The 255276-nt window shown below is 41.0% G+C and overlaps 1 protein-coding gene across 1 annotated transcript; it reads left to right on the forward strand.

Annotated features, from left to right (window-relative positions):
- Positions 1–13391: 13391 nt before the first annotated feature.
- On the forward strand, positions 13392–230568 carry KIF13A (kinesin family member 13A). Its single transcript, XM_079712079.1, is given in 40 exon segments — positions 13392–13574; positions 13849–13939; positions 99731–99743; positions 133148–133208; positions 149137–149229; positions 150082–150262; positions 153168–153255; positions 161438–161572; positions 162253–162365; positions 173168–173279; positions 173654–173866; positions 175963–176073; positions 177946–178080; positions 179645–179775; positions 187037–187123; positions 187222–187388; positions 192789–193002; positions 194650–194812; positions 196063–196203; positions 197197–197346; positions 200285–200446; positions 200969–201142; positions 203722–203873; positions 204913–205045; positions 205230–205376; positions 208628–208666; positions 210295–210394; positions 211914–212040; positions 212842–212897; positions 214480–214604; positions 215105–215281; positions 216010–216102; positions 216253–216409; positions 217374–217447; positions 219231–219278; positions 220347–220452; positions 222151–222302; positions 222820–222924; positions 229440–230237; positions 230239–230568. Coding segments are annotated over 40 exon segments (5418 nt in total). The 5' UTR covers positions 13392–13519; the 3' UTR covers positions 230278–230568.
- Positions 230569–255276: the final 24708 nt, after the last annotated feature.

A 255276-nucleotide genomic window follows, 5' to 3' on the forward strand; every position in this document is an offset into this window, starting at 1 on the left:
GGTGGTGGATTTCTAATGTGTCAGGTTGGCTGGGCTGGATGCTATTTCTCAGAAGTCCCTTACCTGGGTGTCTTGTGGGAGACTTGGTAGGTGAAAGGAACAGCAGCCATTGTGTAAGTGACTTGCACTGTTGCTAGTCAGCTGCCTCAACTCATGCCCATGGGGCAGGAGCCTACAAATGCTGCATCTCCCCCTGGGTCCTCCTCAAGCTTCTCTGACTCCTAGTGCAGGTGTGTGTGTGTGTGTTTTAGCTCCGTGACAGGGGCCCTGGCTTTTGCAGGACACCCATACCATTAAGTTCAGAGTCAACAAGAACTGACATGGGTTTCAGTCTATCTTCATGGGGCTCCTGGGCTCCAGTTTGCCCTTGATCTTCCCATTTATGTCCTATCTTCCCTTCCCACTGCCTGCCCTGTGGACTTCAAGCAACAGCATCAGACATGATGACAACAGCCTTACAGAGGCTGCTTAATCACTCCCATTACTGTGCAAAGTCAAAGCCCTACAACAACTCTCTCTCCCTGCAACCCTCCCCACAAATGTGTGTGTGTGTGTGTGTGTGTAGATATGTACATCCCCTAGTCATTCTGCTGCTCAGGTTGAACCCTAATTCAAAGGTGTGGGCTCAGTGGTCACATCCCCTTGGCCCTGTGGACTTCTTGCCCTATGAGAATGGGCATGGCTGGAGCAGGGCCATCCTTTAAAGCGGAACACCCAGGACAGGGGTCTCAGGTGCCCAGGAATAAGGGGACACACCCCAGGGTAAGAGGACAGAAGGTGCCTGGAGAAAGGTAACTGTTTAAGGCAGATGGTCAGGGGTTATTGTGAAACATTTTGTATTGTTTTAACCTTCTGATTTCTTTATCATGGTCATGCTCCTGTGTTCAATACCATCATTGTGACTGATCATGAATTATTGACAAAGTTCATTAAAAAACCTAATTTGCTTTGCACTAGGTTTGCAAATGACCTATTTTAGGTTCATCATTATCTCCATTTGCAAAATGCATCTACTTGTTTTGTGAGAAGTTACCTGTTTCTAAGTATTAGAGGCTTTCTTTAGAAATTTTTTATTTGTATCTATTTTTATTTTTAGACTACTTTATTATGAAATATTCTTAAACATTATAAATCAAGAGAATATTATAATAAACCCCAACATAACAAGCACCTATATTAACTGACATTAAGCCACTTCTGCATCATCTGTGATACATATTTGATAAAGTATTTAAAGCAAAGACATCATGATATTTGCCTTTAACTAGTTCAGCATACATCTTTTTAAAAAATGACGTTAATTACATAACCAAATATTATTATCACTTCACAAAAGTAACAATTTTAAGCACATTTTACTTAATTATCTTCTAATATCCAATCCATATTGAAATTTCACTGACTGGCCCCAAAATATCTGTTCATAGTTGACTTGTTTGAATCAGGATCAAATGCTCCATACACTGGATTTGGTTGCTCTGTTTTAAAGGCTTTTACTGGAAAATTTATTGTCACTCCTTTCTCCTTTCGTCAAACATATGAAGATACTTGACCTTTCATAATAATGATTTCATAGACTGTGGAGGCAATAAATACATATGTATCCAGAGCCTTTTCAAGGTCAATAGATGCTTGAACTTCACTCAGCTCTTGTGGAGAAAGCATTCACATAACCAGCGAGGGTCTCAACAGCCTTACAAGTGTTGCCTTACAATCTATTTTTGGAAACACATCTGTCCACGGCCACTACAGTGCATTAGTTCCTCCACAGAAATGTGGGGTTTTCTTATTCAAAAGGGAACAGTCATTTTTAGAGCCATATTTCTTCCATTTGTCTCAGAATTTTGGCAAAGTCTTTAGGAAATGCTTTCTAAAGTTACAAAGCTGTACTAGCAGCACTACCTGGAAAGCAGAGCAAGGGAGTAGGAAATAAACCATCCCTCAGCAAGGGCTTCGTATGGAAACCTGAAGTCCTCCAAGCTCCCATGAAAGCACCTTCCCTGGAGAAAGATTTTGCAGGTTATTCTTTTCTTTCCATCTTAAAAACCTTCTGGAGACAACTACAATCCCTGCCAGCAAAGATCTATAGAAGTGTTTAAGAGGCCCTAGGAGGTTAGAAATTATAGCCAAAGGAACAGACACATATTCTGCATCTTTCAGTGAAGGAAAAAGGATTTTTTTCACTTCCACAGGGAGGGAAATATTATTTCATTTACAGCTGCCTTTAATTGACTCCAAACAAGATTAGTTTGTGACTTTCCCATGGAATTTTCACTCATCTGTCTTTTTTTTAATATGAAAAACTTGTATTAATTTACTCAAATATATAATTGTCACAATTCTAGAACAATTATTTTTTATTGATTTATAAAACCCCCTTATTATACATATTATATTTTAGTTTATATTTGACTCTGTTTCTTGCATTTCTATTCTGGTCTGTTTTCCCATTCTGTTGGTTTCAGTGTACGTGAATTATTGAATTTATAATACATATTTTAAATAATTACTATTATAATAAATATTACTTTATTATTTTAAATCACTACCAATACTTTATGTTTTAATATTTACTATGTATTAGGCACAATGCTAAGTGTTTTAAACGGATTATAACACAAGTTACTCAGGCCTCTACAAAGGGCATATTACATCTATCTTAATCAGTTGAAGTAATAACTGTTCAGAGAATGTAACTAAATTGTCTAGAATTGCATAGCTAACAACTAGTTGTCTGTCTTGATATTAACGTGACTAAAAGAAAACTTATTTTTTTTTAAACAAATATATCAGTGCTTGTTCATTGCCAAGAGCATCGTCTTTACTGAACATCCCAAGGAGGCAGGGGTTTCGGGGAGTTGGGGCCGGGGACAGGGTGAATTAGTCAGGGTGGCATAAGGCAAAGACACTGGAGTCTGACACATTACGGGAATTACAAAAGCCAATAGGAACCCTTTCTTCACTGGGTTCTGCAAGAGAATTAAGCCCAAGGCCCCAAGGCATCCACTGTGTGTACTGAATTAACTTTTCTCCCAGGCATCTAGAGCAGGGCTAGTTCTGTGCTAACCTTGGGAGAAATGATTAAAGAGTCACTGGAATCATTTTCTGTGTTCTGTGGTTCAGAGGAGGAACCTGGGTTGATGAAAGTCTACAAAGCATCAAGTTAAAAGGCATGGGCAGAGCGCCAGGCAGAGGCTTGAAACAACGTCTGGAGTTGAGGTCAAGTAAGACCTTACACTCTCCAGGCCTGCAGCTTCACAGAAAAGGAGTTTTGAATGGAAAACCTGCGACTTGGCCAAGCGTTAACATCCTGAACGGTGTTAGAGAGTGCGTGGAGCCGGGGTGGACAGTCCCCTTCAAAGCAAGTTCACACATTCCAGTGATGACATCTTAGCACTCTGGGGTCTCATCTCTTGGAATTGCCATCACTTTCATGAGAGCAAGCAGACTAGTTTATTTTCACTTATACTTTGGTTTTGTACCAACCAGTATTACCCAGCAGATTCACGCATTTTACCTCTAGACTTAACTACAAATGACCTTAAGCTGTTTATGAACTGAAAAGACAACCTATGGAATCGGAAAAATATTTGCAAATCATATTTGATAACGGGTTAATATCCAAAACATAGAAAGAACTCATATAACTCAATAGCAAAAAACCAAATAACACAATTGAAAAACAGGCAAAGAAGCTACATTGGTACTTCTCCAAAGATATAAGAAAGGCCAACAGGCACATGAAAACATGCACAACATCACTAGTCATTAAGGAAATGCAAATTAAAACCACAATGTGATATCACTTCACACCTGTTGGAATGGCCATCATCAAAGCAAGATGAGAGAAAAACTGCTGACGTGGATGTGGAGAAAAGGGAACCCTTGGGCATTGTTGCTGGGATTGTAAATTGGTGCAACCATTATGGAAAACAGTATGGAGAATCCTCAAAAAATTGAAAATAGGGCTATTGTGTGATCCAGCAATTCCACTTCTGGGAATATAACCAAAGGTAACTAAAACACTAAACTGGAAAGATATTTACACCCCTATGTTCTTAGCAGCATTATTTATAATAGCCAAGATGTGGAAATAACCTAAGTGTCCATCAATGGATGAATGAATAGAGAAGTTGTGGTGTATATACATATATATATATATATATATATATATATATATGTATATACACACAATGGAATATTATTTAGCCATAAAAAATTAGGAAATCCTTCCATTTGTGACAACATGGATAGACATTGAAGGCATTATCCTGTGAAATAACTCAGAGAAAAACAAATAGTGTATGATCTCACTTATATGTGGGATTTAAGAAACAAAAACAAAAAACAACAACAGGGACTTCCCTGTTGGCGCAGTGGTTAAGAATTCACCTGCCAATGCAGGGGAAATGGGATCGATCCCTGGTCTGGGAAGATCCCACATGCCACGGAGCAACTAAGCCCGTGCGCCACAACTACTGAGCCTGCGCTCTAGAGCCCACAAGCCACAACTACTGGAGCCCGTGTGCCTAGAGCCCGTGCTCTGCAACAAGAGAAGCCACCGCAATGAGAAGCCTGCGCGCCGCCATGAAGAGTAGCCCCCGCTCGCCGCAACTGGAGAAAGTGCGCCTGTAGCAAAGAAGACCCAATGCAGCCAAAAATAAATAAATAAACAAACAAAAAATAAACAAATGTATTAAAAACAACAAACTCATAGAAAAATAAATCAGGCTTGTGGCTACCAGAGGCGGGGGTGGGGGGAGCGGGAACTGGAGGATGGTGGTCAAAACATCCAAACTTTCAGTTATAAGATGAATCAGCATTAGGGATGCAAAATGATGTACAACATGATGACTACAGCTAACACTACTGTATGCTAATAGGTAAGTTGTTAAGAGTAGATCCCAGGAGTTCTCATCACAAGGAGAAAATTTTGTTTCCTTTTCTTCTTTCTTTTTTTAAGATTGTATTTATATGAGAAGATGGACGTTCGCAGAAACTATTGTGATAATCATTTCACAATACATGTAAACCAAACCATCATGCTGTATGCCTTAAACTTATACAGTGATGTATGTCAATTATTTCTCAATAGAACTGGAAAAAAAAAATCAAGCCCATCTTCCTGGCTTTGTTACTGACCGGCTGTGTGACTTCAGTCACACCACCTAATGTCTCAGGTGCCAGTTTTTCCTAAGGCAATAATTGGATTAAATGATCTCTCAGATCCTTTCCAGCTGGAAAATCCCAGGACCAGGTGACAAATGAAGACCTGACAGCACTGAGAATGTTCACAAGAATGTGTCACAGCCTCTGAAGGGAAAAGAATTTTAAAACATCGCGATAACCTGTGCATTTACTTCCATGCTATTTTGCAAAGGACAGAGATCCCACTACTCAATTCATTCATTCAATGGACACCCCTGAGAAGATACTGGGTGTCAGGTTCTGTGCCATGGGCTAGCCATATTCAGATGAGCAGGGCAAGTTTTCTACCATCTTGAACAACAGTAAGAATAAAAATATCTACCTTTTACGGGGTTCCTTTGAAGTGCCCATCACCTCATAGATTCTAATTCCTTAAGGAGCTCACAATCCAAGAGGGAGACAAACAATCAAAGCAATGGATTGCAGATGCCTTTAACTGACTCCAGACAAGATTAGTTTGCTCATTTCCCATGGAATTCTCACTGCCTTCAGTCTGTCTTGATATTAATGTGACTAAAAGAAAATTGTTGCTTTTTTTTCAAACAAATGTATCAGTGCTTGTTCATTGACAAGAGCATTGTACTGACTGAACATTATTACTGATAATGTTACTAATAATGCCCCATCATAACCCACTTTTCTATCTCCCGTAGTATTTTATGACTTTTATGGAAGCTGCATAACGCATTAAACTGTAAAGCATAATAGTAACAGACTATTATTTATATTGCCTATCTTATTTTTTTGTGCCAGAAAAATATAGGTGAGTCAGGGCAAATCTATTATCCTTCTTAGGAAAATCACTCACATGCATGTTCCAATTTGTATGTGCATTGAAATCCCAAGGCCACCACTTCCCAGATATTTGACCTTGAACAAGTTACCTAAACTTTCTCTTTATTTTTTACCTATCATATAATGAAGGATAATAATAATAGTGTGTACCTCAGAGAGTTATTGCGAGAATTAAATAATATAACTGTGCTTGGGAAGTAGTCAATGCTGAATAAATACTCGTTACTGTGAGCTATTGTGAGATATAAATATTATTGTGGTAGATGGTTTGGAGCCCTTCTCTAAAGGAAGAAACTCACTTTGTTTTCCATCTACTCACTAGTCACTGAATCCGTCTGTACTCCAAATGTGTGGGGTTTTCCCCCTTACCAAGCAGTTCTCTAATTTTCAGGAGACACCAACTGGGTTTCCTAAAATTTAACTCATTTCTGACACTATCCACCTGGACGTAGCCTCAGATCCCACAGGTTAAGGGCTCAGTCCAACAAGACTGCACTCCCTTCCCACCTCAGATATCAATACCAAGTCCAGGTCATCCTACATGTTCCCATGACCCCCTCCTCTGTTTAATAATTTGGAGAGGGGCTTCCCTGGTGGCGCAGTGGTTGAGAGTCCGCCTGCCGATGCAGGGGAAACGGGTTCGTGCCCCGGTCTGGGAAGATCCCACATGCCGCGGAGCGGCTGGGCCCGTGAGCCATGGCCGCTGAGCCTGCGCGTCCGGAGCCTGTGCTCCGCAACGGGAGAGGCCACAGCAGTGAGAGGCCCGCGTACCGCAAAAAAAAAAAAAAAAAATAATAATAATAATAATAATAATTTGGAGAGCAGCTCACAAAACTCAAGTAAACAGCTTACGTAACAGATTACTTGTTGATTATAAAAGGATACAACTCAGTTAGCCAGGTGGAAGGGAGGTGTGTGGGGAGTGGCACAGAGCTTCCATGCCCTCCACAGGTACACTACGCTCCCAGCGCCTCTATGTGTTCATAATCCTGGAAGCTTCCCAAACCGCATCTTCGTGTTTGATTCAACCTCCAGCCCCTCTCCCCTCCTCTGAGATAGGGGTGGTGGGGGTATGTGAGCTTTAAGTTCCAACCTTGTAAGCACATGGTCAGTCTCCCTGGCAACCAGGCCTCATCCTGTGGTTATCTTTACACAAATCACCTCATTTCCCCTTTAATGCTCTGGAGCTATTTCAGGAATGAAGGATTAAAACCAAATATTATAGTGAAAGATGCTCCTATGCTCTGATCACTTACATAATTACAAGAGTTTTAGGAGCTGTGAGTCAGGAACCACAATGAACACCAAAATATATATTTCTTTCTTTTTTTTTTTTTTTTTGTGGTATGCGGGCCTCTCACTGTTGTGGCCTCTTCCGTTGCAGAGCACAGGCTCCGGACGCGTAGGCCCAGTGGCCATGGCTCACGGGCCCAGCCTCTCTGCGGCATGTGGGATCTTCCTGGACCGGGGCACGAACCTGTGTCCCCTGCATCGGCAGGCGGACTCTCAAGCACTGCGCCACCAGGGAAGCCCTATATTTCTTTTTAAAAAAATCATTTTGCATTTTTGATAGAAAACGATAACACAAAAGATGCATTAGAATGGCCACACTTTTATATTGATGGCAATACATTTTTTATAAATTTCTTTTGGGAAGCAATTTTTCCCCAGGTATAAATACATTCCTATCTGGTAATCAACATTCTGGGAATCCTTCCTGGGTTTAATAATACAAAATGCAGGAGAAGGTGCATGAATGGAGATGTTAATTTATGTGTGTTTTTTATAAGTTGCATATCTAGTTCTTATTATATGACAACATCACACCCACCTGGGGGGAGAATTACTCCCCTGCCTCATCAATGCTAGCCTTGACCATGTGACTTGCTTTGGCCAATGAAAATTGAGAAGTGATATGCATCATTTCTGAGCAAAAGCTTGAAGAGCCATTGTGTGGTCTGCCATCTTTTCCTTTCCTTCTGCCACAAAACTGGCATTGTCCCGGCTCAGGGCTGTTTCATTGGCCTGGGAGTGGAAATGAAAATGACTGGGGCAGAGCCACAGCCGGGCTGTGGTGGACAAGTCACATGAGTGAGGCATAAAGCCTTGTTTTTAGAAGCCACTGAGATTCGAAGGTTGTTGGGTTACCATGGCGTAACTTAGCCTAGGCTGACGGATACCGTTGTTAAAGTAGATTTATAGAAAGCCTCTTATTTAAGTATTTGCCTGCGCCATCATTACTCTTTGATCCTCTGTAGACTTAAGCCATTAGCAGTTTTTACATCGGCCTGGAAGCCCCCTTCTGGCTGAAATAGCTTGAAATCGGATGATTCCAGAGTCCTGGGATGTTTGTTGATCAGGTGTCTGTCGGAGCTTCAGAACCCATGGCATTTCCGGTTTCTAGAGTAAAGCTCTATTAACCAGCTCTTCCTAAAGAAGAGCATATGTGTAAAGTGCACAGACCAGAGGGGGTGGGGGTGGGCGTCTAGTGGCTCGCGGGTGCAGCAGCTGCATTCGTTGCTTAAGCTGAACTTTGGGGATTGTAGAGATGGTTGAAAAGTACATCCGGCCGCGCTGTGCTGTCAGGGAAGCCCACCCAGCCTGTCCATAGCTCAGGCCCACGACCAGGATCTTCTCAGTCTAGGTCAGCTCTCTGATGAGGCTTTACTTCTACACAGCAGGCCCGTGACCTCAACAAGCTTCCTTGTTCCCCTGAGCTTCTTTTTCCTCAGACTGACTCCAGAATGCCACACTGTCTGTCCGGTTCCCAGAACTCCCCTTGCTGCTGCTGGAGAAAAAGCACGTCCATCCTTTTATTAGCTTTTTTTTTTTTCCTGCTTACTTCAATTTAGTAGAGAGAGATAAGAAAAACAAAACAAAACAAAAAACTGAGCCTGGGTGCCTTAGAAGTGTCCAGATTCTTCTTAAGAAGTCCATCCAGTTAAAATCCCTGGTCTACGGCCTGTGGCGCCTTCTTAGATGGATAACCACTGGGGTTTCTGCTTGCCGAATGTCTGAAGTTGGGGTTCCCACAAGCTCCCCTCCCCACCCTTTGGGACCTTCTTTCCATAGAAGGGCCCTGGGGATGCCCCCCACCATCCCTTCATAGCAAATCAGCCTGAAGAGCCAACAGTGGCAGGACAACAGGTTCCCTTTGTGGACCTGAGTGGGTAATTTGTACTTTTGAGGGATTGCCACTTGCACGTGGCAGAGCTGGAATTTGAACCCGGGTTGCATGACCCCAGAGTGCGTGCTTTCACTCCCTGCACTGTGCTGCCTTTCATTCTTCATCGTGTTTATAATCTATGTCCAACTCTACATATTCCCCTTCTAAAGGGACTCGTGGATGAAGGGCAATGTCAGCAGTATTTTGCGTCATTTATCGACATTCTCCAAGCTGACAAAATACCATTGCTACTGCTCTATGAGCATCTTCTTGTCTTTTCAGTCCCACTGGCACTTTTCCCAGGTTAATTCTATTCTCACTGTGGAAGCTAGGAGCAGGAATGGAGCTCAGCCTTGGTAGAGACTAGAAGCAGAACCTGGAAGGTTTTCAAAAACCTGAAAACCCAAACCCAAACAGTTCTCACTTCCCTAAGTATCCTTCACAGTGGCTTCTTAATTCTTCTTTTTCAGAGCAGTGTTCCAGGCCTCCCTGTGAGCATGAAGAATACAGCCTCTCCACAGCCCTCAGGTTGACTTCAGGGGGTGCCAGCTTCCACTTACAATGCTGTGATGAGAGTTTCGCCGGTATTAACTCATGTTATCCTCATAGCAACCCTATGAAGTAGGGACTTTTTCCATCATCAATCACCACCATCCTATTTCACAAATAAGGAAACTGATGTCCAGAATAGTTAATACAGATTTTCTTGCTCAGAAAAGGAAGGTTCAGGATTCAAACCAGATAGTTTGATTCCAAGGGTCACACCCTCAGTCACAACCCTATGAATCCCAAGCCCAGATTTCCAGGGGGAAGAATCTGATAGATCCAGCTTGTGGCAGGAATAGCCCTTGGGGTCCAGTGAACTGTATCAGGAATGTGGGGCTATGTATTACAAACATGGTAGCTGAGGCCCAGAAGCCAAGGGGTAGGGTGTCAGGGGAGAGGGAACAGTAGTTCTCAGAAAAAGTGGAACATTGTATGCTAGGCATTTACTCAGAAAGGTGTCTACTACATCCTGTGGGGTAGAAGTTCAGATTCCCCATTTACTCATGAACCAGCTGAAGATGGGGGGTGGGGTGCAGTGAGGAGTTCAAAACTTGTTCCAGGCTACGCAAGATTCAAATACAGCCCATCTAATTCCTAAGCCTTACTTTATCATAATATATTTTTATAGGAGGATACCCAGGACAGTTGAGAGAATGCATTATGTGGCAAAGTGTATTTTCCAAAAAGGGCTGCAACAGATATCTCCCACCTCACATGATCTTACAAGATTAACTGTGACATTTGCCCCACTGAGATAAGGGGACTATAGTCCTCTCCTGGGATTGGAGAGGGCTAGTGAGACTACAGAAGTGACACTACAGAATTTCTAAGGTAAGGTCATAAAAGCTGAAAGAGCTTACATTGGTGCTCTTAAAATGCTCATGCTTAGAACCTAACCACCATGCTGTGAGGAAGCTCAAGCCCACCCATGCAGAAAGACCATATAGTACCTGAGAAAGAGAAACACCTGTCTTGCTCCAGCTGTTCCAACTCCCCATGCTCCGCCCCCGCCAATTCCAGCTCCCATCTGACTGCAATCTCTGCAATCTCATGATTGAACCAGATGAGCCCTTCCCAAATTGTTTTAAGCTGCTGATTTGGGGGGGAGGATGTGTTATATAACCAGAACAGCATATTCTTCTTCTGAGCAGAGGTCTTCACAAGAATGTGAGAGCCATCTTCACGTATCTGAAGGACTGTCATGTAGAAGAGGCGGTTGACTTGGAGTGGGGAAGCTCTAGGTGGCAGCACTAAAATCAACAGTTGGAATTTACAGGGAGGCAAATTTGATTCTTCACAGAGCCCTTCTCTAACTGTGGAATTTTAGAGCCATCCACTAGTGAGCACTCTGCCAACAAACATACCCAAGCAGAGGGATGACCACTTTGGGGGAGGTTGTAGAAGGGTCCAGAAGACCCCCAAAAGGCACATTCCCAGCCTAAAAAGATGTAATTTCAAATGAGTTAAGGCTAAAACTGTTTTGAAGAAGAAACAGTTCTTCTTAGAAGAGGAGAGGACTAATCTGGGTCTTTAAAGTTGGAGAGGGTTGGGAAAGGTGAAAAGCAGAAGGACCACTCAGCCAAAAAAAAAAAAAAAAAAAAAAAATGGGGGACTTCCCTGTTGGCACAGTACTTAAGACTCCTTACTCCCAATGCAGGGGGCTGGGGTTCAATCCCGGGTCAGTGAACTAGGTCCCACGTGCACGCTGCAACTAAGAGTTTGCACGCCACAACTAAGGAGTACACCTGCCACAACTAAGACCCAGCGAAACCAACAAAGAAACAAAACAAAAAACAATGGAGGGCTTCCCTGGTGGCATAGTGATTGAGAGTCTGCCTGCCGATGCAGGGGACACGGGTTTGTGCCCCGGTCCGGGAAGATCCCACATGCCGCGGAGCGGCTGGGCCCGTGAGCCATGGCCGCTGAGCCTGCGCGGCCGGAGCCTGTGCTCTGCAACGGGAGAGGCCGCAGCAGTGAGAGGCCCGCGAACCCAAAAGGGGGAAAAAAAAAACAATGGAAACTATTTAACCGGCAACACCAAGTTAATCATGGCCCTCTCACCTTAAGACCTATTCTTACCTGTGTATGGTGTGTTATGGGTCATCCTCCTCCCAGACCCTCTCCAGTCAGCTGCAACCCTCAATTCTCACATCCCAGTGGTTGCTAAGTCTTTCACTCTTATCTCCACAGTAAGTCCTGCCTCTGCTCTTAGCGTTCCATCTGCACTACCACTGGCTTTGCTCTAGCCATCATCACCTCTTATCTAGATGATATTCTTTTAAGAGTCAGGCCTGGGAATTCCCTGGCGATCCAGTGGTTAGGACTCCCCACTTTCACTGCCGAGGGCAAGTGTGCTGCGAAGCTAAAAACAAAACAAACGAACCAAACAAAAAAACACCCCAAAGAGGCAGTCCTGGGCTCCAAGACCAAAGCCTTCATTCAGTTCCCATTGCCTTTGGAATAAAGTTGACATTTCTTAGGTATTCAAGGCTTTCATGATATGACAGAGAAGGTGATGGTGTCAAGCCCATACTTGGCACCTGTTGGAGACAGAATTAAACCTCATAGCACCTGCCAGCAGTCTAGTCGTATCAGACACGGGGCTGTTTTTCCTGCCACAGAGTGTGTGTCTGTAGCACAGGATGCATGACTTTATTCGTTTTTGTGTGTTCTCCACAGCACTTTGCACACAGTTGGCCCCCAATACAACTTCCAGTGACCTTGTGAATGATTGAATTTCTACACTTAAGCAAATTGGAAAGATTTCCCCAGATCTGAACTTGGGATTTTAGACTTGGGTACGCTTCAACATGCCCGGCTCCCCGTAAGCGCCCAAGAAGCACTTGTTGAACCGCATAGAAGAAATCAGATTCCCCCGGTTCCGCCCTGGCAGGGAGGTGGGCCTTTGGCAGGACGACGGAATCCATGGCTATTAAATTCTTATGTAAGAGTGAATGACCCTCCAGCCCACTTGACAGCTCTCCCGCAAGAAAAGTGCAAGGGCAAGGGAAGCAAGCGAGAGCAGTCTTTGCAAACACACACTCTTTCGGTGGCGGAGGCACAGATTGATTTCCAGCCTCGGTTCACCACACGCATCTGAAAATGCAGCTGCGCGCTCCGTGCGGTGCCGGGCGGACGGAGGGGGGGGCGTGCCGGCATTTCGGTTTGAGGCGTATTTCATTCCGTGGGTAAGGCCTGCCCACCCGGCACGCCCAAGAGCTCTGGGGCTGCGGTGACAGCGGCCCCACAAGGTGACTCGAGTTCAAGGCGGTGCCCGTGGGGTCCCCGCCGGCGCGGGTGCAGGCCGGGCCCGGAGAAACCGGGCGCCCCGCCCCGGACTGCAGCGGCCCCCAGCGCCGCGCCGCTCGCCGTGCCCTCCGGGTTCCGCTGGGCGCCGCGCGCCGCCGGGCCGGGCCTCCCCGAGCCGCGGGGGCGCGGGCGCGGCGAGGCGCGGAAGATGGCGGCGCGGCCGGGCCCGGGGCGGCCGCGAGGGGCCGCGGCGCTCTGCGGTCGGCTGGGCCGGCGCGGCTAGAGCGGCGCCTGGGCCCGGGCGGCGCGGCCTCCTCCCCGCCCGCCGCCGCCGCCGCCGCGCCCCGCCCCGCGCGCCCGCCCGCGCGCCCGCCCCTCCCCGGGCCGCGGCCGTGCCCCGCGTCGCGCTCCCCCGGGATGGCCCGCGCGCCTCGGCGCTGCCTTACGGAGCACACGGCGGAGCAGCGGCGGCGGCCGCGCTCGGGGGGCGCGCGGCTGCGGCTGCGGCGGCGCCGCGCGTGAGGGGCCGCCTGGGGCCGAGCGGGCGCCGCCAACATGTCGGATACCAAGGTAAAAGTTGCCGTCCGGGTCCGGCCCCTGAACCGGCGAGGTGAGGAGTTTTCCGCTCATTTTCGTTTGTGGTCGGGATGAGGGCGGGGGCAACTTTGGAAACTGCGGGGCCGCGGGGCTGGAGCGGCGGGAGCGGAGCCGGAGCGCCGGGGCGGAGGCGGCGCCCGCACCGGCCGCGGGGACCCGGTGCGCCGGCTCCCGGCTCCCGGCTCCGGGCTCGGCCGCCTCCCGGGGGAGTCCCGCGCGGCGTGTAGAGGAGGGCTGCGGGCACGGATGCTCGGCTTGGCAACGTTCGTTTTCCCTTTTGCTTTCAGAACTGGAACTGAACACCAAGTGCGTGGTGGAAATGGAAGGGAATCAAACGGTCCTGCACCCTCCTCCTTCTAACACCAAACAGGGAGAAAGGTAAAGCGGGTGCCGAGAGGGCGGGCAGGAGGGTGCAGCCCCGCCGCCTCCTGCAAGTTTGAGCCAGGAAAATGGGAGTGCTCTTGCCTATTGTTAGGAGGACGGCTTCAAGTTTGTCGCACGCTCCTGTCTGAAGCTGTTGCAAGTCCAAGTTCCTCTCTCTCCTCCCTCTGCCCCCCTCCCCCTTGTCCCCTCCCATCTAGAGCGGCATCAGGCAGGGCACCCCGGCCTGAACCAGGACCAGTCCGCTGTGTCCCCGGCCGGCTTCGAGGGGGGCCGGATGGGACCCTAGAGATGATTAGTCCAATAGCCACATTTTACAGATGAGAAAACTGAGGCCTGAGGCGAGCAAGTGACCACCCCAAGGCCTGGTTCGTGGAACCCAGTGCCCCTGGTTCTTTCCACCACTGTACTGTTTGCTTTATTTGGCAGAATGTTAAGGAACTTTGTGTGTAAAATGGGGGGTGGGAGGGAACACCCCCCCACAATAAAGCAGAACAGTTTTGTACGATGCAGGCTCAGGCCTGGACCATTTAAGATCTATTTTTTTGTTGGTGCTGGGTTGAGATAATGCCTGAATGTAATGCGCGAATTTCGATTTTCAAGGAAACAAAAGTAGTGCCCGGAGCTGTGTAGACACTGGGGGGATGTTTAAAAGGGGCTGCATTTACTAGATGGCAACATTTGCATTTGAAAAGTGGTAACTGTTGGATCCTTATTGATTCTGCTCTATTCCACGCAACAGTATGGGAAAATGCCCTAAAATAATTTGAATATTTGGCATTTTTTTGGTAAGCCCCTGAGAAGAAAACGGTTGGAATTCATTTAGTATAGCAATGCAGTAGCTTGTAAAAATAGGAAAGAGAAATCAGGGAGATCTGACAAAATTAATTCCTCTCTGATGAGAGTTTGTGTTTCTAAAAGTCACCTGTTGATTGATGTGTTACAATTTAGTGATTTTTTTGTTGTTGTTCTTCAGAGATTTTTTTCACTAAAGAGAGACTCTGAATTAGGGTTTGTTACTTTATTGCTAAAGGAAACAACTGCCTTCATTCTATAATCATGTGGTGTTCAGGCATAGTTTTACTAAATTTTGGGGGGAGAAATTATCATGAGGTAAGTTTGGGGATTCTTTGCTTTTTGTGCTGAGGCTAGAAATATTTATCCAATGTGCAAACATTCTGCTTCCTGTAGCAGATTGTTATGGTGATTGTAAATAGCTAAGTTGTATTTAAATATGTCAAATACTTTTCAGTAATGGATGTATCTTTGAATAATATTTTTAGATATTTATAGGATTTTAGATACATTTATAGCAATGTAGTTGTGTATTTCTTAGTGATAGTAAGTAAACTCATTGAGTAAATTGAGATATTTACAGCTTAAATTAGTCACCCACATCACCAACATTTCCCTCCCCCCCCCCAACCTGAATATTGTTTGAGAAAAAAATTCTGCTGGGTCTGAGTCTTCAAAGCAGTCTAGGAAGCAGGTAGAATGTTAACTCCTTTTATGTAGCTGTGGCTTCTGTTTCCCTTGCTGGTTTGACACCTGCTCCTTGTCACTCTTAACCATCAGGAGTGTTACTGTTAGCTACTATTTAATGAAATGAAGCTTTGTCATTTGTGGGCAGACACAGATTTAGTGTTGTGGAATTTGGATAGAAATTACAACTGTAGACAGTTGGTTGGAACTGCTAAATAATCAATTGATCATTTTTAGGGCCACCACTGCGGTTACTGATCAGCATCTTTTAAGTAATGATTTGAAGGGTGACTTGGGGATTTATCCATCTGCTTGCTTCTTGGAATAGCCCCTTATCTGGAACTATAAGAATAGCACTGAAACATGGGTGTTCTCTTGTTCTGACCTCCTGACAGATGTGATTCTTTGAGTGGTGGATGGGCCCTTTCTGTGGGATTCTGCCTGGGTACCTGTCATTCAGTTTACAGACAAACTGGGAGGAGTGAACACAGCAGTGCTGCTTGCAGGTTAGGATTACTGTCTTTGCAAGTGGGGAGACACCAAATGCATTTTGATTTTCATTATGCAGCTTGGTTTTATGTTTCTCCAGTGGGTCTTCCCTTAAAGCAACAGTGCATTTAAAAATAGAAACAGTTCCTCCCTTGGGTTCTGGGTTGATTAATTGCAACGATGCTTCATGTTACCTTTGCAATTCATTTCTATCATTTGTTTTGGATAGAGCTCAGAGCAAGGCAAGACTATTATTTTTCTTACCTAGAAGTCCAAGGTTTGAAGTGTAAGAAGTTTTAAATTAATATTGGCAAACCTGTGTCAGATTGAAAATCACTTTTTTTCCTGAATATTGCAAGAAATTACTAATGTATTAATCATGGTTGGAGTTTTAAGTTACTGGGTGAAAGCTTCCACTCCTACCAGTAAAAACAAACAAGAGTGCATTGGTTTCCAGGAAAAGAAACAGATAGGCTTAGTTTTCATAATTTTCCCCCTTTATGGAATCAAAGCCAAAACTACATGTTAAGGACTAAAAGATCACAGGTCTTCTGAGGTTAAAGATGTTTGTTTTCGTTCTGAAATTCTAAGATTATAATACACCACAGAGGTCCAGGTTAATAGTTGATGTGTTTATCAATCACCATTCTGAAACATTAAGACATGTATGAATGTATTTCTTAAAATACCATTGCATTACCATGCAGGAGACATTTATGAAGTTCAGATCATGTGGGTACCATGCTTAGCTCAGGGGATCCAAAGATCACTACGGACCCATTGCCTGTGCCAGAGACTCTCACCTTTGAGAGAGGTGGGAAAACAGGGGAAAAAATAATTAAAATATAATGTGGTGGATTATGTAGATTACACTTTCCCACTATATATACCGTATCATTTGGAAATTACCTGTTTGCTCTTCTGTCTCCTCTCCTCTCCTTGAGGCTTTGAGATCTGGGAAGGCAGGTACCTTGTCCTACTGACTTTTGTGTCCCATGTTTCCAAACAGCATCTGGCACATAGCAGGCCCTCAGCAAATGTCTGCAGTGTGATGGTTTGCAGTGTGATGGGCGTGCTGAGGAGGGGCTGTGGATGTGACCCGGGGTCCTGGCATCCTGCAAAGACAGGTGGCATTTGTGCCTGTCACGTGGGTGCTAAGAGTACAGGTTCACTTTTTCAAGATCGGGAGAAAGTCTTTTGTCAAAGTGAAAGGCATACCTGCCTCAAATTACTTCTGGGTGACTGTGTGTGCGTGCGTGCAGGATGTGGAATAGGGTGCGGAAGCCAGGCAATTCATGAAGGAGGAAGAGAATGAGAACCCCTAATTTGCCAAAATAGGTAATAGTTTTAAAATCAAAGTATAACCAGATGTGCAGTGCAAAGCCTTCCTCTCACCCTGGTTGTCATCTCTACTCTTCCCATCCCCTCACCTGTCCAAAAAAAGGTAACCACAGTCATTAACTTCTCATGCATATTTTCAAATACACACACTTTATATATATATATATATATTTCCACAAATATCTTTTCTATAATTAAATACCAGTATATTGACTCCTTCATTTTTTATTTTTATTTTTTTAATATCCTGTGTGGGTGGTAGTAGTAGTGGTTTTAAAAATATACATACCCATGTGTATATGAATCTGATCTTTATAACTTTTAAGAAGTGAAGCTTTATCATGAGAGTATAATGGAACTTGCTTTCTGCAGAAATTTTTGTTCTTATTTTAAATCATTTTAAAGTAAGTGAATTGTAGGGTAAGCATCCAAAGCAATGTGCATATATCAATATAACCTAGCTAAGTTAAAAGAAAATTTGGACTAAATTTAGCGTTTTAGTAAAAGAGCATCAAAGTTTTAACTTGCCCAATTTTTCCATACTGCAAGGTGGGCAGTGTAGCTTTTAAAGTATATGAGGGTGGGTCAGTGGAAGAAAACTATATCTTGGTCGACTGCATCTGTACTTTATAGTTTATGCATTATATGTTGCAAGTTTTTGATTGTTTATTCCACCAGGCTGGCTTCCACTGCTATTCCAAAGTCTTCTAGGATGGTTCCTTCTGCTCGAGTATATCCGTAGACCAGAAATTTAAAAATTAGTTAAAATCATATAAAATGAGAAAGATCCATCACCTAAGAAGCAGTAATATTCCACATTATCTGATTGACTTTGAGTTTTATTGTGTTTTCTGTGTTGTTACTCTTCTCTCTGGTTCAAATATTACAAAGTTGATTGTAAGAAAGCAGAGTATTTAAATTTCAGTAATATAGGAGTGAGCATTCTTCATGCATGATATCAGTGGCATTTTAAAGAGTGTTATAATGGAATATTTTCATTAGCTGTCAACATTTTCCATTTCTTTGCTTTACAATAAAGATAGATTGTCATCTCTCACTTTAAAAAAAACAGGACTAAAAGTAATTATAGTGCTGTGTAGATAGTAATTTAAAAATTATTTTGTTCACAGTTAAACATACATTTTACATTATGCACAGTTGTGTGTACGTATATGAAGGTTCATGAAAAAATTTACTATGTGCAATGTCTCTGTTATTTTCTACCACCTTCTTTTTTTTTTTTAAAGGGAACTTTATTTTTATTTATTTATTTTTGGCTGCGTTGGGTCTTCGTTGCTGTGCAGGCTTTCTCTAGTTGTGGCTACTCTTCATTGCGCCGTATGGGCTTCTCATTGCGGTGGCTTTTCTCATTGTGGAGCACTGGCTCGTGGCGTGCAGTCTTAAGTAGTTGTGGCTCGAGGGCTCTAGAGTGCAGGCTCAGTAGTTGTGGCACACGGGCTTACTTGCTCCGCGGCATGTGGGATCCTCCTGGACCGGGGCACGAACGCGTGTCCCCTGCATCGGCAGGTGGACTCTCAACCACTGCACCACCAGGGAAGCCCGGCAGGCGGATTCTTAACCACTGCGCCACCAGGGAAGCCCTACCTGCTTTTGTTTTAATTCATTTTAGAAATGATGGTTGTGACTTACAGAATTAATTTCACAACCCGCTAAATGGTCATAGGTTTATAATTTGAAAAATACAAGTTTAGTGGCTAAGAGGTTGGGTTCTGCATACATATATTTGTATATATATTTTAAAATCAGTGTAATAGTTTGAAGTGTGAAGTAGTTTTATAAGTTATAAAGGCTATGGTTTAAAAAGAAGAATCCTCTTTATTTTTAGTCCCAGAGGCAGCCACATACAGTGATTTTAGCGTATTCTTTTGGAATTTCCCTCCATATTTCTGAGTAACATGCTGGTAGTGCTAGTTTTTAATTCGTTCTCTCTGTTCTCTTTCTGTGCCTTAGTTTCACCCCATCCCCGAATTCTCCCCATCCCCCATTTTCCCAATATAGTTATATAATGTATCAGTATTTAGTATTTCCATTATTTAAATGACTGTATAGAACATTATTTACAGTTGAGCCTTGTACTTTTCCGTGATTTCTCCTATCATACAAAACTTTTTGTTTTCCCTGGAGTTAATAATTGTTTTTATTTTTTTCCTTTCTCTCTAATTTGCTTCTTTTTTATGTACTTACCCTTAATTCAACATTTAAATTATCTGTCCCTTGCCCACATCTCCTTTCAAGACATTCAGATATATGAAGTGCTCTCTTGATTTCATCTTCTTAGAGACATTTCTCCTTGACCCTTCTAACATGTTCCTTTATGAACTGGTAACCTTCTCTGCCTGATGTAGCTGTCATCCTGGGGGTTCCTGTCACATCATTCTGAGAATTCCTTTTATTTCTCTTCTGTGTGGAATCTGTTTTTCTGTTTCCTTTTTCTTTCTTGGTTTACTGCCTCAGTTTTGTAGAGCATATCCTTTGGTAGCTTCCTGAGAAGGAATGTTTGGGAAGTAAGGGTTTTTGAAACCATGAAAGTATCTTCATTCCACCTACTTACCTCGTTAATAGTTTGGATGGGTATCAAATTCTATTTTGAAGATATTGTTGCTTTAATGTCCTCTAGCTTCCAGTGTTTCTCTTGAGAAGTCCAAAGCTATTTGGATTTCTCATCCTTTAGACGTGACCTAGATTTTCCCTTTCTGTAATCCTATACAATATTTTCTTCCCCATTTTTGTGAAATCACAATGGTGGGCCTTTTGGACCTGGAAACTTGCATCCTTCAGTTCTGAAAAAAAATTATTGAATTAATTCATTAGCAAACACTTTTTAAAATTTACTCAGTTCTTTTCTGGAACACTTATTTGGACATGGGTTTTCCTGAACTGGTCCTCTATATAGTCGGTCTTTTTTTTTTTTTTTAGTGCATAGTTTTGTTGGTGTTGGTGTCTGTCTTTTATGTTAAATCTCAAATGTATAGATTTTGGACTTTCTCTAGGACAAGGGCTATATATGATTTATCTTTGTGTTCTTAGGGCCTACATTCAAGAATGCCCAGCACACAGAAAGCATTTTGTAAATTCTCTTTGTTGTTTTAAAAAATTATTATTATTAAACGGTTCTGTCAACTCCCTTTTCTTTTTAGCTTCCAACAATAGAAATAAAAATGCTTTTCTTTTTCTTAAGAGCACGTGTAAACGCTAGAATTAAAGGTAGTAGCTGCCTTATACAACTCTTAGCTACCCACATTAATGAAGATAATCAGTGTAATCAGTACAAAAGCTGGAAAAATTAGAAAAATCCTGTTTTTGTATCACTATTGCAAAAATTTTAGTTAGATTTTTTTTGGTCATCATAAGTTTTAAAATATGTATGCTTGTTGGGTTGGGGAAATTTTTCAAAATGATACCAAACTGGCCAGTTTATCATCCTACCACTTGGCTACTTCTGGCAAAATCTAGTTAGAAATAAGTGGATAACTTGGATTGTTTCCAATTTTCAATAAAATTACACATGCTGTGCACTCATATTTTAAAGAAATTTATAGGCCTTCCCTGGTGGCGTAGTGGTTAAGAATCCACCTGCAAGTGTAGGGGACACAGGTTCAAGCCCTGGTCTGGCAAGATCCCACATGTTGTGGAGCATCTAAGCCCATGTGCCGCAACTACTGAGCCTGTACTCTAGAGCCTGTGAGCCACAACTACTGAGCCCACGCACCACAACTACTGAAGCCTGCACGCCTGGAGCCTGTGCTTCATAACAAGAGAAGCCACCACAGTGAGAAGCTTGTGCACCGCAGCAAAGAGTAGCCCCTGCTCACTGCAACTAGAGACAGCCCGTGTGTAGCAATGAAGACCCAACACAGACAAAAATAATAATAATAAAAAAAAAGAAATTTATAAGAAAAAGTCTTCCACAGATAGTAAGCTTTCTGAAGACATCAAGGTCTCTCAGTTATTCAACCACAGTTACCCTTTCTCAAATCTTCCCTGGAGCTATTGAGAGTTTAAAGGAGTTTGGAGAACATTACTGGCAAATGAAACGGAGAAACCAACAAGACGTATAGAAACGCTCAGAAAGAGAATTTTGTACCTTCACAACATAGGAAATGAAGTTTACTAACAACACAGCTGTCAATAAAGGAAGTATGCTAAAATTCACATTAAAACAATCAAGAGTTGATTTATATGGGATTCAAGAGCTATCTTTTCAAAGATTACTCTACACAATATTTCTGGGAATTTAGATTTGCAAATATAAGAAGAAAATATGAGAAATTCTTCCTTGGAAATTAGTTTATTTGGCATTTTACCACCCAACAACTATGTGGAAACTAAATAAGCATGGGAAAAATGTCAAGTTTTCACATCTCTAAAATTTTATTGTAAAAATGGATAATTCTTATATTTGAATGTAAGATCTAAGGTTAAGAAAAGAAAAGTAGAGAGGAGAAATTCTTGTAGACTCTCAGAATTAGGAGGACAACAAGTCCAAGCCTCATCATTTGCTTGAATGCAGTCTTGATTTCATTTTACTATGAGATGAACAATTCGGTGAATCATTGATGAAGCAGTAGAACTGTTTTACCAAATCATTCTTGAAATGAACTTTTCACGTCAAAGCACAATTGTATCTTTTAAAAAGATTGCTTCCTTAGATACTCTAAAATGTTTTATAAGAAGCATGACAGAAATTTAAAAGGGGGGTTGGGGGCAGGGGGAAGGTGTCATTGTCTGGGCAAACCTAACAAATCCATTATTCTTATTTTTCTCCTTCCTTCATTTTGTCCTTGTCCATATAATATAAATATTTATAATTACAATTTTGTGTTTTGCTTTTCTTGCGTTTATTTTTGTCATGTAACATAGTTTTCATAAATATAATTTTAATAATTGAGTAGTTTGTTGAGTTTCATAATTTTAAACCATATTTCTATATTTCTGGACCTGAAACTTGTTCTAACTGAGAGCATCTTCAAGGAACTTTTTAAGAATCCTTTGCTAATTGCAAGGCATTTCTTCCCAAGTAAGCTTGCTACCACAAAAATACATCTTTGAAATTGCATGACAGCATGAACTATTCCCTTATATTACAATGGAGTTAAAAGTTGATAATTTTCAGATTTAAGTATGAGCTAGGTCATGGAAAAAAATGATTTTGTGTGGACAGTAACAACCCAGAGGTTCTCACACTTAAGAGTGTATCAGGGGACTTCCCTGGTGGTCCAGTGGTTAAGAATCTACATTCCAGTGAAGGGGATGCGGGTTCAATCCCTGGTCAGGGAACTAAGATCTCACATGGCATGGGGCAACTAAGCTCACACGCCACAACTACTGAGCCCTCCTGCCGCAACTACTGAGCCCGTGTACCACAACTAGAGAAAAAGCCCGCATGCCACAATGAAGAGCCCATGTGCTGCAACTAAGATCCGATGCAGCCAAATAAATAAATACCAAAAAAAGAAAAACACAGTCCCACCCAAAAAGTTCTGATCCAGTAGCTTGGCTTGAGAATTTGCATTTCTAACAAGTTCCCAGGTGATACTGATGCTGTTAGCTCCGGACCAAGCTTTGAGAATCACTGCTTTAGGCCAGGACTGTCCAATAGAATTTTCTGTGATGATGGAAATGTTCTACACATCTGCTGTCCAATATGGTAACCACTGGCCATTCATGATACTGAGCACTTGAAATGTGGCTAGTGCAACCAAAGAACTGAATTTTAAATTTTATTTCATTTTCATTAGTTTAAATTTAAACTGCAGGTGGCTACTGTATTGGACAGTAGGGACATGGTTCTAAACCTTGGTTGCACATTAGAATCACCTGGGGGGTTTTAAAAATCGATGCCTGGGTCCTACCCCCAGAGTTTCTGGCTTAATTGGGCTGTAGTGCACCTTAGGCACTGGGATTTTTAAATGCTTTCCAGATGTCCCAGTTACGATTGTTGTTTAACAAATCATCCCTAAAGTTAGTGGTCTGAAACCACCATTTTTTAATGCCCCTGGACTCTGTGGGTCAGGAATTTGGACAAAGTAGATATGACTTGTCTCTGCTTCTCAGCGTCTGGGGTCTCATCTTGAAGACTAGAAGTCTGAGGGTGTAGTCATCAGAGGGCTGGACCGGGTTGGATGTCAGAGGTGGTTAACGCAAATGGTTGGTAGTTGATTCTCGTGTAGTGAAGGTTGACAAACACTGATCTAGTTTAATAAAGCAGGTTTTAAAGCCCAGTTTCACAGCTTGTCCTTTGGTTTATTTTACCATTCTGATTGTGATCATGTATGCAAATTCTCATAACCATTAACGTTCTCAAAACTAAAGTCTGAAAGCCTCATAAAATCAGCCTAAATATTTACCTTATTAAGGTGACTTATGGAACTTTAATAGGGTCTTCGTATTATTATGAAAGTTAAGCCTCACAAAGTTAAATAAATTCTCTCCCATTTGAGAAAAGCCTCCTATTCTCTAGCCAGGTGTATTTAATCAAAATACCTCTTCTTATTTGTTTTTACTTAAATTGTGGCAGAGGGGGCTTCCCTGGTGGCGCAGTGGTTGAGAGTCCGCCTGCTGATGCAGGGGACATGGGTTTGTGGTCCGGGAAGGTCCCACATGCCGCGGAGCCTGCGCGTCCGGAGCCTGTGCTCCGCAACGGGAGAAGCCACAACAGTGAGAGGCCCGCGTACCGCAAAAAAAAAAAAAAAAAAAAAATTGTGGCAGGGGGGAAGGAATTACCTCGATTATCTAGATGCAGGGTACTTGCCTAGCCTTCAGCTGACTCCTCCACCTGACTTCTTGGGAAGCACAGGTTTCTCAGCTTTCTAATGGCCTGTGGACCACAATTCCCTGCTTCAGGCCCTGGAACTATGTGGCAGTCCCAACCTCAACTCCTGTACCTTTGCAGAGCCCTAGGGACCCCATCTGTGTGGAGGCTCAGGACGGTGTGATGACTGGATGGGAAGTCTGGATGCTGCAGGGTCCTGCCACTAACGTGGTCTGTATCCTTGAGCTAGCCATTAACACTTCGTCTGTCAAACTGTGGGCTAAACTAGGTAACCGGTAAGGTTTTTTAAGCTCTAAAATTTAGATTTATCCCAACTATACTTACATGTAGAGTTGAATCAAATAGAGTAATAGGTAACATTTACAGGGGCTGAAATGGGTTGGGTTGTAATTTACTTCTTGTCAGAGTGTTAGGAAAACTGGGGAGGAAGGGTCACTGTTCTTGGGAGGCTCTGTTTGCCTGCAGTAGCTGATGCGAGAATTGAAGGTGTCAAGTGAAATAAGACAGCCACTAGCTCCAGATAGCTGAAGCCATTATCAGCTAGCCGGGGAGCCTGGGTTCCTTACAGACATTTCTACATGCCTCCTGTCTCAGCTAGGACAGCAGCTTTTATACGTGCCTACAGGGCATTATAAATCTTCTGATTTGGTCCTTTCAATTAGTTTTTATCTTGTACAGTTGTGTTCTTTTGGGGAACCAGTGATTTTTAAGCTGTTCTTGCAGGCATACAGCTGTTTTATGTGATAAGTCTGTATGGGGGTGGAGAAATGACATTTCCAGAGCTGTTAGGCTAAAACTTACTTGGGCAGTTTGTTTTGTTTCTGAGGGTTCTGTTATAACGTAACCAAAAGTATGGTTAATTTCCAATATTTCTTATCTTCAACTGTGAGATGAATTCTGTTTAGTGGGAAAGAGAGAGAGAGAGAGAGAGAAAGAAAGGGTGAAAGAGAGAAGGGGGAGAGAGAGAGAGTGAGAGTGTTTCCTTTCGGGTTTGTGTCCTCTTACCCATTCTTTTGAAAGCAGAGTGGTTATTGATTCTCTCTGACCCTTTAGAGTCTGGTCTGTAGGTGTGATGAGCTTTGCTACTGTTAGAAGAGGTGTGAGGAAAGCATCTGTGTGCAGTTGCCTTGAGGGAAGAAGTTCGGAGCCTTGTTTTTTAAAGGACAGGGAACAGGAAGGAAGGCTTTGAGGAAAAGGAAGCTTTACCCTTTGTTGTTGGCTCTTTGTGTTGTCTTGAAGAGACACTCCCTAGATTGCACACCCACCATGAATGACCACAACTATTCATGTTTCTCAAGCTGGGAGCCTCAGGGGAAAATCAGAAAGGGCAAAACCATGCTGAACTGCTCAGGCATTCTGTTGCAGTATTGAGTAGATTTATCCCCAATTTTGGAAGGGCCATGCAGTAAACCCTCATGTAGTTTGTTGAGCAGATTAATAAGCCTTTAAATATACTTACATTTCGTAGTTTAATAAAACAAGTCCTCAGAACTGATGCTTGGTGTGCCCACCTATCTATAATCCCAGCTCAGTAGAGAATGTGTCAAGATGTGTAGCTGAACTTGTAACTGTTCTTTTTTAAATTGGATAACAAACTGTTAGCGTTTTTTGTTTTTTGTCTTTTGTTCTCTATCTTTAATGACTTCTATTTATATTGTTAATTAAAGTTTAGTATTCCCTGTACAACTTGTAACAGGGGATTGTTACATTATTGTGTTAAGAGCCTTAAAATTACTTATTTCAAGGGCCATGCTTTGAGTAAGGAGGAAGGAGTGTGGTAGGGAAAGCTTATCAAGATAATGGTGTTAAATTTGAGCAGCCTTATCCAGTTTTAAACATCTGCCTTTTTGATCTAGAGTTACTGTAACAAACAGGTAACATTAGCATGGTAATGTAACTAAGTTTGTTTTGTTTTTGTTTTTGAAGCCTTTAAGTTTTGCTGGCTTTGATAGTTATCAATAGAATAGTATTCCCCTCTCTGCAATGACAGCTTAGTCTGCAGTTTTTGTGATGAATTCTGCAGTGGAAATAATTTTTCCCAATTTTTTTTTCTTTTAAATACTGAACAAAGAGTCTTCCTTATTTGTGTGTATAAATGAATTTTTCTGAATGGCAGGGTACCTCTTTGCTTTTGTAGTTTGATACATTGAAATAACCTCACCCATCTATTTAAAAGTTAGCCCAGATAAAGTTTAAATGTTCATAAGTATGTGAATTACTTTGTATTTGAGCCAGAGCTTTTACTCAATGAAAGGAAATCTTTTATTTGCCTTTTGTGTGCCCATCCCTTGGGTGTAAATATCTAGTTTTGTAAAACACTATCAAGTATTGTGACAGAATGATGTAGTGGTGGAGAGCCCCTCAGAGGACTTGGGAGGCCAACTGCTTATATTTGAAACTGATTATGCAACTGACTAGCTGCAGAGTGCCCCGGCAAGTCCCTTAACCCTCTGTGCCAGTATTTCCTCATCAGTAAAATGGGAATAATAAAATTACAGACCCATAGCGGTTGTGAGGATTACCTGCAAAACTGGGTTCACCTCTTGGTGGGTGTCAGAGAGGGAGAAGGAGGATTTATTCCCTGTAGCAAGTAAGGAAAACACCGGGGATCTTTCTCAAAGCTGTGGCTCCCCAGCAGCAGAATTGGGGACGTTTTAAGCTAAGGGTACGTGCATATTCATGAAGGGGCTTGAGCTCAGGAGAATTCAGCATAGAATTGGGGCAAAGGTCAACAGAGTCCAGGCTTTAGTTGACTGAAGTCACAAAAGGTCAACTTCATCCTTCCGTCCTCCACCAGGGTGGGGACCTTATTTCCTACAGACTCAAAAATATGTATCCGATTACTAGGTATACCCCTTGAGGAGGAACTAGGACTCTGTTTTATCGCTGAACTGTGTTTCTTGACTGCTTTCCCTTTGTTCCTGCATCCCCTCGCTTCATTTAAGAGCATTAATTACTGAGACCTGTGCAAGGGCAAGCATTGTGGCCAGGCTTAGATCCCAAAATGGCTTAGGTCAAAATGGCTTCTCTTCTGTCAAGGAAGCCATGCCTGGTTCACTTCCTCCAGGGACTCCCTACCCCATCTGTTTATAATAGCAGGGTACCTTGCACAGAGCACACATTAAGTGTTGACAATTTAATGTTTTTATTAACACGGAACACTTAAAGCTTGTTGACCTACGCTTTGCTTCTCATTCCAAGTTTAATAAATGAAGTTTTTTTTTAACACCTAAGAGGAACAATTAAAGAGGGACGTCTCAAAATTTTTGCTTTTAATTGTTACGAAGTTTCTGATTACTTCTGATTTAAATGTGGACACTTCATGCAGTATGTGGTGACACTTTGTGGTGTTACATCAGACACTTGCCATGTCTCAGCTGACAGACCACAGGAGCACTGCTCTGTGGAGATGGATGTGTTGAATTTTGTTGAAAGGGAAATTCCTTCTATGACAGGTGTTCACCAGTCTGGTCATTTGGCAGTCATTCATTTGGGTAAAGAATATATGCCCATAAATTGTATGTGAACACATTGGGAAGTGTAATTTTTTGACAAAATTTTGACATGTTTGTAAAAGTATGTTTGGAAAGAATGGGGGGCTGGTGATGGGAGGGTGCACCAAAGCCCTGGGATAAGATCTGAGGGGGAAAACCGCAGTGCAAAGAGCTTGCCCTGGAATTTGACGCATTGCCAAACTATCTGAATAACAAGAGAGCCTGTTTGGAGACCTGCATAAGGATGGGACTGTAGCCCTAATTGTGCACCTTCAGCTCTGTGTTCCAGGTAGTGGGTGTCCGTCCATTGTTTCCTTAGACACGGTACGTTCTCAGTAAATGTCTGTTGTGCTTGATTGTATTTCTGTTAATTGGATATATGGTTACTAGGCTGTAGTTAGTATAGGAGATTTGTAGATGGTCAGTACTACCTAGTCATAGACTGACTTCTGAGGAAATGAACATCTGAAGCTACTGAAACATTGTATTCAGTAATATTGGGTTTCTATGCTTTTTTTTTTTTCTTTCTGAGGAACCTGACTTTGTTATCCCAGTCCCCAGGCTGGTGACTCTTGTTCCAATGTTTACCATACTGGAGACATGGACTCAGGGCCTCTCTATTAAAAATTCAAGATAGAGATATAGTTTTTCTTGTATATCTGGTTCTCTGGCACCCCTTAACTGAATATACATTATCCTGAACTCTCTTACTTATTTATCTGTTTGTTGGTAATCTTCTGGTTTTTGGTAGTCTTTCACTGACACACTAAAATTCAGAAAATATTTAGGCTATTTCACAGAAATATTTGAGTTTCCTTTGAACTTACTAGTCATTTTCTTAAACGTTTTTTGCAAAAAGATATACAAATATGGAAACCTAAATGCATGCAGATTTGTGGGTTTTTTGAATAAGAGAGTGATGTACGCCTTCTCAGAAATTTTGGTCAGATTATCCAATTTCCTGTGTGCAGAAATACATGAAAACTAAAGAGGAGGATAAAGAAAAATTTTGATATACTAAATACTTCGTACATTTACGTGAATGATCATCAAGTGTGTGCTTTGCTTTTCTCCTTTCTCCCTCTGCGTGTCAAACACCTCAGCCAACATTCCCAGCCTGTGGCTTTGTAAGTGGGGAAAATACAGGCATGTTCCTCCCGTTTACCTCACCCTCTCTCAGCTGTGTCCTTTGATGTCTTCCAGGCTCTGAGAGTTTGGTGCTGCTGCCCTTGTCCCACCCCTGGAAGCAGAGAACTTGATGGGGCGGTGGGAGGAGGAAGAATTAAAGGAATCAAATTGGCCTGGGCCCTGACCTTCCTGGCCCTCGTCAAAGCCGTCTCAGTGATCTGGAGTCAGCATTAGGCTGAGACTGGGGAGACAGGGTCAGACTACATGCGCCCCATTCCGTAGCTGGAATGTTTTAAAGTATCTGAGGTATGTATTAGGTATCTTCAGTTTTCATTTGGGAAGATAAAGCCTTTTTTAACTTGATTAGTCAACCTTCATGGTTAAACGGCTGTTAATCAGCATGAATCAGAGCCTGTCAGAAAGTATCATTCCAGGTGGGACACTGAATGCAGAGGAACATTTTTATTTCAGGATTCTGAGACAGGGGATCTAATGACAACATGAAAGTGAAGCGATTTCACATCAGTTACACGCTTACAGCAATTTGCCTGCTTCAGTTACCGGTGTGTGTTTGATTCCGATCAATTTCAATGCGGTCTTTGACTGAAAGTCTGGATCCTGGATAGGCCTGGCTCTGGGAACTCCTCCCTGAGCCTCTCATTTAGTGAATTCTTTCTAGGGATGTCACTGATAGGTCCTGGTAGGAGTGTTGAGCAGAAATAGGTTATAGCCGTTAAAAGCCTTGAATCAGTTCCCCTGAGCATTCTGGTGCCCTTCCTCCATCCATGTGGCCAAAACCTGTGGCCCTGAGTAAAGACAGAAATAAGTATTGCAGAAGGCCAGCTTGTTCACATGTGTTTGCCTACAGTCGGCTGCTGTGAACGTGCAAGCAGGTTGGCCCTTGATCTGCTTTGGAGTTGGTTAAGTAGGAGTAATGTGGTATTTGTGGTGAAGACTGAAACCTCGTTAGGATTTGAATGTGTAGAAAACCAAACCAAAGCTACCTCTTTCTGGCATCTCCTCCTTGAAATCACCAAGCCCCTGGGTAGAATGAGGTAATTTTAGAGTATCCTCACTTGTAATGTTTGCAGTGCAAATGCTTGCCAGCCAGAGCCCCGTGGTCCCATTCTTGAAGCCACCCGCTGCCCTGCTCGTCCCACAGGTGCCCCATGTCATTAGGAAGTAGCGGGCTGTCCTTTTCTGAGCAAGATGACATTGAGAGAAGCTGTAGTTTAGGAACTGGTGTGCATTTCGGGGCCTATACACTGGGAAAAAACAATACTGTTCATGTTTCTAGTTTTCTGAAAAGCTGCCTTTCACGAAAGCTCTTCAAGTTGCTTGTGGCTTCTCGCTTGCAGTATGTGGCCCTTTAATAAAGACTTGTGCTTTGACAGCAGGGTATCACATCAGCACACACAGCCACGTGGCACTGGCCTCCTGACTGTGAATATGTCCCTGTATGAAAATTGTCAGCGGGGGCAGAGGCCCTGGCCAGTATCTGGTGCCACCTGCTCTGGGGGCTGTTGTGTGGAGGCCAGCCAGGTGGGAACTGCCTAGTGTCTCCTACACTCGCTCTGACGGGGTGTGGCAGATAGATGCTAACAGGGCTCCTTGCTGCTTTGCACAGTTTAGTGAATGATCTTTGGGGTGTGTCAGTCTTCCGAACTTGAAGCACTTGTTTCTCATTTTGGCCAGGCTCTAGCCTTGACATTGGGCTGGACTTTTGGGAAGAAGCTTGGCATTTTATATTTTAATAAACTGTCCAATCTTCTTTGTCTCTGTTGGTGGTTGGGGAGCTCTGTGGGTGGTGGAGAGGAGATAGAGCACATGTAGGCATCGTGTGGGTACCTTAGTCCAAGTGCACCGAACACTTGCCACCTCCACCCCAAAGGTCAGCTGATCCCCTTGGAGGGTGGGCACATCTGGACAGGCCTGCTCTGAAGAGGCTGCCCAGGGATTCTGGTTACATGGCTCAGGAATCCTAGCTCTGTGAGGAGCTATTCCAGGCTCCTGGTCCTTCTCCACTAGCTTCTAGAGTGTTTTACAGGTTTGAGGCATGGCTTACTGTGAACGTTTTGTTAGTGCATGTGTGCATGCTTGTGTACTTGCTTATTTGTTTATTTAGCTTATCTGCAAGCAGAATGATACTTGTAAAGTGCCTTGTGTTCATTTACTGACAGTTCGTTATAGCTCTGAATTCTGTCATGGAGTGCTAAGTAAATGTTTCCAAATACTTGAGTGGAAGATAATAATAACCAACTTCATGGCCCTGGAGAATTTGTGCAAATGGCTTATTGCCCCTTCTAGATGTAAACTTAGGGCAGAACCCCTGGTTTTATTTATCTTCGGTTTCTTTGTTCCTTTCCCCCAGTAGCCAGCACATGCCTCGTACATAGTAGGTGCCTCCGAGATGTTTATGATTGGATACCGTGAAAGATACGGATATGCATTTTACAAGAAGAGCTGTGCCTGGTGCATGAGTCTATGGGTGGAGTGTTTTTATTTGATCCTCAGGCTGTGTCTGTCATGTCATTTGTGGTTTTGCCACTTCTAGTCTGGGCCCTATGAGACCTTTAATTTTTGCATTGTATTATTACATAGTTATAGGCTCTGCACTGTTATGTGATGTGTCTGTCTGTCTTTGATAATGGCAGTACAAATGTGGCTCTTGAGCCTTACAACTTTGACTACCACTGCCCGGGGCTGACAAGCAGAGGCCGTAGCTGCTTAGTATCACTTAAGTAAAGGTCGATCCAGCCAAGGGGTCACCCAGACTTTGACAAAGTTCACATTTTTGATGTCTGCTGTGTAACATATGTGGCAGCCTCAGCAGCAAGCTCTGTACAGGTAACTAGCAGGAGAGAATCCTGTCCTGGGCAAAGTCATGAGGTTAGGTATGTTTCACCTCCTGTAGTGCTAGAGCTTTTGTCTGCCCCAGAGGTGGTGTGCGGTCCCAGACTTGGGTGGATCCTAGAGCAAGCTGACTTGGTTGGCACTGATGTGAGTCAGTATGAGAAGAGAGGAGGTGCTGTGGGGAGAGCTGGGTGGGGGCACAGAACTGAGAGGAAGGGAAGATGCTGGGGTGGTGGGGAGGTGCCCATGCATCTTCCTCCCGCTTCATCTGGAGTCTGGTGCCTGTTACCCTGGGTCGGCTCCCTGGGTTTTAGGGGCTGCTGGCCCACTTACTCTTCTTCCTCCTGGTGGGTAAGGGCACCTCTCATCCTCTGGTTCCTAGGCAGTTGGGTTGATAGGGCATCTTTTACTTGTTCTCGAGGCAGTGTTTTTGTTGTTGTTTTAATTCTGAAGCACACATACCAAATGATGCTCCTAAGATTGTCACTCTCCCAGGGGTTCTTTGAGGGTGGTGGGCAATTTGTAGCGTATTGTACAAGAATGCACATTGGAGTGGGAGTCATGTGAGAATGGCACTCTATAGGGATAGCTTTGAATCTGTTTTTATTTATATTTTAAAGTAAACCATTACAGACTTTATTAAGACTATACAGCCGTTGCAGACTTTATTTAATAAGCACTTTATTGACAAGTTACTTTTGGTACGTCTCACAGTGATTACCAAACATTCACTAGTAATAGTCCCATGGCTGAGCTTTGTTGGGTCCAGAAATCAGAGCAGGAAGGCAGAAGGCTCAGTGGAGAGCCAGCTGAGAGCAGAGGAGACCCCTCGCTGCAGGTCTTACCAGGGGGAGGTGAAAGATGTGGGACAGTTTACTGGGAGTTGTTGCCAATAGTAGTTTGTATGGTAAGGTATTTCTTGACTCTGGAGAGAACCAGGCATCCAGGCTTCTGGAATCTGCAGGCTTCTAGAAAAGCTTTGGAATTTGGATGGTTTTCTCCGCTTTAGGCAACTTCAGTTTTCCAATCCTTGAGCAACTGAGTGTGAGATGGACTCCTGCTATCTTTCCTTCTTCACAGCACTTTTAAAATGACAAAGTAACAAACAAAACAGTTCTACTTTTATTATCATTATTTTTTAACCCAAGGGTCTGTGTGGCTGACCTTTTGGGAACTCAAGCTAACTTTTGCTTGGCTTAGGGCTTCCAAATGCAGGAAAGCAAGAGGCATATATCCTTCTTTCTCTTTTTGAAATCTTAAATACTTTTTAATATAATTTTTTTCTAATTATAAAAGTGATGCACATTCACTGTTAAACAACTGAGAAAATATAGGATATTAGAGAGATGTAAAATAAAATTTGCTCATCATCCTATTAATATTTTGATGCAATTCCCTTTTTCTGTGCATGATATTTTATACTGCTGAATGAAGAACTTATTTCTTAAGGTTATGAAAACACAGCAGTTGCATACTGCGTCTAGGCTGTAACACTATCTAAAATTTTAGAATACTAACTTCATCTCAGCATTAGTCCAAGTCATAGTTCTCATGGACATTGTGTGTGTGTGTGTGTGTGTTGCTTTATCTTTTTAAAAAATTAATTAATCAATTTTATTTTTGGCTGCGTTGGGTCTTCGTTGCTTTGCGCAGGCTTTCTCTAGTTGCGGTGAGCAGGGGCTACTCTTCGTTGCGGTGCGTGGGCTTCTCATTGTGGTGGCTTCTCCTGTTGCTGAGCACGGGCTCTCGGCGCACAGGCTTCAGTAGTTGTGGCACACGGGCTCAGTAGTTGTGGGGCACGGGCTTAGTTGCCCTGCAGCATATGGGATCTTCCCGGGCCAGGGTTCAAACCCGTGTCCCCTGCATTGGCAGGTGGATTCTTAACCACTGTGCCACCAGGGAAGCCCTGTTGCTTTATCTTTAATATCTCTCTTCACCAAAGCTTTCCCCTCCTCAGACTATTTTCTCCTTGAGAAAGTGCTCAGCACCAAAGGGAATAGAATGTCTACTCAGCCAAGCATGATCTGCGGAATATTTGGAATGTTCCCTCCCTCACTGATGAGGCAGCCTTAGCGGCACTAGTTCTGGAATCCAGGCTCCCTGGGTGTAAATCTCAGCACGGTGCTTACTAGCTGGGTGACCTTGAGCAAACTACTTAACCTCACCAAGCTATAATTTTCAACCTGGTTTAAAATAGATAAAGCACTTAAAATGACTTGTGGCACATGGAAAATATTAAGTCTTAGCTATTTTTATTAGTGCATTGTTATTAATGCAGTAGTAAGAACCATAAGACAGGGTTGATGCTGAAGTAGTATGATGAATAATAACGGTAAGAACAAAAATACTTTTAGATAATTTCTCAGAGTTATTTCATGGGAGGATGCAGTTGTCTATGCCTGATCTATGTTGAAACAAACATTGTACCGTATTTGGATTAGGTCTAGTTTTTATTCATACCCTCCATTTATGTAAATGCTCAAATTGTCACATCTTGACCAATAAGAATCTTCTTAATTGTGTTCTTTCAGCTACTCTTCAGAACTTTTGAAAGTATTCTTGCTCACTGGCAAAATTATGTTCCAGAATCTTAAATACTTACTGTGTCAAGATATAAATCCATTTAGTGGAAAAGAACATTAGAGGCAAATTCCAATTGGTGCACCAGGTTATATCTCATAGGTATTAAAGTTGCTATGTTAGGTCACTTTAGAGAGAGAATTAAAAATACACACATGCACATGTATAATTTTTATGAGTTGACATTAATAATTTTAATTTTAACCTTGCCTTTATCATACTACTTACCTATTTGAAAGTTTTTAACCCCACTGTTGTACTTCTTTTTAATTTGATGAGCTTGTGATTATTTCTTAATCTAAAATTGTGACTAAAGCTAATGTGCTCTTTATCACCACAAAGATAAACTTAAAATAAAACAACAAAGTCCATATCAATCCTGATACTAACGCTACTAAATAAGTAACAAGATTTAACATCACAGATGTCTTCGATGGCTGTGCTCTGAAAACATCTCACTAATGAAGCACAGTTAAATTACTTTGTTTTGAGTCACTTGTAATAATTTTTTTTCCTTCCTGCTTCTAAAAGGAGAATGGAACTTTTGACTCAGTAAAAGCTATGTGAAATTTTGTAAGGACCAGGGAAAGAGTTTCTATGTCTGAACTGAGTTTCTCTCAATAACTGTTGAAATATTGACCAATAAAATGGTCTTTAGATTTGAATCAAATAGAACAAGAGCCTTATTTTTCCCCACCTATGATTTTTAATATTTGAACACTGTTCTCAGCTAGTCAAGTTTTAGATGTTTGTATGTCTAGCCTTAATGGAAACATTATCACCAAATTAAATATGTGGACAGACCATATCTAGAGATTAAACATGACCAAAACTTAAAACTATCAGAGAAAACTAATCCTGCATTTTCAGTTGGGACACCTTAGTTTCCTTTGATTTTTTTTTTTTATATATACCTTTCAGAATTCTAAAAACATTTATCTGGAATGAAATCAAGTCAACTTTGAAGATCTTCAGATGGTGTTTACCTAAGTCTGTGAAAAATTTGCCAGGCTAGTATCATTTTTGTCCAATACACATTATTACCAAAAAAACAACAAAAACAAAAACCCCAAAACCAAAAAATACCCAAAACTTTAAACTTCTGTGTTTCTTTTCAAGGAACCAGCATCAGGGTATGCTCAGCTTGACAGCATTCTACTTTTATTTTCTTCCTCCATGTAATAGAGACATTTTCTACTACTTTAATGAATTTGATTTACTTCCACTTTATTAATGATGGGCTTCAATACTTATTATCTTTGCTTTTTCTACATTTGAGGGCAATAGGGAATAAGGTACAGTTTCCAGATGTCAACTTTTGAGAACCACAGACAAGACTTATTAAAACATCCTTTTAGGCCAATGAATCATCATAGCTTCTGACAAGTAGGAAAATGGACTTATTTGAACATTATTTGCATTTTGCCTACCATTTTTCAAATGTATTTTATGAGAATTAGTGAGGTGGCTACAATATGAGCAGCTAAAAGAAGATGAAGAGAGTTAATGGAGCTGGTTTACTCTAAACTGAATGATTAGTTCCTGGATAACATTCTTTAAAATCAACTTTATTGGGGCTTCCCTGGTGGTGCAGTGGTTGAGAGTCCGCCTGCCAATGTAGGGGACACGGGTTCGTGCCCCGGTCCGGGAAGATCCCACATGCCGCGGAGCGGCTGGGCCCGTGAGCCATGGCCGCTGAGCCTGCGTGTCCGGAGCCTGTGCTCCACAATGGGAGAGGCCCGCATACCGCAAAAAAAAAAAAATCAACTTTATTGAGGTGTAATTTACCTACAGTAAAATGCACCCATTTTAAGTGTACACGTTCTTGCGTTGTAATAACTGCATACATCTGTGTAACCACCACCATTAAGATCCAGAACATTTCCATCAAATAGTTCTCTTGGGTCCTCTTGCAGTCATTGGTAATATATTGTTCACATTGTAAAACTTTTTCCCCCCATGTTAATCCACATGCCACTCTTCCTCCTTCTCTGGATCCCACTTTTATTGGTCACAATGTTGAAAGGGAAGCAAAACCCTTTAATGTCTACACCCACTGGTCATATAATTATACTATATGGGATAAATGATTTTCCTTGTGAACTTGAAGTTTACAGTGCAGTAGGATAGAGGACAGACAGACCTGCAGTCTAAATAATTGACTCAAATGCATAAATGTTAAGATACTTTGGGACTGGCTGAAAGCATAAACTTCATCCTACTCATTGCTTTGTCATTAATAAGCCAGAACTAATTGGAGAAATCATATTTTGAGTCAAGCATGAGGAAGATTCTAACTGAATGGAAAGATGTAGCGTGGCTGTGTTTATACCTACAACAGTGGAGGCTCCAAGGACAGGGGGAGAAAGGGCCACAGGGAATTTGTCAGGTCAAATAGACGTAAGAGTCTTGAGCTCTCTGTGGCTGAGCTGTCTCAGGGTCTCATTCAGGGTACCTGGGAATGACCTCCAGACTCAGGTAAACGTTCATTTGGCTCCCACACCAGCATCAGCTTTTCCCTGAGAGCAGGGCCAGGGTACCACGGCTCCTCCGTCTGGCTCCACCTTCAGACTCTTGCCTCTTCCTGGCTCTGCGCATCTCTGTAGTCAGTGTCTTCTGTTTGTTGCCTCCATCCCCAGGTGCCTTCACAGATCTTTCCTGTACTCTTCCCCTTTATGGCCTTTGTTATGGCTTACTGCTTGCTTCTCTCCTGTGTCTCGGCCTTTGCAGGAAAAGCTTGACCTTTTACGGCTATTTCAAGCCTGTACTTAAGTTTATTACCATATTTTCTCTGAATCAAAAATGCTATCCATTGTAAGACTTGTCAGTAGTGAGGTGCCACAAAAGAAAGAAAAACTGTTGCTAATTGAGCCATTAAACCTTGATTATGTGTCCCAATTCCCAAATGTTAAAATGTGGATAAAAAACAGTATCACCAACTAAACACTGAGCACTCCAGAGCACAGACTGGAACACAGGGCTTGGGGAGGATATCCAAGGTAAAAGGAGAAGAAGAGAAATAGTTTGAAACTAGGAGTAAGATGCCCAGTGTACATTGTAAAGTCTGTGTAGTTTCTGGAGGTGGACCTCATATTTGGCTGGAATATTCTAGAAGCCCATGCAAAAAGAAAAACACTATGAGTTATATGTCTAAAAGAAGAAGACAAACCAGTTGCTCAAAAGTCAAATAGCTATTGTTGTTACTAAGCCCTGGATGAAATATCTCCATCTCCTCTTTTTAAAAAAAAAAAATTTATTTATTTATTTATTTATTTATGTTTGGCTGCCTTGGGTCTTTTTTTTTTTTTGCGATACTCGGGCCTCTCACTGTTGTGGCCTCTCCCACTGTGGAGCACAGGCTCCGGACGCGCAGGCTCAGCAGCCATGGCTCACGGTCCCAGCCGCTCCGCGGCATGTGGGATCCTCCCGGACCGGGGCACGAACCCGCGTCCCCTGCATCGGCAGGCGGACCCTCAACCACTGCGCCACCAGGGAAGCCCTGCCTTGGGTCTTTGTTGCTTGGCACGGACTTTCTTTTTTAGTTGTGGTGAGCGGGGGCTACTCTTCATTGTGGTGTACGGGCTTCTCATTGTGGTGGCTTCTCTTGTTGGGCACAGGCTGTAGGCGTGCAGGCTTCAGTAGTTGTGGCACACGGGCTCAGTAGTTGTGGCACGCGGGCTCAGTAGTTGTGGTACACGGGCTCAGTAGTTGTGGTGTGTGGGCTCAGTAGTTGTGGCTCACGGGCTCTAGAGCGCAGGCTCAGTAGTTGTGGCACATGGGCTTAGTTGCTCCATGGCATGTGGAATCTTCCTGGACCAGGGCTTGAACCCATGTCCCCTGCATTGGCAGGCGAATTCTCAACCACTGCACTACCAGGGAAGCCCCATATCCTCATACAGTGTCATTCAGTGAACAGTATCCTCAACAGCATCTTTACTATTAATGCAATCACGTTTCCCCCCCAGCTTTATTGAGATATAATTGACATAGGACATTGTGTAACTTTAAGGTAAACAACGTGTTGATTTGATGCACTTGTATGTTGCAAAAATAATCACCACCTTAGCTTAGCTCACACCTCCATCACGCCACATAATTACCATTTCTTTTTTGTGGTGAGAGCACTTAAGATCTGGTCTCTTAGCAACTTTCAAGTATATGATATAGTATTACTAACTATAATTGCCATGCTGTGCATTAGATCCCCCAAACTTTAAATGCAGTCACTTTGACTGGACTGTTTTTGTCTGTTTAATTTACAGTAGTTGGTTGGTAAAATATTGTAAGTGCAGTTTGTCTCTCTTGGTCTGACCTAATTAAAGGATAATATAAAGGGCTTAAAATATATGTGGTGCTTGTTGGGCCAATTTTATGGTAATTTCAAGTCCCTAACTTGATTCCTGGGATTTGGTTAGGCTCATGTCTTAACTTGCTTGATTATCTCCACATCAGTTGCTACTTCCCACCTTGGTAATCTCAGCTCCTTATCAGGTCCCCCACTCCACTCCACTCCTTACCAGGTCCAGATCTTATGAAGTTGCATATTGAAATTCTTACATTCTTATCTTCTCCAGTCTGAAATGTCCTTTTAGCTTCCTCTCCACAAACTCATGTTCATTAGTTCTTTTTAGGTCATTCAAAATCCATTCTCCTTTCTCTGACCCTTGTTTTAACTTCAACCCCCCTTAACATTATTTAGATAATTTTAACTATGTTATGAACTTGTTCATTTACTTTTTTATAATTAAAAAACAAAACCCAGATTGTAAGTTCAGCTTTTCTTAGATTCCACATATGTGATATCAGATAGTATTTGTCTTTGTCTGGCTTATTGCACTTAACATAATGTCCTCAGGGTCCACCCACGTTGTCGCAAATGGCAGGATTTCCTTCTTTCTCATGACTGACTAATATTCCAGACACGCACACAGCACACCACACCACACCACACATCATCTTTATCCTTTCATCCATTGACAGGCACTTAGGTTGTTTCCATTTCCATATCTTGGCTATTGTGAACAATGTTGCAATAATCGTGGGAGTGCATATTTCTCCTTGATATATTGTTGTTATTTCCTTTGGCTATACACTCAGAAGTGGGATTGCCTGATCATATGGTAATTCTGTTTTTAATTTTTTGAGGAACCTCCACGTTGTTCTCCATAGTGGCTGCACCAATTTACATTCCCACCAACAACGTCCAAGGGTTCCCTTTTCTCCACATCCTTGGCAATGCTTGTTATCTCTTTCCTTCTTTTTTTTCTTTTTTTTTTTTATCGTGGTGTGCGGGCCTCTCACTGTCGCGGCCTTTCCCATTGCGGGGCACACAGGCTCCAGACGCGCAGGCTCAGTAGTTGTGGCTCATGGGGCCTAGCTGCTCCGCGGCATGTGGGATCTTCCCGGACCGGGGCACGAATCCGTGTCCCCCGCATTGGCAGGCGGATTCTTAACGGCTGCGCCACCAGGGAAGCCCTCTTTCCTTCTTGATGATAGCCATTCTAACAGGTGTGAGATGATATTTCCTTGTAGTTTTTTTTTTTTCTTCTTGTACGTGGGCCTCTCACTGTTGTGGCCTCTCCTGCTGTGGAGCACAGGCCCCGGACACGCAGGCCCAGCGGCCATGGCTCACGGGCCCAGCCACTCCGTGGCACGTGGGATCTTCCCGGACCGGGGCACGAACCCGTGTCCCCTGCATCGGCAGGCGGACTCTCAACCACTGTGCCACCAGGGAAGCCCTTCCTTGTAGCTTTGATATGCATTTCCCTAATGATTAGTAATGTTGGAAATCTATTTATGTACCTGTTGGTCATTGGGATACCTTCTTTGGAAAAAAATGTCTATTTCATTCCTCTGCCAATTTTTAAATCAGATGTTTGTTTTTTATTATTGAGTTATATATATGAGTTCTTCATGTATTTTGGGTATTAACTCCTTATCCCATATATGGTTTGCAAATATTTTCTCCCACTCTATTTTTGTCATTTTCATTTTGTTGATTGTTTCTTTTGTTGTGAAGAATTTTTTATTTTTAATTTCCATTGACTCATACTCTTTTTTTATGATTCTACCATGTTGGTAACTTTTAACTCCTAATATTTCTCTGCTGGTTGGGGAATCACAAATGCCATCCAGAATGAATGCATAATGCAGCTTTTCCTAGACTGTGACCACAGCCTCTTGGGGAGGGCATGTTAGTTGGTGGGAACTGAGAACTTTTAATGGCACGAGGAAACCTACCATTAGATGTCCCTGAAGTTCATATTCATTTTTGGGGTTAATGTGGCGGTTTAATAAGTATAAATTGAAAATGACCTATTTTGCCTGAAGAGGAGTCCCATCTACTTCAGGCAGGGTAGACCTCTATTTGCTGGGGAGAGATTACTGATACAAAAGGTGTTAGAATCATCTTATTTTAGGATTGTTTAGTGACTTCCTGTTTCCAGCCAGTTTATTTTTCTAAGAATACATTCTTTCCTCTCCTGCTTTCCAACTCTTGACTTGTATGTGTTCATACAGAGAAACATCTGGTATTCCGAGAATTTTATTTTTGGTGGCAACTGAATATTACTGTACTTGCATTGTATCTAGTTCCCAAGCATAATGGAGCACGGTTAATAAGGAGCAATTTGCAAATGTACATAAAATTCATGGTTCTGTATGAGTGTGGCTGAATATCCCATGCACGCTCTATGAATATAAATGAGAATGTCTCTCTAGAAGCTCTCATGAACTTCAGGCTTCATGTCAGTTTTACTCGTCATTGTGTACTTAGCACAAAGGCTTACAGTAAACATTGGAGGAATGATAAGATGTATATAGCTCCTAAACAGTGACTTGTGTGCAGCATACCAACATATTAATTTTTCATTTAGAAATAAGTAACACAAAACCGTTAGCATTGCCAAAATATGTTCATAATTGAATTTTTATCCATTCAAGAAAATAAATAGGGGATGAAAATCAGTTTAGTGTTGGGATGAATAAAACCATGACAATGGATTAGATGGAGTAAATGAAATTAAAATACAAGAATAAGTCATACACCAAGAATTAATTGAAAGTATCACATTATACATTCAAGGTGACTATGAAGCAGTTGAATAGAAGTTTGAAATTTGAAATACTGTGAGGGTAGTAGATGGGAAAAAGTAAATTGCTGTTAGAATATCCAATTGTCTTTGCCTCTCAAAATTCAAATAACAGCTGTACTACATTTATAGAGAATAGTCTTTACTATTTATAGCTTGAGAACCAATGTTATAAGCAACAAACTATGTATTAGGATATTTATAGACATTTTACTTCACAATTTTAGATACTCAGAATTCTGATGTATCTAGTTTTCACCAGATACAGGGTTAGATGTGCAGAACCCCGCTATGCAAATAAAGATTTTCTTAAAGAACAGTTGCAAGAAATTTTTCTGCTAAGCGGAGCCAGAGATAACATTTTCCAGGCAACAGTTTTTGCAAGCCACTTCAGTGGATTTAGAGTTTAGGGTGATGTGATGGATCATCTGGAGATAGTAGATGAAATCAGTATCGCTGAAGATAAATTACAGTTGATTAGAATGGGTGGTGACTGTGCTTTGGTTAAATCCCTCATTCTGCACAAGGTATAATTGTAACTAGATGAAAGCATAGCGGCTTGTAGAGGCAGGTATCTATTATATAAAAAGCTTTCTATTTCTGTGTCAGGTTATCAGACAGAAGGCTGCTTCAATACCAGGGTTTGGTGACATTTCATGGTTGAAAATTTTCTCTGTATTTCCTGGAGGAAGACTGGTGCAAGACTTTAGAGTGTTCTTTAAAAGCTTTTTGTAAAACTATGGGAGCCATCGTGATGGCCAGTTTCATGATAGTGTGAACGGGAAGGAAGAAACCTCTACCAGGCTGTTAGATACTCCATACACATCATTTCTTCAAATATTGTGATAACCCTAATACTGCCTTCACTAATTATTTCATTTAGGCATAACTTGTCTCCCTAATTAGATTGTTGATTTCTTGCATATTGAGAGCCTGTCTTGGATTTCATGTTTCTATCTTGGCTGTTCTTACAGTGCTAGGCAAGAAGTAGATGATGGATAAGACTCTGCTAATTCATTTGCAAAGGGAGGACCACAAGCAGGTGGCACTCATAGCTGCATGGCTGACAGTCTTTGAAAGAGTGTGCACACTCTGGACTTTATGGACCTTCTTCACAATGGACCCGTAGAGCAATGGTTATAGGCACAGACTCTGGAGCCATACTGTCTGAGTTCAAATCCCAGCTTTTTCACGTACTGCTGTGGGACCCTGGACAAGTTACCTGACCTCTCCATGCCGCAGTTTCCTCATTTGTAAATGAGGATGACAGGACCTACTTGAGGTGGATGTAAGGATTACATGAGTTAATGCTTGAAGAGTGCTTAGAACAGTGCCTGGCAGTGAATCTACCTCAGCTTGCTTTGTTTCTTGTTTACCCTCAAATTGCTAGACCATAAGATTTAAAGTAATATTTACTTTAAAAAATTGTATTTATGATCTGAAACAGGTGGAAGTCATTTCAGGCAAATCTGTATACAAGGATAACAGTCACTATCAGTGGCATCATCTTTAACTGTAAAAGACAATAGTTGGTTGGTGTGATGAATAAATTTGCATGTATTTAAGCAATTATGTAGATGTGTGAACACCAAGTTGGTATAAATTAACTGTACAGGTAAATGCATGGAAACAAACTGTATTGATTTGGTATAACCTTTTCCTGGGACTTTGCAAGAAGTCACAGTAAACAGGGAATTGCCAGCTTATACATAGCACACAGCCTCTTTGGTTTAATAAACCGTGACTTTGCTTTCAGCTGTTATCACATCCAAATGGCCACATCATTAAGATTAGTTCCACTGGTGTATTGAAGTAAGATAAGATAAATTTTGACCCAGAAATGGGTACTTTTTGTGTTACAAACAACGAGTGAATGCCTTTTGTTGTGTTTGCTCAAGAAAGGCAGTTGTTCAAGTATATTTGTGGAAATTATAGGGAAGATTTGTTTAGCCAGATGTCCAGATTGGTGTGCAGGGAGAAAAATCCACATGAAACTTTGTCCAGTCAGTTATTTGTATACCTGAGTGGTTCAGAAATGAAAGAAAGCAGAGTGGCTGTTAAATGAATTGGTAGAATAGATCTGTTATTGTAGTTGTTATGTTTAAAGAAAAACAGGTGCTAGTCCTGGCTTGGCTGCTGACTGCCAGATCCTGGGCAAGTAACTTAACATCTGCAGAAACAGCCCCAGTTTCTAAATTGAGGAGGTTGGACCAGATCATACCTAAGGCTTCATCTGACTCTCATGTTCAGTGATTCTGAATTTTTTTTTTTTTTTCTTAGCACACTATATAGTAATAACTGCTGGACTTTTTTTGGCCTGTAGTGATACAATTAACTGTACATTTTGCAGTGAGGCAGATTAGGGTATGCATTGGTCAAATCGCATAGAAAATAAATTATTGAAGTGATTCTGAATTTAAAGAATTATATAAAAGTCCTTGTAAACATGCATGTAATAGCCAGTTGAACTTTGGTCATAGAATCAGTATAATTCTACCTGTTGTGAAAATGTCTTAAATGTAATGTAAAGGAAGATATAATATTGAAAAGCAGGCAAAATCAGGTAATTAGAATGAAAACTAAGAAAAGTTTTTCTGAAGAAGCCTAATACTGTATTTTAAATTATGCTGTATATTATACTTAAAATGTAATACTGGTAGCATGTTTAGTAAGCTGCATTTATTGAGCAGCTGTTCCAAACCTGAGGAATAATGGGATTTGTGAAGGCCTTAGCCACCCCTCCCCCCAAAAAGGGGGGGAAGATGTTGTCCTTGAACCATAGGAGTTTATTACCTGTTCAAGAATACTGATCTTGGGCTTCCCTGGTGGCGCAGTGGTTGAGAATCCGCCTGCTGATGCAGGGGACACGGGTTCGTGCCCCGGTCTGGGAAGATCCCACATGCCGCAGAGCGGCTAGGCCCGTGAGCCATGGCCGCTGAGCCTGCGCGTCCGGAGCCTGTGCTCCGCAACGGGAGAGTTTTTTCAATTTCAGTTAAGTGATACCTATCATAGGGGCTTAAAAAATTTTTTTTTCCTTTCCCCCTGTTATTAAGAGAATAAATAATAAACAAGAAACCTCCCTCTTCCCTTTTACTTCCTAAGGGCAATCATTTTTAAAAGTTTGAATTGTATCCTTTGAGAAATAGAGGGAAAATGGATGTGTATTCAGGCACCTGTGTATATATGTATATGCATATAATTTTACCTAAATCAGATCATATGAAGCGTTCTCTAAGTTGCTTTTTAACTTAACAGAATAATGCCTTCCTTTCCCTGTGAATGTATATGTGGCTACCTCATTCTTTTTTTTTTTTTAAATATATTTTAAAATTTTATTTATTTATGGCTGTGTTGGGTCTTCGTTTCTGCGCGAGGGCTTTCTCTAGTTGTGGCAAGCGGGGGCCACTCTTCATCACAGTGCGCGCGCGGGCCTCTCACTATCGCGGCCTCTCTTGTTGCGGACCACAGGCTCCAGATGCGCAGGCTCAGTAATTGTGGCTCACGGGCCCAGTTGCTCCGCGGCATGTGGGATCTTCCCAGACCAGGGCTCGAACCCGTGTCCCCTGCATTGGCAGGCAGACTCTCAACCACTGCGCCACCAGGGAAGCCCCTCATTCTTTTTAACTGTTTCTTTTTTAACTACATTTCATTGTATGGATGAATGATAATTTATTTACTCATTCTCCTATTGAGGATACAGCTGGATAAGTTTTCACTATAAACAGTACTCCAGTGCGCATCATTTTTCCTTTCGAGGCCAAAAAATGAATTTATTTGGGGTTTGTTAGGACTGCAGCCCAGGAGACACAGATCCAAGAAGCACTTGAATTGTGTTCCACCAGACTACAAAATGGGTCAAGTTTATTCCAATGGGCATCATTATATATTTATCTTTGCCTTCTTATTTCTTTAATATAATTTTTTTTGAAATTTATATTAGGTAAAAGGATATGAGCATTTAAGTTTTAAATACAGACTGTCAACTTGCTTCTAGAAAAGTTGTGTATAAAATATTTTTGGAAGTTTAAAACATTGTTTAAAAATCTATTTTTAAATTTAAAAAAAATTGAAGTATAGTTGAGTTACAATATTATATTAGTTTCAGGTGTACGACATAGTGATTCAAAAATTTTATAGATTATACTCTATTTAAAGTTGTTATATAATATTGGCTATATTCCCTTATACTTAAAAAAAATTTTTTTAAGAAGGAAAGATTTGATGAAAGTGAGGCCCTGAATGTTCTACAGCTGATGACTAGATAAATAAAATGTGGTCTATCCATACAATGCAATATTATGTGGCAATAAGAAGGAATGAAGTACTGATGTGTGCTACAACATGCATGAGCCTTAACATGATGCTAAGTCAAAGAAGCCCGTCAGAAAGGACCACATGTTATATGATGCCATTTATATGAGAAGTCCAGACAGGCAAATCCATAGAGACAAAGTATGATTGGTGGTTGTCTAGGCCTGGGGGTGGGGGGTGGGTGTTGGGGGAAATGGGGAGACTGCAAATGGGTAAGGGATTTTCTTTTGGGGTGTTGAGAACATTCTACAATTAATTGTGGTGATGACTGCACAACTCTGTGAATATACCAAAACCCACTGAACTGTACACTTTAAATGGGTGAATTGTATGGTATATGGATTATATCTCAATAGTATTTAAAAAAATGAAGTGCATGGAGAATTGCATCAGAGCAGACATGGAAAGTAGATTCTGGCAGCGTGGAGCTCCTTTGGTGTGGGTTAGTGATAACCCACATACTTAGTTATTCACAGCCAATAGTATTCTTTTAAGATATTTAAAATTAAAAACTTCAAAGTCCTTCAGTAGTTAGAAGTTTTTCTAGGTGGATGGTTAAGGGATATTTATAAACTAAGTATTTTTTTAATGTTTCATTTGGATTTGGTTAGGTACAATTAAAAGTGTACTTGAGGATTATTAGAGGAATAAAGATGAATTCTTAAGATGGAGAGAGAACTATTGCTTGTGATTTTGCAAATGCTCAACTGTTGAATAAATAGTGCTTTTGTTAAAATTCCATGGGACACTCATCCAGAAAATAGGGTATAAGAAAGGGATGTGTGTTTGCCTGCATATGTTCTACTATCTTTTGGTCCTAAAGAATGTAAGAAGGTAAATTTGACCAGTGAAATCCATAATTACAGTGCTTTATTTGGTGATCCATTAATAAATTACTTTGTAACATCACATGTATTTGAGTAATTATATTTTTAATCTTCTGTTTCTCTAATCAGAAATTAGGTTTGCGCTCAGATTTGTTCAGATCCCCTCTGGTTTGTTAGAAGTGAATCAGCTTGCTCACAGCCCTTCTTTTCCTTGTACATTAGGAAGCAGAGATTTGTAATTTTGTATTTACAGAGATCAACAGAAAAGATCAGATGCCCCACACTCTGAGGCTCTGCCAGATGTAATTTACATTTGAACAAGGATTTACAAAAGAACAAGGATTAAGTTAAACAATTAGAGCAGTATGCTACAGACTATATCCTAGGAAAACTATTTGGGTCAATAGTTTTTGTTTTCAACAGGCTCTTGCATTGTGAGTGCCCAATAAATTGGTTGTAATTAATAATTGTCTTAGTGCAAGTCTTTGTTGAGGAAGAAGGGAGCTAGCTAAAATTAGTTTGTGACTGCATTTTGTAGAAATGTATCATTTTGGTTAATCAGTGAATTTTATTTGGTTAATCAGTGAATCATTATAAAGCCATTATAATGATTACTTTTAAAGTCCACCAATACTGTATTTGTCATTTCTTAACGGAGTTTAGTTTTGGCCTCTTAGTTTGTCATTCTTTAGGCATCCGAGCTTGACTTGGCACTCTTTCTCCTCCCTCCCTCCCTCTTTACTCCCTCCCTCCCTCCCTCCCTTCCTTCCTCCCTTCCTTCCTTCCTTCCTCCCTCCCTCCCTCCCTTCCTCCCTTCCTTCCTTCCTTCATCGCAGTATTATGACAATCTGTGTTGTGCAGGGTATTTTAAACTGGGTTCAGTGAATCCCCTCCAGTTAGATGTAAAAGGGTGTGTTTATGGAGGCATGTGCAATTTCCAAGGGTGAGAGTTCATATCTTTCATCAAAATTTCAAAGATTTGCACAACTCTACAAAATTAAGAACACTGTTGTCAGGTATATTTTATGTTTGTGTTTAAAAGCATGTTTTTCTTTTCCTATCCTAACTGGTTTCCTATCCCAACTGCACTAACAACAGTATACATTTAGAGAGCCAAGGTCTCCAGACCTTGGTCACATTGTTGTTTATACAAAAGTGCTGAAATATAACAGCAGCTGCCTGTTATTTCTCTAATCTCTCAGTAGCCAGAATTAAAATGTTGTGGCTGGCTTAACTCATAGCAGGAATACCTTTGTGGTTACTTCATAAATATTAAGCAGGACTTTTTCCAAAAGCCATTGGTCACATGCTTTGTCTCACTAGTAATTAACTTATCAATGAGCTATGGCACACTCTGGTGACTTTTCCCTAAAAGACTTATACTTAACAGCAAACCAGGGCATGATACATTTTTCTATGCAAAGTGCCTTTTTGACCCAGAGGAGGTTAATGTAAATTTCTAATGAACTATGATGTATGATGGTAGGCGAGTTTCAGCACCTCTGTTGAGATGGCATACACCCCCATCTCATCTGGTCTTATTTTTCCTTAAGTCATGTTGTATATTGTACATTTGACTTGTGTATTCATATTGAATATAATATTGTAAAGCAAGAAGCTGTTTATCATTAGTTGAAAGGTATCTATTAGAGTATGGATTTTGCTTTCAAAGAGCTTATATTCTCTCCTGCACAGCCCTTCTGTACTGTGAAAGAGGACATGTGATTGAATATGTGTCGTTTGGGAACAGAAGCATTTCCCTTCAGTGTTTATGCAGCATACCTTATTGTACTTTAGAAAATCCACAGTGCTTGGACTTCCCTGGTGGCGCAGTGGTTAAGAATCTACCTGCCAATGCAGGGGACACGGATTCGAGCCCTGGGCAGGGAAGATCCCACAGGCCGTGAAGCAGCTGAGCCCACGAGCCACAACCACTGAAGCCCACGTGTCTAGAGTCCGTGCTCCGCAACAAGAGAAGCCACCGCAATGAGAAGCCTGTGCACCGCAACGAAGAGTTGCCCCTGCTCGCCGCAACTAGAGAAAGCCCGCACACAGCAATGAAGACCCAAAGCAGCCAAAAATAAATAAATAAATAAATAAATTTTAAGAAAAAAGAAAATCCACACTGCTTGAGAGGATGAATTGATTTCTGTCACTGTTTTCAGAAGTTGGGAGACATTTGTCTTTTTGTATTTCTTAGTCCCCAAAGAAAGCAGTACTGTTTTTAAACAGAAATTTGTGAATCTACAGTGTCCTCTCGCAAAACACCAGCACTTGTGGTATCATAAGAAACCACTTCGCTACTGGATGACAATTTTAGGCCAGGACCCTTTAATAGTGTACTATCGGATGCTTCAGTCTGGTTATTCCAGAACCTCTTCATCTGAGACCAGTGGGAGGGAGCAGGTAATGCAGTTCTGTGATTCATTACAATCCAACGTGACTAGAATAGGATAGAGGCATAAAAAGGGTGTTCTCAGTATCCAGTGCTGTTTCTTTTGCTGACTTTTTAGTCTCTCCTTGGGCAACAGTTAAAAATTTTTTTTAAATTTTGAAAAAATGTCAAGTTGCAAGAATAGCAAGCTTCCACATTTTAAGCCTTTGCTGCATTTGCTTAATCATATCTCTGTATATATATAACACATATTTTTATAAATATGTATATAAATTTTATCTTGGCGGAATTCCCTGGTGGTCCAGTGGTTAGGACTCGGCGCTTTCACTGTTGTGGCCAGGGTTCAATTCCTTGTCGGGGAGCTAAGATCCCGCAAGCCGTGTGGTGCGACCAAAAAAAAAAATTATTTTTGAACTCTTTGAGAGTAGTTTGCATATATCATAGCCCTTTAGCCCTTAATATTTAAGGGTGTATTTTCTAAGAGGATAACCCAAATTAGAAAATTTAATCAAATTTTGGAATTTTGAAGTTAAGGAGGAACCTGGAAACAAAATAAAGTAGCTAGCCTTAATTATTATTTGTTATCACATTTTGCTAAGATAAATTTGTTCTTTTTCAGTTGAGCTCTGTAAAACAGAACTATTTACATTTCCTTTATTTAAAAAAATTTTTGAAACATTGCATATGTAACAAAGGAGTATATCATTTATATGTTTGGTTTTAACAGTTAAGAAAAAATTGAAGTACCCTGTATCACTACCCAGTTTGTACTTTTGAAGCCCCTTGTATGACTTTCCTAACTGCTTTCATTTCCATTGCCCCTGAAAGGAAATTACTCTTCAGACTTTTGTGTACTTCTTTCTCTTAATTTTCTTTATTAACTTAACTACACTTACTTCTGTGTTTGCCTGGTGTTGATCTTTTTGTAAATGGATTGATTCTCTTTGCACTTTTTCCTCCACTTCATTTGCTCAACTTTTACGGGGGAGAACTTTATTGAGGCATAATTTGCATGTAGTAAAATTTATCCATGTAGCATACAGTTTGGTGAGCGTTGGTAAATGTATATCATCGTGCAGTCATCTCCACAATCAACTATTTTTTGGAGATATATTAGTCCATGTTGATGCATGTAGCTGCAGTTTATTCACTTTTGCTGTTGTGCAGTATTCTATTGTATGAATATACTGCAGTTTATCCTTTTGTCATCAATGGCCATTTGGGTAGTATCTAGGTTTGGGCTTTTATAAACAGTGCTGTTATGCGCATTATTGCTGGATGTGTGCTTGTTAAACTTTACCATATATGTATAAAATTGTTTTCCAAAGTGATTACATCACCATCAGTAGTATAGGATAATGATGCTACTTGTGCTAATGATAGTGCTTAATATTATCCAACTTTAAAATTTTTATCAATTTGGGGCATGTGAAATACTATCTCAATTGTGATTTTAATTTGTGTTTCCTACATAACTAATAAGATGAACATCTTTTCATATATTTATTGGCTATTGATTTGCTTTCTGTTTAAAGTGCTTGCTCACTTTTTGCCCACTTGGCTTATTTTTTGCCTTTTTCTAATTGAGCCCTAGGAGTTATTTTCAGACTGTGCATATTACTCTTTTGTCATATACAAATATCTTTTCCCCAGCTTGTGGTTTCTCTTTTCACTTGGTTTTAATTGCTTTTGATTTTCAGAAGTTCTAGTTTTAAAAATACTCAAATCTATCCTTTATTTTTATTTAAGGTTAATATTTTACGTCTTGTTTTAAAAAGTCCTTTACTACCTGAGGGCCGTAAAATACTCTTTTGTATTTCCTTCTGCAAATTTTAAAGTTTTACATTTCACATTTAAATCTTTGATGTAAATGCTTGAAATCGATTTTTAAAAATATGGTGTGAGGTAGGGATTAATTTTCCCTCTATGTAGATAACCTATTGCCCCAGCACTCTTTATTGACTAGCCCAGCTTTTCCCACTCATCTGCGATACTAGTTCTGTCATATCAGGTTTCCAGATAACCAAGGATCACTCTCTGAGCTCTTGATTCTGTTTCAGAGCTCTGTGTGTCTTTCCCTGAGTACTCTGTCCTCTGTATTACTGATAACCATAGTTCCAGCTTCCCCTCTTTGCTCTGCTTCAGGGGTAGCTTGGTCCTTCTTATAGATTTCCATTAAGAAACTGTGTTGTTAGGTCGGTCTCCCAAGGCCTTGGAAATAAAAGCAAAAATAAATAAATAGGACCTAATCAAACTATAAGCTTTTGCGTAGCAAAGGAAGCCATAAACAAAGTGAAAAGACAACCTATGGACTGGAAGAAAATATTTGCAAATGATGCAACCAACAAGGGCTTAATTTCTAAAATATACAAAAAGAAATTATGTTGTGATCACCTTGGGTGTGTAGCTCAATGTGGAAAGAACTGACATCTTTACCGTACTGAATTTTCTAATCCGAGAATATGGTATATCTCTGTTTCTTCTTTAACAATAGAAATTTTAAATTTAAAAAGTCTTCGTAAAGTTCTTACACAGCTTTTGTAAGATTTGCGCCTAGGTACTTAAAAAAATTTTTTTTTGGCTAAGTGGGTATCTTTCAAAAAACTTTTTATTACAGTATATAATATGATATGTGCACTTTTCTATATGTATAAATGAACAGCTTGCTGAATTCTAAAGCTAAATACCAGCACCCAGATAAAAAACCAGAACATTAGCAGTTCCCTAGCAGCCATTCTCATCTTCCTTTCCCGTTACTGACATCCCCCCGAGGGCTGCCACTGTCCTGACTCCCAAAAGCATGGTTCAGTTTGGCCTGTTTATATACTTGTCATATAAATGAATCAGAGAGTCTGTGCTCTTCTCTAACTGGCTTCTTTTGCTCAGTGTTATTTTTGTGATCATCTAGTTGTAGATTGTAGATTGTTCATTCTCATCGATGTGTAGTATTCAGTTGTGTGAATATACCACAGGTAGTCATTTTAAGTTGCATTTTCTGAGTCATTTTGTTGTAGCTTAGAACTGCTATTGACTTTAGTATATACTGATTTTTATAGGCAGTAACCTTGCTAAATTCTCATTAATTCTAATATCTCTTGGCAGATTGTTTTGGGCTTTCTTTATAGTTGGTCATATTGTTTGCTAATAATGATGTACTGTTTCAGGTTGGTTTTTTTTTTTTCTGGTCCTCATATTTTTCTTTTGATCAAGATAAGAGACAAGCATAAAACAAGCCAGATGCAAAAAAATCATGGGATAAATATTTTATGAATAAATTAGACAGGTTTTCCTTAGATTTTGGAAGAGAAATTGAGCTGGAATTTCTAGTGTATTTTTTAATGACTCTAAGGTTCTGCTACTGTCTAGTGCCTGTGCGGTTTGGACAGGGGAGTCTTGTTTGGGAGGAGTGATTCCAGGGGCAGTGGCTTCTTTGCCCTTGGCCTCTGGTTCACATGTGTGCAACTGGAAATGAATCTGTTTCATGGGATCTTGACAGGCTGTCACAATTGGTTAATCTCTTCTTGGTTTACCAGTGCAGCTGGAGAGCCAGAGGTTGTAGGGGCAGTGGTAATCTGTGTTCTAGCATATAAGTTTGTCACTTAATTGAATGAAACAGATTTGGGGCACACGGCACCCAGAAAGGCACAAGTAAGTTCTACTCTCCTGGGTCTGCATCTGAAAGACTCTAGTGTATATGGATTAATTGAAACTCCGAGAAGACAGGGTGAGGTTTTAAAAGAAAGTTAAAGTCACAAAAATGTTGAATCACAGGTTGCCATGTGATTTCTCAGAAGATGACAGTGATAAAGGCAGTAAGGCTCACCTATGAAGTCTCAACAGGGAATTTTTATACCTACAGACTAACACTGTATAGTAATATAATTATAGCTTGAGATGCTGAGTAGTGAGAAAAGTCTTTAATAAGTATGTGATGATTAGAAAAGCATATTTCTAGCTCGTGATTCTTTTCTCTTATGTGTTGAACGTGGATGCAGGAAAGTGATAAGCCTCATCCTAATGCAGTTGAAGTTTTCTTAAGTGATCTCCATTTAACCAATTAACTGGTGTTCCCTGCTCTTTCTGTAACACAAATCAGCTGATGTCCGTGGTGGATGGAATGTTCAAGGACATTCCAGTTGGATCCCCAGGCATTTCCATCCCTCCCAGTGGAGTTGTAAGGTACCAAGCATTAGTAGTATTTGACCTTAAGTTATGGAATTTAATTAAATATTATGTAAGTCAATGAAATATGAACGCAAAAAGATGAACTTCTATGAAATATAGAATCAGTGAAGGTGAGTTCTTAAAGTGTGGTTCCCAGATCAGCAGCATCAGCATCTTCTGGGAGCTGTTAAAAATGCAGATTCTTGGGCTTCCCTGGTGGCACAGTGGTTGAAAGTCCGCCTGCCGATGCAGGGGACACGGGTTCGTGCCCTGGTCCGGGAAGATCCCACATGCCGCGGAGCGGCTGGGCCCCTGAGCCGTGGCCGCTGAGCCTGTGCGTCCGGAGCCTGTGCTCCGCAACGGGAGAGGCCACAACAGTGAGAGGCCCGCGTACCGCAAAAAAAAAAAAAAAAAAAAAAAAAAGCAGATTCTTGGGCCCCACCAGATACCAAACCCTCCTGGTGATTCTGAAGCATGCTAACGTTTGAGAACCACTGTGCTAAAAAATATTGCAGTTGATCTAAGTACAGGAAGGAAGAGGGATTATAAAAATATAGGCAGCTTCTGCACTCAGATTGTGTTTCAAAGATCTTTTAGTTCTTGATTGTCTTTAAAGAAACAGAAACCAAAAATTGATAACAGGTAATGGTGTAGTTTACGTAGAAAAAACAACCAGAACTCCGTTCAGCAGACCATTTTCAAAGAAATGTCCTTTGCCTTACATCTAAAGATTGGTGAATGAATGAACATATGATATAAATTAACATAAAAGTGTTTAGAAGTACTAGTATCAGTTTTTATGATTCTCTGCTTTAATCTGTTTTTTCAACTTACTGTCCAACTGCTGAAGCGAGTCCATACGAGAGGAGAGCTTTGACTGTCTTTGATAAATCTAGTAACCAGGGCTGATAGGCATCCAGTATGTACTGGAAGAGCTGGTCAGCCAGAATTTGTTCTGAAACATATTGTGTCGTTTGATCCTTATCATAACTTTATGAAGTAGGTACCCGTTTTAGAGATGGGTGGGGCTCAAATTTGAAGATTATGCAGCTAATTAAATGACAGCACCAAAATTTAAATTAGATTGTTCTGATGGCAGCATAGTCTAAATATCAGTGAACAAAAATATGTATATTGATATAGAATACCTTGGATCTTTGAGAAGAAAGAGAACTAGTAATTTGGTATCTATGGCAAGGCCTTCTAATTCTCACCATGGGCTCCCTGTGCCCCAGTGTTTCCAATAATAATGTTCATAGTGAATAGCATATACAACCCATATTTTCCTGAATCGTACATATAGGGAGTATAGTGAGTTTCTGCTGTATTTCACTCTGAATTGAGAATCAAGGCAAAAAACAAATGTGTTAGTTTGCTAGGGCTACTGTAATAAAGTGCCATGGACTGGGTGGCTTAAATAACAGAACTTTATTTTCTTACAGTGCTGGAGGCCAGAAGTCTGAAATTAAGGTGTGGGTAGGGTTGGTTTCCTCTGAAGCATCTCTCCTTGGCTTGTAGATGGCTGTCCTCTCCCTGTGTCTTCACATGGTCATCCCTCTGTGTGCGTCTGTGTCCTAATCTCCTTTTCTTATAAGGACATCAGTCATATTGGATTAGGGCCCACTGTAGTGACCTCATTTTAACTTAAAGACCCCACCTCCAAATCTACACATGTTCTGAGGTACTGGGGGTTAGGACTTCAACATAAGAATTTGGGGGAGACACAAGCCCATAACAACAACTAAGATGCTTTTGGTTAATTAGAGTTTTCCCAGAAGGTCAAGATCTTTTATTTGAGATTTGAATGTCCTTGACTTCTCTCTTTTTTTTTAAACATAATTAGACCAGAGTTCATGGAACCAGGCTAATTTGAAATCCAGGTGAGAGCAAACCAGCTTCTTAATGGGTTTTAGGAGAGTAATATATTTGGGTAGCAGAATGGATTCCATCCTTCAAAGACCAATTAAAGCTTCTTTGATGATTTAGAATCACATATGTTAATGCTAACCAATTAAAAGTTCGTCATAAAAACTGCTAACTACAGGAATTCTTGTTATGGGGAAAAAAAAACTTGTAGGACTTGAAATGTAAATAATCCTGTTTTACATCAGGTTACTTACGAAGCCATTACTACAAGTCCTGCCTTCAGCTGCATTTTACATATGTCCCTCCTGTGAGAGCTGCTTCTGAAAACATGTCAGCTTTGTCTGGTAAGGAGAAATGGGAGTTTTCGCTGAATTCTGCTGGTGCATCTTGAAAGAAGGGAAACAATCATTGGAAGGAAAAAGTATACGCGGTATATGATTGATTTTTGACCCCTAGTTAGGTTTGAATCTTAGGTTCACTAACAGTATTTTCCTCCCATGTGTAAAATCCGTTAAACAGTAATGCTTTCTTCATAGCAAATAATTTCTGTGCCCTCATCTCTCATTACTCAGTGTGATGGTTGTTAGAAATGTAGAATCTCAGCTGCCAACCCCAGGTTTAGTGAATCAAAACCTGTATTTAAATAAGATTCACAGGTAAGCTGTAGGCATATTCAAGTTTAAGAAGCACTGCTTTGGATGGTGATAACAACAGGACTTTAATGGAATTTTTTAAATAAAAGAATGCCCTACAATGTGTTTCGTCTCTGTTTCCGTTCCATTGTTATATCCAGTTGGTCTCGGCAGAATTCTGGAGGATTCTCTGGCTTGTTACCAGCTGCATAACCTTCTTTTTCCTTCCATTTCCTCATTTATAAAAGAAAATAAGACCTTAGTGTGGAAAGATTAAAGGAGTAAATGTATGTAGGGCTTTTAGAACAGTGCTGGGCACAGTGAGTTCAGTACCCAGCAACTTTTGTTGTTATCATTATTCTTATTAATTATTACTACCAGTCACCGCTACCACCACCATAACCAAATCAAACAGCAGTTATTTAGTCTAGTAAAATGCCTACTACAGAAGTAATAAATGTCACAATTATTTTATGAAGAGCAATTCCTACCATGAATACAAATGTCATACCAACCTATCAAATAATTCACCCAAACTTCTAAACCCCTCTTTGAAACAAATACAAAATGGCAACAAAATACTTAAAAGCTTGGTGGAGAAAAAGTGTGCATGAACCATCCATTTTTCTGTTGCCTGTCTACCATGAAGAAACTCAAGCTCGGTGTTTTGGTCAGGATTTCTTTGTTTTACAGAAATCGTTGTATCTTCACCAGAAAAGCTCTGGCGGCAACAGTCATTGGGCACATGTATTTGTTACAACTGGCAATCCAGAAACCTGGGCTCTGGTCCTGTCTGCCACTGACTAGCCGTGCTGACCTGAGCAAATTACATACATGTGAAATGAGGTTGGACTCCATCATCACTAGTTTTCTGATTCTGAGAATCATGTACATAACATGATTGTTACATAACATGTATGTATGTAACATTCCAGTACAGTCTGTATGAGACTCACTTCCATTTCAAATGGTTAGACTCTCAGACCCTGACAGCAAAAGAGTTGAATAAGCTTCTGCTAGAATGGCCTTGAGGAGCTATTATAAATAAAAACAAATCAAGTATAACTTATATCTCTTTGTTATGTTATGATGAAGTATATCATCGCTGCTTTGCTGAATATTGGATTTCAGATGTACTAAAACATCTGTTACTAAGATATACACCAGAATGTCTTCCTCGCAGGAAATGTTGTTTATAGATATCTTCTGTTGTTTTAGTGTTAATACGTAGCAGATGCATGGGGAGGGGGAAAGTATCCTAGAGCACCTTTGAGTTTTTCCAAGATTTAAATTTGGTTCTCTTTGAATTTTTATTCTATTGGAACAAATAATGGAGGTCTTAAAGAAGAAGGAATTTGTGCCAACTTGCTTGCGTAGCAATTGCGTATGTATTAGAGTTCAATGACTCTTGTCTTTATCATTGTGGGGTTTTTGACATGCACAACTATAAAATTTCACGTGATTGGTTGACTAAATTGAACTGGTTTTATAGAATGAGTAAATAAAAATTAACTGAGTACATCCTACATATTAAAACACTGCCTTTGCTGGTTAAAGATGTAGCCTCTGGGGCTTCCCTGGTGGCGCAGTGGTTGAGAGTCCGCCTGCCGATGCAGGGGACATGGGTTTGTGCCCCGGTCTGGGAGGATCCCACATGCCGCGGAGCGGCTGGGCCTGTGAGCTATGGCCGCTGGGCCTGTGCGTCCGGAGCCTGTGCTCCGCAACGGGAGAGGCCCGCGTACCGCAAAAAAAAAAAAAAAAAAAAAGATGTAGCCTCTACAGGAGTTAGGTTCCGAAGACTTTCAGTTCCAACATAATGGTTCAAGGAAGACCTACACATGGCAAGGAGATGGAGGAAAGAGATTTTTTTTTTTTTAAGTACCATATTGAATCCAATTTAGCTCAGAAAACTAAGATACTAGTTTCTGACATTTCGGTGAGACTTAGTTGCCAGATTTCGAGGGAAAGATATTTCAGTTAGTGCTTCTTTACTCTTTGAATGGAATTTATTTTAGATCAAGTCATAAGTGTGTGTTTCAAGGCTGCCGTAATAGAATAAGCCCTATTCTTCATTAGGTGAAATGGTAGACTTACACATTCCCTCATCTTTCAGGGCCAGGGTATATATTCCATCTTCCTGAAGACCTTCATGATTTCTTCTGCTGGGAACAATGTCTCCACCCTCCAAACTTCAGGAGCACATCATCCCTTTCTTATTGCATTGATCACATCTTATGTTATTTTACCATGTTTTTTGTATGCTTGTTTTATTATCCTTCCTTCCTTCCTTCCTTCCTTCCTTCCTTCCTTCCTTCCCCCTTCCTTCCTTCAACAGGTCTTTGTTGAGCACCTACTATGTGTCAGGCACCCTGCTTCCTGACACATAGTAGGTGTGTCAATTGGATTGCCATCTGTTTAAAAGCAGGATAGGTTCTCATCCATTCTTACATTGTACAACTAATAGTCAAAGAAATATCAATGCTTGAGGTCCATCTCTAGAATTCTCTAATTTCACTTATCAAAAGCCTGAATAAATCACCCCAGTCCTCCACTTAAAAGGCACCATTGCTTCCCATAACTACATGAAGAGACCTTCTGTCACTTTTCCAAACAACACAATTAGACATACTGCGTCTTCAGGGCTATGGAGTAAGCTCTTGCAAGCTATGCTCAGCAGCTGCAAGAAACATCTACCAGGATGATGGAGTAAGGCAATCAGAGGTCACTGCTACCTCGGCGGGTAATCCATACTGAGCGTACTTTCACTAGGATTTAGGACCAGCCAGCAATAACAACTCTTGGAATTACCAGAGACTTCTAATTGCTGTTCTCGACTTTGGATTGTTGGTGGCCAGTGCAAAATCCAGACTCCTTATTCTTTTCCCCTAACAAATTTTCTAGTTGTCGCTGTTTGTTTTTCCCCCCCCGCCGAGGGAATGAGGACACATTGAAATGTAACACATAAATCTGCTTCATAGAAATTCTGCTGTGTGTGTCAAAATGAATGATATGTTTTTTAAAACAATACGTTAGTATTGCTCATTAATTTCACTTGTGAATACAATTGAGATTGTTGCCTTGCTGAATTTTAGGAGGTTTGTTAATTTTCAGGAGCCTCATCTATGAACTAGGGTAATAGTAGCGACATCATGGGATCACTGTGCACGGATGAAACAATATGTGTGAAATACTTGGCACCAGGCCTGGCACGTCATACCTTCAACTTTAAAAAAAATTTTTATTTGCCTTTTCTTCTTATAACATAGCTTGGGACTGTGAGGCATAGAAAAGTGCGTAACACTTAAGCCTCTCAAAGATGTGAGGCTCATGTTTGGGGAGTGGGTGGGGTAGGGGGACATCTCACTGCCTTACTGAAAGTTTAGGGCAATGTGAAATAAGGAAGAATAAGAATCCACCTGCCAATGCAGAGGACATGGGTTCGAGCCCTGGTCCGGGAAGATCCCACGTGCCGTCTAACAACTAAGCCTGTGCGCAACAACTACTGAGCCTGCGCTCTAGAGCCCATGAGCCACAACTACTGAGCCTGCGAGCCACAATTACTGAGCCTGTACACCTAGAGCCCATGCTCCGCAACAAGAGAAGCCACCTCAATGAGAAGCCCACGCACCACAATGAAGAGTAGCCCCAATTCGCCACAACTAGAGAAAGCCTGCGCGCAGCAACGAAGACCCAACACAGCCAAAAATAAAATAAATACATTTATTTAAAAAAAAAGAAATACGTAAATATATTGGCCTTTGCCCAAGTTCCTGATACAGAGATCCTAAATCCCTTGGAATTTTCTAGGTGATGGGGACATCTTTTGTTGTAATGAGGCGACTCTTGGTGGGCCCCCGGTTGGGGACTGTTCACGAGAAAGACCAAACCATAAATAGAAACTTGGAACCTTCAGCCCCTTTCCCTTTTCTCCTGAATGGTGATTGGAAATGCGATTAATAATTGATCGTGCCTATGTGATGGAGCCGCCATAAAAAAGCCAGAAGTGTGGGGTTCAAAGGGCTCCCAGGTTGGTGAGCAAACATCCCTGTGCCAGGAGGGTGGCACATCTCAACTCCACGGGAACAGAAGCTCCCGCACTTGGGACCTTTGTGGACCTCTCCCTATGTACCTCTTTCATCTGGCTGTTCATCCATATCTTTTATCATACCCTTTATTATGTAATAAACTGGTACGTGTGTTTCCCTGAGTTCTGTGAGCTATTCTGGCAAATGACTGAACCTGAGGAGGGGGGTTGGGAACCTCTGGTGTATAGATGGTTGTTCAGAAGCACAGGTGATAACCTGGACTTGCAGCTGGCATCTGAGGTGGTGGGGGGCAGCCTTGTGGGACTGAGCCCTTAACGACGGGGTCTGATGCTCACTCCAGGTAGATGGTGTCAGAATTGCTTGGTGGGGAAACTCACAGATCTGGTGTCAGAAGTGCTGTGAGTATGAGAGTAAAGGGCAAACGGTGGTTGTTTTTCTAGACAGGCAATGAAGAGGTAGCCCAGCCCTCTCTCCTCTGCTGGCTGATGAACTGTTCTCATAGTGTCAATTCAACATGTACTTTTACATAAGTGATAAGAAGTCACGATTAGTTATTCATATTCATTTGAGTTGGTTGTGTAGGGTCTTCTGTGTAATTCTCACTGAAGGAAATTTCTGTTTTCATTTTAAAAACAACCTCTGCACAGTCAGTGCACTAAGATGAAAGGTGGTGAGGCTTAAAAAATAAGAGTCATTGTGGTTTTAAGATCTCTTTAAAGCCAAGTAAAGCAGCAGGTTCTGTCTTAACTCAAGAATCGGGTTGGGGCTTCCCTGGTTGCGCAGTGGTTAGGAATCCGTCTGCCAATGCAGGGGAGCCGGGTTTGAGCCCTGTGCTGGGAAGATCCCACATGCCGGGGAGCAGCCAAGCCCGTGCGCCACAGTTCCTGAAGCCCGCGTGCCTGGAGCCCGTGCTCCGCAACGGGAGAAGCCCACGCACCGCAACGAAAAGTAGCCCCTGCTTGCCGCAGCTAGAGAGGGGCCGCGTGCAGTAACGAAGACCCAACGCAGCCAAGGATAGATAAATAAATAAATAAATATATTAAAAAAGAAAAAAGGGGCTTCCCTGGTGGCGCAGTGGTTGAGAGTCCGCCTGCCGATGCAGGGGACACGGGTTCGTGCCCCGGTCTGGGAAGATCCTACATGCCGCAGAGCAGCTGGGCCCGTGAGCCATGGCCGCTGAGCCTGCGCGTCCGGAGCCTGTGCTCTGCAACGGGAGAGGCCACAACAGTGAGAGGCCCGCGTACCACAAAAAAAATAATAATAATAATTAAAAAAAAAAAAAAAAAGAATCGGGTTGGAAATGAGTAATTTATCTTTTTAAAAACCTCATTTATACTAATCGGTGTAGTAGAAACCAACTTTTGAATTTTGAAATGAGCCAGTTTTTTGTTATATTACCTGCATAAATCTAAGAAGATAAACATTTTTGTTTACAAGATAGTCTTATAAAACTGTCAGGGGTAGTCTTCCATCTCTCCCCCTTCCCCTCTTCTCTAGATTAGGGCGAGAGTCCTGAATTTTGAGAGAATTGAAATGTCTTCTCCTTTTGGGGCTTGGTACTTGGAGGTTCATGGACCTGCTAAGGTAGTAATGCTCCATACCTGGCTACATGTTAAAATCACTTGGGTGCTTTTAAAAAAATATTCTGCACGGCCCATCCCCAGAGCTTCTGATCCCTTGATGAAGACAGAAAGATACATGGCCGGGCGCCCTGAGGACCCAGCTTCCGGCGGGATTGTATGCCCAGGTTTCCCTGCACCCACTCCCCCCAACAGAGTTGCAGCTGAGCCCCAGGGGTCAGGGGCACTGAATTGCCCTCATTGAGCCCCTGAGCGCTCGGGGTTTTTCTGCTTCCTACTGCCTTGGGTCTCAAACTGGCTGTCCTTAGCAGGAAATGTCTGCGAAAGACAGGAGGAGGTCAAGCAGAAACCTTTTTTGTTTTTTTTTCCCCTAAAGAGAATAAATGTTTCTTCAGCATCTGCTTGTGACATTTATTCAGGAGAGTGACTAATTTAAAAGGAAAGATTACTAAGGCGTTAAAACGCTCATTGTAGAAAATTTGAGAACTGTGGAAAAGCACAAACAAGAAAAGAAAAAAATATCTGCAATCCCACCTCCATGAAGGAGAACCACTGTTAACGTTTTGGCCTTTTAATTGCCCCTTCATCTTGCCCAGGTAAATTAGGAAAATGACAAAAATAGCCAAAATTAAACTTTCATTTATTGAATATCCATTTTGGGCCAACAAATGAGGTTGCTGTTGCCCTTAGAGTGGTAAGAAACCTGTAGTTCAAGGTGTAAAGAAATTTGCTTCAGGTGTTGGAGCTGATAAGCCAATACAGGATCTACCTGGTTGCAAGGTGAGGGGTTCTAATCCCTGGGAGATGGAAATATTTATATTTGTGTATTGCTTAAAAAAAATTGGGTCACATTCTACATTGGCCATTGGCCATATTTATGACATGCAGTTAGCACAAGAGTATTATTTTTAGGTGTTGTCTTTCTATTATGACATTACTGGGGAGTCTGTGTTTATGATATTAGAATATTGCCAGAATATCTCATTTGACTTTCTAGCCGTGGAAGCATGTTAGCATGGGAAGAGTTCAGGGTTCCTAAATTAGGAATGGGGTGGTGTTCAGCCTCCTTTTTCACTAGTAAGCAGCTGGCTGATGTTTCTCCCATGACCACCTGCCAGGGAGTGAGAGCCAAAGCCTGGGCTCTGCTCTGACCCCACCAGGGTCACCTAAGGATTTGAAGGAGGCCAGCACCCTTTGGCCATTAGGCAGTCATGACCAAAATATAGCCTCCTTTGTAATTACAATGAAAATCTGTCCTGGATTTTATAAAAAATTTTTTCCCTCTTTTTATTCTTTTCCACTTATATGCTTGTTTCCTCCATTCTTTAAAAAATAAAATAAAATTGACCCTAAATGGCATAATTTACATGGAACTCAGTTATAAAAAGCAGCTCTTTTTGTTTATAAGAGAAAGTATAACTCTAAGTCCTATGTTTCCATAGTTACATTGCATGGTAATAAGATAAAAGTCAGACTGAAAGAGAGATCCGAAAGGCACTCCATGCGTTGACTGAGACAAATGTGGTTATAAAGCAGCTGTACCAGGTTTTTAGTCAGGAGCTCGGCAGGCAGGTTGAACTGCCTGAAATCTCCCATTGGACGAAGGGCATTTCTAATGCTTTGTGTTTAAGGTAAAAATGGATCAAGGAAAGTTGGACCGTTGCTTCTGTGTTGGGGGTTTGTATTTTACCAATACTTAGAAACATGACTTACTAACTTTGTTCCTTTTGGAACTGTACATGGTATTTTCCCCCCATGCAGGAAATCAGTAAAATCAAAAATTAAAAGTCTAAGTTGCCAGCTTGATCATTCTGGTTTCTACTCCTTTTTAGCTCCCATTCATTTCATTGTTTTCTTTATTCCAAGAATCCTGGAGACTTTAGGCTGAGTATATATTTTACTGGGTTCAAACTTTTGATTTCTTTTATTCTGCCTATTTAAAAGGCATTACCAACAAGGACCTACTGTATAGCATGGGGAACTATACTCAGTATCTTATAATAACCTATAATAGAAAAGAATCTAAAAAAGAATAGAGATATACATACATATATGTAACCGAATCACTTTGCTGTACACCTGAAACTAACACATTGTAAATCAACAATATTTCAATAAAAGTTTAAAAAATAAATGGCATTAATTTTTTAAAAAAATGTTGTTTAATGTGCTTTTTTGTGATTAGATTACTTGATGAGACCCGGAGTGGGAGAGGGGTGAGGAAATGGTACATGGTCAACAAAATCCAACAATAATGTTCTCTATTTGAAGCGTTTATTATTGTTTTTTAACAGTAAAACTAGTGTGAAGTCATCCAAGTTGTTTGACTTTTACTTCATTTTCTAAATTTAATAGGAACTGAAAAAGGGTAGATTCAAGATTAGGTATAAAAATTTCAATAGTGATTAATAGTTTCCACTGTAGAGTTGTAAATTGCCTTTAACTCACTGTTTAATGGACCAGTGCAAAAACACTGCTCTGAGAGTTGGTAATGCTCGTTTGCATGGCTCTCAGTAGCTTATAGATTAGCTTATGCTGCTTTCTGAGATTCATAGAATCTCTTTCTGTTTGATGTATCACAGTTCAGCCTGCTGTGTTCAGTATATAAGAACGTAAAAAACTCTGAAGATGCTTTTGGAACTTGGAGCAGAACTTTAGATAGGCCATTAGTGGGATTTTACCATTCATGAAGTTTCTGATCTCATCGATTGTCATTTCCTTAAAAATCTGCTTGGTAGGAGAATAGTTATTCTAATTCACAAGAAAACAGACCCTGCTCTTTTTAAACATCCCTCTCCCCTAAGCCAGGGAAGGATACCATTTGTTATCCATGTCATCAAGTTAAAAGGACATTTTAATAACATAAAATGTCTAAAGGTAAAAAATGAGGTTGGAAAACCTGATTGAATTACTCTCTTTAGAAGAAGACTATAAAATTTCTTCCATCCCCCTGCCTTTTTTTTCTGTGATTAATTTCAGGAAGTAGCTGCTTGGAGTTAAAACCAGAACTTTTCATCTTTTTCACATAAAATGTATTATAAACCTGGTTTTATTTTCAGGGCAAGGGCCTAATTACTATGGTTCCATTCCTTTTAACTTTCTGTCATTCTTTTAAAGCAATTCTCCCTGTGGCCAATCTTGTTAGCTTTCTGCCCTTTTACTGTGCTTGTGTTACCAGGGATTGCTACTGAAGGTTGTTTTCAGGAGCCCTCCTCTTGTGAACTGTGTATGTCATTTGTCTACTGCAGGAAAAACAGCCATTAGAAAAACGATTTTATTGCAGAATCAAATAAGATGGCTTTCCATGAATGAAACTTTTTTTTTTTTTTTTGAATGAAACTCTTATGTCACATCACTTCCTGGTAAGAAAAGCAACCAAATTATGGATGGGGCAAACATTCATGAGAGAAGTTGTGTTCTGTCTTATGTTTCCTAGTTCCTTGATATGAGAAGTGATGGCTTCATTAGTTTTGGCCCCAGCATATAGATTCTGATACTACAAATTGCTATTATTATTCATACAGGTGACATGGTTAATTTTTAAAGAAACAAAGTCTGTAATTAAAGCAAAACAAAACATTTAAGACAGAAGAAGCAGAGCTATTTTTGTAACCCAAAGACAAAACATATTTTGGTGCATGGTTTTTGTTTTCAAGGAGGGTGACCTCTGGGCAAATCTGTGAATTCTGGGGTTTAGCCTGGGTCTGGTCAGTACCTCTCTGCCTCCTTTGGGTCATCTCTGCCTAATGTAGGGTGCTTTCACCCTCCTGGTGCCTGCAGATCTTACCTACACTCTTCCTACATCAAAATGGAAAAAGGGTGGCTGATCTGATTCACTGTTTTTCCTCCTTCACAGTCATTGCACTTTCACTGGACCTTTTTTTTTTTTTTTTTTGCGGTACGCGGGCCTCTCACTGTTGTGGCCTCTCCCGTTGCGGAGCACAGGCTCCGGACGCGCAGGCTCAGTGGCCATGGCTCACGGGCCCAGACGCTCCGCGGCATGTGGGATCTTCCCGGACCAGGGCACGAACCCGTGTCCCCTGCATCGGCAGGCGGACTCTCAACCACTGTGCCACCAGGGAAGCCCTGGACCTTTTATTTGAGGTATTTCCTCCCCTTTTAAGACAGCACCATTATTACTAACATTTATCGATCGCTTGTTGCACGGCTGTTCCTGTGCTAGGTGTATAACCGTCTTGTAGGGTGGATGAAAGTATATCATTTTATGAGATGAGGGCCATAAATCTCAGTTTAACAATTTGTTGGAAGCCACATAGCTCAGGAGTGGAGGTGCTGGGGTTTGAACTCGATTCTCTTCTGACCCGTAGCCTTGAGTCTTTTCTCTGAGCTACTTTGATCTCTACCTGTGGGTTGAAAAGTTGCCCTTTGAAAGATACGGCTGTAGTAAACGACAGGGTAGGTAGTCTCCGCGATTTAGGACTAACATGCTCACTTACCTGACCCAATCCATCATCGGCCTTTTTGGTGGCCCCAGGTCATCTAGGTACATATTTTATGGTTTCTGGCACACATGTTACATTTCAGTGGTACTTCCAGACCATAGCTACTTCGTAGCTTCTACCTCTTAATAACAGCCAGTATGACTAACAATATTACTGATCATAATAATAGCTAAAACATACAGATAAGAAATTGTTTTATGCACTTTGCACAATCATTTAATCCTCACAAAACTCTGTTAATCCCATTTTCTAAATGAGCGAACCGAGGCTCAGTGGTGGGTGATTTGGGCAAGTCACCCAGCTGGTAAGTGGTGAACCTGGCACTCGGGCCTGGGCATTCTGGCTTCAGTCTGCAGGTTAACTGTTTCTCCACAACACCTTTCATCCTGTGCCTGTGATACCTTGTCTCACTCTACTTGTGAAGTTTCTAACAAGAAGAATGTATTTGGAATGTATTCTTTTCTTTGCTGTTGAGGGGAGAGAGGGCAAGCCAAAAAATCTTTTACGGATGCTGCAAAATCTTATACTTGCACTGTCTTGGGTTTCCTTTGTTGCCATCACTTGACAACTCTTAAGGTCACCTCCTCCAATCATACCACTCTTATAGAAGAGGAAACTGAGGCCCAGAAAGATTCAACAGTGTGCCTAAGGTCACAAAGCTTATCTGTTTTATAAAGTAACAATGATATATCGCAGATATTCTTATCCTACCATGAACTGACTTTTTTTCCAGTTAAGTTTTTGGATAACCTTGAGCAAATAAAAAGCTTGACTTTTCCTCTGCTTTACTCTATCATGGTTTCCCTGGAGCTGGCAAAGATTTTCGAAATGTATATGTTCCAGGACTCGAGAAATAACTTGGTGAAACTAAGCAAGATCTTCGTGGGATGTTGGAGCTGCTTACTCCAGTTTTCTTCTCTTCCTATTCTCACAGACTTCCTCCTTGCTTCAACCCCGTTATCCCACTCAAGGCCCCTGGCCTGTACATAGGCTTCCAGAGCTTGCATTGCTCTTCTGGAATTTGTGCCGTAGTGGTCTGCTGTGGTAGGCAGGGGTGACACAAGCAAGGGTGTTTGGGTGACAGTTCCGGTGTGTGCAGACTGGTGGGTCAGGGAACTGTTTCTGGCCCTGGTATGTTGGAAAACAAAAGCAAGGTTTCTAAGTAACCCCCAAATAGATTCATGGACAGGATAGAGAAGCTATTACAGATGTTCCTTATTTCTTAAAAAAAGATCTAAAATCCTTATGAAACTACTTAGGGATTTTTTTAAAGTGGCTTTTGATAGGTTCCCACGTTGCTAACTGACTTGTTTATTACTCAGCCATCAGTGTTTTAGTCTGGCTGACTCTGATGTTTAATTGCATTTGTTATATGAACCATTTTGTGATATTTTTCATTTTTACAGAAGACATTCAGGCATACAATAGAGTATGCAATATTTAGTTAATTTACAAAATATAAGCTTGGTGCCCGATAAGGGTTTAAAATTTTAAACAATGTGTATGTCATGACCCCATTTTGGGGAGAGGTGTGTGTGTGTGTGTGTGTGTGTGTAGCATATGTCAGAGGTTCTGAAACTTTGTCACACATCAGAATCATCTACAGGTCTCGTTAAGGTACAGGTTGCTGGGTCCCACCCATAGAATTTCTTATTCAGTAGGTCTGGGTTGGGGCCTGAGAATTGGCTTTTCTAACAAGTTTCCAGATACTGATGCTCTTAATTGGGGACCACATTGTGAGAACCATTGTGGGAAAGAGAGGCATAGAAAAAAGTCTACAAGTATACTGCACCATAGTGTTAACAGTAGTTACCTCATTTCTGGGTAATGGGATTACAAGGGCTTTTATTTTTACCTTTATGCTTTTCTGTATTTCCCCCCACCCTGCAATGACTGAGTATTACAGATATCATCAGAAGAAACAGCATTTAAAAATTTTTGGGGAAGTTCTAGTATTTCTATTCTCATGAGCACCTATAGTTTCTGTTCTCCATTGTCTAGTCTTATACTACTGTCATTATTTTAAAAAAGTTTTGAGAACTCAGTGTTTTGTGTCCCTTGTTTTTATTTTGTCTTCCCAAGATGTGAGCATTTAGCAGGGTATATTTGTTACATGGAGTCTTATTTCTGTTGTGGTGCTAAACATGAAGTGTTCAGTAGGTTCTCAGTAGCTCAGTTAGTTAGAATATCGGATTCTTTTATGCCACATCACTTCTCTTGAGACCCCACGGGATCCTATTTCATGAATACAGATTGTATTTGATATGCCTTTGATAGAGGAAGGTCTCCTCAGAATCGGAAAGAAGAGTAAAGAATTTGTCTAAGGCAACCAAAGTAAGTCAAGACCAAAATGACAATCTAACTCTCTTGACCTCAGAATAAATCAACCAGCCACCAACCAAAAAAATCTCGGCACTGAACTATCACTTCATCATAAAGGCTCTCCAGAGTTCACCCCTTACAGTTTTAAAAATAATATGTGCATAACACCAAACATGAAAAATAAAACCTCAAGAATGCAGTGCTTTCCCATGAAAGAATAGCAAGAGTATTATGCATATATGTGAGTTTCATTAATATTTTAGGAAGGGCCTCTCTTAACTGAAAGTATGTTTAGATGTTGACTAGCTGAGAAACCACAGGACTTAGAATCCAGAGAACTAGTTTATAGGTCTATTAAATTTTAGGCATATTACTTAGCCCCTTGGATTAAGCCCTAGTGTGTCAATGGTAATATTGGCCCTCTGAACGCCGTGGGTTGTTACCGTGATCAAGTGAGTCAACTCTCAGAAAACCTGGTTAGAAATGTTTTACGGCTCTCAGGCAGTGGTGTGATCTGAGCGGTGATTTCATCAGTGCCCCTTTCTCTTCCCCAACCCTGTGGTCTCTTGTGGAAATTTACGTGACTCCTGGTCCTTGGGCTGTAGAGAACGTTGAGGCAATGTTTGGCAGGTCCAGGCTCTTCTTGTCCACCTTCCATCCTGCCCAGCCAATTTGGCAGGAACATGGGATTGGCCTTTGTATGACCTGAAGTCAGACAGCTTTAGGAAAAGCAAGGCCTTTTCTGAAGGGTGTTTTTCCTGGTAACACCATTAAGTTCCTTTCCAATTAGGATGTCTCTCGGAAGTTAAAGTAGTTACAGTCTCTATGGAAATCCATAAATCTGTTATATTAAAAAAATGATCTCTCACCTGAGGAATTTGCTTAGTCACTTCATTGTTCACTGCCTCTCTTAGGAAGCTAAGGAACTAGGCCTTTGTAACCTCCCTTATAAGTTCTTATTGTTCTTCACAGTTCCAGCTAAGCTTACACTTAATCTGTCTACTTCCTAAGTAAATACCCGAGAATGGTTTGATGTGTACTGACGAAGATTTCAAAATAACTTGTGAATTCCTAAGAAAGGGGTGATTTTGTTCTGCATTCTGGTTCCCACAGCACCCGGACGAGTTTGGGGTACCTCTTACTTCATTTTACCCTTCGAAGAGTAGAAGGATAATACACTTCAGGAATGGTACCATCTTTTTAAGCATTGCAAGCAGACCGTAACCCCATGTATAGTTCCTTTTCTTTGCCTTAAGGTTAGTGAGTCTCATGTAACAGTCTCCCCACTTGTCCGCTGTCCTTCAACTATATGCCGTTGACTGTTGTCTCTGGTCGTGGGATTGGTACTCTCATGAAGGTTGGCTAAGACATACATGTGTAGTGCTTCATTCCTGCTGGAGAAGGAGATCAAAAAGGTAAAACCAGGTGACTGGAATATGGTTTTTAGCCCAAAACATACTTTACTCTAATCTCTACAAAGCAGTTAATGATTTAGAAAATTAATTATGGGTGTCTTGCACCCTTTTCTTGAAGAGCTGCTCTGTTTGTTGGAGAAATTCTTTTTTGAGTTACTGCTTATGACTTGAGCTCGTTCTGGAATGCTCACATGATCAAATTATTTGTAATCTTGTGTTTAGGTTTTACCTTTATTTATAGTGTCTGTCATCTTACCTTAAATTCTGCCTCAACATTTCCATTGCATACTGGTCTTTCTAAAGTTCACCTTTAAAATATTAGTGTGACCCAAATTATTCTGAAGTTGAAGTTTAGGATTTGATGTGACCTCTATTATGTATTTTTGCTAATGTCTTTTTAAACATTATAACTTTTTGGATGGTTATCTTATGATGACATTTAACACAGTAGGGGAGGAAAAATAATTCTCCCTCTACCCTCTTGAGTTCATGGCTGAGACCCCCGTAATAAAATATTAACAAGAGAAAAATACACAAGTTTATTAACATGTATACATGAGAAAGACCCAAGCAAAAATGAGTAACTCCCTGAGGGGGCCTAAGCCACCACCTTAAGTATCATCTTCAGCTAAAGACAAAAGAAAGGTAGGGGTGTGTGTGTGTGTGTGTGGGTGGGTGGGTGGGTGGGTGTGTGGGTGTGTGGGTGTGTGGGTGTGGGTGTGTGTGTGGTGGGGCAGTTACATGAATTTACCAGGGAAAGAACAAGAACAGTATAAACAGGGGTAAGCGTTGTTAGATTGAAGTCCGTGCCATCTCCATTGAGTTTCTTGTGATTTAGAGTCATCCTTCCCTTCCTGGTACAGAGAGGGATGATATTACAATGGTTATTTCCTTTATAAATGTAGATGTCCCTTAAAAAAGAGTAACTTCTCTGTTCTCTGAGCTTCTCCAATATCTGCTATTTCTCAAATAATCGTTGCGCCGAAGAAACATATTTTCGGGTGGCATAATCTGCTATCCTTCAGCACACATGGCCTTACTTGGAGCAGGGAAATATTTCTTGCTTTGTACTGTTGTAATAGTAAGATGTCTTGGACGGCATGATACAGAGCAGCAAGGGAGAGGTATTTATAGTGAGGCTTTTACTGCTTTACAGTCTACTTGAATCATACGGATATGGAGGCCTGATTGTACTATGCCATTTTATATAAGGGACTTGAGCATCTGCAGATTCTGGTATCTGTAGGGCGTCCTGGAACCAATCCCCCAAGGATACCAAGGGATGATTGTGTATAGCAGAATAAAATGAACTCTGAACTGTCTTCTCCCTTGTGGTCAGTGAAGTAGAACCAATTGTGGCCTCTGTTTCCCAAAGTGTCCTTTGGGGGTGGCCTCTGATGTAGCAAGCAAATTGGTGTTGCCAGGTTCTAATTTGTTTCACCAAATCCCCAGATTTTTAGCTACCTGGACCTACTGTCACCACCACCCCAGGCTTCCTAAGAGCATCCAGATTCCTGTTATCTATGCTGACTGGTGTGAAAAGATTCCTTTGAACTTCATCCAAGACTGGTTTGGAGTACTTCAAACGTTTTGAAGAATAAGAAACTCCAAGGTGGGGAGGGGCAGTATGGGGGATTAAGAGGTACAAACTAGTATGTATAAAATAGCCTACAAGGATATATTGTACAACACAGGGAATAGAGCCAATATTTTATAATAACTATAAATGGAGTATAACCTTTAAACATTGTGAATCACTATTTTGTACACCTGTAACTTATATAATATTTTACAGCAACTATACTTCAATTTAAAAATATGAAACTCCAAGAGTCTGTTTACATGAAATACCCAAGCTGTAGAGAAGCATATAGTATATACCTGAGTGGTGTTCATTTTGATTCATCAAACCATATTTTGCCAAGTCTGAGAGTGAGATGAGTTGGCCCAGCTCAGTCGCTCCCTGATCTTGGTTTATTTTCATACTTAAACCAGCCTGGGAAATAGAAACCTCAACTTCGGCAGGAGATTTACAGCTTTCATATATTGTATTTTCTCACAGCCTGCACTTTTACCCAGTATACCTAATAGGACGATTCTGAATGGCTTTTCTCTTTAAAGTCTGACTTTCACATATCACCTGGCTGTTGATTATGAATAGTTAAGGTGTTGTTGCTCCTCTGCCAGCGTCTGCCCCCGGGGTGTTTGGGGGCTGGAGCTCCAGCACTGCAGGGGCGCACACTGCTTGTTGATACCAAGAGTCTTCTTGCCTGGGCCAGCCTCCCCTGGATTATCACCACCCTGTTCCTTCTAGGAGAAATCTTGCTTTTTTATCTGTCTCTGAACTCAGTGATGATGAAAGTAGGGAATTATCTAGACTCAGATTGTTTATTTTGGTGAAATATACATAACATACCATTTATCATTTAACTATTCTCAGTGCGGTGATAGGTACATTCACAGTGTTGTGCAACCATCATCATTTTCAGAACTTTTTCATCATCCCAAACAGAAGCTTAGTACCCATTAAACAATAACTTCCCATTACTCCTTCTACTTTATGTCTGTATGAATTTAAGTATTCTTAGTCCCTCATCTAAGTGGAATCTTTCAATATTTGTCTCTTTGTTTTTGGTTTATTTCACTTAGCATAATGCCTTCAAGGTTCATCCATGTTGTAGCATGCATCAGAATTTCCTCCTTAAGGCTGAATAATATTTCCTGTGTGTATATATCTCATTTTGTTTATCCAGTTCATCTGTTGATGGACATTTGGGTTGTTTCCGTATTTTGGCTGTTGCTAATAATGCTGCTATGCACATGGATATACAAATATCTTTTTGGGTCCTTACTTTCAGTTCTTTTGGGTAGATACCCAGAAGTGGAATTGCTGGATTCTGATTACATTTTAAGGCACCACTTTCAGATCTGACTATAACGTAGTCTTCATCTGCATACACCCTATGTTACTTAAGCATTCTCCAGTTATTACACACCTAAATTGTAAGTAATTTTTACATCAAAGAAAGTTTCAATCTCCTTCTTATTAGTCCTCTGCTTTCTCAGTGAGTATGGAATTGGGGATATTGTCTAGTCAAGAAGCAGCTAGCTAAACTTTGTTTTGAATCCCAGGAAAACCATCTAAATGTGTTCTCAAATACACAAGGAGATAGATAAATTTAGGAACTCATGCAACATTATAAGAACTGAATTTCTTGGCAGGCTTATATTTTAACAAAAGATAAACAATGCTTTTCTTTTCAGAATTAACAGATACTTGGATGTAATGACCACTTCCATTACATGTGTGTCGGACATCTTCACCGTAAGATGAGCGGTTAACCTGAGAATGTCATCAATATGCTTGCCTCTTCGGTGCTATGGGCACAGCAGATTCTCATAAGAGTTGGGTTAGGGGCAGGGTAGAAATAACTGACATCTTTAGTAAATGTCACTATTTATACTACCAAACAATTTTCCTTCTGATTTGCCTCTCTCCTATCCAAATATTCTCTTTATTTTAAGTAAGTAATTTACAGAGCAAACTGACAGCTAAGTGTCTCTTTACTAAGTGTCCCTTTTCCCTTCTAAGAGATAACACTGTCTTCGTCATCATTCTCATGGCCACTCTCCGTGAATGACTGCAGTTAATTGAACCTACTTCTTAATTAAGCGTTGAGGTGAGGAACTTCACTTGAATGCAGTGGGCACATATGCACGCACTATGGACAATCTGCCCCTCCCCACAGGGGTGTGTTGTTTATGTGCTCTCCTAAGTTCAGTGCATGGGAAGTGTTCTGCTTTCTGTCGTGCAACTGTCTCTTTAAAGTGATGGAAAAACCATCTACACAAGATAGAATATAATGTCATCCAGGTACCTAGCTTGAAGCATCATCTTTATTCTGACCTCTTGTGTATCTAGACTGCCTATTTGCCTTCTCCACTTGGATGTCTAATTGGCCTCTCAAAGTTAACATGTTTAAAACCAAACTCCTGATTCCCCGCCCCCCCCACAAACTCGCTCTTCTCACAGTCTTACTGTTTTAGTAGAAGGTGATTCCAGTCTTCCTCTTGAACAGTTGGCTTTCTCATTGGTTCCTCTCTTACCCGCATACCTCACATCAGTTCACGAGCACGCTGAAAATTAAAGTTAAAATGATAAATGGTATGTTATGTCTATTTCACCACAATAAACAATCTGAGTCTAGATAATTACCTACTTTCATAATCACTGGGTTCTGAGATAAGAGGGCAAGATTTCTCCTAGAAGGATTAACACCAAGATTTCTCCTGGTGATAATCCAGGGGAGGCTGGCCCAGGCAAGAAGACTCTGCTCTAACTTCAGAACATGTCCTGAAGAAGACCTCTTAACATCTCGGTCCCCAGGCACACACTTGCCTCAGTGTTTTTCCTCTTGTCAGTCCCTCCACCTTGAATCTTCTCCTCCCAGGTACCTGATGGATGGATTTGAAGTATTTGTTGATTTGTTGTTTCTTTTGGAAAGCAGGTTTAGAGGGAGGGGTGAATTTGATTTGATTCTAATATGGAGATCCTGTGTAAAGATAATACATTTTCTTAAAGAGTATATCCAAATCTATCTCCTGTCTTAGCTATTGTACATCATAAGGTGAAGGGGAGGTCAGTTAACCCATGTTTTATGGGCATTTGTTGCTGTCACTTCTGAACCAGCCCAGTGTTCATTTCATACCCACCTACAACCAGCAACAAGAGAAGAAAATTGTGCGTGGAACATAATAGTTATAGTAAGTATATTTCCATCTACATGTGGGAGACTTCGCTGCTTAATAGTCTTCTTTGAAGATTCCTTTTTCTCTGCCTTGCCCTTTCTGATCCACATCTTCTCAGCTCAGAGTGCTGTCCTTCCTATAACTCTTTGTCCTTGTTCTATTCTCTGTAAGGGAGACAAATTTTTTCTTTGGGCAAAGAAAGAATATTTAGTCCAACCTAAATGCAAGCTTTATTTAAGAGAGTCTGTCCTCAGTAGAAATGTGTTTATTGCTTATAGACTTTTCATTTCACCTGCCAAGTCCTATTACTCGAGTAACTAAGAAAATCTGCAGTTTATTTATAAAAGTACTTTTATCGATTAATCCAAGAAGAAATTTAAACGTTTAAATCAGACAAAAGGAGAACGAGGCACACTAACACATTGAACTGTAAATTAACAGCATGGAGAGCATCCTGTGGGCACATAGCATAACTTATTTCAAGTCCAAGACTGGAAGTTGTGCAGAAAACCCCTAAAATGTCTGTCGTAAGCAGCTCTAACAAGCACTGTAGCTAATGGCAGGAAAATATTCCAAATCAAATACAGGTCCTGCTGGAACCTATGGATGTGACTTTTCTAAGCATGTTAATATCTCAAATATTATGTAACTGGAAATATAATCTGCTCACTATGGTATCTTTCAGTTTTAACAAATATTCAGTGATCATGGTTTTTTTTTCCCAAAAGTTTTAAATAGAATTAATTTTTAAATTCTGGAATCTTATTTTGAAGTAAAAGATTTTTTTTATTGAAGTATAGTTGATTTACAATGTGTTAATTTCTGCTGTACAGCAAAGTGATTCAGTTATACATATATATATATATATATACATTCTTTTTTTAAATATTCTTTTCCATTATGGTTTATCATAGGATATTGAATATGGTTCTCTGTGCTATACAGTAGGAACTTCTTGTTTCTCCAGTCTATATATAATAGCTTACATCTGCTAACCCCAATCTCCCACGCCATCCCTCCCCCAACCCTCTCCCCCTTGGCAACCACCAGTCTGTTCTCTATGTCCGTGAGTCTGTTTCTGTTTCATAGATGGATTCATTTGTGTCATATTTTAGATTGCACATATAAGTGATATCATATGGTATTTTTCTTTCTCTTTCTGACTTACTGAAGTGAAAGATTTTTGAGCAACTCCACGTATTAGCTATTGAACTAGGTGCAGAAGATATTACAGGATGAGACATGGCTGACCTGATGAGCTTACTGTGTACATACCGGTGACTGTCCTCCTGGGGCTGCTATGCTCGATGACTCTTAGGGAAAGATTTTTGAGAGTTTTGCCCTCCCTGCCACCTGAGATCAGACACGAAGACTGCTGGCATATTCCCAGCTGCGATGTTGGTAAAAGGTGACTGGAGAATTGGGGGAAGTTGGGAAGGGGTTAAAGAGCTTTTATGTGAACCTTCAAGTGCAGCTCGTGGAGGATTTGGGTCTGCTGCCTTTTTGCTGTCCCTTGTCATTTGTCTAAGTGGTTCATTTGAAAATTTGTGTCCATTAGTGCAGTAATTGTGTGAGGAGGGTCACTCCTAATCACCGTATATTGTCTTTCCACAAGCATGAAAAAAACCTAGACTGCCAACTACCAAAAAAATGCAGGGGCTTGCGTCTGGCAGCCTCCAAGTCTCTGGAACAAGGAAGATGTCATGGAATTTCCTGTTTTAATTGCAAAGACCAGTTGACTTCCAGGGGCATTCTTGACCTTACCATTGTTGATTAGTCTCTCCTAATAGAAGTCTCCTGATTCATCCACTTTATTTAAAAAAAAAATTTTTTTTAAGCCTTAAGGAGAGTCACTGTTTTTTTGTGTTTTTTTATTTTGAAATATACCATATATACAAAAGTGTATATAACATACATAAAGACTAATAATAATAAAAATGAACACCCACATACTCTCCATTCAGCTGAAGAAACAGATTACCTGTGCTTAAGAAAAGGAGAGTGGACGGAAGGCAGTATTGCTTTCAAAATAACCTCACTTTCCTGATTTTTGTGTTCATTATATCCCTTAGCTTTTTTCTTTCTTTCCTTCTTATTTTTAAAAACAGTTTTACATTTAACTGTGCATCCCCAAACAATATTTTGTTTAGTTTTGCGCTTATTGGGGAACTTTACAGAAATGGAACCATACTCAATATATTATTTGGGGACTTGCTTCTTTCTCTCAGCATTTATGTTTTTGAGATTCATCCACGTTGATGTGTAGTATTAATAACTGTAGTTCATGTTCTTGCACTGCTATAAAGGATTGCATTGTGTGGATCGCCACCATGTCTTTCCATTCTCCAGGTTTATTTCTTTATTGGTATTTGGAAAGCAATATGGACCCCAAATTCAGCAAGTCAACTTGCCATTTAAAGCTTCAGAGTTTGGCCCCTTTCTGGTCAAATTCCCTGAGTCTGTGTTGGGAATTTCCAAGTGGTTTGCTTTCATTTGTGGGAATACTGACTGTCCTCATTTCTGGAGACCTTCTAGAGAATGGACTTGCTTTGCCTTCTCCAGGGGTTGTTAGTTCTTGACCTGATTCTCCTAGGTCTGGAATCACAGCCCTATTTCTGCAGGATCTTGTGTATGAGTCCTTCCCTGTGAGAACCACACTCCCTTTAAGGGCTGATGTTTTGTGGAGGTGGAGAGACAGCTAGAAACCCAGATGCTCTAGCTAGAAGCAGGCTAATCTTCAGAGCACAGGAAGATACTGAGACGTGTTCTTCTTCCTGTGCTCGGCTTTCCAAGGGCATTCTCCTCCCTTCCGCCCCCCCTCCCCACCTTGTTTCTCCTCAGGAATTGGCAGGTGTTCTGTTCCATTGTGCCCCCTACCGAGGGAGCCACTTTAGGGGCACTCCCATTGTTTAGTTTCAGATACCTCTGTGAAAATGACCAAAGCTCTAATGAAAAGCTCAGCAGGTTATATTTATTTTCAAATTTAGAAACATTTTCTGGAAGGATTGTTCTAAGGGGTTACAGATGTCATCGTTATGGTCCTATGACACTTTTGAAGGTAGGTCTCAGAGTAAGTGAGTAGGTTTTTCCTCTTTCATAAAGTGGAGCCCGGGAGTGTGTTTTTCTATATTAACTGGGTTTTGTTACTTGAGATTTGTTCAGCTTTCCTTGAAGTGTGTTCTCCTGAACTGATATTAACGGTTGCCACATAGGGAAAAGTAATTCTGCAGTAAAATAAAGTTAAATCAGTTTCTTTGCTACAGGAGTTCTCAGAGCCTTCAATACACTGTTGTGCTTTGTGAATATTTACATGGGGAGCTAGTAGAGACAGGAGTTCAAAAACATGTTTGGTTATAGAATCCCCCCTCTTAGTGTATCTCGCAGTAATAATCCTCCCCTGAATACTCTTTGGGAAAGGCATCATTAATATATTTTCCATCGTTTACATTGGCTCCTTTTACCTAGATCTCAGGATTGCAGTGGAATCTTCTAGTACCTTAAGATATGTCCATTTGTCTTGAGGGAGGATGTGAACCTTTAAGGGCAAACTTATTTTCAGTTCACTTTCGATTTAGAAAGTGTTATATATGCAGTGTTTATAGGCCAAACGATCAAATGTGTGTGTGTGTGTGTGTGTGTGTGTGTGTGTGTGTGAGTGAATAAGAGTAGGGCAAAGAAGGAGTTTTGTAAATTGACGAGAAGAATAAGGTCTCAGCTTTTAAAGGATATTCATTGCCCTTGGAATTATATTCTACGAAAGTAGCAGAGTAACAAAAAGGGCCCAAACCAAAATTATCTTTTTGTAAATGTCTCCAGGCAAAGAAAGATTTTGTGTATGAAAACACTGATGAAAATGATTGATCTTCCCAATGATTGTAAACAAAAAAGTTCCCTCCCTCCCTCCCTCCCTTCCTTTTTGGTGAGTGGGGAGAAGTGAAGATGATGATGCGAAGGACACTGAGTTATCTTTTGTTTTATGACAGGTACAAGGTCTGCTGATTTGGGCACATTAGATAGATTTTATTTGGGGCCTTGTCAGGAGTATGTTTTCTTCTGTTGGTTACTGTTCTATGTTCTCTTGGCCTTGAACATATAAAAGAGACGGAGACTGAAATGAAAACTGCATCTAATTATACCTCTTCTACCAAAATACTAAAACCAAAAGCAGAGAAGCTAGCTCAGTTCTTATACATTTTATTTATTTATTTGTTTGTTTATGGCTGCATTGGGTCTTCATTGCTGCCCGCGGGCTTTCTCTAGTTGCGGCAAGCGGGGGCTACTCTTCGTTGCCGTGCATGGGCTCCTCATTGCAGTGGCTTCTCTTGATGGGGAGCACGGGCTCTAGGCGTGTGGGCTTCAGTAGTTGTGGCTCACGGGCTTCAGTAGTTGTGGCTCATGGGCTTCAGTAGTTGTGGCTCACAGGTTCTAGAGCACAGGCTCAGTAGTTGTGGTGCACGGGTTTAGTTGCTCCGTGGCATGTGGGATCTTCCTGGACCAGGGATAGAACCCGTGTGCCCTGCATTGGCAGGCGGATTCTTAAGCACTGTGCCACCAGGGAAGCCCAGAGAAGCTCAATTCTGAATAACTGAAAATTGGGTATAATCCTTATCTAAAATATTTCTTATTCTGATAAAAAAAATTTTCAGCTCTCCCTGCTGCTTAGAATTTCCCACCCATAAGTATTTTAATATAAGTAAAATTTCCAGATAACTGACACTTATTCCTTCAAATGCCAGACCTTAACCATTTTGCTCTGTTTTCCCGTCTGTCTTAAGCAGAGGCCAGAGGTGACTGGACGTGATCATGAGAGGCTATTATTGTCCCTGTGATGAAAGGAGCTTGGGTTGCTCTGAGCTTCCCATCTCTTGTCACAGTGTTGGGTTGTCAGGAGACCAATCCTGCTGTCGCCTCCCTTCTTAGCCTTGGATGGTGGCTGTCCTGCCTGCTGTGTGCTGGAAGACTAGATAACAGAGCAGGTCGAATGGGAGTGAGTACAGCAGCCCCAGAATGAACGCCTAGTCCTCTACAGCAGGAGAAGAGGTGTGGCTGACCCCTTGGGGCTGTCGAACATCTCTTTCTGGTGCTCACAGGCTTTCATCTGGATACAGGAGGACTGATACTTCCTATCCTTAGTACCGTGTAAAACCTAGATGAGCCCTTTGGAAGTTTATAATCTACTTGTTTGTTTCCCAAAACTGAATATGAATCCACCTTGGCTCGGACATTAATATAACTTTTGAAATTCTCTAATAGCCTTATCTCAGGAGCATTAGCTATTCCTTATCTGCACAAGGCTGGCCATGTATGGATACTTGTTCAGGATGGGTTCATTGTATTCTCTTGTTATACGTTGGATGTGGTGTGATGTTGCGTGATGCTGTATTATACTGTTCCCTCCGCATTTGTATGTGTTTGAAATTTCCCCTAATAAAGCATTTGTAAGAACATAACACTGCATATATATTTGATTGGCTTTCAGACAAACCTCAAAGAGTGGAGTTACTCAGGGAAACATCACGTTGTCTCAAATGGTACTAGTAACCTAGTGATGAGAGCCACGGACTTCATATATCCATTCATTCACTTAACAGATATTTATTAATCTGGTGCCTGACAATGGTCTAGGCACTAGGAACAAGAGAGAGGGAAGCCCTTATTTCCATGTTAGATCCAGGGGAGAAGGTCTGTAGATAAGTAACCAGGTAAAGGAGATGGTTTAAAATGGTGAAAGGGGGCTTCCCTGGTGGCACAGTGGTTGAGAGTCCGCCTGCCGATGCAGGGGACACGGGTTTGTGCCCCGGTCCGGGAAGATCCCACATGCCGCGGAGCGGCTGGGCCCGTGAGCCATGGCCGCTGAGCCTGCGCGTCCGGAGCCTGTGCTCCGCAACGGGAGAGACCACAACAGTGAGAGGCCCGCGTACCGCAAAAAAAAAAATGGTGAAAGGTACTGTGAGGAAGAGAGCCAAGTAATATGAGGCAGCCTAGGTGAGGTGGTGCAGGCAGCAGCAGCACTAACACGAGAGTGAAAGAAGCCCTCCCCGAGGGGAGCAGGCCGTGCGGAGGGAGGGCACCCCAGGCAGAGGGGGCTTCTGTGCAGATGCCCTGGGATGCGAATGCTTTCTTTGAGGGGCGCCTCTCACCTTTAGGAAAGCGGCCCAGAGAACGTGCAGTCCAGCCAGTTTATCTGACACACATGCCCACTGACACCCAGAATCAATACCTGCAACTCTAAGAGCTGTCGAGTAATCCAATACATAAGCCAGTAAACATATCCTTATTAAGAGAACTTTCAAATTAGTCATTAACCAAAACAAAGCAGTCACTTTTCTGCAGTAGTGAAATAAATGTACCCAGTTACTTGTATAAACGTAGACTGCCTTTCGAGTATGACCCTCATCAATGGCCTCGTGGGATATCTGCGTTCTTTTGGGATGTAGTTCTGAGGTTATTTTTTATGCGTGTGTCTGTTTCTTCGGTAAACGTGTATTCTGTCCTGTGTAGCAAGCACTGTGCACACTGGACAGGACAGAACCAGGATGATTGTGACCCAGCCTCTGCCTGGGGGGCACTCAGAGTGGGAAGAGACAGGTGTCTGTGACCAGGCCAAATGCTTATCAAGTGCCAGGTGTGGGGTAGGTGGTCATGAGCAAAGCAGATCCGGGTGCGGTCCTGGTGTAGCTCAGCTTTTTTTTTTTTTTGCGGTACGCGGGCCTCTCACCGCTGTGGCCTCTCTCGTTGTGGAGCCCAGGCTCCGGACACGCAGGCTCAGCGGCCATGGCTCATGGGCCCAACTGCTCCACGGCATGTGGGATCCTCCCAGACAGGGGCACGAACCCGTGTCCCCTGCATCAGCAGGCAGACTCTCAACCACTGCGCCACCAGGGAAGCCCCTGTAGCTCAGCTTTAAGTGGACAAGACAGACAATAAAGCACAACACTGACAAAGTATGCTGGGTGCCGTGAGGAAAACTGATAGTGAATAGCAAGGGAGTTCAAGGTGGGGCGGTCAGGGAAGGCCTCCCTGGGGAGGTGGCAGTCAAGTCTCGTATGAAAAAGAACCAGGGGAGAGGACATTCCTGGCAGAGCAGCATGGGTGGTGGCTCTGAGTCAGAGAAGAGTTTTATGAGTTCACGGTGGTTAGAAAGGAGGAGATGGAAGGTGGGAAAGGTGAACAGAGGCCAAATCCTATAGATGACATTAAGGAATTTGTTGACATTCCAAGTGCAACAGGGAGTTATTGCAGGGTATTAAACCAGGAGAGTGGTAGGAAATTTATTTTCAGAAGATCAATCTGGTTGCAAGGTTAGATGTGGGGTTAAAGGAATACACCAAAAATATCCTAATCCTAGTTTTGCCTGGTCTTAATCCTGGCTTTGCCATTTGCTTAGTCTTGTAGGCTGTTTACTCATCTGAGAAATGGGGCTAATAAATTCCACCTCTCGTTGTGGGGAGGATTGAGTGAATAAGATAAGGTGTCAAGAATCGTGTAATGGCCAGAATATGCTCAATAACATCATTACCCTCCTTGTACTCCCTCCTTCTCATAGAGTAAAATACAGGAGGAAAGTGCTCTGGAATCAGCCTCTGGTGGCCTTGGGGACAGCATCACTGGGCCCAGTGGCAGCTCTGTGAGGGGATGGATCCCGTGTCCAGCTGTGGAGCATTTTGTCTTTCTGTTTGAGGTTGATCTGACCCATTCAAGAACTGGATTAGTAATAATGGCTTTATTAATGGCTTGTTCCAATTGAGATGATGAGTTTAGTCTAACAGATTTCCCCCTTTTTTCTCGATGCCTTCTGAAGGAGAGAAGTCAGTTGTGAATGCAGTACTACTATCACTCCTTTACCGATAATTCTCAGAGTTCTATCAGGAGGATCTGCGAACCTTAATGCTTCTTGTTTGTATCTCGCATGCTCATGTAGGCTAAAGACATGTTCTTCACTTAATTTACTTGGACTTTCTTGTTGTCTGGAATCTCTAACCATCTTCCACAAATGAGTTTATTTTTATGGTTTGGAGGAGAACGTTTAATTCTCAAGAATTCCATCATAATGGTCTTCACTGGGTTCATGTGTGAGTTTGCCTAGTGGGTAAAAGACTTGTTTTTTTAACCATGTAAATAGTACATGCAAAGAAAAATGCTGTTCGGTGGTGTGGGCATAATACATATAATACAGGAAAGCAGCAGCTGTCCTCAGAGAGTCGGTAGTATGATTACAGCCTTGTGTTAATAATCCTAAACTTTCATGAATTGGTCTCAGACTTGCCTGTAGTCGATTCTGCTCTGGGCTGGTGACCGGCATTGTAGGGAGATTACATGTGGAGTGTGGTTAAGTGGTATTATTTTGTCTTCTGTTTTGTTTTGTTTTTGAGAGGGTTTATTTGTTTATGTTTTGCTTAGCTTAAAAAAATCTTTTTTAATAAAAACTTTCATTAGAGCCACTTGAGGTTCCCAGCAAAACTGAGAGGAAGGTAGAGATTTCCTATATACCCACGGCCTCTACTCATACAGAGCCTCCCCCGTGATCAACATCCTGCACTAGAACAGTACATTTGTTACAGCTGATCAACCTACACTGACACATCATAATTACCCAAAGTCCGTAGTTTACATTAGGTAGGGTTCACTCTTGGTGCTGTACATTGTATGTATTTGGACAAATGTATAATGACATATATCCATTATTGTATATATGTATATCCTGTATCCTGTATATATTGTATATATACAGGATATTTTCATTGCCCTAAAAATCCTCTGTGCTCTGCCTGTTCATCCCTTCCCATCCTCCCAAACTCAGGCACCTACCCATCTTTTTACTGTGTCCATAGTTTTGCCTTTTCCAGAAGGTCATACAGTTGAAATTATACAGTATGGAGCCTTTTCAGGTTGGCTTCTTTCACTTAGTAATATGCATTTAAGTTTCCTCCATGTCTTTTCCTGGCTTGATAGGTCATTTCTTTTTAGTGCTGTGGTTGGATATAATTTAATATCGATCCATGGTTCCTGCCTTGAATGTTTTTAGATATACCTGGGTTCTAGAATCAAACTGTTCCTAGTTTGCCGTCCACAATGAAGGTTGAATTGTAATTTTCCTGCCTTCATGATTCAACTCAGTGTGACTTTGAAGTTTAATGACTCTGCACAGACGTCTTACAGCCCATGTGGGCTGCTGAGTCAGCGTGTCTTGACCTGACAGCCCTCAGGAAGGTGGGTGCTGCAGGCTCTCAAAGTCCACAAGCATCTGGCGTCAGCATCACAGCTGTTTCTATGGCGGATGGAAAGAAGGAGATTATAGGTAACATAAACAGCTGAAAGTGGGAGCATTCCATTACTAGAAAGTGGTGGAGGCAAGAACAGAACCCCCGCAGTCTGGTTTCTGCATCCCTGCTCTTAGCCACGATGCTGGACTGGCTCTCTCTCTTTTTTTTTTTTTTTTTTTTAAACATCTTTATTAGAGTATAATTGCTTTACAATGGTGTGTTAGTTTGTGCTTTATAACAAAGTGAATCAGTTATACATATACATATGTCCCCATATCTCTTCCCTCTTGCATCTCCCTCCAATCCTCCCTATCCCACCCCTCTAGGTAGTCACAAAGCACTGAGGTGATCTCCCTGTGCTATGCGGCTGCTTCCCACTAGCTATCTATTTTACGTTTGGTAGTGTATATATGTCCATGCCACTCTTTCACTTTGTCCCAGCTTACCCTTCCCCCTCCCTGTGTCCTCAAGTCCATTCTCTAGTAGGTCTGTGTCTTTATTCACATCTTACCCCTAGGTTCTTCTGACCATTTCTTTTTTTTTTTTTTTTTAGATTCCATATATACGTGTTAGCATACAGTATTTGTTTTCCTCTTTCTGACTTACTCTATGTGACAGTCTCTAGATCCCTCCACCTCACTACAGATAACTCAGTTTCGTTCCTTTCTAATGGCTGAGTAATATTCCATTGTATATATGTGCCATGTCTTCTTTATCCATTCATCTGTTGATGGACACTTAGGTTGCTTCCATGTCCTGGCTATTGTAAATAGAGCTGCAATGAACATTTGGTACATGACTCTTTTTGAATTATGGTTTTCTCAGGGTATATGCCCGGTAGTGGGATTGCTGGGTTGTATGGTAGTTCTATTTTTAGTTTTTTCAGGAACCTCCATACTGTTCTCCATAGTGGCTGTATCAATTTACATTCCCACCAACAGTGCAAGAGGGTTCCCTTTTCTCCACACCCTCTCCAGCATTTATTGTTTGTAGATGTTTTGATGATGGCCATTCTGACCAGTGTGAGATGATATCTCATTGTAGTATTGATTTGCATTTCTCTAATGATTAATGATGTTGAGCATTCTTTCATGTGTTTGTTGGCAATCTGTATGTCTTCTTTGGAGAATGTCTATTTAGGTCTTCTGCCCATTTTTGGATTGGGTTGTTTGTTTTTTTGATATTGAGCTGCATGAGTTGATTGTATGTTTTGGAGATTAATCCTTTGTCAGTTGCTTCATTTGCAAATATTTTCTCCCATTCTGAGGGTTGACTTTTCATCTTGTTTATGGTATCCTTTGCTGTGCAAAAGCTTTTAAGTTTCATTAGGTCTCATTTGTTGACTTTTGTTTTTATTTCCATTTCTCTAGGAGGTGGGTCAGAAAGGATCTTGCTCTGATCTATGTCATAGAGTGTTCTGCCTTTGTTTTCCTCTAAGGGTTTGATGGTGTCTGGCCTTACATTTAGGTCTTTAATCCATTTTGAGTTTATTTTTGTGTTTGGTGTTAGGGAGTGTTCTAATTTCATTCTTTTACATGTAGCTGTCCAGTTTTCCCAGCACCAATTATTGAAGAGGCTGTCTTTTCTCCACTGTATATTCTTGCCTCCTTTATCAAAGATAAGGTGACCATATGTGCATGGGTTTATCTCTGGGCTTTCTATCCTGTTCCATTGATCTATATTTCTGTTTCTGTGCCAGTACCATACTGTCTTGATTACTGCAGCTTTGTAGTATAGTCTGAAGTCAGGGAGCCTGATTCCTCCAGCTCCATTTTTCGTTCTCAAGATTGCTTTGGCTATTCGGGGTCTTTTGTGTTTCCATACAAATTGTGAAATTTTTTGTTCTAGTCCTGTGAAAAATGCCATTCATAGTTTGATAAGGATTGAATTGAATCTGTAGATTGCTTTGGATAGTGTAGTCATTTTCACAATGTTGATTCTTCCAATCCAAGAACATGGTATATCTTTCCATCTCTTTGTTTCATCTTTAATTTCTTTCATCAGTGTCTTATAATTTTCTGCATATAGGTCTTTTGTCTCCTTAGGTAGGTTTATACCTAGATATTTTATTCTTTTTGTTGCAGTGGTAAATGGGAGTGTCTTCTTAATTTCACTTTCAGATTTTTCATCATTAGTGTATAGGAATGCAAGAGATTTATGTGCATTAATTTTGTATCCTGCTACTTTACCAAATTCATTGATTCATTAATTCATTGATGGAACCCTGACCAGGGCATGAACCCACGTCCCCTGCATTGGCAGGTGGACTCTCAACCACTGCGCCACCAGGGAAGCCCCCCATCCCTATTCTTTTGTCTCTGTTTTTTCTTTTTTCTTTTGCCCTACCCAGGTACGTGGGGAGTTTCTTGCCTTTTGGTAGGTCTGAGGTCTTCTGCCAGCGTTCAGTGGTGTTCTGTAGGAGTTATTCCACGTGTAGATGTATTTCTGATGTATTTGCGGGGAGGAGGGTAATCTCCGCGTCTTACTCTTCCGCAATCTTGAAGCTCCTCCTTCGACTGGCTCTCATAAAAGGCTGTTATCTGTCCCTACTGTGCAGCTGATACTGCTGCTTTTGTGAAGCTGTTGCATGTAGTGTGATGTTTGGTTTTGACTCCCTCATGTAGAAAATGTAAATATTGTTTATGTAATTATAAGCATGGTATCATAAGTATATGCCATCAAGGTACAGACTCTCACATAAGTGGAAAATTAATCCTGGAAACACGAGTAAAACCAGATAGTTAAATGTATGGTTCTTCCAAACAGCATATTAATTGGGGTCTTGTCTAGTAGTAGCAGCCGAGAACTAGCCTGAGAATGGCCTAACAGAGGTGCTTAATTCTAGATTTAAAATCAAGCATTGGTGCTTACTGCTGCTTTGCTGCTTTTTTTTTTTTTTTTTGTGAGAGCTTTGCTGCATGGTATTTCTGAAGACACAGCAAGAAAGTTGCACAAGAGCCATGTTTTCTCTGCTCAACTTTGTTTTGGTTCATCTAGTGTGAGTTCTTGCCAGGCTCCCCTGTGCCACCGGGAATTGCATCCGTGGCGTTGAGAGACTGGAGCTCCGTGCAGTGGCCTGGAGGACGCTCCACAGAGACCACCAGGGGCTTCTCAGAGGCCTGACACCCACAGCTGTAGTTGGCTGTTTTTCCTTAGGGGGAGAAGTTCAGGTATTTTCCTTGACAATATTAGGGAAAAAAAAGGCAGGGAAGCTATTCTCAGTGGATAGTAATTATGTAAAATAATGCCACATAGCTTGCTAAACATTCTGTTTGCTTTGTGTACCGATTTTAATTTTGGAAATATATATATACTGAACAAACATCATTATGTTGGGTTAATAGTTATTGAGGATATGCTCATGTATTCCACTCAAGTTTTGCATTTTACTGTAGCAGTCTTTTTTTATTAACCAGTTCATTATGTAGAAATGAAAGTTTCTTACAAAACTTCTACTTGGCTTCTGGGCAACAATGCTAAAAAAAAAACACTTTCAGAAGGATCGTTTCTTTTTCATTTTTAATTCCAATCCATCCTAGATGGATACTTTTGTAAATGTCGGAGGAGGGAGGCATTGTGGCATTTTACCTCTAAAGGAAGGTGAGACTGGCCAGGACCTTGGAACAGATTTTTACCTCCTCCAGGACCAGTAACAAACTGGTCTGCCACCATTTGTAACATGGACTGCCTGTCACCAACCCTCAAACTACAATGTAAGGAGTGAGGAGCTGGGTGATATTTCCAGATTTCGTCCAGATAGTAACCACTGTAAAGGGGAAAATCTGTCTCACTACTTTCAATACTTCTGGCCACCAAATGTGCAGGGGTTTTCCCACACCAACCACTTCTCTAGTTCTCTGCAGACACCAGCGGGATGTCCTACAGTTCAGTCCAATTCTGACACTGTCTGCCAGGAGTTCGCATCACATTCCACAAGTTAAGGGCTCAGTCCCACAAGGCTGCCCCCCCGCCACCACTGCCCTTGGATGCCATTTACAGTTCCCAGGTTGTTACCTTTGCTTTTGACTGCTGGGCTATAAATATGAGGTTCCCACAGCCCCCTCCTTGGGTTTGATAATTGGCTACAGTGGCTCACAGAACTCAGGAAAACAGTTTACGTATTAGATTATTGGTTTATTGTAAAAGGGTACAATTCAGGAACAGCCTCATGGAGAAGATGCACGGGATGAGGTGTGTGGGAAGTGGTGCAGAGCTTCTGTGCCCTCTCTGGGTACCACACCCTCCCAGCACCTCCAGGTGTTCAGCAGCCCGGAAGCTCTCTGAAACTCATCTGTTAGCATTTTTATGAAGTTTTCATTATGTAGGCATGAGTGATTAAATCATTGGTCTTTGGTTATTGGTTCAACCTCCAATCCCTCTCCCCGCCTCTGAGGTTGGGGTATTCAGAGTTCAAGCTCAACCTGAATGACATTAAATTTTTTATTAAGAAAAATAATTTTAGCATACAAAATTTTTATTAGAAGTATATTTGTAGTTATTAGTGTCATCGTAGAATAAACCTGATATTAGGAGAGATTGGTAACTCACTGATTGGCTGATTGGGTCCTTTTTTTTTTTTTTTTTTTTTTTTTTTTTTTTTTTTTTTTTTTTTGTGGTATGCGGGCCTCTCACTGTTGTGGCCTCTCCCGTTGCGGAGCACAGGCTCCGGATGCGCAGGCTCAGCAGCCATGGCTCACGGGCCCAGCCGCTCCGCGGCATATGGGATCCTCCCAGACCGGGGCACGAACCCGTATCCCCTGCATCGGCAGGCGGACTCTCAACCACTGCGCCACCAGGGAGGCCCTGATTGGGTCCTTTAACCAGAGCTCACTGAATACAAATTATTTGCAAGCCACTTGATGCACACCAAGAGGGCTTCAGTCAGTTTCAAGTAGACAGTCATCACTGTGTCTCCCTGCCTAGTCAGTGGAGATGGTATGGCCTATGTCTTTAAAACTTGAGTCTTGCTGGGTGGCAGAGAGATTGTATATCTGTGCAGGAAAAAAATGATGATTTAAAAAAAATGGAATTTTATTGTATTATATTTATACATTCTTACAACCCTAGAACATTTTTGGGGGATCATTAGAGTTGTAAAATTATAAAATTAATTTATAAAACTTGAAGTGATTAGAAAACCTCCAGTGGGAATTCTAAGACTTTGCTCTTATTCACTTTATTTCAGAAGTTTCTTGCTTCTATAATAAAGTTGATACATCTTTATTACAGAAAAATATTTTTGTAATTAAAAATTTTTATTACTGCTATTCATATATTTTTAAAACGCAGGTTTTTTAAATTGAGGTTTAGTTGACGTATAATATTATTTAAATTTCAGGTGTACAACATAGTGATTCACAATTTTTAGAGGTTGTGTTTCATTTATAGTTGTTTTAAAATATTGGCTATATTCCCTGTGTTGTAAAATATATCCTTGTAGCTTATTTATTTTATACATAGTAGTTTGTACCTCTTAATCCCTACCCCTCTCTTGCCCTTCCCCGCTTTCCCTCTCCCCACTGGAAACCACTAGTTTGTTCTCTATATCTGTGACTGTTTCTTTTTAGTTATATTCACTAGTATGTTTATTTTTTAGATTCCACATATGAGTGATATCATACAGTATTTGTCTTTCTCTGTCTGACTTACTTCACTTAGCATAATACCCTCCAAGTCCATCCATGTTGTTGCAAATGGCAACATTTCATTCTTTTTTATGGCTGAGTAGCAGTTCATTGTATATGTAGCACCACATCTTTATCCATTCGTCTGTTGATGGTCACTTAGGTTGCTTCCTTATCTTGGCAATGGTAAATAATGCCATAAACATTGGGGTGCATGAATCTTTCTGAATTAGTGTTTTTGTTTTTTTTCAGACATATACCCAGGAGTGGAATTGCTGGGTTATAAGGTAGTACTATTTTTAGTTTTTTGAGAAACCTCCATACTGTTTTCCACAGTGACTGCACCAGTTTAATTCCCACCAACAGTGTTGGAGCGTTCCCTTTTCTCCACACCTTTGCCAGCATTTTTTAATTGTGTTCTTTTTGATGATAGCAGAAAATGTTTTTGACAAAGACTAACAAAACGACACTTTTTTTTTTTTTTTTTAAATCACCTTGTCTCGCTGTTCATTTCAGTGGACTACAGTAGTGAAGCTTTCAAACTATAAATGTTCTTTGTGGCCTATAGGGCATATCTTACTTGGGTAATGCAGTTCTGTGCTTTGGTACTCAGCTGAAAATTCAAGGTGTTATTTTGGGAAGGGGCCAAAAACTGTTTGCTCCTTTGGGTTCTGTTTCTAATGCTGACCCCTGACCTTTTTTTTTTTTTAACATCTTTATTGGAGTATAATCTCTTTACAATGTTGTGTTAGTTTCTGCTGTATAACAAAGTGAATCAGCTATATGCATATATATATCCCCATATCCCCTCCTTCTTGCGTCTCCCTCCCACCCTCCCTATCCCACCCCTCTAGGAGGTCACAAAGCACCAAGCTTATCTCCCTGTGCTATGCAGCTGCTGCTCACTAGCTATCTGCCTTACGTTTGGTAGTGTATATATGTCAGTGCTCCTCTCTCACTTCATCCCAGCGTCCCCTTCCCGCTCCCCGTGTCCTCAAGTCCATTTTCTACATCTGCGTCTTTATTCCTCCCCTGACCTTTTTTAATGCCAGATTTCCAAGTCCTGAAATAGTACTTCTAGATTCTTCAGCTTCAGACTGAGAAAATAAATGACAAATTTAAAAATACTAGGTCATTTAAAAATAAAGGCTACCTTTAAAATTAAATCACTATCCCTGTGGTCACTTTGTCAGCTGTCATGGGTGTAGCAGTGCATGGGGCCAGATGTCAAGTGAGATCAGCTCGATGATGTATGCTGAAGTGTTGGCCATTATGCACCTGCTCTTGGCTCTTTGCTAACAAAAAAATTAATATCCTAGTTTAGTTCTTATAAGGGTGTTCAACTTCATATATGTTTATCTAATTATTTCCAAGGTTTGTTTTTTCTCTCTTATTCTTTTCCTTCCTTTATCATACGTGTTCTCTTAAAAAACCTTTTTTTTTTTTCTTAAGGGAAAAAAAAAACCCTGTTTTAGAAGTGCTGTCATAGCCAGAAATCACTGTGTCATTGACAACATAGTGAGCGTTTTTTCCCTCACGAGTTTACTATTATACATCCCTTTAAGGTATGCCATACCTGAAGGAAGTAGAATGCAAGGCACCTTTCTGGGCCTGGGGTCTCCTCCCGGTCCTGGGCTGCCGCTCGGTTGCTCCCAGGTGGTCCTCATTGCTGCTGACCCCCTCAGTCATTCCTGTCTTCCCAGCAAGGACACTCGAGACTCAGAATATTTTGTATTCACTTTTATGCTGGCGTATTCTTTTTTTCCTCTAAAACTCATTTCTGAACATCAAAACATTTTGAACATCTTGAACTTTTTAAAAAATAAATAAATAAATAAATAAATAAATTTATTTATCTATTATTGGCTGTGTTGGGTCTTCGTTTCTGTGTGAGGGCTTTCTCTAGTTGGCGGCGAGTGGGGGCCACTCCTCATCGCGGTGCGCGGGCCTCTCTTGTTGCGGAGCACAGGCTCCAGACGCGCAGGCTCAGTAGTTGTGGCTCACGGGCCCAGTTGCTCCGCGGCATGTGGGATCTTCCCAGACCAGGGCTCAAACCCGTGTCCCCTACATTGGCAGGCAGATTCTCAACCACTGCGCCACCAGGGAAGCCCCTTGAACTTTTTTTAAAGAGTATAACACCATCCATATATCCGTTGGCGGCATTCCAAAAGTGGTCGACATTCAGCTGTCCTTGTTTGAAGAGCGTATTTTAAACATCATGTTTCTCTTCATTTTTATGAACATAAATTTTCTCTATTGCCAAAAGAAAGTGCTCTTGTTCTTCAGCTCCGAGTAACTTTTTCCTAGATAAAATTAGTTGGAGCTATGTTAACATTTTACATTCATTATCCAGGAGGGCTGTTTGTTGTAGCACCAACAATAGCATGTAACATTTATTGAACAATAACTATGCACCAGTGGTGTGTAGCATTATCCTGGCCACTGAGTGTCGTCCGGAAGGGGTGCTTTTCTAGCCTCATTTTATTTTTTTAAATTTATTTTTATTTATTTTTTGTATTTTGGCCATGCTGCATGGCATGCAGGATGATTCCCCAACCAGGAATCGAACCCGGACCTCCACAGTGAAAGCACCAAACCCTAACCACTAGGCCACCAGGGAACTCCCTTCTTTCCCCATTTTATAAACACAGAAACTGAGGCTCAGAGGGGTTACATAAATGTGCCCCAAGTCAACATGGCTAGCTGATGGCAGAGCTAGAGTTGTTTGGCTCCAAATCCTTAAATCTTCACCACTATCCTGTCTTACTTCTTGCAGAAATTCCGGCCAAATGTAGTTATGCCAGAAAGATGTAGTCCAAAATATACAGACACACCCCAAAATTAAGCCACAAGTCTTTCCACTCTGGTATCAATTTAGTTCAGTTTTTCTTTTTGAGTTTTATTGAAAATGAGAGCAAGTTAAATGGAGTGGTAAATTTTTAAAGAAGCAGTTCACACTGAAGGAATATTGGGATGACTGGGTTTTTTAATTGCAGATGCATTTGGCATTTTTAAACTCAACAACATATAAAATATGAAGATAATTGAAGCCATTTGTCCCTTCATTCATGTCATCAGGGTGGCTCCAAGGTCTGCAACGGAAGGACCATAAGAAGTCATTCCACACCACGAAACGGTGGTTCCATCCTTGCAGATGTAGAGGGGAGGTCAGGTGGTGAGGCACGTCAGTCAACACATTTTACAGAATCTTCCTTCAAATCATCTGTTTGCTCTCTCCTTTCCATCCTACTTTTTCTCTTGCCTTTGCCTCTGTGCCAACTTACACACCACACAGGCTGCGGTCGTTGCCAAGTAGAGGGTCACCAGTACATCTCACAGCTGACTCTGTAGATGGTATGGCCTTGATCACACACTCTTAAAACACATCTGGCCATGTTACACTCATTGCATAAACCATCCATAACAGTTGCTTCTGGGAGAAGTCAAAGTCTGAGTGGCACTCAGTGCCCTCTGTACTTTGGTTGCTGTCTATTATTTCTACTTGATTGTTCTCAATCCCCTCTGTGTACCTGCTGCTCCCTGAGCATACCCTGTACTCTCCAACTTTGTTTCTGCTCTCCTCTGCCTGACGTTTGCTCCCGGCACATCTACATATGCATTTTTGTGGCTTTATTCATAGCCCTCTCCAGGGGTGCTCAATTTTCTGCTGCCCCAGGGAAGGTGGTAGTTTGCCACCTTCTTCTGACTCTACACTGCCATGGAGCAGCCATTCCTCTCTTGCATGTAAGAGCCATTCCTCCTTTGAGATTCTCCTACACATTCCTGAAGGACCTCGACACAGAGCTAATTGATGCCATTAACCACGTGGATGACCCATGTGGACACAGATGAGCCGTATCATTGAACATTCACATAGATTGCTATCCAGGACCCTAGCCTAGGCTCAAAGAGCTTTCACTAAGATCTTCTAGACTCAAAAGAGGCAATATACTGTCACTGTTATGAGTGGGGGTGGAGGGGAGGGGCCTCTACAGCCAGAGACAACCTGGGCTTGACTCATGGCGCTGCTGCCAATTAACTGTGTGAGTTTGAGTACGTCATGCCATCTCTGTACCTTACACCCAGTATTTTTCATCTGAAAAAAAATAATAAAGGGAACTTCATAGGGTTATCAAATATGTTACATGAGTAAAATCAGGTAGAACTAACAGAAAAATATAGTTAGAGCTCCATAAGTGTTAGTTATTAATTAAAGTGATGATCGTCCATTCCATTTCACAGACTTACTGCTATGACCAGCTTAGAGTTTACCGTTCTGAAATATTACACCTCAGTCATTGACTGCAGCATCCTCTCTTGCTACCACTACACCATCTTTGCTCTTTCACTTTATCCAGACCACGAGTTTATTGCTTGCTGTTTTCTCCCAGTCTGTCATCCTCCTCCTGACTTGACTTCCTTCTCGACCCAACCTGTGCTCTATTGGATCTTCCCTTTGGACCGTATCAGCCTCTGTCCAACCACAGGGATTTGAGTTCTTGGAAAGCACCACCGTCAGAAAAATTCATAGGTAGAAAAATCAAAGTCTTCTAGGAAATAGGAGGTTAGGAGGAAAACGATATTAAACATACCTTAAACCTAGTAGATTCCAGAGGACATACTCTTCCAAGCAAACCAGATATATTGGTGTTAAAAGTCTGCTCTGGTTGGTAACATTTCCCCTTAAATGAATCAGCTTCCTATTTAAAAAGGATAACCAACAAAGACCTACTGTATAGCCCAGGGAACTCTGCTAAGTGTTATGGGGCAGCGTGGATGGGAGGGGAGTCTGGGGGAGAATGGATACATGTATATGTATGGCTGAGTCGCTTTGCTGTGCACCTGAAAAATCATAACATTGTTAATCGGCTATACTCCAATATAAAATAAAAAGTTTTAAAAAATGAATCAGCTTCATCAGTGTTCAGAAAATTTTGCTGTAGCTTCATATAAGCTTTATAACCTGCTGACTCTAATACCTCTTTTTTAAGGGTTTAAAACCAGGCTTTGTCATGGAATTTAATGCTTTTGGCATTTGCATTCTTCTTGTAGTTGGTTTCAGAGGCTCTTCAAAATATGTAACCCCATCTGCTTTTTATAACTCATAGAAGTGCTTGTTATATGTTTTAAATATATGAATATGTTCATTTGTTGGTATACAAGTATATAAACTTATCTTCAAACTAAAGTTAATCAACTGTCATTGAAGATGAACCTTTATACCCACCTATCCAACCAAATCCCAACCCTGTATCATCCGGTGTCTCACTGTCCCTTTCTGTGGACAAAGTACTGAGCTCGGTGACAGAACAGTCCTATGATGCTCTGGTCCTCAAGCGAGCTGTGTACTCTGATGCTTTTTGCACACACGGTTCTCCCTATTGGGATGCCATTTCTTCACCCTGTCAGCTGGGTGCCTCTATTCAGCCTTCTAGATTTCCCTCTCTGAGAAACTTCTCTTCTTTCCCAGTTCATATTTCCCTCTTTGGGGCGTCTCTGCACATCACAGAATGTGTATAAGTTCCATTTATTGTTGTCTGAAAGGCAGCATGTCTAATTTATTTTTGTACCTCAACAAAGTAGCACACAGTATGTGTTTAACTATTTGTTGACTGAATTTAGCTCTTTGTTTCTATCTGTGCTTTGACACTCATCACAGTCCACTTGATATTAGTTATTCACGTATGTATCTGTCTCTGTTACAAGGTGTTAAGCTTCTTGAGGTCAGAGATCATGCCTCATTCCTCTAATGTCCCTCAAAGCACCTATGATGTGCAGTGTAGGAATTGGTACTCGTTCAACGCTTGCTGGTTAACAGGATTACTTGGACGCTGTTGTGACGCAATGTTTAGCTCTCCAAGTGGGAAGTGAAAATCAAGGGCTTTACAAAGTGTATGTCCTTAGAGTAATCTCCGGGAGTCAAATGTCATTTAGCTCTGTATCTTTCTGATATGGGTTGTGGCAGTTTCCAGCCATCAATCAATGACATCATTAGCACATGGAAGAGAACTTTCTGTTTCAGAAGAAGTCACTGATCATTCATGTCTCTTGAAGCACTGACTGGGGTTAGGGCTTGTGGACATCAGGGTCTTTGGCCATCTACCTTGTAAGTAGCTCACTGTAGTCAATAGGCTGTAAATAATGGACAAAAGACTCCTTGTCCCAGAAATCTTTCAGTGTGAGGTGTGAGGAAAGGACGACAGCTATATAGGACTGCTGTCCTTGTAATATGCTATTTATACTGCCTTATTTATCTCACTCTCTTGTTAAACTTTTCAGGTTTGTACTATCTACTAAATTAAGTACTGACGGCTCATTTCAAGACCTGGCCCAGTATAGATCCAGCTTACCTTTACAGCCCCATTTCCATGTGTGTGTGTCTCCTCTCATCTCATCAGACTGAACCCACATTTCTGAACCTAGTTGACCTACGAAGGTTTTGAGGGCTTGACCCCTGTTGGCATCCCTTTGAACTTCTCTGTATGAATGCTGATCTAGAGAAATAATTATTTTAAAACAAGACCTTGGAAACAGTCTACATTTTCTGACAATCCTTGACATCGTCTCTGCTATTAAATGCAAGCAATCTTGCCCCCGTGGGAATTCCCAGGTTCGATCCCTGGTTGGGGAACTAAGATCCCACAAGCCACGTGGCATGGCCAAAAATAAATAAATAAAATCTTGCCCCCAAATTTTGGAATTGTGGGATTGAGGTGTTGGTGGAAGAAAATCCTCACATCTAGATTATGTTTAACCCATTAATGTAAAAAATTACTTCTGAGTTCTTAGAATGATTTCAGTTCTACATAAATATGTGGCATTGGGGACTGAGATCATGCAAGCCTCTGCTTTCAAGGGGTTTAGGTCTTAAGGATACATGAGATTCCAATTCAGACAGAATCACTGAAGGCTACAGGACTTGATGTGTGCTCATGAGTGTTAAGCTGTTTTGTTGACCATAGGAATCCTAGGGTATCAGAGGTAGTGAAGGCCAAGGTGCTCTCAAACAATTGATGAGGAATTGAGCGAGTGGAGCCTTGAGCTGGATGTTGGAGAGGAGAAAATTCTAGTGGGCAGAAGGGGGTGAAAGGCATGGAAATTACATGAGTTGCATGAGAAATGCACACAGTGTGGGTGACCTTGAAGAGATCCATCAACTTGCTTGTCCTGGGAGAGGAAGGAACCTTTGGTGTTTTGCAAAGGCATGTTCTTTGTAGTTCATTGGATGTTTGTTAGCCAGGAATATTGCCTCTTTCTCTAAGTGAGCCACGCAGGTATCAGCAATAGGCTGGACCTAACAGAGTTAGATGGAACTCTTTGTTGATAAGACTTCATTGATATAATCAACAAAGGCTGCAACTTTAAAAAAATGTATTTAATATTGATTATGTTTCTGATCGATTTTTATATTATTTGTTTTCTTTCTTAGATACATGTGTGAGAATTTTTATCTTTACATTGCAATATCACATTAGTTGTTTTTTTTTCCCAAAGGATAGCATGCCGTATTTGGCTGTAGTATCAGGATTACTCATGTTGGAAAAATTTTTCTTCACAGGCCCCCAAAAATGATATATAGCCTCTGGGGATTGGGGCAGTAAACTGTGGTTCTGAATTAGGATAACTTAGTTGCTTATCACCTAATTCAAACCTCAAGAAATGTTTGTTTACCAATTAATGAAGTGCAGTTGTGATCAACTAAATGACCCACTTCTCCGTCTGTAGCCAGGATCCTTGTTCTAAACTCAACGATGAGTAATTTGGGTAGTGGCCGTTTCACTTAGTGGCTTGCCTTTTTCCCATGCCTCCCAGTCTCCCTTTATTCTTAACAAACCGTCCTTAGAAACACAAAAGAAGGTAGCAGAATTACATTGGCATTCCCATATTATGTGCTATCTTTCTAAGAAAGAGGGATACACTTACAAAGTACTTAAAATGTTGAAATAGGACTGGTTTCCTGATAGGAATAAAGAAAATTGTATTGAAATGTCAATAAGGAAAGGATAACTATTATTGGACAGCGGAGGAGGTCAGTGTACTACTGGCTACAAACCAGCACTTGTTCTGTGCCGCTGGTGACGGTTATTGTACAGTCCTGAAGCACATGAGAACCCTGGAGAAATCCCTGGGATTTCTGTTAGCATGTTCTACCCCCATTAGATTACTTGGTTCATTGTAGCCTAAATGCGAAGCATATATTTTATCAATTTGGCCCATGCTGTTTCATATGGTTGCCTTATCGCAAGCCAAGTCAAGTGGCTTTTCTTTACCCTGTTAAATAAAGCCGTGATTTAAATGGCTTTTAAAAAATCAAGCAAGCAAAATAAGAGGAGGCGTTGTCAAAAGTACTGTGCATGAGGTTTTCATCATTGTTCTACCTGCTCAGAACAGATGCCTTCTGGAGCAGTTGTTCCCCTTAAGGACATTTTCTTGGCAGAAACCTCAAGTTTTATGCACAGAGCAGAGACCCATGGCTTTCTTAGAATTAAAAACACTCATGCAGTGTTATAACAACATCTATAAATGTTTATCTTGTTTTAAAGGACAGACACACACAATGTTGAGACTTGCTTAATAGCAGCCAGAGATAACAGTTTTTCTAGAAAGTTTCTCTCTAAAACCTGAAGACAAAAATCACATTCCTGTTGTGCCTTCCTGGGGTCATAACATAAGGACTCATTTACTTATTAGCTAATTTATGGAATTTCAAGAAGATAATTTTTTATCTTCATCATTATAAGAAATGTCATGATTTTCTTTCCCTAGATTTAAAGGTTAGAGTTACCTACCTGATTGTGGAATCCATGGAGTTCCTTTCCTTGATTCTGAGCTCTGGGTTTTATTTGGGGCCCTCAAAGTTCTGTGGGGAGTGTTAGACACAATGATGGAGAAAGAGCACTATGCAGTTTTTGCCTGTACCTTTTGGTTTCCACGCCCTCTGCCCTGGAAAATCCATTTCTTTTTTTTTTTTTTTTTTTTTTTTTAAATTATTATTTTTTTTTATTAGTTTCTGCTTTATAACAAAGTGAATCAGTCATACATATACATCTGTTCCCACATCCCCTCCCTCATGCATCTCCCTCCCTCCCACCCTCCCCATCCCACCCCTCCAGGCGGTCACAAAGCACCGAGCTGATCTCCCTGTGCTCTGCGGCTCCTTCCCACTATCTATCTACCTTACGTTTGGTAGTGTATATATGTCCATGCCTCTCTTTCCCTTTGTCACAGCTTACCCTTCCCCTTCCCCATATCCTCAAGTCCATTCTCAAGTAGGTCTGTGTCTTTATTCCCGTTTTACCCCTAGGTTCTTCATGACATTTTTTTTTTTTTTTAATTCCATATATATGTGTTAGCATACGGTATTTGTCTTTCTCTTTCTGACTTACTTCACTCTGTATGACAGACTCTAGGTCTATCCACCTCATTACAAATAGCTCAGTTTCGTTTCTTTTTATGGCTGAGTAATATTCCATTGTATATATGTGCCACATCTTCTTTATCCATTCATCCGATGATGGACACTTAGGTTGTTTCCAGCTCCGGGCTATTGTGAATAGAGCTGCAATGAACATTTTGGTACATGTCTCTTTTTGAATTATGGTTTTCTCAGGGTATATGCCTAGTAGTGGGATTGCTGGGTCATATGGTAGTTCTATTTTTAGTTTTTTAAGGAACCTCCATACTGTTCTCCATAGTGGCTGTACCAATTCACACTCCCACCAGCAGTGCAAGAGTGTTCCCTTTTCTCCACACCCTCTCCAGCATTTATTGTTTCTAGGAAAATCCATTTCTTATTCTCATGATTCTATTCCCTGTGAAGAAGGATTAAAGCCACTGGAAAAATTCCCCCATTTCTATTTAACAATAATTTTGCAGTTTCTGAATTGATGATATTGGAAATTGATTAAGAATAACCACATCAAGAAGGCCAAGACCCTGTGATAGGATCACATATCATAAAAATCATAGTTCAGCTTAGTTTTGTATACGATCAAAACATTTACAAAGCAAGTAAGCCTAATGGTTTGTTACTTTGAAAACTATTTCCTTTTCCAAGTTTTTTCTGGATGCAGTTTCAGTCATTTTTGAATGCAAAAAATTAATGATAAAAAATGCATGTGTACTACCAAACGTAAGGTAGATAGATAGTGGGAAGCAGCCGCAGAGCACAGGGAGATCAGCTCGGTGCTTTGTGACCGCCTGGAGGGGTGGGATGGGGAGGGTGGGAGGGAGGGAGATGCATGAGGGAGGGGATGTGGGAACAGATGTATATGTATGACTGATTCACTTTGTTATAAAGCAGAAACTAATAAAAAAAAAATGCATGTGTTGTTGGTGATAAAGAAGGATGTAACTTGCTTTTAAATTTTTATTCTGGGTTGAAATATGTGAAAATTGTCATTTAAACCATGGTTTTTAATTGGGAGAAAAAAACCCATATTGATTAGAGTATTTTTCAAAGGAAATATACATATATATTAAGGCGAATTTAAGAAAAATTTAAATGTGAAAATTGATTTTAAAGTATTTGACCGCATGCAGTATGATTGCAGCATCTTTCTTTATTCTGATGCTCTTTTTGTTGGCTTTTTTAGAATCATTAAAAATACCTCTGAATGACTGGATACATTCTATTAAACCAGGAAAGAAACTGACACCCACACTATATTTTTGAACAAGTATAAAAAGTTTATCACCTCAGGCAGTGAAGTGAATATGGCTCCTGATCTTTGTGAAGTAGAATATCTTTCAGATCATGTAATCAAGATGCTGAGTTTCCCTTGTTTTTTTTCTCTTTCATTGCTTCCTTCTGACGTGTGGCTGCTGTGTTGACAACCCTCTCTACTTCTGCTGCTGAATGTTTTGTTTCCATCATTCAGGAAACCTCCCAAGGTAAGCACCGATATGGAATTTGGCATGCATGCTGGCCAGGTGTGCTAAAATCCTGAATTTTATCCATCACAATAACCCATGTGAAACACCTCTGCTTTTGAGAAGACAAATTGGCATTCTAATGTAAAACTTAAACCGAGAGCAAACAATTAATGTTGGTAATGATATAAAATACGAATGGTCCTCTACATTTACAAAGCACTTTCATACGTTATTTCATTCTTGGAATTAATGCTTGGGTCAGAACAAACCTATTTGGTTACTGTTTCTGTTTTATTGATGATGAAATGAGGCTCAGAGAGATGAAATAAAATGTCCTAATTCACAGATTGGGTAAGCGGAGAACTAGATAATATCACCACCTAGAAAATGGAAAAACAAAAATGGTAACATAATGATAGGTTAGTAACTATGGTTATTGACTGGACAAACTATCTTTTCTGGGTCCTACTAAGAATAATTGATATCATCAGAAAAATTCTCCAAACTTTTAGGGTTTCAACCATCTACCAACTTTATGTGCTTTTTTTGGAGTTTCTAGCCAATCACAAAGTCCACTAATTAGAGCTAGCCCCCTTGTTCTGGCCAGCCTTTGATGGCATGTGTGCCAGTGAGAAGCCCAAAAGTTAGAGAGTAGGTAGGAAAAGAAGAAAATGAGAAGCAGGGCATCTGAATGACCAACTCCTAAATAATTGAAGGCTGATTTTATTACTGGTGGGTATTTTATTGGGTATCCAAGGGACACTTAGTGCCAAAAGGAAGGAGAAATGCAACAAGCCTCTGACCAATGATGCTGGTTATAGCTTTGTTTTTTGAGATGGGATCAAGTCAGACTACACCCACACACATTACCTGGTCAGAATCTAAGGCATGTTAGGTGAGGGGAAGAAATCCAGAATAGATTAGGTTTACTTACCTCTGGGATTATGAAGGAAAAATCTAACTTAGCTTTTGAAGTATTGAAAGCCACTAAGTTGCTAAATGTTAGCCTTTATGTTTATTGAAGGCAGTGTAGGAATGGTCTTTGGCACTAAGAGTTCCAGCTCCAAGAAGGAAGGCGTACATTGAACAAATAATACGAAATCTTCTAAGAAAGAGGGAATATATGATGTTTAGAAGTATAAGCACTGGCATCCTGGCCAAATCTGGGGGATGGGAAGGTTCTCCCTGAGCAATTATTGATGTGGATATATCCCTAAAATTTGCACCCCAAAATGTCTCTGCTCCTCAGAAAGATGGGAGCTCCCCTTAAGTAGCTCTTCCTTCCCTTGCTGTTGGTTCCTAGAGGTTTCAGAACAGACAGTCAACCTTGTGATATATTTCATTCTTTCCCTACAGAAAAAGGCAATGAAATCCTGAGCAGTTCCACATATGGTTACTTAATGAAGGAGAAACAGTAAAATGAAAAAGAGGCACAAAAACACATTTTCTAAAAAATCACCAATTGCTTTATACACAGAAAATGTTCTGGTTATTTTCTATCCAGTATCTATAGTATGGTGGTTTCACTAGGTATCCTACTGATAGTTCCTAAGAAGTGTCATGAAATTATCAAAATAAAATGAATGTTAAATCACCACATTTAAATATGTACGTGCATGCCATAAGACACATCTGGAAAGTGTAAAGATCATCTTGAAATAAAATAAATGACATAATAGAGTCAGATTTTTTAAAAAGACACTAAAATAGATAAGGTCTTTTCTTGCAGAAACTGTAAATATTGAAAGCAAATGGGGAATGGAAAGATATTTTTAATGATGATTATATAAGTATGAAATTTTATTGATTTAAAACAAAGAGATTTTGAACATGAATAATTAGCAAAAGCATCAAAGAAGACAGGTTTCGATTTAGCAAATATTCTGGGTAGGGGCCAAGTGCTGCATGAATCAGACCTGATCCTAGCATCCTAAAACGGTTGGGGTAGGGAACATATGCACAATATAAAATCAGTTGTGTTAAAGGCCACAAGAGGAAAATATTTGTGGAACTCATAGGATGAAGAGTCCTGTTCTGACTTCTGCAGAACTGGCAGCTAAGACTGGACAAAATAGTAAAAACCTATACTTGTAGGCACTGGAAAAAGATCCAAGAGGAGGTGGATAGGTAGGGAGGTGAATCTGGTATTTGGGTGTTTGCCATTCAGACAAAATTAGCTTAAAGGCAGAGCTGTGTGTCTGACAGTCTTGTAGGGTCTAGGGGACCTAGGGGGAAAAAGTGTTGGAATTCAGGGTCTTCCAGAGGTGGAATCCTTAGCAAACTTCTTATGGTTTTGGTTGGCAACATGGTTTGCAACCCAGCCTTGGGTGGGGTGTAAGGGTGAAACAGAAGTAAACCAGTCCTCACATGGATTGCTGTGTGATTGCAAGTTTCTTTGTGTGATCCAGGAAGTCTTGAGCACTAAAAATGGATCAAAGTGATCCTAGAATGCAGGTCCCCATCTCACCTGGCAGGAAAGCAAATGTAATCCTGTCTCTAATGATTCTACAAGGCATTTAAATAATATAATGTGCAGCATCCAATCAAAGATAGAGGTGCATTGCAAGATAAGGCAACATGAACAAGAACTATGCTAACGTATATATATGGAATCTAAAAAAATGGTACTGATGGACCTAGTGCCAGGGCAGAAATAAAGACGCAGATGTAGAGAATGGACTTGAGGACACGGAGGGGAAAGGGAAGCTGGGACTCAGTGAGAGAGTAGCATTGACATATATACACTACCAAATGTAAAATAGATAGCTAGTGGGAAGCTGCTGCATAACACAGGGAGATCAGCTTGATGCTTTGTGATGACCTAGAGGGGTGGGATAGGGAGGGTGGGAGGGAGGCTTAAGAGGGAGGGAATATGGGGATATATGTATGCATACAGCTGATTCACTTTGTTGTACAGCAGAAACTAACACAACATTGTAAAGCAATTATACTCCAATAAAGATTAAAAAAAAAAAAGAACTGACAGCAATAATAAAGAAGTAGAATCACAGATACTTCAGATATTCAAATTGTTAGGCATGAACTTTAAAATAACTATGGTTATTATATTCAAAGAGATAAAAGACAAGATTTTAAAATGTTAGAGAGGACTGGAAATTATATAAAGTGACAAATCAAGTTTGGAAAATTACCCAACAGAAATTCTTACCCTGACAAACCCCGAACCAAAATTAAGAACTTAGGGTTTAGCAGCAGAATAGATCCAGCTGAAGAGAGAGTTAAATAATTAGAAGATAGGTTAGCAGAAAATATCAAAATGAAGTACAGAGGAGACAAATGGTGCTGGAACAACTGGACATCCACATGCACAGAAATGAACTTAAACCTTATACCCTTCACAAAAATTAACTCAAAATGGATCATAGATCTAAATATAAAATGCAAAACCATAGGGCTTCCCTGGTGGCGCAGTGGTTGAGAGTCCGCCTGCCAATGCAGGGGATACGGGTTCGTGCCCCGGTCCGGGAAGATCCCACATGCCGCGGAGCAGCTGGGCCCGTGAGCCATGGCCACTGAGCCTGCGCGTCCGGAGCCTGTGCTCTGCAATGGGAGAGACCACAACAGTGAGAGGCCCACGTACCACAAAAAAAAAAAAAAAAAAAAAAAAAAAAAGCAAAACCATAGAACTTCTAGAAAATAACATAAGGGAAATCTTGGAAAACGTGGGGTTGGTGATCAGTTTTTAGATACAACATCGAAAGCCTATCCATAAAAATAAAATTGATTAATGGGACTTCATTAAAAGTAAAAACTTTGGCTCTGCAAAGACACTCTTTAGAGAATAAAAAGAAAGCTACAGACTAGGAGAGAATATTTGTAAAACTAATCTGATAAAGGACAATTATCCAAAGTATACAAAGAACTCTTAAAACTCAACAGTAAGAAAGTGAACTACCCAATGGAAAAAGATGGGCAAAAGACCAGAAAAGACCCTTCATCAAAGAAGATACACAAATGGCAAATACACACATGAAAAAATGCTCAACATCATATGTCATAAGGAAATTACACATTAAAACAACACTGAGATACCACTACACACCTATTAGAATGGCTAAAATCCAAAAATCTGTCAAGACCAAAGCTTGTGAGGATGTGGAACTCTGTTGCTGGTGAGAATGGAAAGTGGTGTAGAAAGTGTAGAAAGACAACATGGAAGTTTCATGTAATGCTGAACATATTCTTATACAACCAAGCAATCATGCTTCTAGGTATTTACTCAAATGAGTTGAAAATTTCTGTCTATACAGAAACCTGCACATGAGTGTTTACAGAAGCTTCATTCAAAATTGCCAAAAACTGGAAGCATCCAAGATGTCCTTCAGTAAGGGAATGGATAAGCAAACTGTGGTCATGATCCTGATGCTTCTCGCAGGCCTGACCCCAAAGGGAAAGTGCCCACTGGACCTTACAAATCTCTCCACCAACTTGGATTCTCTTGTCATTAATATGTGTTTTCCTAAGGAATATCTTTTCATTATTCTCTGTGTGGGCAGTTATTGAAATTATGTCTAATTATATGATGATGGTAAATAATCATCACCTAACTGCAATATTTACTGTTTCTATTATGTGTAAGGATTTTGTACATTTTACTAAAAAATATTATAAGATAGAAGTGCTGATTAGGAGAAAGGAGGGGCTGTCATTTTGAATATTTGGTTGAGTTATCACTATTCCTACCCAACTGTTATGAAGGAAAAAAATCTCACGTTCTTTATATCCATCCCTGGAACTGTACTCTTAGAATGCTGTTTTCATTGTTACAATTAATAATAACTATCTTTAATTCAGCACTTACAATATGCCAGGTCCACTTTATTTTTATTTATTTATTTATTTTTTTGTGAGTCTACATAATATTCCATGGTATTAGCATACCTTAATTTTTTCAACAACAGTCCCTTACTGAAGGGTATTCACATGGTTTCACTTTTTTTGTTTGTTTGTTTTGCTACAATAAATAATGCTGCTGTAGAAATCCTGGGCCTATATCTTATGTACTAGTGCTTTTTTTTTTTTAATTTATTTATTTTATTTTTATTTTTTGCTTTATAACAAATGTAATCAGTTATACATATACATATGTTCCCATATCCCCTCCCTTTTGCGTCTCCCTCCCACCCTCCCTATCCCACCCCTCCAGGCAGTCACAAAGCACCGAGCTGATCTCCCTGTGCTATGCGGCTGCTTCCCACTAGCTATCTACCTTACGTTTGGTAGTGTATATATGTCCATGCCACTCTTTCACTTTGTCACAGCTTACCCTTCCCCCTCCCCATATCCTCAAGTCCATTCTCTAGTAGGTCTGTGTCTTTATTCCTGTCTTACCCCTATGTTCTTCATGACATTTTTTTTTCTTAAATTCCATATATATGTGTCAGCATACCGTATTTGTCTTTCTCTTTCTGACTTACTTCACTCTGTATGACAGCCTCTAGGTCCATCCACCTCATTACAAATAGCTCAATTTCATTTCTTTTTATGGCTGAGTAACATTCCATTGTATATATGTGCCACATCTTCTTTACCCATTCATCCGATGATGGACACTTAGGTTGCTTCCATCTCCGGGCTATTGTAAATAGGGCTGCTATGAACATTTTGGTACATGTCTCTTTTTGAATTATGGTTTTCTCAGGGTATATGCCCAGTAGTGGGATTGCTGGGTCATATGGTAGTTCTATTTGTAGTTTTTTAAGGAACCTCCATACCGTTCTCCATGGTGGCTGTACCAATTCACATTCCCACCAGCAGTGCAAGAGTGTTCCCTTTTTTCCACACCCTCTCCAGCATTTATTGTTTCTAGATTTTTTGATGATGGCCATTCTGACTGGTGTGAGATGATATCTCATTGTAGTTTTGATTTGCATTTCTCTAATGAGTAAAGATGTTGAGCATCCTTTCATGTGTTTGTTGGCAGTCTGTATATCTTCTGTGGAGAAATGTCTATTTAGGTCTTCTGCCCATTTTTGGATTGGGTTGTTTGTTTTTTTGTTATTGAGCTGCATGAGCTGCTTATAAATTTTGGAGATTAATCCTTTGTCAGTTGCTTCATTTGCAAATATTTTCTCCCATTCTGAGGGTTGTCTTTTGGTCTTGTTTATGGTTTCCTTTGCTGTGCAAAAGCTTTTAAGTTTCATTAGGTCCCATGTGTTTATTTTTGTCTTTATTTCCATTTCTCTAGGAGGTGGGTCAAAAAGGATCTTGCTGTGATTTATGTCATAGAGTGTTCTGCCTATGTTTTCCTCTAAGAGTTTGATAGTGTCTGGCCTTACATTTAGGTCTTTAATCCATTTTGAGCTTATTTTTGTGTATGGTGTTAGGGAGTGATCTAATCTCATACTTTTACATGTCCTATCCAGTTTTCCCAGCACCACTTATTGAAGAGACTGTCCTTTCTCCACTGTACATTCCTGCCTCCTTTATCAAAGATAAGGTGACCATATGTCCGTGGGTTTATCTCTGGGCTTTCTATCCTGTTCCATTGATCTATCTTTCTGTTTTTGTGCCAGTACCATACTGTCTTGATTACTGTAGCTTTGTAGTATAGTCTGAAGTCAGGGAGCCTGATTCCTCCAGCTCCATTTTTCGTTCTCAAGATTGCTTTGGCTATTCGGGGTCTTTTGTGTTTCCATACAAATTGTGAAATTTTTTGTTCTAGTTCTGTGAAAAATGCCAGTGGTAGTTTGATAGGGATTGCATTGAATCTGTAGATTGCTTTGGGTAGTAGAGTCATTTTCACAATGTTGATTCTTCCAATCCAAGAACATGGTACATCTCTGCATCTATTTGTATCATCTTTAATTTCTTTCATCAGTGTCTTATAATTTTCTGCATACAGGTCTTTTGTCTCCTTAGGTAGGTTTATTCCTAGATATTTTATTCTTTTTGTTGCAATGGTAAATGGGAGTGTTTCCTTGATTTCACTTTCAGATTTTTCATCATTAGCGTATAGGAATGCCAGAGATTTCTGTGCATTAATTTTGTATCCTGCAACTTTACCAAATTCATTGATTAGCTCTAGTAGTTTTCTGGTAGCATCTTTAGGATTCTCTATGTATAGTATCATGTCATCTGCAAACAGTGACAGCTTTTCTTCTTCTTTTCCGATTTGGATTCCTTTTATTTCCTTTTCTTCTCTGATTGCTGTGGCTAAAACTTCCAAAACTATGTTGAATAAGAGTGGTAAGAGTGGGCAACCTTGTCTTGTTCCTGATCTTAGTGGAAATGGTTTCAGTTTTTCACCATTGAGGACGATGCTGGCTGTGGGTTTGTCATATATGGCCTTTATTATGTTGAGGAAAGTTCCCTCTATGCCTACTTTCTGCAGGGTTTTTATCATAAATGGGTGTTGAATTTTGTCGAAAGCTTTCTCTGCATCTATTGAGATGATCATATGGTTTTTCTCCTTCAATTTGTTAATATGGTGTATCACGTTGATTGATTTGCGTATATTGAAGAATCCTTGCATTCCTGGAATAAACCCCACTTGATCATGGTGTATGATCCTTTTAATGTGCTGTTGGATTCTGTTTGCTAGTATTTTGTTGAGGATTTTTGCATCTATGTTCATCAGTGATATTGGCCTGTAGTTTTCTTTCTTTGTGACATCCTTGTCTGGTTTTGGTATCAAGGTGATGGTGGCCTCGTAGAATGAGTTTGGGAGTGTTCCTCCCTCTGCTATATTTTGGAAGAGTTTGACAAGGATTGGTGTTAGCTCTTCTCTAAATGCTTGATAGAATTCACCTGTGAAGCCATCTGGTCCTGGGCTTTTGTTTGTTGGAAGATTTTTTATCACAGTTTCAATTTCAGTGCTTGTGATTGGTCTGTTCATATTTTCTATTTCTTCCTGATTCAGTCTTGGCAGGTTGTGCATTTCTAAGAATTTGTCCATTTCTTCCAGGTTGTCCATTTTATTGGCATAGAGTTGCTTGTAATAATCTCTCATGATCTTTTGTATTTCTGCAGTGTCAGTTGTTACTTCTCCTTTTTCATTTCTAATTCTATTGATTTGAGTCTTCTCCCTTTTTTTCTTGATGAGTCTGGCTAATGGTTTATCAATTTTGTGTATCTTCTCAAAGACCCAGCTTTTAGTTTTATTGATCTTTGCTATCGTTTCCTTCATTTCTTTTTCATTTATTTCTGATCTGATTTTTATGATTTCTTTCCTTCTGCTAACTTTGGGATGTTTTTGTTCTTCTTTCTCTAATTGCTTTAGGTGCAAGGTTAGGTTGTTTATTCGAGATGTTTCCTGTTTCTTAAGGTGGGATTGTATTGCTATAAACTTCCCTCTTAGAACTGCTTTTGCTGCATCCCATAGGTTTTGGGTCGTCGTGTCTCCATTGTCATTTGTTTCTAGGTATTTTTTAATTTCCTCTTTGATTTCTTCAGTGATCACTTCGTTATTAAGTAGTATATTGTTTAGCCTCCATGTGTTTGTATTTTTTACAGCTCTTTTCCTGTAATTGATATCTAGTCTCATAGCATTGTGGTCGGAAAAGATACTTGATACAATTTCAATTTTCTTAAATTTACCAAGGCTTGATTTGTGACCCAAGATATGATCTATCCTGGAGAATGTTCCATGAGCACTTGAGAAAAATGTGTATTCTGTTGTTTTTGGATGGAATGTCCTATAAATATCAATTAAGTCCATCTTGTTTAATGTATCATTTAAAGCTTGTGTTTCCTTATTTATTTTCATTTTGGATGATCTGTCCATTGGTGAAAGTGGGGTGTTAAAGTCCCCTACTATGATTGTGTTACTGTCGATTTCTCCTTTTATGGCTGTTAGTATTTGCCTTATGTATTGAGGTGCTCCTATGTTGGGTGCATAAATATTTACAATTGTTATATCTTTTTCTTGGATGGATCCCTTGATCATTATGTAGTGTCCTTCTTTGTCTCTTCTAGTAGTCTTTATTTTAAAGTCTATTTTTTCTGATATGAGAATTGCTACTCCAGCTTTCTTTTGGTTTCCATTTGCATGGAATATCTTTTTCCATCCCCTTACTTTCAGTCTGTATGTGTCTCTAGGTCTGAAGTGGGTCTCTTGTAGACAGCATATATATGGGTCTTGTTTTTGTATCCATTCAGCCAATCTGTGTCTTTTGGTGGGAGCATTTAGTCCATTTACATTTAAGGTAATTATCGATATGTATGTTCCTATTCCCATTTTCTTAATTGTTTTGGGTTCATTATTGTAGGTCTTTTCCTTCTGTTGTGTTTCTTGCCTAGAGAAGTTCCTTTAGCATTTGTTGTAAAGCTGGTTTGGTGGTGCTGAACTCTCTCAGCTTTTGCTTGTCTGTAAACATTTTAATTTCTCCATCAAATCTGAATGAGATCCTTGCTGGGTAGAGTAATCTTGGTTGCAGGTTTTTCTCCTTCATCACTTTAATTATGTCCTGCCACTCCCTTCTGGCTTGTAGAGTTTCTGCTGAGAGATCAGCTGTTATCCTGATGGGGATTCCCTTGTGTGTTATTTGTTGTTTTTGCCTTGCTGCTTTTAATATGATTTCTTTGTGTTTAATTTTTGACAGTTTGATTAATATGTGTCTTGGCGTATTTCTCCTTGGATTTATTCTGTATGGGACTCTCTGTGCCTCCTGGACTTGATTAACTATTTCCTTTCCCATATTAGGGAAGTTTTCAACTATAATCTCTTCAAATATTTTCTCAGTCCCTTTCTTTTTCCCTTCTTCTTCTGGAACCCCTATAATTAGAATGTTGGTGCGTTTAATGTTGTCCCAGAGGTCTCTGAGACTGTCCTCTGTTCTTTTCATTCTTTTTTCTTTATTTTGCTCTGCAGCAGTTATTTCCACTATTTTATCTTCCACCTCACTTATCCGTTCTTCTGCCTCAGTTATTCTGCTATTGAGCCCATCTAGAGTATTTTTTATTTCACTTATTGTGTTTTTAATCGATGCTTGATTCATCTTTAGTTCTTCTAGGTCCTTGTTAACTGTTTCTTGCATTTTGTCTATTCTATTTCCAAGATTTTGGATCTGGGAAATAGAATCTTGGATCATCTTTACCATCATTATTCTGAATTCTTTTTTAGGTAGACTGCCTATTACCTCTTCATTTGTTAGGTCTGGTGGGTTTTTATCTTGCTCCTTCTCCTGCTGTGTGTTTTTCTGTCTTCTCATTTTGCTTATGTTACTGTGTTTGGGGTCTCCTTTTTGCAGGCTGCAGGTTCGTAGTTCCCGTTGTTTTTGGTGTCTGTCCCCAGTGGCTAAGGTTGGTTTAGTGGGTTGTGTAGGCTTCCTGGTGGAGGGGACTCGTGCCTGTGTTCTGGTGGATGAGGCTGGATCTTGTCTTTCTGGTGGGCAGGTCCACGTCTGGTGGTGTGTTTTGGGGTGTCTGCAGACTTTTTATGATTTTAGGCCACCTCTCTGCTAATGGGTGGCGTTGTGTTCCTGTCTTGCTAGTTGTTTGGCATAGGGTGTCCAGCACTGTAGCTTGCTGGTCGTTGAGTGAAGCTGGGTGCTGGTGTTGAGATGGAGATCTCTGGGAGATTTTCGCCGTTTGATATTATGTGGAGCTGGGAGGTCTCTTGTGGACCAGTGTCCTGAAGTTGGCTCTCCCACCTCAGAGGCACAGCACTGACTCCTGGCTCCTCAATTTGGGATGATTTGTTGTCTATTCGTGTATTCCACAGATGCAGGGTACATCAAGTTGATTGTGGAGCTTTAATCCACTGCTTCTGAGGCTGCTGGGAGAGGTTTCCCTTTCTCTTCTTTGTTCTCACAGCTCCTGGGTCTCAGCTTTGGATTTGGCCCCGCCTCTGCATGTAGGTCGCCGGAGGGCGTCTGCTCTTCGCTCAGACAGGACAGGGTTAAAGGAGCAGCCTCTTCGGGGACTCTGGCTCACTCAGGCTGGGCGGGAGGGAGGGGCACGGAGTGCGGGGCGAGCCTGCAGCGGCAGAGACCGGCATGACGTTGCACCAGCCCGAGGCACGCCGTGCGTTCTCCCAGGGAAACCGCCCCTGGATCCCGGGACCCCGGCAGTGGCGGGCTGCACAGGCTCCCGGAAGGGCGGTGTGGACAGTGACCTGCGCTCGCACACAGGCTTCTTGGCGGCGGCAGCAGCAGCCCCAGCGTCCCACGCCCGTCACTGGGCTCCGCGCTTTCAGCCGCGACTCGTGCCCGTCTGTGGAGCTCCTTTAAGCAGCGCCCACTTTATTTTTTATTTTATTTATTTATTTTTTTGGCTGCGTCAAGTCTTAGTTTTGGCACACGGGATTTTTTTTTTTTTGCAGTACGCAGGCCTCTCACTGCTATGGCCTCTCCCGTCGTGGAGCACAGGCTCCGGACACGCAGGCTTAGTGGCCATGGCTCATGGGCCCAGCCGCTCCACGGCATGTGGGATCCGCCGGACCAGGGCATGAACCCGCATTCCCTGCATCGGCAGGTGGACTCTCAACCACTGTGCCACCAGGGAAGCCCCGGCACATGGGATCTTTGTTGAGGCATGCAGGAACTTTCTCATTATGGCACATGGTCTGCTTTGGTTTCTCTCTAGTTGTGGTGCGTGGGCTTCTTTCTAGTTGTGGTGTGTGGGTTTTCTCTCTCTAGTTGTGGCGTGTGGGCTCCAGGGCACGTGGGCTCTGTAGTTTGCAGCACGGGCTTAGTTGCCCTGCGGCATGTGGGATCTTAGTTCCCCAACCAGGGTTCAAACCTGCGTCCCCTGCATTGGAAGGCAGACTCTTTACCACTGGATCACCTGAGGAGTCCCTGCCAGATCCACTTTAAATCCAAATTAAAATTCAGTGCAAACTTGGATGCCTTCAGAGAGGAAGGGAGGAAATCAGTAGTTGCCAGGAGGAGCGAGGGGAGAGGAGAGATGAATAAATAGGTGAATTACAGGATTTTTAGGGCAGTGAAAGTATTCTGTATGATACTTTAAGGGTGGATTATGACATTATGCATTTATCAAAACTCATAGGACTGTACAGCTCAAAAGAGTGAACCTTAATGTATGGAGTTTAGTTATTAATAATGGATCAATATTGGTTTATCTATTTATAGCAAATACAAGACACTAATGCAAGTTATTAGTAATGGAAAACTGCCAAGGGGGTATTCAAGAAGAGGGAGTATATGGAAACTTTTTTCACTAGCTGCTCAATTTTTCTGTAAACCTAAACTCCTTTAAAAAATTATTATGAAAAAATAAATGTAATTCATACAGAAGAAAAAAGAAAAGCCATGTGATCATCTCAGTAGATGCAGAAAAAAGCACTTGACAAAGTTCAACACTTATTTATGATGTAAACTTGCAACAAGCTAGTAGTAGACAGAAATCTCCTTAGAATGGTAAAGGACATCCATTACACATCTTCAGCTGTCATCGTATTTAACTTTCCATCCAAGATGGGGAATAAGGTGAGGATATTGCTCTAGTAGCTAGAGCAATATCAACACTGACTGGAGTTCTTAGCCAGTGCAATTAGGGAAGAAAAAAAAATAAAAGAAATTCACCAATAAGGATGTAAAAAAAAAAAAAAGAAATTCAGATTGGGAAGGAGGAAGCAAAAGCATCTTTATTTGTAGATAATAAGGTCATATATTTGAAAAAAATTAAGAAATCTCTAAATAAACTTCTAGACCTTAACAAGTGTCAACGTAGCAAGAAAAAGGTGAAAATACAAATTGTACTTCTTTACACTAGCTTGAACAATTAGAAAATAAAAAATTTAAACAACCCAATAAATTACAGTAGCTTCAAGAACATTAAATACTTATGGATATACTTAGTGAAAAATGCACAAGACCTTTTTATTAACATCCCACATACATTTGGTCATTGGACTGTAGACAGATGTGCCGAGAGATGGAGAAAATATCAACTGTATTCAGAGAATGACATAGCATAGAGATGGACCACTGGTACATGAAGGGGAGTCCTGGGTGACACATCCAGAAGGAGGTTGAGGAAATTCCCTGGCGGTCCAGTGGTTAGGACTCTGCACTTCACTGCCAAGGGCCCAGGTTCGATCCCTGGTCGGGGAACTAAGATCCAACAAGCTATGTGGTGTGGCCAAAAAAAAGGGCTTCCCTGGTGGCGCAGTGGTTGAGAGTCCGCCTGCCGATGCAGGGGACATGGGTTTGCGCCCTGGTCTGGGAAGATCCCACATGCTGTGGAGCGGCTAGGCCTGTGAGCCATGGCCGCTGAGCCTGCGCATCCGGAGCCTGTGCTCCGCAACGGGAGAGGCCACAACAGTGAGAGGCCCGCGTACTGAAAAAAAAAAAAAGAAAAAAAGAAGGAGGTTGAAACCAAATCCAGCTGTGGAAGACCTTGACGCCAGGGTTGGACCTTGATACATTCAGGTCTCTGTTGCCTGTTTTGAACAAGGCAATGGCATAGTTCAGGCTCCCTTTCAGAACGTTAATCTGAAAGCAGAGCATAAAATAAATTGGGTATGGTCAGTGGGTGGGCTCGGGATGGTATTCAATAAAATGTGCCAGGAAAGAGGTAACGAGGGCCTGCACTGGCGCGGTGCCATGAGACTGGAGAAGAGGAAGGGAAGAATGATCAAAACATCACAGAACTAAAGTATCCAGGACTTGGGTGCTTATAGCATGTGGGAGAAGACAATACGGCAAGAGGAGTCAGAGTTCAGGTTTAGAGTGGGTTGAATTGGAAATGATGACAAGGCATCTGATAGAGATAACTAGGTTGTACAAGGTTTGTAGTCTGCCCTAGAAAGGTCAGGTAAATTCTTGTGGGAAGGAGAGCAGAGATAAAGGAAGAGGTATTGATTATGTTGTCAGGGAAGAAAGGATTAAATGGAATAGAAGACCTGAGAGTAGAGGCTAACACCCTGGGACCCATCCTGCTCTAGGGAATGGAAAGATGGGGAAGAACCAATGAAAACTCAGAAGAGAAAGCAAGTACTCATGTGGTACTGCTGCTCGTGATGGCATTGAGGACACATACTTACACTCACCAAATTGTGTTTCTTTTGTTCTTAAAAGTTATTTTTTCTAGTGTTGTATTAGGACAAGGAAAAAATATTCTTCTGGTTGACATTTAAAAGTGAGAGTAAACATTTTTTTATATTGCATGGGTATGTAGCATATTAGAATAGAAAGGAAAATTTACACAAATTTATCCTTATATAAATTGTTTTGTACTATACATTTCGATTTTTCTCTTTGGTGTTACATTTTGTAAATTTGTACTCCACAGCGGAGAAACATTTATTTTAGCATGGGCTGAGTGCATACCTATTAATCCTTTTACCAGTAGCATATTATGCAGTGTTTATTGGAGTGTGTTCTACTTTCCTTAAAAAAGAAAAATAAGCTTTAGACAGACATGGAGACACCTGCTTTATGCCTCCTCGTTAGTTTAAAACAAAGAGCCTTGGGACTTCCCTCATGGTGCAGTGGTTAAGAATCCACCTGCCAGTGCAGGGGACACTGGTTCGAGCCCGGTCCGGGAAGATCCCACACGCCACGGAGCAACTAAGCCCATGCGCCACAACTACTGAGCCTGCACTCTAGAGCCCATGAGCCACAACTACTGAGTCCATGTGCTGCAACTACTGAAGCCTGCATGCCTAGAGCCTGTGCTCTGCAACAAGAGAAGCCACCGCAGTAAGAAGCCCGTGCACCGCAACGAAGAGTAGGCCCCGCTCACTGCAAGTAGAGAAAGCCTGTGCGCAGCAACGAAGACCCAATGCAGCCATAAATAAATAAATAAATAAAACAGAGCCTTTGTCTCATAATTTTCAGAGTTGAAATAGGTGTGTTTTTCCTTATTGGTCTGACTGTAGTGTTGAGTCTAAGGTTTTTGTCTTAGAGGTATTGCAGATGGAGGTAAGAAGGGGACATTGCTTGTTTGGTTAGCCACCTTCTCACAAACATTGGATTTTGGCAGAGAGGTGGTACAGAGGGAGAAGACACATGTGTAAGGTCTCTATCTAATTATGTGTTACGCATGCTTTATTGATGGAAAACAGGAAAATGTCCCAGTCACAGTAGCTTTGCCTTCAGAAGCCCAGTTCTGGATCTCCCCGATGGCCCTCAGAATATCGGGCATGTTCTAGGACCCTTCACTTTTCCTGCTTTTGTCATTTCTGGCACAAGTGTCTTACTTTCCCCCAGAGCCACACTGAAATACATGCAGAGAAAAACAAATGAATTCTTCCGCCTTTTTCTGTTTTCTTCTTCATCCCTCAGTGTTTACTGAGCACCTTCCATGTGCCAAGTGAGCACTTTGGAGCTGGAAGAAATTTCTGAACTCAGAGTGTTCAGACCCTCTTCTTTAACACCAAGGAGATTGAGGCTTAAGGAATGAATCGGCCAAGACCATTCAGTGAGAGAGCTTTTTGGCCCCAATTCTAGGCCTTCTGATTGCTGCTACTATCTGTACATGGTTGTAAAGTGTCTTTTCTATTTGTTGGGTTTTATGCAGTAAAGAAAATGGGAAAGAGTAAGAAGGAAGAGTTTGGGGAAAATGCAAATATCTGCAACATCACTTTGTTAGGGTCATATTCTTTTTTACTCAGTTTGCTCATTTTTAAAGTCACGATCATCGTTCTAACATCTCCATAAGTTAGGGTAAGAGTCATCTGAACAATTTGGTCTTGTTAATTAATTAAACTCACTTTAAATGTTTTTTATTTTATTTACAAGCATTGTTAGGAACTGCTGAACTTCAGGGTGTTTAATCCCTCTTCTAGTTACATAAATTTGTTGGCAAAATTGTGAGCAGGAGAAAATGACATCATAGCAAAATAAAATTGTTACTTTTTGAAGGCAGTTTCCTTTAAAGAGTCATGCTGCCATACCAAAAACCTGCCTTTACAAAAATTACTCAGAAAAAAGTAGGGGGAAGTCTTACTCTGTACAGCCTATGCCATCTGAAGTGCAGTTTCATTCAGACTTGTTTTACAGTGTGTGACCACCATCATTTTCATCGTTCACTTTGTGCATTTCTGAAAACTAAGTGTTGGCCTCCAAGGAGATGAGTTTTAGACCTGCGCTGTCCAATACAGCAGCCTCTTAGCCAAATGTGGCTTTCGAGCATGTGCTAGGTGGCTGGTCAAAATTGAGATTTTTGTAAGTTTAAAATACACACCAGACGTCAAAGAATTAGTATGAGAAAAAAAAAGATAAATTTTTTAGATATATTAGGGTACATTAAAATATTATTAAAATTGCTTTATCTCTTTACTTTGTAATGTGCCTATAGACACAATTTAAATGACATATGTAGCTTGGATCATATTTCCGTCAGACAGCACTGTTTCAGGCCAAACACATGGCTGAGTACGGAATGTCTTTTCGGCATCCGTCCTGAGGCTTTTGTTTATTTCTTTTACCCTGTTAAATACAGCCGCTCTGCTGTCACCCCTTACATTTCTGCCTTTATATCTGAGTCCGTGAGTGTTGCAGCTGCATGAATTGAATGGCAACATAGCCTTCCTGCTATGCGTTTTCCCTAGGAAGCATTTTTACTTTATTCATTCACAGGTCATTAATTAGACAATTACTAATTGAGAACGTTTGCAGGAAGTATTGTGGGGCTCAAGAGGTGATTCAACTAGTGGTTCCTGCTCTCTGGAATTCACAGTGTGGTGAGGAAGATTAAACATATACAACACTGTAAGTAGTGGAAAATAGATTATGATAAACATCAGCATTCATTGTTCCAATATTTTGTGACTCTGGAGGAAGAAAAGCTTCCTAGCTAAAAGTGGATCTTGAGGAGGCCTTCAAGTATGGGGAAGGTTTCAAAAGGCAGAAATATGGTATAGGAATCAAGATGTATGCGAGGAACAGAAACAAAGTAATTGATGGTAAAGGAAAACTTTCTCTGTTCATAACACATCTGACTCCATATGTATGGGTTTTCCACACCAAACAATTCTCTTTGGATACCAACTGGGTAGCCTACAAGTCACTTCAGTTCTGACAATAACTTCCCAGGGCTGGCACAGACCCCATAGATAAAGGGCTCAGTCCTCCAAGACTGCGCTTCCTCAGACATTCATCGCAAGTAGTGGGTCTCCAGGTTAAACGCTTCTATCTGACTTTGCTACAAATCAGGGCTTACCAAGACCTCCTCCTCAGGTTTGATAATTTGCTAGAATGGCTTACAAATCTCAGGAAAACACTTACTTAGGTTTACTGGTTTATGATAAAGGGTACAGGTGAGCAGTCAGAGGAAGAGGTATGTATGGTGAAGTCTGGAATTGTCCCGAACACAGGAGCTCCTGTCCTTGTGGAGTCACGTCACCCTCCTGGCACATGGATGTGTTCACCAACCCGGAGGCTCTCTGAACCTTGTCACTGAGGGGATTTTTTTTTTTTTAACATCTTTATTAGAGTATAATTGCTTTACAATGTTGTCTAAGCTTCTGCTGTATAACAAAGTGAGTCACCTATATGCATATGTATATCCCCATATCCCCTCCCTCTTGTCTCCCTCCCACCCTCCCTATCCCACCCCTCTAGGTGGTCGCAAAGCACCGAGCTGATCTCCCTGTGCTATGCGGCTGCTTCCCACTAGCTATTTCACATTTGGTAGTGTATATCTGTCAATGTTACTCTCTCACTTCGTCCCAGCTTACCCGTCCCCCGCCCTGTGTCCTCAAGTCCATTCTCTATGTCTGCGTCTTTGTTCCTGTCCTGCCCCTATGTTCATCAGAACCATTTTTTTTAGATTCCATATATATGTGTTAGCATACGGTATTTGTCTTTCTCTTTCTGACTTACTTCAACCTGTATGACAGACTCTAGGTCCATCCACCTCCCTACAAATAACTCAGTTTCATTTCTTTTTATGGCTGAGTAATATTCCATTGTATATATGTGCCACGTCTTCTTTATCCATTCATCTGTGGATGGACACTTAGGTTGCTTCCATGTCCTGGCTATTGTAAATTCACTGAGGGAATTTTAGGGAGGCACAATCGATTATTAACGATTATTAATCGCTTATTATCGATTATTATTATCAGTCTCCAAGCCCTCTCCCATTCCTAGAGATGGTGGGAGTCGGGCTGAAAGTTCTTGGTTTATAGTCAAGGCTTGTCTTTCTGGCAGCTGGCCCCTGTCCTGAAGTTATCTACAGTTCCGCAACAAGTCGCCTTATTTAGAACAAAAGAGGCTTCTATCACCTGGGAGCTTCCAAGGTGATAGAGCTCCTAAATGGAGCTCAGTGTCAGGAATAAAAGACTTCCTGTCACTCACAAAAGTCCAAGAGCTTTAGGTGCTCTGTGTCAGGAACCAAACATTTCTCATAACATCACAGATGTCTTGGGAAGTGCAAATTTTGGTAGAGTACAGGTCATCCCCAGCAGTGAACCCTGTCACCCTTTCCAGTTTAATCTGACTGCACAATAAATGTTTGCAACCTCTGGACCACCTCAGGTGCTTCTGTGACCTGGGGCCTTGGAGTCAGCACAGCCTCCTCTATGTGCTGGACCACCAGGCCTGGTCCAGCAGAGGGTGGTAGGCAGATGAGGTGAGGCCTTGGTCTGGAAGTTCTGAACCAGACCCAGAGATTGCTCGTAGTAGGTGATAGCACGGTGACTCAAATTCGATCTGGGTTTAATTTTTTTCCTTAATGAGCAACATTAATCATTTATTGGAGACAATCTAGGATCATACAGTATATGCTTAGACATTTGCATCTGATCGTTTGGTCTGTTTTTGGCAAAGAAGAAATAGTCTGTGTGTGAAAACATCCAAATTACCTTTGGCATATGCTGTTGGAAGTTATTTGGGTGGCTAGTTTTTCTGAGGAGAAGTAACCAGGGCATGAAAGAACCATGAAAGTAATGCCCCACAGATTGTGCATTTGTGACACCACCACCCTTGCCCCTCAGCAACCAGTGAAGTAGATTTTAAAGCTGAATAATGAAGGATTAAACTTGGAAGGAATGGAGTATTTGAAAGAGTTGGAATTGAGTTAGCGCTAAATGGAAGCTCTATGCTCTGTCAAAATATTGGTATGGGATTTGGGAGAACTAGTTCCTATTTTCAAGTTTTTGAAACTCTGGATGGTTTTCAGAGCACTTTTTCGGGGGTGCCTTTTTCCATGGGACTGTTTATATTCATAACTTTCAATCCATTCGATGGATGGTCAAGCCTCATTATTTCTTCCTTTAACAGCTCTCATATTTATATATTTCTTCCTGCAGTAGTTGGGGGTCTTTCAGCTAAAAGTGACAGGAACTCAAACTAAATGAGCCATAAGATAAATGTGTTAGAAGGACTCGGAAGTATCAAAGAGCTCAAGGACAGGAAGTGGCTGGCGTTCAAATACAAGACACATCTCCTTCTCTGTCCCCATGTGTGTCCCCTTCGTTTCTTTCTCTCTCACTGCAGACCAGCTCTGTCTGCTTTTCTGGTCCACATGGTTAGAAACATGGCCCCGACATGTCCTAGATTTTACAGCATTAAGATTTTACAGTAATTAAAGAAAGACTGGTTCGACTTTCTTAGTCCCAAATCCAGAAATCCCATCAGGCACCCACTTGAGGCCAGTTAACTGTGGTCAGGGGATTGTGGGACTGTGAGTGGTCCAGCCTGAGCCCCTACATGTGTCTTCTCTGCCTTCCCCTCCCCCACCCCCAAGAAATCATATATATAACGTGTGAATTTATATGCCATATAAAAATATAGCAACGACCCATGGGAACCAAATGGCTGGAGTTAGTATAATTCTCCAAAGAAAAGAGTGCCTATATTCACTACAGCTCCTCTCTGCCCCCACTGAGCCTGGGTATTAGAAGCTTTCACCTTCGTCATAATGATTTGCTTACTGGACTCTTTTCCTCCTGTTTTACACCAGTTCAGTCCATCTTCCATGTCGCTGCCACTGTGAACATTCCAAAGTGAGAATGTGATCCTGTCATTTGCCAACAAGCTAAAGTCCAGCCTTCTTAATAATAAAGCACATAAAGTCGTACATGCACTGACCTCAGCTTGTGCCCCCGTTTTTCTCTCTTTCTTCCCCTCCCAACTGCTCTTTGCACACTTCTCCCATCACGCCCAGCTCCTTACCTCTGTTGCTTGGCTAGCTCCGCTTTTACCTGGACTGCTTTTCCTACTTGTCTTCTCAGTAATTGTCTTTCAGAATTCAGCTCAGGCTTTGCCTCCTCTGGAAACCTTTCCTGATCCTCGCCCCCCCACCCCCACCCCCAGCCCCGCAGTGTACTTATTCCATCTTTGTATTCCTGCCAAACCTTGTACAGTCAGCTGTCTGTGTCCACGGGTCCCACAGCCACAGATTCAGCCAACTGCAGATTGAAATTTTCAGGGCAAAAAAAAAAATTCCAAGGAGTTCCAAAAAGCAAAACTTGAATTTGTCACACTCCAGCAACTGTTTATGTAGCATTTATATTGCATTAGGTTTTGTAAGTAATCCAGAGATGATTTACAGTATATGGGAAGATGTGTATGGCTTGTATGCAAACACTACAACATTTTACGTAGGGGACTTTAGCATCCTTGGATTTTGGTATCCATGGCCGTCCTAGAACCACTCGCCCAGGGATATGGAGGGAGAACTATTCTACGTATTGTACTCTTTCCTTTTCCTGGTTACTTTCCTCTAATAGAATCTGAGAGCCTGATAACTAGTTGGCTCTTATTTCTGTCCCAATTAACTCATAATACATACTCAGTAAATGCCTATTAAATGCATGCAAAGATAAATTAATTCTTTGAAGAAACACTGCTTCATGAGTCCTTAGAAATTTGAGCTGCCACGTAGAACAGTACTTTCCATGACATAGTTGTTTCCCACAGCTGTGAGGTCCCTGGGATCAGGACCCATGCCTCATTGCTGGTAGATGTGCAACAGATGCTGTCAGCTTGCTTTGAGTCTTTAAGATGCTTGACATCTTTACAGTTGGGCAATATTGACCTTATTTGGTGTGCATATATAGGCAGCTGTAAAGGAAATGATTGATCACCTTGCAAAAGGATAGCAGTTACTTGACAGCTTTTTAAATGTGAAGTTGGTGTCCATCAACAGAACTCACCAGTAATAAGAATGATCATTCTGGCTGGTGTCCCTTCTTTGATGCCCAGGAGCAGATATGCTCAAATACAGACTGGAGTTAGCACTGGCAGAGATGCTTTTGCAAATAGCTTTGATGAAGACAGTTCTGATCACAGAGGCTCTCCTTTCTATTTCAGTCCTGCTTCTCCAAGTTGAATGAAGCTTAACTCTTCTTTTTTTGTGACACTTCACATCTCTGGTATTAGGAGAAAGAGATGAAAAGGTAAAAATGTTGAAACTTGGCATTAAAAGGAAAATTTTGACGTGACATGAAATGTAGGACTTCAGTTCTTTTTGGTCTGGTTCAGTTCTCATAATACAGTGTGGGGACACATGATCACATTTGGCATATGTCTTTCATGTTAATTGTACTCTTTCAAATGGACAAAATTGAAAAGTAACCACCAACATGACATTGGCTCGCTGATATTTATAAAACCAGAGAAATAGGGTTTGTGGAGAGATCTCAGGCGCAGTTTCCAAAATCAGTAGTGGCCAGAACAGGCAGTTAGTTGCAGCTGAGTCTGCAGATGTGAACAGTGGATTAATTGTATCCAGAGAGGAGGATGACAGGATAGCATGAGTGCAGAGAGACACGCCTTCATGCAAAGCAAAGCCAGCCCACAGAGAGTGGACTTTTCTCCCCCACGGGAAGCCCTTTTGATTCTGGATTTGGGGGCTAGGAAGTACACAGTGTGTTTTGTATTGATCCTTTTGACACAGAACTCAATGGACTATAGCAACTCTCTTGTCAAGGCCATATGAACCTTTTCGCCTTTTCATTTTTCTTTCTTCATTTGATTCAGCAAATACTGAGCATGTATCTACTGTGTCTATGCCTGTAATGATTAAAGAAATGAATTAGCACAGGCCCTGACTCAGGAAACCTCCCAGCTTGAGCAGACTGTAACACACTTAGGATGGTGCCTGGTACATAATAAACACTCTATAAATGGCAGCTGTACTGTTAACTGGGGAGAGGACCCCCTCAGTAGATACCATCAAAACTGATAACAGTAGCTGCCGCATACTGAGTTTTACTGTGCACCAAGCGTCGTATCAGTAGACACTTTGCTAAAATGCCCACAGTTCTAATTTAATATAAAATGCGTGATTACTTATGTAGAGTGTGTATTTGAGAGGAGAAGCTATCGACTGAGGCAGCACAGAGGAGGGAAGTCAAGGAAGCATTGGAGGAGGTGACATTGAGGCAGGTCTTGAAGAATGGCCAGTGAGGTGAAGAGAAGCAGGGGACTGCAGGAAGGGGAAACTTTCTTAGACTTCTACATTTTCTTTTCTTTTTTCCCCCGGACTTCCCACCAGAGGATTTCTTGGTCATTGGTGGAAGCTCTCAGAGCTGAAGAGGTGGTTGACTCGTGACATAATATGTAGGTGAATAGGGGAGTTTGCTCCTGTCTTTTGGGAAAGGGGTGGGAATCCAGTAAACACACAAGTAATGTCTGTATGGTGACACCTGTCTTGTCACTTCCACAGTTGAGTGGAAACAGGCTTTGACCAAGGACTTTTGTGTTATCTACTACCCTGTAGCAGTGTGGGAGGATTCACACTCACCCGTGTGGGCTATTTTAAGCAGCCATCGTGTGGGATAACACAGATTTACAAGGTTGTTTCAGTGAATGGTCATTCACCACGACGTTGCTTTAAAAAGTAAATTCTCAGAGTATTTTTAGTTTGGTGGAATTATGGGCAATAAAACCATTAGGAAAACCAAGGTCTTGACCTCTCAGAATTAATTATATAGAACAAAGGGAGTCTCTCTATCTCTTTCTCATACACATAGACACACAATCTGGTCAGATAGGTATGAAATTCAGAGTAAGAAGTAGTGTCCTTAAGAAAGGTTTCATAAGGGAGTGACATGTGAGATGATGCTGAAATAGTTTAATATGAAATTTGAAAGGGAGTAGTCTTTGACTCACTTTGCAAAAACTCCGGTGTGTATGTTTGTAGATATTTCTTTGCCTAAAATTAAATTATCTTGAGAAAAGTATTGGGTTAATGACTTTCTGCCTGGAGAGGAGTTGAAGGGTATGAAAATGATTTTGGAAAAAAAACGTGCTTTTTAATTTTCAAGAATAATTCTTTTATGTTTTCTCTTTGTGACTAGACCAAAAGTGACTAGAGGACAAAAATGCATGCCTAATGCATATTTGAGTTCCCTGTAGTACCTAAAACTGAGAAGGGTGGCAACGGTATTGGTTGAATGCTTTCTGGATGAAATGTTTTATAACTGGAGAACATGTTAGTGAAAGTGTGCAAGTAGAAAGGACGAATGAAACAGAGGTAATGCAATTGAAAGTACCTTTACATTTTTTTTTTTATGGATCAGGAAAATGATTACAGATCACATTTCTTAGAACACCAATGCCCTCTTATTCTTCAAGGAATATAGAAGATGCTTTCTTTCTTTCTTTTTTAAAAATGGCAAGTTGAATTTTGCTGAAATGCCAATGAGATGGGTCTTTTCGATAAGAGTGGACTTTCACTGTGCTGCATCCTGCTCCTAAGTCCTGAGGCTCATTTGCCTCAGAGTGTATATCACTCAGCACATTTGCCTTATTAAAAACAGCTTGTGATAATTTTACAGGATGTTCAGCAGTTCACAGAGATGCAAAGCTAACATTTTTAAGAGTGTGTGGAAGGTGGAACAGATATGTACAGCAAGCTGCAAGGAATTAAATGCTGGTCTGAATTTTACAAGTTGGAAACTGAGAGAAAGGAATGGGATTCTGAGAAGGTGGAGTCACATTTTATTGAAAACAGTGAAGACAATGACTTTCAGATTTTAAAAACAACTGGGGAGCATCTGTACCTTTGGCTCTTTTTCTAGTTGAAGGATCTTAGAAGTTGTGGGTCTCTTTACAAAAAAAGTTCTCACGATGTTGATTGGCATTGATGAAATATGAAAAATACTTGGTTTCCAAATTTGATTTATTTTTTTGCTCAGTTGTATGCATTAAGAAGTCCCCCGCCCCCACCCTTGCCATTTGCAGGTCTGCGGGACCAAGCGTCACGGTGGCACACTCATGGCAAGAATCGGAGGAGCAGGAGACAGCGAGGATAGGCTCAGGACCCAAGTCCCTCAGATTCCCCTCAGTTGTTGGAAGTAGCATCCAGAATGAGTTTCAAAAGCCACTCCATTCTTCTGCTGTGGTGAGCCACCTCCACCCTCCATCATTACAGATTTCTCTAGACACCTCAGTGTCTAGAGAAACAACCAGCAAGCTACAGTGCTGGACACCCTGTGCCAAACAACTAGCAAGACAGGAACACAACCCCACCCATTAGCACAGAAGCTGCCTAAAATCATAAGGTCACAGACACCCCAAAACCCACCATCAGATGCGGTCCTGCCCACCAGAAAGACAAGATCCAGCCTCATCCACCAGAACACAGGCACCAGTCCCCTCCACCAGGAAGCCTACACAACCCACTGAACCAACCATAGCCACTGGGGGCAGACACCAAAAACAGCGGGAACTACGAACCTGCAGCCTGTGAAAAGGAGACCCCAAACACAGTAAGTTAAGCAAAATGAGAAGACAGAGAAACACACAGCAAATGAAGGAGCAAGGTAAAAACCCACCAGACCTAACAAATGAAGAGGAAATAGGCAATCTACCTGAAAAAAGAATTCAGAGTAATGATAGTAAAGATGACCCAACATCTTGGAAATAGAATGGAGAAAATACAAGAAACATTTAACAAGGACCTAGAAGAACTAAAGAGCAAACAAACAATGATGAACAACACAATAAAGTTTAAAATTATCTAGAAGGAATCAGTAGCAGAATAACTGACACAGAAGAACAGATAAGTGACGTGGAAGATAAAATAGTGGAAATAACTACTGCAGAGCAGAATAAAGAACAAAGAATGAAAAGAACTGAGGACACTCTCAGAGACCTCTGGGACAACGTTAAATGCACCAATATTTGAATTATAGGGGTCCCAGAAGAAGAAGAGAAAAAGAAAGGGACTGAGAAAATATTTGAAGAGATTATAGTTGAAAACTTCCCTAATATGGGAAAGGAAATAGTTAATCAATTCCAGGAAGCACAGAGATTCCCATACAGGATAAATCCAAGGAGAAACACACCAAGACACATATTAATCAAATTATCAAACATTTAATACAAAGAAAAAATGTTAAAAGCAGCAAGGGAAAAACAAGAAATAACATACAGGGAAATCCCCATAAGGTTAACAGCTGATCTTTCAGCAGAAACTCTGCAAGCCAGAAGGGAGTGGCAGGACATATTTAAAGTGATGAAAAGGAAAAACCTACAGGCAAGATTACCCAGCAAGGATCTCATTCAGATTTGACGGAGAACTTAAAACCTTTACAGACAAGCAAAAGCTAAGAGAATTCAGCACCACCAAACCAGCTTTACAACAAATGCGATAGGAACTTCTCTAGGCAGAAAACACGAGAAGAAAAAGACATACAACAACAAACCCAAAACAATTAAGAAAATGGTAATAGGAACATACATATTGACAATTACCTTAAATGTAAATGGATTAAATGCTCCCACCGAAAGACATAGACTGGCTGAATGGATACAAAAACAAGACCCATATATATGCTGTCTACAAGAGACCCACTTCAGACCTAGAGACACATACAGACTGAAGGTAAGGGGATGGAAAAAGATATTCCATGCAAATGGAAATCAAAAGAAAGCTGGAGTAGCAATTCTCATATCAGAAAAAATAGACTCTAAAATAAAGACTATTACAAGAGACAAAGAAGGACTCTACATGATGTTCAAGGGATCCATCCAAGAAGAAGATAATAACAATTGTAAACATTTATGCACCCAACATAGGAGCACGTCAATACATAAGGCAAATGCTAACAGCCATAAAAGGGGAAATCGACAGTAACACAATCATAATAGGGGACTTTATCACCCCACTTTCACCAGTGGACAGATCATCCACAATAAAAACCAATAAGGAAACACAAGCTTAAAATGATACATTAAACAGGATGGACTTAATTGATATTTATAGGACATTCCATCCAAAAACAACAGAATACACTTTCTTCTCAAGTGCTCATGGAACATTCTCCAGGATAGATCGTATCTTGGGTCACAAGTCAAGCCTTTGTAAGTTTAAGAAAACTGAAATCATATCAAGTATCTTTTCCAATCACAACGCTATGAGACTAGATATCAATTACAGGAAAAAAACTGTAAAAAATAGAAACACATGGAGGCTAAACAGTACACTACTAAGTAACCAAGATATCACTGAAGAAATCAAAGAGGAAATCAAAAAATATCTAGAAACAAATGACAAGGAAAACACGATGACCCAAAACCTATGGGATGGAGCCAAAGCAGTACTAAGAGGGAAGTCTATAGCAATACAATCCTACCTCAAGAAACAAGAAAAAGCTCAAATAAACAACCTAACCGTACACCTAAAGCAATTAGAGAAAGAAGAACAAAAAACCCCCAAAGTTAGCAGAAGGAAAGAAATCATAAAAATCAGATCAGAAATAAATGAAAAAGAAATGAAGGAAACGATCGCAAAGATCAATAAAACTAAAAGCTGGGTCTTTGAGAAGATACACAAAATTGATAAACCATTAGCCAGACTCATCAAGAAAAAAAGGGAGAAGACTCAAATCAATAGAATTAGAAATGAAAGAGGAGAAGTAACAAGTGACACTGCAGAAATACAAAAGATCATGAGAGATTACTACAAGCAGCTATATGCCAATAAAATGGACAACATGGAAGAAATGGACAAATTCTTAGAAAAGCTCAACTTTCTGAGACTGAAACAGGAAGAAATAGAAAATATAAACAGACCAATCACAAGCACTGAAATTGAGACTGTGATTAAAAATCTTCCAACAAACAAAAGCCCAGGACCAGATGGCTTCACAGGCGAATTCTATCAAACATTTAGAGAAGAGCTAACACCTATTCTTCTCAAACTCTTCCAAAGTATAGCAGAGGGAGGAATACTCCCCAGCTCATTCTACGAGACCAGCATCCCCCTGATACCAACAACAGACAAAGATGTCACAAAGAAAGAAAACTACAGGCCAGTATCACTGATGAACATAGATGTAAAAATCCTCAACAAAGTACTAGCAAACAGAATCCAACAGCACATTAAAAGGATCATGCACCATGATCAAGTGGGGTTTATCCCAGGAATGCAAGGATTCTTCAATATATGCAAATCAATCAATGTGATACACCATATTACCAGATTGAAGGATAAAAACCACATGATTATCTCAATGGATGCAGAAAAAGCTTTCAACAAAATTCAACACCCATTTATGATAAAAACCCTCCAGAAAGTAGGCATAGAGGGAACCTACCTCAACATAATAAAGGCCATATATGACAGACCCACAGCCAACATCGTTCTCAATGGTGAAAAACTGAAATCATTTCCACTAAGATCAGGAACAAGACAAGGTTGCCCACTCTTACCACTCTTATTCAACATAGTTTTGGAAGTTTTAGCCACAGCAATCAGAGAAGAAAAGGAAATAAAAGGAATCCAAATCGGAAAAGAAGAAGTAAAGCTGTCACTGTTTGCAGATGACATAATGTTATACGTAGAGAATCCTAAAGACTCTACCAGAAAACTACTAGAGCTAATCAATGAATTTGGTAAAGTAGCAGGATAGAAAATTAATGCACAGAAATCTCTTGCATTCCTATACACTAATGATGTAAAATCTGAAAGAGAAATTAAGGAAACACTGCTATTTACCACTTCAACAAAAAGAATATAATGCCTAGGAATAAACCTACCTAAGGAGACAAAAGACTTGTATGCAGAAAACTATAAGACACTAATGAAAGCAATTAAAGATGATACAAACAGATGGAGAGATATACCATGTTCTTGGATTGGAAGAATCAACATTATGAAAATGACTATACTACCCAATGCAATATACAGATTCAATGCAATCTCTATCAAACTACGAATGGCATTTTTCACAGAACTACAACAAAAAATTTCACAATTTGTTTGGAGTCACAAAACACCCGAATAGCCAAAGCAATCTTGAGAAAGAAAAACAGAGCTGGAGGAGTCAGGCTCCCTGGCTTCAGACTATACTACAAAGCTACAGTAATCAATACAGTATGGTACTGGGACAAAAACAGAAATATAGATCTGTGGAACAGTAATGAAAGCACAGAGATAAACCCACGGACATATGGTCACCTTATGTTTGATAAAGGAGGCAAGAGTATACAATGGAGAAAAGACAGCCTCTTCAATAAGTGGTGCTGGGTAAACTGGACAGCTACACATAAAAGAATGAAATTAGAACACTCCCTAACACCATACACAAAAATAAACTCAAAATGGATTAAAGACCTAAATGTAAGGCCAGACACTATCAAACTCTTAGAGGAAAATATAGGCAGAACACTGTATGACATAAATCACAGCAAGATCCTTTTTGACCCACCTCTTAGAGAAATGGAAATAAAAACAAAAATCAACAAATGGGACCTAATGAAACTTGAAATCTTTTGCACAGCAAAGGAAACCATAAACAAGACGAAAAGACAACCCTCAGAATGGGAGAAAATATTTGCAAATGAAGCAACTGACAAAGGATTAATGTCCAAAATTTACAAGCAGCTCATGCAGGTCAATATCAAAAAAACCAACAACTCAATCCAAAAATGGGCAACAGACCTAAATAGACATTTCTCCAAAGAAGATATACAGATTGCCAACAAACAGACATGAAAGAATGCTCAACATCACTAATCGTTAGAGTAATGCAAATCAAAACTACAGTGAGGTATCACCTCACAGCAGTCAGAATGTCCATCATCAAAGAATCTGCAAACAATAAATATTGGAGAGGGTGTGGAGAAAAGGGAACCCTCTTGTACTGTTGGTGGGAATGTAAATTGATACGGCCACTATGGAGAACAGTATGGAGGTCCCTTAGTAAAAATAGAACTACCATACGACCCAGCAATCCCACTACTGGGCATATACCCTGAGAAAATCATAATTCCAAAAGAGTCATGTACCACAATGTTCATTGCAGCTCTATTTTACAATAGCCAGGACATGGAAGCAACCTAGGTGTCCATCCACAGATAAATGGATAAAGAAGATGTGGCACACATATACAATGGAATATTACTGAGCCATGAAAAGAAATGAAATTGAGTTATTTGTAGTGAGGTGGATGGACCTAGAGTCTGTCATACAGAGTGAAGTAAGTCAGAAAGAGAAAAACAAATACCGTATCCTAACATATAATTGGAATCTAAAAAAAAAAGAAAAAAAAAAAGGTTCTGATGAACCTAGGGGCAGGACAGGAATAAAGACGCAGACGTAGAGAATGGATTTGAGGACACGGGGAGGGGCAAGTGTAAGGTGGGACGAAGTGAGAGAGTGGCATGGACTTATATACACCACCAAATGTAAAACAGATAGCTAGTGGGAAGCAGCTGCATAGCACAGGGAGATCAGCTCAGTGCTTTGTGACCCCCAGAGGGGTGGGATAGGGAGGGGGGGAGAGAGATGCAAGAGTATATGTATAACTGATTCACTTTGTTATACAGCAGAAACTAACACACCATTGTAAAGCAGTGATACTCCAAGAAAGATGTGTAAAAAAAAAAAAAAAAGTCCCCTGTCTGCCACGGTCTAATTAAGATACTAGTGACTTCATAATGAATAGGTGAAATAAACATTTAGGAATTCTAATGAAATTAGTTAGAAGTCTTGAGTAAATATATTTCTCTAGTATAATGTGCTGGCTTTGAAAAAATTATTTTATTTGAAGTGGTTAGTTTCTAAAGAATAACTCAAGAAAATGGTTTTGTTATCTCTTTTGAAATGTCAATGATTTTGTATTAGAAAATAAGAAAATCATGTCCTCTTTTGTTACAAACCTTTGTGATTAAATTATAATTAAATTTTTAGCCGTGAAAAGAAAGATAATAGTTTGTGAATACTAGTTTGTTTATAGTACTAAGAAGATTGCAAGGGAAATGATTGGCTACCTAAGACAAAGAAATTATTTTAAACATCTTATCACTGTTTTCATAACAGTCATACCAGATTATTCTGGCAACAAATAATTGTTCTAATTCTGTGCAAACTACCAATTATACTTGATGTGGCCACTCTTGTTTATCCACGTGAACCCTGGAATGATGGTGCTGAAGAGGACTCATCTAGTGACCAAATTTGTATTTGACCCTTGAAGGAACCAAGTTCCCTGAAAATGTGCGTCTGAAAGGAATGCAACACTAAAAATCTATCTTGCAGTTTGAACTTCTACATTTCCATAACAGTTTCTCATGTTCCTTCCGTGTTCTTATCTGCATTCCAACTTCTTCTCCTGGTATTATGTTTATTTATTGAAAAAATATTACATACAGTGGCTGCTCTATATGAAGTACTGACCCAGGCACTAGCATGAGACAAAGCCCCTGCCCCCAACAGGTTCACCTTTGAGTGGAGGTGAGACCCACACCAGTTGAACTAAGCCATAAAACAGGAGCACATGTGAACTAGTGCCACGGGAGCTATAGAGTGCTGTGGAATTTCATAGGAGGAGGGTGGATCTCTGGTAACCTGCCTTAAATAAAAAAATGATAACAAGAATCTTTTCAGTTGCTTTGAGTTTTTAGGGAAATCCTTCAGATTTCTGGGCTTCAACTTTCTTACTATAAATGTTGAGTAAAAGCATAACCTGTACTCCATGACTGGTTTGAGGGAGATGACCATTCTAAAATGCTTGTGATCAAAGGTTTTGAAATTCGAGACATAGTTCAGGGAGAGGCCAGTTTTTGGCAAGAAAAGAACAATTAAGTCTGCCAGTACTATCAGGGCCCTTTCTCCTCTGCAGAGTTTTAATGTTTGTCTGAATTCGGGAGGGTGAATGCCTAAAATGAAAAATTGTTATCTTCCTTTTTATGAGCAAAAACAACTTTAGACTATTAATCGTCTGTTAGAAATGAAAGTTGGCACAGAATTTGGAATGATTATTACTAAGGGTAGACCCCCCAGTTTTGGGGTGGATTTCATTTTATTTCAAGTAACATCACTGTGAATGTAAATCTCTAGCTTTCTAACCTTGTATGCAAAATAGCAAGCTGTTAAATACAAGTTTTAGGTAGGTATGAAAAATGAACATACAGGAAATAAATTATTATTTCACTGTATGTAGCAACTACTAAGAGGAATTCATTGAGACTTTAGAGGGAAACAATGAACATACCTAGAAATTGGAAAGTAGCCTCTGTTGGCCATTTAAAGTAAGGAGAGTTGATTTAGGTCAAAAGGAAAGGAAAATGTCCTGGGATTGAAAGTTAAGTGTTATAAGATGCCATTAAAGGGAGGTTGTAGAATCTCCTTTTCTGGAAATGTTTAAAAACAAGACAGATCTTCGTCTCTCAGAAGTGTTGAAGTTCAGTCCTGCCTTGAGGCAGGAAGATTAACTGGATTACGCCTGTGTGGTCCCTCAAGTCTTTGGAAGAGCCCTTGAATGCAGTAAATATTTCACACTCTGTTGGCTGAAACTGTTGTTTCATAGCTGTTCGTTTTAACCTTGGTTGTCATAAGACCAGAGTGAATGTTTGTATAAATAACAAAACTGAATTTGGATTTGAGGTTGATGATGTAAGTTGTGTGTGTACCTGAATCAGTTTTAAAAGCATTAAAGTACATGTAGTGCTGAAACTATTCAGAGCATAACTTAGTCTTTTGATGATGTGGAAAGTACCTTCTTTCTTGCAAGTTCTCAATGACAGTAATCATTTAATAAATAATTACAAAGCAACTACTATGGACAGTGCAGGATACCAATATGAATTAGGTATGGTTCCTGCTTTTAAGGATCTTTGTCTACCAGGGGAGATAAAACATATGCACACATCATATACAGGATAAGTGAAAAATAAAATAATTGGGATAGGAGTCACACCAAAAAAGGATTAAAGCAGTGTTGTGAGAGTTCAGAGAAGAGAAAGCAAATCCATTTGGGTTTAACCAAGGAATACTTCCTGGAAGAAAAATATATTGAACTGGGCCTTAAGGAGTATGAAGCATTCTGAAGGGTGGAAATAAAGAAAATGACAGAGGTGGAATTGTACTTAACAACTCCAAGGTACAGAAAGTTCAGCTGAAGCTTAAGGAAGTTGGGGGACAGAGGCTGGAAGGGTCTCATATGGCCAGTCTCAAGTGCCAGGTCAAAGTGCTTGGGTTCTGATTGCTCAGTGCTTACGATCCCTTGGCAATGATTAAGCATTAAAGGGTCTCTGTCCCTTTAGGATTGTAATTTACCATTAGAGTTGCAAGGCGGGGGGAGGCTGTAACAAGGAGCCTGTGAAAGTCACTTCTTAGTCAACTGAGCCAGTTTGCTTGAGGAGTATGCTGAGAAACACTAGTTTCAAGGCGTGTTAATAGGTGTTACTCTCCTCACCAAAAGTAGTTGAGAAATAAAAAAGTTACACAACTAAATGGGTTTATTTGCTGGAGGACTTTTCAGAGACTTTAATATTGAGAATTGCATAGAAAATCTTAAGCAGGGTAAAATATCTACCATTTCTGGATGATGTAATCTTTATTTCATGGACTGTCTCATGAAACTGCTGTTCCTTGGTGCGCACTTTGGGGAACGTTGCCCGACGCATTTGCTAATGATGGCTGGAACATGAGTGGTGGTCATACGCGTGGAAAACATTGATAAGATGTGTGTCCTTATGGAGGCAGCATCAGCCATTCCTAGTACATAGTAGGCATTCAGTAACTATGCAGAAAACTAAAGCATGCGAGAGTGAATTACTGATTTATTAACAGTACTTGGCCCAAGACCGGGAGTCCAAGATTTCTGGGAACGTGGGGAGTTTTGACAAAGCTTTGGCTGCGCTAGAAATGGTAGCGTCATGGAAAGTTAGAAGGAACTGGTTTCAATGAAACTTGATCACTTTAGTGTTTCTTGTGAAGCCATGGAAGGTCTGGCTGGAGAGTTTCAGCAGACGCTGGAACCGTGGACTTGGGAGAAAAGCCACTGTTCTTTCTCACTAAATGTATCATTTAAAAAAATTTGGCTAAGGTGTCTCCTTGTTTGAATTATGGATAAGTAGCAATTTCTATATGCAACTTAGTCTAATACAAGAAAATAACCATCAATTTAGTCTGTAAGAAACTTCAGGGTTAATAAAGCATCAAACCTATGGTGTTTTTTCGTTTTTTGGGTTTTTTTTTAATAAGACAGTAGCAGGCACCCTCATCTTCATCAGTGAAATTTTTTTCAGTCTGATTTACTCATGGAAGTTAATTAATTTTTAAGTTTAATGTTTTGTTCTTTCATTCAGGTATTTGCGTTTGATTATTGCTTTTGGTCCATGGATGAATCTAACACTACAAAATATGCTGGTAAGTTGGCTCTCTTTCTGCACTTGATGGTTGGGCCTCTGGCCTCTTCTTCCATTATGTCTGTTTTCTTTAATTGTTCTGGAGTTCTGTTTTTCCCATAAAATTCGCACTCATTCTTTCCAATTCTGGCACGTGGGCTTTGAAGTCAGTAAGATTTGGTTTGAGGATCTGGTTCAGCCATTTACTTGCTGAGAAGCCTCGGACAGGTTTTTTTCCCAAACTCATTAAGCTTCAGGTTCTTTACCTGTAAAGGGGGTATGAAGTGTCCTCAGAGGTGTTCCAAGGATTAGAGCTAACGAAAACCACCTCAGGCCGTCAGTGGAAGCTGTTGTGGTTCTTACACGAAGAGGAGGTTTAATGTGCTGTGCCTTTCCTTGCCTCTAACTTTCAGGGAAGGCACTGCTCCATTTAAGCAAGCAAAGCACAGATGCTGTTGGCTTCCAGGGCCCCCTGGCATCCTGAGTGTTCTAAAGTAGTCAGTGGTGATATGAACTAACACTGTACATCCCTCGGGGAAACATTGCCTCAAGGCCCCACATTTATGAACAATTTGCTCTTGTTCCTTCCTTGAGGCATTTTATCCCTACTCCATTAAATACAGATGACTGCTAATTTTATTTGTGATCACAGGTGAATCTTCACCTTTCCTAGGAGTTAAAATTACCTTAGCTCAAGAGGGAAGCATTTGTTTTAGTGGAGGAAGTCTTTGTTCCTTCCCTTCTGACTGTGACCCCTTTTTCTTAGATATATAGTCTTAATGAGCATTTTCTCCTTATTTCTACTTATAAGGATGCCAGTTGAATGACTTTCCCATTTCCGAAAGAAAGAGAGAAAGAAATATTGAAAGGAAGAGGAAGGAAGGAAGGAAGGAAGAAAAGAAAGAAAGAAAGGAAGAAAAACAGTGAGGGGACGATGGAGAGGATGTAGATCTTAAAAGATTAGAGGGTAAAAGAAGTTACTTGCTTATAGGAAATTTTGTTTATTGATAGCCTTTTCCTTGCCGTGTAAAGCAAATCTGTTGAGAAATTATTTGATGTATAATTTTGTCAAAAGTTAATGGCTGGAACTAGGAAAATTCCTTCCATTGCTCACATTGGGTAAATTAGCCTTTCTTTCCAAACATCATTCCTGCATCTTCAGCAATGTATTTTATTAATGTGAGTAAATAGTTCTTAATATTGGTTGTAATTAATTTGTCTTTTTATCAGTCCTTTGGGAGTCTATATAATAAATTCTACAGAGTCTAGGAGAGTCGGCCTTGACTGTTAGCGCAGTATAATTTTGTGCCGGGTGTGTGCTTTTGGATTTAAATAAAGAAAAGTAAAACACTTCACACTGTGACAGAAACAGATGAGGACAAATGCTATGGCTATACACAGTCCAATCTCTCACTCTGTGCAGTTGATATTATTCAGGATATAGTCAGATGTAGCTCCCTGTATTAGAACTCTTATGCAATTGTCAGATACTTTAGAGGACTCCTCATCACTTTTAGATAAAAATCTGTACTCTTTGGATGACATTTAAGATCCTTTATTTTATAGCCCCGTCTACCTTCCCCACCCTCTGCTCCCTGACTCCCTACCACCCCTTCTATGCTCCAGCCCAGTGTTTCTTCTTATTTAAGCTAGGAAGCCAGAAAGTCTCAGAATAGTTGCTTAAGTATTCATGAAACTTCTACTGTGTGTGCAGCCTAGGAAGCCCTTGAGAAATTATAACCTAAGTTGGAAAGCAAAAGAATGCATAACAAACAACAGTAAACATTTTGAGATAGTATTTAAACTCTAAGTTTTACAGGTTTTAAGTACTATAGAAAACCCAAAGAGAGGCAAAATGTGGAAAGACTGAAGTTGCCTGGGAAGGCATCATAGAGGAGATGGGACTGAAACTGGACATAAAAGTTTAGCATGGATTTAGCCACGGGGCAGTATGGAGGGCATCCAGACGAGAGGAAGCAATACGGTGTCAAGGAAAGCACACGGACTCTGAACTCCACCCTGGGTTTAAGTCTCAGGAAGCTTGCTTTGGTTCTCTTAGATAATTTAATCTCTCTGAGTTACAATTTCTTTTCTTTAAAATGGGAAACATGGCAGTGGTAATACCTATCTTATGTGTTGTTATAAGGGTTCAGTAGGTAACTTAATGAGCTGACCAATGGAAGGTGCCCATAAATGATACTTCGTTTGGCTTTTCTGTAAGTGAGGATGCAGAAGTGGGAGGGAGCATGGTGTATAACACTGGTCTGAGCAAAAGATGCATTTTGGGGGGGAATCAGTGGGAAACCTACTTGTACATGTTAAGTGAGGCCAGATAATAGGAAAGTTTAAAAGCTAGACTAAGAAATGTAGATGATATGGTGAAAAATAGGGGAGGGGCTATTGGAGTGATGGGGTTAAAATAATGCTTTAGGAAGGTTGTTTTTCTCTTTTTTTTCCATATCTCTACAATCACATCCTCCATTACTGCCCATAGAGACCGTTCTAGCTTTCTGCAGTGTATCACTCCTACCTCTGAATGTAGGACAAACTTTTTTTTTTTTACTAGAGATAATTTTATTAAGTACAGATGATAAAATTAACATGTGAAACTCAAGATTTCTGTAGCTCTTCATTACAAATAGTATGTGCCGAAGTATTTTAAAAGATAAAAATGATTTTTAAACATTTTGATGGCTTAAACTTTACTAAATTTTAGCTTGCGTGATCACATCTAATACCGTGTTCCTGGTATTAGCCCTGAAATAGGATTCTCTTGGTCAATGGAGCAGTCTATTTACAAATATGAGGAGACAGTTTCTTATTCTTTAGGTATCCCCATTATCGTACAAATTCTGTGACCACCTCAGCAAAAAGTAAAATTCTTGCTTACTATTCTTTCAGGGTTTTTTGCACTCATTGTAAATAATTTGCCTAGTGAATATATTACTAATAGATTAGTTGTTTGGTTTCTATACTAATATGATTTCCTTTCTCTTTTTAAATTTAATTTTTATTTTATATTGGAGTATAGTTTGATTTCCCTTCTCTTTAATTAAAAAAAGCAATTCCTTCTTAATTGTGAATAGAAACATTAAGATAGAAGCATTCATTCTCTGATGGGACATAGAAGACACGGAGAAGGGGAAGCACATAGTTCCTGAAACTGACCTATTTGTCAGACTCCATGAATAATGGCATCATTGATACTGAATCAGAGCTCTTGAGGCAGCTCTCAAAACTTCGGGGGCAGAGAGGAGGAGGGAGAGGGGAGAGAGATAGATGAGTGCATGGACTGAAAGAGCAAAGAGAGGCTCTCAGTTTCATGGGGTGTGTCAAATGTTAAATTCTCAATTATGTTTTATGTTAGTCTACTCATTAGAAGCTATAGCAAGCAAGAGCTTCCACTCTCAGACTGATTTAGAAACCCATAATTCAATAGTAGGTATAATGGCACTGCAGTGGGTTGGGTGGAGTGGTGGAAGCATGTGGGCTTTTAAATCGAACTGCCTGGGTTCCAGTCCTGCCTCCCCCACCTTTTAATCTATGTAACGTCAGGTGAGTTCTGTTTCCTCTTAGGTTAAATAAGGCTGATAATAGTTCTGATCTCATAGGGTTGATTTGAGGACTAAATGACCTGTTCATGTAAAGTACTTAAACCACAGGAAATGCTCACTTAATATTTATCATCGGGGCTTCCCTGGTGGCGCAGTGGTTAAGAATCCGCCTGCCAATGCAGGGGACATGGGTTCAAGCCCTGGTCCGGGAAGATCCCACATGCCGCGGAGCAACTAAGCCCGTGCACCACAACTACTGAGCCTGCGCTCTAGAGCCCGGGAGCCACAACTGCTGAGCCCGCGTGCCACAGCTACTGAGCCTGCACTCTAGAGCCTGTGCTCCACAGCAAGAAAAGCCACTGCAATGAGAAGCCCGCGCCCCGCAGCGAAGAGTAGCCCCCATTTGCTGCAACTAGAGAAAGCCCGTGCGCAGCAACGAAGACCCAATGCAGCCAAAAATAAATAAATAAATAAATTTAAGAAATATTTATCATCATCTTTATCACTGTCACGTTGTAGCAGTAGTAAGGATAGTAGCATCAGTCCTTTGGAGAGAAAATGCATTGTGTGTGCTGGTATTTATGAGACCTGGTTTTGCCACAAACTGCTAAACTTTGGGGATGTCTGTTTCTTCATCTGTGAAAGGAGGATATATAGCCTAGAATGATCTCAGATCTCTTCCAGCTCTCAGATTAAACGTGAATCAGACATTTTATGCTGGCCACACAGCTGTTGCAGTGGACTTTTCAGAGTCAAATCAAAGGCTTGTTTGTTAAGCCATTTGAATTGCATTGAATCATGCTTTGAGACATTTCACAATTTAAATATATTATCTCTTATTACCACCTTTTGGTTAGCGAGTCTGCACATAATTCTGAATCTTTAAGCAAAAACCCTTGTGCCAGGGCTAAGAAAAAACAGAAGTAACCTGCAAAATTAGGCACCCACAGCATGGGATTTCTACATAAATCCATTTCCTCTCCCAAAGCCCATATATACATACACATAAACATAGATCAACATTTAGGATTATAATGTTATTATAGTGAATACTGATAAACTTGAGAGCATCATAACAGATAATAGGCCTTTTTAAATGTTTAAATCACTACTAATTTCATTTAAGGGCTTCTCGATAATAAATCAATACATTTTTAATCACTGTCTAAAATGTGTCGTGTTGGTTAAATAACAATGACTTCCAGTAACCTTGGTTTTGCTTTTCTTCCTAGCAGGAGAATATTTTTCATAAACCTGTTTTTCTATAAATCTTCATACCCAAAATAAAAATCAGCCTAGTGGTGGCATATCTGGGTATCTATATGGACAAGAACATTTCCTGACCTGAGAGATTCTAAACTGTTGACTTAGAAATTATATGACAGTTCTGACCATATGGTATGTTGTCCAGATTTGCTGAAACCTGTGTTTTCAGGCATTGTAATACCCTGCAATTCAGGAGAAATGTTCTACGTCTGATTCTTGTTCTGCTAACGTTGCTTTGTACCGTGAGGGGACAGCTGAGTGCCTCCTAGCTATGGCTATTGCCGTGGGGAGAATAGCCATGTTTGATTCTGTGCCTATGATGGGAGAGTTTATGGGCTCAGAGGTAGAAATGATTTCTGTTTCATATTGTTTAACTGTGCCTCAAAATTTACATTCTAAAAGTTGACAGCAGCCAAAATAGAACCAATTTTTTACGCAGACTTCCAAAATATTTGTTATAGCATATTGTATTGATTCATTATTTTACTATTCAAGTGTATATGAAGACCTCAGCAAGTGTCTTGTGTAGAATAAATACTCAATAATTGTTAGCTGTTAAGTTTATCAAAACTGTGGAAGTTTTCCCTGTGGTTATGAGAAGCAGTAGTAGTTGACTATGTGAAAAGTTTGTTAGAGATTCACTATAAATGGTGCTTGCCATCTTAAAAGACATTTATGAAACACTGACTGCAGAATCCTTCTAGATTTTTCTTTCTCTTTTACAGCCTTACAAATTCTTACCCATACCTAATCTGACAGTTCTTTTAGGGGCTCACCTTTATCAAGTTGTTCCTAAGCATCCAAACTAGTTTTCTTAGAACCAACAACTCTCTTTTTGCATTTGTTAATTATGTAATTACAGAGAAGTGTAACTGACACAAACCAGTTCAGGAGCAAACACAACTGACCCTTTGTGAGAACATAACTCAGCTGTTGGGAGTCCAGAGAGTTGTCTACCAGTTGGGTGATTTAGTGTGCAGTAAGCATGCATCAGTGTATTTTACAGATGGAAGAGAGAATGTTAATTGACAGAATCGGGTAAGTGAAGGTCAATTAAGAAAAATTTCTCTGAAATAAGTAAGCTAGGCTGATACTGTTGAATTTTTTACAAGAGTGTGTGTGTATGCTTCTCTTTCTTCTCACCTCTACTCCCAGATTTTTTTTTTTTTTTCTGCGGTATGCGGGCCTCTCACTGCTGTGGCCTCTCCCGTTGCGGAGCACAGGCTCCGGACGCGCTGGCTCAGCGGCCATGGCTCGTGGGCCCAGCCGCTCCGCGGCACGCGGGATCCTCCCGGACCGGGGCACGAACCCGTGTCCCCCGCATTGGCAGGCAGACTCTCAACCACCGCGCCACCAGGGAAGCCCTACTCCCAGATTTTTTAATCCCACCCAACCCTGCCTTCTTCCACTTTCCTTTCTTTGTCAACATCTATTCCTTAGAGTATTTCTTGGCACCCAGAGACATCACTTAACTTAGTTAAGTGTGTTTAGAGGGGTGGATAATAATAACAACAGTAGACAATAGAGTTCTGAGCACTAGTTTCCCAGCACTGTGCTCATCCCTTTACCTGCAGCAGGTCATTTAATTGTCAAAACACCAAATCAGTAGAAACTGATATTGCCCCCATTTTACAGACGAGGAAACTAAGGTTCAGAAAGGCCCTGCTACTTGTAAGAGAGCTGAAAGCAGTGGTAAATGTGGATTTGGGTCAATGACAGTTATGTGTGAAGATTTTATGGATTCTACTGCAATCCCAGGCTCTCCTCTCTTCTCTCTCATCCCAACAAGAGGCTGTGCCTAGGGAATCATGTTATTGGAGTTCTCTGGCTTGGAACCTAGCCAGGAATAATACTATTAACATTCTCCCTCCTGTCAGAAGTTCTCCAGAGTCCCGAATGCCTGTGTTTGTTTTGGGCTTTGTTCTCACCTCCCCTCAAGGGCTGTCAATCTTGTGCACCTCACAGTCCAGAAGAGATATTGAGTCAGGTCTGCCTCTGTGTCAGAGGGACACAGTGGCAAACACTGTCGAGCAGGTAGAGGTGAAGAACAGCTCCTTTTTCAGCAGTTGTTATATGTGAAAGTACCCTCCTGAATCACTCCAAAATGCATTCTCTGTGAGACAGTCCTCACAGCTCTTTCATCCGGGTCCCCGACGCCTGACCCCTCCTCTGTGACTCAGCCACTTTATACGGCAACAAAAAAAGGAGCTGAGGTTCACTGCCAGCTCATGACTGGCCCCAGCGCTGTCAGGGGGTGGAAACAGCCGTCTGGGCGAGTCACCCAGGCTGTGCTGCAAGGAAAGCTCCTGGGGACTGCAGTGCTGATAGCTCCCAGATGCCACTGTGGAAAATGGCCCCGTGTCTACCTTTACCCTCCAGGCCCAGGTCCTCAGGGTCCTTTTACCAAGCCCCTTAATGGCAATCTTCTACAGTTTATTAAAACTTAAATCTCCTGTCATCAAGTCAAGCCTTTAAAGCCCTAGCTTCTTTATCTAAGCTCTGTAGTTTTTGGTCATTTAACTTAAACCAGGTTTAAAGTCACCACATGTGACAGTTTCTGAGAGTTGCCCTGTTTGATGGAGAGATGACCTGAAACCTCGTCCAAGTTCGGCATTCCTCACCCCTTCAGGTATGGGTGAGGTGCCTGACTGGCCTTGCACTGTCCAGGTGCTCGGATTTAGAGCTGGGCCACCTGCCAAGTCCAGACTCATCACAGTCGCCAGTGCTGTCAGCCTGGTTAGGAGTGGAAAAACCCTCACAGACTCACAGGCCCATGAACTCCAGATCATAAATATTGAGCTTAACCATTTTTTTTTTCACTCTTAACTCAGTGAAAAAAGAGATGGGGAAAAGAAGGAAAACTGGGGATTCTGTTTAAAATGATAGAATCGTGTTAAAATCCTGGCTGCTCTTCCACGCCACTACCTTAGAAATATTCTGTGCACATGTCACGTCCAGCCTTGTACTCCATACTTAGGGCTTTGGTCAGCTGTGATCTATGTGAGACTGCCTTGGTTCATGCAGTTTGTGAATAAAACAAGGTCATGCCCTCTTATTTTGTTCTCCCATTTCCTAGAGCATAGCCCACTGTGATGTTTCACCCTGTTCCTCGTAAGCAGTCAAGTGTCAGCATATGCATGATATGCACTTTCCCTCCCATCCCTAGTTTCTCTTCTTCTGTGCTTTGCTATCAGGGCCCTGCTGCAGTGAGAGAATTACCTTGGTTACTCAGCTCCCACTGCACACGCCTGGTAGATTTGAGGCCATTGCTGCTATTCCCAGGAGGGACAGGTTACGCACAAGTGTGGAGACTCCGGGTGTTAGCTTTTCAGAGCTGTATCATATGTGACTCAGGGTTGGGTGGGTCAGGTCTGTGACTTTGCTTGCAGAAATTCCACACAGGAACCTTCTCTACTGTTCTGACATTGTGTTGTGGTTGCTTTGGGCATGCCTGGGTTTTAAGACTTGTCCACACAGCTATAGGAGTCTAATCATAAACCCCATAGAGGAAATTGGCATCTTGGTCATGGTTATGAACAAGTGAGGTCAGGTTTGCCCTGTGGATTCCCTGTGCCAGGCACGCGGAGCTGACTTCTGTAGAGTGGCCATCTCCTCTCTGGCCGGGGTCCTGCGGAAAAGTCACAGGCTCTTGGGTTGGACTGTGTTGTGCCTTTGTGTGGTTTGTCTGGGGTAGAAACAGATTCTCATAGGTCCTCTTGCTTCCCTCAGGACTTCTGAACTTGCCTTTCTGTCTCCCTTCTGGGCTGGTACATATTTCCCTAGACAAGTGGCACTTCATTCCATTTGAGTGTGAACTGGAGTCGGGAAACATTTAGGGTAGGGATAGTGCATCTTTTATGGGTTCCCTGATTCCCACTATCCAGCATAAATAGCTCTTTTTGTGTGTGTGTATGATCAAAGCTTCTAAAAGCAGTTGACAAATTGCTTTTTTTCTATGCTGAAAAAAGGGACTCCTGTGTTTAAAAAATAAGAAGGAACAAAGTAAAAAGAAACAAATAAACAAACAAAAACACCTTCAGTCTTTTGGATAAACCAGACTCTCCTTAATAGACTGTATAAGGGTCTTTGATGGTTAATATTTTCTGTCCATCACAGAGTGAAGTGTAGCCACTGTTCATGTTTCATGGAAAACGGGTTATGCTGAGGAGGACAGAAGACTGTATAGAGGCTACAGGGCATTTTTAGGCTTTGTTGACAGTCTTCGCTGTTCTTAAATAATCGTTTGTTTTACCAGTGGTGGCTGAAAGTCACCAAACCAAAGAATTGATTAAGTATAACCCCAGCCAGGGATTCATAGAGCTACAAAGGCACCAGAATAAAAAAATAAGGGGAGGTCTATAGAGTCTGTTTGTATTCAGTTTTATTGATATGATTTATTTAGTTGTTTTTTTCCCTCTACCTTTCTGAGACATCTTAATGTTATAAAAAAATGGTAAATATTTTTCCTCCACTGGACAACATGGGTTGGCGTATTCTGGCCCAGATAATAATTAATGATACTGTTCCTTCTTCCTCTCCTCATCATGACCCCACACACACATACACACACATTCACACGCCCCCTTCTTTCTGTCACGCGTGAGTATACCACCATTACATTTGGTCAGTGGAATTTTAAAGGTGGGACCACTAGAGGTGCTAGAAAAATAGCAATAAATGATTCCTTTAATTTTTTTTTGTAAGAGTAAGTGTCTTTTATCTTTAAAATTGGATTGCCTCACAGAATTGTTGCAAAGATAGAGGAACTATTGAAGGAAAAATAATTAGATGATTACCTCCTTTTCTGCACCAAAATTAATTATAGTTGATTAAAGATTTAAGAGATGGTATTAATTACGGATATTAGCTAAAGTATATTCTAGACTTTTAATGGCCACGCACTATGGCAAGTGCTTTACTGTACTGCCTTATTTAATCATACCAGCAACCCAGTAAGAGAGCAACTATTATTCCTGTTTTACTAGTGAAGGAGATCTTGCCCAAGGTTACATAGCTGATAAGAAGTAGAATTCAGATTTGGATATAAAACTGGAAAAACCAAAAACAAAACTAGAAGAAAATATGGGTGAATAACTATGTAATTTGGGGTAATAATAATCTAGAAAGATTTTGGAAGCATAACATATACCATAGATGAAAATCATAAAGGAAAAGATGAGAGATTTGAATATGAAAGACCAAAAGCTTTTGTATGACAAAGAACAACATAAGACTGAAAGGTAAATGACAGATTGGGGAAAAATATGTACAATATATAAAGGTTAATATCCTTAATATATGATGGATATTTTAAAATTAATACTTAATCAATTACTAAACCAATTGATTTATAAACATAAACATAGCACCCAAATAGTCAGTTTACTAAAGAGTAAATACAAATGGACAATAACCTAAGGAAAGAAAAATTTTAATTTAACAAAACAAAAGGCTTTTTTTTTTTTTTTTCTATTAGTCAAAGCCAGGAAGAATGATAATAGCCAGTGTTGTTGAAGGTGTAGAAAAAAGATTCATGCATTGCTAGGAGAGTTAGTAATTTGATTTTTTTTTTTGGAGTTTTGCCTAGTAAAGTCAATAGAAAAGTGTACAAAGATAAATATGTAAGGATAAATATTGCAGAAAAAAAGAAAAAGGAAATAATCTAAGTATCTATAATAGGTTGTATCAGTTAATAGATTGCATGTTAAATATACAGTGGAAATTAAGCAGAGCTATTAAAAAATGTTAATGTTGATGAATCTTTGTAGAGGTGGGAAAGTATTCATTATTTCTTAAAAGATAATAAATTTCCCTTGAGACATGAAGTCATAGTGACAAAATGGATTCCATTCTCTCTAGAATCCAGTCTTGCTTAGACTTGTAAAAATACATGAACTTTACAATATAATTCTTTGTATTTTCCCTTTTATAAATCGTGTTTTGGGATAGCTATTTAAGGATGGAAAGGAGAAAAATTCTTTCCAGAAACACAGTATAATTATTTTCTACTTTTTCATATTCCATTTTGTGTTTCCCAGAATGTTTTCCTTTCCTAGTTATAACTAAAACTTTATTAAATACAGTAAATCTCAATTATATTCTGTCTGTCAAATGTAACCGTAAATATCTAACTAAAAGAACTTGACTTTTTGGAAAGCATATTTGTACATTTAGCGGAAATCAAAGAGACTGGTTTATTTTTTTCAGTCATATATATTTTGTTTCAATGTCTAGGAGGTAACTATGGGTGTCAGTAAAAGTGTAATCTGTAATTTTTATCAAAATTATTCGATTAGTTGTTACATATTATGTTGACACGTCTGTTCACACCCCAGGGCCTTATTTAACAAAGACTGTTGTAATCTTGAGGGGCTCATTAGAATTTCAAAAACAGCCATACTTTAATGAAAGTGTAAACCCTACAATTAACTTTTTAAGTTCAACCAACAATATTTTGATGCCTCCGTCATCCCTAATGAGGAAAGGGACGCCCAATTAAATACACTGTAAGATTCTAAGAACAGTAGTGTCACCAGAACAACTCAGTAAATAAGAGTGTGTACTGTGTGCCAGGTACTCTGCTAAGATGCAACAGCTCCTGTTTTCAAAGGAGTTCACAATTCAGTGGTAGAGACAGACATGGGGGAAAAAAATACTGCAGTGTGTTGAGTACTGGGAGTTTGTTTTTAAAAAAAAACATACCATGGAGACCTGAGGTGGGAATAACTGATTCCCAGTGTCATGAAGCCTGAGTCACTGATTATGGATGGGCCTCAGTCCATCTGGGAGTCAACACCCACAGGCCCTGCCACTCGCTGGTGGCCCCATTTGGGCAAATGACTTACTCTTTCAGAGTGCTGCCCTCACCACCTCCCCATCTCCTTATTGATCACAATCCATATCAAGGTATTGCAAGGATTCAGCAGTATAGAATATGGAAAGTGCACTGCAAACAGAGCAGTTGACAAAAAAATACTATTTTTCTTCTTAGCAGCATAAATAATAGAAGTATACAGGTTAAATAGGTTAATTCGTATCCTATTTAGTATCTGCAATAATTTGGAAATAGGCCAAGCTGAAATTCATTCTTGTATTTTTTATATCCTGGAGGATTCTTTGATCATTTTTTGTTTTTAGTGCAATTTTAGTATACACACTCTGGCTGGTGGTGGTGTTGGTTTTTTCACCTGACACATCATAAACCTATTTCACATAGCTCTATAACATTCATTCTTGGTTTTTTTCAGTTAATGATCTTTGGTTTTTTTTTTTTTTTTTTTTTTTTTTTTTTTTTTTTTTTTTTGTGGTACGCGGGCCTCTCACTGTTGTGGCCTCTCCCGTTGCGGAGCACAGGCTCCGGATGCGCAGGCTCAGCAGCCATGGCTCACGGGCCCAGCCGCTCCGCGGCATATGGGATCCTCCCAGACCGGGGCACGAACCCGTATCCCCTGCATCGGCAGGCGGACTCTCAACCACTGCGCCACCAGGGAGGCCCTGATCTTTGGTTTTAAAAGATGATTCCCACCAAGGAAAAAGACTTGTGATTTGCCCTTGCAAAAACATTGAGAAAATAATTCCTCATAATTCCAGCCTACTCAGCATCAGAAGCAGAAACCAGAAAGTAATCCATTTCACTACCTGATAAAAGAACAGATATAAATCCTTGATTGGTTAATGACTTCAGGCTCTGTGAAGCCAGGGTGAAAAGCTCTTTGACCACAGTGCTTCTCTGCAGTTGAGTCCTTTCATCAACTCAAGCTCTCGCTTTTTTCCACGTTACTAAATATGAATCAAAATCATGAATTACAGTCAGGATGTTTGACCTAGCCAAGTCTTAAAGCATCTTGTCCCCATCCTCACCCTACTCCCTTTATGGGGGCTGGTTAACCAGTGTGGAAGATCAAACGAGATTGCTCCATTCATCTGTTTGTGCCAAGAAAGCAGTGCTTTTTCAATGCCTTTGATGGCACTTGGGTCCTGGCTGAGGACCACCATCAATTCTCACAAGCCTGAGCACAGGCTGTGTTTAATTCCCCATCTTCTGCACTACAGGGCTTAGGTCCAGATTTAAGCCTGTGTTTTGGCATAAGCCTTGGGAATACACGTGGAATAAGGAAGGTCCTTTGAGAAAACACGTGAGAAAAGAATATTGATGTGTATGAAAGATCAGCAACAGGATGGGTCAGATATTTTCTTAGCACAAGACTCTGTCATACTTAACTATAGCATAAAAACATCTTTTTATTGGACTATAGTTGATTTTCAATGTTGTATTCATTTCAGGTGTACAGCAAAGTGATTCAGTTATACATATACATATATCTATTCTTTTTCAGATTCCTTTCCCATATAGGTTACTACAGAGTATTGAGTAGAGTTCCCTGTGCTATACAACAGGTTCTTATTAGTTATCTATTTCATATATTGTAGTGTGTACATGTCATTTCCAATCTCCCTATTTATCCCTCACCCCCCTTTATCCCCTGGTAACCATAGGTTTGTTTTCTACATCTGTGACTCTACTTCTATTTTGTAAATAAGTTCATTTATACCCCCTTTTTTAGATTCCACATATAAGTGATAATCATATGATATTTGTCTTTCTGCGTCTGACTTACTTCACTCAGTATGACAATCTCTAGGTCCATCCATGTTGCTGCAAATGGCATTATTTTGTTCTTTTTTATGGCTGAATAATATTCCATTGTATATATGTACCACATCTTCTTTATCCATTCTTCTGTTGATAGACATTGAGGCTGCTTCCATGTCCTGGCTATTGTAAATAGTGCTGCAGTGAACATTGTGATGCATCTTTTCGAATTATGGTTTCTCTGGGTATATGCCCAGGACAGGGATTGCTGGGTCATATGGTAGTTCTGTTTTTAGTTTTTTTAAGGAACCCCCATACCGTTCTCCGTAGTGGCTGTACCAATTTACATTCCCACCACATAAAAGCATTTTTGAAAGTGTGTCTTCAGTGGATAAGAATTTTGACAATACTTTATTATCCTTCGAGTTTATGTGTGTGTGCACATACACACACATCTTTAGGTAGTCTTCACAACAAACTGTATTTTTAGGAAGCCTCTTACAGTTATACCCTTTTAAAAAAATCCACATATTCCACTAACATGTTTTAAATGCCTCTTTGGTAGAAGTCCATAGTTGAGAAATAAGGTTATATAAATTTGGTATATTTTCTTCTGATCCAGTTTTTTCTTTTTTTTTACTTTAGCACACATAGATATTACACATACTATTTGACATAAATTTTTACATTATATGTACAGTCTGAACATGACTTTTTTTTTAAACTCAACAATGTTTCTGAATTCTAACATTGTTTACACACATAGATTTGTTTTGCTTGTTTTTTTAAACATGGTGTGTAATATTCCATCATATAAAATACATTTTACTTATCTACTCCCTTACTAATGGGCATTTAACTTGATTCCAGCTTTCAGTATTATAAATAATGCTGCCATGAACATCTTTTTACAGGGGTCTCTTGTGGGAGTGGGTCTCTAGGGCAGATGCCTCACAGTGGATCAGAGAGCCTGGGCATATTCCTTTTTCTTGGTGCTGTGAGGTTTTCCTTGGAACGGCTGCATTTGTTTATTCTCCCACCAGCAGCTTATGAAAATACCTATTTCTTTAATCCAGCTATATTTGATACTGTCAAGGTTTTTTTTTTTTTGCCAACCTAATGATTGGAAATATTATTTCTTTTTCTTTTAAATTAATTGATTAATTAATTTATTTTTGGCTGTGTTGGGTCTTTGTTGCTGAGCCTGGGCTTTCTTTTCTTTTCTTTTCTTTTCTTTTTTTTTGCAGTACGTGGGCCTCTCACTGTTGTGGCCTCTCCCGTTGCGGAGCACAGGCTCCAGACGCACAGGCTCAGCGGCCATGGCTCACGGGCCTAGCCGCTCCACAGCATGTGGGATCCTCCCGGACCTGGGCACAAACCCGTGTCCCCTGCATCGGCAGGCGGACTCTCAACCACTGCGCCACCAGGGAAGCCCAGAAATATTATTACTTGTTTCATGTTTACACTTTTAAGAGTCCCATTCTGCAACCATGATATGTCATAATATAACAAGAGACTGCTAAAATCAGATGCATCAAAGAAAAACATATACCCAAAAGCTTATGTTCTATTGCTTTATTTCCAAACGTAAAAGGAATTGTCATTTGGATAAAAAGATTAAACTGATTCATTCTTGGACAAACATTTATTAAGCATTTTGTACTAGGCACTAGGATTACAAAGATAAACAGATTATAGTCTGACATCAATCAGGGGCTTCTCATTCCAGTAGAGGAAAGAGGTACTTAAACCAGTAGTTTCTGCACAGAGGAAGGAGAAAATCACTTTAATTGTCTTAATGGTGGGGACTGAATGTTAGAAAGGCACCAATTTCAAAGAGTAGTAAATGCCTTGTTAAGTATTTTAAAAGATTTTCACACCTTAATTTTTAGCTGGGCACTACCGTAGTATAGATGGTACATGACAGAACTCCCTCAAGAGCCACAGTGAGCTGTAGACAGGCTCACAGACGGGAACCTGTCCCCAAATCCCCGCTGGGAACACAGGTTAGAGGTGCCTGTGCTCAGCACACCCCCTCCACCAGCAGTGAACAGTTGCTCAGCATCTGGCACGTACTTAGCACCGTGCTAGGGGCAGAGGTGCACACACATACCAAGATGTGGATGATGAGGTTCCTGCTCATCAGAAGCTCAGAATCCAGATGAGGATATAAGACAATTTGTGTTGATGACACTTTCATACTAACTCAGGAAAAGAAACTAAATCAAATTCAAATGATGCTTCCATATGGCCCACAGACAATGGACCGGAAACTTGAATGCCTAGAGAAATGTCTTAGAGGGAAACAGTGAGTAGAATCATAAACTGATCCAGGTACTGAGCTATAGTGTAGAAGAGTAGATAAGTAAAATTGTTATACAATAAGTTCTTTAATCCACAGCCCTACACATAGTAGATATGCAATACATTTAACATCTTTTTGGATTGAGAGAATGTGTTAATGACTGGGGCTCGGTTATTACTACAAATATGTCAAGAAAAATCAGTCTTTTTAGTTTTTTTGTTTTGTTTTTTAGGTCAAGAAGTGGTTTTCAAGTGCCTTGGGGAAGGAATTCTTGAGAAAGCCTTTCAGGGGTATAATGCTTGCATTTTTGCATATGGACAGACAGGTAAGTAGCCACTTACAGTCAGTGATATTAAATGTGCATTTCTTAAAACATAGATATAGAAAACACTTTGGGAAACCATAGAAAAATGCTTCTGACTTCACGGGTTTGGCTGAATTAGATGATCAAAAGTAATCCTCATTTTGAAGGTTTGACAGTTGTGGTAACTCAGTAATTTTAGTGTTAATGAGCAAAGCTAGTTTTAAACTATTAAGTGTCATTTTCCTAAATTATAGTTTTAACCTGTATTTGAACTAGGAAAATAATTACCAGTTTCTCGGTATAAATGTTATAGTGAAAAACTAGAAAAACTCTTAGTATCGTCCTCTTAGTATCATCTAGAGGGCTTCACCAGGATATTAAACAAAAACAGGCTAGTGGCTCAGCCATTAGCACTCTGAGCCACCATCATTCCAATTATAAAGTCGGAATAAATCAATAAATCATAACAATACTGCCTATTGTCACATCACAGGACAATTAGGGGAATATATATCAAAGCACTTTCACAAATGTGAAATATTGATATTTTGTGGGTAAAATACTGTTAATGTTACTTGATGTTGATATTTACCATGTGTACTTTTAAGGATTACATATTTGTAGTGCTTACATTTGTACGTATCCATCTGTAAGAGAGGTGCCCTCTGGGTCTCACAGTGAAAGTCAAACTGGAGGCCGTGAGTATAATAGAAAGAATAGTAGCCTTGGTGTCCAAGGGACTGGCCTTTGGGGGCCAAATTGTCTACTTCTGCTGTGTGGCCTTGGCTGCTGTGTATGAAACACTTGTGTAGTTGAAGCGTTACAATTTGCTTCCTCTTCCATCCTCCTTTCTTTCTGCTTGCCCTTCTCCAGGCTCAGGAAAATCCTTCTCCATGATGGGCAATGCTGAGCAGCGGGGCCTCATTCCAAGGCTCTGCTGTGCTTTATTTCAAAGGATCTCTCTGGAGCAAAATGAGTCACAGACCTTTAAAGTCGAAGTATCCTATATGGAAATTTATAATGAGAAAGTTCGGGATCTTTTAGACCCCAAAGGGTAAGTTAATGGTTGAAATTAACCTTGTAGTAGGGGTAATAATTTTAAGTGATCCTGAAGTTAAAGTTGCAGGTGAGTATATGTATTTGTGCCCTTGGTCAGTACTCTAGTTTCAGTTCATTTACTGAGAAATCATCAGCTTCTCAAAGCCTGTTGGTATATCTAGTATTCATAGTTTATCCTATATTCATGTATAAAGTTGCTTACATATGCCATTTAAAAGGATGTTTTTACTATTTTGTTATTTTTGCCACTATGGTTTATTCATAAAAATTGAGTTAAAAACGACACATTGGCCCTTCCATTTATGTTGGAAAGTAGCACCTCTAAATTGGAGGCAAAGTGGTTGAAGGTTTCAAATGACCCAGCCTAAGCAAGTCATTCTTTTCCGGGGATGTACACTGGAATCACTTGGGAGGCTTTTTAAGGATACACTGGCCTGAGCCCCTGCTCTAGAGCCTATGATTCAGTAGACCCAGGGAGAAACCCAGGCATCTTTATTTTTTAAAAACTAGGTGATAAAAACCAGATGAGTTTGTTTCATAGAGGAAGGAGAGGGCCATTTACCTTTTTGTTAATTAAAATTTTTATTGATTTAAAAATAATATATATAAAAATTTAGAAAGTAGGTAAATGTAAGAAGAAATTAAAATGACCTATATAATTCCATCACTCAAAAATAACTGCTATTGGGCTTCCCTGGTGGCGCAGTGGTTGAGAGTCCGCCTGCCGATGCAGGCGACACGGGTTCGTGCCCCGGTCCGGGAAGATCCCACATGCCACGGAGCAGCTGGGCCCGTGAGCCATGGCCGCTGAGCCTGCGTGTCCGGAGCCTGTGCTCCGCAATGGAAGAGGCCACAACAGTGAGAGGCCCGCGTACCGCAAAAAAAAAAAAAAAAAAAAACTGCTATTAACACTTTGGTGCATTTTGATCCTGTGTTTCAAATCTATGGGGTGGATGTGTGGTATGCGTGTTTAGGTTATTCTCTAAATACAATTCAATATCTTGAATTTTTTATATAACATGATGGAAATATTTTTAAATGTTTTTAGCAGCTGTATAATCAAGGGTATAATTAGAGGCATAAGATAAAAATTATGGATGGAAAGGAAGTGACCCAATCATCAGAAATAGTTTTAGTTATTAACTGTTTAATGCATATGAAAGAACATTTACAATATATGTAAGGTTTAAAGAATAATAAAATCAATGACTGTCCTACTCACCGTTTGGCTTAATAAATGGAACATGACCGATATTTTTGAAGCCACCTGTATGCTCCTCTTTGATACTATTTCAATTCCTACCATTCCTACTATTACGAATTTTATGTTTCTCATTATCTTCCTCCTCTTTAAGAGTTTACACATAATTTTGCACAATTTTTAACTGTGTGTAAGTGGCGTCGTAATACATGCGTCCTTCGGCGACTTGCTACTTTTCCCCTCAATGATTCATTCGTTCTGATAGATGAAGTAATAACTTATTAATTTTTACTGCTCTTTAGTATTCCATTGTATAATTATACCATAATTTATTTATTCTATCTCCTGTCATTTGTGTGGTTTCCACTTTTTACCACTACTGTGCTGCTCTGAGCATTCTTGTACATTCCTCCTGGTGTACAAATGCAGGAGTTTCTAGGGAATACATCTAGAAGTGGAATTGTGGGTCAGAAGCTACAGAATCTTCAACTTTGGTACTGCAAACCTGTTTTCCGAAATGGTTGTACCAGTTTACACTCCCACCAGCAGTGTACAAGAATCCCAGATGTTAGACACCATCAGAAGCACTTGATATTGTGCTAGATTTATTTTTTCTTGCTCATGAATAGCATTAAAGCACCTCTGGTTGTGCAAACAGACTGAGCCGAGTTCTGAATCCATGGGCATTCAAAGCAGCTCTCTTGAAACTGTGCACTTGGTCTGCCCTTGTTTAGAGTACAGCAGAATTGCTTGTTGTCACATTGCATTCTTCATCCTTAAAATAAAGTTAGTAAAACCCACTTTGTGGAACTGTGAGATTAAGATTAAGTGAGATAACTGAGAGGTTCTTAGGGAACAAGGTCGAGACTTCAGGAAGTGCTCATTCTTAGTTTCTTTTTTCCACACTTGAGTGATGCCAAGCATTGACTCTTGATTTGAAAAGTGATTAGTATCTGATGAAAAAGGTGTCATATACAACATGGCTATAATATATATTATAGCTCTGCTTTTCATCTCAATTATCTATTGATAAGCTCTTCAAATGGGTCCCAAACCAGGATTGCCATTTAAAAATTCAAAAGAGCCCTAAAATCTTCACCAGCAGAGCCAATTCTAAATATAGGATAAATATCAGTAACTACAAACAACTACTATACTATAACATTACTTTCTGTATAAAATGGTCAGCACAGAAGCAGCGTAAATCAATGCTGCTGATCTGAAAAGGTAAATTAAAACACTTTAATATTGTTCACTACTTGCTCAAAACTTTTAAGACATTACTTACTGAGAATATGCTTATTTATAGAATAGCCTGAAGGTTAAATTCAATTCTGGCCTGTTCTTTGCTTCATTTCCTTTTTTTCCCTCCTCCCACATGAAATTGAAGTTCATTTACTAAAGCAAGTTGGCCTAACGTAGTATTCTGTGTACTGGCTGTTTAGTTTGGGAGTAGAGAGAGAATTTTTTAAATAGTACGTTACTTTAAATAGAAATCAGAGTATAAAAGACATTCCTCATAAGGAATGCTGTTTTTTTAATCCAAATAAAATAGCTTTTAGAATACTTTTTGATTGTTAAAAAAAATTCCTTTGAAATTGCAATCTTAGTTTCTGAGTACTTTTAAAAGTACTTCTTTTTAGAAAGAAAAGCTCAAGTTGGGTCTGACTCATTCATTCCTTTTTCCTTTCTCTCGAAGGAGTAGACAGTCTCTTAAAGTTCGAGAGCATAAAGTTTTGGGACCATATGTAGATGGTTTATCCCAACTGGCTGTCACTAGTTTTGAGGTAAGTGCCATTAAAAAAAAAAAGTCTTTTAAAAACTGACAGTAAATTGAAGTATATAGGTGATGTTGAATATATTTTTATGTGAATGCTTTATAGCATATTGATGCCGTTCATGGTCTCAGAAACCCAGTATTAACCACCCAAACAGAAAGAAAGAGCTTTAATCACACTCTTCAGCCTGCTTGGTTGTGAGGGGTTTGCAGTATTGTTGGGAGGCCCAGTGTTTTGAGATTGCTGAATATTTTCACTAATAACACTCTGCTGAAACAGTTCTCCCTGAAGTTTCCAGTGATGTCCTTCTGGACAAATCTGGACAAATGTAAACAGTATTTGGTAGTTATTTCAACCCTTTCTCTTTGACAGTGTCTCCTGCCTTAGTTTCCATTACTTTTCACTCTTTGGGTTCTTCTGTTTTTCTGAATCGATCCTTCTTCCATTGACCCATTTCCTTTTCCTACTCCTTGACTTTTATGCCTTCTCATGTCCTGGCTCTATGTTTTGTCCCTATTTTTATTGTCATTACTTTGGAAATCCCATAAAAGAAACTGCTGTCTATTGCTGAAGAATACCGATAAATAAATGAATGAGCAAATATATCCTTCCACTTAGAAGTGCCATCTATGTGCTGTGTTTGTCTTTGCATCATTTTAGACTCAGTAGGACTAAAATTAATATGCAAGATAACTCTCTCCAGCCATTTAAACATAGACAGTTCTATCATTGCTTAGATCAGAAATAAAGTGCAGTCATTACTTTGAAAACACTGAGATCCTGAAATGAATGAAGACCCCCCTGGCATGAAGGTGCTAAGTCAGCACTTTTGCTAAGGTGCCTGCCTTGTAGCTCAGTGTTAAAAGGATCAGTGTCCATCTCCTCCTGTTACTCATTAGTAAGAGCTGGGGAATTTGTGATTTGCATTCAGCTCTGCCTCTTATTAGGTGTGGGAAGAGTTATTTGACCTCCATGAACTTCAGTGTCCTTGTGTGTAAAATCAGGAAAATACTTCTTTTATAAAGTTCATTCATCAAAAGTTGTTTAAGAGCCATAGGTTCTGGGTGTCCTAAAGCAGGTGTACAGAGTCGAAGAAAGAAACTTTCCTGTCCTGGGAGAGCCACGGTGTTGGAGGAGGGAGGCAAATAATCAAGCAGTAGAGAGCTGTGCAGGAGAGTTAGGATAAAACAAGGTAACTACCGTTATTGAGTATCTGGAATGCTCAATAAATATTAGCTCTTTTCTCCTTAGTAACTTGCAAAGGGAAAAATAGGTACTTAACAGAGAAAGAAGACAATTGCAGGATGGGAAGAATGGGGGAGCGGCAGAGTCAAGATGGTGGTGTGGGAAGACGCGGAGTTAGCATCTCCCCACAACTTGGGTGCCTGTGTGCCACTGGTGGGGGACTCTGACGCACAAGGAGATGGGAGGAACCCCAAAGTGAACCAGTAGGATGTAGGGGGACTGAGCGGGGAGGAGAAGTGGAGGCCAGACAGGATCGGCACCCCTGAGGCCAGGGAGATCAGGAGAGGCAGGCAGGAGGGACTCTCTGGGAAGAGCGGGAGAGGAGCAGAGGGCGAATACCTGGCCCACTTGGGCCGGGGAGCCTACTGAGCTCCCAAGCTGATACCCCCTGGCCCAAAGCCCTATCTGGGCCGCGTGGGTCCTGGGAGCAAGGAGGGAGGCCCAGGAGGTCAGGAGAGACAGGCGGGAGGAGCCATCTAGGAGGAATCGGAGAGGAGTGGAGGGCGATTGCCCCGCCCACTCGGGCACAGGGAGCCTGTTGGGCTCCCAGGTGAGGTCCCCTGCCCTCTGAGACCAGCGGTGGGGGGCACGCCTGGGACCCTTCTGTTCCTTGAGCCTAAGCCCCACCCCCACCCCTGCCAGCTCCCAGGGCCTTTTCCAGCCCTGTGGGTCCTGAGCATTGGCCCCACCCACCACCCAAACCTGCCCTTAGGCCCCACCTTCCACAGCCAAGGCCTTCCGCCCCCCCTGCCACCCCCTTTTTTTTTGCCACCCTAGGTGGCTTGCGGGATCTTGGTTCACGAGCCTGGGTTCAGGCCAAAGCTCCTACGGTGGGAGCTCCAAATCTGAACCACTGGACTAACAGAGAACCTCAGACCCCAGGGAATATTCATTGGAGTGAGGTCTCATGTAGTTCCTCATCTCAGCACCAAGACCCAGCTCTACCCAACAGCCTACAAACGCCAGTGTTGAAAGCCTCAGGCCAAACAACCAGTAAGACAGGAACACAATCCCACTCATAAAAAGAAAAACCAAAACCAAAACCAAAATGAGATGGCAAAAAAATGTGTCACAGATGAAGAAGCAAGGTAAAAACCTACAAGACCAAATAAATGAGGAGAATATAGGCAATCTACCTGAAAAATAATTCAGAGTAATGATAGTAAAGATGATCCAGAATCTTGGAAATAAAATGGAGGCACAGATTCAGAAAACACAAGAAATGTTTAACAAAGATCTAGAAGAACTAAAGAACAAACAAACAGAGATAAACAACACAATAACTGAAATGAAAAATACACTAGAAGGAATCAATAACAGAATAACTGAGGTAGAAGAACGAATAAGTGAGCTGGAAGACAAAATGATGGAAATAACTGCCGAGGAGCAGAATAAAGAAAAAAGAATGAAAAGAATTGAAGACGCTCTCAGAGAACTCTGGGACAACACTAGACACAGCAACATTTGAATTATAGGGATCCCAGAAGAAGAAGAGAAAAAGAAAGGGACTGAGAAAATATTTGAAGAGATTATAGTTGAAAACTTCCCTAACATGGGAAAGGAAATAGTCACCCAAGTCCAGGAAACACAGAGAGTCCCATACAGGATAAACCCTAGGAAAAACACCAAGACACATATTAATCAAACTAACAAAAATTAAATTCAAAGAAAAAATATTAAAAGCAGCAAGGGAAAAACAAAAAATAACGTACAAAGGACTCCCCATAGGTTCCAGCTGATGTTTCAGCAGAAACTCTCCAGGCCAGAAGAGAGTGGCAGGATATACTTAGAGGGATGAAAGGGAAGAACCTACAACCAAGATTACTCTGCCCAGCAAGGATCTCATTCAAATTCGATGGAGAAATCAAAAGCTTTTCAGACAAGCAAAAGCTAAGAGAATTCAACACCACCACACCAGCTTTACAACAAATGTTAAAGAAACTTCTCTAAGCAGGAAACACAAGAGAAGAAAAAGACCCACAAAAACAAACCCAAAACAATTAAGAAAGTGGTAATAGGAGCATGGTACTGATAATAACCTTGAATGTAAATGGATTAAATACCCCAACCAAAAGACACAGACTGGCTGAATGGATACAAAAATAAGACCCATATATATAGTGTCTGCAAGAGACCCACTTCAGACCTAGGGATACATATAGACCGAAAGTGAAGGGATGGAAAAGGATATTCCATGCAAATGGAAATCAGAAGAAAGCTGGAGTAGCAATACTCGTATCAGATAAAATAGACTTTAAAATAAAGACTGTTACAAGAGGTAAGGAGGGACACTACATAATAATCAAAGGATCAATCCAAGAAAAAGATATAACAGTTATAAATGTTTATGCACCCAACATAGGAGCACCTCAATACATAAGGCAAATGCTAACAACCGTGAAAGGAGAAATCGACAGTAACACAATAATAGAGGGGGACGTTAACACTCCACTTACACCAATGGACAGATCATCCAAACAGAACATAAAGAAACACAAGCTTTAAATGACACAATAGACCAGATAGATCTAATTGATGTCTACAGAACATTCCACCCAAAAGTGGTACAATACACTTTCTTCTAAAGTGCACATGAAACATTCTCCAGGATAGATCACATCTTGGGTCACAAATCAAGCCTCGGAAAATTTAAGAAAATTGAAGTCGTATCAAGCATCTTTTCCGACCACAATGCTATGAGATTGGAAATCGATTAAAGGAAAAAAACTGTAAGAAACACAAATACATGGAGGCTAAACAGTGCACTACTAAATAACCAAGAGATTACTGAAGAAATCAAAGAAGAAATTAAAAAATTCATAGAAACAAACGACAATGAAAACATGCCAACCCAAAACCTATGGGACACAGCAAAAGCAGTTCTAAGAAGGAAGCTTATAGCAATACAGTTTCACCTCAAGGAACAAGAAATATCTCAAATAAACAATCTAACCCTACACTTAAAACAACTAGAGAAAGAAGAACAAAGAAACCCAAAGTCAGTAGAAGGAAAGAAATCATGAAGATCAGAGCAGAATTAAATGAAATAGAAACGAAGAAAACAATAGCAAAGATCAATAAAACTAAAAGCTGGTTCTTTGAGAAGATAAATAAAATTGATAAACCCTTAGCCAGACTCATTAAGAAAAAAGGGAGAAGACTCAAATCAATAGAATTAGAAATGAAAAGTGAGAAATCACAACTGACACTGCAGAAATACAAAGGATGATAAGAGACTACTACAGACAACTATATGCCAATAAAATGGACAACCACAAAGAAATGGACAGTCTTGGAAAGGTACAATTTTCCAAGACTGAACGAAGAATTAGAAAATACAAACAGACCTATCACAAGTAATTAAATTGAAACTGTAATTAAAAATCTTCCAACAAACAAAAGTCCAGGACCAGACGGCTTCAGAGGCAAATTCTGTCAAACATTTAGAGAAGAGCTAACACCAGTCCTTCTCAAACTCTTCCAAAAAATTGCAGAGGGAGAAACACTCCCAAATTCATTCTACAAAGCCACCATCACCCCGATACTAAAACCAGAAAAAGATATCCCCAAAAAAGAAAATTATAGACCAGTATCACTGATGAACATAGATGCAAAAATCCTGAACAAAATACTAGCAAACAGAATCCAACAGCACATTAAAAGTATCATAAATCATGATCAACTGGGATTTATCCCAGGAATTCAAGGATTGTTCAGTATATGCAAATCAATACAACACATTAACAAGTTAAGGAATAAAAACCATATGATCATCTCAATAGATGCAGAAAAAGCTTTTGACAAAATTCAACACTCGTTTATGATTAAAAAACTCTCCAGAAAATGGGCATAGAAGGAACCTTCCTCAACATAGTAAAGGCCATATATGACAAACCCACAGCAAACATCATACTCAATGGTGAAAAACTGAAAGCACTTCCACTAAGATCAGGAACAAGACAAGGATGTCCACTCTCACCACTCTTATTCAACATAGTTTGGAAGTCCTAGCCTCAGCAGTCAGAGAAGAAAAAGAAATAAAAAGAATACAAATTGGAAAAGAAGAATTAAAATGTCATTCTTTGCCGATGACATGATACTATACATAGAAAATCCTAAAGGTGCCACCAGAAAACTAGAACTAATCAATGAATTTGGTAAGGTTGCAGGATACAAAATTAGTGCACAGAAATCTCTGGCATTCCTATACACCAACAACAAAAAATAAGAAAGAAAAATTAAGGAAACACTCTCATTTACCATTGCAACAAAAAGAATAAAATACCTAGGAATAAACCTGCCTAAGGAGGTGAAAGGCTTGTACTCAGAAAACTATAAAACACTGATGAAAGAAATCAAAGATGACATAAACAGATGGAGAAATATACCATGTTCTTGTATTAGAAGAATCAATAATTGTGGAAATGACTGTACTGCGCAAAGCAATCTACAGATTCAATGTAATCCCTATCAAACTACCAATAGCATTCTTCACAGAATTAGAACAAAAAATTTTGCAATTCGTATGGAAACACAAAAGACCCCGAATAGCCAAAGCAATCTTGAGAAAGAAAAACAGAGTTGGAGGAATCAGGCTCCCTGACTTCAAATTATACCACAAAGCTACAGTAATCAAGACAGTATGGTACTGGCACAGAAACAGAAATATAGATCAATGGTGCAGGATAGAATGCCCAGAGATAAACCCATGCACATATGGGCACTTAATTTATGACAGAGGAGGCAAGACCATACAGTGGAGAAAAGTCAGCCTCTTCAATAAGTGGTGCTGGGCAGGGAGATCAGCTCGGTGCTTTGTGACCGCCTGGAGGGGTGGGATGGGGAGGGTGGGAGGGAGGGAGATGCATGAGGGAAGGGATGTGGGAACAGATGTATATGTATGACTGATTCACTTTGTTATAAAGCAGAAACTAATAAAAAAAAAAAAAAGTGGTGCTGGGAAAACTACCGCTACATGTAAAAGCATGAAATTAGAACACTACCTAACACCATACACAGAAATATACTCCAAATGGATTAAAGACTTAAATGTAAGATCAGACACTATAAAACTCTTAGAAGAAAACGTAGGAAAACACTCTTTGACATAAACCACAGCAAGATCTTTTGTGACCCACTTCCTAGAGTAATGGAAATAAAAACAAAAATAAACAAATGGGGAGCTTCCCTGGTGGCACAGTGGTTGAGAGTCCGCCTGCTGATGCAGGGGACACGGGTTCGTGCCCCGGTCCGGGAAGATCCCACATGCCGTGGAGCGGCTAGGCCTGTGAGCCATGGCCGCTGAGCCTGCGCGTCCGGGGCCTGTGCTCCGCAACGGGAGAGGCCACAACAGTGAGAGGCCCGTGTACTGCAAAAGAAATAAAAATAAAATAAACAAATAATGGGACTTAATTAAACTCAAAAGCTTTTGCACAACAAAGGAAACCATAAACAAGACAAAAAGACAACCCTCAGAATGGGAGAATATATTTGCAAATGAAACAACAGACAACAGATCAGTCTACAAAATATACAAACAGCTCATGGAGCTCAATATCAGAAAAACAAACAATCCAGTTAAAAAATGGGTGGAAGACCTAAATAGACATTTCACCAAGGAAGACATACAGATGGCCAAGAGGCACATGAAAAGATGCTCAGCATCACTAATTACTAGAGAAATGCAAATCAAAACTACAATGAGGTATCACCTCACGCCACTCAGAATGGCCATTATCAAAAAGTCTAGAAACAATAAATGCTAGAAAGGGTGTGGTGAAAAGGGACCCTCCTGCACTGTTGGTGGGAATGTAAATTGATACAACCACTATCAAAATGGTATGGAGGTTCCTTAAAAAACTAAAAATAGAATTACCATATGACCCAGCTGTCCCACTACTGGACATATACCCTGAGAAAACCACAATTCAGAAAGAGACATGTACTACAATGTTCATTGCAGCACTATTTACAATAGCCAGGACATGGAAGCAACCTAAGTGTCCATCGACAGATGAATGGATAAAGAAGATGTGGCACATATATACAATGGAATATTACTCAGCCATAAAAAGAAACGAAAACTGTAGTTATCTGTAGTGAGGTGGATGGCCCTAGAGTCTGTCATACAGAGTGAAGTAAGTCAGAAAGAGAAAAACAAATACCGTATGCTAATGCATATATATGGAATTAAAAAAAGAAAAAAAAACTGGTGGTGATGAACCTAGTTGCAGGGCAGGAGTAAAGAAGTAGACATAGAAAATGGACTTGAGGACATAGGGTGGGAGGGCAAAGCTCGGGTGAAGTGAGAGTAGCATCGATGTATATACACTACCGAATGTAAAGTAGTTGGCTGGTGGGAAGCAGCAGCATAGCACAGGGAGATCTGCTCAGTCCTCTGCGATGACCTAGCCAGTGGGATAGGGAGGATGGGAGGGAGGCTGAAGAGGGAGGGGATATGGGGATATGTATATGCATATGGATGATTCGCTTTGTTGTGCAACAGAAACTAACACAGTATTGTGAAGCAATTATACTCCAATAAAGATCTATTAAAAAAATAAAGTAAAATAAAACCTCTGCTGAGCACAGGGAACTCTACTCAATACTCTATAATGACCTCTCTGGGGAAAGAATCTAAAAAATGAGCGGATGTATGTATATGTATAACCGAATCACTTTTCTGTACAGCAAAAACTAACACAACATTGTAAATCAACTATACTCCAATAGAAATTTAAAAAAATAAACAAAAAGAATGGGGGAAACATTTCATGCACTAGAAAGCACTGAGGGAGTGGAAGCTCAAAACAGGCTCTGTGGAGGAGAAGCAGGTTTATATGGAAGGGTGGTGACACATGCGTCATAATTAACACATACGCTTGATGGGCAGGATGCTGTTCTTGGGTTTTGTGCTTCTAATATTTTCCTTCTGCTTTTTCTCTAGGATATCGAGTCATTGATGTCTGAGGGAAATAAGTCTCGGACGGTAGCTGCGACCAACATGAATGAAGAAAGTAGCCGCTCCCATGCTGTGTTCAACATCATCATCACACAGACGCTGTATGACCTACAGTCTGGGGTGAGGGATCAGGGTAGAACCTTCGGTGGCAGTGAAAGAACTCTCCCTGCATGAGTGAACTGTTTCATGACTGGATTCAGTTCCTGAGAACTGTATGCCAGCTCTTCTACTTACTAGATGAGCTACTTTGCTTACATCATTTAATTTGTTAGGTCTTACTTTATATATAACATTTAAAAAAAATTGGATTCCTTGTATAAACTCCCTAAAGGACGTGATGATGTCACCATACAGCTTTTAATATGTATCCTTTCATACTGAAATTCCCCTAAAAACAACTGGGTTTACTTCATAGTCACTAAGGGATATTAAAGAGGAAACTGCAACATTTAGCCTAAAGAAAGCTTTTTCAAAAAAAGAAGGATTTGACCTGAATACGGAGGAATCCTCATGTCCTGGTATGTTCTCATAGGTGCCTAAAAGCTCCAGCTTTCTGACTGTATTCTGGAAAGCCCAGTGCACTTGCTTCCCAACTACAAAACAAAATGCCACAGTGCTACGCCAACCTAAATTTTGCCCATGAAACTGCTAGTCTAAGAACTCTTCTTACAATTTAAAATATTCTTGAGGAGTATGCCTTGTTGCAGCGGGATGGCTTTAGTTGTGGTGCTGAGATATATGTAGATGTCTGTGTGGTTTCTGCACTCACGTGTGTCGTTTCTCTCGTTTCTCACGACTAGAATTCGGGAGAGAAAGTGAGCAAGGTCAGCTTGGTGGACCTGGCGGGTAGCGAGAGAGTGTCTAAAACGGGAGCTGCGGGAGAGCGACTGAAAGAAGGCAGCAACATTAACAAGTAAGAGGCTGGTGCAACTCCCGCGTTGAACTGGAACGCCCCACCCAGCTTCTTGTGTGCCTGGGGGACTTGTCACATTATCAGGGGTCAGATGGCTCTGATCACAGATGATTCAGAGTCTGTGTAGCTTTAGTGAACTGGGTTGAAGAAAAACATCCACCTGCCTCTATTGAGATGCATGAGGTTTAGTAAAATGCCTCAAACATTGTACAGACACCCAGTGTATCACTGTATAATATAGTCTTAGGTGAACGCAAGTTGCAATTTTGTAAATCCAATCATATCTTAAATTTAACTCGAGGAGCTTATTCTGTAAGAAAATCTGCTTCGAATCCCTTTGTAAGGCTAGTACTGTTTAAACATCAATACCTGCCCCCGAAAAGTAACATTTATTGACGAACTGCCATCCTGAAATCTCACTCTTTGCCTTGAGTGCCTGCAGCATGCCCAGGGATGTGGTGAAGGCTGAAGGAGAGCCGAGGTGCTGGGTGTGTAGGAGTTGGCCCGGTGGACAAGGAGATGAAGGCATTTCACTCAGAGGGTACAGCACAGGCACAGTAAATGCCCATAATGTGCTTAGAACAAAGCCTGGCACGTAGTATACGCTGAATAAATATTAATGGTTGTAGCTATTATTTTTATAAGCTGTATAAACAGCGTGAGTAGAAAGTAGCTTTGTTTGTACTTGAATTTTTCTGTTGAGACACAGAAGGTGACAAGAGAATATAGTCAGGAACATGTTTGTGCAGCTTGCATTTCAAAATGGTACTGGCACATTGTAATTTTACAAAAGTTTACAAAAGTTTAAAATTAGCAGTGAAATATCACCCCCTCTATCAGATGGACAGAGCCGTGCTCACTGCACAGGCGGCTGCTTTACGGGGTTAACTCCCAGTCATTCTGTCTCCTGCTCTCATAACAAAGGATTTTGCTCTATTTCATGACAAAGCATTGTAGGAGCCCAGGCGGGCACACAGCTCTGCATTCCAAAATGAGTGCAAGAACCAGGATGGGGAAGCAGAAATGAGGGTGTGAGGATGCAGGTACCAAAGAAAAGACTGTCAGCCCTCCTAGACCTTTGTTTACTGGTGCTAAGCCATGCCAGCCCTTTGCCTGTGTCTACACTTGCGGGAAGCCACTGGGAATTCTGTGCTGTGAATTTATGGAAATTTTGAGTATGGCTGGCCTTCATGTGTAATGATTACTAGTTTCTGTTGACCTCTTACTACATGCCAGGCACTGTTCTGAATGCTCTATATGTAATAAGTCACATCAGCATTGTGAGATGGGTCTATTATACCCATTTTACAGATGAGGAGACCAAGGTAGAGAGCAGTGGAATAATATATCCAGGGTCACAAAACTCTAAGCGTGGATCCTAGATTTGGTTTTAGGCAGTTTGGCTCGAGAGCCCAGGCTCACCCCACTGCTGTAAGTGGGGTACCCAAGTGTTCTGTTTGTCCTGATTGATACTTTTGTCCCAGAGGAAATATTAATAGTGCCCCCTTCAATTTGGACACTAAATTATGTAGTGTCTCAAACTGGACTATCTCAAGGCCACATGATAACATGATTTAGGTACTGCAGCTACTGGCTCTTTTCCATTATGACTTAATGGATTGAATGGCATTCTCTTAGCTTCCTACTATCTTTCCTTAGCTATATACTGGCTCTTTCACAAATGGATTTATGTATTCCTTACTACTAGTCTGTGAGATGTCTACATTTTTATGGTTCTTTTTAGTTTTGTTTTTTTTTTTGTTTTTTTTTTTGCGGTATGCAGGCCTCTCACTGTTGCGGCCTCTCCCATTGCGGAGCACAGGCTCCGGACGCGCAGGCTCAGCGGCCATGGCTCACGGGCCCAGCCGCTCCGCGGCATGTGGGATCCTCCCAGACCGGGGCACGAATCCGTGTCCCCTGCATCGGCAGGCGGACTCTCAACCACTGCGCCACCAGGGAAGCCCAGTTCTTTTTAGTTTTGGGAGCACTTTCGTATGCATTATTTCATGTGAGGTTCATTATATGTATCTTTTCCTCTGTTTAAAGATGAGGTTGGAGATATTTAAGTAGTATTAATAAAAGCTGAGCAGACGTTTATTAAGCCTCTGCTATGTGTCTGGCACTGCATTAGATGTGGGAATGCAAGAGGAACTTAGATATTGTTGTAGACAGAATATTGCTTGCCTGTCCTCCAAATGTGTCCGGGTCCTAATTCCCAAAACATGTGCATATTTTACCTCACAAAGGGATTTTGCAGATGTGATTAAGTTAAAGATTTTGAGATGAGAAGATTATTCGGGTGGGTCTGATGTAATCAGAAAGCTCCTTGTAAGTGAAAGAAGGAAATGGCAGAGCCAGCGTCAGGGTGACATGGGTGAGAAAGACCTCACAGTCCATTGCTCGCATGAGGACGGAGGAAGGGGCCACGAGCTGAGAGACGTGGGCACCTGTAGAAGCTGGAAAAGGCGAGGAAACGGTTCTCCCCTCGAGCCTCCAGAAGGCACATAGCACTGTTGGCACCTTGGTTTTAGCTCAGGGAAGCACGTTCTGGACTTCTGGCCTCCAGAACTGTAAGATGATACAGTTGTGTTGTTTTAGGCCACTGTGTCTGTGGTTATTTGTTACAGCATGATTGCTGCCCTCGAGGAGCACATAGGTTAAGATACAGTAAGTTACTTCATCCAAAAAAGCAAAAGAAGGTGGGGGGATTTTCTTGAGCAGGTAATGTTGAGAAGCGCTACATCACCCAGCATTGAAGCATGTTTTTTTAGGACACATTTACCAGCCTGTGGATGTTTGCCAAGTTGGTCTTGTGCTTTTCCAAAAATAGCTGGCTCGAAGGGAGTGGAGCCGTCTCTGAACCCTTTCCCTTGAACCTTAGTCCAGGGCTTTTTTCTTTACCCCACACATCTCTCTCAGCTCCCTGAGTTGGTGCATATGTGCTGGGAGCCCACTGTGGGTCCAGGTCTCCACCAGGTGTCCTCCAGGTTCTCAGCATGGTCATTGATACTTAGTCACTGAATTGATGGGACATCTTCTCACAGTAGGACCATGCCATGGTCTGCACAGCTGTCTTAGAGACCTTTGTAGAAAGAGAGGCCCGTAGTCCTTTACCTGCAGTTCCAAAATCCAAAGTGCTCTGAAAACCAAGTGCTTTTCTGATTTTCTTCATAGCTCACTTGTTGGTGAACCCTCACCCGAACTCTGATGAGGTCTTTATCTTCATGTATGGTCTTTATTTTATTTATTTTTTATTTCTTTGCAGTATGCGGGCCTCTCACTATTGTGGCCTCTCCCGCTGCGGAGCACAGGCTCCGGACGCGCAGGCTCAGCGGCCATGGCCCACGGGCCCAGCGGCTCCGCGGCATGTGGGATCCTCCTGGACCGGGGCACGAACCCGCGTCCCCTGCATCGGCAGGCAGACCCTCAGCCACTGCGCCACCAGGGAAGCCCTGTATGGTCTTTATTTACTCATTTAGTGTGGCCATTCATAAGTTTAGCTGCAGAAATGTTAATGAATTTTACTATGGGCTGCTGTCCCAGATCCCACAGTGGTCATGGGTAAGTGTATGCACTGAACTTCCTCAAATCCAAAATATTCTGAATTTCAAAGCACATGTAGCCCCAAGGATATCCAATGAGAGATGAATGGACCTGCACTTTTTTGTTCCATTTAGCAAATATGTGTTGAACACCGACTGGGCATAAGAAGAAAGGGGTGAGTAAGATCAGACCCTGGCCTCAGGAAGTTCAAGGTCCAGTGGGGAAGGAGACCTTTGGAGGAGTGATATTAATACATTAACTGCCATAGAAACTTACACACAGGGTGCTGGCAGGTTTGTGGGAGGCTTCCCAGAGGAGACACGGGAGCTTCTTAGTTACAGAAACTAGGGGTGTGACCTTTCTGTGCCTCAGTTTCCACACCTGTAAAATGTGGATGAGCAAACACTACGAGTAAGGCTGTTGTGAGGATTAAATTAGTGACTACTTGTAGCATGCTTAGAACAGGCCTACCCGTAGTAAGCTCTATGTAAGTGTGTACTAGTAAAATAAATAGTATATTGAAACTGCTGCCTGATAGTTCCACAAATGGTTTTTTAAGCCTTAAAATCAGTGCCCAGTGGAGGGCTAAAATTAAAGAAATCTCTGACATGTTTCCTAAGCTTTTTCTCAGCCTCCTACTGGGGCTTCTTTATATGGAACATTAATAATCCTCTTAAGCAGACCTGCCAGGGACTTCACACAGACATTAGTGTCTGCTTAATGGGCTATGGATTTAGGGGCTTCATCTCTCCTTAAGCTCTTAAGAGCTTTACAGCACACGTTATTCCTTCACGCGGAGAGCTAAGGCACTGTGTGGCTGTACCGCCAAGGCCTGTGCAGGGCCAGGGAGGGATAGGTGATCTGTAGACCATCTTCACAGGGGACGTGTCTGGGAGTCCGTCTGCTGCTCCTCCATCTACTGAGGGCGGAAGGACGAAGCCTTTCCCTGCTCCTGGAGACTGGCTGGTTCAACTTCTCTGAGAACTCACTTAGATCATGGAACACTCTCTAATACCCCTGGGAATGCCATTGAAAACGGTTCTGTTTTATTCTCAGCAATGGCCAACCATTAAATGCCAACAGTATTCAGCTAATGAGTATCTTCCCCAGTCTCCTTTCCATTTCAATTACTGTGGTTAATAATGAAGTATAGGGCTTCCCTGGTGGCGCAGTGGTTGAGAGTCCGCCTGCTAATGCAGGGGACACGGGTTCGTGCCCCGGTCTGGGAAGATCCCACATGCCGCAGAGCGGCTGGGCCTGTGAGCCATGGCCACTGGGCCTGCGCATCCGGAGCCTGTGCTCCGCACCAGGAGAGGCCACGGCAGTGAGAGGCCCGCGTACCGCAAAAAAAAAATAAATAAATAAAAATAAATAAAATAAAATAAAGTATATACTAAACATTTCCAAAAATGGGCTCTACTGAACAGTTGTTTGAGGGATAGTAATATATGTTACTCCTAGGATTCTGTCATATAATTTGTTTTAATAACTTATAAGCACAATGTTTCTAATGTTTCATGTGACTCAATCCTTTTTTTCTTCTTGAGCACCCTCCATGACTCTTGTTCATTTCCCCTCGGAAACCTCATTTCAGTGGGTTTTGCCTGCAGAACTAAACATGAACTTGTACCAGGGAATAAAAGTGGCCTGCCTTCTGTCCATTATTCAGGGGCGGGTGGGGGTCCTTGTTAATTTACCACTTGTGCCACTTGTGCATTGCAGGGTCCACATATGTGTCCACATATGTGAAGAAAGAAATCTGAATAAATGTCTCTGTATTTAACACAAGAGACCCACAAGGGACAGAGCAACAATTTGCTCCTGAGGATGCAGGAGCCACATCTTTGGGGACATGTGCCTTTGTTACTTCAGTGTTTCCCAAAACATTCTTGTGAAATACTAGTTCCTCAAGTGGCTCTGGGGAGAAAAAGACCCCTGGATAAATAATTTTGAGAAAGGCTACTTATAAAGCCTTCCTTTGGCGATTCCCAGTGCTAAAAGCGCTCAGAAATCCTGCAGTCATGAATCCCGTATAACTTCATGATTCCCTGAGCTTACTTGATGACAGAATTCTAGGTATAACGTATATTAATGTCTCCAGAACAAATGTGCAAAAGAACGTTTTTGTTTTTTTTTTTTTTTGGAAATGTTCATATATGCTTTTTTATTACACCACAGCAATTAAAATGGAAATGAGATTGGGAATGATACTCATTAGATGAACATTTGGGTTTAATGATTTGCATTAGTCACTGGAAAACAGTGGTGAGCGGAAATGAGGCCCATACCGTAGATATAACTGTTTTCTTTCCTCTCCTGTCATGTGATGGTGCTGTCCTTTCCCCATAATTTTCCACATAAATTGCCACTTTGCATTTCTCCTTTCCTGTAAGGAGTGGGGACTTCCTGGGGAAGAGGGCTAAACTCAGTTCCACTAACTTCATCATCTTTTGACTAATTCTGTAAAAGCCAAGGATTGCCTTATGCGGTAAGCAACAGAAACCACTGCAATGACAACCAAGTGATGAGTTCATCTTCCTCACTTAACAAGAAGTCAGAGGCAGGTCCAGCACCTCAGAAATGCTATCAGGCACACAGCTGTATGGACTAACCTTAGTATGCGTTCATGTGGTTCTCATGACCTCAAGAGAGCTCTACCATTCCAGGCATTGCATCCATATCTGTGTTCCAAACAAGATGGGGACATGACCACCGGCTTCTGTCAGCTGACTATGTACCTTTTCTATCAGGAGAACCATAGCCTGCTTGGAAGCCCCTCCCAGGAATAGCTCCCTACGTCTCATTGGCCAGAACTGTGTTTCATGGCTTCTCCAAGCTGCAGAGGACTCTAGAGATTTTAGCTCGGTTCACCCTTCCCAGCAAAATCAGGTGTCCGTTGGCAAGTAAGAAGGGGAAAATGGATATTGGGCCAGCACCCACAGAGTGTACCCAAACCGTCATTGAATTAGTCCTTTGTAGAAAGAGGTTCGTCTTCTGTTCTTCACTGTATTCTAGACTCAGCGTAGTAACTTGGCAAATATTGACGGAGTGCTTTCTGTAAGCCAGGCATAGCAGTCTCTGCTGCCACGGTGGTCACAGTCTAAGTAGAAAGAGCAATGCATACACAGCTGACTCTGACAAAGTTTAACGAGTCCTACACTTATGATCTTAGAAAAAGATCACTGGAAACATAGGTAAAATAGATTTGAAATCCATCCTAGACATTATAGTTAACTCACATCACATCATATCTACTCCTAAGGGAAGGAATCTGGTGATTGGAGTTTAAAGGGAAACTAGGTAGGTTTAAGGAAGGTATAGAAAAGCAAAAACAAAAACAAAAACAGTTGAATTATGACAATTTTTAAAATTGGGGTATAGTTCCTTTACAGTGTTGTGTTGGTTTCTGCTGTCCAGTGAAGTGAATCAGCTGTATGTATACATATATCTGACAAACTTTTTTTAGCGAGCCACTTTTATTTTTGATCCTCCTGAGTTTTATTTACTTTCTTTCTGATCCCGAATTCTCCCTTGCTGTAGTTGGCTGTCTGGTTTTTTTTGTTTGTTTGTTTGTTTGCGGTACGCGGACCTCTCACTGTTGTGGCCTCTCCCGTTGCGGAGCACAGGCTCTGGACGCGCAGGCTCAGCGGACCGGGGCACGAATCCGTGTCCCCTGCCTCGGCAGTAGGACTCTCAACCACTGCGCCACCAGGGAAGCCCCTGGCTGTCTGCTTATAGATGTTATCCCCTGGCCTAAGTCTTCCTTCCTCTGCAGCCAGCCACCGCCCCCCACCCCCCCACCCCGCCCAAGAATTTGTGGTGAGAGATTTAACTGTTAGGAACTTCCTCACTGTCTCCACCTCCAGCAGGTTCGGGAAAGGAGCTGAGCTTTCCTAGACCGAGCAAGATTCCTGGAGTAACGTTTTCAGCCCCTAAAATTGGCAAAACACTCCCACCCTGTTCTGACACCCATGAGCTGCCTGTTTGCCTCCAGGCTGAAACAGCAGGGCTAGCAGGGTCCATGATTAGTTATTTTGTTATATTTTTAAGGTCCCTGGAAATAAAATTCCCATTAAAATATGTAAGCCTAGTGATGAACTTTCAGACATTGAACTTTCAAATGGTTTTTAGGATCCTAGATGCCCCTGGATCACTGCTTCCGGGGGGGAACCCAGAAAGGGGCGGTGGCATGGACCCCTCGTCACTGGGTAACCTGGTGACCTCTCAGTCATCACTGAGTCCCACTCATTCTGCAGTTTATTTCTTTTTGTTCCAAGAGGACCATATTAGGTTCAGATGAAGTTCTTGTTTTGAATGTATGCACACCGTTAGGTAAAGAGCATGGCTTCTACAAGTGTTAAGCTTCTCTAACTGAATAAGTTATAGAGCTGTAGGACTACTGTTAACCTCAGAATTGCCGATATTGACCCTTGAGTCGCTGAGCTCTTTGTAGTTGGTATGAATTAAAGTAATTTCTGCTGCATTGGGGTATGAAAAATTGGGGATAGTCCAAAGAGTTGCTTCCAAATGAAAATTTCATTTCAATAGTAGCAAAATGTGAAAAATGCCCAGTATTCTATATCTAAAGCAGAAATGTGTTTTTGCCTTATATTGAACTCCTTTTTCCCTCTATTTCATATATATCACATGCCATTTTTCTTTCTTAAAATTTCTTTTAAAGTGTACAATTCGGTAGCTTTATGATATTCATAGAGTTGTGTAACCATTACCACAATCTAATTTTAAAACATTTTCATCATCCCCAAAAGAAACCTGGTGTCCAAATCATTCCCCCTTCCCCCGACCTCCCCAGCCCCAGGCAACCACGACTGCCATCTCTATAGGTTTGCCTCTTCTGGATATTTCATATATAAATGGAATCAAACAGTATATGGCTGTATCAGTTTCCTAGTGTTATAACAGATTACCACAAACTGGATGGGTTAAAACAACAGTAATATATTTTCTCACAGTTCTGAAAGCCAGAGGTCCAAAATCAAGGGATTAGCAGGGTTGGTTCCTTCTTGGGGACTCAGAGGGAAAACCTCTTCCATGCCTCTCTCCTACCTTCTAGTGGTTGCCAGCACTCCTTGGCTTGTGGATGCATCACTCCAGTCTCTGCCTCCATTTGCACCTGTTGTTTTTCCCTGTGTGTCTTCGTGTCTTCTCATGGCTTTATTTTAAGGACACCAGTCATTGGATCAGAGCCCTCCCTAAGCCAGTATGATCTCATCTTAACTATTTACATCTGCAAGGACCTTATTTCCAAATGAGGTCACATCTAAGGTTCTGGTGAACATGAATTTGGGGGTGGGGAGTAGGCACTATACAACCCAGCACAGTGGCTTTTTGTGTTTGTCTTCTTTCTCTTATAAGTTTTCAAGGTTCATCCATGTTGTAGCATGTATCAGAACTTCATTCCTCTCATAGGGCTGAATAATACTCCTTCGCAAGGACATGCCACATTTTATTCTTCCCTTCATCATTCGGTGGACATTTGGGCTGGTTCCACATTTTGGCTGTTGTGAATATTGCTGCTATGAAAATTGTTATACAAGTTTTTGTTTGGACATATGTTTTCATTTCTCTTGGGGTGGATTTGTTTAACTTTTAAATTTGTCAATTATGATACACATATTTATGTCACTTGGCAGTAATGGTTGTTGGTTATTAAAATTCTGACTCATTTTTGCCTCTTGGAATTGCTTTGTATTTCAATGACTTTTCCAGTGACTCACCTTTGGAGAATTATATTGTGTGGTGGGAAATATACTTTTACTCCTTTCAACTTATTTAATGGAAATCTATTGTTAACATTAGAAAGAAAGCTATGTAGTCTTTCAGTTGCTAAGCTCTAGTCACATGCTGATTTGTGTCCTTCCTTGTTTTTTATAAATAGTAGTAGCTTTTAATTTTTTAATCATTTACAAAGGGTTTTGTCTTTATGATACCATGTAACCTTCCTTGCAGTCCCGGGAGATGTCCTGAGACTGCTCTTTTCTGGCTGCTAAACTTGGAATTCAGTTGATTTCTTTTAAAAGAGCAATTGGTACTTAACTGTGATACAAGGATGTCCTTCATCCCTCAATACCACAAATCTGTTGTTTCTATGGTGATCTTTTCTCCAAGTGCAGAGAACATGTATTAACCACCACGGGACACTCATTAGCCTAGACTAGTGGTTCTCAAACTCTACCAGCATCAGAATCACCTGGAAGGCTTGTGAAAGCTCAGGTTCCTGAGTCCCACCATGAATGTTTGATTCAGTAGGTCTGTGGTGGGGCATGAGAATGTGCATTTCTAACAAGGCTGCAAGTTGCACTGGTGCTTCTGGTCCCAGGACCACTTTTGAGACTCATAGCCCTGGCACCTGAATGTATGTATCACTTTGGGGACTGTTCAGCCAGGTCTTCTCAAAATTTAATGTGCATGTGAATCACCTGGAGATACCTTTAACTGGTTCTGATTCAGTAGGCCTGGGAAGGCTTCCAAGATTCTGCTTGGGTAGTTCTTTGTTTTTGTTAAACTGTAGCAACTCCACATTGAAATAAGCTTGCCAGCTTTAAGCAGATGAACAGGATGTACCTTGTAACTGTAGTGGAAGGGTGCTTTGCGAGATACATTGTTACTCTGGGAAAATCAGGGGCCAGAGTGGTCCAAGTTAGACTCAAAGAGTAAATGGTTGAGACTTTAAACATAATATTTGAAGTAAGTTATAATTCTCTAGTGTGATCTTTTAAATATATGTTTCCAGGTTCTGAAATGAATGTTTCACAGTTCCTGTGATTGAACGGAATAGACTCTACAGGGATTCTAAATTCATTCTTTTAAATTAATGGGGTTACTTTTTGTTTTCCTTTTTCTCAGCTTCTTGACAAATGAATGTAGACTTGATGATATCAGCTTTAGGGACTTATAATTTTATTATTTTATTTTATTTTGTTTTATTTATTTATTTATTTATTTTGCGGTACGCGGGCCTCTCACCGTTGTGGCCTCTCCCGTTGCGGAGCACAGGCTCCGGACGTGCAGGCTCAGCGGCCATGGCTCACGGGCCCAGCCGCTCCGCGGCATGTGGGATCCTCCTGGACCGGGGCACGAACCCGTGTCCCCTGCATCGGCAGGCAGACTCTCAACCACTGCGCCACCAGGGAAGCCCAGGACTTTTAATTTTATACTTATTACCTAGAAGGATTATTATCTTACAAAAACTCAATAAATACTCCATAAAACTAATTTTTTCATTTTTCTCTTGGCAGATCACTTACAACCTTGGGGTTGGTTATCTCATCGCTGGCTGACCAGGCAGCTGGCAAGGGTAAAAACAAATTTGTGCCTTATCGCGATTCAGTCCTCACTTGGCTTCTTAAGGTAATTCATTGTTCTCGTGTTCTTTTCCAACTAGAAATTGGCTGTTTCAGTGGTGACAGCTGAGAAGTGTGTGCAAAATACTATACAACGAACTCCTGACAATACTGTTATCCTGATTCCTAAACATGCAGGATGAAAACTCATTCCTGTTGCCTTTTTTCCATTAATAATGCTGTTTGACAGGCATTGTGCATTGATGTGAATAGAGAGAGACCACATTTCATCTGTCATAAACTTACTTGTGAAATACAAACCCATTTCCACACTGAGTTTTCTTCACCGCGAAGGTCCTCCGTGCACGTTTGCTGCTTGCCTCATGCGTTGTGCATGGAATGGGCCTCGTTTCCTAAGATGCTATTTGAAATATTTTGCAGGACAATCTGGGGGGCAACAGCCAGACCTCTATGATCGCCACCATTAGCCCAGCAGCAGACAACTACGAAGAGACCCTCTCCACACTAAGATATGCCGATCGAGCCAAAAGGATCGTCAACCATGCCATTGTGAATGAGGATCCCAACGCAAAAGTCATCCGGGAGCTGCGGGAGGAAGTGGAGAAACTGCGAGAGCAGCTCTCGCAGGCAGAGGTATGGTCAGCCCGGTGCTCCTGTGATCCAAGCTCCCCGGCTCGTGGTGTCTGAGTGGCGAGGCAAGGTCGAGCTCGCTTGCACTTCCGGGTCACCTCATGTGGTTCAGCAGTTCTGAGTTGATGGGCATCTTCTCCGTGCTAAGCACTGTGAAGACACAGGCGTATAATGCAAGGCTCCGTCCCGTGAACTGACAGTCGAGGAAGCAGACAATTAAAAGAGAGGTGCTGCTATTGCCTGTTTGCTTCAGTCAATCAGTTGGCACTTGAGCCCAGATCTCTTCCAACGTGAAATCCTAAGACCCAAATATGCTGCTTTGATTAACATTGTAGATTACATTCCCACGCAGCCTTGCCATTTTCAGAGAAATTAGTTCTGTATCGTCTCCTCATTAAGTCATGGAGGACAAGGTGGTCAAGAATCGTTAGCATTAGGAAAAATTCAGAAATCTCCTTTTATTTTATCTTTTTTTAATCACCTCCTGACAGGGAACAAAATCATTTTGCGTTGTTACCATCTTTCCTTGGCTTTACCCAGACTTTAATAACCATAACCCTTTCCAAATAGCTGTTGCCAGAGAGGCATTGTCTCACTGACATAGTAACAGGACTGAGATGAAGGTCAAGTGCCTTAACTTCAGTCACATGCTTCCACAGGCCAGGATTCCGATGTGTACCTAAGGCTTCTAAGTTCACATCCCTTCATACTACTCTCTTCTGACCCCACAAAGAAAAGGAAGTCAAAGCCAGGGATCTGAATATTCCATCTGTTGGTGATCGTGGAGTTGCATTATAACTATTTGTTTACATGTCTTTCTCTTCTTCTTGGCCACGGGCTCCTGAAGTGCAAGAGGCGTGTTTTATTAATTTTTTTGTCGCTAACCCTTAGTACAACATTGATACTGGAAAGCACTTAGCACAATGACTTGCCCATGGTAAGTGCTCGATAAATGTTGCTCTTTTTGTGATTATCATCATAATCATCATTGAGTGCATCAAGCATAATTTTTTTTAAATCGATGCCAAGAAGGGTAGCAGAACACCTGAAAAATCAAAATGCTGATAAACTTTGATGAGAGTCATGATCCTAGGAGGAGAGTATAACGGCTCTGGAATTCGTCTGTAGGTGGATGATCTCCATCCTCCCTCTTTTCCGTGAATCTGCATCTCCACTGTGACCATATAATCTAGGGCGGGTAGCTAGAACAATGCCTGGCCAAAGGGCAGAGCAGAGGAGCCACAGCAGGTTCATGTAGAATTTTCATGTGTGTCCCCTTGGACCCAGCACTAAATGTCACTCCCAGGCTCTGTTAACAGAGTGAGACTCAAGCATCCTCAGCCGGCCTCCACATCATCGCCACTTCAGCTTCCTGTCCGAGCTCTGCCATCTTTCTTGGTCATAGGGTTATACTCTGCAGAAGCTCATGTTACTATAGGGTGTCAAAAAAGCATATGTGGTGGCCAAGTAAAGGCCCCCCAAATTTCTTAAGCTGCATATAGCTATATTTAGATCCCTTAATTATTCTCACTGAGCAAACACAGAGGGAAATTACTGCCTTTTTAACTAGAAGTCCTATTTCCAAGTGAGTAATAAATATGCTAAGTTTATTACCATCAATAAGAAAAGTAATTCCAATGGCCCAGACTCAAATTTTAAAATAAATGAGAATTGCCACCTTTCCTGGTAGGTTAATATAACTGGAATGTGTTTATTAGTGATGTGTGTTGATCTCTGTCTTATTGAAAAAGAAGTCTACTTAAGTAATTTGTTCTCATACTTTTCTATTTTGAAGATGAACTTTAGCATCTTTTAGGTCTTTAAATGTGAAATTTAAGTACGATGGATAAAATTACTCTGGGATGATTTGTATCAATTTAATTCAGAGCACTGGAATTTCTCTTTCTCCCTCAAAGAGTAGCAGCCATTTACTCTTCCACTTCATTTGATTAATAAAGGTCTAAAACCCCCTGACAGTATGTGGCTTAATTGCTTCCAGCAGACAGTTGATAACCGCTTAAGAAGGACAATAAGGGATTGTCTTGTACACAATGGTGGAAAAAATTAGAAAATCAGATTTCTCTGCTTTCATTTTAAAGGCTATGAAGGCCCCTGAACTGAAAGAGAAGCTCGAAGAGTCTGAAAAGCTGATAAGAGAACTAACAGTGACTTGGGAAGAGAAGCTGAGGAAAACAGAAGAAATTGCACAGGTAGCTTGATAACTTGGGCCTACAATATTGTGATTTTTTTAAATTTTATTTTTTAATTGAAGTAGAGTTGATTTACAATGCTGTGCCAATCTCTGCTGTACAGCAAAGTGACTCAGTTATACACATGGAGACATTCTTTTTATATATATATATATATATATATATATATATATATATATATATATATATATATATATATATTCTTTTCCATTGTGTTTTATCACAGGATATTGAATATATTTCCCTGTGCTGTAGTGATTCTTTTTCATTGGCTGTCTTTTCTGTATAGCCACTTATCATCTCAAAAAGTCCTTTAAGGACCTCTTTCTGCTGAACTAGAGCCTGCAAAGATCCGTTTTAGACACTGACTTCATTGTGTTTTTTTTTGTGTTTTTTTTTTTTGCGGTACGCTGGCCTCTCACTGTTGTGGCCTCTCCCGTTGCGGAGCACAGGCTCCGGATGCGCAGGCTCAGCGGCCATGGCTCACGGGCCCAGCCGCTCCGCGGCATGTGGGATCTTCCCGGACCGGGGCACGAACCCGTGTCCCCTGCATCGGCAGGCGGACTCTCAACCACTGCGCCACCAGGGAAGCCCCGCATTGTTTTTTATTAACTACAGTTTAATCCCTGTATTTGCTAGAAGTGTTGCAGAGGACTGAATTTGTACAGGCGTGGTTCAGGAAACATCCTTACTACGTTCTGCTTTTCACATTTAACCAGAAACCTGTTCTGTGGTTTTAGATCACCTGGCAAAGCATGCAGCTACCTGATTGGCAGAGAATTCACAACATGCAGCACATCAGTAGTTTTTTCAGTGTGCTTGATTCTTCAGCTTGTTAGCAAATGCTGTTATGAACTTTACTTGAGAAAATAAAAAACAAGGACTAATCATGTGAGTGTGTGTGTATGAGAGAGAGATGAACCTCTACACTATGCATTTCATGAACCGTTTAATCTCATTGACCACTTGTAAGTATTGGACCCTCCCAATCAGGTAGCTTGAAATCAGTAACTGGAACCTAGTCCAGCCTGCTGCTTATATGTGTCTTGTAGATATCACAAACATATACCTAACTTTCTGTAACTCCTACATTGCTTTATTTTTCTTCATAGCCCATATCACCTTTGGAAATTCTGTGTTTTACTTGTCTGTTTTGTCATGGTCTCTCCCCTTCCATTAGAATATAAGTTTTCATGAAAGGAGTAGCTTTGTTTTGTTTGCTTTTATATGCCCAGCCCTAGATCTGTACCTAACACATAAATATTTCTTGAATAACTTGAATGAATTTGAGGCCCTCCGCAAAAGGGACCCAGCCTGCTCTTCCAGCCCCATCCCCCACTACTTTCCCACGTTGACTTTCCCACCTGAAATCATCCAGTGCGCCCAGAGTCTTCACTGTGCTCTCCTCTGCCCTTCCCCTAGAACACTCTGACCTTACCTTGCTGCTCTCCCATTTCTTCCTACTGAAATTCTTCTTGTGCTTCAAGAACCATCTCAAATGCATTCTCTCCTGAAGCCTTTCCTGGACTCTTAACCCATCATGATTTCCCTCCTTTGAAGCCCCGCAGCACATTGTTCCTCTCCAATGGCACAGGGCCCTCCTCTTTTACTTCTAGTTGTGTGGTCTTATCACCTCCACTGGACAGGAAGCCCTTAAGGCCAGGATGGTGCCTGGTTCATCCTTGGTGCCCCTAAAACACTGACACGAGATGTCATGCGCTTTAGGATCTCAGTAAACTTGGTTGAGCTGAGTAGAATGTGTAATTTCACTGGCCTTGTCCCCAGCAATAGTGACTTAAGCTTTCCACGGATACATCTCATGACTAGAGCAACAAATAGAGCTTCCCTGCTTTTGTCTGTGTCTGTGCACAGGAGAGGCAACGACAACTTGAAAGTATGGGGATTTCCCTGGAGACGTCTGGTATCAAGGTGGGGGATGACAAGTGCTACTTAGTCAACCTGAATGCAGACCCTGCTCTCAACGAACTTCTGGTTTATTATTTAAAGGTAAGAGAGTATATTAATAGATAGTTGCAATCCCGATTCCGTCACGTACGATTCCCACTTGAGTCTGGGTGCGTGTCCCCATGATTTTGCTTTTTGTATCCAGCTTAGCTCTCATTAAAAGTAAGAGGATTGGATTGGTAGTTCAGTCAAGTTACCGTTAAGAGTGAAAAACAGCTCTTTTGCATGCTACTGGGGCTGTGCAGTTGGGCTGATTTCCATCAGAGGGGCATGAGTGAGCAATGGAAGGTGTCAGAGTGATCCCTGACTGTGGTGACAGGATTCTGAGAAGCTCTGGAGAGTCACCATTATGCTTCTGAGTAATTCTAAGGGGATCTTGAGATCAGCACAAGCCTAAAACAGACTCTTGTGGAAGATTAGACAGCTAGGGTTCTTCCATATCCATCCCTCCTAAGCCTGTATGCTCAGGACATAACTTTTGGTCCTATAATCACCCTCAAGTGTGGAGATGGGCGTGGCCTTTTGGGTTCGGCACTTTGGCCTCAGGGTACTGCCACTGACCAGGCTGCAGGGCTCACTGCAGCAGTTCTCAGACGGCTTCGTTAAGGCTTCTGAGCTGCCTCGTGAATATACAGAAGGCAGTGGAGAATAAGCTAGAAGTGAAGAAAGGAACCTCAGTCTTCTATCATCCTTTTTATTCTACTTTTTCCAGAAATAAATATGGCACAAATAGCCCCTGACTTATTGAGAGTCCACTAATGGACTTAAGATCTATTCATTTAGGAAATGATGAAGGGGTAAGGAATTGTTTCTGAAATCTTAATTTTGAAAGACCAAGTCTTGCAGGTTCTCTATTGAATAGGGAAGTATTATTATCATAGTGACTGCATGGTTTTTAGAGCAATAGAACAAACAAAGAGGTTGAGCAGTGGGCAGAGTCACCAAGGGTCACAGTCCTCACATGTCTGAGGTTTGAGGTACTTAAAAATCATGCTAATCTGTACATTGTATAATCCACAGGCTTCAGTACTCTGTAATTTGGTATTAGAAACTCAACTATTTTTTAAATCACTTTAAAAGTTACACATCTGAAAATATGACTTTCCATGAAACTATTTTCAATGATTCTTGAATTTATAGAGCTGTTTTCAAAGCACTTTCACCGTTAACTCAGGTGATCCTTGAGAAAGAATCCTGCTCATTAGATCATATTAATAATATTGTTCTGGTTGTGCAAAAAAAAAGAAAAAGAAACTGAGGCTCAGAGAGTGAAATGCCTTGCCCACGGTCACATAGACAGTAAGTCGTCAAGTTAAAACTGGAGCTCAAGGTATTCTACTATCAAGTCTGACTTCTTTATGTTCTAAAATAATAGCTAATCACTGTTGATCAGGGTTTGTTTTTTTTTCTTTATAGTGTTTAAACATATTTTACATTTAGTGTATTAAGGTAAGCTTTTGACCTATAGTGCGCCAGATCTCACATTTTCCATCTGATTCATCTAATGTCATGCATGTGCTGTTGGGTTATTCGAATTGATTGTGATAAACTTTTGCTGAGTTACTTGTAAGGGTAGTTTTTTCTTTCTTTAATGATCTGTTGCCAGGATCATACCAGGGTAGGTGCAGATACCTCTCAGGACATCCAGCTCTTTGGGATAGGAATTCAGCCTGAGCACTGTGAGATTGATATTGCTCCTGATGGAGAGGTCACCCTCACTCCAAAAGAAAATGCAAGGTAAGAAATGTCCCATAAAGGTAAGAAGCAGCTCCTTAACATAGCTCAAGTGCCTTATTTTCAGGAGTAGACTGACCCTTTCTGTCTGTTTGCTTAGTTATATCAGAGTTAAGGCTACACTGGCTCTTGCTTTCTGCTTGTAGAGAGCTGTGTAAGCAAGATTTCGAGCACCAGCTTCTGGGTGGCTGATTCTGCCTTGAGTGGCTGGGTGATCTTAGATAAGATACTTCTTTTATCTAATCTTCAATTTCCTCATATGATAAATGAGGCTAATAGTAGACAAAACATGTAAATCACTTGGCTCAGTGCCTGACACACATAAATATTGAATAAAGTTATTTGTTATTACCGAGTGTAATGCACTGTATGAAAAGCAGTTAATCAGATAACTCCATTATATGAAAAATTCCTAAACTAGGCTATAATATGTAAGAATCTGAGAAATGACAGGATAATATATTTACTTTTTAATTTCTACTAAATGATGTCTTGAATTATTTTATAATCACGTGTAAAATGAAGTCCTAAAACAGTATTCCTTAACTCATATAATTCAGAACACACATTTTTATGAAGAAACCTATATTCATTTCAAATTATTCTGTTAATATCACCCATATACATTTCTAAGTGATGAAAAACTGAGACAATAATAGCATACATGATTCATGAAATTTGTAGGCCTTCTGTTATAGTGATATATTGTTAAGATATTTAATGGTGAAATGATACCATTCCTTAATTTTTACTTATTCCAAGTTCAGGTAGAATTTAGCTTCATGCTGTATCCCCCTATTAGAAGCTCTGGATTTTTTTTTTCATACTTTTTTTTTTTTTTTTTTTTTTTTGTGGTATGCGGGCCTCTCACTGTTGTGGCCTCTCCCGTTGCGGAGCACAGGCTCCGGATGCGCAGGCTCAGCAGCCATGGCTCACGGGCCCAGCCGCTCCGCGGCATATGGGATCCTCCCAGACCGGGGCACGAACCCGTATCCCCTGCATCGGCAGGCGGACTCTCAACCACTGCGCCACCAGGGAGGCCCCATACTTTTTTTTTAATTGACAGAATTATGTGTGTGTATACACACCATGATAATTTGATCATATTCTCTTTTAATACTACATCTGAAAATGATTTTATTCGGTAGATTTCCTCATACCTGATTTTACTTCCATGTCTTTTTATCCTACTTTTCGTCCTTCCCCACCCTGTCCAATCTCCTCCTTTCCTATAACCTCAGGGCAGTGGTTCATTCATTCAGTATACTTCCTCTAGGCTCTGTACTGGGAATGCCCAAGTATAGTAACTCAAAGCCTGGTGGAGGAGAATATATAGAAACAATTGTTATTATACAGGAAAATAAGTGCTCCTTCTAAAGTGATCTTTATAACCTGCAAATCTGATCACTGTAAAAGTGTGTGGGGTTTGCAGGACTGGAGGTAGGGAGAGCTGTTAGGATATTATTATGATATTGTTGTGGGAACACAGCATTAGCAAAAGAAGTGAAGGACAAAATGTATTTCAGAATTACTTGAGAGTCAGCGAGGTTTAGCGATGTGCTTGGGGACAGGATGGGAACTCACTTAGTAAAAGAAAAGAAGTGAGCAATATTAGATTTCTGTCTTAGGAGACGAGATAAACAGTGGCACTACTAAATCAAAATAAGAAATCCAAGAGGAAGAACAGGTTTGGAGGATGATAGGCAATGAGTGTAATGAGTTCACTTTGGAATACTTTGAGTTTGAGGTGTCCTTGGGATATCATTGTGAAGATGTCCAGTTGCACATTGGATTTAGGGCAGTAGAAATACCCTAAATATACAGACTGGGCATAATCAGTGTTGCCTGTCTTGAAAGTGGGTCTAGAGCGAATAGTGGAAGGGTTAAACCAATGTTTATGGGATGGTCTGAAGATAATCCATGAAGTAGGGTGAGACAAGGGAGTCAGAGAGGCACAGAGGCAACAGCAGGATACAGTGATGGAATCTAAGGGAAGAGAACATTTAAGAAAGAGGTCAAAGTAGAAGCTAAAGAGCTTCTATTGGACATAGCAGTTAGGAAGACATTAACAACCATGGAATGTTTAAGTACCATGCAGTTGTGGGTATGGAAGGAAAAAATGCAAAGAAAGAAGAATAGGAGGTGAGGAAGCAGGTGGAATCTTGGTTGTGCAGATGGAAATGGGATTGGAGACACAGCAAGAGAGGGACATGGCGTGAAGGGATAGTCAGTATTTCCTCAGATCTATCCTCAAGTCCACCGGTTCTCTCTTGTCATGTTTTACCTGCTGCTTAACCACATTCTACTGAGTTTTAATTTCAGTGTCTCTGTTTTTCATTTGTAGGAGTTTAGGAGGTCCTTTTTTAGATATGCCTGGTCTCTATTGGTAGAGGCTTGTTTTTACTCCATTGTATGCTTTAATAATTTTACTTTTACTTATTTTATTGCCTTTATTTGGAAATTCTGTTCTCTGAAGTTGCTGGGGCTTCAATCCAACTATTTGTTGTATCTGCTGATAACTTTGCTTCCTAAAGCAGTTCATGATTTTTTAGATGTGCTCCTCTTCAGCAGTTTATCTGTAGGAGTCTTGTGGCTTGGGTGAGGCTACATAAATTCCTGCAAAGAGATTTTATATTTGTTTCTTCCAAGTACCCTAGGCATGTGTTCAACTAGAAATGACTTTTTAATGCTAATTTCTTGGCTTGGGTATGTTACCAAACCAGGCAGTTTCCATAACTTTTTCTTTTTTATATTATTGTAATAAGAGTGTACTATAAACGGCAAAGTGATATGTTCATATGTATGTTCAGGTGTGTGTGTGTGTGTGTGTGTGTGTGTGTAAGCACCTAGATAGGGGTCCTCTAAAGATACAGATGATCACAAAAGTAATCAGTAAGTAAGAGAGATGAAGCTTATTACATTTCTCTCTGATTTGCTCTGGAACTATTTTTAGTTTTATTTTAGAGTAACACTGCTCAATAGAACTTTCTGAGATAGTGGAAAGTTCTATATCTGCTAAGACCATTTTGGTAGCCACTATTGAGATGGTGCTCTTGAGAATTAACATATGGCCAGTGAGAATGAGGAACTGAATTTTTTAAATTATAATTCAGAGTTTAAAATAATAAAGGACACTGAGTGACACATTTCTACTCTTGATCATACTGCTATTCCTAGAATTTCTGGAGGGCTTTTTAGATGCCTTAATAAACAATGGGGAAATATATTTCTTAAAAACTGACTATTGAATGTCTGTTTTTTAGGTAGAAGAGATAAGTATTCTATAAAACTTTTTTTAAAAACTCATCTTCTTGGCAAAAGTATGTATGTATGTACATATTTATATATGTATAGTGTTAGCAAACAAATTTTGAGTAAATTTGAAGATGTAATTGTATTAAATGATTTGTGAATTGGGCAGCATCTCATCAGGCAACGTGAGGGGTTATACAACATGGGAGGCTTTTATAGTAAGGAAGGTGGGACAAGGAAAGGAAGTCATCAGCAAGGAACAAAAATGAAAGTTCATTGGAGGAAAGTAAAAGTTAGGTGACAACAGTTTCTCATTAACTGAGCTGTGGTGTTTTTTAATTGGCTGGGCTTGTTGCTGGGCTCAGTGGAAGTCTTCCTTCCTCCTGCTGGGGTAGTAAAGTAGTTGCACTTCCTGTTGGGGGTTCAAGGTAGGTCTCTTCCTGGTGGGGTAACTGACATCTTGCTTTTTGGGATAATTGATGATGAGTGTTGGGGTATGAGAGTTCCCTTTTCAGGCCTCTTGACTCCAGTTTTAGTTGAGGTTTCCTTTTATTAATTTTCACAATAGACATACATATACATGTATATTCTGATCTCATTTTCCATTTTTGCAGATGAATAAATGAGTCCATATTTCCAAATAGATGGGAAACAGACTTTTGAAACTTGAGTCACAATGTTGAGAGTCATTTTGAAGAAAAAAGGGAGCATGTTAGTGTAAAACATACACACCAAAGCTTTACCGTGTTTGTGTACGACAGATTAAAAACATTTAAGATGGTATTTCCAGGGTATTTTTTATCAATAAAAACTTAGCCACCAGACTTGAAATATTACTACAAAAGAGTGATTATTTTCATCTGTGAATTTTCCTTATTCCATAACTTTGAGCTTAAGAGTCCCCCTAAAGATTAGGAGCCAGATAATGAGAGTATATGAGAAAAGTAACTTACGGAAAAATTAAAACTCAAAATAATACTCATTATTTTTCTCCATCAAACTTCACTTGACAGCCCTTATAGCAAATTAAACTTTAATTAATTGATTATCCCCCTAATATTTTGTTTTGCTTTTATTGTTTTGTTATTATTTTTTAATATTTTTTAACATCTTTATTGGAATATATTTGCTTTACAATGGTGTGTTAGTTTCTGCTGTACAAAAAGTGAATCAGCTATACGTATATATATATCCCCATATCTCCTCCCTCTTGCATCTCCCTCCCACCGTCCCTATCCGACCCCTCTAGATGGTCACAAAGCACCGAGCCGATCTCCCTGTGCTATGTGGCTGCTTCCCACTAGCTATCTATTTTACATTTGGTAGTGTATATATGTCCATGCCATTCTCTCACTTCTTCCCAGTTTACCCTTCCCCTTCCACGTGTCCTCAAGTCCATTCTCTACGTCTGCATCTTTATTCCTGTCCTGCCTCTAGGTTCTTCAGAACCATTTTTTTTCTTTTTAAGATTCCATATATATGCGTTAGCATACGGTATTTGTTTTTCTCTTTCTGACTTACTTCACTCTGTATGACAGTCTCTAGGTCCATCCATCTCACTACAAATAACTCAATTTCGTTTCTTTTTATGGCTGAGTAATATTCCATTGTATATATGTGCCACATCTTCTTTATCCATTCATATGTTGATGGACACTTAGGTTGCTTCCATGTCCTGGCTATTGTAAATAGAGCTGCAGTGAACATTGTGGTACATGACTCTTTGAATTATGGTTTTCTTAGGGTATATGCCCAGTAGTAGGATTGCTGGGTCGTATGGTAGTTCTATTGTTAGTTTTTTAAGGAACCTCCATACTGTTCTCCATAGTGGCTGTATCAATTTACATTCCCACCAACAGTGCAGGAGGGTTCCCTTTTCTCCACACCCTCTCTAGCATTTATTGTTTGTAGATGTTTTGATGATGGCCATTCTGACTGGTGTGAGATGATATCTCATTGTGGTTTTGCTTTGCATTTCTCTAATGATTAATGATATGGAACATTCTTTCATGTGTTTGTTGGCAATCTGTATATCTTCTTTGGAGAAATGTCTATTTAGGTCTGCTGCCCATTTTTGGACTGAGTTGTTTATTTTTTTGATATTGAGCTGCCTGAGCTGCTTGTAAATTTTGGAGATTAATCCCTTGTCAGTTGCTTCATTTGCAAATATTTTCTCCCATTCTGAGGGTTGTCTTTTCGTCTTGTTTATGGTTTCCTTTGCTGTGCAAAAGCTTTTAAGTTTCATTAGGTCCTATTTGTTGATTTTTGTTTTTATTTCCATTTCTCTAGGAGGTGGGTCAGAAAGGATCTTGCTGTGATTTATGTCATAGAGTGTTCTGCCTATGTTTTCCTCTAAGAGTTTTATACTGTCTGGCCTGACATTTAGGTCTTTAATCCATTCTGACTTTATTTTTCTGTATGATGTTAGGGAGTATTGTTTTTAAATGCCAGCAAAATCTCTTTTTTAGGTAAAGGAGACATTTATGAGAAGACTAAAATTGTCCATGCTAAAATTTCTGGAGGACTTTTCCTTTCCCCCTAAAAAAACTCACAGTGAGAGTGCTTTAACTATATCAAAGGATCGGTTGTTGAGATCTTCTAATAAGCAGGAAATCCTACAAAATCTTTTATAGTGACTTATTTAGGCTACTGACTTCACAGCCCTTTGATAGCCAGTAAGCTGTAGCAAAGTTACAATGTGAGGAAAGCTGCACTGTTGAAAGACCACCTGCAAATGTCCGCTGGACAGTTGCTTCTTCAAGATTTGTTTCAGGCAAATCCAGGATACATAGACCAACATAAACCCACAGACACAATGTACATCATTATGGTATAATATATACAGTATAACAAAGGCTATCAGAGTTTTCTTCCCCATCTCTAATTGTTTGTTTTTATTGAAGTGTAATTGACTTACAGTATTATATTAGTTTCAGGTATACACCATATTGCTATTACATAATGGTCACCACTGTAGTTACTATATGTCACTCTAACTGGGAGTTTGTACCTCTTAATCCCTCTTAAACTTTTTCACCCATCCCCTCACCTCCCTCCCCTTGATTGATTTTACCATTTGGTTGGTAGCTGTTTAGGGTTTAAACCTGGTATTCTTTTTGTTTTCCCTGAGTTTTTATTATGGGTAATTTCAAACATAAGAGTAGAAAGAATGGTATAACAAGCCTCCATACAGCCATCATCCAGCTTCAAAAATGACAGCTCATAGACAGTTTTATTTTTTATTTGTATGTCCTCCACATCACCTCCTCCCTCCCCTCTGGGTTATTTTAAACATATTCCAGATATTGTAACTTTGCATCCATAAATATCTCCACTTGTATCTCTAAAAGACCAGTATCCTTAAACACAGCTTCCGTACCATCACACCTAAAATAATAAACAATAATTCCTTACTAATCATACATTGAGGCAGTGTTCAAATTTCCCCAGTTGTCTTATAAGGGTTCTTTTTCAGTTGTTTCATGAAATCAGGATCCAAATAAGATTTAACCATTGTCATTGATTGTTATGTCCCTTGGGACTCTTTTAGCCCATGGGTCCCCCTCCTTTGCTCCCCCACTTTTTTTTCCTTGCATTTTATTTGCTGCAGACACCTAGTTGCTTCCCATAGTCAGCATTTTGCTCATTGCATCCCATGGCGTCATCTAACATCTTCCGCTGCCCTCTCTATTTCCTAAATTGGTTTTAGATATAAAGGCTTGATCAGGTTCAACTCACATATGGACAAGAATGTTCCATAGTCATTGTTGCCTGTCTCCATCAGGAGCACATCATGTCCAGTTGTCTGTCTTTGAGGGATATCGGCATCCCTTGATCATTTTTGCCTAGATTGTGTATTTTGATAGTGTTTCCAATTCTGTTATTCCTTCTTTAGGTATTAGTCGAATATGCCTATTAAGAGAAAGTTCCCCCAGTTATCTCTTTGGCTTCTGGGTCTAGGTTTATTGCTCTTTACCATCCAGCTGATGTAGCCCCCCTGGTGTTCCTTCAGGTCCTGTGTAAACGGCACCCTCGTGTGCAGCACCACCCAGCTGTGGCACGGGGACAGAATCCTGTGGGGAAATAACCACTTCTTCAGGTAACGGCTTGTGTTCACTAGTATGTTCACTCATACACCTTTTCTCTTATCTGAGTGTAAAACACGTTGATTTTCTCTAATGGTGAAAAACCCCACAGAATTAATTTACCTAAGAGGAAACGGCGAGATTGGTTGAAAGACTTTGAAAAAGAATCAGGCCCGCCAGAGCATGACCTGGATGCAGCCAGTGAGGCTTCCTCGGAACCAGACTATAACTATGAATTTGCACAGATGGAAGTTATCATGAAAACGTTGAATAGTAATGGTAAGACCCTTAAGCATTTACTTTCTCACTCTACTCTTTAAATAAACCTGAGGAGAATTTGACCATGGCTAGAGAATTGTCAGTCTGATCTCTGGTGTATCAAATTGGGGATTCTGTTGCAGGAATAAAGATTTTGACCTTTTTATTTATCTCTATTTCTGGATTTTTAGCTTCAAATTCCCCTCTTTTTTTTTTTTTTTTTTTTGCGGTACGCGGGCCTCTCACTGTTGTGGCCTCTCCCGTTGCGGAGCACAGGCTCCAGACGTGCAGGCTCAGCGGCCATGGCTCACGGGCCCAGCCGCTCTGCGGCATGTGGGATCTTCCCGGACCGGGACACAAACCCGCGTCCCATGCATCGGTAGGTGGACTCTCAACCACTGTGCCACCAGGGAAGCCCAGTCCCCTCTTTTTAATTATAAAAATGAAGTATGACGAAAAGGCCAGATGGAAAAACAAGTGTAATGTATTACTCTGAAGAGGATAGAATAACAACCAAAAAAACATTAAGATTAGGGATTAAAATTAGCTGCTGGGGCTTTTGACAGCACAGCACAGGGAAGACCACATCTGGAACTCAAACTTCATCCCACTCTGTGACTTGCCCACCAAGTTGGGAGGAATATCAACAGACATTCCAAAGTGATGCTCAGACATCAGAATCACATTAATGGGTCATTTAACAACATGGCTGAGCAACAAGTCTCCTGTGAGTGATTTTTTTAAAGCCCAAATAGATGCAGGGTGTGACAGGAGGGTGCAGCTCCAGACTCCAGGTGGAGGAATGCCCATCAGAAGAGAGATGATTTCTTCAGATGAGGTTACAGAATTCTAGACATCTCTGTGCTCTAACTCTGTGGCGTATTCAGGTGGTATCCATTTAATCATGTATCACCCCACATCACAGATTTCTAATTTTCTCCAATTGCTACCGTCTTATCATATATATATAAACATTTATATTTATATATATAAATATATTTATATAAATATTTATATATATATGACCCCCCCTCAATAACCAGTGAGTATTTAGTGCTCACTAAATACTCACTGGTTAATTTCTCCAAGCTTCTTCGCCAAAGCAGTTCATCATCAGTGCTCTGGCTCATGGTGTTAACATGAGTATCCATTTGTGTTCCAGATCAGGCCTTGCTCTCCAGTGTTGATTTTATCCATTTAAAAGTAATGTTTCCCCTTCCTTATGCTTTACTCAATCCCACTGCTAAACGGGGCTCCCCTGTGGGGCACACAGATGTGCTCTGTTATGATGCTGAAATGCTGGTGGCCGGACAGAGTTCACGCCCTTCACCTCTACTGCTAGGTGGCTTCCCGATCATAAGCCTGTCTGCCTGGTGGTCATCCCCTTGGTGGTCCTATTTGAAGATTCTCTTCCCTCTCATGTGGTTTCAGACGAAGCTCCTCCACAAACACTGGGATAAAGGTTAACTGATTGGCTTTAGCATGAGGGAGCTTGACTGGTGTTTAGCAGTGCTGCTCATTGGTGCTTGTGCTACATGCTTTGGCCAAATCTAACTAACATGATGGGGAAGAAGCTGAAGTTTTCTGCCTGGCCTTTTCTGCCTGAGGTGCTCTGATTTCTTGATGGAGGGTTGCTCCCTTTTCAATTGTGACCCTTTCCTCCCCATGTCCCAACTCCATTGCCTTCCAGTGGTTAAAATACAGTGGCTGTTCTTTTCCCCGTGTATCCAACAGCACAAAAGTGTCACTAGTATTATTGCTGCTCTTACTAACGACTTTATTTCTGTTGACAGCACAGCAGTTCAGGACATAATACTTCTGGGTAAATAGTCACCTGCATTATCCCAGTAATAGACTAGAATAAAGGATTTTCAAATCTCTAGAATAAATAATGATCTGAAACCCAATTCTTTTTTTTTTTTTTTTTTTTTGCGGTACGCGGGCCTCTCACTGTTGTGGCCTCTCCCGCTGTGGAGCACAGGCTCCGGACGCGCAGGCTCAGCGGCCATGGCTCACGGGCCCAGCCGCTCCACGGCATGTGGGATCTTCCCGGACCGGGGCAACGAACCCGTGTCCCCTGCATCGGCAGGCGGACTCTCAACCACTGTGCCACCAGGGAAGCCCCCCAATTCATTTGAATTAAGAATAAAAGCAAACCTAGTATCTGTAGACCATAATATGTTCTTCCTGAGGGTTCAGAATAGGAATCAGACATTTAACTGTTTTCACAGAGTCAATGGCAGCTCTAAAGTAAAGAGCAATTAAGAGGCTGGTGAAGGGTCCATAGAGCTTATTCCATCTGGGATTAAAAGGTTATCTTTTTCCCCCAAAGGATCTACTTTCCTTTGATTTAGTGCCTTGGGCATCTTGATATGAATTAATTCTAATTCTGTGTGTCACGTAAATTCCCTTCAACCTCTACACCATTACCCTCTCTCTTTTCCATTCTCAGGACAGATAAGGAAGTTTGAGCTCATTGTGTAGTTACATACCAGGCAGAGAATAAACTAAGGAAGAAGAGAGGATACTATGCCCAAAAGAAAGGGGGTCCTTTCTCTCGTCCTAAAACACCTTCCTCTTTGGTTTCTCGGCCTGAGGCTCTAGGCTTACTGAGTTTTAAAACAGTTCATACAAGAGGAAGAAAGAAGATAGGGAGGAAGAGGAAACTGTTAACATTCTCTTGAAAAGTGGATTGGTTGTTTGAGAACAGACCAGATCATCTTCGGCTTCTGTCCTATGCCATATCATAGAGTCAGAGTGACTTGCTGATTAGGATGACCTTTTTAAGTATATGTTGTATAGTGATAAAGGCTTAAAATAGGTTAATTAATTTGAAAAGAAAATGTTATCAAATATGTCTAAGAGAAAAGTGTTTCCAGACCTGTGTTGGGATCAGAGGAGAAAAAGAAACCTCAGTCCCTGTACCTCTACCAGGTTTGTGTGTAGCATAGCCAGACCCAGGGTCTCCAGGCAAGGCTTCCCAGGCTGGTCTGTGGCAGGCTTGGGGAGGGATGCTTTGAGTTGCTCTCTCTTGCATATCTGCATGTTGATTTGTGGCCACTGAGAAAGCCTGGTGAGTAGTAGGGTTGCTATGTCGTGGCAGCTGCTAAAGCAGTTTTAGAAGGCCTCAGTCACATTACCTCTGCATTGGCATGGAACCCTCTACCTCAGCCATCTGGGATCATGTGTGTTTCTACTTACCACTGACCAACAAGTAGAAATAAGAATTAAACATCTTACTCAGTGTCTTTTAGCAAAAACCCTAGGATATGATTTTATTAAAAAATTGGTGTGTTTCCCAGTTTTCTCTCTCTGGAAAAGATTCGTACACACTCAGTTGGGGCCCTAAAAATGGGTGGTGAGGACCCTATCCTTTCTTTTTTAAACCTAGAGCCTAAATAGAGCAAAAATATATGTATACTGTTTGAGAAATATGTATATTTTTTAATTCTGAGAGAACTTTTCTTCTCTAGCCCTTACGTGTAAGATTTCTTTAAACTCCCTCAAAAAAGATCACCATATTATTCCCTTCCCCTCCCCCCCAGAAGTTCTAGGGCTACGTTAGAAGTTCTAATCCTTTGGAGTATGTCAGTTTTCACTCTGTGGAAAAAGTCTTACCCACCCATGGTCTGCCTTTGTGTAAAAGGGTTTTTTTTAGTAGTCCATTTTCCATTGGACTTTCAAGTTAACATATTTCAGGGACTCTATGTCAGGACTCTATGAAGAAAAGTATTCAACTTTGAAAAAATAATGAATTTGAGAATTTTATATCAGCAAAGAACAGTATTTTTTTTTCAAATCTACTCTTTAACAGAGTACTAATTCTGAGGAAAACACTGGAGGTAAGAGTACAATTTACTACTAAGTTTATTTCCTACCCCAGACAATTAGCTCTGATCTGAGTTCAAAACCCAGTTCTGTTGCTTATTAGCTGTACAATCTTAGGTCAGCTGCTTAGCCTTTCTGAGTCCCAGTTTGTCTCATCTTTGAAATGGGAATGCCATCCACCCTTAAGTTTGTTGCAAGGCTTTCATGAGATGATGCATGCAAAGCGTATAGTGCCTCTACCTGAGATATAGCCAGCAGCCAGTAGAATTATTATTGCTGCTGTGGTTGTCATTTTTCTTAAAACAACTCACCTATATTCTGTGTATCTAGTGATTTTTCAAAGTACTTTCTACTCTGTTTTGTATTATTTAACCCTGTTTTCAAAGCTAACATGCTATTTTCTTTTCCTCTTCTCATATAGAAAACTACTAAAATTTACCTGCTGATTTCACAAATTGATAGGGTCTTCTGGTAAAGTCAGCCAATAGCTATCATGAGGTGATATAAAAATTCCTCTTAATTTCCTTCTCTTATCCTGGAAATTAAAATGAGAGTCAATATATAGAAATGCGACATGAACAGCACTGAATAATAAGCAAGTGTGTGAAGCTCAGGTTAGTCTGAGAATATGAACACATCTCCTAGGTCCCATGTACTTCAGGGAAATATTTACCATTATGGTGATTTGTTTACCATCCAGATTGTCTAACATAGTGTTTCCCTAGAGACAGCATGACTTTCTCTTTTGTGTATGTGGTCAGTGCCTTCCTTAATCTTTCTCTATTACATCCAGGCCATTGTTTGTTACCAGGCTAATGTCCTGCCATAGCCAATTAGCTCTTTAGGACCGAGTCCTGCCTGCACCACAGCCACCACTCATAACAGTCATGGCCCCTTTCAACAAGACCCATTAGTATTTCTAATACCTGTTCACCCACTTGTGTGTTGGTGATCTCTCAATCTGAGAATGCAAAAAATCAGAAATAGTTGCAAGTGAATTGCTTTCTTGACTATTAACGCCTGAGAAATTGCCAGACCGTATGTATCCTCAATCAGTGTTTTCAGACATATGCTGTGATCTGTAAGTTTCCTCTCACATTAGAGAAATTCAGGAGTAATAAATTTGTGGCTAAAATCAGAAATACAAACCCTTTGCCATGTGCTGAAACCAGTGCTAGAAGAGCATTAAAAAGTGACTATCAGAAAACTCACATCTCATGTGGCTCTGTCTTTGAAGTTGCCTTAGCTTTCATTGAGTTTTTCCTCTCGGTGGATAGAATCCCATCTCCCTTTCCCCTGTCATCTGCTTTTCGCAATTGAGTGATCTATCTGAACATTAGGATGAGCTCATCAAATTGAAGAAAGTCACATAGTACATGTGGGGAATGTTTCCCCCCAGGGCATTGATCTAAAATGTTAAGGAAAAGGAAGTGGAGAGGATTTCATCCAACCGGGCCTCTCAGGCCGCTCACAGGCAGCACATTGAAAGGCTCGATTCTGGGGGCGGGGATGGTTTTCACCGAAAGGAACAGCCACGGGCTCCCTGTCGTAGCCACCGCTGAAGGCACCTCGCCTTGTCTCTTGGCTCACCAGACCCAGTTCAAAATGTGGTTCAGGTCCTGGAGAAACAGTACCTGGAAGAAAAGAGGAGCGCCCTTGAGGAGCAGCGGCTCATGTACGAGCGGGAACTGGAGCAGCTCCGCCAGCAGCTGTCCCCGGAGAGGCGGCCCCAGAGCAGCGGCCCTGACCGCCTGGGCTATAGCAGCCAGACAGCTCAGCAGAAAGTGACCCAGTGGGCAGAGGAGAGGTACAAAGGGGAACGGGGGTGGAGGGGCCCAGAGTCAAGGCCCCGGGGTCCTGGGGGAGGGGGTCGTGAGGCATGTCAAGCGGGACAGACCTGGCAAAGAGGGAAATCTTACTCCCGTGTCTGGATTGTTAGCCCTTGCCTTTCCTTTCAGAGATATTATTTATCCTAAGTATGTTTACTGTGATGTTAGTTGCTAAAGATGACACCTGCCCCCTTACCCTTTAATAAAAATGGTACCAAGTTAGAATACCACTGTTTGGTCTTAAAGTAGAGAACATTTGAATAGTTCTTCAGCATAAAACCATTTCTTGTTTTTTATTTCTGTTACTTTGGAACCCATTTAAATACAACTTTAATGTTAAGAAATCTACTAAATGTGATTTTTTTTTACCTTGTGACTTTATTTATATCAGAACTGAGGTGGTGGTGGAGGAAACGGTAGCAAAAACAACCACAATAAGGACAATAAATTATTGCTGAGTTCTCTTGTGGTCTTACCACGGTCTAGGAATGCTGCTTATTTATTTAATGCTCCCAGCAGCACCAAGCCATGGGAGCTGTGCTTTCTGTCTTGTAGCTTGGACAATCATTTTAAATATCTTCCCTCAGTCACCCATTAAGTAAATGAAAAGGCCAGGGTTTGAACCCAGGTCTGTTGATAGTCCATTATCCTGTGTTGTAATAAAAATAATGGCGCCTGACGTTTCTTGAGCGTTTATCACGTGCTGACACTCCATGCAGTCGAAAATCCAAGTATAACTTTACAGTAGGTCCTTGATATCTGCATTCCACATCCACAGATTCAACCAACCATGGATCATAGTGAAAAAAATCTGTATCTCTGTGGCCCTACGCAGTTCAAACCCATGTTGTTCAAGGGTCAGCTGTACTCTTTATTTCATTCAGTGGGTAATTTTTGCATATCCTATGATGGGCCATGCACTTGGTCAGGAATTAGGTGTAGTGACAAGCGAAAAAGACATGGTCCCTGCCCTGGGGGTGCTTACAGCTTCATAGAGGAGACGGACATTATTGGTCAAATAATTACACAAATAAATGAAAAATTGTAACTATGACGAAGGCTACTGAGGCAAAAGATGTGGGGCTGGGTAAACATATAATAGGGTTCGGACCCAGTTAGGCTGTTAGAGAAGCTTTTATCAGGAAGTGCTATTGTGTAGAGTTGAGAAACGAATTTCTGCTGCCACGGAAGTCCCTACTTCTCACCTTTTACCAGCTGAAGAAATCACATAAAACACTTTCTCCTTACTGGCTCCAGATCTCCCCCACCCCAAAGCACAAAGAAGTCGTAATCATTTCTTTTTCCTAAAGGATTGCTTTATTGGGTTTTGTGTGTATGTGTGCATTACCATATCAAAATCTAGTTGTTTTCAAATGTTATATAATTTAAAACATGGTTTGAAGTTAAGTCACCCCACGTGTTTGCTCTTCATCTGTGGTTACCCGTGGAGAGCTCACGGAAACCTGGGGGCAAGAGAGGAGGATGAGAGGTGAATTGGCAAAAATAGCTTGAAAAACAATTGTTTGAGAGGAGTTTTCTACTACTTTCTAACAACATGACTCACTTGGAAAGGGGACTGCCCTTTTCTTTTGGACATTCTCATGTCCTTTTCTGCTGTGCCACAGGGATGAACTCTTCCGCCAAAGCCTGGCAAAACTGCGGGAGCAGCTGGTCAAAGCTAACACCTTGGTGAGGGAGGCTAACTTCTTAGCCGAGGAGATGAGCAGACTCACCGACTACCAGGTGACTCTGCAGATCCCTGCTGCAAACCTCAGTGCCAATAGAAAGGTAAGAATGTTCTCGAAGAAGATGAGAGCGAGAGGTACAACAGTAGATACTGTAAGTGGAACGTGAACCTGGCATTTAAGACATCCTTTAGAGATCTTGGGTATATATATATGCCTTTGGATATTTTATGATAGGAATATGAGAATTTTGGGGGCTAAAAGTCTTGCTAATTTAAATGCTTTCTTTAAAACAGTGAAACTGGGGGAAAAAAAAAAGTGAAACTAGGGAATTCCCTGGCAGTCCAATGGTTAGGACTTAGTGCTTTCACTGCTGTGGTCCTGGGTTCTATCTTTGTTTGGGGAACTAAGATCCTACAAGCCGCTGGTATGGCCAAAAAATAAATGAATGAATGAATGAATGAATGAATGAATGAATAAATAAATAAATAAAACATTGAAACTAGAAATATATATAAGTAATTCCTCCTGCTTTTCTCTTTCATATAAATACCTCCTGAAATGGGGGAATATGCGTATATTTTGGGATAGTACCATTCTGAGAGTGAATTCTTCGAGAAAGGAAGACTCATATGATACCTGTTTTTCATACACAGAAAGATTCTTTGCAGCCATTGGGAAGTTTCCTGTCATTTCAACTTGAAGAAATTTTCATTTAAGCAGAAACTTTGGAAGAAATAATTTTTCATCCATTCATTTTTCCCTCCAGCAAGCGAGCTAGAAACGAGTCAGAGAGTATCTCATCAGTCTTCTTGCATTTTAGTCTTTTGAATGACCAAGTAGTTCTCCTTTGAGAAATTTATTCTAAATCTGTACTTATAGACGTGTTCATAAACATTTATGTGCTTTTGTACCAGGACACTTATCACAGTGGCCTTTGTAATAGCAAAAATTTGAAGCAGCCATGATGTTGACCAAGAGAATAATTAGTCAAGTGAGTGATACATCCCTATAATGGATGGCTGTGTTGCTATGAAAAATCATGTTTATGAAAAATATTTAACCACACAAGAAGGTGAACTGTGGAGAGAGAATTGGGATAGGAAATTTGTATATTTGTTTGGTTCTGATTGTGATAAAAATAAAATGTGTGTGTATGGGTATACAAAGAAGATTGAAAATAAACCAGAATATTCCCTAGGTGATAGGGTTTCATCTTCTTTTGTATACATTATGTGTTTTTTTCCCCAAACTTTCTACTTTATGATAATACATATTGCTTCAACAATCCAAAAGAGTTATAACAAGATGTGTTATGTTTGTTTTTTGTTTTTGTTTTCCTTCATTCTGCAGAGAGGAGCGATAGTGAGCGAGCCAGCTATTCAAGTGAGGAGGAAAGGAAAGAGCACCCAAGTGTGGACCATCGAGAAGCTGGAGAATAAATTAATTGATATGCGAGACCTTTATCAAGAATGGAAGGAGAAGGTTCCAGAGGTAAGAGGGACAAAATGTAAAGGAGCTTTGGTTGTGTTAAAAGGACAAGAATATAAGTGATTTAATTGTCAGAACACACATATGTGCGTCAGTGAATATCTGTAGTGCTACTTGGGACATTTATATTAGAAATGTAAAGTGAAAGTGACCTTGAAAGAATCAATTGGATCGGTCATAAAACATGTGATCCCCACTCAGATAGGAACTAAATGAAGAGAACACATAGCATGTTCTTATTGGGTTGCTACTACATTTCAAGTGAAGTGAAGTAGGACAAAGTGAATTTGTGCTATTTCGTCAATGCTGTTAAAAATCAGCTTAGGGGCTTCCCTGGTGGCGCAGTGGTTGAGAGTCCGCCTGCCGATGCAGGGGACACGGGTTCGTGCCTCGGTCCGGGAAGATCCCACATGCCGCGGAGCAGCTGGGCCCGTGAGCCATGGCCGCTGAGCCTGCGCGTCCGGAGCCTGTGCTCCGCAACGGGAGAGGCCACAACAGTGAGAGGCCCGCGTATAGAAAAAAAAAAAAAAAAAAAAAAAAAATCAGCTTAAATGGAGCCAGTGTGGATTTTGTATTCATTAGCATATGTTCATGCTCCCCTGGCTGTGTTCATGGCTAAGTAGATGCTAAGAATAATTTTAGAAAGCATGATCCATTTTTTCTACATTAGTAATGGAAAAAAAGATTCAGTGAAGGAAATGAGGCAAAGCACTGGGAATGAAACCTTGCAGGTTGGGTGTGATAGGGAAGACGGGGTGTGATAGGTGGGGCTGTAACCAAAGAAGAGCTCTCCCTGCCCTTATGTCACTTAACAAGCCCCTCCCGTGGGATAGTTCTGTTTTATTCGTGTGACATGATTCTATTTTTACTTCTTCTTAATTTATTTGGATAAGTGCTTTCTTTTTAAAACGTTTTAAAATGCTGGTTTTAAATAGTATTGTTTAAGTTGATGTTTTGTTTCCTACTCGCCTTCCCCCCGCCTCTCCTACCATTCAGACAAAGCGAGTCTACGGGAAACGAGGTGACCCTTTCTATGAAGCCCAAGAGAATCACAACCTAATTGGCGTGGCTAATGTGTTCTTGGAGTGTCTGTTCTGTGATGTGAAACTTCTGTATGCAGTTCCTATCATCAGCCAGCAGGGGGAGGTAAGGACAAGCCAGCCTCTGAGAAAATGGCCGTGGTTCAAGGTTTTTGTTTTTTTTTAACATCTTTATTGGAGTATAATTGCTTCAGTGTTGTGTTAATTTCTGCTGTACAACAAAGTGAATCAGCTACATGTATAGATGTACCACCATATCCCCTCCCTCTTTTTTTTTTTTTTTGCGGTACGTGGGCCTCTCACTGTTGTGGTCTCTCCCGTTACGGAGCACAGGCTCCGGACGCGCAGGCTCAGCGGCCATGGCTCACGGGCCCAGCCGCTCCGCGGCACGTGGGATCCTCCCGGACCGGGGCACGAACCCGTGTCCCCTGCATCGGCAGGCAGACTCTCAACCACTGCGCCACCAGGGAAGCCGCTCCCCTCCCTCTTGAGCCTCCCTCCCACCCTCCCTATCCCACCCCTCTAGGTCATCACAAAGCACGGAGCTCAAGTTCGTTTTTTGTTTTTTAATTCGATTTAAGTTCTGTTCTTGAGGTAGATCAAGAAACTAGGGTGAAGCATCAGGATCACATTCTTCTTTCTCTACTACTATCAAAAGAAACTATCAAAATTAAGGCATGGTTTTAAAAGATTATTAGAACATGTTTCTTATTTGTGGTTCACAAGTATTTTCTTTGTTTTAATCACATTCGAAATCTTTTGGAAACCAGATTCAGCTCTGTGCCCCGTAGTGATTTCTCTCTGAATCTCTCACCTCTGTAGTACACTTTAACTCCTTCCTGGCCCTAAGTGGTCTTTACAAGATACAACTTGGGAGGATTATTTTGAAATTCTAAAATATTCAAAGAAAACAAGCTTAAGCATCCCACTGTTACCTCCTCTTTTTAAAAAAAATGCCCCTCATATTTCATTTATTTCATTATATTGGCCTTCTGTCAGCCTGAAACATTTCAGAAAATGTTCAAGTTCAAACTTTTTTATATTATCCACTTTGTCAACTGACGTTTTCATTTTAAAGTTGGTGACATCCTTATTTCCTAGCTTATCCTTCAATAACATGCAAACTTGGAAATACTAAGTAATTTTTTGTGATTCTTAGAACAGACTAAGAATAGGGTGCCATTCTGCCCAAAGTGAACCCAGAAAATAGACCCTAGATTCCCAGTTGTGATGTGTAAGTACACAGCTCACATTCCACATGTAGTAACCCACCTGTGGACATTATGCTCTAGGAAAATAGTGGGCTAAGTTGCTTTTTCCCATGTTAAAAATGGACACAACTCCTATGGCAAAGAGATTTAGTGGCTGAGTCCCTAGTCAGGGTTTCTTAAGCTAGGGTCCATGGTGGGCTTTGAGTATTTCGTTAATCCCCTGAAATTATACTAAAAATGTATTAGGGTCTCAAAAAACGTTGGGGAAAAAAAGCTTAAGGGCCACTGTCTTCTAACCGTTTTCTCATATTTCCTTTCTTCCCCTTCTCTTGCTCCTTCCTCCGTATTTGTCTCACTTGTCAAATACCGTCAACTAGTTTCTCTCGGGTCCTGGCTGTCAGAGCCAATTGCTCTGTGGAAGTTAGATCTGAGCTACTTTTAAAAATAAGCCTCACTATGTAAGATGACACTGTAGTGCCAGAGCATGTGTCCCCTTCACAAGTCCAGTCATTATGACCTAAAACTGTGTTGCCAAAGAAAACTTGGCCAGTTACCACACTCTGAGAATGCAAAGGTCAGGGTCATTCCTATCCTTAAATCAGTTCTGTGAAACCAGCTATAAGAGAGACACTGCTAAACTAGGACCAATGCAGAGATCCACCAGGATATTCTGGAAACATAAGTTCCCCCCACCCCCCCCTTTTTTTTTTTAGAAAAACAGTCTTAAAGAAACTGTTTCCTTATAACTTGGTGGCTTTGTATTTGTCGCTCCTCCTGGAGTAGGTCTCACCCCCTCACCCTTCTCCCAGCCCTAGGGTTACTTCCATTCTCATTCTCTGCTCCCAAGAGGGTAGGGGAGAGGCTCCATGAGCCCAGTGGCCATGACTGGTTTACTGTTGTAAACACAGCACTTAGTACAGTTCCTGGCACACACTCGATTCTCAGTAAATATTTGAGTGGATAAATTTATCTCCTAACAACCTGCATGTATCTCTATTAGAACAGCTAGTTTACACTGGGTTTTTATTTACTTATTTGTTTATTTATTGGCTGCTTTGGGTCTTTGTTGCTGCACGCGGACTTTCTCTAGTTGCGGCGAGCGGGAGCTACACTTCGTTGCGGTGCGTGGGCTTCTCATTGCGGTGGCTTCTCTTGTTGCAGAGCACGGGCCCTAGAGCACGCGGGCTTTAGTAGTTGCAGCACACGGGCTCAGTAGTTGTGGCTCCTGGGCTCTAGAGCACAGGCTCAGTAGTTGTGGCACACGGGCTTAGTTGCTCCGTGGCATGTTGGATCTTCCCGGACCAGGGCTCAAACGTGTGTCCCTTGCATTGGCAGGCGGATTCTTAACCACTGCACCACCAGGGAAGCCCCCTACACTGGGTTTTTAATTCTGTGTCTTTCCCCACTTGACTGTGAGTGCCCAGACAGCAGAGCCTGTGTCTTTTTATCGTGGTGTTCCCACGATGCCAGGTATCTGCTCAAATGAGTAAATGAATGAATATGTGAATGAGGGAAATAGATAACTCCAGGTAGAATGTGATAGCTGCCTTTTTGCTGTTCATGGGCTGTCCTGTAGAAGAAGGGTAAGAATGAAGATGACTCCGGGAGGCAAGGTACAAAGGCAAATTTGGCTCAAAGTAAGGCAGGGTGATTACAGGGCAGGCGATGGAGTGGGCTGGCTCTGGAAGTACTGAGAGCTTCCTGTTGCTGGAGGTAGCCCAGCGATAACAGCGGAGCTGCTCGCCGGAGATGTTGTAGCATGCTTTCCATCTCAGGTCAGAATTTTCCACGGGCTGTCTTTTAACCCCACGGCTCTCTGGTTCCTTGACCCAGGTTGCCGGGCGTCTCCATGTGGAAGTGATGCGAGTTACAGGCGCCGTCCCAGAGCGCGTGGTGGAGGATGACTCCTCGGAGAACTCCAGTGAAAGCGGGAGTCTTGAAGTCGTAGACAGCAGCGGGGAAATCATTCACCGAGTCAAAAAACTGACGTGCCGGGTGAGAGGGCAGGGCTGGGAAGGCTCAGATAAATGCCCTTTTCAATTCAAAACAATTTTATGGAAAATCTTAGGAGTTTTTCATAGAACATGGTAAAAGTTAAACTTTCTGACAATAAATACAATAACAGACAGTACTTTTCCCAGAAGTGCAGCACACTTTCTGATGACAGTTGTATGAAATTTCAGAAGTCTATGTATGTGGCATGCAAGGAGTGCATATTGTTTAGTGAATCATGCTTTTCTAGTAAAGGTCACAGCTGTGTCAGAAACTCGGTCATTAGGAAAGTTTGAGAGGGATGTGTGCATTTGTCACCATGCTCACATGCTGTAGTTATGGAACTATGGTACACATTTCATTACGAGTAGGTAACCCTTAATGAAATATTTTCAGCTGTCAAATGGATGACTGATTTATTTATTTCATCACCTACTCTTAAATTTGAGGTATCTGGATATGAAAAGAATGCATAGTTTGTTTTCTTTATGAGAGTTATGTTTGCATTTTTTTTTCTCTCTCCAGGTAAAAATTAAAGAGGCAACTGGGCTGCCCTTAAACCTCTCAAATTTCGTCTTCTGTCAATACACATTCTGGGACCAATGTGAATCCACAGTGGCTGCCCCAGTAGTGGACCCAGAGGTGCCTTCCCCACAGTCCAAGGATGCCCAGTACACTGTGACCTTCTCTCACTGTAAGGTACAAATGCCATTACAAAATGAGCTACTTGGGAGACAACCGGCCGCGGCTCAGTTCAAAAGTCTACTTGTAACTTAGAGTTTTTTCCCATATGAATGTTTCATAAACATAATAGGTTTATTGAGCTTTTTAAGCTCAAAACGTACTTTAATACAAATTCAGATCATTTCAAAGTGTTTAAAATAAAATCTGGGGACTTCCCTAGTGGCGCAGTGGTTAAGAATCCGCCTGCTAATGCCGGGGACATGGGTTCGAGCCCTGGTCCGGGAAGATCCCACATGCTGTGGAGCAACTAAGCCCGTGTGCCACAACTACTGAGCCCACACACCGCAACTACTGAAGCCCATGCACCTGGAGCCTGTGCTCTGCAACAAGAGAAGCCACTGCAATAAGAACCCCAGGCACCACAATGAAGAGTATCCCCCGCTCGCCGCAACTAGAGAAAGCCCACATGCAGCAACGAAGACCCAATACAGCCAAAAAATAAATAAAATTTAAAATAAATAAATAAAATAAACTGAAAGGCCTCTACCTGAAATCTGTGATGACCAGTGACAATTTGCTGCATATTATGTGTGTGCAAACATATGTTCATACACATATATGGCCAGAGATACACACACTTACTGTCATGCATGCATAACTTTAAAAAGTTTTTTACAAAAATGTGATCACATTTTACAGATTGCAGAATTGCATTTTATTATTTTAATATACGTGAGCATCTAACCATATAAGTTGCTGTAGATATTTTTCATTCTTTTGAATTCTAAGCATAGCATTCTAAAGTCCCGTATGAGCTTTTAAAGATCATACAAAATGAGAGAGGCGAATATATGGTGAATATTGGTTGGACTTATTTTGTGACATCAGCTATTCTTCTGTCTTTCATATCAGGCTGCCAACCAGTCATTTCTGACAGCCAGACTCTAGCCTCTGTGTAATTTTGTTTTTCTTTGGACAATTCTTAATAGATATTCAAGACCTCTTCTTTTCGAAATTGTGCCTATTCTTTCTGGTTCTACAGTTAGAAGACAAATCCATATCACCACCTATAAAATTTCCCATATGTAAAGTCTGTCAAGGTTTTTTTTTTGAAAGGCTAGATTTCTCTTTTTTTTTTTTAATATTTATTTATTTGGTTGCACCAGGTCTTAGTTGTGGTAGGTGGGCTTCTTAGTTGCAGCACACAGGCTTCTTAGTAGTGGCATGCATGTGGGATCTAGTTCCCTGACCAGGGATCAAACCCAGACCCCCTGCATTGGGAGCATGGAGTCTTATCCACGGTGCCACTGGGGAAGTCCCTGTCAAGTTTTTATTTATTTGTTTTTTAAAGATCTTTTTTGATGTGGACCATTTTTAAAGTCTTTATTGAATTTATTACAATATTGCTTCTGTTTTATGTTTTGGTTTTTTGGCCCCAAGGCATGTGGGATCTTAGCTCCCCGACCAGGGCTCGGACTCGCACCCCCTGCGTTGCAAGGTGAAGTCTTAACCACAGGACTACCAGGGAAGTCCCCTGTCAAGTCTTTATTTTTATGAGAATAGCCCACTTTTTATTTTTACCTGTATTCACCAAGTCTGTTTCTTAGTTCTTTATTAATCTGTTGTTGTTGTTATGGTTCTCTGAATACTCTTTTAAATATTCCCCATCTTTCTTTGGATCCAAAAAGCTGCTTATTTAGAAGGATGAAACCTGGATTTTAAGTACATCCTAGTTAACAACTGGTTGAATAGATGCTAGTCTCAGAGACCTTGGACTCACTGTGTGACCTTGGGGTTTTTTGGGGTTTTTTTTAACCTCTAAAATGCGTAGTTTGTGCTAATTGGTCATGATGTTTATTTTCCTTTTAAAATTCTGGCTCTGTCTCCAAATAAAATAAGAAGGTAGGTAGTATAAGGTTAAACCAATACAGCACAGCCCTTTCGAGAAATTAGTCACCTGAGATTCCACTGAGATGCTAGTGGGAAGGAAATCCACATGGTTCCTTGCCTGCTGCTTTGTTCCAGGTGATTGCCTCACTGCTCCGTCTATTCAGCATCCATTTCCTCATGCTCCTCTGTTTGTATTTCACAACAAAGCGTTGGAGTGGGAGGGTTGAAGAGCAAGAGTGCAGAATCTTGGAGATAATCGTATAAAATTTAATTCTGTTTTGGTCTTCTAAGCCATAGCAAGGAACAATCAGAAGTTCCCCCCCTTTTTTTTTTTTTTGCTGTGCTGATTGGTCTCTTCCGGCGGAAAGTCAGAGTGGTCCCAGGGAAAAGAGAGTCCCAGGGGGAAGGGAAGACAGGTTCAGCTCTGCAGCCAACAAGCCGTGCGACGTGGGGCTGCTGCTTTCCTCAGGGTCCTCGTTTATTAAAGAAAGGAGTTCAATTAAATTACCTCAGGATATCACTTCCCATCTAATATTCTGGTTTCTTTGCGGTTTTCTGTGAAACAGCAGCGATGGTTTTAAGGTTGGGATCAGGCTAGTGTACTCTGAAATGAATCTGTATACAGCTGAAAGTTAAAAAGGAAATTTCACAGATTCCTTTCTGCCTAACTCCTGTTGCTGTTTCGTCTCCCCCGCATATCCCAGGACTACGTGGTGAGTGTAACGGAAGAATTCCTGGAGTTCATTTCAGACGGAGCACTGGCCATCGAAGTATGGGGCCACCGGTGCACCGGGAATGGCAGCTCTGTCTGGGAAGTCGATTCCCTTCATGCTAAGACAAGAACGTTGCATGACAGGTTTGTGCTTGGCTGAGGGCTTTAGATGCAGGGTCAAGGCTCACCCTTGGACAGTGGTTGAAGAATAAAGACTCTCTGAGCCTGTTTCCTCCTTTGTGAATGGGAATGATGAAAGGAACTACCAGGCTCTGGAAAAATTCGATGGGGGAAGGAGAGTCTTTTCAACAATTGAGACTGAAACATCTGTGTACCTTTATGGAAAAAAACAACCTTGATCTTAATTCACATGATACACAACACTTAATTTGAGATGGAGCATGACTTTAAATGTAAAAGATAAAACTATAAAGCTTATAGAAGAAAACAGAAGGGTATCTTCTTTTAAAGTTGATCATTTGCCTCTTCCGTGACCCAGCAATCCCACTCCTAAGTATTTACCCAAGACAAATGAGAACCTAAGTCCATAAGCAGCCTGGTACATGAATGTTTATGGCAGTTCTATTCATGATATCCCCCAAACTGTAAACAACCCGATGTCCTTCAGTGTGAGAATGTTTGATAAACAAATTGTGTTATTAGTCATATAATAGAATATTACTCAACAATAAAAAAGGACTCCGTCCCACTCTTACATATTGTGGATGAATCTCACAAACATTGTTCTGAATCAAAGGAGCCAGGCCTAGAAGAGTACAATACTGCCTGATTCCATCTATATGAAATTCTAGAGCAGGTAAAACTAATCTGTGAGGTTACACAGCTGCTGCAGGTGGTGTGGGGATTGAGTGGGAAGGGGCCTGAGCAAACCTGCTGTGGTGATGGCAGGGTGTATGCACAGGTGTATGCATTTGTCACGGTCCCTCCAAGTCTATGCCTGAGATCTGGACAGTTCACTGCCTATAAGGTATACATCAATAAAATACATGAAAAGAACCTATACCACAGGATTGTTTAGAGTGTTAAACAAGAAAATAATTTATGTGACACACAGAGCACAGTGCCTTATGAATAGTAAGTGCTCAGGGACTGGGGGCTTCTTCTTGTTGCTAATAATGTCCTGGACAATGACATGGTCGTTTGTTGGAATGTGTTTCTGCAGGTGGAACGAGGTTACTCGCAGAATAGAGATGTGGATCTCCATACTAGAGCTGAATGAGCTGGGGGAGTACGCTGCTGTGGAGCTTCACCAGGCAAAAGATGTCAACACAGGAGGTGTCTTTCAACTCAGACAGGTACTAGGTTTGTCTTTGCTTGTTTCTCGTGTTTTCTCCCTGTCCCACTCTTACAGTTTCTGGAATTTTCTAGTTATTTGCCTCTTTGTTCCCTAATTCTTTCCCCTTCCTTGGTCCTCTTCCCCCATCCCTCCCCATCCCCATCCCTGGCCCCCATTTCCGCATCACACCCCCGCCCCTGCAGGGTCATTCCCGGAGAGTGCAAGTCACAGTGAAGCCTGTCCAGCGTTCTGGGACACTGCCACTCATGGTCGAAGCTATCTTGTCCATCTCCATTGGCTGCGTGACTGCCAGGTCCACCAAGCTCCAGAGAGGGCTGGACAGTTACCAGGTGAGACCAACAGATTGCAAACAGTATTTAACAAAGATTGGTTAGTGCAGAATTAAGGTGGTCAGTGGTCTGTGACGGAGACCTGTTCAGGAATATAACTGAACTCCTTGCCTTAAGCATGTATCGGCCTCGGCCACCCCATCCATATTTCCATCCGTTGCCTTTTTGCTAGGTTTAAATTATTGTATTGGCTTAGTGCCGATTAATAATAATTTTATTTATAAACACACATCAGTGCTACAGTGCTCCTTTACTTTAGGCAGGATTTATTTTATATCTGGCCCAAATTATGTTGGGTGTTTGATATTGCTGGCTTTGGCCTGATCCACTTTTATTGATAGAAAGTTGCCCCCATACACTGGCATACTTAACCAGCTCTCTGAAAGCTTTACTTTTTTTTTTTAATTGAAAGTTGTCCTCATGATCATTTTTGTTCATTAAATCTCCTTTTGCTAAACCTTCTTTTCTCACTTAAAAAAAATTAAAAGATGGAACCAGCTAAGAATTCATCTTATTTACCAGTCACAATAAACTTTAAGATCAGGAACTTGACCCCAGGGGCCTGAAAGAACGCATGTGCTTCACCAAGTCCCCACTTTACTATCAGATGTGATTAGGGACTGGGAAGAATCAGACCGTTGAATTCTGGTTCCCTCACTGCCGCACATGAGGGGGAACACACTCCCTGTCATGATGGGGAGAAAACTTTTCTCTGTAGAGTCTGGGCGTAAGCCCAGCCTATCTTGAGAAGGGTTCACCTTTCATCTCAGTTTCCTTTTGGCTTCATGGCAGCAAAGGCTTTACTGAAACATTGGCTTGGACTGTTGGGCCGTAAGGAAGGCACAGCTGTGTCAGACACTGCCTTCCTCATCCCAGGCCAAAACTGCCTCCGACTCAAAGCCTGGGAAGAGTATGAATGGAGTTGTGAGGCTGGAGTCTGCTGTTTCCAGGGCGGCTTCTCCACCAGACTTTTTGCTGTATGTGGAGGGGAAGTTGGGTTGTCCCTCACTTGGCCATCAGCTCCAGGGGCAACTGCAGGGCCTGGTAGAAAGAGCACAGACTTGGAGTGAGGAGACCTGGGTTCTTAAGTTTTGTTTGACTTAACTGAGTAATTTAAACTTCAAGTTCCCTTTTTCTTTCCTCCGAAACGATGAGGTAGACGCAATAATTCTCTGAGGTCCCTTTCTGCCGTAAAATGTTGTGGCTTAATAAATCTCTGATCTTAGATAAAACTTTGAATCTGTGTGTGTGAACTGTGACCTATGAACATGGATCATCAACTGGCTGACTATTCCTGTTTGATGAACATTGCAAGGATTGATTATTTGCACTTTTAAAAACAGCTATACCTCTTGAGTTAAAACTGATTTTTGTCAAAATTTGAGCTCTCAAATATCTGCCTTCCCCCGGTGCTGAATGCTCTTCTTATAGTATCTGTCATGCACATTTAAACTGTGACTGTTTTAAAGCTTTTATTTTTCTTTGCTGCCATGTTCAAGGTCATGTCCAGTACCATTTTTGTTGTTGACATAGTACTTCAGAATTATTTTGATGCAATAGCTTGAGCCAATCCAGAATATGCTCATGTCACAGCAGTTCTACATCATGAAAGCTCAAGCTAGTTTTCGATGAATAGAAGTATCTTCTTAGCCTAAAAGATAATGATAAGTTAGAGCTGTTTGTACTTTATTCATTAATAGGAGGAATTAATTTGAGAAAAATTATTTCTGTAGTGGGCTTACTACTGAAGTTAGAGTTCTCCAAATGAAAATGATGGTTACCAAACTAAAACTAAAGTTCATTTTAAAGTCTACACAGAGAATAATCTTAACGGTATTTTTAAAGCACTTTTAAAAGGCAGTATATTTTGAAGTATACTTAGATATGAAAATAATGTAATTATATTTTTTAAGACATTTGAAAAAAAAAGTTTGTCTTTTGTCTGACTAGGCCACTCCAGTTCCTTTTTTAATATTAACCCTCCAATAACCATAGAAAAATGAAAGAAGGTTGTTACATGGCCCAGTATTCATTTTGAGTAGAACCTGCCTCCATAGAGATGGATATTCTCTACAAATGGGGATTTCTGTATTGTTTCTTTTTCTTTTTTTTTTGGCTGCACAGCTTGTGGGATTTTAGTTCCCCGACTAGGGATTGAACCCAGGCCCTCGGCAGTGAGAGCACAGAGTCCCAACTACTGGACCACCAGGGAACTCTCTCATAATTCTTGTTTCTAAGGAAAATTGTCTCAATTAAAACCCTTTTTTTTTTCACACGATGATTTTGTTTTGCAAATGTTCTGCCAAAATGCTTAGTTTATGTAAGCATTGTAAAATGTTGCTATGGGTTTAGGACAGTTCTGATGTTTCTCACCTGATTGACATGGATACTGACATATCCAACAGTGGATAATGATAGAGCCATGTATCCAAAATAGTGGGCTGTGCTCTTACTGTGGTGGTACAGTATACAGAACCTTCTACAGTCTTCCCTCGGTATCTGGGGGGATTGGTTCCAGAACCCTCCCCCCACTTGGATACTAAAATCTGAGAATGTTCAAGTCTCTTATATAAAATGGCCTAGTACACTTGGCCCTCCTATCAGGAAGGTCCTGTGTTTGGTTGAATCTGCAGATGCGGAACCTGTGGATAAGGAGGGCTGACTGTACGTGGAGTCTGAGCTTCCCAGTGGGTCTTCCCCTGTGATGATTTCACAGTGACAGTGGTGTGGTGCAGGGACAAGGGCGCAGACCTGGCCTCCAGTCCTGACCCTGCCACTATCTGTGTGAACCTTGGTTTCAGTCATTTCATCCTTCAGGCCTTAGCTGCCTCACAGCTAAAACCAGGAGGTTGAGCCAGAGACTCCCTAAAGCCCTTTCTAGTTCTGCCCATTCTAAATCTCAGTCAAATAGCTCACCCAGAAACAAATAGCAACTGTTTGCATAACAGCGCCATAAGGCCTGACCCAGCGGGGTTGTGTCCAATCCCCAGCTAAGAGAGTCTGAGAGAGTTCCCATTTTTAAATGACTGTTTTCTCTATTAAAGAAAAAAAAATAAATCTTAAATTCTTTAAGTAATTATAGACAAGTGAATTACATCCACTTTTTGAGATTCGGTTAAATGTTTTATTATGCCGATGTTGTGTGTGCTATCCATTGTAATGTGTGTGTTAAGCTTAAAGACTTATTTTCCTTGTGTGCTGTTTGAGAAAAAAAAAATGCATGTCCTTTGTGTTTATTTTTTCCCTACCAGAGAGATGATGAGGATGGTGATGATATGGATAGTTATCAGGTATTACTGCTGCTGTCAATCCTGTGGCATGGGGCACAGCTGCTGCTAATTGCCAGCATTCGCAAAGCCGAGGGCAGGGAGGAGGAATGGAGGACCGTAGAGCAAGAATATGCAGTTTCCACTCGCTTTTGATTTGCTTTCAGTGTAATCAGGGATACAATACTATTTCTATAGATTTCCCTGTCAGTTCAAAATTTATAAGCAGATCCTGCATTTTTGCTATGCCATCTCAAATTGCTAGCTCGAAAAGCCTTTCTAAACAAGACCACTCTCACTGTATTAAATTGGTGATCTTAAGAATTGTCGTTATCCATCCATAATCTTTAAGTAGACCTGTCTTTCCTATGTGAACCTGCAATTAGCTCCTTATATCCAAGAGAGTAGTACTGTTCTAACGTGCCATTGTATTTTTAAGACTTTTGCCGGCTAGGAAAACTGAAGACATTTTAAGCACATAGTTTCGTTTAGCCAGTTTTCTTCTCTCGTTAAGGCCAATCTTATTCATAACCTGGAGAATTCAGCTCTCAGCTTTAATCTCTTTTTGGAAATCTAGGGGAGAAAAAATACATGCAAACATGAAATTTTACCTAGTCAGGGCTGACTGGCCTACTGTCCATGGAATGTGAGATAACAGTAATGGTCAAGGTGGCAAACCAAGATGAAGTTTTCTGGGTTGGTTCCCAGTCTTTGTACTGATTCTCTACATAAATTTTAAAAACATGTTTTCCTGGTGTGCCTTCCTATAAGTAAAATGTGGGTCCATTGTAGGTAAAGCCTCAGAAGTTCTCAGGTGTCTGCTCTTAATGTAACGTCTTAAGGGTTAGGCCGGAATTAGGCAAGTCAAAGAGCATCCTGAATAGAATTGGTAGGTGTCTTTCCCACCTCATAATTTCACTAAGAAAGAAAACAAGCAAGTAAAAACAAATGGTAGGGGAGATACCAGTATCCCCTTGGATCTCAGCAACGCCATTAACTAACGTCCTGTGGCTGTCTGTGCGCTTCCTGCCACGTGGTTCACAGTTGAGTCCAGCGGCTGCTTCTGGGAGTTCTCAGCATGGCTGACTGCATGTTGGCTTCTTGCATGGGAAGTTTTCGGTTAGCCTCATGGTAGTGGTTGGAGGTAAAACCTTTGCGGCAAGTTTGAAAAGTTCTCCACTGATCTATCCTTTGCCTTTCAGAAAATACATCTTATCCAGCCATCGAGCTATGAATGATGAAAATGCCTGTCGTTTTCCATTCCATTTGCTGCTTTGTGATTTGGGCTGTGTTTCTGGTGTCCTTCTGCTTAGAATCACAAACCCTTCAAACGAATAGCTACAACTTAAATACATACACACACATACCATATAAGACATCCAACAGCTGGTGTAGTTTGAGGTTCTCTTGCTTTTAAGTATAATTATCTTTTTGGAAATCCAGGGGCTCTGATTTCTGAGTCATGGGATCCTCAATCAGCATGCAGTGTTCCTGAGGCCTCTGCTTTCTTGCATATTAATCACACGGCAATGTTCAATGGCCTTTCCTAATGAAAAGTTTCCTAATCAATTTAAGCATCTTTTTTTTTTTTTTAAAAAAGAAATAGTTATCTGTGCACTCTACAGGAAAATGTTTTCCCTCCCTGATGCCAGGAAGAAGACTTAAACTGTGTGAGAGAGAGGTGGTCTGATGCCCTCATTAAACGGCGAGAATACCTAGATGAACAGATTAAAAAAGTCAGCAATAAAAAAGGTATGTGAGAGTAAACTCCTGGCTGGGAGTAGTGTTTTCACTTCTAGACAGTAGTGGTAGGCTGTTTTCCTCCCTTAGCTGGACTGCTGTGTCTTAGCTTTTTGACCCCATAACAATGATAGATATTAGTGAATCATTAGTGTACAGTGTTTAAGCAGGCTCTGAATTTGAAAGTAATGTTTCATTACTTGAGTTAACAGACATTAAATGTTAAATTCAGATTTTGTTTTGATGAATGCAAATGCCATCAATATCGACATCTCCACATGAGGTATTCCAGGCTCAGAACCTGGGACTGACAGCAGCTAAAGGGTCACTTCTGAAGCCACGACACTTGGCAGGTGGGCTGCGGCTACCGTTGGGCGGTAGCCATGCTCTTGGCTCCTTCGGGGTGGCCTGAAGCTGGCCTGCAGGTCCACTCGCCACCACCCAGCTCCGAGGATTCAGTTTGCTTACGCTGGCAATGGCCACTTGGATTCTAGAGCAGAAATCTGCTCTTAAAACCCTGGTTTCAGGCTTCCCTGGTGATGCAGTGGTTGAGAATCCGCCTGCCAATGCAGGGGACACAGGTTCGTGCCCTGGTCCGGGAAGATCCCACATACCGCAGAGCAGCTAAGCCCGTGCGCCACAGCTACTGAGCCCGCGCGCCTAGAGCTGTGCTCCACAACAAGAGAAGCCACTACAATGAGAAGGCCACGCAGCTCAACGAAGACCCAACACAGCCAAAAATAAATAAGTAAAAATGAGTTAAAAAAAAAAAAAAACCCAGTTGCTCATCCTGAGTGAACGATTCACTCAGTGTGGTCAGTTCTCCACCAAAGGACATGTTCTGAATGTGAATCTGCTTCATGCAGAAGTCAGCGAAAGTCCTCCCCCAGTAAAACATCTTGCCTCCGTGTTCTGCTCTTGGCCTCAGTGTGTGTATGTGTGTGCTCAACCTGCTAATGAAAACTCACTTTGCCTATGCCCAGGTAACTCCAGAGTTGAACTAGGCTAAGAGGATTGCAAAATAGATCAAATAAAATCCTTTTCATAATGAGCATGAAGGAAAACAAGTTAGTTTTGCAGAGTGCAACATACGGTATTTTTTAATCCTCTATCCTTATAAAATTATGTTTGGTTTTATAAAGCAATGTCACATCCATTATTGCACTTGATCCTTCTGACAGGCGCGTGAAGTAGGCATGACTTGTATTAACCCTATTTGACAAATTAGGAAACTTAGACTCATCTGTTGAACAACCTTCCAAAATTACAGAACTAGTAAAATAACCCACGTCTTCTAATCCCTGTTCCAACTCTCTTTCCACTCTTCCTGGGTTTATGATCTGTTAGGCTAGTGTCCTAGCCTCTCTGAGCTCGTCTGGGTCCTCCGTCTTAAACTTCAAAGCCTCAGTTCCCTATTTGGGACACCGTGGATGTTTAAGGCACTTGTGGGTACCACTGAGTGCAAATAGATTTAAATTTAGAAACTGTCCTTTCTTCCTCTTGGCGCTCATGCCCTTGTTTTGTCCCGCAGAGAAGACAGAGGACGATGTGGAACGGGAAGCCCGTCTGGTGGAGCAGTGGGTGGGGCTGACGGAGGAGAGGAATGCCGTGCTGGTGCCTGCGCCGGGCAGCGGGATCCCCGGGGCGCCTGCTGACTGGTGAGTCCACCCTTCCTTCTGGGCAGGCCTGACGATGGTGCCGTGGTCTGTGGCGGGTCATGCGAGTGACCTGCCAGGATTGTCACAGAAAATGTTAAGTACCGTGAGCTGTCCAGGGAAGGGCCACCCAGCCCTAGGGCTCCCTTCCTCCTTCTTCTTGCCCACTGCAACCATCTTCCACTCACAGGAAGCCAGCGAGCACTTATCACCGGCCAGGAGTCAGATAGACAGTCCTCCAGCCCTTGGCATGAGCACCTTGGACATGATTACCTGATCTCCAGACATTCTCATATCTTGGGTCGAAAGAAGGGTGTTTCCAGAGCATACTTGAAAAGGGCAGAAAATAAGTCTTCTTATTTGCCCTCCTGCCTGTTTATTTTGACTCAACAGAGAGTCAGCACTTAAGCACTACATCCACAATGATCAGTCAGTCCTAATGCCCAGAAGAAACAGCATGGGATCCTGGGCTCTGGAGGCAAATCTATCCTGTCCCCTGTTCCTCCTCTAACCATAGCCACTTCCCTTCTTCCCATCACTAGAATTATTCTCAGAAAGGCTTCAAATAATCTGCTTCAATTAATTACATGTAATTCATATGACTGTAGTTCTTTATATAAGTCACGTAATTCCCATGATTTGTGTTAAGAAGGGTGACAAGATCTGTGAAAATATCTCATTTGTAGAACCTGTGTCTGACTCCACAGTGGTTCTCTTCTGCTTTCATGCCTCTGTCGCGTTTGGTTATTTAACAAGATGTAAAACACATATTTTGTTATGATTAAATATTGTTATTAAATTTAGGATCCCACCACCTGGAATGGAAACCCACATACCTGTTCTCTTCCTTGATTTGAACGGTAAGTTTGAACCTGACGTTCCAAGGCTTATCGCATTGAATTAGGTTTGTAATCTAATCAGACCCGCAGCATTTTGACCCTTAAATCACCTGCCTAATCAGGCACATGCCATATTTAGGTGACATTTTTACTCCAACCAAATATATAAAGCCATGACATGTCGAATCACTAGAAGACAGATGTGGAAATTTATTCTTAAAAAGACAGCACTTGAGAGATTGAGAACTGCATACAAAGGCATGAGAACAGCTATTGCTCTGAAACAGTAACGGACATGGAAATTACCTGAGAAGGTAATCACCCTTAGAGAACTGAATCTTTATGCATTGCAGGTGCCCAGGAATCTGCATTTCTGACTGGTGCCCTTTACTCCCCACCCCACCCCCATTTGTTTTGTTTCTAGAACACGATCATCTGTAACCCTGCATGAAGGGTTGTCCTTTACTGTAGAAATTAGATTGAACCTGGGCGAATACAGAACAAGGGTTTTCAATGTGTTTTAGCAGTAAAATCCATTTTCAGTATGAACTTGTGAATGGAACCCCATGTGTGGAATACGAAAGCAGAGTTGCTGAGTTTGGGGATGGGCAGGCTCTGGCAGACCTTTCTGCAGGGCCCTTGGGATCCTCAAAGCACAGCCTGAAAACCTGTCTTCTGGAGGGAAGACAAGTAATGGATGAATGGAAGACACAGGAAGTTGGCTTTGGCTCTTCATATGAACAGTTTTTTTTAAAGCCTAGAAATAGACCGTTGCCTCATGAAGTGGTGAGTTCCCCATTATTGGAGGTTCCCCATTATACAAGCAAAGACTGGATGACTATGTACAGAGATTTGTGAAGGGTGAATCCTACACTGGGTAGGACATTGGAAAAAGATGGTCTTCACATTTCTCCCAAGTGCTCAGAACTTTGTTTCTAAATTGATAATTTAACCACCCAAATCTCTACACTTGATCTTAGCCAAAAGGCCGAGAAGCGATAACCACTCAGATCTCTAATTTAGTGTAAGTTATGTAAGTAGGACCACAAACTTAACACTACGTTATAGGAGGAATTGACAGAAAGCAGCAAAATTCTAAGGTGTGTTTATGTAGTGAAAAATATTTGCTCCCAGGACTACATATAGAATATATTCAGGGGCTTCCCTAGTGGCACAGTGGTTGAGAGTCCGCCTGCCGATGCAGGGGACCCACGTGCCCCAGTCCGGGAAGATCCCACATGCCGCGGAGCGGCTGGGCCCGTGAGCCATGGCCGCTGAGCCTGCGTGTCCGGAGCCTGTTCTCTGCAACGGGAGAGGCCACAACAGTGAGAGGCCTGCGTACCGCAAAAAAAAAAAAAAGAATGTATTCAGTCCATTTATAGGAGAGTCACAAAGGCACCTTTTTGGCTCCTGGAGTTGTTTCTGTAAAGGATAGAAGCTGTTGTAGTTAGTGGAGTTGCTGTTTCAACTGCAGGAATGAAAAACTAGATAAAATTGCATTACATGTAAACTTCATCTGTAAAAAGCATATTTAAAAATTTTGGATGCTTGCTTAAAAAATCTGTTTCCCCCACTTTTGCTTCTGTGCCCTGGACTTGGTCAGCGGATGACCTCAGTGCCAATGAGCAGCTTGTGGGCCCCCATGCATCGGGCGTGAACTCCATCCTCCCCAAGGAGCATGGCAGCCAGTTTTTCTACCTGCCCATCATAAAGCACAGTGATGAGGAGGTAACTGACCTTTAAGAATCTCTTAAAGGGCTTCAGATTAATGCACATGCCTGTGGGCCTCTCTGCCCATTAAACTGCTGTGGTCTGGACTTTGGGGAAGAGGACTGGGAACTTTAAAAAATAGAATGTGTGTGTTGTCCAAAAGGCAAGGAGGGACTTACCTGGTGGTCCAATGGGTAGGACTCCGTGCTCCCAATGCAGGGGACCTGGGTTCGATACCTGGTTGGGGAACTAGATCCTGCATGCATGCCGCAACTAAGAAGCCCGTGTGCCACAGCTAAAGATCCCGCATGCCGCAACTAAAGATCCCGCATGCTGCAACTAAGACCCCTCGCAGCCGAAATAAATAATAAATAAATAAATATATTTTTTTAAAGGGCAAGGAAAAACGTCTATGATTCAATGTAGAGTTGCATTTATTTTCTTTCTAGTGCATGACGTAAAACTGCTACACCTGAGTTGTCTTGTTTTCCATGTCCCCATCCTTCCCCCATCCCTAGGTTTCAGCCACAGCCTCCTGGGACTCCTCGGTGCATGATTCCATTCACTTGAATAGGGTCACCCCACAAAATGAACGGATTTACCTGATAGTGAAGACCACAGTCCAGCTCAGCCACCCGGCTGCTATGGAGCTGGTATTACGAAAACGGATTGCAGCCAATATTTACAACAAACAGGTAGTAACGGGGCCTGATTGTGCCGTTTCATACATGAGCACAAAGTTTTTTCCTTCTCTCTATCACAAAGTAGTGTTTTGGGGTGTTAATACAGTGGCTGTGCAAATCGCTACCAGGTTATAATCTGATTCTCATTTATCCAAGATAACAGGGTATGAGGATAGCAGAGGTAAATGTCATCCACCAAAGGACTTTTCCACCTTGACCGATTTGAGGCCCATAATCTTAGGAGGCAGTGGAGTTATGACATTTTATTGTTTGAAAAAGGTTAAGCGCCTGGTCCGAGAGGGTTAGTGACAAAGCCAGGACAAAGGCAGGCTCCAAACAAATCTCTGTCCTAATGCTTCCCCAGATCTCATCTCAGAGGTGCTATCAGCAAAACTGATCCTCTGAGTTGACTTCTGACTGTGCCAGGATAGATTCATTAAACCCTGACAAGATCAAGTAGAAAGACGGCAAGGGGGAAAAAGGAGCAACCACAGAAAAACCCTGGATGGGCTGCAAATTCTGCAGTCTAAATAACAGTCTAAATAAATCCCTAAATAACAGCTGGGTGTTATTGTCCTTCAGGACTGCAGACGAGGATTTTTCCATTCAGTTTTTTTCTCTTTTACTAAGTGTTGTGTGTATATCAAAAACATAGTAATCGATGATGCTTTTACAATTTGTAAAATACTAAATAACTTATATTTTCCACATCGCTTAATTCAGCTTTCCTTTTCTACCAGAGTTTCACCCAGAGTTTAAAGAGGAGAATATCACTGAAGAATATATTTTATTCCTGTGGTGTAACCTATGAAATAGTATCCAACATACCAAAGGTAAAGTATGTATTACTTTTTAAAAATATCAAAATGTGAGATATTGGAGAATGCGTTAAATCTCAAAACTTTTAAATCATTGTCTCACCACAGTTTTGAGAAAAATGTTGTTCAGGTGAAAGTATTCTAATGGCCTTCTTGTCTCGTTAGGCAACAGAAGAGATTGAGGACCGGGAGACTCTGGCTCTCCTGGCAGCGAGGAGTGAGAACGAAGGCACAGCAGACGGGGAGACGTACATCGAGAAGTATACGCGAGGCGTGCTGCAGGTGGAGAACATCCTGAGCCTGGAACGGCTCCGGCAGGCAAGTAACTGCAGCATCTGGACCAGAGGGTGAGATCACCAGCCTTCACCCCAAATGGACAAAGATGAATGTATTTCCCAAACACCTTCTCTCTCAATCTATTAGAGAAGAAAAACTTGAGTAGCTCTCTCATTAGACAAAATAGTTACTTTGACAAAATAGTAACACAAATTCAAATGACTACCTTTTATTGAACACCGCCTAAGTAATATTGATACATTATTTCATTTAATCTTCAAGATAACCCTGCAAGGTAAATACTGTCCTAATTCCCATTTGTAAATGAGAAAACTGAGGCTGACAGAAGTTAGCCAACCTGCCCAAGGTGACCCAGCTAAGAAGGGGTACAAAGTTGGATGTAAACCCAGAAAGCTTGACTCCGAAGCCCACGTGCTTAACCAGATATTCTCTCCCTAACTTTTGGACCCAGATTAACTTCTGTGGCAAAAGCAGGATATTCAGGTGAAAATAATCCACTAGGTAGTGGAACTGCACAGGAGATGTCATTCAATCGAGGCAGTAGCCGAAGTTATGGAAAGTGTGCTTTGAACAACAAGAGGACTAAGATTGGCGTTTGTCAGAAGAATCTTCCTTTAGTCCCACCTAAACTGCTGCACGAGTGAAACACAAGCAGCATAAAAGTTGATTGTAATTTCCCAAGTGAGATATATAGTTAGTGGTATTTCATCCATGTTTTCTCTGCCCACTTATATAAAAATCCCCAACATAAATGTCTTTAGTTCTGCGGTTTTCCTGGTTTTATTTATGATGAATGTTTTTGATAAATTAAGCAAAAAAAAAAAAAAAATGGATACAATACGATTACAGTTTTGTAAATATGGGGGGAGAGGGAGTGTAGGATTGAAATGATCTTTATTTCTATACTTTCTAAATCCTCCACAATAAACATATATTACTTTTGTCATCAGAGGAAGAAAAATAAATGTCCTTTTCAAATTTGCAGGCAGTCACGGTCAAAGAAGCGCTTTCCACCAAAGCTCGGCACCTGCGGCGAAGCCTCAGCACACCAAATGTTCATAATGTGAGCTCACCCGCGAGGGGCTGCCGCCCGCATGACACATCTCAGGGTTTGGGGTGCAGCAAGTCAGGGGACCTCCGGTCGGGGTTTACAGGTGGGGATAGAACATTCGGCACCAGTGTGGGCATCCCAAGGTGCCAGGCCTGCTGCTCTTTTCTAGCGAAGCTTACCAGAGAGCCATTACATGTAACATGCCTGAGCTTTTAGTGGAATCTTACAAATTTCTCTCCATAAAGTTATGTCCTTGAAAGAACTTTTTTGAGATGTAAATAGAATGTAGTTGGCTTAAGGATGGTTGAGTCAGGTAGAAATCCTGCTGCTAGAGCTGCTGAGTGCTGCTCTTGAGTCTGTTTACGTTCCCCGTTCCAGCTGCCCCGATGGATCTTACCGTGCTTCCCATCAGAGTGACAGGGCACCAGACTCCTCCGTAGAGACCCTTCCATAGTGCCTGGTCTTTATTTTGATTACCTTCCTCAACCATTCCATCGAGGAAATCCAGTTGACAGAAACTACGTCCAGTGGAGGGGAGCGTTGTCGTGGGAAGAAAGGACAGAGCAGTACGCGGAGCACTGCACAGTAGCCTCTTTCCAGGAGCAGCGGAGAGAAAGTCAGGTCCTCTCAAGGAAAACTGATATTTGCCTTCCCATTCTCAAGGACTGTCAGATAATGATGAGAAACACAGTAAACGTTTATGAAAGCTGTCTTACAGTGGTCCGAAAAGCAAATCCCTGTAATCACTTTCATGCAGATGACTTCTTCTGACCACAGTTCAGTTCTTAAACTTGATAATAGGAGACTCATATCGTTGTAAATTGAAAAAAGTCTTCTAATTAATTTAGGTGTCAAAGAAGAGATCATAATGGAAATTAGGATGTATTTAGAACTGAATGATAATAAAAAATGGTATGTATATCAGTAGTTGAGAGATGCAGCTAAAGTGGTACTTAGAGGGAAATCCTTAGCCCTGAGTTTCCTATTATTCCATTTATACTGCAGAATACTAGATGGTAGAGAAAATGAAAGAGCTAGAGCTATTGTTAGGAAATTTATAGATCTTATATTATAAATGTTATTAAAATATTAATTATATTAAAAATAATGAGGAAAACATATATCTTTAAAAGTAAGGAAAGACCACCTATGAAGTATTCTACCCCCCCAAAAAACATTGAACCTAAGTGTGGTCAAGACTGTAGATCTAACTACTAATATTTACAGGGGACAGAGGAAAATGTTAAATGATACCACAGGGATTCATTTAACAAAATCCAGACTGTGGGAAACGTTACAGGAAAAAAATGATCTAGAGAAAAGGGAAAGCTCATAAATTAAAAAAGACTTACAAGATATATCATCCAGTTGCAGTAAATTAACTATCTTGATCCTGATTCAAAATTAGCTGTGATAATGTTTATAGACATTTGACCACTAATGGGATATCTGATGCTATTTAGGAATCACTTAATTTTTTTAAGATGTGATAATGGTATTATGGTTTTAAAAAGGGAGTAGGAATTTCTTATCTTTTAGAGATTCATAAAGAAATATTTATGGATAAAAATATTTTAAGTTAGAAAAAGAAAATCAGAATATTTCTAAAGAGGGTAATGATAAATATTAGAGCAGAATTATAATAAATTCAAATAAATAAGGAAATAATAAATATTAGAAGAAAGAAAGAGGGAAGGAGAAGGTCATACAGCCTTCAACTGTATGTGTGATATTTTATTTAGTTAGTTATGTTAAATATATAAACCACATTGATAAAACCATTCATCCCTTACAGGTCTCTTCTAGTCGACCGGACCTTTCTGGCTTTGACGATGATGATAAGGTGTGTACCCATGGGCATGGCCAGGTTATTAGTAGAATCTAAGTCTGGAAAGTTAGGATATATTGGTGTTTTTAAAATCTCTGGACTTCCCACCTTAACCTGATGCAGATCATGGTCTCTACATGTCTATTTCCAAGTTCAAATACTTGATGTGAAATTGCTATGCACTCTGAGTGTTACATTGTTACTTAGCATGACACCTTCCATATCAGGATCATACGACACATAATTGAATAAATATCTGTGTTTATGAGTCTAACTCTAAATGACTTAAGAAAGTATTACATCCACCATAGCAAAATCAAAATTATTTCAAATGCGGAAAATTAGGAACTTGAAATTAAAGATATTTTACAGCATTATCATATTCAAATATTTCTTTAACATATATTGTATGTAAATTACTATTCTAGGGACAGTAGATGATTCAAAAAGTATAAACACAGATTATGTCTTCAAGAAGTTTAAAATCTAGTCCTTGGAGATAGACATCTCCTGAGAAGTTGAAGTAGGGTTAACTAAGTTTATATGATATAAAGGAGGAGGTTTCTCCCTTTACTATACCAATATCTTATGCCAGCTTGGAACTTTTAAATCTCAAGTATACGTAGAGTAATCGTACCACCACGTTTGCCTGGGGAAGTTCAAGCTTATGCCTCCTACCCAGGAAAAATATCAGTGGAACTGTTTCACTCTCAAAAGTGTTGTTGTTTGGTCTTTAAATTATTTATTCACTCCAGGTATACCTTGGGTATGATAGCACTTGTCTTATTGTTCAGTACTTTTCTACATGTTAGATCTATTTAATAATAAAAATAAATGAAGAGCACATACTGCCATTAAAAAATAGAAAAAAACCCTCAAATCAGGCTTCATTTCTCTCTCTCTCTCTCTCTCTCTTTTTTGGCACACTGCGTGGCATGTGGGATCTTAGTTCCCTGACCAGGTGTCGAACCTGTGTCCCCTGCATTGGGAGTGCAGAGTCTTAACCACTAGACCACCAGGGAAGTCCCCATTTCTAATTTTAGAAGGACTTAATTACAGTTAACCCATGTTTCTACCTTGTAGGGTTGGCCAGAGAACCAGTTAGACATGTCTGACTACAGCCCCAGTTACCAGGATGTATCGTGTTATGGAACTTTGCCCAGGGATTCACCTCGAAGGAGTAAAGAAGGTAGTGGTGAGATTTTTTTCTGTGTTATTTCTTTATAATTTCATAGGAAAGGCATGGAGGGAAATTTTTTTATAGATGACATATAATATGGTAGGAAGCTGAAATTCTAGTTTGCTAGATGATCCAAAACTGTCTTCTTGAATAGAACATATCCTGTTCACTTTTTTTTCTTTGTATCCATTATATCATCCAATTAATAACAGGCTTTTTGTGCAACACTTGTAATTTTCAAATCACATTTCATGTATCATTTCCTGATTTTGAAGTCAATTTTGAGACACACATATCTTATTACATTATGGTTAGATTTCATTCTTTACCAAAAGAATATCCACCTCTGTCATGTTTTTGTGCTGGAATCAAAGTATATTTTAGGAGAGCATGTCTCTGGTCCCTAAGGAAATTTCAAAGCTGATACCAGAAATGAATTTGATTGATGACAACATTATTACCTAAATATAATATATAATCTCCCAATGCCCTGAAGGAAGCAGCAGTCTTAGGATATGTAAATCGGCTCTGTTACCTTACTTATCCCTTATATTTTACCTACTGTGTGCCATTGTACCAGTGAATTGAGAAAATACAGAAGGAGAAAGAGAAGACCAAAAAGGTAAGAAATGAGTAAAAGCAAGAAAGAAGAATCGTCTTTCTTAGTCATATGGAGCAGGGTGGCTTGAGGGGAAAGTGACTTGCAAGAAGACTTACACAGTGCTCACTCACTGAATATGTATTGAGCCTGTCCTTGCTATATGCAGTGACAGATGCCGAGATCTTAAAATCCAACTGTGGACATGTACATAGAAAATAATAAGTTAGGAAATGATAAAATGCCAAAATGCATGTATAGATTATAAGGGCTCTGAGAATTCAGAGAGATAGAAAATCAGCATGGGGGCTTCCCTGGTGGCGCAGTGGTTGGGAATCTGCCTGCCAGTGCAGGGGACACGGGTTCGAGCCCAGGTCTGGGAAGATCCCGCATGCCGCAGAGCAGCTAAGCCCATGAGCCACAACTACTGAGCCCGCGTGCCACAGCTACTGAAGCCCACACGCCTAGAGGCCGTGCTCTGCAACAAGAGAAGCCCCCGCTTGCCGCAACTAGAGAAAGCCCACGGGCAGCAACAAAGACCCAACACAGCCATAAAATAAATAGATAGATAGATAGATAGATAAATAAATAAATAAAGTTTAAAACCAAAAGAAAATCAGCGTGAGTTGAAATTGGTCTGTTAAGTGATGCTTAAGCTGGATCTTGAAAAGAAGGTAGAAAATTTGGTTTCTGATTTCTTTGCTGCTGTCCAGCCCTTTGATGACTCTTTGTAACTTTGTAGATATATCTGCATTTTTGCCTACCTCTGTTTTAATGCTCAGCCAAATACAGTCATCTCTGAGTATCCACGGGGGACTGGTTCCAGGAGCCCCCGCGTATACCAAAACAACCCGAGACTGTGGAGTGCCGACTGTATATTTATTGAAAAAAAGGAAAAGCAGAGAGAGCATTTTATTCAGAAAACATAGCATGAACAGCATATAAGTGGACCCACGCAGTTCAAACCTGAGATGTTCAAGGGTCAACTGTATTCACATACTGATCTCTTCGTTGCGCCAGATATTCCTCTGGCTTGGTCACTGCCTTGCTTCCTCTGTGTTGGTTAAAGTGCTCTGTGCCCGTAAACCCATGCCTTTTGTCTTCCCCAGGTTGTACGTCAGAGAATCCTCATGCCTTAACAGTCAGCCCTTTTAAAGCATTCTCACCTCAGCCGCCAAAGTTTTTCAAGCCCCTAATGCCTGTTAAAGAAGAGCATAAGAAAAGGATGGCGCTTGAAGCAAGGCCTCTTCTAAGCCAGGAGGTAAATGCTTGACTTGTCTGTACCATGTACAATAGAATGGATGTGTTATGCCTGTGGAGAAGGAACACTGTGCATTAACAAAGTCAGATGCCACATGTTGACATGTATGGGTTATCACTCCATGGTTCCTGTTCTGGAGTAAACATCTCTTTCTCAAGCACACAGGGTCATGGATAGAGTGTTTTGTTTGTTGTTATTGCTGTTGTTTTCTTTGTGTTTATGGCGTTTTTCAGAGTATTTATTTCAAGTGAGAAAGAGATGTCCCCTAGGTGTTTTGAAAATATGAAAGGCATTTTTTTTTTATTTGATAAATTTGGTTATGCTATTTGCCATAGTATTTGTGTAGTCTTGTCAGATTTCATCAGTAGTTTAACTCAAGCCTGCACAGTTGTTGGCTGCACTGCTCACATGTAATACAAGTGTTTGCATTGCTTTTCTAACGTGCACGTACTTAATGTGTATGTCGGCCGTCGTTGTCTTCTGTGTGTGATGCATCTGTGTGTCTTAACCTTTGCAGAGCATGTCTCCACCTCAGGCACATAACCCTGGCTGCATTGTGCCCTCGGGAAGCAATGGCAGCAGCATGCCTGTAGAACACAATAGCAAACGTGGGAAGAAGATTGTAAGTCCTGCAACCATTTCTGTCATATTGCCTGGTGGTGGGTGTAAGGCCCTTTCACAGACAGTCATCCAAATACTTAAGAAGAAATTAAGATCTGTATTGAGTCTTGGCTTTTTTTTTTTAAAAACGTGATCATCGGTAATGAAATTTTGCATGGATGTGGCCGTGACCTGTGATTTTTCTAAGTGTTCCTTCTATTTATTTACTTATTATTATTTTGCTTAGTATAAATTTGCTTAGAAAAAGGAAAAAGCCACTTTTAATGATTCTCATCTTTAAAAAGCATAACACAGAGATCACTTTAACTAATATTGAATCTTTCTAATGAGCCTGTGCATATTGCCCAGATTCTGAAGTTAATCTACCTAGAGGAATTGCACTTACTTGGCGTAAGTATTCTTTCATTTAGCTGTGGGTGTTTGAGAGCTCTTTGTGTGCTGCCTGATGCTATTGTCAAGATTATCCTGTAGTTTGTAGCCTCTCCACCATCTATCACTGCCCATCCTCATCATCTGTACCTCTCAGGTAGCCTCTTTTAATTTGCTGGCAAAATAGATTCCAACTCCCTCGGTGTCAGTCCTGCTTTCAGGAGGACTTACCTGTATTTTACCACTGGTAGGTTGAAACTCTACCTGAAACACCTCATTCCCTAGCACTTGGTTTTCACATTTCAAATTGGAGAAATCGTTTTTAAAACACTATGTACCAGGCACTTGGGATCATAAGCGATATCTCAGTTTAAAAATGCAAGTGTATATTCTCGTGCCTGGAAAGAATTCTCTCATTCTGTGTCTCAGCTTTCACTCTCCTGTGGTTTCCTAGGCTTTGGATGCAGCTTGGAGCTGGAGCGGGCTGCTTGATGTTCACACCTGCATGCAGTCTGCTCTGTGGGCAGAGTGTGGGCCCTTTCCTTTCCCAGCGGCACCATGTCAGACTCATTCCAAAGGGTCATCAGCATGAGGTCTTTTAACCTCTAGGTTCTAGAATATGCTGCAAACACACAGTGTGTGAAGCTGACTAGAACCTGACCCGGACATGTAGCAGGCCAGGCTCCTGCATGCTTGGAGCACTAGGGGATCTTAAGAAATGACCTTCTCACTCTTCCTGTCCATTGAGGAAAGAAGGAAAGGCATCATTTTCCCCTCCCCTCTGTCCCTCTCCCCCCCCCCACTGTCTCTGTGTCCTCCCTGTCCTTCTATCCCAAAGTCCCCCTCCCCCCCAGTCCCTGCTGGAGAAGAGCCTGCACGCCAACAGCTGCCCCTCATCGCTCCCAGTCTTAGCTCTTCAGTCACATACGTGACCTCCCCCTGCTTAATTAATAAAGGCTTCAGCATGGGCTAAAAAGGCCAGGTGGCTAATTTATTACCCCTTCCATTCTCTGGCTGGTTGGTTCTGTCTGTTGATTGACGTGGTACCCATCACCATGCTGCACGGGCACTAAATTTTAACCTATTTTAACAGTACATTTTGGTAGAGCACACCATCAAGGGACTGCTGGATGGCCCTTCTGGGGCTGCCCAGCAGCTGGTTTCCCTGTTCACAATTTGCATTATAGTTATTTTCTTTACTTTCCTTTTATTACTTTAAAATAAAACCCATCTCAGGACTTTTAGCTAGCAGAGGGTAGAATGGAACCAGATTCTCTTGGAAAAACCCAGGAAGTTTTGAGCAGCAGTTAGATTCCGTGTGATCAGACGCACCATGAAACCCACTAAGCAGGATTTGATGGAACCATTTTTCTTGCTGCGACCTTACTTGAGAGACCTGCCTCTACTCTCCTTAGAAATCTAGCTCATTGCACACTCTTCATCTCTGAAACTATTGAACTGTTTGATTTATTGCAGATAGCAGCTTTTCCAGGATGTTTTGGTAGATTATAAGAATATTACTTGCTTGATCTGAGGTTCTAGTCTCTCTTTTGGAAGATTTCATTTTATTTCTCTTCTTACAAATGGATATAAACTGCTTTATTCCTGTGTTCCCTATTCACTTTCTTTCCTTTTCCACTCTTGGAAAATTAGAGGGCGAATCAATGGTTCAGTCTGATCAAAGGAGTTTGCAATCATTTTTGAGAAGCGATATTGGGACATTGTTCCTTTTACTTTTCAGCCCATCTAGTTACCAAAGAAACCTGTCATTTCACATAAGCTATAGTAAATATAGCTGTGCTTAAATTTTTTTTTTTTTTTTTTTTTTGGCTTAAAACTACACATATTTAGGGCTTCCCTGGTGGCGCAGTGGTTGAGAGTCCGCCTGCCGATGCAGGGGACACGGGTTCGTGCCCCGGTCTGGGAAGATCCCACATGCCGCGGAGCGGCTGGGCCCGTGAGCCATGGCCACTGAGCCTGTGCTCCGGAGCCTGTGCTCCGCAAGGGGAGAGGCCACAACAGTGAGAGGCCCGCCTACCGCAAAAAAAAAAAAAAAAAAAAAAAACTACACATATTTATTCTCATGTAGCTCTGGGGCAGATGTCTGAAAAGAGCCTTTTTTTTTTTTCCTTTGTTGTCTCATCAATTTGGGAAGATAGACAAATTACTTTGTGCCTTCTGTGACTAAGATAAAAGCAACAGTGTGCCTTCGGAGTCTCTCTTAAATTTTTTAAGTCACGATGCAGACAGAAGAGCAGAAAGAAGGTCAGTTCTCCCTCTCTTGGGTCTTGCATAGACAGCATATGGTTTTTGTCTCTCGTTTTACAGAAGAGGAAACACGAGACTTGTTGAGTGATTTGCCCAAGGTCTCACACTTAACGAGAGCATCAGAACAAAAACCCCGTCCCTCGGCAGAATTGGGCTGACTCCAGAGGCTCCCAAAGATAGTGCAGTTTCATCACCTGCTGCTGCTGTTTCTAAAAAGGGGCTGCCCTTCCCTTAGTACCACGGACAGAAGTACTGGAGACCCTTGGCTGATGGAGTCTTTCTGAAAACAGACCATCTCTCTGAGGGACAACTGATTAGAGTGGAAGTGAAAATGACTTTAATCAGGTGAAAGTCACACAGAAGGTCACTGTTTTTTTGTTCTTTTTAATTTTTTTTAAATTTATTTATTTTATTTTTGGCTGCGTTGGGTCTGCATTGCTGTGCACGGGCTTTCTCTAGTTGTGGCGAGCGGGGGCTACTCTTCGTTGCGGAGCACGGGCTTCTCATCGCGGTGGCTTTTCTTGTTGCAGAGCTCGGGCTCTAGGCGCGCGGGCTTCAGTAGTTGTGGCAGGCGGGCTCAGTAGTTGTGGCTCGCGGGCTCTAGAGCACAGGCTCAGCAGTTGTGGCTCACGGGCTTAGTTGCTCCACAGCATGTGGGATCTTTTCGGACCAGGGCTTGAACCCGTGTCCCCTGCATTGGCAGGAGGACTGTTAACCACTGCGCCACCAGGGAAGTCCAGAAGGTCACTGTTTTAATGTGGGTTTTGATTCCTTCTTAAAATCAAGGTGTTTTGTCTATAGGTAAATATCAGCCGCATAAACTAAATCTCAAAAATCAAATCATGAATATTGTAGCTGTAGAGAAGCTTGAGAACTTGACTCCATGTCCCACTTTTAGGAAGAGTTTTCATTCTTTTTGTCCTTAAGACACAGTAGGAAGGTTCTTAGTTTAGTCTCCTTTAAAGTAAAATGATAAATATAATGTTTCTGGTATAAACTGTTTATCTAATATATAAAATAGATAAACAGCAAGGTCCTACTGTATAGCACAGGGAACTATATTCAATACCTTGGGATAACCTATAATGGAAAAGAATCTGAAAAAGAGTATATACTATATAACTGAATCACTTTGCTATACAACAGAAACTAGCACAACATTGTAAATCAACTACACTTCAATTAAAAAATAAATAAAATGGGGCTTCCCTGGTGGTGCAGTGGTTGAGAATCCACCTGCCAGTGCGGGGGACACGGGTTCAAGTCCTGGTCCAGGAAGATCCCACATGCCGTGGAGCAACTAAGCCCGTGTGCCACAACTACTGAGCCTGTGCTCTAGAGCCTGCGAGCCACAACTACTGAAGCCCGCGTGCCTAGAGCCCGTGCTCCGCAACAAGAGAAGCCACCGCAATGAGAAGACCACGCACCGCAACAAAGAGTAGCTCCCACTCGCCATGTGCAGCAATGAAGACCCAACACAGCCAAAAATAAGTAAATAAATAAATAAATATTTTTTAAAAAGAAAAAAAATTTTTAAATAATAAATAAAATGTACAGAACCAAGAGATACTGTCTCCCCCCATGCCCCCCAAAAAAATCTAACCAAATTCCCTTAAAATACAATTTAAGCCAATTAAGTCTTCTTTTCTCCTTGGAAGGCATAACTTCATAAACTTTCCATCTCTGTTTACATGTTGGAAAATGATTCATCTCTACTCAGTTTTCTTTCTTCTGGAACTAGTTGTCTCCACTCCTTTAGCCTTTCTCTTTAGGTCACTCCCCTAACCCTAACCCCACCCCAAGTGCATAACTAGGTACTGATCCCTATTTATTTTTGTAGACTCTTCAGTTTTACTAAGGTCATTCTAATCCTTTAGGAATAATTGTTTATCTTCGTGATTTTCATAAGTGTATACCTATTTCTACACATTAAACTCATGCTTGAACATTTCACTCAGCAAAGTTGTATTTTAGGATGACAGACCTTTCCTCAGTGTAAGGAAGAAATAACTTCAGGCATAAAAAGAGGCCCCGAATTATAAATTCTCATCTTCAAATTTGGTTTTCCTTGCAACAGCTAACTTTTTCATAACTAATTGCATCAAAGACTCTTGGGCTTGGGGATTATGTTTCTTTGCCAGCTTCAATTAGAAGGAAATATAAGAGAAACAAACACCTGAAATCCAATTTTGAGTCTAAACAAGTCAGGTAGAGAATCTAGAAAATGTAGCGCAGGTGACTGGTTCCGGCAGTTCTGTCCAATTTTTGCTCCTTTACTAAACGTTTCCTCCCAACATTAGGGAGAGATCTCTCTACCCCACCCCCTTTTTAACAGTGCTATTTAATTAGAACACAGCTAAAGATAAGACCGAGAGGTTAGTGTTGCCAAAAATTTTGTTTTGCTGACTTCTGGAATTTTATCACTGATATTTGATAGTCACCTTTGATTAACAGACAAGGAATTAAGACTACCGATGCTTTTAAATAATTTATATTCAAGCTATTTTAAAATCTAAAAAGAGTGTTAAGCTATTTTTTAGGTATTTAGCATCTTATGAGATAGAAAATTATTGCTATAAAATTCAGCAGATGAAATTTATGTTCATTTGTAAACTCCCATCTGCTCTATCCGTGGAGCGTGCTTTTCCTCACCCTCCCCATCCTTCTCTCTTCCTCACCTCTTCTCTCTCTTTTTCTCTCTCTCGAAATGAGTAACGTTAATGTTTTGGTTCCAGGTCTTTACAGTTACTCTGTTGTTATACTGATGGAAATTTCATCCACCCAGCAGTGTCCAGGGTTATCCTTCGAGCAAGGACCACAGTCATAACTCCCCAAGGGTAGGGACCATGCCTGTCTTTGCTCAGCATTGGTATTCCCAGTTCTTAGGACAATGACTGGCATGTAGAGGATGCTTGATGAATATTGTTGAATGAAAGTCACGTTTAAAAGAGAAAAGGAATAGTTGCAATGTTATCAGATGTATATGAGGTTAATTAGAAATGACTAGATAGTAATATCATTTACTTTTATTTGAAAATAAAATGCCCATGTGTTTTATATTGTTTTCCACCAAATTTAAAAGAATCATTCACTCAGGGAGAGAGATTGGAAGATGATAACAGCCACTCTTGCATATTTACCAATCTTTATAAACAGAATCCTAAAGCTCTTTGACGAAAGAGATTTTCATTTAACTCTCACTATCTTCCTCACTTTCTAGTCAAATCCTCTTCCATGCTTCTCAAAAATGCTAGAAAATAGTAATTGTCAGATTAATTCAGTATTTTACGGACTTACAATATTTAGTGTAATACTGAGAATGGATGTTGAAATCGTGTTCTTTTCCCTTTCACTGTTGCAGTGTCTTTATTTACGGCCCTTCCTCCCCATAAAATAGCTCTGACATGTTTTGCAAATCATCTTATTTATCTGCACTTTGCTCCCCAAGGTGAGGATTGTAAGAACATATGAAACAGCAGCTCTTCTCTGCCTCTGGCTGTCCCTCTACTCATTTAATTAGAAAAGAGAACATCTCCAACTGAAAACTAATCATGAGGCACTAATTAAAAGTCTACTGCACTTCCTTCCATCCTTTCCTTTAAACCAGGGGAGGAAAGGTTTCTAATTATTAGTGAGTGAGCACAGAAGAAATAAATCTTTTCATCTTGGATGGTAATGGGTTCATGCTCACAGATCTCTGAGGATAATGTACCTTTGTCCACGACAGGTGACAAGATTTAACCAAACTCAGAAAACAAAAACAAAAAACACTATAAACATGTGAAGGTGAATGCCTTTAACAGTAAAGTGTTTACAGCCTGTCTCAACAATGCAGTTGCTCTAAGGAGCTCGTGGCTGACGTTTGCTTCATTTCTGTAGGACTCTGAAGAGGAGGAAAATGATCTAGAAGCTCTTAACCGGAAGCTGATAAGTTCACAGCCTTACGTACCTGTGGAGTTTGCTGACTTCAGCGTTTACAATGCCAGCTTGGAGAACAGAGAGTGGTTTTCTTCTAAAGTCGATTTGACGAACTCAAAGGTCCTGGAGAAAGAAGTGTCCTGCAGCCCCACTACCAGCAGCATCACCAGTGGCTACTTTTCCCACAGTGCCTCCAATGCCACCCTGTCTGACATGGTGGTCCCTTCTAGTGACAGCTCAGATCAGCTGGCCCTTCAGACAAAGGATGCAGACTCCAGTGAGCATCCCGGAGCATCACTTGTGCATGACTTCAGACCATCCTCAAACAAAGAGTTGACAGAACTAGAAAGAGGCTTGGTAAAGGATAAGATAACTATGGTGCCACTCAAGGAAAACAGTGCCTTAGCCAAAGGGAGCCTGTCATCCCAAAGCATCCCTGAGAAAAACTCCAAAACCTGGTGTAGGACCAGCTCATGTTCAGAACAAGATGCCTGCTCCAGCAAAAATGGCCAGCCGGCCAGGGAATTCTGCCCCAGGGAGGTGACCATAGAACACACCACAAACATCCTCGAGGACCATTCTTTCACAGAGTTTATGGGTGTGTCAGATGGGAAAGATTTTGATGGTTTGACAGATCCTTCTGCTGGAAAACTTTCGAGTAGGAGGAACCTACCAAATACAGTGGACACTAAGAGTGTCTCAGATGGGCCACAGGACCCTGGCCAGCTGTGTTCCTCGGCAGAGAGTGACCAGGTGATAAATTCCAGGGGCAGTCTTTCGGGTCCTGTGCTATCAATGAGCGCACCTAATTGTGCTCCAACTGCCAGAGGCCCTTCATCACAGTGACTTAGTAGGAGAGATTCATTCAGATGTTTTCTGACAGGGACAATGGGCCCACTTGGGGACCAAGTTCACATGCTGCCCAGCTGGCTGGCTATGGCGGAGCAAGTCTGCTTTCATAGTTTCTGAGTGGGGTTATGACATATGTAGGACCAGCATATGGGTTCATGTTGACTTAAGTGTTCACCTCGATAAGGATCAGTCAATCTCGTGTTCACTCCCCGAGATGTTTAATTACGGGCTCTCCCAAGGTATCCTGGTAGCATCTACCATATTTCATCACATCTGTGATTTCTTTGATTTTTAGATACGCTATTATTTTATGTATCATTAAAGCAAATACTTCCAATTAAACTATATCATATCAGCAGTTTCAGAGATGTTAAAAAACATGGGGTGGTGGTGGGGGAGAGATGCATTGCAGATTTGATAAAATACATCCATTTGGTGCCCATAGGATAAAAAATGCTTTGGGGAAGCATAGGTGAATTTCCTGAGCAATTTAAGTGTGGGCTTTGGAAGTTACCCAGGTTGGTTTATTACAGTGTTTAATTTTCGTATTGGAACAAAATGGGTTTTTGCTAATATTCCTAAGGAAAATAGTGAATTATATAATTAAGAGTACCACCATCTCTTCCCATTCAGGGTCACTGTTTTGATCCCACACCCCAGCCATAGCTGTGTAAGGGGTATGGGAGCGCCAGTCTTAGCAAAACAAAGAGCTGACAGAATTAGAAAGCAGCTCAGTGAAGGAACAGATAATCAGTGTGCCCGTCTGTCTCTCTGGGTTTTGTTTTTTTTGGTTTTTTTTTTAACATCTTTATTGGAGTATAATTGCTTTACAATGGTGTGTTAGTTTCTGCTTTATAACAAAGTGAATCAGTTATACATATACATATGTTCCCATATCTCTTCCCTCTTGCGTCTCCCTCCCTGTTTTGCTGAGGAAGTTATCATCCCAGTTTGCTGGCTTCTTCCCCCAAGTCTTCCATACTAGCCCTTAAAATCTCAGTGTGTGGTCATTTATACAGCATATTCATAAATAAACTGCAAAAAACAAATAGTGGGGTCTCTTACAACTCAGAAAAGACTTCTTTCCCCAACATAAGAATAAAATAAAGTTACTCATTACTGTTCTTGCAAGCTAAACAGTCATTTGTTTAAAAGTCTTCAGCTTCCTTTACACTGATTTTAAGCAGAATCTGCTTTGCTGGCCTACATCAGCTTTTTAGTCCTTCTTCCAAGAAGTCCAGGAAGAATGTGGTCCAGGGGTTAATTCTTCCCCCTGGAACAGTGCTTCTCAAACCTAAATGTGCAATAGACTCACTGGGGGGTGTTGGGAGCAGATGCCTCTTAAAAATACAAATTCCCAGGCGTCACTGCCCTGCACACCTAAGGTTTTGCTTCAGTCCCCGTTGGAGCGGGGCAAGGGGTGGTGTGGGGATAAGGTTTTCACAAACCCCTCTGCTGAAGGGATACAGGGTAGGGTGTCTGAGGGCTGCCCTGTTAGAAGCACGGCCCGGCCCGCAGAAGGGGGAAGAGAGGCAGCAAACTTCCCCTCACCCCCGCCTTGCTTCGTTGCCTGTATTATTTAGAACCCAGTAACAGGAACACTACCTGATTTTTGCTTTCGAAAGGTTCCAGAATAGAATAGTGTGTCCCTGCCAAAGGTCTTGGTTTAAAAGTGGAATTTACAAAAAACGTTTGTTGTATCAGGGTCATGTGGGACTATGGTGAGTTTTTTCTTTTTTAAAAAATTGCTTTAGTATTTTTGTTATCTTGGTTTTAATTTGTTTTGACAGTGTTAAAGTCTGAGCACTTTTTAAGCACTCAGGTTTGACTTTTGTTCTCACCCTGGTATGACTTAGAGTGTAGACCCAGCAATAACATTTCTTTTACTTTAACTTTAGGTCTTGCAGTCTGTCATTACTTTTCTTAGAATCTTCAGCCTTGGAGCTAGGTTCGTCCCTTGTGTAGAGTACAGTCTAGAACTGGATCCCGTAGTCAGCCAGATCCTGCAGGTCCCTCTAGGAAGAGCCCCTCATGGGGGATGGTCTCCGTGGGTGGGGAGGGCGGGGACAGGAGCTTGCACTCACCAGCCTCTGTGTTCCAGGGGAGCACGACCGCTCCGTGAGAGGGAGCAAGCCAGAGCACCAGGCCATCTTTAAAACATGCTGCGGCCCAGCCGGACCTCACACCAGCGTGGAAAAGCCGTGGCTTCGGGGGCCACCTCCTTTCTCCTCCCGAGCCGGCAGAAGCCGCGCTTTGTCACTCGGCTGAATCGGCAGCCTCTGCTTTCTTCCAGAGAACCGAAAATCCTGGCTTAATGAAATGGCAGTATTTTTGTGTGCACTCACTACACACCCACACTGTGTAGAAACCTCCACAGATTCAAACAAACTTTATTCTTGTACAATTTTAATCAGTTCTTACTGTAGAATCTGGAGTCAATGCTCTAATTTTTTTTATAAATAGTATATGTTATGTATATGAAATGGTATCTATAATATGTCTGGAGACAGACAAGTCTGCACACTAAAATGGGGAGAAAAGTGGTTTGTAGAAAATCGGAAGGTACTGGACTTCGTTACAAAGCAGCTTGGGCGATCTCAGAACAGGAGCAGATGAAAAAGATTGTGTTGCCTGAGAATGAGGTTGTAAATCCCTCTTTGCAGCAAAGGTTACAGAATGCCGTTCTTTATAACCAAAGAACTTACATAAGACTGAATGTTTTTGCTGTCCACTCTTGTTTTATGTGTACATACGTGTTTGACTGCAAGTTCGGTGCCATACGCCCCTTGGCTCCCAGGCCACGTGCTGCCGTTCTCTGTCCTGTTTCTTAAGCACACTGAAAAGTCTCATGGCTCCATTCTTTGGTCTTCCACCTGGCCCGCCGCCTGCTGACTTGCCGTGGAGTTGGAACCGTTGACGGTGACTGGGGCTCTGACCCCAGCGTTTCTGGTCCCTTGGTCCAGGCCATCCAGGCAGGTGGGATGCAGAGAGCAGTATTACTGTAAGAAAACACAGGGACAAACCAAGAGTTGGGTTGCGGGGAGGGGGTGTTGATTTTCGTCTCTTTGTGGTTTTGTTTGGGGTTGGTAGGTTTTGTTGTGGTGTGGTTTTGCCATTGTTGTTTTACTTCAATTTTGGAAAATGCTGAAGGGATGGAATGAGCTGTAAAGTTCACAGGTGCCCACTTCACCGTGTTTGCAGGAGATGATTGAATACAGATGACCCTGCTGTCCGTGTCTTCATTTGTAAAATTCTGTTACCGATGGAGACGCTGAAGGATTATGTGTGTGGAAGTCTTTACAAAAGTACTTTCTGTACCTATTGTGTAGATGCCTGTACAGTTGGTCCGGATGTACAGCAATAAATGTGTCGTGGGAGCGAGAGAGTGTGTACAGCCTGCTGTACCTTTTCCCTTTAAGTTCTTAGCATCAGTAAATGAGTAAGATATTGGAGATTTTAATGCAAAGCTGCTGTTTGTGATTTTTGTGTATAGTGAGCTGACTGTAGTATTTTACTATTGTCTGTTTAAAAAAAAGAAAAACTGTAATTTATGTCCCTTTCAACTTTATTGTATTTAATTGGTACAGATTGTGTGTGTGTGTTTTAGAATACAGACTGTCTAATTCCGATTTTAAAACATCTGTTGTTTGTCTTTAATTACTCTGCCACTAGTTTCGGATCAATTTTCCGTATTTGTTTGTATGCGTGTCCCTGTAACTTAAACAATAATAGTAACAGCAAACATTCATTGAGGGTTTACTGTGTACTAGGCACTGTTCCCAACTTTTGATAGAGATCTGGCTTAATCCTCACAGCAGCGGATGCCATAGGTTCTGTTGTTATTAAGTGTTGGACGAAAGGAAAACGGAGGTGGAGAGGTTGGTGACAGGCAGCAGGCGGCAGAGCCAGGATTCAGCCCACGCTTCCATCAGTGTCTCCTGGTGTTCTGTCTGGTGACGCATCATGGAGGGATAGGCCTCTTAAGGGAGGACCGAGCGCCTTCAGAGAGCGGAAGGCGGTGGTGAGTGTCCCAAGTCCAGACTGACTGACATTAGCGGGGCGCGTCTGCAGCAGACAGGCCGAGGCGGGTTACACGTGGTCACGACAATCAAGCGCTTCTCTAGAGGAAGCAGCAGGGCCTGCCACCCTGGAAACAGTAGCTCAAGGTAGCTTAATGTGAAAGAGTTATCTAAAAATGGTTTTCCAGAATCTTTTCAGAAAAGATTCACAAGAGCCTTTCTGATGTGGTCAGGAACTAGGTCTAGCCTGTTCTCGAAAGAGAGTGACTTACATAGACTTCCAGGAAAAAGTAGGTGGGGGAAAAACCCAAATTATTTGAATGTTATGGAATGGGAGTTCAGGAAAGCAGCTATTTAATGTTTAAATAAATCATGACAACCACAATACAGTTTAAGACAAAATGAGCAAATTGTCATTCCCTTTACTAGTATGAGATCAGTGGTATTTGGTCATGGACATTGTCATTTGTCATTGACTATGGGAGAGCATCCTGCATAGTTAAATATAGGCATGTGTTTACCAGTTAATTTCCGAAGTACGGTATTACTGCTGTCATCACATTTGTTTATCGTTATTTGGACATACAGTTTATCATAGCAAAAATTTAGCCCTGCGTTTCTAGGGTACCAACTTAAGGGAAGAATAACTGTTTATAAAAAAATACCGTCAGGGTAGGTAAGGGCCAGATACGATCTTCCAAAAATCCTTCTTTAGCCAATACTTATTTTGGAAGTTACAATATTCAAGCTTTAGAACTATGTTGGGGAAAAAAAAGATAACTAATTATATGATTAATCTTTAAAAAGTAAAGCTTTCCGGTCATGTAAATTTGAAAAGTCTTGAAAGAAGATGTAATTGAATAAGAGTTCTTGCTTTCTTTTTTAGACCAAGAGCTAAAAATAGAAAAGGATGCTACCAGTACACAACCACGTAGAGAGATTTTTGTTTTCAGCCTTGAACTTACTGCATTAACACTAGCACAGGTGTCTTTCTGTAATATTGAGCCTACCTCCTAAATTAAAAAACAACAACAGGAAGTCAGTCTGTAATTCGTAGCAGCTTGTCTCAGGTTTTCTCCTAACCTGGGGGAAAGGCAGTCTGTTCTCATGCCCAGACATCTGGGGGTGGACAGCATCCTGTTGGCGGTGGAACCTGGAATATGGAAGACTCCTCTAGAATGCCAGGAGACAAGTTCTTCCCTTTAATACATTATGAACTGGAGCTGACAGGAGTGGAAAAACCCCACAGTCTTCTATTTAACCTGCTTGTCATTTGTTTCTAATCCCCTGAGCTGAGGGGAAAGATAATTGTAGATTTGAGGGCCACTTAATGGTCATTTTTTTTTTTCTCGGACACTGTGAGTTAATTTAAGTTGAAATAAAACTCAGTCTTCATCTTTCTGATGTTCTGGGACACACACTCACTGCTGTGTATTTTTGGAAAAACAATTCTCTCCTTTGTGAGGGGTGCCTGTATCATTGCATTCAGTTCTTAGAAGACTGTAGCTCGAGAAGATGCTTGGGGTGCCTCAGTCACCATAATCTGAGCCCAGTTGGCAACAGCCGCCATCTTCAAGCTTATTATTGTAGGTTTCTCGTTGCCAGATTGTGTCCCTGAGAAAGGAACTCTCGAATCTTTGTGGGACCCTATTTATGAAGGCATTGAGTGGCTGATTAATAGAACAATGAATGTTTCACAAAGAAAAAGGTAAGTTAGCATTGGAGTCTGTGGAAGAAGATCAACTCAGAAAGGGGAAGAACGCCCAGTTTGGTTTGGGGAAAAGTAGTACAAACCAACTTGACCCTTTCCCGATACCTCGAACACTTGTAACTATTTACATTTTAAAACCAGAAGACACTGGTGTTTATAACAACTTTCTCTGCCTGAACCAAATCATATAGAGATGTTCTTAGGTTTCTTTGTTATTGTTTGTCTTTTCTTAGTCTAGCGTGCCACACCTTCATGTGATTGATTAGTCACACTTGTTGAATCAGCATAATCTTTACCAAGCATATGGTTAACCACAAATAAGCCACTTAGAAACAAGCTACTTAGAAACACCAGAGTTAAAATACTTAGTCACAGCATCAGCCAAGAAAAGAGCAATTCACCGAGAATGATGATTTAAGATCTAACCTCAGTACCACTGGCATCCAAGGGTGTCTTAATGATGATATGAGAATGCCGAGTCACCAACGTTTATTTCCTAGTCCTCTTATATGTAGCGGTATATATTTGTGAGAAAGCCAGTGCATTAATATTAGTTACCTATTGCAAAATAAACTACCCTTAAACTCAGCAGCTTAAAGCAACAATAAACATTTATTATCTCACAATTTCTGCAGGTCCAGAATTCCGGCGTGGACAGTTCTAGGCGGTTCTGCCTCCAGCTGCTCATGAGGCTGCAGTCAAGATATCAGCCAGAGCCGCAGTTATCTGAAGGCTTGACTGGAGCTGGAGGACCCACTTTTCGGGTGGTTCAGTCACACAGCTGGTGAGCTGGTGCTTCCTTGCCATGCAGACCTCTCTGTGCTACTTGAGTGTCCTCATGACATGATGGTTGGCTTCCCCTGGGTGAGCGGCTCTGGAGACTAAACACAAGCCACAAAGCCTTGTGTGACCTCATCTCAGACGTCACACTTTGTCACTTCCACCGTGTTCTATTCATTAGAAGTGAGTCAGGAATGCAGGGGAGGGAATTGGGCTCTTCCTTTTGAAAAGAGAACATCTAAGAATTTTTAGACATATTTTAAAACGACTGTAATTTGTTAGGAGTTACAGGGCTGAGGCCATGGGCCACAGCAAAGCTAACTGGAACCTATGAGTGAACGTGGAAATCCAACTCAAACAGTAAGGTCAAAAAGAAAGCCACATTTCCATGGAATAAAAAGTGAAAATACTAGGATTATCTGAATAGGTGAGTTATAGCCAATAATCGACTGCACTAATATTTCTGGTAGAGGCAAATGACTGGGAACTATTAACTATGCTTCTATTTATAGTTATATTTTCACATTTGATTCTTTTCAGATTTGCTTCATTAGAGGTACAATGAATAGATTTGATGGCTTCGTGCAAAATAGAAAATGAATCTTAGGAAATTCAAACACATCATTTCTTATTAAGGCAAGCAATATTAATGAGTAGCTTTAGAAATAAAACTGCCAACAAAAGAAGAGTTTATGAATATAGGATTTTTTTAAATGAAGACACTGACAAAGGTAGGATTATTTTACTATTAAAATGTCATACACATCCAAATGTTTGGAAATATGCAAAAGGGTTGGTTCAAGACTCTTGATGCTTGTAAAATAAAACTCTAAATCCAAAAGAGGATGACTGGAAAAAACTTTTAAAGGGATTTTTAAAAATAGTTTAAAAGAGAAAAACAGGTTAAAAAATAAAGTAAAAGTAGGTGAACAAAAATGGTGCAGATATATAGAAAAGGATTCCTGGGTTTCTTCCTGTTTAAAATTAGACTCGGGGGGCTTCCCTGGTGGCACAGTGGTTGAGAATCCACCTGCCAATGCAGGGCACAAGGGTTCAAGCCATGGTCCAGGAAGATCCCACATGCCACGGAGCAACTAAGCTCATGCGCTACAACTACTGAGCCTGTGCTCTAGAGCCTGCGAGCCACAACTACTGAAGCCCGCGTGCCACAGCTACTGAAGCCCGCACGCCTAGAGCCCGTGCTGTGCAACAAGAGGAGCCACCGCAATGAGAAGCCTGCGCACTGCAATGAAGAGTAGCCCCTGCTCGCCGCAACTAGAGAAAAGCCGGCGCGCAGCAACGAAGATCCAACGCAGCCAAAAATGAAATAAATATGGGCTTCCCTGGCGGCGCAGTGGTTGAGAGTCCGCCTGCCGATGCAGGGGACGCACGTTCATGCCCCGGTCCGGGAGGATCCCACATGCCGCGGAGCGGCTGGGCCCGTGAGCCATGGCCGCTGAGCCTGCGGGTCCGAAGCCTGTGCTCCACAACGAGAGAGGCCACAACAGTGAGAGGCCGGCGTACCACAAAATAAAAATAAATAAATTAAAATAAAATAAATTAAAAAAAATTAGACTCAGGTAAATATTCAGTCAACTCAAACTCAGCGTTGGGGCGCTCTCCCCCTCTCTGTTCCTGCTCGCCTCCCAGGATGGGTCTAGAAGGCACCTTTAGTTTTCCCATCAGCCAGGAGACGTGCCCGTAATCTGTTGCCCTCTGCTGCCTCCTGCTGACACCGGTTGAGGAGTAGCTTTTCTCATCTCATCTTTGGGCACAGACTTCTGTCTTCATCCACCACTGATGTCGGTGATGGTCTGTCCTCTGAGAAACCTTTTGAGGACAGCTGCTCCCAGGAAACCTGGCAAGTGTCCTCTGCTGACCAGCTTTCCCTGCTGACCTTGCACTGGTACTTGTGAGGCTCAGCTCTTCCTGCTGCAGATCTGGGCTGTCCACAGTGCAGCCCCTGCCGTGGCACTCCGTACAGGAGTGCCCATGCGTGGCAAACCCTGGACAGTCACAGTGACTTAATTCTCAGCTGTTAATTCTGCATCATTCATGGTGTCTTTCAGGAACTTATCCGTGCCACAAGAGGGACAAGGTGGATGCTTTCTGGAGACCATCCCTTCCCTCCATCCTACCAAAGCAAGCCTGGGAGGATGCCAACAGGGAGAAGCAGACCTCAGCCTAGGCAGTCTCAAATTCCCTCTCAAGCTATCTGAGCTTCTAATGGTTTTCCCAACATCTTATCCCAAAGACATGGTGGACTAGGTCTCCTCTTACAGACCAGGAAGCATCCCCACCATGGTCTCAACCTCTGAATGTCTCTGTCTCTTCTCTCATTTTTTTTTTTTGCGGTACGTGGACCTCTCACTGTTGTGGCCTCTCCCATTGCGAAGCACAGGCTCTGGATGCGCAGGCTCAGCGGCCATGGCTCACGGGCCCAGCCGCTCCGCAGCATGTGGGATCCTCCCGGACCGGGGCACGAATGTGCGTCCCCTGCATCGGCAGGCGGACTCTCAACCACTGTGCCACCAGGGAAGCCCTCATCCCCTTTCTTGATTCCATCTTTCTCCTTCCCTTCCTGTCTCACAGGAACCACCTTTATACCATAGAGCCAATCTCTCTATACTCTGACTCTTAACAAAATGCTCAGACCTCCAAACTTTGCTTGAATATGTAAAGGAAGGCTCTTGGAATTAAAACAACCCTTTTCTCATTCAACAAAACGTGGCTCTCAAGGTTACTTTTTACCTAGGTGAGGTCTGAAAGCTAGGCTGTGCTCAAGATAGTACCCACCACTCTGTGACGGAACATGTGGAACTGACACAAAGAGTGGAGAACCAGAGCGTAACATGATTTGCAGGCAAAATGATACATCTGTTTAATATTAACAAATACCCCATTGCATCATTAGTGGGTGTAAAGGATTTCGAATGCACTGTCTCCTGAAATCATTTCAACAACCCTGTGAGGTAGATACTGTCATTACCCCCTCTGTAGATGAAAAAACACAGTCTTAGTTTAAGGATTGTCAAGATCATAAGGGCCAGAAAATGATGGAGCTGAGCTTCAAATCCAGCAAGATGATCATAATCAGTCTGTCAGTCTCAAAATCCTGTTCAGAAGAACTGTAGAGTGGTTGCAGCTGTTGAACTTGACTCCTAGTTTCTTTGGATTTCCATCAGAGAAGGGAAAGCTGCAGAGGCATTCCTCCTTTCTCCTAGCTCAGAGACTTTGCTGTCTGTACCGCCTTCATTTGGGGATCTCCAGCCTCTAAGGAAATGAAATATAGCCCTTAACTAAAGGTTGGGGCATCCCTGATATGGATTCTGTAAAGGGATAGGTTGGATCATTCTTCAAAAAATAAAAAACCAACAACTTAAAAAAAAACTTGAAGTAACAAGCTTATTCTAGTTTAAAATCGCTCAAGGTCAGACAGCAGGTGAACGGCAGCTCCAGGCCTGACGTCTGTTTGATGCCAAAGCTTCCCTCTTTCTATTGAACCAGGTTAATCCTGCTGACCTGACTCCAAGCACCTTTCCAGGTCTACTTCTCACTGGTCATACCCTTGCTCCAGGATCCCTGTACTATGTTTAACATCTATCCGAATCATGCTTATCTGTATCTCCAAGACGCATGCTCTCCCATCAAGAGGCCAATGGAAGAGTTCCAAAATTCTGAGAGAAAGTCAATCTGTACTTCAGTGTCTGGTTTGTTAATAATTCAAGAATGAGGGCAAATAACATTTTAGGCAGAGACTTTACCACCGATAGACTATCCCACTAAAAGACTCTTAAAAGAAGTACTTCAAGAAGAAGAAAATTAAATGCAGATGGAAGGAATAAAAGCCAAGAAAGAGTGGGGAGCAAAGAAATCCGTCGATATATGGTTAAATCTAAACAACCATCAACAGAACAAAACGTGTGTAAGTGTGAAAATGATGGGACAAAAATATGGTCAACAGTTGAGAGGAGGAGGGATTGGACTAGAAAGCATTCTGTAGAGCTTGTGTCGTTCTGGAAGAGGAGAGAGGCTGATCGATTTCAGACGATTCATGTTAAAATGGAAGGAAGGAAGAAAGGAAGTGTTACAGCTTCATAACCAACAGAAAGGGCAGAAAGGCAGGGACAACAAAACCATGAACCATCAGTAGGCAAGAAAGGAAGGGGAAGGCAACATAGAAAAAAACAGGGTAGGACTTCCCTGGCGGTCCAGTGGTTAAGACTCCATGCTTCCACTGCAGGAGGAATGTGTTCGATCCCTGGTCGGGGAACTAAGATCCTGCAAGCTGCGAGGCACGGCCAAAAAAACAAACAAAAAACAGGGTGGACAGAATGAACAAAAGAAGAAGATAAAAGCAAATCTAGGGCTTCCCTGGTGGCGCAGTGGTTGAGGGTCCGCCTGCCGATGCAGGGGACACGGGTTCGTGCCCCGGTCCGGGAGGATCCCACATGCCGCGGAGCGGCTGGGCCTGTGAGCCATGGCCACTGAGCCTGCGTGTCCGGAGCCTGTGCTCCGCAACGGGAGGGGCCGCAGCAGTGAGAGGCCCGCGTACCGCAAAAAAAAAAAAAAAAAAGCAAATCTAAGTAAATCCGTAACCATGATACTTGTAAATAGTCTAAACTTACCAATGCTGTCAATGAAAACAGAGAACACATCCCAAATAGGATAAAACTCACTGGAATTTGAGTCAGGAGATATCTGTTCTATTACTGTCACAAAGTTGTGACTTTGAGTATATAGCCTAAGCACTCTGGACTTCAGTTTCCTATAATGAAACACAACAGTAACAATAAAAATTTATTAAATGAACGAATTAGTAACAAATGGAAAAAAATGCTTCACAATCTGACAAACCATCACAAAGAGCAAGGTTATTATCTAAAGTATGTATTATTTAAAATACATAAAACAACACAAGTATTGAGAGAAAATCAGCTTTCGGCCAAGAGAGCACTTATTGGCAAGACTCGCTGATGAAGTCTCCCCGGGGATTAGGTCCATCCAGGCTGAGTCCCAGAGCAGGTCCCGGAGATAACAGCTGTCACCTGCCAGGACCACTCTCCACCCCTCAGGAAGCACGGATCTTCATTTCTGTAGACAATAAAGCCCCAACACAATGGATACTTACAAAGTTGAAAAAGTCACTCATGCGTTAGTTGTGGGACTGGCTTAGCAGAACTTCATATTTCATTTCAACCTGTGAAGTCTGATTTTTTGGTTCTCAACTCCATGCCTGTGTCAACCTTTCAGGAAAAAAGGACACTCTGTGCAGGAAAACTAATTTTCTTTATTTACAGCATCTAGCAGAGTGCTCTATGGACGGTCAGCATCTGTTATAATATTTCCTGATCAATCAGCTTTGAATAGATACTGCTGCGTAATCAACATTTTTCCTTCCAATTTTATTGAGTTATAATTGATATGCAGTACTGTCTAAGTTTAAGGTGTACAGCATGATTTGACTTACATACTCATGAAATGATTATCACAATAAGTTTAGTGAACATCCATCATTTCATATAGATACAAAAATCAAGAAATAGAAAAAAAACTGTGTGTGTGTGATGACAATTCTTAGGATTTACTCTCTTAACTTTCATATGTAACATAGAGCCATGTTATCTATATTTATCATGTTGTACACTACATCCCTAGGACTTATTTATCTTGTAACTGGAAGTTTAGGGTATCCTTTGACCACCTTAATCCAATTACCCCTCCCTCCATTCCCCCATCCCCTAGTGACTACAAATCTGATCCCTTTTTCTATAAGTTTGTATGTATATTTGTTTTTGAAGTATGATTGACCTACAATACTATGTTAGTTCCTGTTACACAATATAGTGATTTTTTTCTGTACATGTCAAAATGGTCAACACCGTAAGTCTGCTTACAATATGTCACCATACAAAGATATTACTTAGTTATTGACTATATTCCCCACACTGTAGATGTCATACCCTGGACTCACATATTTTGCAACTGGAAGTTTTTCCTTCTTAATCTCCTCCATCTATTTCTTTCTTCCCCCCACCTCCCTCCCCTCCGGCAACCACCTATTTGTTCTCTGTTATATAAAACTCTGTTTCTGTTTTGTTATATTCATTTGTTTTATGTTTTAGATTACACTTGAAATTGAAATCATACAATATTTGTCTTTCTCTGTCACTGCTTAATCAACTTCAAAGAGAAAGATATATTTCTCAATAATTAAGCCTGGAGTGAGATATTCAGTGTAAATTTACTTTCCTAAGAAAAAAAGGGACTTCCCTGGCAGGCCAGTGGTTAAGACTCTGTGCTCCCAATGCAGGGGGCACGGGTTTGAACCCTGGTCGGGAAACTAGATCCCACAAGCCGCGAGGTGCGGCCAAAAAAAAAAAAGAAAGAAAAAGGAATTATTGGAAGCTTCCCTGCTCCTGTTCAGCCTGCCCACTCCCTAATTTTTCAGGCCCTTTGCCCTGTTATTTACTATGGAGTAGTATTCTGATGTCATAATAATAATACATGACTTTTTGTTGAGTCAAGTCAATAAGCATAGCTGACTTTTATAAATACCAACTACCATCCCAGGGGGTGAGTCTTTCCAATCGTTACTTGCGAATGATTTTCATCACTCCCTAGGACGTAATCCTTTAAAAGCCCCAATTTAGCTCAGTACTCCTAACCTCATTTTAGAATAAAATAGGCCAATGGTATTGCCAGCCTGACACGTCCTACCTAGCCATATTCACTTTTAAAAAAGGTGAACTGGCCTCTCTAAATAAATTAAGAGGGTGTTTAACAATAATGTAAGCAAATCAATGCAAGCGATTTTTAAGAATCTTACTTTGTAATTTACGCATGTTGGGAATATATCTTAATTGCTTAGGCCTTTCCTCTGGAAGTATTCCCAAGCCTTGAAAAACTGGGATGCTTAGATCTGCTGATGATTCTTCCTAAGAACCAAGCAGCATTTAGGTCTCTGGGAAATAGTTTTGCATTTGACACAGGATGGAGATATGTTGTTGGATGGTCCTGTTTGATGGGTTAGACTGAGATTTTCTTCTTGGAATGTGGACAGGACACTGAAGGATGAGAAAAGTGGGGTAAGAGATAAGAGGAGACGAGACTCTTGAACATCCTCTTGCCCTCCAGGTTATCTTCCCTTTGAAAGATGGATACGGAACTCCACACTAGGTTTTGGTTTTGTGCAAGTCACGTTTAACTGGATGTTGCCTCTCCAGGGATAAGAAAGAAAGGGAAAGAAGGCAGAAGATGTGGGAAAGAAAAGGGGAGTCATTCTCAGAAGCAGGCCAGAGGACAAGTGCAACTGAGCATGTAAGAAAAATGGTGGGAGTTTTAAAAAATATGCATTCCTAGGTTCAACCCTAGAGATTCTATAGATCTGGTTGGGGCCCTGACAATCCATGTTTTAAATGCTTCCCATCTGCCACTGATGCCAGATTTGGGGACTACTGTGGAAAAGCAAAGTTTGTGCCTAAAACAAACCAGGATCTAGGGCTTCCCTGGTGGCGCAGTGGTTGAGAGTCCGCCTGCCGATGCAGGGGACACGGGTTCGTGCCCCGGTCTGGGAGGATCCCACATGCCGCGGAGCGGCTGGGCCCGTGAGCCACGGCCGCTGGGCCTGCGCGTCCGGAGCCTGTGCTCCGCAATGGGAGAGGCCACAACAGTGAGAGGCCCACGTACAGCAAAAAAAAAAAAAAAAAAAAAAAAAAAAAAAACCAGGATCTAATTCTTTAGATTTGACATTGGGGGTAAAAAAAAAAGGGAGGGATGGGGCCTGAGGATGTTTAAAGTCAGTTGGTTAGGATACTTTCCTTGATTCTCCCCTTATTCTCTCTCCCCCTATCAAGAAAACTGTTTCGTATTCATTGCCTGGCAGGGGGTGAGGGTGGGGAGGATAAGCCAGGGTGAAAAGGAATAACCTTCCAAAACCCTAAGATCCTTAGGGGAATTAGATACACAGGAAAAATATTTGAGAGCTGGAGGGTGAGGCCATGCCCAGAAAAAGATTGAAGAAAAAAAAAAAAAAGAAAGATTGTCTAAGCAGAGGGTATTTAGAGAGGGGAGGGGAACAGAGAGGACACAGGTGCCTGGCGTCCTCCAGAGGAACTACGTGCCCTTCCCACCTGAGACAGTAGGATTCAATGGCGAAAAGCCTCAGGCTTCACTCCCCAAAGCAGAGGCCTGGAGTGCAAGGAGACCCTGGAGAGGGAAGGGCTACACCGTGCATCTAGGTCCAGGAGGACCCGGAGGAATGCAAAGGCCTGGACTGAAGAAGGCAGAAGGTCAGGAAGGCGAGGTGCCTTGGCAACAATTTGCAGGCACAGAGGACATCAGGAAACACATCCCTCCCCACAGCATGACGTGCACCCTAGGAACAACTCTAGGAAGAGGTGGGGTGCTGAGACCTGACTTGACTTAGTTTATGTTTCTGCTACCTCTAAAAAATGGGGTTTTGGAACAGAAATTCTGTTGAGTTCAAGAAATAGGAATTTACATTTCTTGAATACCTGAGTCATGGACACTCTCATGTCTGCTCATGTCAAGACATGTCTGCTGCACTAGAAGCTAATCGAATGAACAATGGCAGCATCCCATGATAAACCACGGAACAGCCTGGGTAGGTATGGGGAAGGGATGATGTGCTTGCAGTTGAGTTTCCTACATTTCCGGTCAATAGCCAGGATATCTTCATTCTAAGCTAAAGATCACGTGTAGAGTTGTAAGTTACTCCAGCATGCGTGCAACTCTCTCTAATTCTAATCCAAGACATTCTGAAATAGCGCCAAGAAGCAGGGTGGCCAGATTTAGCAAAGAAGTTGTCCCATGCATTATTTGCACAACTGGAGACATTCTTCTACTAAAAAATTATTCGTTGCTTTTCTGAAATGCAAGTTTAGCTGGGTGTCTTCTAGGTTGTCTGGCAGCCCTACAAAGAGGGGAACTCACAGGGGAGGGGGCCCAATAAGACATCTCCCACTGTCCCCGACCTGTTTAGCAGAGCCCTTACTCCACTCCAGAAACCCCGCCAAGGCCCTGGCTGAGAAGCAGCTGGGCAAACCTCAGTGAGAAGAGGCCGGAATGTCAGTGGGCTGAGCAGCTTCCGTAAACATCTCAGACTCCACTCCCTGCGCCCGCCCATTGGCTGTGGGAAGTTCTAGAATGCGGCCTGGCTTAAAGAAAGGAACACAGGTTTTGAAATTAGTCAGATGTGAGTTCAGAGCCCATCATGTCAACTACCAAGTGTATGACCTTGGGTGAACTCCTTAACCCTTCTCTTTTAGACAGCTCCCTAAAAGACGTTTTAAGGATGAAAAAGAATGAAAAAGAATGCACGTAAAGCACACAGCGAAATGTATGGCTCACAGTGGGTACCCTTAGTGCTATTTTTTTTTAATAAATTTATTTCTGGCTGCATTGGGCCTTCACTGCTGCGTGCGGGCTTTCTCTAGTTGCAGTGAGCAGGGCTACTTCTTGTTGTGGTGCGTGGGTTTCTCATTGCGGTGGCTTCTCGTTGTGGAGCACGGGCTCTAGGCTCGCAGGCTTCAGTAGTTGTGGCTCGCGGGCGCTAGAGCACAGGCTCAGGAGTTGTGGCGCACGGGCTTAGTTGCTCCGCGGCATGAGGGATCTTTCTGGACCAGGGCTTGAACTGGTGTCCCCTGCATTGGCAGGAGGATTCTTAACCACTGCGCCACCAGGGAAGTCCCCCCTTAGTCCTCTTATTTCATGCAATTAATTACTAAATAAGAGTGTGGGAAACTTTAAATCATATTCCTTGGTCTCTTCCTCTCCTCTGGAAGATCCTACTTGGATATTGCAATTATTTGGGAACACAATTTGTCCCATTGCAAACTCAGGGCTATGTATCTCTGTCTAGAGTTAACATTTTACAGTATTTTCTTTTACCCTGTTCTTTTATCCTAAAGAATTTATTTACATCTAAACAAAGGGCTAGGGAATTCCTTGGCAGTCCAGCCGTTAGGACTCTGTGCTTCCACTGCAGGGAGCCCGGGTTTGATCCCTGGTCAGGGAAGTGGGATCCCACAAGCCGCATGGCCATAAAAATAAATAAATAAATAAATAAATAAATAAATAAATAAAATGGTTACTTTTTAAAAATAAATAAATAAAGGAATAGCATACTCAACTTATTCCTTAGTTGAGCATCCTGATCACAGTTCCACTGAGCCCAGGGTATGGGGACAAATCTGGTTTAGGTGAAGCTGTTTTCTGACTGAAAATTGTTTAAAATAAAGAATGTAAACTTACAGCCATTTATGCAATACATATTTCCAAAAGGAAATTTATCTGCATTAAGTATTTATTCAAAACCCTTAAAGTAAAAGTATAACCATTTCTACTTGTCCCTAAACGGCAGGCCCTATGTCGTCATCATGTTTCTATCTGCAGAACATATGGCTCAGAATGCTAGTAAATATTTGTTGCATAGTATTCCAAAGGTCTGGTTTTAAAGGATATATCCTCCTCCTGTAGTTCCTATTTTGGTATAATCCCTGAGGGAAAGCACTATCTTCATCCGATTACATAAAAGTGATTTTTTTCTGTTTACTTCTGACACAGCAAGTAGTACATGGTCTAAGGTAAACTGTGTTTAAAAAGAAAGGGGGGATTAAAGGTGCTTTAATAATAAAAGATTATTTTAACAAACTAAAGTATTTTTGAAATACACAGAAAAATAATTCCATCACATAAAAGTGGTTGAGGGAAATAACAAATTGAAATAACGAACCTCTGTGAATATGCATTCAGCCATCTAGTAAACATTTATCCAATTTGCACCTGGTACTCTGGATATAAAATGTTAGGAAACCATGATGTGGCAATAACGAGGGGCTTTTCTTTCTAATGTATTATTTATTAGTCCTTCATTATTTACGATGTTAGTAAGTGATACTCTGCACGTCTGTAGCACCATTCCTGCAAAGTACCCCTCATCCCTCCTTCGTTTATTTTACAGCATGTGAATTTGGATCAACAAGGAGCCAGTCTAGACTCAGAAGACTGACTTACGAAGGGTCAATCCACCAAAGGTGAGTTCAGGTCGGCTGAGGACCTGGCAGAATATTTGACTGAGTTTTCAGGAATTGCTCATCGTGACTATTTGTCAGAATTTAAAATTTGCTTTTCCCTCTTTCTCCTCAGCCCTCCCTTCTTCTCTCTATGTCACCCCTTAAACATTTCCCCTTTCTTTTTCCACATTGCTGGCATGGGTAGGAAGTTGTCAGTGAAAGTTGCTGAAAAAAATCTAAACAAATGATCTTACTTGTCTTGTTTCGACTTGATGTAGAACTGGTCGCTGTACTTTTATTTTCCTTAGTTTGAACTTAGGACAGAAAGCTTCTAAGACCTATTGCATTTTTTTCCCCCTCCATCTCAGTCTTTAAGACTTTTCAAAAAATCCCGTTCTAAAGTTAACGATGGAGCAAATGAAGGGGAAAAGTCAACTCCTTTTTGTTTGTAAACTCAAAGCAAACCTTGAGAAAAGGAAGAGGCTGTTATCTGAGGAAGTGTGGCTGCAAAGGGTAGGCCCAGATGATGAGTTAAGGAGAGGCATAGTCGCAAGGGCCAGCAGTGAAAAGAGAAAAATGGCTTTTCCTTCTTAACTGTCTACTCCTAGTGGCCTTTTGCAGGTCTGTGTCCTCACCACCTGTTTGCAGAGTAACTGCCATTCTGCATGGCACCATCTAATCTGGGAGAGACAAGGGATTATACTCCAATGTGAGCAGGCATGAAGCTAAGATCATTCACTGATCTCTGCACCTCAGCTGAAAGACATGGGCTTAAAAGCAGGTGCTTCTTATAGTAAGTGCTTAGGAGTTATTGCTGCCTCACAGAAGGGTCAAGATTTTATGACCACACAAGTGAAAAAGGGCTGGTTTAACTATTACTAATTTAAAACATCTAAGTTGTGGCTTGGATTTAATCGTGGCTGGTAGAAGCTGTGCGTTGCTTGGTTAGGGCCTCTGCGGAAACTTTTGACGTGCTTTGATGTTTTAATTCTGAATCTAAACCTTTGTGGGCAGAGGTAGCTTTCTCTAACCGGAGGTGGTCTGTTTAACAGGCTTTGCTCCATGTCTGCAGAGTTGCCTTTATTTGGCAACACTGCCTATTTAATATTACATGTAGAATAGTTTAACTTCACTCATATTTGCTTTGGAGAATATTTGTAGAGTTTTTGTTTTCTGGTTCTGAAGAACCATGTTTGTGGTGACTCATGATATGCTGTTGTCCTTATAATGGACCCAAACAAGGTGAGATAGTTTGAAGACAGGCCGTGGGTTATAGGTACTGGCTTTAAAATCATCTTGTTAACCGTTATGTTTGGTTAGTTGCTCTGTTAAATCAGCTCTGCTATCTGCGATAATAGACACTAAAAAAGTACTAAATCCAGAATTTCATTTCAGGTAATAGTCTAGCTTCCTTTGAAAGAAGAAGCTAATGAAAATTTTAAATGTTTAATTTCATTTCTGCTCACATTGTGGTAAAGGTGAAATGTACCAAATGTTAAATAAGAGGGAAAAAAATCTACAAAAAAAAATCTATAAGCTGCAGGTTCATCAACTCTTACTTAAATTGTTGATTGCAGACTAATGAAGAACAGGGATTCCTAAGCCTGCTCTTTACAGAAACTTTGGTTAACTTCAATACCTTGATGTCTTGATGTGTAGGTTGTTCATATGAACAAATGTGTTTATATTTGGCCTATAGGAGGGGAGGTATGTGTGAGTCTTTTAAAAACGATTTTTCTTTTCTTGTGTTTCACAACTTTTTAGGCCTTCCCTGTTGTAAGAGTTAAGAGCTATAGGTGTGTTGTGGAAAGAATACTTTTGATGACCAATGTCAGGGAAGGAATTTTTACTCTAAAGATCCATTACTATTTAATTATTTTCCACAAGTAATTTTTGGAGAAAATACTGTATCGGAATTTTGTCTTGACTTCATAGCACCTACGTAGGAGGTCAGGCTATTAGTAGGTGATCTATTTAATTGCTTTTATAATTTGTTAAGTAGAAAGCTGCCGTCATTTGTGTCCTGACAGTTTAGGAAAGTGAAAAAATCTATAGATTTTACTCCAAGTTGCCTGACTTCTTATCCAACATTTTAGATATTAGTTGCTAACCCAGTACCAAGAATATTCCCCCTTAAGAGTTCCTACCTTGGCATTGGTTTTGTGAGTGTTTGGAAAAGAGAAAAGCCACAGCAATTCTAAGGAAGTAGTCTGATATTTCTTTTCAGAATTTCTCTCTGCTCACAGCTTCTGGGATTGTGAGATGGTTTACTCTCCATCCATGTCTTTTGTTTCTTGTGAATTAATTCTAAAAGAAAATTTGTACAAGTAAAGAAGGATAGTTGGGAATTAGCAAAGTGCTCTTTAAAGTGCTCAAGTATGTTTCATAACTGATGTTTAGTTTCAGACTGTTAACATTTCAGATGTGCTTTATGAATTCTACAGCATGGTTAATTCTTAAAACAGTGCCTCTCAGATGTCCTGTGCATAGAAATCACCTGGCGATCTTGTTGAAAGGCAGATTCTGATTAAGTAGGCCTGGGATGATCTTTATTCTAACAAGCTCCCAAGGACTGGTGCTGCTAGCCCCTGAGTAGCGAGGGGCCAAAAGACACCCTTTAAGCTAAGTAGGTTGTACCTTTCTGGTGGTGGTGGTGGGGTGACGTGTACAGTAGGGTTGTTAACATGTTAATTAGTAGAATGCTCTTGAAAAGAAGTCTTAATAAGTTAGGGTCTAATACATTCCAGCATTCCCTACAAATGCTTTTAAAAAATGAAAATGCTTGGTCTCGCTGTGAGCAAATTGAATTTTGCAAACGTTATAGTTTTACATAGATTGATGTAATGATGAGGCCAGTTTTCTAATGAAACTGAGGAATTATATTTAAAAAAATAAACTAAGCCATTAGATTTATTGTATGGGATGAATTCAATAACAGGTGTTTAGAATTTAGAAAGTAGAATTTGGGAGTAATAGTGTTACGTGCTAGGGGTTAATAAGAGCATAATACAGTAAACTTTAAGAGAATTCAGTAAAATGATAAAGTATAATGCACTATGTGGACAGAGCTTGTTTTAATGTTTTGTACACTGACATATATACTAAATGCTGAGATTAGAAATCAACACATAGTAGGTTCAACACATAGTAGGTGTTAATGTTTAGATTATGTTTGTAAATTGTTTATAAATATCTATATCCTCCTTTAGCCTTGATCTCAATTGTTTATGTTTACCCTAGTTTACATTTTGCCTATAGGCTAATATATGTTTAATCTTTGTTGATTCATTAACTGTCTTAAATAATAGGATGGGACTGGTCTTCCTGAATTTGGTTATTATTTCATTCAGTAAAACTGAATTTCCATTTAGGATTGATGAATTTAAAATGTGCCTTCAGTTATAATGGAAGGTACATAAACACATATATGCCAAAAGCTACTACATATTGACATACGCAGTCAGGAAGAAGAAAAATGTTATATGGCATGTTGGAATTAAGTGATATATATAGTTAATCAAAATTTGATTATATTAGTTAATTCAGTTAGTCTTAAGTATTACTTTATTCCCAAAAGACAGAGAACACAGTAAGTTAATGAGAGTATAATGATGTACATCTTTAAATATCTTCCCAATGCTGTGGCCTCTCTGTCCCTAAAATACAGACAAAAACTCCAGTACTTTTCTAGAATCCCAACCCCACTTTGAGTTTTTCCAGCTGAGATTGAAGTTCATTATATCATTATAATACATTTTTTTTTAAAAACCACTAGTTTAACCTTATTTTTCTATCTAATGAAATGCTTGGTAATAATTATCACATAGAAATGTCTGTTGGAAGATCAAGGAGATCTGTCTAAAACTACTCTCAATAAAATAATTTGCTTCAATACACATCATAGCAGATACCTCATTTTGTGTAGGTAGGGTAAATACATACCTTTCTAACTTCTTGTAACTGTCATCTCTAAATACTCCTTTGGCCAGAATTGTCTTACCTTTTGAAGAAGATATAAAGGCTGTTTTTCAATCCAGGTTGGGTGTAGACCAAATTGTATTTCACTTGTAATTGGTGGATATTCCTTATCTCTAAAGAAAGGTCAGAAACCTCTCTATTTGCTAATTTATAATTGTCAGATGGATACCATATTATATGGGGAAAAATAAAGATGTTTCTTTGTGGGGAGGGACTTTAGTAGTAACAGTCTTCTCATAAATTAAGATCTCTTCCAATACACCATCTGTTTTGGCTGAAAAAAACTGGATCCACGTTTAAGTGAGGTTGGTCTAATTTTTGTTTTCAACTTACTGAGATGGAATTTCTGTCCTTCTGTGTTTTGTGTCCATTTCTGCCACTTGATCTGAATATGAATAGCTGTCTTTTTTTTCCTTATCCTTCATAGAGACAAATACATTGAATTCTATTGATTTTGCTAACATGGCTTCTCTCTGTGATTTGGAGGTCTGATGTACAATATCCTTTCTACCCAAATGCACCTGTTGATGTACTCTTCACTCCCATCCTTCAACATGTCCTCATATCCCCATGCCATGATGGGAGTCCTGGAATTCCCAGGTGATCCTAAGCCAGCTATTTGAGTCTAGTCTTTCCAATGGCTATCATATCATACAGGTGGCAAATGTCTATGCTCACTATGCAGTAAGACAGTACTAGGATCTCAACATTTTAGTCAACATGAAGGCCATCACAGAGAGAGATTTTTAAGTGTGAAGTTCTCCACTGAACTGGAAAAAAAAATCTTTAAAAAAAATGTTTAAGTGGGCTTCCCTGGTGGTGCAGTGGTTGAGAGTCCGCCTGCCGATGCAGGGGACGTGGGTTCATGCCCCGGTCCGGGAGGATCCCACATGCCGCGGAGGGACTGGGCCCGTGAGCCGTGGCCGCTGGGCCTGCATGTCCGGAGCCTGTGCTCTGCAACAGGAGAGGCCACAGCAGTGAGAGGCCCGCGTACCGCAAAAAAAAAAAAAAAAAAAGTTTAAGTGGTAGTTAGGTTCCTAAATTGGCTACAAAAATGGCAGAGTGATGGCAAAGGTAAGAGGATAATAATTCCTGCATAATATTTTCATAGGGATCTGTTTACAATGCTAATGAATGCTTTATCATGAATAAATAAATGAATTTGAGAAATATTAATTTGTTATGCAGTATAGGAAATGAATGTATGCAAGCTAGGAAAGGTTATATGAAGTAGTTCAGCTGTATTCATCATTGTATTATTTATTACAATAAAATGGAAACAGTTGGCAATGGTAGTAATTGGATGTTGGGCAAATGAGCTAAAGTATATGTAGAGCTACTGCTATGTGTCAACACTGTTCTATGTGCTCAGATTATAGCAGTGAGTAGAAAAATCTTGGCGTTTAAAACCTATTAGGGGAGAAATTAGTTTCTATTAAAATACTCCCAGTGAAACAACCCAAAACACAAGATCACTTCTCAGAGTTATTTCAATTTTGTCTAGACCTAAAGACTGATGGGAATAGAAATAATGAAAAAAGGACGAATAAAGAAGATAACCACTTTATAATAGAAAATCTGCAAGTGATAGCTTCCAATTCTGTGAACTACAGAATATCATAGGTTTTGTAGGGATTAAATTTTATCATTTATAGAAATTGCTTACTTACATGTACTAAATAATACATATTATTCCCTTCCCCCCAAACTTAACTCCTAATATCGCTGGAAGGCTTTCAAGAATACCTATTATTATTCCATGCCATTTGATATTTTTCCCAACTTATATATAGTATCTCTTAGAGAAATATTCAGTAATTATTTGTATGTTTTGAAGGTGGGCAGGTTACGTTTTATAATCAGAATAACTTATTATAACCCATTCAACTACTAGTAATTCCTAACTGAACAATGAGTTCTGTACCAAAAGTGTGTGAAGAATTCTAGATTTGGTGATTTGTAACTCCAAACTGAATTTCAGCACAGACACCATATTATTTTAGAATCTCAAAGTATGTACAAGAAGTTATTTCATCCCATAGCGAGGCTGATACTATTTCAGGGTAAAATTAGGCAGTGGAAAGTTTAGGATGCAGATTTCTTCTTGCTTCTTATTGCTTCTCTGCTGTCAAGATTGGTAAAGTTTCCAATAACTCAGTTACCTGAATGTGGGACTAAAGTATTATTGTTCCCTCACATTTATTTTACTTCAAAGAAATAATCATAAAATGAGTTAAACAACTGAGATCAAGGCTAAAGGAGGATGTGGATTTTTCCTTATCTCCCTGAATCCTACTAATCTTCTGTTCTGAAGTTTTATCTGAGTGTGGCCCAGCTCTTTCGCATGTCCTTTCCCTTCAGAGCTCGGATATGAATGCTGTCTCATACACCAAATAACAGCCCCCAAGAAAGGAATGATTTTTGAGTCCCAGCCAGTTTATTCTCCTGTGCTGGAAATTTTGAGTTTGGTAGGGTGAAAAGGGCAAATGGTATGTGGCTACAGTTCAGTCTCCTATATATGAAGTGCAGTTAGAGATTCAGGTACAGATGTTTCCTGGGAGTTGGCTTATTAGGCATTACCTTACTCTGCTTGTCACATACCTAGCTAAGAATCATGAAAGACAACTGTATTGAAGAAGGATGAAGTGCTTCAGGGGGAAGAGCTTGTATACCTGGAGAGTTAGTGGTGGAAGGGGGCATGAAGCTAGGACACTGAAGCACAAAAGGAGGTAATTAACTTTGTCTATCCTATTTGGGAACTTTTTACAGTCTTGGTGGTTATAGTCAGAGGTGCCATTTGTTCTGTAAGCCTATGCCTTATACGGCATGATTCTTTAGGTGCTGGAAGGTACTACAAATTCCAAGGTACTGTAAATTTGGCTTCACCTTTTTTTTTTTTTTTTTTTTTGCGGTACGTGGGCCTCTCACTGTTGTGGCCTCTCCCGTTGCGGAGCACAGGCTCCGAACGCACAGGCTCAGCGGCCACGGCTCATGGGCCCAGCCGCTCCACGGCATGTGGGATCTTCCCGGACCAGGGTATGAACCCGTGTCCCCTGCATCGGCAGGCGGACTCTCACCCACTGCGCCACCAGGGAAGCCCTGGCTTCACCTTTTGACTTATATGATTTATATAGTGATTGGAATATTGTAGTGAAGTTTGGTGGTAGAGATGGTATAAAAGTCTTGAAGTTAGTTATTTGTATCTGATAACTGGATGATATTAGATGCTTTGTATCTAAGCATTTATTATGAACTCTACAGAGATACATAAATCCTTTCATCAGAACCACCAACCTGTTGAGGTTAATATTCATTCTATTTGCAGATGAGGAAACTGAAGCTTAGAAAGAGGATCAGTAACTTCCCCAAGGCTACACAGCTAGTAAGTGATAGATTTTAAATTAAGTCTATTTGACTTCGAA

This window comes from Hyperoodon ampullatus, assembly GCF_949752795.1.
Source record: "Hyperoodon ampullatus genome assembly, chromosome: 10".
Classification (NCBI taxonomy): Eukaryota; Metazoa; Chordata; class Mammalia; order Artiodactyla; family Ziphiidae; genus Hyperoodon; species Hyperoodon ampullatus.